At 40.9% G+C, this 287,355-nt stretch overlaps 6 protein-coding genes, 1 long non-coding RNA gene and 20 other non-coding genes across 37 annotated transcripts; 20 read left to right on the top strand and 7 right to left on the bottom strand.

The window, feature by feature from the left end:
- The first annotated feature begins 5,683 nt into the window (after positions 1 to 5,683).
- CRH (corticotropin releasing hormone) lies at positions 5,684 to 7,507 on the top strand. Its single transcript, XM_039569610.1, is given in 4 exon segments — positions 5,684 to 5,747; positions 6,002 to 6,310; positions 6,489 to 6,827; positions 6,830 to 7,507. Coding segments are annotated over 4 exon segments (909 nt in total). The 3' UTR covers positions 7,027 to 7,507.
- Positions 7,508 to 8,643: 1,136 nt separating this feature from the next.
- TRIM55 (tripartite motif containing 55) lies at positions 8,644 to 44,919 on the bottom strand. 3 transcript variants are annotated; one of them, XM_019289019.3, is made up of 11 exons: positions 44,475 to 44,919; positions 43,903 to 44,075; positions 35,514 to 35,679; positions 33,713 to 33,808; positions 29,645 to 29,878; positions 28,532 to 28,554; positions 28,311 to 28,435; positions 27,274 to 27,497; positions 25,111 to 25,398; positions 22,721 to 22,811; positions 9,664 to 9,756 (listed from the first exon to the last, which is right to left on the bottom strand). In XM_019289019.3, exons 1-11 carry the CDS (start codon positions 44,661 to 44,663, stop codon positions 9,746 to 9,748), a joined length of 1,620 nt encoding a protein of 539 aa, XP_019144564.2. In that variant the 5' UTR covers positions 44,664 to 44,919; the 3' UTR covers positions 9,664 to 9,745. The 3 variants fall into 3 exon arrangements, with proteins under 3 accessions (XP_010403439.2, XP_010403440.2, XP_019144564.2); XM_010405137.4 differs by lacking the exon at positions 22,721 to 22,811 and having other exon boundaries at positions 8,644 to 9,756; positions 44,475 to 44,914; XM_010405138.4 differs by lacking the exons at positions 22,721 to 22,811; positions 25,111 to 25,398 and having other exon boundaries at positions 8,644 to 9,756; positions 44,475 to 44,917.
- A 15,817-nt stretch (positions 44,920 to 60,736) lies between these two features.
- On the bottom strand, positions 60,737 to 60,827 carry TRNAY-GUA. Its single transcript is given in 2 exon segments — positions 60,737 to 60,772; positions 60,791 to 60,827. It is a non-coding gene; the product is annotated as a tRNA-Tyr (tRNA).
- Positions 60,828 to 60,981: 154 nt separating this feature from the next.
- On the top strand, positions 60,982 to 61,054 carry TRNAR-ACG. Its single transcript has one exon. It is a non-coding gene; the product is annotated as a tRNA-Arg (tRNA).
- Positions 61,055 to 62,647: 1,593 nt separating this feature from the next.
- TRNAR-ACG lies at positions 62,648 to 62,720 on the bottom strand. The gene has a single exon. It is a non-coding gene; the product is annotated as a tRNA-Arg (tRNA).
- A 227-nt stretch (positions 62,721 to 62,947) lies between these two features.
- Positions 62,948 to 63,039, top strand: TRNAY-GUA. Its single transcript is given in 2 exon segments — positions 62,948 to 62,984; positions 63,004 to 63,039. It is a non-coding gene; the product is annotated as a tRNA-Tyr (tRNA).
- A 3,628-nt stretch (positions 63,040 to 66,667) lies between these two features.
- Positions 66,668 to 106,453, bottom strand: DNAJC5B (DnaJ heat shock protein family (Hsp40) member C5 beta). Its single transcript, XM_010405139.4, has 4 exons — positions 106,347 to 106,453; positions 77,386 to 77,599; positions 73,011 to 73,185; positions 66,668 to 67,442 (listed from the first exon to the last, which is right to left on the bottom strand). Exons 1-4 carry the CDS (start codon positions 106,451 to 106,453, stop codon positions 67,348 to 67,350), a joined length of 591 nt encoding a protein of 196 aa, XP_010403441.2. The 3' UTR covers positions 66,668 to 67,347.
- On the top strand, positions 80,896 to 80,984 carry TRNAY-GUA. The gene is given in 2 exon segments: positions 80,896 to 80,932; positions 80,949 to 80,984. It is a non-coding gene; the product is annotated as a tRNA-Tyr (tRNA).
- On the top strand, positions 81,308 to 81,380 carry TRNAA-AGC. The gene has a single exon. It is a non-coding gene; the product is annotated as a tRNA-Ala (tRNA).
- TRNAY-GUA lies at positions 82,073 to 82,161 on the top strand. Its single transcript is given in 2 exon segments — positions 82,073 to 82,109; positions 82,126 to 82,161. It is a non-coding gene; the product is annotated as a tRNA-Tyr (tRNA).
- On the top strand, positions 82,493 to 82,565 carry TRNAA-AGC. Its single transcript has one exon. It is a non-coding gene; the product is annotated as a tRNA-Ala (tRNA).
- On the top strand, positions 86,056 to 86,128 carry TRNAA-AGC. The gene has a single exon. It is a non-coding gene; the product is annotated as a tRNA-Ala (tRNA).
- On the top strand, positions 88,132 to 88,220 carry TRNAY-GUA. Its single transcript is given in 2 exon segments — positions 88,132 to 88,168; positions 88,185 to 88,220. It is a non-coding gene; the product is annotated as a tRNA-Tyr (tRNA).
- TRNAA-AGC lies at positions 88,550 to 88,622 on the top strand. Its single transcript has one exon. It is a non-coding gene; the product is annotated as a tRNA-Ala (tRNA).
- Positions 89,321 to 89,409, top strand: TRNAY-GUA. Its single transcript is given in 2 exon segments — positions 89,321 to 89,357; positions 89,374 to 89,409. It is a non-coding gene; the product is annotated as a tRNA-Tyr (tRNA).
- On the top strand, positions 89,741 to 89,813 carry TRNAA-AGC. Its single transcript has one exon. It is a non-coding gene; the product is annotated as a tRNA-Ala (tRNA).
- Positions 96,181 to 96,269, top strand: TRNAY-GUA. Its single transcript is given in 2 exon segments — positions 96,181 to 96,217; positions 96,234 to 96,269. It is a non-coding gene; the product is annotated as a tRNA-Tyr (tRNA).
- Positions 96,600 to 96,672, top strand: TRNAA-AGC. The gene has a single exon. It is a non-coding gene; the product is annotated as a tRNA-Ala (tRNA).
- Positions 98,442 to 98,530, top strand: TRNAY-GUA. The gene is given in 2 exon segments: positions 98,442 to 98,478; positions 98,495 to 98,530. It is a non-coding gene; the product is annotated as a tRNA-Tyr (tRNA).
- TRNAA-AGC lies at positions 98,861 to 98,933 on the top strand. The gene has a single exon. It is a non-coding gene; the product is annotated as a tRNA-Ala (tRNA).
- Positions 100,013 to 100,085, top strand: TRNAA-AGC. The gene has a single exon. It is a non-coding gene; the product is annotated as a tRNA-Ala (tRNA).
- On the top strand, positions 100,787 to 100,875 carry TRNAY-GUA. Its single transcript is given in 2 exon segments — positions 100,787 to 100,823; positions 100,840 to 100,875. It is a non-coding gene; the product is annotated as a tRNA-Tyr (tRNA).
- Positions 106,454 to 128,410: 21,957 nt separating the features above from the next.
- On the top strand, positions 128,411 to 204,300 carry PDE7A (phosphodiesterase 7A). 5 transcript variants are annotated; one of them, XM_039550088.1, is made up of 14 exons: positions 128,411 to 128,616; positions 168,438 to 168,498; positions 175,150 to 175,182; positions 175,674 to 175,757; positions 187,902 to 188,053; positions 189,781 to 189,844; positions 192,100 to 192,195; positions 195,219 to 195,319; positions 197,532 to 197,663; positions 197,988 to 198,079; positions 198,699 to 198,843; positions 199,663 to 199,759; positions 200,758 to 200,838; positions 202,161 to 204,298. In XM_039550088.1, the coding sequence occupies exons 1-14, from the start codon at positions 128,479 to 128,481 to the stop codon at positions 202,370 to 202,372; spliced, it is 1,488 nt and encodes a 495-aa protein (XP_039406022.1). In that variant the 5' UTR covers positions 128,411 to 128,478; the 3' UTR covers positions 202,373 to 204,298. The 5 variants fall into 5 exon arrangements, with proteins under 5 accessions (XP_039406022.1, XP_039406021.1, XP_039406019.1 ...); XM_039550085.1 differs by lacking the exon at positions 175,150 to 175,182 and having other exon boundaries at positions 128,412 to 128,616; XM_019289277.3 differs by lacking the exons at positions 128,411 to 128,616; positions 175,150 to 175,182 and adding an exon at positions 161,570 to 161,658.
- LOC120409794 lies at positions 154,752 to 179,266 on the bottom strand. Of its 2 annotated transcripts, none has more exons than XR_005601594.1 (3): positions 177,361 to 179,266; positions 174,441 to 174,547; positions 154,752 to 155,882 (listed from the first exon to the last, which is right to left on the bottom strand). It is a non-coding gene; the product is annotated as an uncharacterized LOC120409794 (long non-coding RNA). The 2 variants fall into 2 exon arrangements; XR_005601595.1 differs by lacking the exon at positions 154,752 to 155,882 and adding an exon at positions 162,903 to 164,809.
- Positions 204,301 to 205,902: 1,602 nt separating the features above from the next.
- On the bottom strand, positions 205,903 to 231,395 carry MTFR1 (mitochondrial fission regulator 1). 3 transcript variants are annotated; one of them, XM_039550089.1, is made up of 8 exons: positions 231,330 to 231,395; positions 224,922 to 225,064; positions 221,511 to 221,609; positions 216,118 to 216,236; positions 211,428 to 211,666; positions 209,434 to 209,692; positions 209,161 to 209,329; positions 205,903 to 207,575 (listed from the first exon to the last, which is right to left on the bottom strand). In XM_039550089.1, the coding sequence occupies exons 2-8, from the start codon at positions 224,985 to 224,987 to the stop codon at positions 207,516 to 207,518; spliced, it is 1,011 nt and encodes a 336-aa protein (XP_039406023.1). In that variant the 5' UTR covers positions 224,988 to 225,064; positions 231,330 to 231,395; the 3' UTR covers positions 205,903 to 207,515. The 3 variants fall into 3 exon arrangements, with proteins under 3 accessions (XP_039406023.1, XP_039406024.1, XP_010403442.1); XM_039550090.1 differs by having other exon boundaries at positions 231,359 to 231,380; XM_010405140.4 differs by lacking the exon at positions 231,330 to 231,395 and adding an exon at positions 231,191 to 231,323.
- Positions 218,925 to 218,997, bottom strand: TRNAV-AAC. The gene has a single exon. It is a non-coding gene; the product is annotated as a tRNA-Val (tRNA).
- A 1,447-nt stretch (positions 231,396 to 232,842) lies between the features above and the next one.
- Positions 232,843 to 267,205, top strand: ARMC1 (armadillo repeat containing 1). 2 transcript variants are annotated; one of them, XM_039549137.1, is made up of 7 exons: positions 232,843 to 233,018; positions 235,510 to 235,710; positions 239,854 to 239,945; positions 260,540 to 260,729; positions 264,073 to 264,189; positions 264,273 to 264,347; positions 264,894 to 267,205. In XM_039549137.1, the coding sequence occupies exons 2-7, from the start codon at positions 235,519 to 235,521 to the stop codon at positions 265,083 to 265,085; spliced, it is 858 nt and encodes a 285-aa protein (XP_039405071.1). In that variant the 5' UTR covers positions 232,843 to 233,018; positions 235,510 to 235,518; the 3' UTR covers positions 265,086 to 267,205. The 2 variants fall into 2 exon arrangements, with proteins under 2 accessions (XP_039405071.1, XP_039405072.1); XM_039549138.1 differs by having other exon boundaries at positions 235,507 to 235,710; positions 264,894 to 265,512.
- The last annotated feature ends 20,150 nt before the right edge of the window (positions 267,206 to 287,355 follow it).

The raw sequence follows: 287,355 nt of genomic DNA, 5'->3' as shown, positions 1-287,355 counted from the left end.
ACACATGGTGGATGTTTTGCAGCTGAATGAGGGTTTCATTTCCTGCAAATTAAAACTTGAGCATTTATTTCATTACCTTCTTCTCCAACAGGAAAACAGTGGGTTGGCCATTGAAAAGAACATTGATCCAGCAGTTTGCTCAAATGTCTTCTGCCTGGATGCTGGAAAATGCCACACCAGCCCAGCTGTGCTCAAATGTTTCTCTTGAATTTTCTGGTAGTGCTCAGATCTGTTACCCTGGCTGCCTGGTTCCCCCATGCTTGTGACACAGCTACAACTTCAGAGCAAACAGCACTAAATCTTGCTGCTGACACTAATGGCTGATGACAGGCATGGTGCTGCACATGATAGGATCAAGGCAGGGTCCCTGGTGTCAGTGGTGTGTCTGAAGGCTGAATCCATCGCTGGCCCAGTGGTCTTTCCCATAGGGACATCCTAGCTGGGCAGACAGGCTCTCATCTGCTCCTGGCCTTTGTGGACAGTTCCTCACAGACTTCCTGGAACAAAGCTGCCAACAGCCATCCATAATACGGTTACAGCACTCTTGGCTCCCCTCTGTGCCCCTCTCCCAGCACCAAGTTAAGGGTCAGTTCTGGGCTCTAACCTCTCAGGACAGAGATGTTCCTGGTGAGAGGCACTGTGGAATTGCCCCCCTGCCCTTCCCTGAAGGTCCACCCTGATTTCCTCTACTTCCCCTTGGCCAGTGGTGTGCCCAGTGCCTGCCTTCCCCTGGCTCAGCATCCCCTGTTTTGCTCACTGCAGCCATACCCTGCTGTCCATCGTGTCTGCGTGTGTCCATATCTCTGCCGCTCTGAACTAGGGTGAACATGGCTATCTCAGCAGCTTGTTCCAGACGCATGCCAGATGCAAACCCAAATCCTTGTTCTTGCCTCAGTCTGTGCCAAGGACAGACAGGCAAATTGGATACTCAGCTAACCAGCAAAATTTCTTTCATGGCCAAATGTACCCAGACACCAAGACAACCAGGAACACCAATCGCTCGGGACTCCTGGGGCATGCCTGCTTGATGGATTTCCTTGTTGCTACCAATAACTGCGAGATTAGTTCCTGCAGCTTTATCATTAACAGCATAGAGGGCTCATGCACGTGCCTGTGCAGCCTTCTCCAGCCCTTGTTTGAAAGCAAGAATAGCAGCTGACAAGTCTTGTGAGGTATATATAAAGGTCAGCTGTTGTGTCCCTGAATGAGGGCTGTCAGGAGGAGAGAGGCGCAGCACTTTGCTGCCTGCACACTTCTCCCAGCTTCTGCAACTCCCTTCCCTGCTCAGAAGAGAGCAATGCTGTGAGGCCTCCAGAAGTGCTTTTTGGTGTTGTCCAAGAGGGTATAGGAGCAGCTCCTCCCTGTGTTACACTTGCTGGTGGGAATATCCCCATGAACAGGCAGGGATTTGGGCAAAGGGAAGGCTCTGGCTGGGGCAGTAGGTCCATGCTTGGGATTTCTGAGCAGAGCACACTGGCCCCTGCTCAACTGGGGATCAGGCTTTGGGATGAAAACTGTCCCTGCAAATCCACCTGTGTGTGAGCTGCTGGGAATGGCTGTGTTCTTCCCAGACATGGTGGAACAAAGAGGATATTCCTCAGGAATTTTTCCTTCTGCTGGGACCCCCAAACCCATAAAATTATGTCTTGTGGGCAGATGTCTGGGATCAAGAGTATGAATATGAAGTGGTGAATGAAAATAGTCCTCTGGTCAAGCTAATGAACTTGGTCTCACATGGTGCAAGATTCACTCCTGCTTCTTACACAATTCCTGGAGGGATACCTGATAAATTTCTTCACCCTCTCATGCTGTTTTCCGCACTAGAAAGTTTGGGAAATTAAGGTGCTTTCCTTTCTCTCTCACAGGACTGTAGGAAAATCTGTTACAAGTTATAGGTGGAGCTCTGCTATAAGATTGAAGTGTACCACAGAAAGTCTCTGTGACAGGAGCATGCGACTTCCTTCCTGGAGGGAGGTGATTGAAAAATGAAAGAGAAATTAAAAGTGAATGAGAGAATTTTGAAGACTTCTGCGGTCAGAAGCAAGCACAGATAGCTGAAATCCTTATCAGTTTTGTTTTTCGTCCTGACCTACAACATATATTTTTGTATTTAATTGATTAATTTTGATTGATTTTTATAACTCACTTTAATTGAGGTTCTCTATGTGTATTCTAGCAAATTCAGTCTGCTGAGGAATAATAGGAAAAGGTAGTTTGTTCTTAAAGTGATTTATCACCTTCAGGCATAGTAAGATACCCTGATTTTTCTTTACTTTTTCTCTCAGTGGTCCTAGAACCCATAATATTTATGACTATCAGATACAAAGTTCTTTGTATCAGGACTACAAAAAGGTGAAATGGAAGTGTGACATACACATGTGTCAGTGCATGACTGCTGGCATCTCAGAGTGGGCGAGATGAGCTGAGTTCACCTGAAATAGTCACTAACTGCAAGATCCCGTGTTAGAGAGCTGATCACAGGGATCAAGAATGATGGGGATAACGTGAAGGGTGTGGAGTACTGTGAGATGTGGAAATGTTTGCTGAACTCAGCAATGCAAAAAATCCTTACTGCCTTCTGACAAAGGCTGGAGGGGTAACGAAATATTGCACTGTGGTAGAAAGCTGATCTACATCTAGTGTGTGTCCTTCTATGTGTGTAGTTGGACATCTTCAAAAATACCTGGGGTAAGAGCCATGCCCTCAGTTTAACATCACCCTCTCTGTATCACTATATTTAGAACTGTGTGATCTCTCTGCTATGGTCAATCAGTGGGGACGGGATTCTTCTCGCCTCACATTGCTGTCTAAGGATTCAGTGACCAGGCAAAGGTGGTTGTCTGCACTCCCTTTATAGACAAGGGAACAAGGTGAACTTCTCCAGAAACCTGAAGGTGCTCTTTTGCTGTGGGGTGCATCAGGCTCTGGGCACGCTTTTTCTTTCCCTTAGCTACCTCAGAGTAGCTGTAATTGCTTTTCAGTAGGTGCCTGAGTTTGAGATCACCAAGGCTAAAGGGCAGAAACACTCAACCCAAGTCAGAGGAGAGGAAATGGGCTTCAATAGTGCTTTTTGTTTCTAGACAATGTTATTTTGTGATTCACTAAAAATTCTGTTTGCTCCTGATGTTTGCAAAGTGAGTCAAATATGAACACTTTTCTTATGAAGGGTATGCTAATCTCAAACTATATCACAAAACAAAAATCTCTAATCCAGATGTACCTGATATCCTCCTAGTCTTTCACCCCTCTGGTGAGAAGCCAAGACTTCTTCTGTTGCAATCTCCTTCAGGAGTGACAGCTGAGATTTCACTCAAAAACTAGTGATTCTGGAGAAAGGACTTTTATATTCCTAGGCAGTCAGTTCTGCATTTGAACTGCTGAGGGAAGTACTTTTTGGTTTATCTACCTGTGATATTTTATATTCCTCATTATCAAGAGATCCAACTGTCTCACAGTCTTCCCTGCACTGCTGCAAGCCCTCTCACACATCACTCAGGAGCTATGAGGAAAGTGGGGTAATAAGACCATGTTGGCTTAGAAACAAGCTTGTGTGAGACACTGCAGACCCTGCTCAGAGCCAAGGTGAGGAATAAAAAGGAGGAGAGGAAACTGGCAGGTTGTACAGCTCTTGTGAAAGCTTGAGGACCCTAGCCTGCTTCTATGTTGCATTTGCTATACCCGGATTTCCTCAAGGGACAAAACTATCTGCCTAAAGAGACCTAATTTAAATTTAATTTAAATTATTAAAAACATAACATAACCTGGGCCAGTTCTCACTGGCATCAATCTTTTGAAGAAAGGCAGCTCTGTCTTATCCAGATCTCAGCCCTAGCACCAAAAAATATATATATTATTTGGATCAAAATTCTTCCTTCTTTACATTTATGGTCACATTATTTTAAGAGGTTTCTGTGTCTTTAAAGAGTATGTTAAACCTAAAAATGGAGACACTGTGATAAAATCCACCCCAGAGTGCATCTGAAGGGTTTGAGTTTAATAAGTGCCTCTTACATTTTCCATCAAATGATTGAATTTAGCTCCTGTTTCTTTGAACCTCTTGTTCTCACTGAAAGCTGTGCTGACATGCTTTAAAAGCATACAAATAGCTGCTGCTGTGACTAGCTACACAACATATTCTGTTCTGTAATACACATTTCAGTTCATGAATGCCTGAGCAAAAAGTGGTATTGAAGAGCTAAATCTCTGGTATTATTATTTATTTTTCCATGTGTTCCTTCATGCTACACAAGATCTGATTTTTTGGCACGTTGCCAAAAGCATCTGAGGCTGGAGCTAGGTATAAGTAAAATTGAAGTGTAGAGCATCTCTAAGGAGATACTCAGAACTGGACTGTGGCCAACCTCATACATTAAGTGGGTTTAACTTTGTTATTTTATTAAGGAAATGGATTTCAGATTTATCACTTACTTCACCTCAATAGCATATGACCACCTGTTCTGTCCCAACTCCTCATTATGATGGGAGACACTCAGGTGCATGACCCCAGCAGTTTCTTGTCTAGGCAAGATAAAACCAGCAGGTTTTCTGTAAAGTTCTCCATTTTAAGGGGAGGGATATAACTGATGCTGCAACTGAGGCAGTGGAGAAGGAGGACTGAGAGGCAAAGATGATGGGATGCAAAAATGGAAGAACACACATTACACGTGGAATGGGTATTGGGCAGAAGTTATTTCTATAGCCAGCACTACCTCTTGAAGAGATCAAAGGGCAAGAAACCCAGGTGAAGACATTGGTGTAGTATGGTCTGGAGCCGGAAGACATAATGGTCATGGGAGAACACTTGGGAAAAAGCTCCACGTGGGATTGGGACAGGCTGGAGGGGAGTGCCTTAGCTGGGGAGGGCACAGGGAAAGCACACGGCCACGGCGTTGAAGAGGTGGGAACGATCAGCTAGTGGAGTCGAGAAGGAGAAAAAAGAGCAGTTGTTGCCTCCTCGGAAACAATGGGAAAGCAATGGAGAGGAGCACGGGCCGGACCGGGGGAGCGGGTGCCGGCAGCGCGGAGCCAGGGCCGGGGCGAGCAGCGCGGGCAGGGGAGAAGGAGCGGGCGGAGCGCTGCCCGGGCGACGCTCCCTGCCCCGGCAGATGCTCCCGGGCGGCCCCGGCGGCTTCCCCGCCACCCCCGGGGGCTTTGCGCCCCCTCTCCCGCTGGCGGGGTCCCTGACAGCGCCGGTGCCAGCGCTGCCGTGGGTCCCTCCCGGCAGTGGCACCTGCTCCGCCTCTTCCCCGCGGGCTCGGCTCGGTCGCGGAGCAAAGACGGGGACCCACGCAAAACACGCGTCCCGCGGAGCCTCCTGCGCCGACCCGCCACTGTCGCCCCGTGCGGGGCGGGCTCGGAGGCGGCGGAGGCCGGGGGGCCGGGAAAGAGCGGGGATAGAGGAGATCGCTCGGGATAGCAGTCCCGACCCCGCTCGGGTCGGGTCCCTTCCCGCGGGCCGGCCCGTGAGTGGAAAGTTTCCCCGGAGTGACCTCTCATAGTACGCGCCCGCTAGGAAATCTCATTCAAGTATTTTTGTCAATGGGGTGGGGGGGGCATCCTGCTCCCCGGCCCCCGGCCCGGCTGACGTCACTGCAGAGGCGATAAATATCTGTTGATATAATTGGACGTGAGATTTGGGGTTGCGATAGCGAAACTCGGCCCATCGCCGCTCCGACGGGCCCCCATGATTTATTCAGCAGTAGATCGGGGCACGCAATCGGGCTGTCAGGAGAGCGTCAGCTTATTAGGCAAGTTCTGCGTGATTCCAGGAGAGGGTCTAAGCTATAAAAATCCCGCGCCCCGGCTCTGATTACTACCAAATCTGATCCCAAGTTCGCCAGGAGCCGGCTCCGAGGGAGAGCGAGAGGAAGGGACGCCGGGCACCGCCGAGTCCCCGCCGCCGCCCGCCCTGCCCCACCGCCGCCACCGCCGCCCCAGGTAGGTGCGGGGCCGCGCCCGGGTGCGCAGCGGGATGCGCTGCCCTGCGCTGAGCGGGGCTGAGCGCGGTGTCCCCGCGGGATACGGGGAACTGTCCTGGCCGGACAAGGAGTGGGGAAGTGGGGAACGGGCGCTCGAACCCCCGCAGCTCGTGGGGAGAGCCGCCCCGCCAAAGGCCCCCACGTTCCCCCTCGCCCCGGGTGGGTGAAGAGGCGCGGGTCGAGAACACGCGTGGACTCTCCGCAGGGGCTCAGCCCAGCCTGGTCCCCGGGAGCCGCTGCCGGCGCAGCCCGGAGCCGCCCCACGGGGGCTGTTCCGCGGGCTTGTTCTGCGGGGAGCGGCCGGCCTCGACGGCGCGGGTGGACGGGCCGGGGTGAGCGTGGCCGGGGGTGGTGTGCGGAACGCGGAGCGGCGCGGAGGGGCGCGGAGCGGCGCGTTTCAGCACCGGGACAGCGGCGGCGGGGACGCCCCCTCCCCGGCTGCTCGCTGCCTTCCCCGCCGCCGCGGCTCGGCTTTGTAACCCAAACCCCGTCTCCCGTCTTGCCCCGCAGGTTTGGGCCCCGATCATGAAGATCCGCTGCTGGTCTCCACGGGAATCCTGCTGGTCGCCCTCCTGCCCTGCCAGGAGTGCAGAGCTCTCAGCAAGAGCCCGGCACCCGCCCCCGGGGCTCTGCACCAGCCAGATTTCTTCCAGCAACAACAGCAGCAGCAGCAGCAAACTCTGCCCGTCCTGCTCCGCATGGGAGAAGAGTATTTCCTGCGCCTGGGCAACCTTCACAAGAGACCCGTTGGCTCTTTCTCCGCCTCCTCCAGCAGCACCAGCCACCTACACCCCGAAGCCTCCGCCAGCAACTTTTTCCGGGCGGCGGTTCAACAGCTGCAGCAGCTGCCGAGCGCTCGCCGGGAAGCCGAGAGGAGGGCGAAGCCGAGGGTGAGGCCGTGGAGAGGGAGAAGCGATCCGAGGAGCCCCCTATTTCTCTGGATCTGACTTTCCACCTCCTGCGAGAAGTCTTGGAGATGGCCCGAGCCGAGCAGTTAGCGCAGCAAGCTCACAGCAACAGGAAACTGATGGAGATAATCGGGAAGTGAAACGGCCCCTCCCCGCCTTGCCAAAGAGATTCCGCAGTTAGCACAAGAATAATTACACCGTCCGATGTACCATAGTGCTGCTCTGATGTCATCTCTTTATTTTTATATAGCTTTAAACCTAGAAGGGTGTACTCCGAACAGCCTCTGTCCCTTGACTAGCATGCACAACCGTGTACCAAGTGCAGAAACACGAGTGTCGTTCGTAACCTCCCCTACCTTTATTTATTTCTCCATTTCCCAGTTATTCTAGTGCCATCGCTACGTAGGGATGTGTGAGCATTGGAAGAAATGGTGCCAAGAAGACAGAAAACTTTTCTGCTGGGGGCAGGGAGGTGGGAGGGGGAATCTCTGTAAGCTACTTTCAATCCACTTTTTTTCCTGTAAACATTTTCACAATAAAACATCTTTTCAGCGCTCGGTCGATTTGGTTGTGTAAGAGAATGTTTAATATTTATATTTTTAATAAAAGCTGCAAAGTAAAGATGACTTGATAGACTTTCTTGCCTAGACGCCTGAGGGCTGCTCCTCCTCCCTCAGCGCTTACCAGGGCGGGGAGGGCACCCGCGGCCGTGGACACGCAGAGCCGCGGGGAGCCCTGTATCTCCCCAGGGATGTTCCCCCCCCCTGCCCCGGGGAGCCCGGTCTCGCGGGCTCTCCCACAGGCGCGCCTCGACGCCGCCGGCCCTGCACGGGGGCTGCCCCACGCCGCCGCCCTCGGCGCAGGCTGCTCCCGGGAACGGGCTGTCGAGGTCAAATCGGTGCCCCCCAGCGCTGCCGAATCCCACCTCAGCAGCCCCCCGAAGGGGCTTCCTGGCTCCTGCCGCTGTGGCCGGGATCGGGCAGCCTCCTCCCGCCGGGGAGCGGCAATGGGGAAGCGGTGAGGCGCTCCGGCATCTCTTTTGCGTTTTCGTTCTGGCTCTGCGTATCCTCCCCGCACCCCAAAAGGGCAGGTTTCTCCCTGCATCGGCTTCCCCCGTCCCGACGGCGGTGCCCAAGCGGGGTCCCCCCCAGGGGCTCTAGGGAGGCGGCAGTGGGTGTGGAAAAACTTCCCGGGAGGAGCTGGGGGAAATCTCCAGGACGACTGAGAGAAAATAGTAAATCCCTCACCCCGAACCAAAATCCCAGGGAAAAGCTGCTCCAGCAGCCGGAGGCGATGCGGTGGCGGTGCTGGGAGGCGCTCGTTCTGGGCTGTGGGAGTTCCAAAGCTTTGCGCGGAGCTTGCCTGTGCAGCCCTAGAAAACTCTCGCAGGAGAGTTTTCCAGGGAACGTTCTCCAGGGAAAACAGATACCAGTGAGGGTTGATGTCACTCGGGCCGGTAGCGACGGGTGTCCAGGATAGGGGCTGACCCCACACAGCCTGCTAACCAGTCTGCACTGCCAGCTCACCAGTCCTGCTGGGGCACAGCGCAGCCTTATGGCCCCACGCAGGCTCCTGCCAAAACAGTGCGTTGAGGGCCTGGCTCGGGGATTTGGGAAAGATCCACACGTAACCCTAGTGCAGAGCTTGACACCTGGTCCCCTATGGCACCAAGCACTCCCGGCAGCCTGCCAGTCTCTCTTAAACACTACTGAGTGTTGACACCCTGCTCCCAGTGACAAAAATCACAGAGTGTCGCCTTCAGTACAACTTGTAAATCTTCTTTTAAGACACAAATTTGATTTCATTTGATGGCTCAACATCTGCAATGCACACGGAACAGGACAGACAGCATCTGCCTTTTCTATAGCACAGCACAGGGGCTTCAGATTAAACCTTGAGTGAGTACCTGTGACCACCTAATCACACTCTGGTTTCATGTAAGAACATGTCCCCTTTTGTACACACACTGATGGCTGAGAAGACACAGACACAGGTTACGGCTGGACAGACTGGGCAGCACTTCAGCAACTGCCCGAGAGCCCTACTCAGAGCTGTGTGGGGGTCTTGGCCAGTGCTTTTGATGTGTGCATCTTCCTCATTCCTGCCACTGGGAATCTTCCTTACAAATAACATGTTTCTGTAAGTGTCATCTGTTGTGGTTTAGTAGGAAGAGCAAGTGCAAAGGAAGAAATGGCAGCTTCCTTCTTCCCTCCCGTGTTCAGCCTCCGCAGCCTGGGAGGCACCAGTACTGTTAGACACAACCCTGACTCGGGGCTGCCAAGGACATGATAGTGTCACTGAAGTCACCAGCACCGACAAGCAGGGATGCAGGAGGATACTGAGGAGAAGCACTCTTTTGGCAAAGGATGCTACTAGAGAATATCATACCAGCATTTTAGCTAAGAACATTGGTGAAGTGTTTACACCTACATGGGGATGTGCCATCAAGTGAGTTACAAAACACTAGCAGTGCTCAGCCTAAAGCTGTAGTGATGCTTCTTTCCCCTTGGAAGCAAGAAATTATTGGAAAACACTCTGACTACAATACATATAGTAATCTGTCCCCATGCTCCCCTCCCTCTCAGGTCTGTCATCTCAAGGGTACGATGTGGAGGTTAGCTGAGTTCCTAGGAATGAAACCTGCTTGGATGTCCCTTTCCAGGCCAGTTTCTTTGCTGACTGCAGCCAGGCTGCCTGTGCTCACGGTCTTTCCGAGGAGAAGCACACCAGAAGCCAGCCAGAGTGAGTCATCATTCATTCAGTGAGTTCAACCAGGAGAAGGAGAAGACATGACGAGCCGGCTCGTCACCCCTCTCACTGCTCACGGGAGCTTCCTCCACTCGTCCTTGAGGGTATGGTTCAGAACCAGTCTGCAAAGGAAGGAAAGGTTGATAAATGGAAGAAGAAAATATGCATTGCATTAAGATCCGTAAGATTTCACAACATGCAGGGAAACAGAATGAAGTGGGAAAGAAGGCAAAAGGCAGGGAGCATGGAAATTTGGGAAGCTAAGACGGACTTTTAACGCCAAAGAAGCCAGAGGGATTTTTGCCATGATCAGTGGCTGAGTAGGATTATGCTGGGTGAGCGTGTTGCATCTGTGGAAAGGGTTTAGTCCTGAATTGACCTCTGGAATATTATTGCACCGAAGGTGATAAATGCCGGTTCAGAAGGGATCCTGAGCCAGCTTGGCTTGTGTAGCTGGGCCTCCAGATTGATGTGAACCAGAGCCAAATGCTATTGCCAGTGCATTGCCACTCAAAATGATACTTGTTCTGCTGTTATGAAATCTGCCTTGGAAGTGTTTTCTTTTTTTTTTTTCTTTAAAGTCTTCTAATATTTATTTCACTTCAATTTAACTCAGATGAGGAACAGGAAATAAATAATACAGAGATATAAACTTCCGTTTATATCCCTCTTTTGTTTGCATAGGTATCCTACACTTAGAGTAGAAAAAGGAATCTGGACATGATATACTGTAGCTGCTAATAAAAGGAATTTCTAAAATTAGTTGAATATTTAACAGACCAGTGTAATAGGCAGAAATATTTTACTAGTTCCAGATCCCTTTGGCAAAGAATGAAGACTGCTTTGTGATAGTATCAGAAATCCTATTAAAGATAAAGTATATAAAAATGGGTGATTTGCTAGCTAAGGAAAGCCTCGTGTCTTCATCATTAAAACCACAATTTAACTTGCAATATACAGGATATTTTTGCCCTCTATGCTCCTAGATGCACACGCATTATTGTACATTCTTAAAATTAAACCAGTCTTGATGCCAGTCTTCTTTGTGCAGGGTTTTAGCTTACTTTGGAAACTTCAGCATGATCTCAGGTGAACTATTTGATGTCAACATACTACTCAATAGAGGGAAAATGACAAAGTAGTATACTCTGAATTTTAACATCTCGATCATTTGTAGAATTGTCCTAAAGCAGAAAGTTACCAAAGCAGTGTTGCTAATAGACACATCCAGCAACAAACATCGAAGCAGGGTTGCCTGTGAGGAACTGAAGCATGGGATGGATGATTTTCCTAAGCATTTTTGTAAGTACTTACTGTTAAATTGTACTACAGGAATAAGTAAGAACTAGTGGTGTGCTAAGCATAAATTGGCTGTTGGGCTTCATTCCAGTTACTACCTATTTAAGTGTCACCAACAAACAAGACAGCATGAAGGTATGAAGAGAAATAGATCCCAATTTCTTTATTTATATCTAATTAGAGTTCACAGTACCATTTTAATCAAGATCCTTGGTTGCTCTAAATTGAAACAGCCCTATTTATTTCAGTGAAATATTACCTGAGAAATTGCTTTACTATTTGAAATGTGGACCAATCTTTGACTTAGATTCTTTGCTACTCACTGCAACATACAGGACCCAGAAAAAAATTTTATGGAGAGGGATCTTGCAGACAAAAATAGCTTTTGCTTGCTAACTTTATAATGTACTTTATTGAGTGCACAAGCATGGTGAAAATCATGGGAGAAACAGCTGCCTACTTGAATGCAAAAGTCCATTTCCAGCAATGCTGGTGAGAAGGGCTGTCTCCTAGGCTTATGCAAAAGTATGGTAAAGAATTGGGCCCAGGGGGCCAGATCTTCAGCTGAAAGGCAGGTAGCTAATTGAGTCCTGATTATAGAAGATCTGCCTCTCAGCCCTGGAAAGTGCTGATTGCAAATCTTTCAACCTGATTACAAAAGTCAGGTATCAGCAGTAAATACACAGCCAGACTTTCTGAGTTATAAGGCATTTGGCACTCTCTTGATCTTGGTAGATGCAGGAGCGTAGGTGGTTTATTAGCCTTTTGTGATGCTGAAAATTTTGCCTTTATTTTTGGAAGGGCAGTCAGAGTGCCTGGACTAGCTTAGAGTAATTTTGAAACTGGTTGTGCAATTTTGTGCACCAAGCCCTCAGCAGTGTGTGTAAGCAGGCATGGGAAAACCCTCCTCACTTCTCACCCTGTAAAGGACTAGGACTGGCAAGAGGTTTAAAACACAATTCCTGCTTTTTTTTTTTCTTTTTTTTCTTTAACCCACACTGGTACCTTGTAATTTCTCTTCCGATGCAAGGCAGGCTTCCTTCAGCACTTCCACCTGCTCTTCCAACCAGCCACTATCCAGAAATTTACATTAAATCAAGATTAACTTTGAAGCAAAGAACTACCTACGAGTTTAAAGTTATGCTGGGTGCTTCATAGGATTTGGAGCCAATATATAAGTAGAAAGAAAGCACAATGTAATGAGTTAGACTGGCAAGCTGACTACATTACCCTGTTAACCAGTGCTGCTGGTACTGCACTTCAAGCACAACAATCTTTGTCTGCATCACTGCCAAAACTGTATTTCATAATGTGTTAACTCCTTCATATTTTGTTGTGATGACATCTTTCTGTGTCAGCAAAACAATGCTGGAACTCCAACGCATTCCCACTGGGTTTGGCTGGATGAAGCATTTGCTCCTTGCACCTTGCTGGACTCAGCAGGCTGCCAGTCTGCAATACCTTGATGTGCCTTTCCACGACCAATCATTTTCCATCACACCCAGCCAGGAGTGAAGCAAGCACAAAACTGACAGTAGGGCCATTACTTGGCTCTTAGGCTTGTGTTTTCACACCTGTGACACTTCAGTGTTTGTCTCTGAATCATACAGTGACTGAGGTATGCTCTCTTCATGTAAGACAAGAAACCATCAAAAGGCGCCAGCAACAACTTTGTCCAGGTTATTAAATCCATTCTTCCCTTCCAACAGCAGCCCACACAACTCAGAGTTATACAGTGTGCTGGAATTGTCTGAGACAAAGATTTCAGCTGTAGATTTTACAGAAAAAGACCTGTTTGGAACCAGGCTGTGATTGTGAAAGACAGAATGCAGAAGCAGGTCTACTCAGTGTCACTGGGATTCAGGCATCTGACCGCTCTGTAGGTCCTCATAATCTCATGCTGGATTATCTTGATTTCCCTGTTACTGCAACCCTACTCTGCTGCCAGAGGAAAGCTCTGTGCTGAGCATGGCACAACCCTTGCCACATGCCTGTAAGACAGTCCAGATTCAACACTTTATTGTGTTTGTCCATTGCTATTAGGTAACTGTTGTCAAGCTTCTACCTGAGCTTTATCTTTGCCTTGGAGATCTCACGGATAGGGCTCGGTTTTCACATTACCTAAAATAACAAGTCCCAACCCTTTGGGTCCCTAAAAGTAATAAGGAATAACTAAAGTGTTTACCTCAGATTACATTAATTACATTAGGCCAATGCTGAGAGAGTGCTGAATACTTACACTTTGATTTATGTTTTCCCCTGTGGTGTTGAGTGACATCAGATGGTGCTTTCAATAAGCACCAGGAATTTTCACCAGGCCAGCTCATGAAGTGGGGAGGGAAGCACACTGTGCATGACTGATGGCTGGTTTTGTTTTTCCCATAAGCAAAGTCCAGGCTGGAGTTTACATGCCAATTATTTGGAGGTGCTGAGTAACCACAACTCCCACTGAGCAGCCATTCAGCACTCCTCAGCATCTGGCACACTAGAATTTGCATGAATAAGTAGTATAAGGATCTCAGAGTTGAGCCTGATGAGTCGTTTCAAAGTTGCAGATATTCAGCATCTTTCATTTGCTTCCTTAAGCAGGGCTCTGCTTAAATCTGTATAAAGTTCTTGTAAAAAGGTGTGGACACAAGGAAAGAGGTCAATGGGATGGTTTATCATAACATTTTCATTTATTAGGTCCCAGAAGTTATTCTACTTATGCTGGGGAAAAATAGGCAGTCTAGGCCCTTTAGGTATTTGAAATACAATGAAGTCTACACATTGTTTTCTGCTTTACCAGCACGAATCTCCATAGCTTTTAGGTACCAAGGCTGGGATCTATACTGATAAACTTTAGTCATCCAGAAACCAGATATCCACTCAAGCAAACTCTATTCATCCCCTCTAATGGGAGTGATTAGAGAAAGGCACAACCAGAGGGTGATTTGTGCCATCCTCAAAGAAGTGGATTGCCCTCTGGAGGTACCTGTTTCTTTCTACTGACTCTAGAGACACTCCGGGTGACTGGGTTAGACTAGATCTGGCTTTTAAGCAATTACACGAGAAAGATTCCAGCCAACTATTTCAGGATATCAGAAAACTCCTGGATAGGAATTCAGAACTTTGCACTATTACTTTTACAAGATCACAAACTCTTAAATTTAGGAAGTGGGGAGGAAAGGTGAAGGGCTGAATGGCTTCATAATCTACTTTAACGCAGATGGATGAAGCGGTTACAATTTATATGAATGTTTTCTGGAGCAATAATGCTAACCAAAGCAGGTTCTGCCCCTTGGGTCCCCATTTACCTCTTCCTGCTTTGGTTCCATGGTTCACTGCCCATTTGCATTGCTACAGCTCTTTGAAGGGCTGTGCTAAGAATGGGAATGTCACTGGAATGACACTAATTTTTTTGTTGGTTTTTTTGAGGTGAAGGAAGATATTTTTAAACCTGGATCATTTGAATGATTTGATTTCAGCACAGCTCAACAAACAGCTGCCTCAGCACAAATGCCCTGTAAGTGGTGGCATCTGGGCAGCAATAAGAAGCAGGGCCATTTGGCCAGAAACTCCTGAATCACCTTTGCTTCCAGAGGAAAAAATTGATCCCCACCCTTAGAGGCACACGAACTACCCAGTGCCTTCACTGCCTCCTCTTGATCCGGCAGGAGAGCAAGGGTGTGAATTTGTTAGGAAGTGTGGGTCTTGGAGAGAGAAGCTGTGAAAATACAGGTTCCTTGCTTCTAGGGTTTCTGTAGCCTCAGAAAATGAGCAAGAAATTAAATTTAATTCCCATTTTTAGCTGGCTTGTTTAGAAACAACCCCCAGTGTTGACAAGAACAGGCATGATTAAAAAATGCTAGCTGGTTGCAAAGCAATCACAGAATCTGTAGGCTATGTTTGTCTGCCTCAAATGTCAAGTGTTACACTTCTGGCACTCAACACTTCCAGGCAGCGGAAACAAAGGGAGCACAACAGGTTATTTTTAAATGGTTTAAACTTTAGTTCAAGCATTTTGTTTTCATATTTTTATGCAGTCTAGCTCCTTCAGCATAACACCTGGCAGCTGTCACGTATATCACAACAATATTGTGTCAAAGCTAAGAGGCTGCTTATTTTGCATGGATCTTTTTTATCAGTGGGAATCAACAGAGCATTCTCCAAAATAATTGCTACAATTACCTGCCACAGAAATACATAAGGTAGCAGACAAAATTATATGCACAGACAAGCTCCATCAGTCACAGAACGAGATATATCACTCTCTTAATAGTGGTCAGTAATGAACTTTAAAAGTCCATAGGGAAGAAATGCCTTTCTTCAATAGATCATCATTATACTACAATTAACATTATGCAGATAATGCCTAATGCAGAGTCTCTTACATAACGATCTCAAAGACATCAAATATATTTCAGAGGAAAACAGCACAACTGGCTTATTTTGGTATAGGTTCCACACACCTCCGATGGGACATGGAGGTCCAGACACTTGAACCTGTGGTGGAAACTGCATTAGAGTATGGTGTGGGAAAGCAGCTTTCTTCTCAATATTACTTGGGACAAATGAAATACAGTTCCCTTATGTAAGTCACCTATTTTTTTCATGACTCGAAGAAAAGGCAGAAATAACATACTTGTGTAATATTTGACTGATTGCTGCACATCATTGGTCCAACTTTTTGTTGAGAGTAATTAACTACACATTTGCATAAAACCTAGTCCTGCCACTGTCCTGGAAAATGAAGGAAACCCAAGAGGAGAGTCTTAAAAACACGTGAATGTTAGGGCTGCATGATCAGACAGTCTGTCCTGCATCTATCCACATCATTCTTCATTCCTCTTGGAGTGAAGGTTTTTTGGGTCCTCCTGATCAATCAGCCTTCTACCCTTCTGCTCGCTCCCAGCCCTGCTGGAGAACTGTCTAGCAAAGGAAGGATCATATTGAGAGGCTGCAGGAGTAAGTGCTGGTCACGTGGTACCCGCTGGTCACCAGTGCCACTCATGGCTACCAGTTCTTCCCTCTTCCTCCTACTGCTGCTTTGTCAGACAAATAGATATGACTTCAGATTAACAAGTTAAATGTGAAGTAAAGACCTTCCAAGAACTTCTCCATGGCAGTAACCAATCTAATCCATGTTCTAGAAAATTTGGTATTAGCTTTCAGGGAGAAGTGGCAAAAATAGTAATGGTTTAATGTCCTGTCTGTCTCTGTCAGGCAGTCTTTCCTTTGACTAATATGGACTTTTGTATATCAAAGCTTTTTCTTCCTCTGCAAATGGCACTTTTGTAAATCTAATGAATGACACAGAGTGATAGTTCAGACTGTGATTCACACTGGAGCTCCATTCATGGGATCAGATAACAGAGCCAGCATAGCTTTGAGGTGTGTAGACATGCACATCCCATGCTTGGAGGCTCATCCTGTGCCGCTCACATTGTGAGTGAATGACTGACTTGGGCTCTTGTAAGTGTGCAGGGGGTGAGAGTGGTGTACGTGAGCTGTGGGCACAGCACAGCTCCTCTGAGAGACAAATCCAGTGGAGGTGCAGGACAAAAAGCTGGATTGTCAGCTAAAGCAACCTGGTGCCATTCCTTAAAGCCACCACATAACAGAAAAAGAAAGTCTCGGCCACAGTTACAACATTTTTTCTCTCATCAGCTGTTGCTGCTACCACTTTTCCTTTGTGTGCTCATTTTTCCATGTCTCCAGTTGCCTGAATCTTCTCCTTACTGCAACCACAGCAACTGAAGCTATTATCCAAGCTACAACTCTGCTCCAAAACTCCAAGATTGCTCAGTGAGTAGCCCCGTGACTTCCCAGATGGATGTCTGTCACGTCAAATCTCACACTGTAATCTCTGCTTGCCTGTTAGCAATGCCTGCCTGCTTGCACAGCACTCAGCCAAGTGATGGGCAAGATATTAATTCAATCTTTCTTCTGTCCATCTCACACTGTTCCCAGGTGAAGTTCAAGGAAGCTGTGATAAATTCTGCTTTTAGAGCTTTGGATTCAATTACAGTTATTGACCAGGTATTGACAGGGTATTGAGTACAGATTGCGGTCACTGTCACCAGAAGCAAGCTTGGAACTGACCTGCATTTTGGCAGGCACCAGCTCAATTTTTTAAAAAATAAAATTATTTATTTTATCAAATTAAATTTTGAAATTCTGCATAAATATAAAAATGAATTTATTTTAAAAACAAATCTTTGCCAGACGTTGAAGAGGCTCATCAGCACTGATGGGGGAAATGACAGCTGTATTTTCTGGGTAAGGCATTTTGTAATAGAATAAGTCATACAGCAAGTGTTTCATCATGAACAAAAACCACTTCTGTGTACAGAAGTGCTGAGCCAGGAGTGCTCTGAGTGACTGATCTGTATTTCAATCACCACCTTCAGTGGCTGAGATAGACTCAGGCAGATTTTATAGGGTGCTCTCTAAATTGAAAAGGGCGATGAGAAATTCAGATCACTTATCCTTCAGGATTATGAGATCCCCATTCTCTGCTCAGTCAAAGGCATGATGTCTGTGTTGGACATCTGTAGCATGGTTTGAACATCGCAGCACCTCTTGGCTGGCAGCCAGGGATAACAGGCTTTTTAGTCACCGGTCTCTTACTTAATGACCTGAAGATTATTGCAAAGATGCCAGGAATACATATCACCTGGAAAGAGATATAAGACTGAATCATCATCATTTGATATGTCTGTCTCCCTTTTTTCCATTTAATTTTGGCTGCACATGCAGCCCCCCTGGTCTTTATCTCCGTTTTAAATGTGTGGTAGGTGGGCACCGCAGGGTGCTGCAGTCCAGCCCCTCATCTGCTCACAAGCCTGGAAGGCCTGCAAGTGGAATGATACACTATCCAAACATAGGGGCTCAGGCCCAGTTAACTAATTACCACCACTGGGATTTTCAGTCAGATAGGCTGGCATTTAAATATTGATCCATCTCTAATGGTTACAGGACTACCAGTGCTGCTTTCCAGAGGGGAGTGAATGGCTACCCTGAAAGCCTGGGCTGTCTCAAAGCAGTAAGATAACTAACCAAATATTCCACAAACAGATGGTTTGTGTAGTTATGACATACATCTATTGTAATGTGATGTAAACCAGCAACAGTTCATCCGTGATTAAGAAATATTTTTTGTTTACATTCTATTTTCCTTTCCAAACACCTTAACAATGAGCAGAATGAGTGATGCTTGAAGGAGGAGGTTGAATGGAGGTAAAAGTCAGTATTTAAATGAGCTAGTAACAGAAAGACAACGTCTAGGTGAGCCTGGCTTTGTATTAATTTCAACAGGAAAAATAATTTTGTCCAAACTGTCATTGTGGAGATCCTTTTACTAGTAATAGACTGAAAAAAAAGAAATATCCATAAATCAGATAGTATCTATGACTCACCAGACAAACAGCAGAGCAGACTATTTGAGGTAAAACTTCAGGTGAAGTATTTGCCACTCATATTAATTATGAGAAACTATTGTCTGAAAGCTGGTCTTAATGCATTGCCCTCACGACTCATCACTGCTGCCTCTGAATCACCCAGATAATTCTCAGAATTAAGGGAGACAGAGGTGTTAAAAAAGGAACAATCAAGACTTTCCTGATTTCCTCTGCATGTATTGCCAAACCAAGGGGAAAAAATGCACCTGAAGCACAAAGTCAAGATACAAAATGGAAATTTACAGGCAAAATTTGCCACCAACTGAACATCAGCCAGTGGCCACTGACGTAGCTGCTATCACTGAGTCCCAACTCTCTGACTACAGAGAAGCAAAGGCAGAATTTCTTGACTGTTAACTGAGTTTCTTACATCTAGTGTTTGCCCTATAGTTCAGGTACAGGCTGAATGCCTTTTTTTCCCCCAGGTGAAATTTAAGGGATGTTTAGGAAGAAGATTGAAACAGAGCTTGATTTGGGCTTCTGCACCAGCTGATTCAATGGTCTCCTACAAAAAGCTCAGCTTCATGAAGAATAGATGACCCATTTTCATTCAGTCAAACCTTGCAGATCTTTTAATGGTACAGAAATAAACCTATCAATTTTCCATCTAAGGAAAGGTAAAATACAGGTATATCAAGACCTAGATTGCAAATATCAAGCTGATTTTTGCTGTCTACATTTCTGGATCCTTCATTAGCACTAAACACGCTTGTTGCAGGGAGCAGTGAGCCTTTGGAGCAGCAGCTGGTGTCTTGGAAGAGAGCTACCTGGGCCATGCCTGTGGCTGATGCTAACTTCCTGTTCTGCCCTGCGGGAAACTGAGGGAAGGCTGAGTCGGATGCGCCAGAGGGAATGAAGACCCTTTCTTAGCACCATTCCTTCAAGATCCAGTCTTGAAAGACTGCCTTCTCTTGAGCAAGAAATCCCTCTTGGAACAGCTGGCTTAAAGTGGGTACTTGTCTTCCTTACCTGAGCAGATTGGCAACACTGAGTTTCCAATTTGGTGAAGAGAAAATTATTCATTTGTGTTCTGGTGCAATGCCTGTGCAAACATTCCAGAGCAGTACTGTGCTAAAATGTGGGACCATGCCTTTTATACCCTGATGGAAAAGTGGAGGTATGTGGGCAAAGAGGACAGTGTAATCTCTTGGCCTTCCTTTGGTTTTCAAGGATCTTATTTTGTCCATGTTGTCTGCATATGGACATGAAAACCAATCAGCTAAAACTTAGCTAAATACTGACCTCTCTGATACGATTTAAAGCTGTCTTGTGGAAAAAAATTTGAAGGATCACCAGCTGAAATTAAAGTATTCAGCAGCAGGGCAAAGTGAACTACAGTACATGAATACAGAGAGGACTATCCTTATGGTAATTCTGGCAGATGGCATAAGGTTGCAAGCAAATAATAGAAAATTTTAAAACTAACGATACAAGATTAGCATAGGCCATTCCATTAGTATTTCTCCTCCCAAACAGTTCAGTCCTGATTATATTTTATATCCTAATGGAATTAAAGCACTGTACTTACTGGCTGCAAAGGGAAATTAGATCAGGCTACTGTTTGTGGATGATTAACTCGCACTTCCTTTTGGACTAAATGTATGCACTGGAGTCCTCTGGAGCCACAGACTGACTCTTTTCTTGTGGGGAATTTGAGCAATGGAATACAGGGTCCAGTACTTCATCTTAGGTGAAATAAACTGGGTAACTGCAGACACAGACAAACCAAGACTTTGATGAACTCTCACAAATTTATATGGTTTCACTGTATGAGAGATGTTGCCAACAAAACATGATTAGGGAAAGTTGTGGGACTCCAAGACCTGTTTCTCCCATGCACTTGAAAGGCCTGCTTGCTAATGTCTGTGTCACCCTCCACTAATACATCCCTCCCCATGGTGACAAGGCAGTTCATTGACACTATTCCTGCTCCCCGTGTTGTAATCATTTGCTGCTGGTTGTCATCTCCAGAGGCTCAGATGCCCCCAGCTTTAGACACCGAACAGAGGCAGTTGGGTTGGGAACAATGTCACCTCACACTCAGCAGGCAGGTGGAAGAGGTGCCAAGTGAGAAGCAGCAGCAGCTGCTGAACTCTCTCTTGCTGGAGATGCCTCTCGTTCTCCGTCAGAGGCAGAAGCTGCCCGTGGTGACCACACTTCTGACTTAGGCACTCCCCGAAGAAGGATGAGGCTCTCTAATGCAGAGTTATCTATTTTGTTCATGCTGAATCATCTTCTTCTGTCCCTTCTTACAGTAAGCAATCTGTATACCTGTGGGCTGCAACTCCTGTTGCCTTATCCCTGCTGCTACACCTTCCTGCACTCTGCAGGAAATTTATAGATGCACCAATACAATTTCTTAGAGTGAAACAACCGTTAAATAAAGGAAATATTTAGAATTAATAGGGGAACTTATCTCTTTTTGCTGCTGAAAAACAAGGAAATCCCTATTGGGGAATTCTATTAAAACAGCCTGAAAATAAATTATATGCTGCTCTTATTATGACAGTCATGCAGATTTATACTATTATTGTAAATAATTATATGGTTATTCAGAGTAATTTTGTTATTTGACTTTCAGGGGCTTATCACACAAAGGAACAAGGGCAGTGACCTGAGATCTCCCATGAAAGATAAAGACACATAAACTGTCTAACCAGCCAGTTCACTATGCATGGAGAATAAAACCATTTTTATGCAAATAGAATCTGAGACCAAAATGTCTTTTTCCTTCACCTCCTTTCTACTTCATTATTAAATAAATCATAAAGATGTCACTGGAGACCACATAGAGTAGAAATAAGAGCTTTCTGCATTTGTCTATTTTTAATTTCAAAAGGTATTCTGAATTAAAAACAAAAAGAGAAGGGGAAAAAAGCACAGTGCTCTTCAGATGCCTGATTTCCCAGGAGTACAAACAACCTCTATGTCTTATTGTAATAATACAACAAATTTTCAAAAACAAACACAAATAAATGAAAATTAAACCATGATCCATAAACTTAATTGAGATTCACAGTGTCCAGTGCTCTTCAAATTCAAATTACTGCCAGATAGTGAATCTTTTTGCCTAATTTATTCAACTAAAGTGTAGATGATAACTTCTTCCCTCTCCCTTTTTATTCTTTTAATGGAGAGATATTCTTCAGTCATAGTGCTGGAAGTTCTGCACATAAAAGCTGAATAATAATTTGCCATTTTTCATAGATGCTCCATATCATGTACAGTGCTGAGAGTACAGTGCAGGAAGTGAGCAGGGAAAACCAAGCATTTTTGTGTTGAGGAATACATCAAAATTGAATTTGTCTGTCATTTGAGCAAATACCCAAAGGTAACTACAGTTGTTTTGTGTCACAAGTTTTTAGTCTTCAGTAAATAACATTAAACATCCCAGTCGTAATACAGAATTCTCTGTAGGTCAGTCATATCACACTGAAAATTGAACACACATGTATGTCTTACCTAAGAGGAGCATGAATTCAGAGCTGGAAGAACTAAGTCATGGGTCTTGCCTACCAAGAAAGGGGTTACTCCAGAAGAGATGTTGTGGAATAGTTAAGGTTTAGATTACAGAGTTTGTATTTGGGACAACTTCACTTGGTAGTGAAGTTCTTAGTCCTTGATCTTGTGGATATTTCAGCTCTTAATGTGACCTAAGGAAAAAAGCCTTTGTCTAAACCAGTTGGGATTCCTGCAAATGCTGAATTTTAATGGCCATTATTGGTACTCCATGCTCACTGGGAATGTGGGAGGGATAGTTTTGAATGCCTGTGGGGACCTGAAGGGAATGTGGGGTGTGCTGTGTGAGTTGGGGTGTGAGGGGACCCCTTTCCACTATCTCTGTGGGGACCTCTGGGGAGTGGGGCTTGAGCCATCCACCCAAGGGGGCACAGGTGATTTGCTTGCCATAACAATCCTGGCAGCAGGATTATTCAATGGATTTGTTTTCCTGACCTTTACCCATCTGATGGCAATAATTACTCTCCAGCTCTTCCTCCCCTGCTTGTTGGACTGAACAAGCTTGGTGTTCTTCACATCTGTCAACCAACAGGTTCTCCATCCTGCTGGTCATCTGAACAGCAACTGAAATAAGAGCCCATATGTCTGCAAGAGTAAATGTCTCTTTTCATTTTGAACCAGGGAGATGCAATATTTAACCATGCAGGAGTAAGCTGAAGGGTGGCATTTGTGAGGAGGAGGAAATGTTTTAGGCAGCTCATATTGTGAACTAGCATGATGTTTTTGGATGGGAAGAAAGGAAAAAAAATCCTTTAAAGCTATGTATGAACATCACCAGATGCACAATTTGAACTGTTAGTTAATGGTAAAATGAAGTATTTCCTACCCATGAAAGTACAAATCATGTATTGAATCAGATTCCAAAGACGGTGTAGTATGATAAGAAATGCCAAAAGTGTTAGGCAGAATGCTAACTCCTGTGAGAAAATAAGAAGAGTGCTTCACCAGTGTTGTCATCACATGAACTAGTCATTATCACTATGTTCTGTGAAAAAGCTCTGTTTCCACAGCACTTTTCCATGATATACTTTAATTAGAGGAAGGGAGTAAATACAGTCGTGTGAAGAACATCAGCTGGGGTTTAAAAAAAAGTAAGGGAATACAGCATTTCAGAGTGGGTTGTGTAAAACCACATGCAGGAAAAAGACAAAGTTGAAGTTCACAGAGTTGAAAATAATCACTGCCACACAACAGCAGCCTATGTCTTTGTGACATAGACACATCTCAGCTCAGATCCTTAAACCTGACTACAGCATCATCTCACGGCATCGCCCTCACTTGGTCACTCTGCTTTTCCTATTCTTCTGCAATTTACTGCTTCTTGAGCTTTCCTATCCTTTGCCCAGTCTCCAGCCCAGCAGCAATCCCATCCTCAGCTGTTTCCCCTGCTGCATTCTCCCACATCACCAGAACCATGAGCTATTCTTCTTGACAGCCTCCTCCTCCTCCCAAAATGTCAGTGTCACCTGTGATCTGGGAAAATACCAAGATGCAGCACCCCCAAACTCACATGCCAACAGGAACTGACATCTTTCCTATGTGCCTGTTTTTGCTCCTAGTACTCAATGAAGAAAGCTGGGTACCCAACTGCTGTTGTTTTTCAGACAGCTGCCCGCATCAAATGCAAGTTTTGTTCCTTTTCTTGTTGTTGGGGCTGAGGGATGCAGACCACACTTAGGCAAGCTCCCAGGAAGTAAACCTAGTACAGAATTTACCTACCTATGGTGAAGTTAGGCTGCCTGGTCATCAGTGTAACTGATAAGAAGAAACAGCACCAATAAATTTCACTGTGAATTTACTTTTTGCCAGCTCATTTTGAATATACTTAAGAAGACAATGTCATAGTAGATTTGATAATTTTAAAGTACTTTGGTTTTTAATTCCACTCAAATATTCTCCAATTAAAACCCTGACTTGAAAAATAGCCACTGAAATTTGGTGGTCAAATGTTGCTTTTGTTAAGAAAGCCAGAGAAGTCAGCCACCAAACTCAAGTGTCACTGACTGAGACCTGTAGTAGAAGATAAGTGCCCCTTTTATCACATCTCTGTGAACTCCTTCTCCTAACTTTGTGCCTGATTGTTTACCTATTGTCATACAGTCAGTAATTGTTGACTATATAGCTGCTTATGTATGCTATGTAGTCATCTCTAGACTTAAAGGAAAAAGCATGAAATACTTACTACCTCCTTGTGCTTTCTCTCACACACACACAGACACACACACAGATAATCTCCTCTCATTGCACACATACAGGTAATTGCTTTGTTAAAACATGCAGCTGGAACCTGTGAATTATGATGGTTTTATTTATGGAGTGCTGCTCATGGGCTGATCACCAGATACTGGAGCAGGAGTTGGTATAGTGTCCAAATCCTTGCACAGCTCTCTCAATTCTGTTTGCTGTATCTTTGGCCCATGTGGAGTTTGTATACACGTGCTGAAGGAGGATTATTCAAATTCAGGTTATACCAACTCTAATATTGTAACTTTAAGGAAAACATCCTCCTGTACTCAACACATCAGTATCTGTTATCCCATCATGCTGCTGAGTGTCTAACACTGAACTGAAATGTATTATCTTCATGCTCTCTTTTAATCAAGTCTCAAGAATCGTTGGAGCAAACCCTCTGCCACAGATCTGAACCCAGGAAATCACACTGCTTACTGAGAGGCAATCAAACACACAAGAGGGCTCTGGGTGTTTGCATAGCTTCATGTTCACGTGGGGAAGCACTCCAGGTGCAGCCATAGAACTGCAGAAGGCAAAGCCAAGCCACAGCTGCTCAACCAGCCATGGTAGGACAGCACAAACACAGACTTTCAGCAGGTGATGAGAGTAATCTCATGCACAGGATTTCTCTTCCACTAACACATGCAAATATCTGATGTGCAGAGACATCACCATCCTTTCTACAACACCTCCTGTGCGTGAGTAATTTGAGTAACAGCTGGCACAAGCAAGGTACACTGGCAGGTAAGCACAAGCAACCACCAGCATGCTGCTCTGAAGCTATAGAGTCAGCCTGTCACATACTGAAACCATCCATAAATCCAGTGGCTTTGCTGAAATGAAAATTTGTGCTGTTTTCACATCTTTGAAATTATTCTTATTCTTTTGCATGCAGAGGAAAATGAAGTCACATTTTCCTTAACAATTGCTGTTCCCGCCTTGCTGCACGTCACAGCCCTCTGGGGTGACTTCGGAAGCACTGACCTTGGACGTTGCTGCAGTGGCACTGCTTTCCTTACCACTCCCTGGTGCACTCTCCTCGATTGTTGCTGCTTTCGGGGCTTCTGCCTTCTTTGCACTTGTTTCCAGAGAAACAGGAGTCCCTACTTTTCCCAGCCCACTCACTGGGGTTGAGCTCGGACTGCTTGGTTGCCGTGACTGGGACTTATACCAGCTAGGGTAAAACAAGGGATCGATGGTTTCTGCTGTGGCCGGCACTTGAGTGTCAGACTTGGGAGTCTGTTGAGAACCACTTGGTGTCACAACAACATCCTTAATCAGGACAGATAAAGAGAAGAACAAGCAGAGTGCACCACATTACCTTCCTGCTGTAGTCACATTGTGCTGCATGTTGTGTTTGTTACATATCACTGCAAGGCATAGATTTGTCCTACTATATGATCTGAAATAATTGCAATCAAAATGTGAAGCAAAAGCAACTATCCTTTGAATAACACAGACAAGAGAAAGAAAATAAATGAACCAAAAAATAGAACAGGAGGGTAGAACTAGCTGGGAAGGGAGTGCTAACTGAGAAAGGAGTGAGCAAGGGGTTCCTTAATTCAGATAAACCCTCAATTCAATTCAATTCTAAAAACTTAAGAAAATATGCATAAGAGCCTCGTGAACCCGTATCAGCCATGAATGACAGGTGTAGGTACCTTCAAATGGCTGGTTGGATTTTAGGTTAAGAACAACGCGTTTGCCAATGAGTCTGTTGATATGAGCAGTCAGAATAAGTAGAGAAGCATTTGCCCACCAGCCTTGCCATCAATGCTGTAAGCCAAGCACTGTTGCTCTGCCAAGAAGAGGAGCAGCCAGATGAACTGCACCTCTCTACCTGCATCAAGCTCTCGGGGTTCCTACACACACAACCTGCTATCACCACAGCATTTCTGCTTTGCCTTTTTACACCAGAAAGCAAAAACTGAAATACAGGTATCCCCCACACCACAGCACCCACATGCCATGTCTGACTCCATGCCTGACTGTCTCCTAATGGCATTTTACAACTGCTAAAGCAGCATGCTGTACCTTCTCACTTTAGCCTTAGAAATTAGACAATTCATGTTGGTGGGCAGAATTGGTTATGTCTGGTTCTTGTTTGCATAAAACCGTACATCAGTTAGGGAACACAAGTTTAGTTAAGTCAATGCAAATCTTCAAACTTTGATTAAATCAATAAAGCCTGACTTAAGAACATCTTCACATGACTGGTGAAAACTCACACATGTTTTTAGATCTATAAATTTATATTTATAGATTCGTAAGGAATGAATCAATAGTATTTCTTTTCACTTGTTTTATGTGGGGAGCTTGCTACAATCAAAGATCCTTTGTGGGCTTTCTTGTTTTCACATAGGCCTCCTCAAATATATTCACAGCAGCCTTAACCCCCTCAGCAACTTCATTGAGTAGATTGTGTAAGAGGAGAATTTGCTAAGTTAATGGTATGCAAGGCAAACTAAAGTAGCACATGAAATATATTTTTTAATGTACATCTTTTAGAATATGCAGCAATTATGGTCTCATTTTAATCACATTCCCTGAGAAAAGTGTTGGCCTAAAATATTCACACCCTGAGCCTATTTGCTGTTAGGTTGTAAGAGGCAGTTTCCTTTGCTGTTTGGTGTATGATATTCCTGCATCTACCTAGACATATCCAAGGATGATCAAAGCAGAAGGCAGCAAGCGCCATTCACAGAAAACAGATTAGAAGTATAATCTAAAAACTGGTGGTGGAAAGCTTCCTAAATCCAGAGGGAATACCAAATTCTCTTAGTATAAATATTTTAAGATCATCTCATTTATAACAGTTAGTCTGAGTTAAATCACAGCAAGCAGAACATTCATTTTAATGCACTTAACTCCCAAATGGAGTCTTTTTTATTTATAACTTACGTATCCCATAAATATCTTAATTTATCTAGCAGCTAATTTTTTCCTTATCAAGTGATACATGCACAGGTCAAAGTAAAGTTGCATATATGTGTACAAGGGCAATAAATAATTTTGCCCTCCAGTACATCGACTCCCTTAGCCCTTCTCCTGACTTATGGTGCCCACAGGACACAGGGGAGCATTTTCTGGCTCTGCCAGGTGCACTCAGCATAGCTGGCAGGGCAGCAGGGCAGCAGAGGCATTTACCTGACCAGCTGGGGCAGCCAGCACTGGTGCTGGAGTGGGTTCAGCCAGAGGCTCTACCCCTGCACTCTGTGCTTCAGGCTCCTGCTGAGGTGGCTGTGGTGCACTCTCCGTGCCTTCCTCTTCCACCTCTTCCTCTTCTTCCTCCTCTCCTGATGACTCTGTGTGGACTTCACCCAAGCCTTCGCCATCCTCTGTCTCCTCCTCTTCTTCTTCTCCCTCCTCCTCTGATAGGAAACGTGTAAAAGGACAGGTTGAGCACCATGTGAAGATGGCTTCAGTCTTTACATAACTAAAAAGCCATTTGCAATCGCATATCAAACTCACTGACAATCTGCTGTCTGGCAGAGAGGGTGTTGGTGAGGAGCCTGCTCCCACCAGCCTGGACTGGGCACTACCATGGAGCAGGAGCTTTGGGGCAGGGAAGACACTGAACACACATGTTGGTTAAAATCTTAAGCTGGCCCTTTCGATGGGAAGGAGGACAGAAAGTCCTGTCAATGCAGTTACCCTCATGAGGGATGTGCAGCACAGCCCTGCACATTTTGGGGAGAGGCTACCTGGGATCTGGCACAATCTGTCATGATTCAGCTCTAGGTATATGTTTGTTTTAATGCCATTGAAGCTGTCATCATAATTCTTTACCAGATCAGTGCTTTGCAGTGCATGACTGGAGGCTTGAGGTACCAACACGCCTAAACCAGACTGTGAGACTTGGTCACACCATTGCTTTTGTGCCATCTGACACATCCTGTGGTCTGGAGTCGTGGTCCAGGTTGTTTCCAGAGGGAGGCCTCTAGCACTGGATTTTCTTTTGTATAATCACATTAGTTATACTAAGAAATGTTGGATGTTGTTCAGGGCCATCTTAGCGCTTCAGAGAAATAAGCCTGGATTTGATTATAGTTGATACATAATGCTCTGATTACATTTTGGGATAGAGAGAAATATCTGATTCAAGGTTTCCTACTCAGTATCATCATGTGAATCACACACAGCTGATATATAAGAAAGAAATTTTGGTGAAATAAATTACATACCTCTGTCAAAATCAATTTCTCGTATTATTTTTTCTTCTCTACTGAGGTTCACTGTGAATTGGTTCATATTTTCATACCCATCCTCTATTTTTTCCATTTGAAATCCTTTAGAAGCTTCAGTAATTCTAAAGTAGAGATTGGTTATTAGCATTGGATTTGAAGATAAATTTATAAATTGTAAGTGATTATAAAAAACAAGAGTCTCATGTTTAAATACTTACTTTTGTAGCAATGTTTTGGCATTCTGTGGAAACAAAAAATAAATAACTGACTTCTTAAATGATTCTATTTTTTCAGCCATTTTATGCATTGAGAAATAATTCTTACACAGGCAGCATCTAAAAGCACTAATAAGGATTTCATAAGTGACAGCCATGACATCTATGAATGAGATGAAATTTGGATGGTAATTAGTATACAGCTGAGTAAACCTTTCAGTTCTTCAAAGATGTTTTAATTAAAACGTGAATATGATGGGAAATATACACAGTTGGTTAAAAAAAACCCGCAAATGGAAATATTTTTCCTCGTTTTTTTGGTTGTGTTTACGGTGAAAAGCATTTGGTCCGTTACCCCCTTTAGTCACAGTAATTACATCTTTGACTTTCCATAAGGGCATCCTTTTGGACAGACAAAATTCTCTTTGTCTCGGAAGAATATTGTACTCTTCAAAGGCAATTCTTTGATGAAAGTAAGTGGGGGTTGTTTTATTTTGTTTTTATTTATTTGTGGGGTTGTTTTGTTTTGTTTGGTAGAAAATGCCCTTCCAGCCTTTAGTATAGAGGAATTGTAAACTTGCAGGACAGAAATTCTACACCAGTGAATTCATTGGACAGGATGCTAATGGTTCCCTACTCATCTCTCTTAAATTTATAGTGAGAAAACAGAAGAAAAAAAATTAAGTAAAGGCATACAAATGTAAGTTAGCACACAAATTATTGAAAAGTTAATAATTTTGTCAATTTGCAAGTGAAACCTATAATTCTCAGAAGTTCATGTATACATGAACATATTGTCCCACCATGATATTGGTGGGAAAATAAAGATTAGGTGGAATATGTTTACATTCCTGTTTCTTCTGTGGGGACCAGAAATTCATATACAGCATAGTATATTTTGGTGCAAATAGCAAATACTCATGTTCTTGATTTGGATACTATTCACAAGAAGAGTAGTTACTTGTCTGAGTTGATTCAAGTGTTTAAAAAACGAGTTTGTATAAATGGTCACTTGAAGATAACCAAGCTCTGAATGGGCCTACAATTGAGAAATGCTTAAATAATATATCAATAAACCCATCATTCTTTTTCTATCTCTATTTACAGACTTTATACCTGCAAAAACACAGCCATTTCTGGTTCTTCCATGAACTGGATTCCTGATTCAACCAGTTTTGACACAGCTTCCAAGTGATCCGCATACTTCTTCATCAGGGAGCGGACATGTTCCAGTTTCTCCTCTTGGGTTCTAGTGATTATTTGCGTCATCTCATTTTTTCTTTCTTCCAGTACAGAATAGAGATAGTCAAATTTTTCACACAACTGTTCTTTCTGTCGTCTGCAGCATTCCTGTGAATCATTTGGTTTATGTTAAACATGTTATGTTCTTAAAAGGGTTTCTATTTTTACAGTTACTTGCAAGAATTTTCATCAAAGAAATTCCTCTTTCTGAACAGTGCAAAGGATTCTGAATGACCCCAGAGACTTTTATAATTTTCAAAGTCCAAGCTGTTGGAACAAAAGTTTAAAAACTCTTCTCAAACTCTGAGTTTCAAGCCACTGAAAGCCCCCAAACAGGTCATTGTATAACTTGTGAGTCTGCTAAAAAAAGTAAAAAGGTATTTATGATGTCTGTAGAGATACATCAAAGTCTGCAGAAAAAGTAAAAGCTCCCACCGTATTAGCAGCTGGGTTCATTTGCTTGAACAGAATGGTTTTAAAAGGAGTGAGCATCTCAAACAGCTCTGGAGAATTTTCTTTTTCTACCAGAGTACCTGGAACAATCCGGGCTGGGCTTGATTTTCACATACTCCCTCTTACACTCTATTTGGACAAGAGGTGTCCATTATATTCCACTTACTGTGCACTGAATGAGGTAGAGGTTCTGCAAAGAAAATGGTGTGTGACAGAAGCACAAAGACAAGAAGGAGGAATTAGATTCCAACCACATGTTCAGGCACTGATTTTCACGTCGTTTTTTGAGACACTGCTATTGTCCCTCCAACCAGACAACAGCATCTTTTACTGACTTAGGAGGATGGGTTTGATGACTGCTGCATTGAGCGCTCTCTAAAAAGAACAAACTGCACTTGTAAAGGAGGATTTATGGGGAGGAAATGGAAGACAGATTATATATAATGTCTGAGGTCTACCAAATAGAAGTACTTGAGTCATCTGGGTGCCCCAGGGCATAACCTTTTTGTGGTTAGACCTGGTTGTGGATGGTGGTGATTATTTAAATCTCTTTCCTAGGAACTGAGGCTGAATCGATTCCTCATCTTTGTTCCTTGAGGCACAATGCTGAGATTCTGGCAGCACAGGATTATTAACAGTCCCACAGTACTTTTGGAAGTGATAAGACTTATTATTCACAGCACTTGGCCAGAGAGAATCCCACTTTTTTCTTGACTTCCAGCCAGAGCTCATTCCTATGAGTGGTGATAGTCTGCTCTGTATAATTTAAAGGAGAAAGCCTTTCAAAGGTGTACATTTGGCTAAAAATCACTGTCTACATGGGGGTGGAGAGGGGATTGAATGCACATCTCGATGCATTGACCCAAGTATCCACTTCTGCTACCCAATAAGGAGGGCTAGGCTGAACAGGCATTCCTAATTTAAATGTCCTTGCAGGGGGTGCAGGCATATCCTGCCCTTCTTGGAGTCCTTGTCAGTTCCCAGGAATTCCTGTTTAGGGCAATTACAGGGAAGTTAAGGAAGTTTTCAAACCAAGTGAGTCATGGTTTCTGGGTGTCCTTATATTTTCAGACCTCAAATAATCTTCTTCCACTCCTCTCCTAGTTTTGTCCCCATGAAATGTCACTCAGAACACTTGTAAAACAACCTTAATTTCAAGACAGGTGCGTGCTATCTTTGTCATTTGACACAGGACAAGTGTTAGGGGAAGAAGAGCAAGCAAATGATAGCAGGGTGCCCTGAGAGGTCCTTCCCCATCTTTAAGCACTCATAGATAGTATTTCCTGCCAGCAGATATTACAGAGTTGTGAATCTCAAGAGTGAGAGTGCAAAACAGGTTTCTAACTGCAAATGCTGGAATATTTCTGAAATATTCTCGTTCTGCATAAAAAGTTCCCACATGAAGTCTCTGTCTGATGGAATTACTCTAATCAGATTCTGTGTAATGAAAAAGGTTAACAAATACATGACTTTGCATTCTAAAAAGATCTCAGCCTTTTTGTTTTTTAAAGCACAGCTACATCAAAAAGAAAGGAGTCCTTGCTACTGAGCATGAGTCTCATTGCTTGTTCCAAAGGATCTGTATTGACTGGCCTATGCTTTTAGCATTTGAAAAACCCCTGTAATTTTTCCTTTGTTATTAGACTCATTTACAGAGCTGAACAGAACTTAATTATTATAGTTTTCTGGTATTTAGCATTTTATATTATTTCTCAATTTTCAGTATAATATGTGAATTAGGTCTACCTTTCAATCAGTTAAAAGCCTTTTTTTCCTTTTCTGGTTTTTAGGGTTGGATAGGAGCAGTGGCTAAACATAGAACTGTAGGCTATGACTTATTCCAGCTAAAAGGAAAATGATCACATATTTTCTGCTAAAGCAGATATTTATTTTTCTCTGCAAAGTGTTAAGCAGAAAGAAGAGATAATCCTGGATTGTGTTATTTCCATGTGAACATTTCTGAGCTCCAGCTGTAGCTTCTCATCTTCAAGGACAAACTGATGTCAATTCACACAAAGCTATTGCATAGTAGGAAATGTGATTTGCTTGAATTGTAACATGGAAGAAGTACCAAGGTAAACTCTAAGATCTATTTTCTGCAATCTTTGACTTTAAAGGTGAAAAGCCTGATAAAACATCTGAAAGTAAAATGGCTGCACTTTCTTTGGGCTTTGACTTTAAAGGTTAGATTTTAAACTGAGTGAATGACTCTGAGAAAGGTAGTTTCAGAAAATGTTGTATTTATAAAGGTATTTTTAGCACAGTGTTTTCTCCATACTTCAGACTTGGTGTTTGAAGATGTGTTTCGGGTTCAGCTAGTTCAACTTAAATGAGTGTAAGCTTTTGCTTTTGTATAATTCAAATTTCTGCAGTTAACCTACTTGAAAGGCTTGTTTCTGTCTGCAAAGTCCTGATAGCAGACAATTTCATCCTTGCGGCATGAAGGCTTCCCAACTATGAAGTTCTGACTGCCATTAATGTGCTCTCTCTTTTACTTGGCCAATGGTTTTGTGTTCTTTGAAACAAACTTAGACATTTTCTGTTTCTTCTTGCTCGGAATTGTGTACATAGATTGTGCAATTGTTTCTTCTTACTAATTAGAGTCTATACATCTTGGGTTAACTTCTTTTTGCCTACCATTTCTCTTTTCTGCTCCAACTCTGAAGGGTCAATATAATTCTAATTGGGCTGAGAGGGATGCGACTCCTTCCCTAGATGCTTCATCAAACTCTGATCACAAAATCAATTCATATGAGCTCCTTTCAGCCTATTGCTCTGTGATGCTCAGATTGGTCAAAGTTGATGTTTCTGTTTGCTTTGCTGATGCGAAGCTCTCAGAGGAAATGAAAGCCACTTCTACTATTGAATAACACAAAACTAATTCCAACTCTTTCAGAGCAAGGCCTTTACCAGAAAGTCCAGTAGAATCCGAAACTCTTCTCTCCCATGAGCAACAAAACTCCTTATAGGACAACATATTAAAACACTGCTTCTGTGGAGAAGGCAAACCAACCAAATACAGAGCAAATGCTGACATACCTCTGAACCATGCTGTGCCTACCTTGTGGCTAAGACTAAGACTCTCTTCACCAGACCTCTCAGACTTTAGACTGATACTGGTCTTTCACAGCTCTAGAATCTGATCTTAGATGTTAAATGAGCTGGGAGTTGATGGCATTTTGGTGGATCTGCTTTTAACTTCAGTAAGATCCTATTCCACCAAGAATATTGAGCAAGACTTGCTGATATGGATTATCCTTACTCTTTTATCCTCCACCATACAGCAAATGTCAGAGGTGCTGAGCAGGTTGTATCTTTTGGTTGAGGCAGTACATCTTGATAATGTACAAAACCACGAGGAATGGTTTAGTGAAACGATGTGGGAATGCATTTGGGTAAAGTGAGGTCTGTTAAAGAATGATCATTACCAGAAGTTTAAAAGATGCAACGTCACACTGAAATAATTGCATTTAAAGAGGTGGTACCTACCTCAACCATCTTGCAGGTCTCCTCCAGCTGTGTGACAATCCCTTGCACTCTGTCATTGCTCCCCACCAGGACTGCAATGCCATCACTCAGCTCAGACTAGGCAGTAAGAAGAGAGCAAGCAGAAGGGTGTTAGGTGCTGTCATACTTCAGGGTGACACATTTAACAGTGGGGAGCAGGAGACAAATAAGCCATACCCAGGATAATACTTCATCTTTCCACCAGAACTGAGAAAATTAGGAGCTTTATGTGCCCACAAGATTATACTTTGACATTTGTTTCCTCCTGCAACACACTATGAAAACACTGACAGTTTGGAACCCTTAATGGAGAAGAAACTGTGGTTTGGAAAGAAGGAAGCACTTTGTTCTAGGAGGTTCTTCTAGATGCTTTTGTTTGAAGTGCTGTTTCAACAGGCCCCAAATATTTCCTTTGGGTTTGTTGAGAGAAAAGACTTTGTCTCTTGAGGGGTTGTTTTTTCAGTGTCTGGGTCTAGTCACACGCTGTGGTATTTCCCTGAGGACTGTAGCTCTTGGCCTTGGAATGGAGAAGAGGTGGCCCATGGACCCGGACAGACCAAGGAGTTACAGAGTCCCTGGCATGTGGGCAGTGGGATTGTGGTTGTGGTGAGAGGGGCCAGGAGAAAAGGAGGAGATGAAGATGGAGGCTGAGCCACTGGCATGAGGGGAATGGGTGGAGGGAGAAATTACCCGACTGTGGGGATGGAGGTGATTGTGAGGTATCCCTAAGAGAGAGAAAGAAGCCAGTCCTAGGGAACTTGGGGAGGGTGCTGGGGAGTGCGAGGGGCCCTTGGCACACCGCTGTAGTAACAGAGACAACTGTGTTCATGCCTCCACAGCTCTGTACAGGATCCTTTGAGGCTTTCACAGCTCTGTAAAGGCTCCTTTGAAGCATGCATCCTGCAGCCTCCAGGTTACGCCTCCTGTCTTGAGTATGACAGCCCCTTTCCACGAGCACTCTAGGAAGGAAAACACAGTTTGCAAATCTCCATGCAAAATGAGTGATTGGGGGCATGGATTCAGTCCAAAAAACTTCTCCTCCTTCTCCCAACTTTTTTTGATTGAAAAGGATGTTTGTAACTACTTTCCTAAAGTGACTCCTCATTTGTAATTTACACACACATGCGTCTGTGTGACAAAGTTGGAGGCTGGGATTGGAAACTTGGCCTGTCTGATTGCTTGCCCCACTGGGGCCCTCCAGAAAAATGAGCTGTTTATCTCAGGAGGATAACCCAGTGAGTCAGGTTTTAAATTAATACTGTATTAAAAATAAACAAGTCTTTTACTGGTGACAGCAAGGGCAGAAGATGTTAGGTACATCCTGTGCTGCCAACTATTGAATATTCCTTCATTCACTTGCAGGAGGAGGTTTTTCACTTAACTTTTCTTAAAAATGGGATGCTTAAATGTAAAAGTGCCTGATAGATAACTATTTGATTTGAAATGGTCTATTCTCTTTCCAGTTCCTAGTGTTAGAAATCCCACTTGTTTGTCTGATCTAGAAGCACTGAAAAAAAGGGATTAGGAACTCAAAAGAGAGATCCTCAACTCCACATCAAAACTGGGACACTGTAATATCTTTCTGTGTGATCTCTCATAAATTTATTTTCCTGTGTTTCTAAACATTTCCTACAGATTTATAAGAGCCTTTCAGTCACACACACAGGAGTGGCAAAGGCACCCCCAGACCCTTTTGGAAACTTGCAGGAGCTCATGGGAACACTTCCCTGTTGATGGTCCTGTCAGTTTCTTCGAGGACTTTGAGAAACAAGAAGATACTTACCTTCTGTTGCTGGTAAACATTTGTGAGAGGAGCAACCTGACAGTCTTTGTGGGCACCAAAGATTTTGCACAAGGAGCAGGTGGGCATTTCACAGTTCAAACAATAAATATTAATTCTCTCATCTTCGTGCTCCTCACACATTGGCTGGTCACACTTCCTTTCAGGTCTGCAAAAGAAAACAAGTTTAAAACAAACATGGTGCTCATGAGTTTCTGATAACAACACTTAGGGTATTAGCACGAAATATGGTACATTTGTATAGCAGCATCCAAGGCTGACTGAATACACAGCATAGACTTAAACCTGCCACATGGGAAGACTTAAAGAGACAGTGGTACAGCTGAATGTCCTGACACAGTATGAAGGGATGACAATATAGCAACATGACTTCATATGGGGATTCCCATATGAATGAGGAATGTGAGTGGGAGTGTGACGGAACCCTTGCTCATATTTAGAAATTTAAATAACCTTACTAAGCCTGGACTCAGACTACTCACGTATTTTAGTTAGCATGTTATCTAACATCTGTCTGAAATATGAAACATACGTAATTTCTTTCTGGTTCATCATGCAAATTGTTGTGCACTTGGCTTAATGCAGCAAAACTCTTATGGAGGGGACTGATTTCAAGCAAGAGTTGTAGATACTGTTGAATCTTTGAGCCTGTAACTCTAAATCTCTGCTGATGAGCTTTGTGAGGCCCTGGTCAGGACTGCCAATATTGAACAGCACTGGGTCCTTACATTAGGCCAGCAACTAAAACAAGGTGTTACACAAATTAATTTCAGTCAAGTGGCACATGTCTAACCTTACAATGTCAAACCTTCTAGCAGTAGTTTACTCAGCTGTACCCAGAAGAAAGGGCATGGGCTACACAAGTGTTCCTTTCCTGTGCTAAGCCAGGAACTGTCGCCACATTATAGCTCAGCCTGATCTCCTCTTCACCAAAATGATTTAGCTGTACACACATACGTCTACACAACCTGCTATCTTAGGAACTAATTTAGTTGTAGCTTCCTTCAAATGAGCCACTTAACTGGCATTCCCAGTGCAAGTGACAGCTCTGGTCTAGTGTGTGTGGGCAGGGTGGCACTTTCCTGAGCCCAGACTTCAGGCTTAACATCTGTGGCAAACGCATGAGTGTGTAAGGATGTGGTACAGAAGACAGGGACCAGTAGACCAATGGAAAGAGTGTGTCTGGGGTTCAAGCCTTCAAAAGCCACCACTGCTACTGTGGCAATGTTAAATATTTTCAGCATAAACCATTATCCCCTTCTGCTACTGTTTGGAAAGAGAACTATGACTTACCTGTACCAAGTGGAAAAATGGCATCATATAAACATATTTTTTCATCATTAGAAACTATAGAATTTAATGGAATTACATGGGAACCTTTTCTTAAGCCATTCTATGGAACTCTGTAGCAAGGAGGCAAACAGTCATTCTATTAAAGCTTAAAATGTATGGAAACAATCATTATTTATATTATATTACAGTGGAGTTTTTCCATACAGTTTGGTAGAGTGGATATGGCATTTATTTTTTAATGACAAAGTACAGATTTTCTCTTCTGAAGGGTATGGAATATGATCAGTCAGATGCATTTAAAAAAGAAATCTAGCAAGAAACAAAATGTCTCACACATTTGTGGGTTTTTTTTAATTCCAGAGTGCCCTGGGATTTAAAGGGTTCATAAGGAAAATCTGTAATCTGCCATATAACATGATATACCAGAATAAAACAAGACAAACACTTCTGAAGAAAGCCTGTGTTATTTGATTTCCAACATTCATTAACATCAGGCACTTTGTCAAATCCAGCACTGTTTCAGTGGTAGTCAAAAGAGGTGTGTCTCCACCATAAAAAATGGTTTACATTGTTTGCAGATTACTGCAAACAGCCCCTAATATATTCATGTTGTAGTGCACCAGTGGGAGGGCCCATGCGTGAGGGCAATACAATGAATTTCAAAGCCATTAATTAAGCCTGAGATAGCAGCTCTTCCTGCAGATATTTACAAGACCAGAGCCAGAAACTACTAGAATTTTCTTGGACACTGGAATGGTGCCACTTGCATGAAAGACACATTACATAGAGCAAAAAGGTGACGGTGTCAAGCAAGTTCAGCCAGAAGCAGCCAACCTTCAAAGGTGCCGCGAAGAGCTGGAAGAAACCTGGCAGAACTCCCTGAACTAGTGGGGCCCTGAAGACAGTGTCAGAAGACTAGAAATAAACAGATTTACAGGCTCCTCCCCAGGCTGTGCAAAAGGAGAGATTTTTAGCACACCATTCCCTGACTGCAGAAGGGATTCTCTAGATCTGTGTTGGGGTAGCAAAGGCCAAAACACAACCTCTAAGTTTAAAATGGAGACTGCTTCTGAAACAGGAGATTAAAGAGTAGCTGATAGGAAAATAACTGCATGGCTTTAGTAACAGAAAAGATTCACCATAGCTGTGCTGGTGACCACAGAGATGTCAGGTTGCTGAAATGTCGTGATAACTTTGTGGTTTCATTCTTGGACTCTTCTCTTTGAGATGCTAAGCCTGTGTTTGACTGCTAGAGGCTTATTCTTCCCCATTGAAATTGTGTTTGAACCACACCTGAAGTACAGACTGGGTCCCATTCTGGACTGCCCAGTACATGAGAGACATCAACATACTGGAGAGAGTACAGCAAAGGGTCCTGAAGATGATTAAGGACAGCAGCTCTCCTGTGAGGAAAGGCTGAGAGAGCTGGAACTTTCAGCCTGGATCAGGGGAAGTTTAAGGGGAATCTTAACAATGACCTGATCTTATCAATACCTTCAGTTATCTAAATGCCTGAATGGAGGGTGTCATGAGGATGGAGTCAGGCCCTTTTCAATGCCAGGACCAGAGGCAATGGGCAAAAACTGAAACATGGGAGGTACACTCTGAACATCAGGAAACACTTTTTTACTGTGAGAGTGACTAAGCACTAGCATAGGTTGCTCAGGATGGTTGTGGAGTTTCCATCCTTGAAGACACTCATAAGCCATCTGGACATGGTCATGGGCAACTGGCTCCAGGTGGTCCTGCTTGAGCAACAGGTGGTTGGACCAGGTGACCTTGAGAGGTTCTTTCCAATCTTAACCATTCTGTGACTGTGATTTGGTGAGGAAATGCAAAGTTTCTGGGCACATAAAGAAGCATACTTTAAATAAGAACATAGTAATACCTTAGGAAAACTGCTGTTAGAAAGCATGTTTTCTGTAGGATTTTTTCAAATCCAAAAAGGTCTCTACTGAAATCCTGAATTCAATTTTGATAGTGTTTTTACTGAGGATCCTAAGACAGCTGTAACCCTTCCTGTGCTATCACATCACCTGTTGTCTGCACCTGGCCAGGGGATGGAGAGGATCTGCATGTCTCTATGAGGCACAGTCAGGTCATTAGTGAAGATATGAAACTGCATTTGCTGCAGTATCAGTCTTGGGCATACAGAGCTAATGACTGGCCTCCACTTGACTTCACGCTGCTCACCATGACTCTTTGAGTCTGGTAGTACAGCCAGTTTTTTGGTCCAGTTCACTTTCCACTGTACACTCTAGATGTTATTTCAACAATTTATGAATAAGGATGTCAGAGGAGACAGTGTCTAAGTCTAGATAAACAGTATCTACTGCTCTCCTCTCACGCACTGAGTTAGTCATCTCACTATAAAAGGCTATCAGGTTGGTGTCATGCTGATTTCCTCTTCATAAATCCATGCTGACTATTTCTAATCACCTTCTTGTTGTTTATATATTTGGAAATGGTTTCCAGGAGGGTTTGCATGAAATACTTTCTAGGGATCAGTGTGCATGACCAGCCTGTAGCTCCCTGGATTCTCCTCCTTGCATTCCTTGAAGATTGGAGGAACATTTGCTTTCTTCCAGTCCAGTCCACAGGAAACTGTTCCAATTACCACAGCCTTTCAGAGTACTGAGAGTGACCTTGCAATAATATGTCAGCTCCCTCACCACTTATGGATGCCTCCCATCAGGATGTCCAATTTTTTTTCTAATATTCTCTGACCTGATCCCCTTCCACCAAAGGTGAGTCTTCCTTGCTCTAGACTTTCCCACTGGTCTCAGGGTACTATGATTACTTAAAACTGAACTTTCTAGTTAAGTCTGAGGTGGAGGTGGTGTTGAGCACATTGGCCTTTTCTATGTCCTGTGTTACATGAGGCCCTGCTCCATTTAGCAGTGAACTCGCACTTTCCCTAATCTTCCTTCTGCTGCTGATGCAGCTGCAGAAGCTCTCATTAGCCTTCATGTCCCTCATCAGATTCAGTTCCAGGTGGACTTTGGCTTTTCTAACTCCATCTGCACGTGTTTGGAGAGTGTCTCAAAATCTTCCTGAATCACCTGCCCATCTTCCTTGTGCTTCTTTTATAATGTTTTCTTTTTATCGGGAGCTCTCTCTTAACCAATGCAGGTATTCTGTCACCATCGCTTGAGTTCTTATGTATGGGGATAGACCATTTTTGACCTTGGAGGAAGGTGGTCCTTGAAAATCAGCCACAATGAGGGACTCTCTCAAAAGCAGTGAGAAGGCCACCAACACCCAGGGTAGAAATGGGGCTTGAAAAATGAGAAGGCTATAGAAGTTCATATGGACATAAGGGTTCTTGTAGCTCTGTTACACTACTATCATGAATGCCCAGCCCAAGAACACTATTGGTGCAGGTGAGCTTGGGGCTTTGTCTCATGGGGAGTTGGAGGAGAACCAGGTGACCTCACTCGTCATCTCTTTACTGCAGAGCCTGTGGGGGTCCTCCTTGCTTGGTGACCTGTGGCCAGGGAGCACATTTCCCTGGCCCAGCCTATCTGAGATCCCCAGACACCCCTGCACCCTGGGTTAGAGAGACACATCCTGCACTGGGAATTTGGGCTAAGACCTCAGAGGTGTCAGGGATAGAGGCTTCTGGCAGTGCTGGCTATGGGGCCCTGCAGCACGTCAGCACCATCACAGAGCCCATGCAGGCTGCTCTCAGCACAGCCTGGTCCCTGCTGCACACTCTGCTCCATCCATGCTCAGGGCTGCGGGGACAGCCTGTTCCTCAGGCTCTCCCTGGTAAGTGCAAGGCAGAAAGAGTGCTTGACCCGCCCTGATCAGGATTCAGCTGGTAACAAAGCCCAAAGCACCTTTTGATCTGGAATAGCCAGCTGAGATCATTAGAACCTGCCAGATCTTACAAAAAGTCACAACCTCCTGTTGCCACCCTTTCCTGGTGACAGCAGGCATCCCGATGTTCCTCAGATAGTTTAGGTGATCAGTGGCCTACAGATTTTCAAAGACTGGTTTAATTTTTAGCCAACTCAATTTCCACTGTTTTCAGTCCTTTGCTGTCTTTTAAAGCTTTGTATGAGCCACCTCCTGCTTGAAGAATTCTTCCCTTGTGTTGCTAGCACATTCTAAATTGGGCAACAGGCTATGCTGCCATCAGCTGGAATTTGATGAGCAATGGGATAAAAGACCATATGATGTGATACTTAGTAATAGGAGGGGCTGCATATGAGGGCTCAGGCAGACTCTCCCAACCTCATAGTCCAGCTCCTGCCCCAGTTTTTATTAAAAAAAACCCAATTCCTTAATTCAAATAGAAAATCCAATTACAAAAAAACCACCCCAATACTTTTGAAATAAGCTATTTTTGCCTAAGCAGGAGCCAAAGCTTGCTCCCTTGTTCCCTTTACTCTCCCTTTATTCTCCCTTTACTCTAAGTTCATGTGAAATGCAGATGGGAGCTGGCATCATTCTGGCACATGCAGTTGCAGTGAACTATACCCACAGGAGAACTCGAGGGGAAGAGGTTCCTGTCTGGAAATCACAGGTGCTGCCAGTTTGAAGAGTTGTCTTGGGAAGAACAAGGAGGAAAAGATCACATCTCACCCTTCTTCCTATATATCTCTGCCAGACCCCTGTTGTCAGTATGGAAGAGGCTGGTACAAAAGGAAGAAGTGGGGAAGACTTGATTTCCCTTGACTTTTTGCTTTCAGTGGAACAGCACAGGGAAAAGCCATGAAAGATCTGCTCACACTCTCAGGGGACCCCGAGGAATGTTAGGCAGATGGAGATAAGCAGCTGAGGCCCACAAAGGGCCAAATAGTTTAGATAATGCTGCTATGCATTGCTGCTACTGCGTAACCCTGACAATGACTTTCCTTCTAAGGACATATGTGAAGGTTAAGTAAGCACCTTAACAGATTAAATAAACAAATCTTTTGGGCAAATATATAGGCAAATGTATGTTCATATTTTATTTTTTTCTATTCTCCTGTTTTATTCATTATGTGTTTTACTTTCATGGAATTAAAAGAAAAATCTACTGAATCTATTACATTTCTGTTTAATTGTATTTTGTTCCAAATTCCCATGAACTACATGGGGAAAAGGAGCTTTTTTTTTTTTGAGTTAAATACAACTGTGATCTAAAAAAAAACAAAACCAAGGAAGACATGAGGCCATATATGTCCAGCTTATTTGGCCAAAAGCAAAGTCCACCATTGCAGCTTTGTTGATTCATTTCCTCTGAGATTTTCCTGACTAAAATAATATTTGAGTATCAATGACACACACAGGGGTAGCTGACCTCTACTTGGCACTGAGCACAAAGGGCAGCAGAAAGGACAATTTTAAGCCAACTTTATGCCCTCCAGTGCTTTGGAGCTCCAACCTATGCCCAGCTGCAGCAGTCCTCAGAGAAATTCAAACAGCCAAAGTCACTGTCAGGCTCCAAAATGTTCTCTCTGCTGGTGACTGTCCTCCTCTGCTGGAGGAGGCATCCTCAGCCATCCCAGGGACTGGGTTCTGATGGTTGTGTCCACCTGCACCAGTGATGCTACCTCACTGACCCTGGGGAACCCAGCTCCTTGTTGCAGTGGAATCAGAAGACTGTCGGGGAGCGCGGCCAGAATTACACCTTCCAGGTGAACAAAACACCTTGCCATACAAAACCAACTCTAAGGATTCATGCTGGTGACAAAAAACAGCTTCCCTGGGTGAGAGCTCCTTGCTTGGTGGCCTGGGACCAGGTTAACTTCATTGTAGAATCACAGAATTATTAGAATGGTTTGGGTTGGAAAGGACCTGAGAGATCATCTAGTTCCAACGTCCCTACCTTGGGCAGGGACACGTTTCACTAGCCCAGCTTGTGTGAAGCCCCATCCATCCAGGATGCCAGGGATGGAGCATCCACAACCTCTCTGGGCAACCTGTGCAAGTGCCTCACCACCCTCAGAGTGAAGAATTTCTTTCTATATCTAATCTAAATATATTCTCTTTCAGTTTAAAGCCATTCACCCTTGTCCTATCACTACATGCCCTTGTCAAAAGTCCCTCTCTAGCTCTCTTGTAAGCCCTCTATAGGTACTAGAAGGTGCTCTAAGGTCTCTGAGAGCCTTCTCTTCTCCAGATTGAACAACCCCAACTCTTTCAGAGGAGAGATGCTCAAGCCCTCTGAGCATCTTTGCATCCCTTCTCTGGACTCACTCCAGCAGGTCCATGTCTTTCCTGTGCTAAGGACTCCAGAGCTGGATGCAGGACTCCAGGTGGGGTCTCATAAGAGCAGGTGGAGAAGATTATTTCCTTCACCTTCCCCCCTGCTGAGTTCTCCACAGTGGTACCATGTATCCAACCCATTCCAGGGAAATAGAGATGAGAAAACATTTTTCTGTTTCTGGATCAATTACACATCAAATGCAAGAAATTACCATTTAGGGGTAATCTTACTTTTTAGAATTAACCCATTCCTCTGCCCTGAGGTCTTGATTCTTGCACACAGCCACACAGCTCTGATACATATTGTTTCTGGCTGTTCCTTCTCTTTTATGGATTCCTAAATAAAACTTGATTTCATAAGTTCACATCCCAAGCTGACAGGAATGGAGATATTTTTAACGGAATTTTCATTTGGCATTATGATACATGGTACCTTTTGTGTGAAATTCAGTTTGCTTCTTGTTTGCACTGTCTGTACCTCAGGATTTTCTAACAAGATTTGAAATCCTTTCCCTTCTTTAGCATGCGAACACAGAGGTTAAAGACAAATAAGATTTATCAGAACCGTTTTTGCAATAAATGATGTTAACTAAGATACTTTTCCCTTAATCATGCGAGTAGCTGTGCTGACCTCCAGGGCCTTGCTCGCACATGTAAGTGTTGCTTATGTGAATAAGCATGGCCCAATCCCCTGGTGTAAGTGGAAACAGGGAAGCTCAGCATCTATTTGAATACAGTTTTCTGTCCTCAGTGAGAGCTGACTTCATTGTGCAGCAGACAGTCAGGCATGGCAGCATGATCCCTTTCTGCTTTTCTGAGAGACGAAATGACTAAATCAACCTCAACTATGCCCTCTGAAATACACACATTCCCTTGTTACCTTGTGGACTCCTGCTTGTAGATGTCGATGATGTTCTCCACCAGCAGGTTCCTCTGCAGCCCGTAGACGCCGTGTCGGTCCAGGACCACCTCATGTCTGCAGGAGGGACAGCGGAAGCGGCCTCCCGACGCCACAGTTGTACCTCCCCTGGTCGGCAGATAGGGGTTGGAGGCCTGTTTTGCCAAGCAGCACAAGGAGAGGCGGGTACGGCCGTGAAAAACCATGAAAGCCTCTTCCAAAAGCACCAAATGGTAGGAAACCATTTGTCACTACACCCAGTGAGAGGGTAATTCCAAAAAGTCACCCCTGGGAAAGCACCTGGCGACTGCTGGGCGAGGGGCCAGTCCCTCAGCTCACACTTCACCATGTCACCACAGCCAACAGGTGGCACTTTCACCTGCTGTGAGCTCAGCCCTGGCCCCCGGACACATCAACTTTGGCCTTAAATCACTCCCCCCACCCTATCTCACCAACTGTGAAAATTAGTCTACCAAAACATGGAAAAAACCTACTTTGCCATTCATTCCAACCAGTGCTGCTTGGAAAGCAGACCTCTGTGGGAAGAAACCTACCTGGAAGATGTCACTGGCGCACTTCCGACAGAGGTTGTGCTGGCAGGGCAGGATCACCACTGGCTTGGTGAACATCTCCAAGCAGATGGGGCAGATCAGCTGTTTCTCCAGGTTATCCATAGTTTGCTGCTCTTTGGAGAACGACTTGTAGCTCAGGGAGGTGCTCATCCCTAGCTTTTCCTGGAGCATATGCTCAGGGCCACGGCCTTGTGGAAAGGTTTCGGGGTTAATTTCCCTTGAAATAAGTCCAAGGCTGTGCTGCGATCAGAAGCTCTCTGGGTTGCTCGGGCTGGAGGACATTGTTTGAACGAGGGGCCGAGCACAGCCGGGGCTGTTTTTAGCAGCACTGCGTCACGAGCTGCCGTCCTGCTGTGCCCATATATGCGCGTGAGAGCAGGACAGGCTGGGACAGGTGACGGCTGCCGGGGAGGGGGGGAGGCCGCAGAGGCCCTGGTTCTCCTCACTCACGCATGGCAGCCTTCACCCCTTGAGCAGTTGGGGGAGTGATAAGCAAAGGCCTTCCACTCCCTTTCCTTATCTTTGCAGGTCAATGGAGAGCGAAGGGCTGCCCCAGCCTGCTCAGCCACATCCTGCAGCCTAATAAATGCTCTGCTGTGAGCGAGCAGTGGTAGCCATGAGAGCAGGATGTAATTTTGCCCATGTGTTTTGGCAGGCTCCAAGATCCTACCTTTCCAAGGTGTGAAGTACACGTGGTTACTGGAGAAGACAATAGGAGCGATGGCTGCTCTGGAGCTTGAATACTTCAGGGTGTAAACATCTCATCACCTTGAAATCCAGACAAAAAAAATTGCCTGCCTATAACTGTGCTTTAAGTTTCTTCTGGTAAGATTTTAGTCTGTAACATAAAAATAATGGCATGACTATTCATGCCATTAACTCCATGGGCAGGTTAAATAGGCATGAAAAACATTATTTGAATTTCCTGATGAGCAGGAAACTGAAGAAATACTGTGTGAAAGGCTTTAATTTGTGCTGCTATAGAATAGGTACTGATTGTATATGCTCTCTCTCCGATAGTTTAATTCAAATATATTTTAGTTTTGGGCACTGCTGTGTTTATATCTGTTTATTAGACACTGATATCCCTTTCAGCTTGGCACTTGTTCCAGAGTTATTTTTAAAATGACAATTTCCCAGATAATTTCTGACATGTGATGCCTGATCTTAAGGGAAAGCCATCTGTGCTTCTACTTGCCAATAATTTATCACACAACTGTACAAGCAATAAATATCTCATCCTCAAATTTAAGCCAAAGTCCCTGCATTACTGTATAAAATCACTTTGCCACCATACTGTACATGTAATCAGAATATTTTCCTCTCTTTTAATCAATAACTACAATACTTTCTCAGTTAAGTTTCTTGTAGAAATCTCTAATGTTTATACTGCCTTAGGACTGTATAGGGCTTGCATCTGAGAAATGCAGGAGAGCAGCTGAGTGAGTGCCCTATGAATCCAAGGCCAGACCCCAATTCTAAAGCAGGGCCCACAATCTGCATGCAACACCAGCCTGGAAACTGTGCACTTCAGGAAAATACAAAAGTGAAGGTTTTCAAGGATTTCTGCATGAAAATGAACACTATCCTCTGCATGCAATTGTAATTAATAACATTAAATTAACTGTATTATTGACTATTTTGTTTTCAGTGCCTCACATGCTTCTTGAGTGTTTGAGTGAAATCCTGTATTCATTTGCAGCCCTCTGAGCTGGAAATTCCCCTGTGTAATCTTACACATATTTGTCAGCAGTCCCATAAAAACAAATCGATTTTTTAAAGTCTTGTATTCATGGGAAATTAGCGATAGCTAAGTTAAACCCATTTGAAATCACACCTTTGCTTTGACTGCCTGGTGTGGAACAAGAGCCTGGAGTCCAGTGGGAGAAGCTGCTCTGGCAGCTGAGCTGCAGACAGCTGGGGCTTTTGGCAGGGCTGGCAGGAAGCCTTCCCTGGCAGCAGCAAGAAGATATTTCTCTTCTTTCCCTGGCTGGGTCAGAGGTGACTTTTGCATCTGGAGGAATCTGAATGCCTCATTCTTGCCCTCCTAACTTTGAGTCAGCTGAATGCCTCATTCTTGCCCTCCTAACTTTGAGTCAGCTGCCCCGTGCACAGAAAAACCTGCTTCAATAAGGGGATCTGAATTAGATGAGGAAAGCCGTCCTCATCTGGCAGGGCAGGAACTTCCACCTCATTGCACAGGCAGAAACAGAGAAACTCTGGAGGAAAAAGCTGAGGGCTAGAAATGCCAGCACACAAAAACACCTGCATATGCTGATGTAGGGAAGGAGGTGTTCATGGCATGAAAAAAAGATATGCTGGCTCTTTGAAGAATGAACCTCTCAGGGTGTAATGTGCCTCTGGGATGTGATTCTGGTGAGTTTATACCTACACGTGGTAACCCCCAGAAGCCTTTTGTTAACTGGCTGAGCAGGACATCTGATGCATCTGCAGAGGACATCTGGTGGCAACAAGGTGAGGGACAGTGTGCTGCGGGTTTTCCCCTTTCTGTGTGCTGAAGCATGCTAACATGGAACAGGTAATAAACAGCACAACCAAAAAGAGGAGTCAACAAAACAAAGATAAACCCACCTTTTGCTGCCAGGCCTGGGCTGAAATATTTTTCTGGCAGGAATACATAGTCCAGACATGTGAAAAATTAGTACAGGTTTTTCTGACAAGGTATTATGAACCACAGCAATAAATTATAGGTAAAGAAATGCAGAGACTTGACCACACTTGCAAAGGCAGGATGAGAAGTGCCAGGAAAGCCACACATTATACAACCACTCTGCAATAAGGAAGAAGAGAAGAGCCAAGTCCAAGACACTGAGGAGAAATGGGAAGATTCTGCAGATGGTCTTCAGCAGGGACTACTCAGGATGAGCTTCAAAGAACTTGCGCTGAGAAAGACCTGGCACTCTCCTGTCTCTCCCTGGCAGCCCCACTCGCCTCCTCTTCCTCTCCTTCCACTCCTGCAGGGGAAGACCACCAGCACACACAGCTGTCCTCTGAAGAGTCACCAAGTCAAGCCATCTCTCAAGGGACAAACAAAGAGCAAGAGGACTTGCTTTAACCCCCCTCCTAGACAGAAACTCTGGATGTCTCCCTGCCATCACCAAGAAGAAATCTTTTTTTTTTCAGTATTGCCTGCCTGGGAGTGCTACCTGGCTTTGTTGACACTACCAGAACACTGATTCCTAAAGATAGGCTTGCTTTTACAGACATTACTTCTAACTCCTCTATTGTGCAGCCAAGTAACAGCTTGCAGCCCGTGGACTGATGGCCTGGAACCTGGAAAGCTGGCTGCAAAGTGGTGGGTTTAGGAGAGAGATTTGGAGGAGGAAGGAGAGGTTAAGCGATGTCCAGGTTCAGGTTTCAATGCCATAATGACATCTCTGGGTTTTGCATTCACAGAATTCCCCTCTGCAGCCTCTTATCTTGTACCAGAGCTGTGAAGCTCTTGTGTATCACTCAGAAAATCAGTCCTGTAGCTCTCTTGCATGACTGGAAAACAAAGAGAAAAATCATATTTTGGCCAGAGGATGCTGTCAAAAATACGCTCCCACATGACTTGCTTCCCTAATGAGCCTGCAGAGACAAAGCGCACTCTGCAAGGAGCAGGCTCCTTGTCCAGGCATCCTGTCCTGGACATGGTGGGGGGTGAGAAGCATCCCAGTCCATGGGGTGACAGTGCCTTGGCCTGCTGCCACCTCACCTTCTGCCTGTCCTGGGGATGAGCAAGCACCCCGTCACCCAGCCCAGGGGTTGGCAGACCTCTACACTGGCAGCCGCCTAAAGCAGATGGGAGCTGCTCATCATTCCCTCGGCAGGGATCAACACCCACCCCCACCCCACTGCCTCCAGCAGCTCCCCACACTGCTGAGGCTGGTGGGACTCCCCTGCAGGCTTTCCATAATAGCCCAGCTGCTGGAAGAGGACTGGGCTGGTGGGTGCCTGAGCAATACAACATCCTAACAAAAATGAGGTTGCTATCTCCAATTCTGCTCACCCAAATGTGAGACTTAGGGCAAGATGATGATGCATCCTTCACCTCTTCCCATACTGCTAACTCTGCTTGTTGCTCTGGCTGAAAAGATTTGCATTTTTAGCCAAGCATCCCTCGGGGAGGCTAGGGGAGGATCTCCATCCATCTCACCTTTTATCTGTGCCCATTTCCCCTGCCATGAACAGTCCCTCGGGAGCAGGTGGCAAGCACCGGCATTCCCACCTACAGCCAGCATGTTGCAGAGACTCAGATTTCACTTACATTGGCAACAACGCACTGAGCCGACAAGCCAGCTATAAGATGAAGCCCTCCTACCTATACAAGTGAAAACTGCAAATGATATTTTGCATTTCATGCTTTTATTGTGATCGATATACACTCCATGATAAATACTGAGACTACCCTTGTGTGTGACTCAATTTATGCAGCCAAAGAGAAACTTTGCAACAGACACAAGTGCTTTCAAAAACAGTTGCCTTTTGAGACTGACATTTTTTCCACTCAACACATATCTATATATATATATTTGTCTTTGTGTACTTCATATGTGATGACAGGCCATATGCGGTCAGTATTTGGAAACCTTCTAAAAACAGTCTGAGGGTTGGTTTCAGATCTCCAGAAAACAAAGACCACCACAGGAGATAATGACATCTTCAGAAAGTTCCTTTTGCACATATGAAATCACAGCAGAAGAGGAAAGCTCAAAGCATTTCCAAGGGTGAGTCACTGGGAGCACATCAAATGTACGGGACATGAGATTTCAGGGACAAGCTACAAAGACCAGAGGGATGGTGTCTGCCCTTTTCTTTTGAATAGAAGATGGACACTGCCCTGAGCTGAACTGTGATCAAAAGCAGCCTTCTCCAGACTTATCCACACTCACAGACCTTCCACAGTTTGCAACAAACTGGGAGAAACATGAGATAAAAGGGCATATGATCTAGATAACAAATTCTGTTCCAAATTAATCAGTGGCACCAACATAAATTATAACAGACAAACCTCAGAGATTTGGATTAAAAGACCCTGAAACAGTGAGAGTCTGTTAACAAACTGCATCAAGGACTCATTCCTGCATGCTATGGTTTTGCCATCATGACACCAAGACATGGGATCACTGCCCCAGCTGTCTGCCTGGGAGAAGGAAGATCCTTTGGCTTCCTTCTGCCCTCCAGCAGTGCCAGCAAGCCAGCATGAACCTGCCACCCAGCTTTAGGGGACACAGGGAAACAAAGCCCTCTCAAAAGGAAGTCCTGGTTTCCTCAGGGTCCTCAAGATCAGGATGAGAAACGGTGGTCAGGTCAAACCCTTTAGGCAGGCAGGGTGACCCTGCAAGGTGATTAACATGAGGCATTTATCATCTTCCTTGCAATTACTGTATTTTCTAAAGTCTCAAAATCAGTGAGCCTGAAAAGACTGGCTGTAGGATAACAAACATGAGATGAACAGTTCAGCATCTCCCCAAGCTACATTCAACTTTACAAACCCAGAGATTCTCAAACCCTCCTTCCCTCCACACATCACTGCTAGAAAGAGATCCATATTTCACAGCCAAGGCATAAAAGTATGTCCAAAGTGTTGGGGAAGATGAAACAGGAAAGCCTTATAAATATGATTGCCTGACAAAAGATTTTGGGAATGTGAAAACTACAGGCGACATCGAAATGAAAGCCACTTTTGAAATACCAAGTCTTAGTTACCGAACAACTGGAAAACAATGGTATGGCCGACTGAAGGTAATCCCCTCTTGATTGAACAATACCCTCTGCTTGCAGGCAGGTCCAAGGGTCAGAGCAGACCCTACTAGCTCAGCAGAAGGGGTCCAAAGAGTAGTTTTTAGGAGTTAAGATGTAACACTCTATGGTAATATAAGAACTCTTATAGGCTGTATGTAAATGCTATAGGATTTGTATCTTGTACTAGATTGGTTAGTGACAATTAGAATATTCAGTACAGAAGATGATATATTGTATTGTAACCAGGACTTCAGACACTCTTACTCACACTCTTACACACTCTTATTCCTCTCTCTCTACTCCACTCTCTCTCTCTCTCTCTACTTACTTGCTTACACTCTTGCTCTCTTGGGCCTGCTCCGAGCTGCGGCTGGCAGCTCTAAGCAGTGCCCCTGTACCCACGCCCTTTGCAATAAACCGCATGTTCCAAGATCTGACTTCAGAGATCTCTCGTCTCCGTCCGTCCCAACCGTCCGAACCCACCCCAAGCTCCCGCACAAAGGACTGGAGGAAGTATTGCATGTGGGAAAGGAATAGGGTTGCACTACTGCCTACCTAAAAATAGGTCCTTTCAAGGTCTAGGGACAAGTTTCACCGATAACAGGAATGGGCTTGCTTTTCCACACCCCCAAACATACCCTGCAGTGAAAATGAGACAAGAAGGAAGAAAGGATGTCAGTTAAACAGAAGCAGTTAGAAGAAGGGGAGAGCACACCAGTTAGAAAAGTGGGAAAATCCTACCTCTTTTTGGAGAGTAAGCAACCAAGTACATTACTACTTTAACACAACCCTCTGCTATTCAAATGCACCCCTGACCCTTTCTCCTCTACTTTGCTATCACAGCATCCCATAAGAGCCTGTTTGTAAATCATGGCTAGATGTCTCCCTTACTAGCAGAAAGGTAGGAATGGTGGATCCTCCCCAGGCACCTGCATTTTGTGGAATAACAGGGATGTTTGATTCTGGGTTAGCAGTGCAGGAGTTGGTGCTGTGGTAGTGGGGATGAACAGAGGTGGCACAGCAGGGGCAGTGCTAGGGGGCCTCCTAAGCATACAAGAATTTAAGGAAAAGGGTATTGCAGAGGTTTAACAACAGGAATTTTGACTGGGTGACAGATCTGATTTCTGCTCTGGACTTAACAAGCCATAGCTCTCCAAACCCAGCTGCTGCAGCCCCAGCTCTGTCAGTAGGAAAGGAGAGTGATGTTCAGTAGAGAGGGACTTGTGTTTCACAGCACAGATCCAGCTCAGGCTTCCCAGCTGGCCTCAGCTCATCAGTTCACAGCCCTGTCCCAGTGTCAGGTTTCTCCCTAGCCTTGGTCTGCTTGACATAAGCCACTCTTGATACTATTTCAGTATGCTCTCCATTGCTCAGCTGGCAGAGCAGAGGACTGTGGATATCTTTTTTCCAGGGCAATGCTCAGGTCTGTAGCTCAAAGGAGAGACTGATTTTAAGTTTATACTCAACACAGACTTTATACCACATCAGAGACCTGCTGAGACTCCATCCCAGCTCCCCAGGATGGTCTAGGTTATGTTTTCATCCACCCCCATCTTGAGGGTCATTCCTTCAGGATGGAATAGAGATTCAGTGCTTGAAGATAAAGGGTCAAATATTTCTGTATTACAGCTAAACAAAAATTCTGTGTGGGGGAAGGTTTTCACACAGTAAGTTGCTACCAGAACCAGTGAAGTGTCTGTTTATCAAGTGACTGGTGTCAGAAGTAACAAATGTTCTTTGGGTTTTTTTTTAAATTCTTCTGTTTTCTTTTTATATGTTCCTTTGCCCTGCAAATGCTCTCAAGGCACACAGCAAAACCAGCATGACTCTTCATTCCTGAGTACCAATGCCTTTTTTTTTCCTTTTCAAAGTCAGATAATAAGAACAAGTTTCCCTTTTGGCCATTTTCCAGCCAAGTTCTTTCCCCCACTCCTTCACATGGGATTTTTGTGAGCATAGGGGAGCACAACATACGATAGAGAGATGCAGGCATTTGCGAGGAAAACAACTAGAAAAGCCTTCAAGCCAGGCACTTTTAGCTATCAGGAATGCCATCCACTGTGACATTGTGTTTTATTGTACCAAGCAGCAGTTTACTACATTAACATCCTTTTGAATTATCACTTCAGGAAGCATCTCAAGCATGTCGGTCCATGTCCACACACGTGGTGTTGCATCACCCTCTCCCCACACCAGGCCGTATCCTAGGAGTCAGCCCTTCTGATTCTGGTGGAGTTTAGGGAATGCAAGGGAAGAAAGGGTGTACAGCAAGTCCTTTCACCATAGAATAACTTGTTGGGGAAGATGAAACAGGAAAGCCTTATAAATATGATTGCCTGACAAAAGATTTTGGGAATATGAGAACTATAAGCAACATCGAAATGAAGGCCACCTTTGAGATACCAAGTCTTAGTTACTGAACAACTGGAAAACAATGGTATGGCCGACTGAAGGTAATCCCCTCTTGATTGAACAATACCCTCTGCTTGCAGGCAGGTCCAAGGGTCAGAGCAGACCCTACTAGCTCAGCAGAAGGGGTCCAAAGAGTAGTTTTTAGGAGTTAAGATGTAACACTCTATGGTAATATAAGAACTCTTATAGGCTGTATATAAATGCTATAGGATTTGTATCTTGTACTAGATTGGCTAGTGAAAATTAGAATATTCAGTACAGAAGATGATTTATTGTATTGTAACGAGAACTTCGGCCTTTTACTTACTACTCTCTTACTTACTTCCTCTTCGCTCACTCTTACTCCGCTCTTACCTACTTGCTCTTACTTTTACACTCTTGCTCTCTTGGGCCTGCTCCGAGCTGCGGCTGGCAGCTCTAAGCAGTGCCCCTGTACCCACGCCCTTTGCAATAAACTGCATGTTCCAAGATCTGACTTCAGAGATCTCTCGTCTCCGTCCACCCCGTCTGCCAACCCACCCAAGCTCCTACAATAACTCAGATTTGTGTGTCTCTTAAATGCCCTTGACGTTGCCATGGAGGGTGCAGCTTTGCAGTAAGATCTGTGTTTTGCCTGTGCTGACTGAGCATGCATATCTCTCACTATGCAGTTCTACCCTGTGCAGTCAGGATTGGGCAATATGAACCAATAGTTCATGGCAATAGACAGCACCATAATAGTCTGATACCACGATCTGGGTGGGAGACAAAGAGTTGGGGCTGGCTGTCTTCCTCTCCTTCCAAAATTCTCCCCCTGACGCAGCCAACAGAGCCTGTCATCAGCCTGGAGGGTGACCCCCCGTGACTCCACCCATCAGCACTGAGGGAGGCTGCTCCAGCACTGGATATAAGGGAAGGGGTGCTTCTGTGGACCCGAATGTGCTCCTTTGTCCCACAGCTGTGGTCAAGAAGCTGGGAAAACAGGGTACCACTGACCCCACATCCCCTGTCACTGCCACCCTTTGGACCAGGAGAAGACAAGTCGGGGAGAGAACAGGCATATGCAGGGCGCAAGGAGGGCAGGGATGTGGTGGCAAAGCAGAGCATAGATCAGGACCAGAGCTGCTGTGCATTTCTATTGTCACAGCATTTAGAGCTGCATTGCTAATGAAACCTGAAAGAAAGGAGAGGTGCTGTAAAGACAGAGCCTCTGATGGATCTGCTTATTGCAAATTTTGCATCCTCATGTCATTGTGTTGCGTTTTTTATAATGTTGAGGGGTCAGCTCCCCTCATCTCTATCCTGTTGCAGGTGTGCAGAGAGTCTTACTTCAGGGAATCCTTAGGTAAGAGGTGACAAGCTGGAGCAGTACACAGACTTGTTCTGCTGCTTCTGATAATTCCAAAGCATGTAATGCAAACATGAGAGGGGTGATAATAGATTTATGTAAGAGTAGACTACAAATCACACCTCTTCCAGTTATCCATGTAGTATGGCCTTGGAAATAGCCAAAGAAATAGTGCTATAAAGCACTATTCAGTGCTATAAAGCACTTCACAGTGAGCCAAAAGCTTTGCAGCAGCATTGTTTTGTGCAGAAATTTGTATTCAAGGCACCTTTTAGGCCTTGGTTCCCCATATCCCACAGTGATGCGTCTGCTACTTGCCATCATGCTGCTGGGACTGGGGCTGCTGCAGGATTCTTCTGGGAGTTTCTCTCAGGTCTGCATCTCTCATCTTTTGATATCTCAATTCCCAGGGTAGATAGCTGCAGTGCTTTCAGAGTAATCCTTAGTCACTGGTTCTAATTCCAGCTCAAAGGAGAGGGATTTTGGCACAGGGAGGAAGATTTCTACTCACCACTAAACTTCTTATTGGACCCCTGACAGACACTTTGAGGAACATCAGGAGTCATGCCCAGACTCCCATGTCCCATTTCACACCTGTGTCCACAGCTGCTTTTGCCAGCAGAGGATGCCTCTGCCATCCCTGACCTTCATCAGAGGTACTCACCAGGGACCTCATTCCTGTAGCCAAAATGGGGCAGGCATGGCTATTACTAACCTTTAGCACTCCAGAGAACATGGCAAGGAGCCTGACATGAGCTAGGTGGCCACAGGGTAACAGTTCACTGTCACCTTCAGCCAGCAACGTCAGTGGGCAATCAGTAACACTGAAATCCCACTTAATCCAGAAGAAATGAAGTAAGAATGGAAATAAAATAATTCATCCATGAAAAATCCATTAATATCCATCCAAAATAGATTATATTTATGGAATACTTTAAAAAAACTATACAGGCTCCTATCCTTGCTGATCTAAATTGGCAAGACCTCTCACCCATCATCAGGTATTCAAGCGATTGCCCTGAGGAGGAGCGATGCTTCCTTAGAAGCTTCCTCTGCATGTAATGTCTCAGATTGCATCCACTGGGCTACTCCTGATATGTCAGGTCTCATAGACAGTTCCTTGGACTCCTGGAATGTGTCCAGACAGGTTGCTCATTCCCAGAACTGAAGTCATGCATCGTTCTCTTTCAGGGAAGCGTGTCTCTTTAACAAGCCAGGTGTCATCCAGTCAGGAAGGAGGAAGGTGCCAACTCTCTCATCCTTTCTGTGGTGGCTTGTTAACATGCTCCCATGTGAAATGTTCTTTACACCTGACCTCTCAAGATACATGGAGATGAAAATTGAAAAATAGGGCATCTCAAGGAGCCAGTGTGGACAGCAGGAAGCTCCACCTTTCTTCATCTTGGTGTTCTCATTTTCAGCCTTTCCCTCACTTTACAGCTTTCTGAGGAAAGCATGTCCAGCATGTGGGAGGCAGGAGTGTCTCTTGTCTCCAACCCCAGCCTGGTGTTGTCCCCACTCCTCCCTCCACCCCAAATACTACAGGAGCCATGCAGGAGGGCAGAAAGGTGCTGAACCACTTCCTTCCAGTTTAGGGAGGAAACTGTGCTGGCTGCTGGCTAATGGGTATCTCAGCATGGTCCCTGTGTGAGGCCACTTTGTAAGACTGGCAGGAGAATGTTTGCGGAGGGAAGTGGAAGATGTAAAGGAAAAAAGACACCACAACAGGGTAAGGAAGGAGACTGCGTGCATGCACAGCAGTAAGTCTCAGGATGTCCTCTGCCTTGAACAAGTCCTTTAAAAGTGAGTTCTCAAGCCCAGCACAATACCTCCACCTCCTCTGCTACTTTGCAGCACCACAGCCCACAGCAACCTGCTTCTCATCCTTCCCACATCAATCTTCATCTCCTTTATCCTCGTCCATGAAAGAGTGGTCTGTCTCACCCTCTCCCTGAAAAGACAAATCCCATCAACGAGGGAGCAGCCTCTGCTTGAGCAGGCAGGGACTGCACTCCTTGCTTCTACTCCCAGAACTGGCTTGAAGCGACACATCCCCTCCAAACCAAGGCTGACTAGGCTCAGACACTTCGCTGTATGCCCACCAGAATGATAGCAGGCAGGGAAGAGATGTTTACATTATTACAAAGAAAAAAAAACAAAGAGAAAAAGAAAATGGTGGCATTGAGACATCAAGCCAGTGCCTTTCCCATGATAGCACTCAGGCTTAGCACTCGAGCCAAGGTATTGTTAGCTGGCCAGGTAATGCTAAAGGAATGAAATCATTCTTATTTTTGCCAAGAGGAAGGGCCATCCTGTCCCTTGAATAGGCAAGAAATAGGAAGAGCTTTATACCAAATTGGTGAAACTTCTAGGATTAGAAGAATCTGGGGTTTTAGCAGAAAATTTTTTAGAACATGAGAAATGCTTTGCTCCCCCACAAGGAAAAGCTTCTTGGTCAACACAGCCTGAGGCATAAGGTGTGGAAGAAGGTAGGCTGTCTGCTCCTTACTGTGTCAGGAGGGCCTGCAGCAAAATGCCTGGATATGAGGGAATAGCCGTGCTGATTTAATCTTCAAAGCCAGTAACTGAAGCCTGGTTTTCTCTCATTTCCCCACCTACCTCTTTTACAAGTTTATCTGTCTTGGTAACTGTGAGTATATGTTTTTATTTTCTTTTTGTCTTAACCTGTCTTGCATTAAGTATGATTTCAGTGTAATTGGATACTAATGACTTGTTCCTTGCCAAAGGATGTGGTAAAACTCCACGTAGAGCTTGGGGCACCTTACCAGCACTCTGGGTTGCCAGCTTGTTCTCTGTGATATCCACAACATTGTGTGCAAATATCCAAAGCAATGTCCCTTCCTTCAGCTGCAGCCCCTGTGCTCTCCCCCGGACAATAGCCAGGAAAGGAGAAGTGTCTTCTGGAGATGCATTACCCCTTCTCATTTCTAGGTCTTACATGTATTCACTCCCTTATTGGTCCACTAGCCTGAATGCCCAGCTCTGGCTCCAGCTTTCTCCACATCACAGTGGAGCAATATCAGATATGGAGCTTGGACACAGATAGTGGGATTTCCACTGTGCAACCTCTGTATTTTGGTGGTGCCGGGCATCAGTGGGGGTATCCCCTGGGTCCCTATAGGGGGACCCAGGACTGTGCTAATTTGTAGCCTCAGTGGTGCAATGGATAATGCAGCTGACTACAGATCAGAAGATTGTAGGTTTGACTCCTATCTGGCTTGCTGCTATCAGTTTTATGCTCCTTCTTGCCTTCCTAACCCTGACCTTCCCTGAGGTTCCCACCTACCCCCCTGTGCATAGATGGAGGAAAAATTGGGAAGCTTGGATAATAAAAAAAAATTTAAAAAGCAAGTGGTTCAAAAGCTGGAGATGTGAATTTGTGTTCCTTTATGTTGATACCCACACATCCTGCTCAGCATCCTTGGGAATTTTCAATTGGGTCAACTCCACCTCCAAACAGACTTATTTCTGAAAAGATTTTATTACATGGATCTTTCCCAATCCCACTGGGAACCTCCAACATTCAAGTCTATTCTGAGCATCTTCCAGTTTTCCACTGTCATGCTCCAGCTTGGCTGACCGTGGAGGATGCTCATTTATCCAACTCCTCCTGCTGAAACGGGGAAGGGGAATGTCCTGAGGAGATAAGAATCATGTCTAAGTGCTCAGGATGAGAGCTGAGAGAGCTGCTGATAGCTGAGTGATAGCTGGGTGACCCTGAAATCCCGCTTAGGTCACGTGAAGAGTAGGTACAAAAAGAAGCATGTGTTTACAATATTCAAAATAGATTCACCAACAAAGAGTACCTCAGTAAAGGAATAATAAAGTTTCAGGTACTAAAGAAATCAGGAAAATGTTCTCTTGTTTCCAGTGTTTTCCCATCTTTGCAATCAGCAGAACATCTTGTCTACGCATGTGCCACATATCTCAGACTGAATGCATCAGGAAGCACCTTGTTGTGCAGGAACATTTTCACCATCTTTCCTTTGAAATCCTTCAGGCAGACTGAAACTTTTTACCCTCATACTCCCATGAGATTTATTCTGTTTTCGCTCTCTCCAGCAAAAGGGACAGCTTTTGTTTGAAACACAAACGAACCTTTTCATACAAGACAGGACCTGAAAATTTCCTTTCTGTTGGAGCAGAAGTCCCCCCTGTACACATCAGGCTATTTAAAAACACCTCATCCCTCTGTTTGCCTGAGGTGCCCTACTCCAATAATAAACCTGGTGTATCAGAATGAAATGTTGTATGATTGGGGTGTTTATAATCTCTGGCATCTTTCATTATTAAGTGATACAAATGATTGAATAGACTGTACCCACACAGCTCATTATTGGCCCTTGCTGGATACGAATATAATCATGCACTTGCAGGTGACTGTCACTAATAACCTACACCTAAATGAAGTATTTCACAAGTTACACCATCAAGCAAACACTGAACAGTTTGCTACTGTAGTGAAAAACATTTAGTACCTTTAGATCCATGAGCATGTCCTAGAAGAGTGGGAAGCTGAGCCAGTCACATGAATGTAACAGGCTGTAGCTCAAGAGGCAGAATAGTTGCTTAGCATAAAGTAAGTCCTGTAGGACCTGAGTCCTACATTTTGTGAGGGTTTTTGGGTTTGTTTTTTTTTCTTTCCCGGCTTTCATTCTCCTTCAGGGGTATTACACTCTTACACAGAAATGCACTCGTCAAATCTTTCTGAGTGGGTGGGAGAGAAAAAAAGTCTTAGAGATGGATATAGAGGGAGAAAGGAGATTATCGCTTCTCCAGAAGAAAGTCTGTGTATGCTTTTATTTTTGAGCTATCCTTTAGGAGAAATGAAAAGAGTTGCCACTGAATCAGTGAAAAGGAACAAAGGAGTTTGGAAAAGTTTATATAGGAAGGGGTGAATTTTGGGAATAAAATAAATCTTTGGCCCTGGATAGAGTCTGTGCCCTGTCCCACACCAGGGAATGGCACAGGGATGTCCTTTTGGACTGTGGATTCAGATTTGACTGCTAGTGAATACAAACTTGTGTGGATAACAGACAGCTAAGGAAATGGATGTCTTTTCTCAATTTGTCCTCACCAAGATGCCTCTGTTCCCTAAAAGGCAGGTTTTCATGCCTGGGTTCCTCATGGGACAACTCCTGAGAGGGATACACTGCACCATGATGGAAGAGAAGGGAGAAAAGGTTGTTGCTGATACCTGTGTGTGTGTCCATACACATCAACAAAAGCATACTAATTAATAAAGAGGTATCTGTGGCCAGGGATGTAATGTACAAAGAGAAGCAGTGTGCAGGTCTGACTCCTGAACTTCATAAATCCGTTTCCCTGCTGATAATCTTGCTTGTACTATATTCCCACAGAGTGGGGTTCCTTGCTCTCATATCTGAAATCTACCTCAGAGAAACACTCCCACACAGAGAGAGGACTCACTCGGGGTTCTGTTGAAGGAGAAAACTTCACTTCCATTCTCCCCCTGCTATGCAGACAGATTTGGACACTTTCAGACACGTTTACTCTCTCCAAGCCAGGAGCTGTTGCCAAGCACGTTTTTCTGCACCCCACGTAGCACCTGTAATGGAAAAGACTTGAAGGAAAAAGGAAACAATAGAACACAGGAGAGAAAAAAGCAGAGTATGAGTGCTGACTCTCCTATTAACTACGTCCTAAGCAAGCCTACATTTGCCTGCATTAAACCCCTTCTGTATAAGGACCTCTATGACCCCTCTCCCTCTGCTCCACATTCTGCTAGAACATCCCATGTCTCCCTTTTTGGCACATCCAAAGGACCAAACATCATATCTGTTGCCTTAAGTCAAGAGACTGTGGGGACTTCTATCCACTCTTATCAGCCAGGCTGCTCACAGCCCTCATTTATAAGGATTATCTGGCATCACAGTTTATATGGATTGTTTGGTATCACATAAAGCAACATGCAAAACAAGGAGAGACTGTTCAGAGCTGAACACTAAGGATCACCATGGAAAAAAAGATCTAACAAAACTAGCTAAAAGTGAGCTAAAAATGCTTATTTTTTTTTTGCTTCACATAGGAGAATGCCAAATATAAATTATTAAATTGAGAGAGGACTCATTAAGGCATATAAGTATTTCAGAGGTGGGTGCCACAAGGATGGTGCCAGACTCTTTTCAGCGGTGGCCAGTGACAGGACAAGGAGCAATGGCCATAAACTAAAGCACCAGAAATTCCAGCTCAGCATGAGGAAGAACTTCCTTACACTGAGGGTGGCAGAGCATTGGAACAGGCTGCCCAGGGAGGTCATGGAATCTCCCTCTCTGGAGACATTCAAAACACCTGGATGCATTCCTGTGGAACCTGCTCTAGGTGACTCGACCTCAGCAGAGGGGTCTCCAGAGGTCCCGTCCAATCCTAGCAATTCCGTGATTATGATAATATATTAGTTATTAAATCTCATTAAATAATAATTAATTATAGTTTTATTAAAGGTAATAACCAATACTATTACGGAAAACAACAAAGCATTCCAAAAGCATTGCTGCAACACGGATTTCAGTATTTACTGCAGGGCAGCCACCTCTTTGAGTTATTTTCTTTTTTTTGTTTCCCCCGAGGAAAAAAAAAAAAAAGAAAAAGAAAAAAATAAAAGTGAATTGCTTGTGTACCACACGTGTTTGAAACGGCTCTAGGAGCGTAGTCTTGAGAGGGAGCGAAGCCGCACTCGGGTCCCTCACCCAGCGGCCAGAAAAATTTTAGCGTCTCCTTCGAGCCGGAATCGAACCAGCGACCTAAGGATTCCCGCGGGGCGCGGCCTCTACAGTCCTCCGCTCTACCAGCTGAGCTATCGAAGGGACCTGCCCGCTGCCCCCCAGCGGCCGCACAAGCCACCGCCCCGCCCCGCGCGCGGCTCTGCGCATGCTCCTGGCAGCGTCGGTCCTTGCGGCGGGGCGAGCGGCGGGAAAAGGGCTCGGTGATTGGGCGGCGACCGCGGCGGGCCTTCGTGTGGGGCCAGTGGCGCAATGGATAACGCGTCTGACTACGGATCAGAAGATTGTAGGTTCGACTCCTGCCTGGCTCGCTCATTTTTTTTAGCGCAGCCCCGCATCGCGGAGCAAAAGCAGCGCCCTTCCCAGCAGCATGCACACATCGCTTCCGAGTGTTAGCAGCACTCCTCAGCTACCGCAGTTATTTATTCATAACGCCATGAGCCACCTTTTTTTGGGAAAATTGAATCCACAGACTGCTGTGTCCAGTTCCGCGGGCCTCCACACAGGAAAGACATGGAACTTTTGCAGCGAGTCCAGAGGAGGGACACAAAGTGCTCAGAGGTAGGAGCACTCTCTTGTGAAGTCAGGCTGAGAGAACGTGGGTTGTTCGGCCTAGAGACGGCTCCAGGGAGACCTCAGAGCACTTTCCAGTACCTAAAGGAGTTCCAAGAGAACTGGAGACGGACTTTTTACAAGGGCACGAAGTAACAGGACAAAGGGTAATGGCTTTAAACTGAAAGAGGGTGGCCTCACGCTGGATATAAGGAAGAAATTTTTTACAGTGGGGTTCATGAAACCCCATGTTCATGAAGTGGTTGCCCAGAGAGGTGGTGAATGCCCCCTCCCTGAAAACATGCAGGGTCTGGGGCTCTGAGCAACCTGATTGAGTTGAAGATATCCAGTGTCCCTGCTCATTGCAGGAGGGTTGGAAGTAGACGACCTTTAAAGGCCCCTTCCAACACAAACCATTCTGTGATTTGATAATTGGCTACTCTGAAGCTGTGGCACGCTCTCAAATCTAATCATTGGGAATGCCTTCCTCGCCTCTCCTGCTTGCAAGCTCTTCTTTATACACTGCATAGCCTTTATGTACATGAAAAATGTTTGGGTTTTGTCGCAAAATCACATGCTTTTCATGCAACTGCACAACAAGGATGTTCTCACAGTTCTCAAGACTAAGGGATAATTAGAATGTAAACAACATTCCTAATCACAGCAGCGTTGCTTGCTGCCCTCAGAGACCTCCCGGTTGTTTTCTTTGATGTCGTCTGTGAGAGTAACCATAGTGTGTGTCAGGCCAATGTGGAGTACACTGCTCCTCTCCTAGGGCCAGGAGGTTTTGCCCCCGTGTAATGCAATGGTGTGTTAATCGGGTTAATTTGGGAAAAAAATCGAAAAATTTAAGCCTACAGTGGTGTTTTGCTTTGGGAAACACAACACTTCCAGGCAGACAAACGGGGTTAAATCACAGAATCACAGAATTTTAAGGGGTTGGAAGGGACCTTACAGATCATCTGGTCCTAACCCCCCCGTCATGGATAGGGACACCTCCCACTAGGAGGTGCTCGCCTTGATCAGGCCTTGCTCAAGGCCTGCTGCAGCCTGACCTTGAACACTGTCAGGACTGGGACCCCCACAACCTCCCTGGAAAACCTGTTGCAGTGTCTCACCAGCCTCACAGCAAAGAATTTCTTCCGAATCTCTAACCTAAATTTCCTGTCTCATTTTGTACCTGTTACTCCTTGTCTTGTCACTACAGTTCCCGACGAAGTCAGGATGATGAGACCAGATGGAAGAGAGAAGAGAAAAAACACGAGGAAAGAAGCCACGAGGTGAGATCAGATGGAAAACCATCCCCCCAAGGCGTGACCCGGGCCGAGAACGGAAAACATGAAAAACACGCACGAGCCAGGCAGGAGTCGAACCTACAATCTTCTGATCCGTAGTCAGACGCGTTATCCATTGCGCCACTGGCCCCGCACGGACACGGCCTCGCCCCGCTCTCCTCTATAGCCGAGAACGAGGGCGCCGCTCGCCCCGCACGGCCCGGGCCCCGTCCCGCCCCGCCGGCAGGGGGCGCTCCCGGCGTTCCCGCCCCGCCCCGCGACCGGCGCTAAGGCCCGCTCGAAGGGGGTGCGTGCTGCGCATGCGCGAGGCGAGCCGGGTACGGTCTTGCTGCGTGGCGGCGGCGTGAGTGGCAGGTCCCTTCGATAGCTCAGCTGGTAGAGCGGAGGACTGTAGCGGTCAACGCCTCGCGGGAATCCTTAGGTCGCTGGTTCGATTCCGGCTCGAAGGAGACGCTAAAATTTTTTCTCCCCCTCGTATGCAAACTGCTCTTAACAATTTCTCTTCAACCTTTTGCAGATACAGTTGCTTTTCTCGCAGAGTTCTCGCCGCTTCGCAAACCGAGACTGTGTGCTGTGTCTCGCTGGCTCTCAGGAGCGGCTGTTAGTGCGGCAGCAGGGAATGCTGTGCCTAATGCAGGACTGCCAACACCTTCTGAATTTCTAAAGGAAAACAATATGCGTGTTCATACTCCAGCGTGCCACAAACCCTCACAAAGCAAGTCAGTGCAGGAGGATACCTGCTGAGATCCCTTTGTCTCATTGCAGTTAATTAGGATTTTGAAATTCTGAGGGTCATTTTTCCAGGTCTCCTCTCCTCTCTCCCAAATGTCTAGACATTGCTTTTACAGGATAAGGCTTTATCTATACATACTGCCACAAAAGGAATACATTTTCCTATCCAACCAGCTGAAGTGGTCAAGTCCAGGCTGGACAGGGCGCATCCCTGCCCATGGCCGGGGCTTGGAACTCAATGGTATTTAAGGTCCCTTCCTACCCAACTCATTCTAAGATTAGCATGTACTGACTGTCTCCCTTAGTGGAAAATTGCATGTCTTCACCAGTGTCTTATCTACCATAGGTGTCGGCTACCATGCAGTTGTCCCATCTTACTGCCTTCCCAACCCTGGGATGGGTGAAACTGGCACAAAGGACTGAGTCCTCTTGAATAAAACTCTGTACCCATTCATCTCTCAAAGTGAAAGGAGAAGCCAGACCAGATGTCTCAGGATGTCTGCTGTTGTCCTCAGCAGCATCATGGTTCCACTCTCTGCACACACCTTTTGCTGGGGGAAATTGTTCCATATATATGTGATTCCAGTAAAACCACCGCGTTACATCACTTCATCACACTGATGATTTTTTTTACAAGCATTTAAAGGACTTGCAATGTGCGGCTATGGCTCTGGCTGCTTTGCATGGGCAGGCACACCTGCTGCAATCCAAGAGCCAGTTCCTCTTTGGGGAAACCCTGAGTTGCCATTTTACACTTGCCAGGGTGCAAAGCCATAACTTTGGACAGCTGTCTCAACAGCTTCTCTAGCTGTTACTGGAATGAAGTTGTTGATAGTGTGGCAAGGTAAAGGGAGTGCTACAGTTCATACATACAACCTTTATTAGTCAGAGTGGTTGACAGCCAAGGTAGATTGGAATACATGGTAGTTTACATATAAATAAATGTAGCAAAACAGAGAAAAAACCTGTGAATCTGTACATTTTGAGAAGATTTCTGGGTGTGCAATTGAATTGTACGCAAAACCAGATCATGTTAGCATAAGTTCATGCTAGGAACTTTTCTGAAAAGCAAACAAAGGAGTAAAATCACATTGAAGAGCTAAGTCCTGAAATCCTTGTTCATCCTTTCTCCCCATGTCCTCAGAATACCTGATCTTCACATCAGTGAGAGACACAAATGCTCTGGTACTCTAAAAACTAAGTTTCCCATTTGAAATTAAACCATGAGTTCAGACACTCAGATGTTTGAGTCCTGGACAACCCCCTCAGAGGCTTGGTCCCTGGTTTGTTCTGAGGTTTTTTGCTGAGATAATGTGTTGTGGCTCTTCTGTATCGAACCCTGTGTCTGTAAAAGCGATTTGCAAACATGAAGCAGCTTGTCCGTCTTTGCTTCACAGTGTGAGATCGAGTCATAAATCTTTCCCAAGAAAAAGCTCTCATTTAGAAAGTGTAAGTAAGAATCACATGACTTGTGGTACATCTCAAGCCCATGGAGATAATTTCCTTGATTTTGGTGAACTTTGGCTCTGGCCCTCTACACCCCTCAGAGGTGTTGCATGTGAAAAAATTCCCCAGTTGCTTTTGCTAATATGGGATTTAATTTTTCCTTCCTGGCTTTAGGCCTGCTCTGTAGCTGTTGTTGAAATCAAGGGTGCAATTCCTAGTGACTTCCGTGGGAACAGGAGGATGGATTTCACATGGGAAAGGATTCCATGTATAACATGTAGCTTTACACCAGACTTTTCTCCCAGTGCCTCTTTCAGCTCCCTGATGGAAATAGTCACTAGGTAACATTTGGACATTTTCACACTAAATTTCTCTACCAGACAGTGAAACTTAGGAAATCACTTCACCTGCAGATTTATTATGTAGTATGTGCTCTCCCTACTCCTTCATTTGGGGATAACATCCTATGCCAGAGGAAACACCTTGAAAAGGGGAATAGGGAAGAAAGCCAAAAGAGGAGTGTGTGTGCTGGTGTCCTCAGCACATACCCACTCTCTGTGCTCTGCCCATGTCACAGCACCCCAGTGCTGCCTGACCCATCCCCCCGGTGGGAAGATGTGAGGCTACCACTCAGCTACCACTGGAAAGACGTGCCTCTGGGGCCCTGTCTCCTCAGTGGCAGGATGGTGTCACCAATCCCCTCTCCTGGGACCACGAGGTTGGATGGGCACATCCTCACTGGGCAGGCAGAATGGCAGTCTGGAGTTATGTACATAGGAGTGGTTTCCAAAATCATTGCAACTGAGGACAAAGAGGAGCCCGTGGGTAGGAGAGAAGCAAGTGCCTGTGCCCAGCTCCGGCCATGCCAGAATCTTCCCTCTTTTCTGAAGCGGAAAGCCAGGGTGATTTCTGACTGCAAATGTGAGTCACTGTCCCCAGTGCCTGCACCCAGACAACAGATGTATAACCTGAACAGGAAGTAATGGTCTTTAAAATACCCTTGTGTTATGGGACTTTTAAAGAAACGTTGCAAATAGTATGTCTTGACTTTGGAGTTACAGCTGGTTCTATAAAACACATTCTTTTCCCATATATTTAGTTGCCACTGAATGACATTTGATGTCAAAGGTGAGAATAGAAGGAAGGTAATAATGTTTCACAACGGCGGGATCCAATTTTAAGTAAGGGAGTAACACTTTTGGCTAGTTATACATTCACCAGTCAGTATAGTTTAGCGGAACATTGTGACCCCCTTTAGACCACAGCATGCCAAAATAGCAAATACACAGAACTGACAATGATGTAAAATGATCAATAAGGAGAAATTCAGCTGCCTCAGGCTTAAACAACCATGTCAAATCAGTGAAGTGCTAAGTTTAAGATCTAAGAGGTATTCCTTTAGCTCTTACAACTTAGTGGCCTAAGCTCTTCATGCTTCCTTTAGCCATACCCATATGTATCTCCACTGATTTGTACAGTGGTACACCTGAACATACACCTCATTCCTACCTCTTTATTTAAAATCATGCCATGTGCTCTTAAAGCCCCTGTGCCTGGCACAGAGGGGAGGATTCAGTCTTACCCCAATGAGCTGGTGAGGAGGACGGTCACTCCTTTGCTGCTTGCCTTCCCTGCCAAGTCCTTGCTGCTCCCACAGCCCCAGTGCCTGTGCTGGTGTGATGGCTCCCAGCCCAGTGCCAGCAGGCCAGTAGGGCTAGAAGCCAAGGGCATGGTGGAATAAGCCAGCTGGCAGAAAGCTGTTGGCTGGGTACCAAAAGGAGGAGCTTTGCCACAGGCCTGTGGGAAGAGGAGAGAGGCTCTGGCACAGCCCAGAATCAGATTTCCACTCCCCATGGCCTTTGCCCACTGTCTCGTGGGCAGCAGCTTTGGTTTGCAGCTTTTGCAGGGGAAGACACAGAGACTATGTGTACTTCTGGATCAGGCTCCTGGATTTGGAGTGACCTGCACTGTAACAACCATCAGAAAAATCTCCTAGCACTTTGTCTTGGCTCAGGATTTATAATTTATAATTTATAATTTGTAATTGCCAGAGCTGGGTCCCAGCAAGCCACTAGCTGCCCTCCAAAGAGCACTTCTTCTCTGGGAAGGAGAGCTTCAGCTATCTTGCCACCAACTTTCTCCCTGAGACCTGCTAAAGAGTACTTCTGAGGCTCCCTCACAGGAATGTTTCACATCCAGCAAAATTGCTGCTGTTCTTGGGGTAGGGAGAGGCAGAACCAGTGTGTCCATAAAGGGACTCAAGACTGTGTCTGGGTGGTGAAACTACAGCTGAGGGCAGGGAGGAGACCAACTATACCAAAGGGAATATTATTAGAGAGAAAGACAATTTGAAGCCGTGAGAGACCAGCATGCTCTGTACAGGCCATAGGTATTTCCATACGCAGTGCAGGTATCAACCTATTGGAGTTGATAGAGGGAGATTCTGCCTTGGTAGGAAATTGCTCTCAGGTTACTCTTGATTAGCTTAAAGACAACTATGGACACAGGCTGCAGAACTCATCACATGCTTTTTCTCACGGTGAGACTCAGTGAGAAGCACCAACAGTCGCTCGCCTGCTCTAGGACTCCGTGAGATAGCTCCGATGGCTGTCCCCAATCAGTTGTGTCTTCTCAGTTACGTTAGTTGGCTGAAGCATTATAGGAGTTTCTCCATCTAAATTGGAGAGGATGACAAAAATTACTGTAAGAACCCTTTGCTTGCTACCAAAGTCAGATTTCTTGTTAGCACCACAACATTTCATTCGCTGTTCTGGTTGCAACTTAATCTGGTTTCACAGACAGCTGTGTGAGTACCAACAAGGTGGCACTGCCCACACGGAGTCTACAAATGCTCTTACTCCTTGTTTTCATATAATGGCAGATTTCTGGGTGGCTATTGCTGCTGCTGTTAAGCTGAACATTTGTTGTGCCTGGTGCTTTGCAGATCTTGCAGGCTAAAGGTTCCTGCCTGGTCTAATAGCAAGTGCTTGTTCCTACAAATGGCTGAATATAATGAACACTGTTGTGAGTCAGCAAGCACTAACCTTCAGGGTGTTTGTGAGAATGGGACAGAAATGAGTCTTGAAAAAAGCAGAGTTAACAGTAAAGAAAGAGGAGAGTTAAAAGGAAAAAATGCATGAGCAGTAATAGTAATACGCTTGAGAGGAGAGAAATCACATATATCCTGAAAGCCAGCTAGTTAAATAAAAATATTAAATTAAACTTGACGTCCTATGTAATGTATATGCAACAGGATTCTAGGAATTACTATTTTAATGAATTTGGAAGTACCAAAACTTCATATTATCACTATATAAATCCTTACTGCTGTGTACTTTCTCACTCCATGCGATTTTGTGTTTGCTTTTCCAATATAGCTATAAAAAATGCATTTGTTGTAGAGTGGAGGAAAGTAGAAGTGAAGTCTTTACAGAGTTCCTTGATGGCTACTGTGTTCCATCTGATAAAGAACAATGTTTGGTTGCCCTTCTCCTGGGCCTGTTTCCAACCCTCAAGTTTTTTGGACAGAGGGAAGTACTCAAGTCTCAGAAATTGACTTTTACAGATTCAGCCATCTTAGCGAAGTGTTTCATATGAAAACTCTGGACTGTGTCTGTCTTGATACTACCACAGCCTTCACAGTAATTGAATACAAATTTTTACTTTTTTTGCCAAGTGACCAAATGTTCAGGAAAAAAATCTCATCTGACATTTCCTCCTGTTTACGTGACAGTTGATGGGATGAATCATGGGCAAAAGATGTAATGTACAGGAGTAACTTAACCCAGAGCAGCAATCTAATTGCATGCCATACGGCTTCCACTCAATGGGGGTAGAACAACTTTTACTCTGTCAAGGTGAAAAGCAAGAATGATTAAATGCCAAGCAACTTCTCTGTATGGGCAATTCCATATTTAGACACAAGGTCAAAGACAGACGTGTTTCATAACTTCTAAAAGTATATGAGTAATTAATGCTTGGAGCTCAGCTCAGGCTCATATTAGTTTGGCAGTTCCAATCCATTTTTAAGTTGCTGTGTGTTTTCTAGATTTCTGAGCAGCATTCTCTCCCACCCACTGCTGCCTCCAAGTTGTTCATTTGCTGGAAGATTGTTGATGGAGGGCAGAGATTAGCAGTTCTTTTTGCTGTGATACCCAGGTGTGCAATAGGAGAACAGGACCCACTGCAAATCTGTCGCATTGCCTCCAGCTGATCTGCAGACAGCTCTTAGCTGGCACCCTCACCAAACATTTTGCTGCTTGCACCCTTCTAAGATTTATGATAGGGCTTTTTAGCAGAACAAGGACCCATGGCATAATAAACTGTACAAATATAGTCTGCTAATGGCAAGCTGCAGAATGGAGGTGAGGTAGAATTCACAGTTTAAACTGCTTTCTATAGATAGCTCCTGCTCACTGTTCGCCTACATTTGTATCATATGGAGTGTGGAGGAGACAATGAAGTGACAAAAACTTATTGCTTCTGAGTTGGGAAAGTATTTTGCTACTCAGGTTCTTTTATTCTTTTTTTTTCTCTCCCAGAATTCACTTTCTGTAAAATAAAAGTTGGTCTAGAAATGCCTTGCTTTGTTCTTATGATGATAACTGAACAGGAGGGAGCAGACCTGCCAAACTGCTTTGAGTGCATCATTACAGCCTGAGGTACAAAGGCAATCCAAATTCCAATGCCACCTCCTCCGGGAACACAAAAGTTAACAAAAATTTTGCCATCAGCTTCAGTGGAAGCAAAATCTGTCAACCTGCCCCATGTGTGTGGGAAAGTGATGAAGTGTTGCACGTGTCTGTGCTGCAGACAAGCGAGTGATACTTCCCTCTGCCAGTGTATTTTGACAGGTTACCCATAACATCATGGCACAATACCACAGATTACCTTATTTAGCACCTTTCTAATGTCACACTTGATCTGGAACACTAAAAAATGTCATGTTTAAAATGTAATAACTTATTATTCAATATGTTTAAATAATTAAACACAACGTTTAGTTCTTAGTCTTCTGCTCTGCGTTAGGTCAGAGCCTTCTGGTACAAATCAATAGTTGTGAGGAGAAATCCTTGTAAGCTAAGTATGTGCCAGGGCTTGCAAACCCCTAATTCCCTTTAGTTCTTATGGTCATGTTACCCCTGGAAGTACATGCTGTAAAACAATGCTGTCAAGGGAGACATGGAACTAGCTGAGCACTAGAACTAGTCAAATTTATTTGACTAAAACCTTCTAGAGGAATATAAATTCCCCTAGAAATTCTCTCTTTCTAGAGAAATAGCATTTTAACAGACTTGCAGCCTTTGGCATAATTGTGTTGGTTTCAGTGACAACTAACTTTGCTCTTACATTTTAGGGAATGGATCACTGAATCTTTGGCCTCACACCTCTTTCTTTTTCACTAATAATTATGTTTAATGGTACATTAGTTTGAGGAATGAAATTGACTGTGTAAAACCTTAATTTTATTAATGAGAAATGTGAGGAACCGAAAAATTACTATGGTTGTGTCAGTTTGATAGTTGAAGTCTAAATCTGAACTCTTTTGAGCAGCCAGCACCAGGCAACTCCCACTGAGCACAGCTGCTTAAGGACTCACTCTCAGAGGCTTTTAGCATCAGGAATTGTGATGCTTTATTGATGTTGCGTTCCTCAGAAAAGTGGCCTTAGCATGAAAATCTACATTTTGACCTCACCAAAAAGTTCTGGTTAGCAGTAATGTAGATGCTGGGGATAGCAGGAAGCAAAGAAATTAATTACTGTCTAGAATGCTCAGTCTGTGCACAGAGGGCATGGAAAGAATTTGGATCCTAATAGAATCTCCTCTTCCAAAATGAAATCTGCTGCACAAGTGATTACAGTTTGTTTCTGAATTACATGCAGGAGCATTTCTATTATTTACCTAAAGGAAGGCATGGGTATTAATTTCTATGGCCCAACATTAAAAAATGCACAATCTTTGCTATTCTAAAAGTCAGCTGTGTCTTTCTGGCCAGCATGCCTGAAGTTGGGGTGACAAGGGAAGAAGGAAGGGAGGAAGCTCACTTTGATCTGGTTGTCACTCTTTTTTTTATTTTTTTCCTAACTGCATTGTCTGTTTTCCTTTCAGCTGCAGAAAAGATGCTCATGTTACCCTTTGTTATAAAGCTTTTATTTTTATTTCTTATACAATGCTCTCTTTTAAAATAAAGTGAATTCTGCTTTACTGAGGCTTGCTGGTTTTGATTAGAAGGAAAATGTAACAAGACTGAAGAGGAGAGTAGGAAAGGTATAAAGATCTAGTTTTCTTCAGACCCTACCTATATCATTAATATTGTTTTCCAAATACTTAAAACATGAAATTCCACATTATGTTAATTTTTCAGATTGGTACTTTGCTAAACATTTTAAATTTTTTTTAAAAATTGGTCTCAGTGGGACTCGGTGGGAGTAAAGGTATGTCAAGGGGGCCTAAACTTAAAGAATACCAATACCTTCTGGTACCTGTGCCAGAAGAAGGGAGCAATTATTTTTCTGCGACTGGGGAATTTTGTGCTGGATTTTAAGGGAGAACTAAAATTTAAAATAAGCCAAATTAAAAATAAAAAAACCAAATCAGGCAGGTATTAAGCATTCTGATTCTTCCAAGTTCCATCCGTCTACTTCAGACTTGGCTTTGGTATCATAGACTCATGAAGAGTAAGACCCATTTTAGATTTGCACTTTACAGGTGCATAATGTGATAGAATTTTTTAGATTTGTCTCAAATAAGGCATTGTGGTTATAAAGTTTTCACTAATAGTTTTTATTGCCTTTGCAGATACTGATAAGTATGATCAATTTTTAAGCTGTGTTTACCTTGATATGCCTCTAGGCAAAATCAATTTAAAAACACCACCAACACGTTGGCATAACAGTTATAAAAATAGCATTTGTTTCAACTGCTACAAGTGTTTTGTTACATATTTATGGAAGGGTAAATTTGTGTGAAAAGTTGGTGGGGAAAAATTTCTTACTGCTAAAGGAACATGACATTTGCAATCTGGCAGTGCTATTTTAAGCATAATAAACATAAGAATATAACAATATAAGATCTTCCATAACAATGGAAGAGAAAAAGAGTGACTGACTTCTTGGGTCCTTCCTCATAAAAAACCATAATCTTAATCATAGTTTATATAAATTTGCAACTGAAAAGTGTCCTCAGTCTTTCCCTGGTACCTTGGGTTCTTATTGCTGGAGCAAGGGTCATTGCATCTCTCACCCTGTACATATTGATCCAGTTTGAGATGTTTCTACTTCCCCTGCATATGAACGCAAAACCTTCGAGCAGATTAGGACAGAGTTCTTTGTTCAAAGCATGTATCCCACACTAGTGCCAAATGAGGAAATCACCACCATCCTCCCTTGGCATAGCCAAAACCTGAATGTGCAGCTGGGGGAATGCAGCAAAGCCAAAGAAAGAGGGTGACCTGCTGCGAAGGTCATTGTTCTGCCACAGGCCCATGTTCCTGACTCCTAAGTTCCCTGTTCCTCTTGTCCCTAAGTTAGCACTTGGCCTACTTCACCATGAAGCGTACCAGGGAATGAAATGGGCCAGGAACTTCACACATTTTTGAGAGTATTAGTTTACACCTGGATTTTATCCAAGGCCTGGTTAAGGTAGCAGTATTGCTACTGCCAGTGCAGAAGAGAGTGAGCAGCTTGAGGGATGGATGGGAGAGGGACAGGACCATGGTAGCTCCCATGAGAGCTTACCCTCTTGGGTTACTGCACAACCTTACTGTTAGAAATTCTCGTCTTTTCTTGAAGCCTTTTCTTGAATGGATACAATATCCACCACAAGCAGGGATAAATTTTACAGAGGTCAAGTGTGAATGACAGCTTATTCGGGCAAATCAGACATGACAAGCACCGGTCCAGTAGAGCCTAATGTATGAGTACAGGATCTAGGAAATGAAGGAACATGGACATGGGGGCTACAGGGTGAACATTGCCCCTTAAAATAAGCCCTAAGACTTTTAGTGTTCAAGTGTCTCATAAGTGATTCAGGAGATATTTAGTTGTAAGCGCCATAAGTTTGGTTTTGCATTTATACATAACTTGGGAAGTTCACTGGGCCGTGGTCTTGGCTAGGGTGAATTGGCATATCTCCACTGAAGTCTGGAAGCAGCCTCAGCATTGTGAGCAGAACATCTGGACTACAGGCTTTAAAGATTGTTTTGAACAGCTTTGCCACACAGTAAGCCCCTACAATACACACCTCTTTCCATGTCGTTCTTAATTTGCTCTTCCAAATCTTCTGGAGACACACAAAACTCCTGCTGCTCCCCCTCGGGTGCCTTCGGTTTACACTTCCCACAGCAGCAGTTGAAGCAGCAGCAGAGGCAGCAGCAGAGGTAGCAGCCCGTCAGCAAACCACACACTGCAAACAGGCCCTGGGTTAAACACAGCGGGACGAAAATCCTGTCAGCAGTGACCTTCCTCAGACTTGTGGCTGTCTCTTACAGCTGAAGGAAGATTGTCAGAGGAACTCTGGTTCCTAAGTGCTTGCCACTCAGAGGAGTCCACCTGCTGTACCAGTGCCTGAACAAGGGCCAGATCTTCCAAAACCCTCCTCACCCACAAGCTCCTATTTGTCACTAAGGACCATATCCACAAAGAAGACACCAACCAACAGGCCCCCACATGCTCAACGTATTAAAGTCTGTTGTTTGGCTGATGGCCCTCAGAAAAACCCTCCAGGCAGTATGCAAACCCCCACCCACCTTAAAATGACTCATTTCCATCTTTAAATGACTCATTTGCCCAAGATCATTTTTGCAAACACTTATTTACTGGCAAACTCTTGTCAATAACAAAGCTGGGAGAAGAAGAAGCAGACCCAGCTGCATTCCACATAACTTTGGGTACTGAACTAAGGCATCCAGTTTAGGACTGTAGTCCCTGTGGACTCCCTACACAGTCAAAGAGAAGTTAAAAGCCCTTCCAGAGGGAGATTCAGCCATAAAAGTATTTGAATTGCGTAATGTGGGTGTCTCCCTCTCTCCCCATTAGCCTGTGCAGGACCACACAGGTGACATCTCCTAAATTATAGTCCTTGGACTACAGTTTCTTCATGTGGGGACTCAGGTAGCAAGAAGTTCCCACCTTTGCTTACTCTTGTCCTCATGGCATAAAGCATAGAGGCTTCAGGAGAGCCAACACAATTGCCTAGGGCCAAGACCAGAGATCTCAGTCAGAGTCAAGAGCCAGAAAATTTAAATTTACAGAGCTTTCTTCCCTCAGACTAAGTCAGTGCCTGGGTTCACAGCACAGCTTCACAGACGTTCAAGTGTGTGCTGCATCACAGCAATGGGACCTGTAGGAGGGGAGAAATTAGGCTGGCATTGCCAGTCTGTGCTCCATGGGGAAATGCAGCAACCTGCCTCCTGATCCAAAGTAGTTCCAGGACTACATGGAAATGTTTGTGACACAGAAGAAAGCTCCATGGACATGTCTTCATGGGCGTAGTGGTATAAGAGCAAAGGAAAGCCAGTGACATTCCTGGAAAGCAAATCAAAGCTGATATGTAGAAATAAATGGAAAAAGGGTAGATTTAGATTAGATATTATGAACAAATTCTTCATTGTGATGGTGGTGAGGCACTGAAACAGGTTGTCCTGAGAACTTGTGGGTGCCCCATCGCTGGAGGTGTTCAAGACCAGGTTGAACCAATCTCTGATCTAGTGGGAGGTCTCACTGCACATGGCAGGAGGGTTGGAACTGGATGATCTTTAAGGTCTCTTCCAAACCAAACCATTCTATGATTCTCTGAATGTGTAGGTAAAAGCAGCACAGCTTTGTGGCCACCAGGTACATACGGATTGGAGGTACAGCCAGGCTTTAGCATTATAGTTATACAGTCTGCCCTTTACTAACTATTTGTTATATTCATAAGACAACATGCTGCTGAGGAAGAAAGTAAGCACAAATGTCAGGATATTGTCAAACTTAGACAATGGAGCTATGCAAATAATATTATTATGTATGCATGTCTAAGCTAACGTTAGTGGGGGCAGACTGGAGCATCTCTGAAGGTAATAAGACTATTTATATACCTAATATTAATGTAAGATTGTATCCAGAGTGAGCAAGGTGGTTTTAAATGAAAAGAAGGACTCTGACTTTTTGTCTTAAAATGGTTTCTTTCTAACAGACACCCAAAACGGTGCCATAATCCCTAAAGTAAGTTATCTGACTGCTTATCATTTATGCCATAATGGAGAATAAATCACTGCAACATACAGAATGAAAAAAAAGACAGAATAAAAGTATATAGAGGGGAAAACACATTGAGTTTATTCATGATACCTTTAATGTTTCAACATTTCCTGTGCTTATATTATGATAGCTGGTAAATCAAAAATCCGTTTGTTGATATCATCAATAAACTGTCTTCATGGTAGAGGTTGAATTGGTTTTTTGCTAAAACAGTTAAACAAACAACCTCTATGCCTGCCAGTGGAGAAGCAGTTTGAGTTCCCATTACCCATGTCTCTATGTTCTCAGTTTAATATGCCTGCTGAAAAGTCTGGCACTCTGAAAAAGAACAGTAATTTTCATTTTGCATTTCTCCTTTCGTTTGAGTTTCCTTACTGCTAATGATAAAACTCCTGGCAACTGTCAGATTTCCTCAATATGAATGTGCTGGGAAGAGGAATGTTTGCAGTCAATGAGGAAGATAATAAGCGAAGGTTGTGGTCCCTACTCTCCTCCACCAGAATGGAGGAAATCAGGAGTCCAGAGGTCATCTGTAGCTGATTCCTCAGACTCAAATAGTATTATGATGACCAATACAAAAATTTCAAACTGACCCCACATTCATGCATGAATTAAAAAGAAATGAGAAATAGTGAGCTCAGCTTGCAAAAGAACCCCACTTGGTGGCCTCTTTATACTTTCGAGGTGGCAAGATTGTGGGTTGCGGGAGAGATAGAGAGACCACCTGTGATAATCCTCAAATTAGTCTCTATATACATGTTTTGGATTTTTTTACAAAATTCTTGAAAACCAGGAAGCAATGATTACTTTGTTCTCAGCATAGTTTGTCTCACCTCTGGGATACAGCTTGCTTGAAGCAATCCTCACATTTGTCCTTTAGTTGTTAGGGACATACTAGCTTCTTTCTGTACTCCCCACTGCTTTCTTTATAAGTCAAAGCCACAGTTGTTATTTCTGTACCTGATTTTGTGACCCTAGAGGATTTTATACTACATAAAATCTCCATTAAAGATCACCAAGTAAAAGAAAAATAAAAGCTAAAAAAAAAAAAGAAATAGTGAAGAAAATCTTTTTTGTCAAAACTGTTAAAAGAGTACCTAACTGTGGCAAAGAGGCAGAAGGAGAGGGTGGACAGCAAAGACAAGGGGGAATGATCCATCAGGAGATGACAGCAGCTTTGGTGGGGTGTCTGGCCTGCAGCAGGAGTCAGCTACAGCAGCTGCAAGCAGGCAGCTTCCAACCAGCCTCTGAGGGGCAGCAGCTTTGCAAGTTTAATTTAAACACCAGTACTTTATTCATTGGTTTAATGCACTGTTCTGCATTTGAGGAGCTTCTGCCTCATCCTGTTTCAGAAGACAAATTATGGTTTCTCAGACCCCCAAAGTACCCAAGTGACTTCCCAGCTTAAAAGGGGAATGTGGGGCAATGCAGCACGGGCCTGTTCCTTGCTGAACAGAGAAATCTGTGTTCCACAGTTCTCAGATAAAAACTGTCATGGAGTGCTTGCTTCAAACAGTACAGATCATCTTCCTATGTATTCCAGCACGGTCCAGCAGAGTGCTTTCCTGTGCTTCTGTGGCTGGAAACAGGTGGGGACTGCATGGATTTTGCACATTTGTGATTCTGTTTGTTGCATATCTGTAGCATTTCTGTATTTGCAGAAACACTGGAATTTGATATATGCAAACATCAGAGGACGCCAATGTGATAAGGGAACAAATGAACCCAACTCCTTCCTTCATGACTAGAACAGCCCATTTTGTGTTTTTCCTTGAGCAATATGCAGGGTTTTGATGTATGATTCTCCTCCTTTCCTACTCTCTTCCTCCATTCCACTCTTCTAAGCTTTTCTTCAAGCTCCTTTCTCTCACTCCATCACCAGCGCACATATATAATGCCATAATCACAGTGTTATGTATTATTATTGCTTACTTATGTTGTGGGCTATATATAGCAAAAAGGACAGCTAAATTTATACGGTAATAATTTATTAATCGGTTGTCACATAAAATGGGACTTCTTGTTTTTGAATAATGAGTCATTTTTATTTAGTCATTACAGAAAAGAAAGTCAAAATTAACCTGGAGCACTAGATTCAAATCTAATTAATGTCTGAAAGTGTTACAAAACATGTATTATGACTATATACCAGGTTAAAAAAAAAACTTTCTATATTAGTGCTAGTCTGAACTTACGTTACATTCTGCCACTGTCAGTTTTCCAGATAATATTGTTTTATTAAGTTTTTAGTTTAGAGTCAGATCTTACTATTTCTCAAGCCTGTGGAGAGATCATGTTTTTCAGGGGGTTCCTTGTGTATGTAATTGTCAGCATGCATTGTAACATTTGATTTCCAAAAGAAAGTAACAGCTTACCTTTGCCCACCAGCTTGAGAGCATGAAGTAGGTGTTAACATTTTCCTCACCGAACTGTTCTGCCACATAGAGCCCTAATGATCCATACTTGTCATATATGTTTCGCTTGGACAGATCAGTCAGGGTTGCATGAGCATTGTTGATCTCTTTAAATTTTTCTGCGGCCTCTGGATTGTCTGGATTCTTGTCAGGATGATATTTCAGAGCCAATTTTCTTAAACATGAGACACAAACAAAAAAAAACCAGAGGGAAGATAAGTCATCTGTATGTGTGCATGTATACAGACACTTAACATTACAAAAAATATTTTCATAGAGTTATAATAATTCTGAACTGTATGTTCAGCCTTCTTTTTTCCAGCTCTGATGTACTCAGTGGAAGAAAAGTGACTCAAAGGAACCAAAGATAAAAGTTTTGGTGAAAGAGGTGTGCCTATTACACTGAGAATGAACTTTGTGTATTGATACCTAGTCAGCTACTGTGTTAAAGTAGACAGTGATATATGATGAAAGCACAGATTGCAACATGATAATAAATCACAGGCATTTGTTGCATTATGATTGCCAGCTCATTTGCATCATTTAGCAGGTTTTAGCAAAGATAAAGATTTTTTAAAGGTTGTTTAGAAACATGATGATCACAGTGCTTATGCAGGCAACATTATATTCTTTATAGCAAAGGAAATTCTGTGTTCAATTGCCTATCAATAGTAGCTATATTAAAATGTTGTAAACAGTGTCTGTGTTTGCAGAAGCCCAGACAGTGATGATTGAGAACACAGTTAGGAGTTGCAGTAGAAGGGAAGCATCTTTTTGAAGCACAAGGTGGGAAAGCATAATGAGTTAATCATAGCTTTTCAGTCCCTGTCTTTGGGCCTCATTCCCTACTGCTGCACTTCTGAGACAATCCTCAAAGAAGTGAAAGGGGATTGTCATAGGATCATGGAATGGTTATTTTCATAGGATCATGGAATGGTTAGGGTTGGAAGGAACCTTAAATCTAGGTCTGGCCCCCTCACCACGGGAACAGACAACTTTCACTAGACCAGTTTGCTCAAAGCCCCATTTAGCTTGTCCTTGAAGACTTCCAGGAATGGGGCATCCACAACTTTCCTGAGCAAGCTGTTTCAGTGCCTCGTGACCCTCACAGTAAAGAATATCTTCCTAACATCTAATCTCAACATAGTCCTTTTTAGTTTAAAGTCATTGCCCCTTGTCCTATCACTACATGTGCTAATAAAAAGTCCCTTTCCAGTGCTCTTGCATGACTGCTTTAGGTACTAGAAGATGCTCTAAGGTCTCCCTGGAGCCTTCTCTTGCCAGGCCAAAGAACCCCAGCTCTCTCAGCCTGTTTTCATAGGAGAGGTGGTCCATGTCTCTGATCACCCTCGTATCCCTCCTCTGGTCTTGCTCCAGCAGGTCCATGTCCTTCTTATCTTGGGGTGCCCAGAGCCAATGCAGTAATCCCTGTGTGGTAGTGAGAGTGGAGTAGTGTCAATCAGTTTGGGCTGCTTATGCCGGTGGAAGCCTTTACTAGGACAGGGTTTGACACTGCCTTTCCCCCTGACTGTACTCAGGGCTATGGCATTTGAGGACAGGTACAGCTTGAAAAGTGCAGTGTGTGACTCTTGGTTCACAGCACAGGGAAGCACAGCATCAAGAAGAAAGGGTTTACGTCCAACTATGTTGAAGCACTGGTAGTGTGAGCTCACACACACTTGCAAAACAAGCATAGAGGTATACCTTTTCAAAAATCACCACTCCCTGTGAGGAACTTGCAACGTCTCCAGGACATTTATTTAATGACTAGTGCTGACCTCTAGTGGCATCAAAAGTGGTGTAGTAGTGTATGCAGCTGATTCAATCACAACCAAGCTATGTTCCATTCTGTAAATATTCTCTCCAAATATTTTGAGAGCTAGCCATAACTGCTATGACCAAAAATAGTATTTGTGGTGCGAAGGCAGTGTGCCTACACTTCTTCTAACAAATTTAACCTCAGAGTAGAGTCCTACTTGATTTCCTTATGAAGTCCCCAGTATAGGTTACTCCTCCAGCAAAAAGTAACTGCTTTGTTCCTGATGACAGTTCCTGCCTGGAAGATATTCTGCCAATATCAAGACTGATATGAGTCTGGGAACAGCTTCTGCCAACGATCTCTTCAATTCTGTTGAACTTAAGTCACAGAATCGTAGGTCATAAATAACTCCTTAAATATATGTCCAATGGCATGAATAAGTGTCATATTTAATATACTGTGCATATTGCACCTTAAACACAAAGTTTTGGTCATGTTTAACATGTGCCCTAAACACAATATAACATTAAATATGAGAACTGGAAAAACAAGATAAGTCTTGCATGACTAATGACATTATGTGCCATCCAAGTATTTAAGTAAATTCTGCTATCTATCCCTTTTCTTACCTGAAAACAAACCCCAACAATTAGGAAAAAAAAAAGAAAAGAAAAGAAAGGGAGAAGTACTACTGTCAAAAACCCACGTGTGTTTGCAGGCATCGGACAATCAATCTCCAGCCTTTCTTTCTTTTCCCAGAGACCCGAAGACTTCTTCTGTCTGACCCACATCCCAAACAATCTCATAAAAAATAAGAATTTGAACAGACTGTAATTTTGAAAAGACGGAACACATTAGTTACACTCTTACTTCACGTAGTATTGTTTTAGACTACTAACAGGATTACTTTCAACAATTAACAAAAGATAATCTATGTTCTTATTTTGATTTTGGGACAACTGTTCTCTCTAAAAAGAGTACATTACCAAAACAGCTCTCTGCACACTGAGATGACATACACTAATTGGAGATGATTCAGCAATCGGAAAGAGATCTAGTTATTAGCAGTGCAATTCATATGAGTGCGACAAAGGACTCTGTTAGGTCCAACCCAAGAAAAAATTAAAGTAAGGACAAAAACTATGTGATATAACACAAAGTACCAGCTATATGGAAGCTTCCTTGTAGGTCCTGGAAAAGAGACATTTCCAGTTATGTAATAACCAGGGTTCATTATGAGCAAAAGGAAGAAGACAAAAAAGTAGAGAGTGAAATGAACAAAGGAGCTTGTTGGCTACTTCCTATGCCAAAACCATGGGTTTATGTCCATTCAAATTTTTCTCATGGTGAATGGCCTTCTCCTTCGCCACTTTAGGATCACTTTACTGCAGCCGTCCACAGCAGCAAGCAAGTTTGGGAGAGAAAAGTGACATCAAACAGAGAAACAGCTATCCCACAAGATGGATAAGTGTGCCTTAGATGGATAAGGCATTCATGGAAACGAAGTCAGTGAAATAAGCTCAAGATATCTGTCAGTGGGAGGCTTAGGCTGAAAATTGAGATCAGGCCAGACTCTGATACAGGGTGGGTCTGATGAGGGTGCTTTTGGATTAAATTAGCAATATTTTGGAGGCAGGAAAATATGTTCTATAGTGTGAAATATGATAACACTATGAAGTGCCAGAGGATCTCAGCAACATGTCCTCACGCTTCCTTCGATAGCTCAGCTGGTAGAGCGGAGGACTGTAGGCTCCCTTGCATGGCCATCCTTAGGTCACTAGTTCAACTCCGGCTCGAAGGAGTGTTCTTTTGGCTCTGGCCCACACCCTGCACTGGCACTGCTGCCTTTTGGTCATGCCCAGGAGGCTTCCCTTCAAAGGGCTGTCCAGCCATGAGCTCTTGCCTGACATTGGGAAGTTGACCAGACAAGGTTTTTTTGGGTGAACCCTTGGGCAGGGCATGGTGGTTCTGAGCTCTGGAGTTGTCAGGGGTCACCTCCAACAGGAAGGTGAGCGAGTGTGAGAGTGAAGATCTTTGTGGGGCCTCAGGCTTTGTGTGCAGGGCATCCTGGGGCAGGGCTGGGTGCCTGGGAGGGGAGAGGACCTCAGGCAGAGGCTGCAGGGTGGGGAATTAGCTCAAGTGGTAGAGCGCTCGCTTAGCATGTGAGAGGCAGCGGGATCGATGCCCGCATTCTCCAACACTTTTCATTTCCCTTGCCTGGACACAGGGCCCTTTGTCAGGGATCCATCTATTCTCTGCAGGCTGTGGGAAGATTTATGGTGTGCCCTGCATTTGCAGAGGAGAATGACGTCCAGGGCTGTATCAAGAGTACCATGGGCAGTTTGACAGAAGAATTGATCTTCTCCCTCTTTGACAGTTCTCAAGTACCAAGCCAAGTACAGAAAAGGACATCAGTGGAATAGAGCAACTTCAGTGGAATCTCAAGGAATTCTCTTTAAGGATGGGCTGAGGAGAGTGGTGCTTTCAGTTTGCAGAAAGAGAGGTTCAGACGACTTACACATGACATTCCAGCACTCTGTTACAGAACAGAGGAATGGCTGTCATTTTGTTTTGTCTTATGCTTGAGAAGAGAGCAAAAGACACCACAGTGAAAGCGAATCAAGGGAAAATGCAGCAGGATATGGATAAACTCTGTGTGGACATGAAGAGAGTCCATCTGTAGAAAATTATGTCCTAGAAGCTTATGGAGCCTTTCTGTTGTTGTTTTGCATGATTGATGGGCTAAAGTGTTGAGTGAGGTGCTGTGATGTTGGAGCTGAGGCTGTTTGAAGCAGGATGTGGCAATAGAGGCATGATGGTGCCCTGTGGCTTGGGAAAAGTGCTGTCTGAGTGTGTGCTGGGCGAGGTCCTGGGCATGTCCCCACGCTTCCTTCGATAGCTCAGCTGGTAGAGCGGAGGACTGTAGGCTCCCTTGCATGGCCATCCTTAGGTCGCTGGTTCAACTCCGGCTCGAAGGAGTGCTCTTTTGGCTCTGGCCCACACCCTGTGGCATCACTGCCTTTTTTTGGTCCTGCCCAGGCGATTCCCCATAATGAGTTGCCCAATCATGAGCTCTTGCCTAAGTTGTGGGAGATAACCAGCCAAGGCATTTTTAGGTGAACCCTTGGGCATGGGAAGGTGATTCTGACCACTTGGCTTGTCTGCAGTCACCTCCAGCAGGAACATGAGTGGATGAGTTGGTGGTATGAGAGTGAGGCTGTTGGGCAGCCCAGGCTTTGGGTGCAGGGCATCCTGGGGAAGGGCTGAGAGCCTGGGAGGGGAGAGGACCTCAGGCAGAGGCTGCAGGGTGGGGAATTAGCTCAAGTGGTAGAGCGCTCGCTTAGCATGTGAGAGGCAGCGGGATCGATGCCCGCATTCTCCAACACTTTTCATTGCCCATTGCTTGGACACAGGGCCCTTTGTCAGGGGTCCCTCTGCCCATCAGTGTTATTAGGAGCTATTTGTAGCTGGCTGCACCGATAACTACAGCAACTGGGGCTGTACCAGGAGCAGCAAGGGCTGTAGACTGGGGTATTTGAATCTTCCTATTTACTTGGAATTAGACCAATATCCTTGCCCAGCTTTACGCCTCCTGAAGTGAAGTTCTCTATTATTGAGAAGAGCAAAATATCAAACTAATTTTTAAGTACAGTAAAAGAATGACTCTGGAACGCCCAAGCAGTGAGAGTCACCCTGCTAAGATCACAGAACGGATCCTCCTGGGAGATATGTCTAGACATGTGAAGACAGACAGGTGTTTAGAGACAGCCAACATGGCTTCCCCAAGCACAAATCATGACTGACCAATCTAGTGGTCTTCTACAATAGACTGATTGCATCAGTGGACAAGGAATGAGCTATGGATGTCATCTACCTAGACTTTGCTAAAGCCTTTGACATCATCCAAGACAACATCCTTGTCACTAAGTTGGAGACACAGGGTTTTCATGGATGGACTGTTCAATGAATAAGGAATGGATTGGATGGCCACATCCAAAGAACTGTAGTCACCAGCTCAATATTCAAGTGGAACACAGTATCAAGTGGTGTCCCTCAAGGGTCAGTATTGGGACTAATATTATTTAATATCTTCATCAATGATGCCATAGCGAGTGGGATTGAGTGCGCCCTCAGCAAGTTTACAGATGACACAGGGTACGGTGCAATTATATGCCTGAGGGAAGATATTCCATCCAGAGGGACCTCAAAAAAGCTCAAGGGGTGGGTCCATGTGAACTTCATTAAGCTAAACAAGCCCAAGTGCAAGGTCCTGCACCTTGGTCAGGGCAATCACTGGTATCAGTACATGCTGAGGGATGAATGGATTGAGAGCAAATGTGTGAAGAAGACTTCAAGGTGCTGGTGGGTGAAAAACTTGACATAAGCTGGTAGTGTACCTTTGTGGCCCAGAAAGTCAACCATATGCTGGACTACATCAGAAGTAGTGTGGCCAGCGGTGGAGGGAGGTTATTCTGTCCCTCTATCACACTCTTGTGAGACCACACCTGGAGTGCTGTGTCCAGCCATGGGTTCCCCAGCATAAGAAAGACATGGTTAGAACTGGTCCAGAATAGGGACACAGAACTGACTGGGGGATGAAACACCTTTCCTGTTAAGACAGACTGAGAGAGTAGGACTGTTCAGCCTGGAGAAGAGAAGGCTCCAGGGAGACCTAATAGCAGCCTTGCAATTCATAAAGAAGCCTTGTAAGAAGGACAAAAACACTTTAGCAGGCCTTATAGTGAGAGAACAAGCAGAAATGTTTTTTTTAAAAAAAGGTAGATTTAGATTATGTAAAAAGAAATTCTTTATGATGATGGTGGTGAGGCACTGGAATAAGTGGCCCAGAGAACTTGAAGATACCCCAACACTGCAAAAGTTCATGTCTGGTTGGATGGGCCTTTAAGCTATCTGATCAAGTGAAAGAGGCTCTTGCCCACAGCAGAAAAGATGGACAACATGATGTTTAAAGGTCCTTTTCAACCCAAAACATTCTATTGTAATATACGAAAGACAGATGGTCACAAACTGCAGTCTTTGGGTGAGATAAGCAGAAGCTTTCAAATGCCTGTCATGACGTTATTGATTCAACTGTTAGGCCTTTTAGTGTTGTGATGGGAAGAGGAACGAGACACAGTGGGCCACAACTGAAGCAGGACAGATTCCATTTTTTCCCTCCTCGGGTCAGACAGGCAGGAGAAGAAGGGTGTCCTGGAGAGCTGTGCAGTCTCCATGCTGGGAGGTTGATGTAATATAAATGGCTGAACCTTTGAGTCAGCTGCAGTGATCCTTGAGCTCAGGCTGCTGATGCCTTTTCCTGGTCTTAAAATCAAGAGTCATACATGGTTAGAAGGGGAAAAGGGATTTTACCTTGGTATTTATTTTAAGGATCCTTAGGTGCACACATCCAGGTCATATGCATCAAGATGCACCCTGCTGAGTATGCCCCAAAAGATTGAGTATAACATTATAGGTTTTACTAATTAGCATATCTATCAAAGATTCCCCAATGAGAGGCTCAAGTGAGCCCCCCTCCCCAAGGAACCTTCCCCTGGATGGTTCTATCTTAGTTAACAGAATGTGTTCTGGAGAGGACCTTGGGGTCTGGGGCACACTGATACCTAGCTACGAAGTTTCTAAAATGTTTAAGTCTCACAGCTTGACAAACAAGTCCAAGAATGTAGGCAAAAAGCACTAAAAATACAGAAGTTGTAAAAAGGTATAACAGGGGTATAAAAGAAAAGGCAAAAAATCTTCATGGCATCACTGCTGTAGGACATTTGAAAAGAGATGTCCTGAGGCCTCATCCAAGCTGATTGCTTTGACTGCTCTGTCACAGAGGAAGAACTTGTTTGGGTCCCTCCATAGCTCTGCTGGTGGAGTCAAGGGCTGTAGGCTCCCTTCTGTGGCTACTCATCACATCTGTCTCAGTGCTGCCTGCCCTAATACATCTGAAAGGCCCTGAACTGACCTCGATCTCCACCCATGGGCCAAGGAGCTCTATTTACATTAATCTCTCTTTCCATGCTACACCACGAGAGTCTTGGTCACTAGCTAAGTTAGACCCATAGGTTTGGATATGTCCAGCCACAAAGACTCTTGATGCTTGTGCTGATGTGCAGATGGATGTTCTGGCTTGACCTCAACCCTCTCTTGTCAGTCTGGACCTGCCTGGCAATCACTGGACATGATCATCATTCTGACCTCTGCAGTGACTTGCTTGCTTGCAGTGCCTGATGGTGCCTTCTGCTCTTATCTGGAATGAGCCACGATGGCTGGGTCTGCCCTGGTTTGGTGTTGTGGACTTGAGATTTTCTGGGCAATGTGGGTCTAAGGCAAGTGTTTCTTTTTTCCTCCTGGGCAGTGTCATGCAGGTATATGTGAGGTGGTATGAAAGCTCAATGGTTGTCTGAGTGTGTGCTGGGCGAGGTCCTGGGCATGTCCCCACGCTTCCTTCAATAGCTCAGCTGGTAGAGCGGAGGACTGTAGGCTCCCTTGCATGGCCGTCCTGAGGTCACTGGTTCAACTCTGGCTCGAAGGAGTGCTCTTTTGGCTCTGGCCCAAATCCTGCACTGGCACTGCTGCTTTTTGGTCCTGCCTGGGGGGACTCCCCATAATGAGCTGCCCAGCCATGAGTTCTTGTCTGACCTTGGGAAGATGATGAGCCAAGGCATTTTTGGGTGAACCCTTGGTGACAGATGGTGATTCTGCCCTGGAGTTGTCCGCAGCCACCTTCAACAGGAAAGTGAGTGGGTGGGTGGTATCGTGAAACTGAAGCTGATTAGGGGGGCCTCAGGCTTTGTGTGCAGGGCATCCTGGGGCAGGGCTGGGAGCCTGGGAGGGGAGAGGACCTCAGGCAGTGGCTGCAGGGTGGGGAATTAGCTCAAGTGGTAGAGCGCTCGCTTAGCATGTGAGAGGCAGCGGGATCGATGCCCGCATTCTCCAATGCTTTTCATTCCTCTCACCTGGACTTGCGCTGCAAAGAGGAGAACAGCATCTAGGACTATGTCCATGGTAACCTGCACTGTGAATTTGAAGGAGTGGATTCTCTCACTTTGTTCTGAGCATGATGGAAAGGATCCAGAATATCATGCCCATCCTTGAGCCTCCATGTATAAGACAGACATTGACCAAGTGCCAAGAACTCAGAATGAGGCCTCCAGGACACTTGGAAGCAGGTGCACTTGCCCTTTGACGAGAAGTCATTGAGTGTGGCCTTGTGCAGATCCTGAAGAAGAAAGGGCTGTGTGGGAGATAAGCAAGCACTTATCATTTATCAGAATGACTATCAGGAGGTTATTGATTCAATAGTTAGCCTTTTACTGTGGTGATTGATAGAGGAAAGAAAAGCAACAGGCCACAACTGAAGCAGCAGAGGTTCCATTTCTTTCTCTTCTATGAGGGAATGAAAACCTAAAAAGAGTTAATGTCTCAAACCCTTGGTAGCAGAGGAAAGGACTGTTCCATGCCAATGATATAGGGCGCAGTTAGAAAAGAGCATCTTTCAATGCAAGATAACACTTTCCTCGGACCAGCTTCCTTATCTAGGGTAACTATCTCCAAAACCAGGTATGAGGCAGCATTCCACTTGTCTGGTGCACAGGGGTGAAGGGGATTGAAACCACAAGGCCCCCTAACCCCCCTCTGAAAAGTTTGAGAATAACAAAATGTGCATGCATGAGGACTAGTTTATAAATAGCGCAACTGAGATGGATGGGGTGTGCAACCACCATCCTAAGGAACTGAACCAGAGGCAGCACTGGAACCTTGGCTGGTGATCTGGATCTTTTCCTCTATGTCTACCTTGTTCTCTTTTTTCTTCTCTTCCTCTTCTTAAAAGTTTAAATTGCTGCTCCCATGGGCCGTTCAGAAAAGTTTAAATCATTGCTGCCATAGGCCATTCAACTTATAATAAGGTTTAAAGTTTAAATTGCTGCTGCCATAAATGAAATTTTCTAATTGATCGTTTGGAATCATTTTGCCTTAATTTAGCCCAAAGGTATGCTGAATGTTAGCTGTTTCCAGTACTGCCCTCTGGGGACCTGAGGTTTTATGGCGATCCCTGAACAAATGGTCCAGGACCACTCTCTAGGGACCTGACACCTCCTCAGGTCAGCCAGGTAGGAGAAGAATGTTGCTCTGGAGTGCTGTGCAGTCTCCATGCTAGGAGGCTGGCATGATCTGAATGGCTGAAGTCTTGCACAAGATGATGAGATCCCTCATTTAGGGCTGCTTGGAGGAGAAGGTAGACAGAGAGATGCCCTGAGGACTTATTCAAGATGACTGCTTTGAGAACACAATCATGGAGGCAGAGCAGAAAGAGGACCCTGACAGTCTATCAGTATCTGCTGGTGTAGTGGAGGATTGCTGGTTCTCTCACATGGTGACCATTACATCTTGTCTGGGCATCAAGTGCCTGAATAGGCCTGAATGGCCCTCACTGGCCTCATGTGGGTTTTCCACCTCCAACCATCAACACAGAAGTTCTCTTTATGTTCAATTCTGGGCCGTCAGTCTCTTTCTGTGTTAAAAAGCAGGAGTCCTGGTGTCTAGCTCAGTAATGGCCACAGCCATAGCACTATCACAGCACAGTGACCTTGGATCCAAACCTGCTGTTCAGATGAATGTCCTTCATTGACCTAAGCCCTGGCTTATCAGTCTGGGCCTGCCTGTCAGTCACTGGACATTATCATCACTCTGACCTCTGCAGTGACTTCCTTGCTTGCAGTTGTCCTTGCCTTGCCATGGTGATAGTGCCTTCTGTTCTGGATGATTGCTTTGAATGAGCCACCATGGTTGTATCTGTCCTGGCCAGGGGTTGTAGGCTTGAGAAGCAATGTGAAATAAGGTGAGTCTTTCTTATTTCCTGCAGAGCAGAGCTATGTAAATACAAGGGAGTGGTTGGATGAGTGTGTGATGAATGTCTGAGGTGTCAGAATCATGGGGTTCCTTTGATAGCTCAGCTGGTAGAGCAGAGGACTGTAGGCTCCCTTGCATGGCCATCCTTAGGTTGCTGGTTCAACTCTGGCTCGAAGGAGTGCTCTTTTGGCTCTGGCCCACATCCTGCACTGGCACTGCTGCTTTTTGGTCCTGCCCAGGAGGCTCCCCATAATGATCTGCCAGTCATCAGCTCTTGCCTGAGATTGGGAAGACAAGTGGCCAAGGCATTTTTAGGTGAACCCTTGGGCATGGGAAGGTGATTCTGACCACTTGGCTTGTCTGCAGTCACCTCTAGCAGGAACATGAGTAGGTGGGTTGGTGGTATTACAGTGAGGTCATCGGGAGGCTCAGACTTTGCTGCAGGGCATCCTGGGGAAGGGCTGGGTGCCTGGGAGAGGAGAGGACCTCAGGCAGTGGCTGCAGGGTGGGGGATTAGCTCAAGTGGTAGAGCGCTCGCTTAGCATGTGAGAGGCAGCGGGATCGATGCCCGCATTCTCCAATGCTTTTCATTCCCTTTGCCTGGACACAGGGCCCTTTGTCAGGGTCTGTGGGTGCTCACAGTATACCCAGAATGCAAAGAGTAGGATGACACCCAGGTCTGCATGGCAATTTAACAGGGGTTTCTCCCTCTTTGCTTGATAGACATCAAATGTCATATAGAGTGCTGTGTCCGGTTTTGAGATCTTCTATGCAGAAATGCAGTCAAAGAAATAGAGTAACTTCTGTAAGGCAACCAAGAATCTCAAGGAATGGAAAGATTTCTTTGTGTGGGTGGGCTGAGGAAAGTGGATATATTCAGCCTATAGAAAGAGAGGTTGCCGGGGGCTTACACATGACCTTTTGACTTAGAGGAGGTTTCAGAGTAGAACGGCTACATATATGTCATGTGCTTAAGAAGAGAGCTGAAGACAGCACAGTGAAAGCGAATCAAGGGAAAATGCAGCAGGATATGGATAAACTCTGTGTGGACATGAAGAGAGTCCATCTGTAGAAAATTATGTCCTAGAAGCTTATGGAGCCTTTCTGTTGTTGTTTTGCATGATTGATGGGCTAAAGTGTTGAGTGAGGTGCTGTGATGTTGGAGCTGAGGCTGTTTGAAGCAGGATGTGGCAATAGAGGCATGATGGTGCCCTGTGGCTTGGGAAAAGTGCTGTCTGAGTGTGTGCTGGGCGAGGTCCTGGGCATGTCCCCACGCTTCCTTCGATAGCTCAGCTGGTAGAGCGGAGGACTGTAGGCTCCCTTGCATGGCCATCCTTAGGTCGCTGGTTCAACTCCGGCTCGAAGGAGTGCTCTTTTGGCTCTGGCCCACACCCTGTGGCATCACTGCCTTTTTTTAGTCCTGCCCAGGCGATTCCCCATAATGAGTTGCCCAGTCATGAGCTCTTGCCTAAGTTGTGGGAGATAACCAGCCAAGGCATTTTTAGGTGAACCCTTGGGCATGGGAAGGTGATTCTGACCACTTGGCTTGTCTGCAGTCACCTCCAGCAGGAACATGAGTGGATGAGTTGGTGGTATGAGAGTGAGGCTGTTGGGCAGCCCAGGCTTTGGGTGCAGGGCATCCTGGGGAAGGGCTGAGAGCCTGGGAGGGGAGAGGACCTCAGGCAGAGGCTGCAGGGTGGGGAATTAGCTCAAGTGGTAGAGCGCTCGCTTAGCATGTGAGAGGCAGCGGGATCGATGCCCGCATTCTCCAATGTTTTCATTGCCCATTGCTTGGACACGGGGCTCTTTGGTGGGGGTCCCCCGTCCTCTGAAGGGTATGCAAACCTGGGAAACACAGTAGAGGATAGCATGCAGGACTTCTCCAAGAGTAGCAAGGCCTCTTGACTGAGGGAAGGCATTCTCTGACTTTCCTCTTCAGCGAATAGATGCCATTTAGAATAGTGTACCTGTTATACATAGGTTTATATAGGTTTTGGCTACAATAGAGTTAATTTTCTTCCTAATATCTGTGTTTTGGATTTAAGGTGTGAATAATGTTGGTTACACACTGCTGTTATAATTGTTGGTAAGAAGAGTTTATGTAAAGCCAAGGACTTTTCAGTTTCTTGCACCATCCCATTAGGAAGGAGACTGAGAGCACAAGAAACTGGGAGGAGACACAGCTGGGACAGGTGATCCCAGCTGGCCAAAGGAATATTCCATACCACGTGACATAGGGCCCAGTATATACTAGGGAGAAAGATGGCTGGGGGCCACTGCTTATAAACTGGCTGTCTTGGCATTGTTCTGCAGGTGTTGAGCAGTTGTGTTGTGGGTCACTTATTTTGTATAATCTAATTCTGTTATTATTATTGATATTTCTCCCTTTTCTGTCCTTTTGAACTGATTTTTTCTCAATCCACAAATTTGCTTTTCTCTCCCAGTTCTCTCCAAAAACCCTCTTGGAGCTGGGTTGTGTGAGCAGTTGTGTAGTGTTTAAATGCCTGCTGGCATTTAAACAGCACAACAGCCCTTTTAGGTGCCCAGCATGGGGCTTGAAAGGTTGAGACAATGACAAATCTGACTAGAGTATGTTAAAACAAAATTCTTATAAGCATTCATTATATTAGTTTAATGGTTTCTGATCCTGATGTTGATTTACTTACTCTCAGAGTTGTTTGCTGTTCTCAGAGTTGTGTTATGTAACATCTTAACTTGATCTTTATGTTTCTTGTTGCGCTGTTTATCACCTCTGAGGGCTGGGCTAAGGTTATCATGTTATCTAAGGTTATCATGTTGTCGTACTTTGTAACACTGGCATATGATGACATGATATGATATGATATGATGGTCACAAGGTCTATTTGTAATCAAGTATTGGTATCTTCTCCATACTTCTAGAGCCATCTACTGGAAACTATTCCTAATTACATCCTTTATCTTTCCTAGAGCCAATCTATGGGGCATACACTTCCCACATCTTCCCCTTCTTCTCCGGGGTATTTACAATAGCTCTTGACAATCCTGAATATAGTCAGGATCTTCAAACCAGCATGTTCCTATTGCTGTGTCTCTTGATTGTATTTCAGGCCTTGTTTAGACTTAACTGTCTAAGGATACCAGTCAGGTATCTGCCCTGAGCCTGAGCAGTTATAGTGGAAGGATGTGTGGGATAGTACAGGCAAATGTGTAGGACAGTGGGCACCTCGAATATTTTGGAATTTCACCCTGGAACTAGTTCAGAATCCTGAAAAACTAGTAAAATATTTGGAAGAAGTATGCTGTCACCCTGGCAGTTCCAGAGAGAAACAAATCACGGCAACGTGCTGGGGCCTGGCCCATGCCTATCAAGTTCTGTTCAACACTATTCAGTACCCTCAAGGGGACAAGAAGGTTTTTGGATCTGATGACAAAATGTCAGGCACTTTGGCTACCCAAGTCCCAACAATAGATACTGCATCTGAACCAAAGAACACACCTGTATTGATACCATCTTCACAAGAAGAAATGCTGGAAGCAGAAGTCGGCTCCTTTAGTAAGGGATGAAGGAGGCTCTTCTAAGGGTCAGCAGCAGGAAGAAGTGGACAAGGCAGTCTACTCCAAAGCAGGGCCATTATGAGAACAAGAGGAGGAAGAGAGGCGGCTGTGGACTGGGGTGGAAGAAGAGGAAGAACTCATAAATGAGGCAGTAACCACCTGAACCCCATATCACACCAACCAAGCCCCCCGATTCCCACGCATAAGCTGATTTGTCAGCTGGAAAGCCCTGGAGTGATCAGCAGGACTCCCTCACCCTGTAACAGTTTCATATGGCCACTGTGAAAATCTGATTGAGACTGGAGACCAGCAGTAGATTATAGTGCCTTGAATGAAGCTGTGCTGCTGCTGAGTGCTGCCATGCCAGCCTTTCTGGAACTTCAATTTGAACTGGAGGGAGTTTGTATCAAAGGCAGACAAGTGGCTTGCCGCAATCAATATCACTAGCATGTTTTTCTCAATCCCTTTGGCAGCAGAGAATGCAGGCCACAATTTGCTCTCACTTGGAGGGATGTCCAGTACACCTGGAATCGACTGCCCTAGAGATGGAAACACAGCCCCAGCATTTTCCATGGACTTAACCAGACTGCACTAGAATGGGAACACCTGCAATACATTGATGACATCATCATATGGGGAAATACAGCAGACAAAGTTTTTGAGAATGGGAAGAAAATTGTCCAAATCTTCTGAAAGTCAGTTTTGTCATAAATCAAAGTAAGGTCAAGTCACCTACACAGGAGATCCTGTTTTTAGGAATAAAATGGCAAAATGGACGTTGTTGTATCCCAATGAATGTGATCAACAAAATAACAGCTAGGTCTACACCAATTAGCAAAAGGAAAACACAAGCTTTATTAGGCATTGTAGGTTTTTGGAGACTATTTATTCCAAATTACAGCCCATTCTATCAACTAACCTGGAAGAAGAATTGTTTCATTTGGGCCCCGAACAATGACAAATCTTTGAACAAACTGAAAAGCAAATAGTACATACAATAGCCCTCAGGCCACTCTGGTCAGGACAAGATGTCAAAAATGTGCTGCATCTGGGGAGAATGGTCCTACTTGAAGCCACTGGCAAAAAGCATCAGGGAAGACTCAAGGTTGACTCTTAGGGTTTTGGCGTCAGGGACACTGAAGATTCAAGGCCCGCTATATTCCAACTGAAAAAGAAATATTGACATCATATGAAGGAGTTTGAGCTGCTTCAGACATGATTAGTATTGAAGCACAGCTCCTCTTGGCACCCTGACTGCCAGTGCTCGGCAGGGTATTCAAAGGGAGAGCCTGTTCTACACATCATGAAACTGATGCTGTGTGGAATAAATGGGGCTCACTGGTCACACAATGCACTCGAATAGGAAAGCCCAGTGGCCCAGGAATTTTGGAAGTTATCATTGACTGGCTGGAAGGCAAAGATTTTGGAATATTGCCAGAAAAGGAGGTGATGTGAGCTGAAGAAGCCTCACTGTAAGTGAAATACCAGAAAATGAAAAACAATATGCCCTGGTGAGTCCTATGATATTTTGGGAAAACATCAAAGGTGTAAGGCTGCTGTGTGGAGTCCCACACATATCGCAGAAACTGCTGAATGACAATAGTCAGTTTTCAGAGGTGAAAGCTATCCATCTGGCTTTAGACAGTGCTCAGAGGGAAAATGCCCAGTACATTATCTCTATACAGGCTCATAGACAGTGGCAAATGCTCTGTGGGGGTGGCCATGGCAATGGAAGTAGGTCAACTGGCAGCACAGAGGTAAACCCTCCTGGACTGCTGGATTATGGCAAGATATTTCTGCTTGGGTAGAGAACTGTGTTGTAAAAGTACATCATGTAGTCACGTACCCAAGTGTTAAGTCACTGAGTAACATCAAAAATCCCAGCTGATGGGTCAGGATGCTAAGATTGAAGTGGATCAGGTGGATCTGGACTGTTAACATAAGAGTGAATTACTTATAACTTAATGGGCCCATGATATCTCAGGCCATTAAGGAAGAAATACAGCATATACATCACCTCCTTATTGAGGGGTGGACTTAATCATGAACACTATACATGATTATCCAAGAATGTGAAACATGGCCTGAAATAAAGCAGGACAGACAGTTAAAGCCTCTCTCTAATGGAGGACAATGGCTGAAATATAAACATGGGGAGGTCTGGCAGATTGATGATATCACATTCCCACAAATCAGCCAATGCAAGCGCCAGGTGCTTACAATCACAGAACTGTAGAATCATTTAGGTTGAGAAAGACCTTGAAGATCATCAGATCCAAGCATTAACCCAGCACTGCCAATTCCACCACCAAACCATGTCCCTAAGGGCACACCTACCTATCTTTTAAATATCTCCAGAGATGGTGACTCAACCACTTTCCTGAGCAGCCTGTTCCAGTGCTTGCCTACTCTTCCTTTAAAGAAATTTTTACTAATATCAATGATAGAACCTACAACCAGATGGCTGGAAACATATTCTGTGCCTCATGCCACTGGCTGGAATACTGTCCTGGGCCTTGAGAAACGAGGTAACAATGAACCCCAGAAAGAACTGAGTCAGACAATGGTACTTATTTCAAAGCAACCTCTTAGATATTTGTCTCAAACAGCGTTGCATTGAATGGGTATATCACACCCCCTGCCATGCACCAGCCTCCAGAAAATTGAACAAATGAACTGTTAAAGACTACACTGAGAGCAATGGGTGCTGGGACATTTCAACATTGGAATACACATTTAGCAGAAGTCAGGTGTTTAGTCAACACTAGAGGATCTTCTAATCAAACCGGCCCTGCCCAATCAAAACTTTGATGTACTTTTACAAAAGGGAGAAGTCCCTGTAGTGCACATAGAAATTATGCTGCAAAAGACAGGCTGGGTTATTCCTCCTTCAGGCAAAGGCAAACACATCCATGATACTGCTTTTGATCAAGAACCTGGGTGCACTTGGTGAGTAATGCAGAAGGATGGAGAAGTATGATGCCTTTGCCTCAAGGAGATTTGATTCTATGTGAGGCAATGATTTGAATTGTATTATATTAATTGCTATATAATAATGTGTAGCATCTCTACTATGGTTGCTATATGCCATATCAAAATTATTACAATAAAAATTTAGATTTATTAATCTATGAGAAATGAATTTTGATTAGACCAGGATAAGTGGAGCAATGATAGAACCAGAACTGTCTTCAAAATGCAACAGTCCAACATCATACATCATCTCTCCTGCCCTGAAGGACTACTATTAAAGAGGAGTCCAACGTCATGGACTAAGTAAACTCAACTGACATTTTAGAGGGATGGTCTGTAAGCTAAGGGAATGATGTCTGCATATGTATATAAAAAAGACCAGAAAAGATGTACTGGAAAGTGTGGGACCTGGGCATGACATAAACAGTATAGAATAAGGCATAAATATTGACCTGGTTTCAGTTGGGATTGAGTTAATTTTCTTACTACTAGCTGGTACCGTGCTGTGTTTTAGATCTAGGAGGAGAATAATATTGATAACACTCTAATGGTTTAGTTCTTGCTGAGCAGTACTCATCCTAAGTCAAGGACTTTTCATCTTCTCACACCACCCCACCAGCAAGGAGGCTGGGGGGCAAAAGGGGTTGGGAGGAGACACAGCCAGGACAGTTGACCCCAACTGGCCAAAGGAATATTCCATACCATATGGTGTCATGCTCAGTATATAAACTAGGAGGAAAGATGGCTGGGAGCTGCTGCTCAAGAACTCACTGGGCATCATTCATTGAGTGTAACGCAATTGTGTTGTGCATCACTTGATTTGTATATTTTAGATCTATTAATATTAGAGTTATTGTTGTTTTTGTCGTTGTTTTTGTTATTACTATTATTATAATTTCACTTTCCATTTCTTTTCTGCCCTATTAAACCACATTTTTCTCACCCTGTGAATTTTACTCCCACTGTGGGGAAGGGGTTGAGTGATCAGCTGTGTGATGTTTAACTTCCTGAAAAATAAAGCCATGTCAGTGCCCAGTTTTGTGCCTCTGTGTAGAAGACACACGTGGACCATGTGCAGTGACCTCAGAACAAGGCCATCAGGATGCTTAGGAGCAGGTGATCCTGCACACAGGAAAGGACATCAATGAAATGGAGCAATCTCAGTGGAGGGCCACCAAGAACCTCACAGAGTGGAAGGATTCCTCTACATGGATGAACAAGAACAGTGAAACTGTTCAGACTGTTGAAGGACAGAATCAAAGGGCTTGGATATGACCTTCATGCTTGTAGGACATTACAGAGTAGAGGAAATGCTGTCCTTTATGTGATGCTAGAGCAGAGAGCTGAAGACAGCAGAATGAAAGGGAATCAACAGAAAATGCAGCAGGATATAGGTAAGCTGTGTGGACATGAAGAGAATCCATCTGTAAAAGATGACACCCAAGGAGCTTATGGAACATATCTGTTTGTGTTTTGCATGACTGATGGGTTGAACAAGGTGCTGTGATGTTGGAGCTGAGGCTGTTTGAAGCAGGATGTGGCAATAGAGGCATGATGGTGCCCTGTGGCTTGGGAAAAGTGCTGTCTGAGTGTGTGCTGGGCGAGGTCCTGGGCATGTCCCCACACTTCCTTCGATAGCTCAGCTGGTAGAGCGGAGGACTGTAGGCTCCCTTGCATGGCCATCCTTAGGTCGCTGGTTCAACTCCGGCTCGAAGGAGTGCTCTTTTGGCTCTGGCCCACACCCTGTGGCATCACTGCCTTTTTTTGGTCCTGCCCAGGCGATTCCCCATAATGAGCTGCCCAGTCATGAGCTCTTGCCTAAGTTGTGGGAGGTAACCAGCCAAGGCATTTTTTGGTGAACCCTTGGTGACAGATGGTGGTTCCAAGCCCTGGAGTTGTCTGCAGTCACCTTCAGTAGGAATGTGAGTGGATGAGTTGGTGGTGTGAGAGTGAGGCCATTGGGCAGCCCAGGCTTTGGGTGCAGGGCATCCTGGGGCAGGGCTGGGAGCCTGGGAGGGGAGAGGACCTCAGGCAGAGGCTGCAGGGTGGGGAATTAGCTCAAGTGGTAGAGCGCTCGCTTAGCATGTGAGAGGCAGCGGGATCGATGCCCGCATTCTCCAATGCTTTTCATTCCCTTTGCCTGGACACAGGGCTCTTGGCCAGGAATCCATCTGACCTCTAGGGAGGCTGTGGCAAGGCCTATGGTGTGCCCTGGATTTACAAAGGAGGATGACATCAAGAGCACTATGGGCAGTTTAATGGATTAATCGGTTTTCTCCTTCTTTGCTTATGTCCTGGGTAACCCAAAATGTTATTGTATTCCATATCTATCAGTGCCCAAAATTGTTACTGTCTCTTGAAAACCTTGTGGCCAGAAATGGAACTGCAGGGCTGGGGCATTGCCAGGTCTCTTAAAAGCCAGGATCTCTCAGGCATAGTTCTCTATTACCTCTTAGCTTTTGCTTTTCTGTTTCATTCTCTCAGTGAGAGCCTTGAGGTAGCATAGGTGGAGGCTCCCCTTGGTTTTCTTTTGTTTTCTTTCCCAAGAGGGTTGCTTCAGGCAGGTTTCCAAGGAGCCACATTTCGTGGTCCTGGACTGCTTCAAAGCAAATTTCACAAATACCAGTCTACAGTCACAGCATCGCGCCAAGGAAAGTGGAACAGCCCCAGTCTACATGGTTGCCCCAACCTGCCAGCAGTGCCTAATGGAAGTGGGAAGGCATGGAGTCTGAGTCGTCCCTGCTGGCTGCCTCCTCATGAAAAGGTGAAGCCTCTCTACGAGTTCCAGCTGGTGTGAGTTCCAGCTGCTGGAGTGCATTTTTTGACAGAGCTGATACCACCAGAGAGATAGGAGGGGCGTTTGTCTGCTTTGGACTCTAGGTTTTCTTTTTGTTTTGTCCTTGTTCTTTGTTGCTTGTTGTTTGGGGGGAGTTTTTGTGATCGTGGAGGTTTGGTATCTGGGTTGTTTTGGGGTTTTTTCTCTCTTTTAGTTCTCTCTGTCCACATGTAGTTGAAAGAAGGGGGAGAGCTGCCACCATCTTTGTCTCTCCACATGTGATTGTTCATGGAGGGCACCATCTTGGGAGGAGGGTTTTCTCCGCCATTTTTTGTTTCTCTTTGTTCCCAGGGAGTCTATAAGATTTAACAAATTGGTAACTAGTGGTTATTACTGTTATTTTTCTTGCCTGTTGCTATTTTGCTTCTTTGGTAAACTGTTATTTTTTACTTGTATCTACTTGTGTTCATCTCTACTTATTGGTGGAAGGGGATTGGCTAAAAATAAATGGGAGGTAACTCATTTTAAAGTGTCTACCCCCTTGACTTAAACCAAGATGGCTTGACAGTTCTCAAATATCAAGCTCAGTACAGACAAGGACATCAATGAAATGGAACAACCTCAGGCCACATCAGGCCACCAAGAATCTCAAGGAATCAGTGGATTTCTCTATAAGGATAGGTTGAGGAGAGTGGGCACATTCAGATTGCAGAAAGAGAGGTTTGGAGGACTTGCAGATGACCTTGTGGCACTTAGATGTAGGTTAAAGAACAGAGGAATGGCTGTCATTTTGTCTTGTCTTGTGCTTGAGCAGAGAGCAAAAGACACAACAGTGAAAGGGAATCAAGGGAAAATGCAGCAGGATATGGATAAACTCTGTGTGGACATGAAGAGAGTCCATCTGTAAAAGATGACATCCAAGGAGCTTATGGAGCCTTCCTGTTTGTGTTTTGCATGATTGATGGGCTAAAGTGTTGAGTGAGGTGCTGTGATGTTGGAGCTGAGGCTGTTTGAAGCAGGATGTGGCAATAGAGGCATGATGGTGCCCTGTGGCTTGGGAAAAGTGCTGTCTGAGTGTGTGCTGGGCGAGGTCCTGGGCATGTCCCCACGCTTCCTTCGATAGCTCAGCTGGTAGAGCGGAGGACTGTAGGCTCCCTTGCATGGCCATCCTTAGGTCGCTGGTTCAACTCCGGCTCGAAGGAGTGCTCTTTTGGCTCTGGCCCACACCCTGTGGCATCACTGCCTTTTTTTGGTCCTGCCCAGGCGATTCCCCATAATGAGCTGCCCAGTCATGAGCTCTTGCCTAAGTTGTGGGAGGTAACCAGCCAAGGCATTTTTTGGTGAACCCTTGGTGACAGATGATGGTTCCAAGCCCTGGAGTTGTCTGCAGTCACCTTCAGCAGGAATGTGAGTGGATGAGTTGGTGGTGTGAGAGTGAGGCCATTGGGCAGCCCAGGCTTTGGGTGCAGGGCATCCTGGGGCAGGACTGGGAGCCTGGGAGGGGAGAGGACCTCAGGCAGAGGCTGCAGGGTGGGGAATTAGCTCAAGTGGTAGAGCGCTCGCTTAGCATGTGAGAGGCAGCGGGATCGATGCCCGCATTCTCCAATGCTTTTCATTGCCCATTGCTTGGACACAGGGCCCTTTGTCAGGGCTGTGTCCTTTCTTATGTTGTGGGTGTTCCAAGAGTAGCAAGGGCAGTTTAGCAGAGGACCTGCTATGTCTGAATTTCCTTCACAGATGTCAAATATCTCAAGTAGTGTGCTCAGTTTTGAGATGCCCTATACAGATGGAGCAACCTCAGTTGCTCCATCAGGAGCATCAGGAGTCTCAGGGATTGGACGGGTTCCTCTGTGTGCATGGGCTGAGAAAAATGGGAATGTTCATCCTGGATAAAGAGAGGTTCTGAGAGCTTATACATGACCTTCTGGCTTGCAGGTTATTACAGAGAAATGGCTATATTTTTGTCCGATTCTTGACCAGAAGGCAAAAGACTGTGAAAGCAAAGAGAATGCAAGCAGGATACAGATAAGCTCAGTGTGACAATCAGGAGACACCATCTTTAGAAGATATCATCCAGGGAGCTTGTGGAGTGTTTCTGTCTGCCGGATTTCCATGATTTGACAGGCAAAAGGGTTGAAGAAGGTGTCGTAATGTTGGAGCTGAGGCTGTTTGAAGCAGGATGTGGTAACAGAGGCATGATGGTGCACAGTGGCTCAGGAAGTAGTGTCTGGGTGTGTGCTGGCTGAGGTCCCCCTGGGCACATCCCCATGCTTCCTTTGATAGCTCAGCTGGTAGAGCGGAGGACTGTAGGCTCCCTTGCATGGCCGTTCTGAGGTCGCTGGTTCAACTCCGGCTCGAAGGAGTGACCTTTTGGCTCTGGCCCACACCCTGGGGCACCACTGCCTTTTTTTGGTCCTGCCCAGGAGGGGGCCCTTCAAAGGGCTGTCCAACCAAGAATTCTTGTCTAGCTTTGGGTAGATGACCAGCCAAGGCATTTTTTGGTGAACCCTTGGTGACAGATGGTGGTTCCAAGCCCTGGAGTTTTCTGCAGTCACCTCCAGCAGGAATGGAGTTGGTGGTGTGAGAGTGAGGCCATTGGGCAGCCCAGGCTTTGGGTGCAGGGCATCCTGGGGCAGGGCTGGGAGCCTGGGAGGGGAGAGGACCTCAGGCAGAGGCTGCAGGGTGGGGAATTAGCTCAAGTGGTAGAGCGCTCGCTTAGCATGTGAGAGGCAGCGGGATCGATGCCCGCATTCTCCAATGCTTTTCATTCCCTTTACCTGGACACACGGCCCTTTGGTGGGCATCCATCTGACCTCTGGGGAGATTTGTGGTGTGCCCTGCATTTGCAGAGGAGGATGACATCCAGGGTTATATCAAGAGTACTATAGGCAGTTTGACAGAAGAATTGATCTTCTCCCTCTGTGCTTGACAGTTCTAGAGTATCAAGCCAAGTACAGAAAAGACATCAATGAAATGGAAAAACCTCAGTGGAGGGCCACCAAGAATCTCAAGGAATCGATGGATTTCTCTTAAAGGATGGGCTGAGGAGATTGGGCACATTCAGTTTGCAGAAAGAGAGGTTTGGAGGAATTGTTGTGGTGCTTAGGCATAGGTTAAAGAAGAGAGGAATGGCTGTCATTTTGTCTTGTGCTTGAGCAGAGAGCAAAAGACACCACTGTGAAAGGGAATCAAGGGAAAATGCAGCAAGATATGGATAAACTCTGTGTGGACATGAAGAGAGTCCATCTGTAAAAGATGACATCCAAGGAGCTTATGGAGTCTTCCTGTTTGTGTTTTGCATGATTGATGGGCTAAAGTGTTGAGTGAGGTGCTGTGATGTTGGAGCTGAGGCTGTTTGAAGCAGGATGTGGCAATAGAGGCATGATGGTGCCCTGTGGCTTGGGAAAAGTGCTGTCTGAGTGTGTGCTGGGCGAGGTCCTGGGCATGTCCCCACACTTCCTTCGATAGCTCAGCTGGTAGAGCGGAGGACTGTAGGCTCCCTTGCATGGCCATCCTTAGGTCGCTGGTTCAACTCCGGCTCGAAGGAGTGCTCTTTTGGCTCTGGCCCACACCCTGTGGCATCATTGCCTTTTTTTGGTCCTGCCCAGGAGGTTCCCCATAATCAGCTGCCCGGTCATGAACTCTTGTCTGACTTCGGGAATCCCATTCCCCCAGCAGTTTTGAGTGAAAACTCCCTTGGGCAGGGGATGGTGATTCTGAGCATTGAAGTCATCAGGGATCACCTCCAGCAGGAATGTGAGTGGATGAGTTGGTGGTGTGAGAGTGAGGCCATTGGGAGGCCCAGACTTTGCTTCAGGGCGTCCTGGGTCAGGGCTGGGTGCCTGGGAGGGGAGAGGACTCAGGCAGAGGCTGTATGGTTGGCCTTTAGCTCACGTGGTAGAGCGCTCACTTAGCATGTGAGAGGCAGCAGGACCAATGCCTGCATTCTCCAATGCTTTTCATTCCCTTTCCTGGACCATAGGCGTTGTTGCTTGTGGCTGTGGGGAGCCTTGGGTGGACCCTGAGGCTGTATCAGGAGTAGCACAGGCTATTGGCATAGGCATGAGTAAGCCATTATCCCTCCTTGCTTGGTAGTAATTAAATGGCATTAAGAGCACTGTACACATTTTCTAATAAAATTCTTAATTACCAATGTACTCTGTCACAGAGGTGTTGACCTTTTGGAGCAAGTCCAGAGGAGGGACACCATGATAATTAGCAGGATGGAGTGCCTTTCCTAAGAGGAAAGGCCAGAATAATTTGGATTATTCACACTGGAAAGGAGAAATCTTTACTGTGACATAATTGGAGCCTTCCAGTACTTAGAGAGGGCCTACAGGAAAGCTGGAGCAGGGGTTTTTACATGGGTGTGTAGTGATAGGACAAGGGGCAATGGCTGTAAATTGAAAGAGGCAAAGTTTAGATTAGCTATTAGGAAGAAATTCTTCACTGTGAGGGTGGTGATGCAATGGAATAGGTTGCTCAGAGAAGCTGTGGATGACCTATCCCTGGAACTGTTCAAGGCCAGATTGGATGAGGCTTTGAGCAACCTGCTCTAGTCTGAGGAACCCAGGGCAGAGGGTTGGAACTAGGTATCTTTAAGGTCTCTTCCAACACAAACCACTGGATGACTCCATGATTTTCTTGTAAGTAGTCTATCAAACAGGGTGTTTTGAAACTTCCGAAGAAAACAAGAAATCCAGTATCTCTCTGCATATTAATTCACTGTCAGACAGGAAAGCAAAAGTCAAAGAACAGTGTAATTTATTATGCCAAAAAAAGGTTCTAAAATTATTTTTGTATTATATTGAAGATAAACAGATCTCCTTTGAAATTCTGCTGATTAGAAGCCCATTAGCTTTACTCCCTGATAAATTAGAGTGTGCCAAACTCCAAATAAAATCACAGTCATGTCTGTCATGTTTATTAAAAAGCAAATTTTGCCCTGGGCTGTGGTAGTATGATTAACAGTGACTTAATTAATAATGGCAGGAAGCTCAGAATCAGGTATGGCTGGTTTTATACCTTGTACTAAAGAATACCATTTCAGCAGCAGATTTTTGGATTAGCATAAATTAAATTATAATTAAAGCAATTCTATGAGACTGACTCATCATTTTATCTTGCAAATATTTACAGCTACTCCATTAAAAGTGAATCCCTCTGACATTTCCACTATAGTTATAAGCAGTCTTTTTTTTTTCTCTAATTACTAATAAAGATGGAGGAAGCACCACTGTCAGTTTTGCCATAGATCACTGTGTAAATCATCCATATTCATACTCAGCATTAAATAAAGTTAATTCCGTTCTACATTCTTCCATGACAACTTTCTCCTTTGGGGATTTCCAGAAAATTAAATGTAAAAGCAACCGGAAAACATTACATTTGATACAGAAGATTGTTGGGGTCCTCCCCCTGCCATGGAGCCCTGGGAGAGGGGCCCTGAGGGCACAGACACGGGGTTTCCCTGCCCCTGCTCAGCCTCGTTCCCCATTGGTTGGTTTGTGTTCCCTGCGCGGGCAGAAGGACCCTTGGGTCCCGTGATTGCCTCAGTTCCTCGGCAGAGCCCCGGCCATGTGGCTGGAGAAATAAACATCTCTGAAACATCCATCAAGAATTGGTCCATATATATTTCTTTTCCACGGGCCTTGTTGTTTGATACACGTGTTACAGAATCCCCAATGTAACAAATGGTGGATAATGCGAGCAGAGAGATCCCTGATCCCTAAGGACAACGACTGATTTGTGAGTAAACTCTGGATTTCTCTTCTTGTTTTTGTTTTGCTGTTCCATCTCTAAATTATGGAGGAACCATGGAAAGACTCTTGGCTCTCAGAGCCGCATATGGACATTTATCTTAAACTTGAAAAGATTCTTGAACAACGATTTGTAAATTTTAGCTTAATTCAAGCTCAAAAGGAACTGAAACACTTCCTGGCATGGTTGTTTAAGAACTTTTTCTATGTTTCTTGGGATTTAATTCTTACCAAGGGCTTTTGGAAGACCGTTTGGACACAGTTAATTTCTGAGTCAAAATATATGCCGATGGAAGAATATTATCTTGAATATTATTTGGTTACTGAGACTGTTGAGCAATGTCAGCTGTGTCTTGGTGGAGGGAAGCCTGCCTCAGAGTCCGTGTGACCCAGGCCACGTGGACCGAGTGCTCTCCGAGCAGCAGCGAAGCAGTTCCCGCACGTGGGTGGAGCAGCGCGAGCTGCAGTGTTGGCAGTGGAGCAAGGCGCTGCGGGAACGGCACAACCCGGCGGTGTCTGCCAGGCCCTGTGCAGCATGTGGTGGAGCGAGCCCCGTGAACACCCGACCGAGAGGGGCGGCGCGCAGGCGGCGGCTGGCGGTGGAGCAGAGCCGCACCTAGCTGAAACGCGTGCTGGAGCAGGGCACGGGGGGTCGTCGCTCGGGGGCCCGGCGAGACGTGGGCATGGCCCCAGGCAGCAGCAGCGCAGCTGAGAGCAGAGGTGACGGCGCGCAGGGAGCTGAGCGGCGTGGCCCAGCGCGGTCCCGAATGCGACCCCGGGAAGAGCGCGCAGGCACGAGCAGCCCCAATGGCCCCAGCAGCCCTGGCAATTCCAACACGGGAGCGAGTGAAAACGAAAGAGAAAGCAAAAACTCAGCGAGACAGAAAACAGCAGCCACTCGGAAAAAGGAAAAAATCATCATAACTAAGGTTTTAGGAATAGAAAAATGGTATAATGTTAAACAAAATTATGGTTTTATAATGAGATGTGACAACCAGGAAGACATATTCATTCATAGAAGTGCTATTAAAAAGAATAACCCTGAAAAATGCATCCCAAGCTTGGGAGATGAAGAGGTGGTGGAGTTCAAAATTATACAAGGTAGAAAAGGGTTAAAAGCAGCAGAAGTCACTGGGCCTGATGGTATTTCTGTAAAAGGCAGTATATATGCTAAAAATTGTAGTCATGTTAGACAATATCTCCATTGTAAGCCCCCCCTACAGTCTCCCTTTCCTAATCCCACCTTTCCCTTTTGTCCTATATCCTATTACCCCCAGTGTATTCCTAATCCGTTTTACACCCCATGGTTTCCCTCACAAAACCATGCCTTTACCAATTGTTTCCCCAAAAATCCCTTTCCAATGCCGAGTGGGGAATGAAGAGGGGGAGGGAAGAAATTAACTAGTGTTGTTTAGAGTTCCAACAAGTACAAATGGAAGAAACCCTCTCCTGCCTCAGTTTCCCCACAAAGCATGCCCAGAGAGTCCTGTCTCCCTTCTGTCAGCCTTAAGATGTTCCAGAGAATCTGTTTGGACATTTAAAGACTCAGGAGGGTGGCTTGTTTTGTTTTGAAACTGTCCTTGTTATCTCATGTTTATCCAGTTGTTTCCAATGTTCAGTTTTAAATCTCTTTTTGTTAAAAATAAACGGGTGAAATGTTGGGGTCCCTCCCCTGCCATGTGGTCCTGGGAGAGGGGCCCTGAGGGCACAGACACGGGGTTTCCCTGTCCCTGCTCAGCCTCGTTCCCATTGGTTGTTTTGTGTTCCCTGCGCGGGCAGAAGGACCCTCGGGTCCCGTGATTGCCTCAGTTCCTCGGCAGAGCCCCGGCCATGCGGCTGGGGAAATAAACATCTCTGAAACATCTATCAAGAATCAGTCCATATATATATTCTTTCCACGGGCCTCGTTGTTTGATATGCGTGTTGCAGTTTCCCCACTGCAACAGAAGATGATTTCTGCAGCCAGGCTATACTACAGGGACACAGAAGGTGCAAGTCATAAGTGAATTTGATACCATAGCATGCTTTTTTCCCAGTGGTATAATTATGCAAGACAACAGAACTATGGGATGTCAACAGTTCTCCTTCTATTGTATGCAGAGTTTGGACATTCACTACTTCTGCCTCCATTGAACATGCGCCTTTAGGAACAGAAAACAGGAGAAATGCAATTTGTTCAAAAACATGGAGGACAGAGTCCTGCCAAAATTCAAACTAAACAATGATGCAAGTAGATCCATTTCATAAACCCTTTTTGAGTTCAAATATATTCTTACATTTGATAGGAAAAGTGAGCTGTGTTAAAGTTTGCCTGGTAATGCAGTGCAACCAACAACACCCAGATTGATGCTGTAATAAAAGTTTTACAATACTTATTAAACCTGCAAGTACATGTCTGACATATTTCAGTGTCAAGAACATCTACTTCGCACATGACATTTAAATTTCTTTCTCTTTCAATAGCAACTGAACAAATTTAAGGGCAAAATTATCCATAAAATCTTCTGGTCTTACTTCTAGGTCTTGTTACATTTCAACGAAAAAATATTTACCACCATTTTGATAACTTGTACTTGACTCAAACTAGTCTTTACGTCCTCTCTTCTTTTTCAATAGAGAAACTACCATTTCCTGTGCCAGTATTTTTCAGTAGTTGGTTACCCTCACAGTTAAAACCTCTTTGTCAGCTCAAATCATTTTCAGATTCCAAGCACTGCTTTTGGTTATGCCTACCTTCATAAAGTGAACAACTATGTCACACCTAGCAATTTTCCCCTTCAAGGATATTATGCACTATAATCAAATAATCTATCCTTTTCTTTTCTTCTAAATCTATCTTTTCTTCTAAATAATCTTTTTCTTTTCTGGCAAGATAAACTGATTGAACTCCTTATGTCTCTTACTATAGTTTTCAAATTATCATTAAAGCATTGGCTTTGCTTTTCAACATACTTCAGGAAAGATGCTAACACAAGAACTGTGTGCAGTATTAAAATACCCCATGTTAGTTTATCCCAACAGTCTGACCTCTCATTCACTTAGATTAAAACATTTCAGATGAATCACAGACTGCTTGTGGGATGAAATTAGCAGATTCGTATTGCATCATCTCTGATTCTTTTCAGGCTCACAAATTAAAAAAAAGAAAGCATTGTCACAATGAATGTCTACAGCGCAGGTAACTCAAAAAGTTTTACCATCACAATCGCGCCCGACAAATAAGCATTTTTAGACCTGTTGCAAAGCACATTTTACATACCTGTAGGACTTCTTAATCTCATCATGTGTTGCTCCCTTCTCTAGTGCCAGGATTTTATATAATGCTTCACCTGACGTTGACAAAGCACGTTGCCTTTGTTCAGCCATGATAGCAGTGCATTACCAAAGCTGCTAATGTAGAACATAATTTAAAATACCAGACATTGTAAGTATTTATAGATAGTATTTCTTATCGTTCATTTTAATAAATTTGAATCAGGCAGCAAAAGGTTAAAATACATGAAAGTGAATCTAGAATAAAATCGCCTCTATGTTATCCTCTGTCCTGTAAGATATTTTACAATTAGGAAAAAATGAGAAAATGGAAAAGCAAAAACCAAAGAACAGAAGCTTTTCTGTTGGGTAGGACTGACCATATTAAAGGCTTGATGTTGCTGTCACTGAAATGAATAGGTAAATTTGCTATGGCATTATTACCCGAACATTATATTTCCACCTGGTTTTATTTGTGCTTGTTTACATTTGTCTTTTCTAAGTTGTAGGAAAATTATTCCACTATTTGTTGAGGTTACTGACTTCTTACAGTGGGGTAAGAGCTTTGTACCTCAGAGTATTACCCAATGCAACAAAGTGGAGAATTTTTGCTTTCTGAACACAAGGGTTCAGCCCAACCAATTTTAGGTGCCTAAGCTGCGACTAAATTTGACTCTGAATCAAACTAGACTCCTTATATTGTCAACAGACTCAGAGAACAACTGGCCAAACACTTTCTCCCTATTATCTCTACGGTGTACTCAGGATGACTGCAGCTCGAGTACTGTGTCCAGTTCTGGGCCATTCAATTCAGGAAGAACATTGAGGTGCTGAAACAAGTTCAGAAAAGAGCAACAGGTGGTGAAGGGTCTGGAGCACAAGTCTGATGAGGAGCAGCTGAGGGAGGTGGGGTGTTTACCCTGGAGAAAAGGAGGCTCAAGGGTGACCTTATCACTCTCTACAACTCCCTGAAAGGAGGTTGTAGCCAAGTGGGGGTTGGCCTTTCCTCCCAGGCAACTAGTGACAGGACAAGAGGACACAGTCTTAAGGTGCACAAAGGGAGGTCTAAGTCAGACATTAGGAAGAATTTCTTCACAAAAAGGGTAATTAGATATTGGAATGGGCTGCTGGGGAGGTGGTGGAGTCACTATCCCCAGAGGTGTTTAAAGGAAAGACTGGATGTGGCACTTTGTGCCATGGTTTAGTTGACATGGTGGTGTTCAGTCATAGATTGGACTTGATGATGTCAGAGATCTTTTCCATCCTGATTGATTCTGTGACTCCCAACTCATGACCCCGAGATGGTGGAGCGAATCTGGACCTCCATGGTGAGAGTACACACCAAGAATTGACCTCAGTATTATAAATTTATTGAAAAATTCTTCATGGGAAATACTGACATCTATCAGGGTCCTATCTTATTTGAGATACAAGACTTTGGACTGAATTAATGAGCTTCTGATAAATTTAACATGGTACCCTTACAATATAGTGCAAGAGTGACACAGTGCACAGACTGACAGATTTAGTCCACTTCAGATCTAACATTTGTTCCTCCCTTCATCACAGAAGAAAAGCAGACAAACTAGTGATTCTTCATTGAGTGGTTTGACTGCCTCCTTACAGTGTGCAGCTCATCCTTTTGGATTTGAAGAACTAAACATTTTTAAACCAGGCCTAGATAATGCTAGGCAATGACACAAAGAAACTCAAACAGCAGAAACTCCTTCTACCAGCTTTCTGGTACTTCAAGAGGGCCTATAAGAGAGCTGGAGAGGGACTTTTCACAAGTACATGTAGTAATAGGACAAGTGGCAATGGCATTAAACTGAAAGAGGCTAAATTTAGATTAGATATTAGGAAGAAATTCTTCACTGTGAGGGTGGTGAAGCACTGGAATAGGTTGCTCAGAGAAGCTGTGGCTGCCCTATCCCTGGAGGCTAGATGAGGCTCTGAGCAACCTGATCTAATGAAAGGTGTCCCTCTCTAGGGTAAGGGGTTGGAACTAGATGACCTTTAAGGTCCCTTCCAACTCAAACCATTCTAGGATTCCATATAAACTGTAACGTAAACCACAAGATAAAAATACCTATGATTCATAAGAGAAAGCTACAGCTCATTGATGGCAGACTTGCCACAACAGAACTTGCACCGCAGCTTGCTTTCTTTGAATGTTGCACCCCTCTCCAAATGTTGAAAAGTGATCATAGAAAAAGTCTAAAAGAGAACTGTAAGCCCAGCCATAAGAAAAATTTCTGTAAATCTGTTTAGTTAGGTAAGACTACCCTCTCTTTTATTATATCCTTGTCATTGCTGAGCTAGAAACACTATAATGACATTATTCATATATTATTTACTAAGCCACATTTTAGTTCAGAACCAACCATGTAACACTTTTAAGTTCTTTGGCATTATTCAGTATGAAAAAAAAAATCAAATACCATGTAAGTACACAGAGAAACATAATCCACATAGTAATTCTGGCACATAGCATTTACTTTGATGTTTTCTTTTTCTAATCAGCTAACTCACAATTTAGGGTCCTGTGATCTGCTGAAAAAAAATTCTTTTCTACTTTCAAGTGTTGTAAATAATCCCTCAATTAAAAGTACTGAACTTTTGGTTTTAAGTTAACAATTAGAAAATAAAATTGCATGTGAGTATCTAGATATCACTTTACCACCTGCAGTAGTCACCATGATTTTAGTTCATGATGGTATGCCTAGAGCATATTTAACATAATCCTGGGATCTATCCTGGCACTGGAATCATGCAAGGCACATGAAACCTGTCAATGCACAAGATAATGGTAGTAACCATGTGAAGTCACAGATATACAGCATTAGTTAAAAAATCTGTTGCATAATGCTGATCAGCTACAGGGCAGCATTGAAGCATAAACCAAAATTAAAGTTATAATGGATTTAATTCTGAAGAACTACAAATTTGTAATTTGTACTTTCTCATAAAATATTTTTATAACCTAGTCAGCTATGGAAATCTAGACTCACTAGCCTGTTCATTCTTCTAGTGATTAATCTACTTTAAGGTTTAGCTATTCAAAATTATTTCTTACTTATTTAAAGCAGTCCCATAAAATACTAAAAGTGCAATGAGACAATACTTTTCTAGAAAAAGTTAAACTCTGCTTATTATGGAAGATGTAACAGTCACAGTTTTAGTACTAGATATATTCCTGATAGCTGAAATTACATTAGAATCCTATTTTTGAGCTATGTATTTTTGTTCAAGTAGAACAAAGTCAAGAAAATGTTGTTTTCTTTCTTGAATGACAATAAAATTATTAAAAGACAATCCAAATTCTGGTAACAATTCCACATCTCCTAAGACAATGGGACCCCAGTTAACTTCAGCTCTTTCTGCACCCATTTTATACTACCCAGCATTAAGTATCTTATACAGGGGTTGTAATAATATGCCTTTTTTTCTTACAATGCCCATAGTTCATTTGTATTAGTGCTGAAAAATAAGGCAAAGTTATTCAAAGAACATACCTGCTTCAAAAAGTGATGGAACACAGTCTGGTGTGTATAAACTCACAACATTTTGAGTTCAATATCTGGATGTCTTTATGCCAATATCATCCCAAAGGAAAGAAGCAAGTGCCACCAGAAGCCCTGTTCCACAGAAAGCAGCTGCTGCTTTTCATCCTTCACAATCAGGGTTAAACAGGTCAGCGGAGTCTGATTACTTCTTTTGTTGCGCAGTATCCAATTGGTTATCTCTCAGGAAGATCTATGAAAGAGCAAATAAAACATTCATGAGTCTAAAAGCTGATATATCCAAGAGTTAAGGACACCAAAAAATTTGGGACAACTGTGTATTGAGTTAGTTGCTCTTCTCTGCTTTACTCTTGATGGGGTCTGGAGTTTGTCTTTTTTTCCCATGAAAATATATTAAATTGTTTTAAATATACAACAATCTTGCTCTAAATTTCACTTCTTTAAGACCAGCCATGGCTTAGGTTTACAACATAATCTCTTCCAAAACAGGATTAATTGAAGAAATCCCTTTAGGACTTGTCCTGAGTTCTTGTAAAGTTTTATAGCAAAACAGAAGATGTAGAATATTTTCTTTCATTCTGATGGAGTTTCTCCTCTTACACCATGAAAACCTAGAGAGCCATTCCTTTCCATTTGAAATAATGGAAAGGAATAATAATAGGAAATATATTATAAATAACAGGAAACTATAAATGCTAGAGACTTAAAAAACCCAATTTTTCTTGGTATATCATCCTTAGAACCAAATAGTTCATCCTTTGTACTCAAAAAGTTCCTAGACACCCAATTCCAAGCTATAGCCTTTGTACTATGTTGACTTTGGCTGGCTGCCAGAACCCTCCCGGCTCACACCATCCACTATCCCCCCTTCAACAGAATGGGAAGAGTGGATAAGCTGAAAAGCTCATAGATCAAGACAAAGATAGGGTGATCCCTTACCCATTACTGTCATGGGCAAAACAGACATAACTTGGGGAAAATGAATTTAATTTATAGCTAATTAAAATAGATTTGGATGGTAAGAAACAAAAACAAAAATTAAAACAACATCTTCCCCTTGCCACCCTTTTTCCAGGCTCAAATTCACTCCTTCATTCACATCTATCCCCCACCAACCATGAGCAGAGCCAGGAGGATGGGAATGGTGGGTTGTACAGTTATGATCATACAAAGTATGTTTATAAAGTATGACCATAAAGTATATTTATGACCATATATGTATGGTATTATGATCAGATATATCATAAAGCTATGTTATAGTCAAATCTATAATAAAGTATGTTCATGATCACATATATATAAAGTATATTTATGATTATATGAAGTATAATTATGACCATATAAAGACACTATTTATAAAAAAACAAAACAACAACATGAGAGCTGATAAAAAAATTGTTAAGTGGATGCTTTTTAATGTGAAGCATATGATTTTAACATTTCTCTTGTTCTTAGGTATATTCCTAATTTTAAACATTCCCTCAAATTTCAGCTTTGTATGGGGACAAGGCAAGGCACATTTCAATCTAAAATGTGAGTGTTTTTCATAGTTATAAGAAGTCAAAATAGCACAGTCAAAGTATCTTTCCCAGGACAGTAGCAACAGACTAGGTATAGCTAATTCTATTACAGTGCATGGATACAATAAACCAGATTATTCAATCAGCATGCTTGATCTCTGTCTTTGAAATGACTTTATCCTTCTTTCACTACAAACCAAACCAACATGTACTCTTTTTAATGGTAAGAAGAAATTAAGGGGAAAAATAGAAACAGGCAGAAAATAAATCACTTCCAGGTTATCCAAATCCCTTGTATTTCTATTCATCCTATTACAAGATCCCTGCTCCGCATTCCTGGCACACACCGGGACTTGCAGTTTTGTGTGGATACAGCTCCCTCTGGCGCGCAGAGCTGGGACCGCTCTGCAACCTCCCTTGCTTTTCAAGCGCTCCTTATTTCTTTGAAGGAAACGAACAAAATCCCAGCAAATCTAGGGAGCTTTTTTCCTTTTGGGGCTCTGTATCTTTAACACATTCTAAAGAATCTTTAAAAGACTCGAACTTTGCTGATTTGTCATAACTCTTTTGTCAGATCAGCCATGCAATTTAGAAGAATAGCCAGATAACTTAGTATCTGTTCACTCTTCTCATTAATTTTTATTTTTTTGTATTGAAACACCTAACAGTGCACCACAACACCACTGTGACAGGCAATGCAAAACTAAAAGACAGTTCTAGTCCCAAAGGCTCTTCTATCTGAAAAGTCTTGCTTATACATTACATTTCATTTATATATTGCATGTATTTCAAAACAGGCAAATCAGAACATGCCTAGAAATTCAAGGCTGAATATCAGACTATAAAAAAATTGAAACATGGCCCAGACAGAACAGGAGGTCTGGGGTTGCTTCAGAAGCCTCCAGTTACACATAACCAGAGCTAAGGACTGAAGAACTCTGAGTCACTCCAGTCCTTCCTCCTACCACTCCCTCCTTTTCCGGGCTCACAGTGAGTTCAAGAACTTAAAGCCTGGAGCTGAGAGATCTACATGCATAAAGGTACTGGCGTCATTGCTTAACAGCAGTGTGAATTTTAACTTCCGAGGCAAGAAAAGACAATTTTTAAAAGCTGAATTACATTCTTTGTTGAATATGGTAGGGTTAATACTGACAACATCAAAGCCTGTAGGAGATACAAGCGATCAGATAAAGCACTCCTGACCTTTGTGGAGAACCTACAGCTTTTGACTCTATCTTCCAGTTGTGGCAGGGGAAGAAAATGTCAGATTTTACTTTGAGGAACTTGGCAATTGAAATAAATTGTCTTGCTGACATGATTCAGTAAAGCCAGCAGATTAAGGGAGATAATCCTTACTGTCTACTCAGCACTGGTGGTGTCACATCTGGAGTGCTGGGTCCAGATAAGGGCGTCCAAGTATAAAAGAGACATGGACATACTGAAGAGAGTCCAAAAAAGGCCCACAAGGATGATGAAGAGACTGGAGCATCTGTGCTATGAGAAAAAGCTGAGTGAGCTGGGAGGAATGAAGAAGGCTCGGGGGGTGGGAACTCAGCAATGTATACAAATACCTGAAGTGAGAGTGCAATGAGGACAGAGCCAGGCTCTTTTCAGTGGTGCCCAGAGCCAGGACCAGAGGCAGTGGGCCCAGGCTCCAAACTCGCAAAAATAAGAGGTTCCTTCTGAACATCAGTACACACTTCTTCACTGTGAGGGTGACTGAGCACTGGCACAAGTTGCCCAGAGAGGTTTGGAGTCTCCATGCTTGGAGTTACTCAAAAGCCATTTTGACATGGTTCTGGGCAACTGGATCTAGGTGTCCCTGCTTGCTTTCCCCAAAACCTCCCTCCTATGATTGCTATTATCGCTAATTTCTGTGCCTTGTTCTGCAAAAAGGTAGTAAGACAAATTTCAAAGGATGTTGAAATTTATATTGGTGACTAACCAGACATGACAAGAGAAAAAAGGCAGGTGAGGACACTGCAACAAGAGCTCTTGCTAGCTGATGACTTTTCACAGGTGAATGAATGGGAGTCTGGAAAAAGAAGACCCAACACAAGTAAAGCATGAGGATATAAATAAAGTATGGCAGGCTGATGAGATAATATGTGAATTGAAAAAGGGTGTATACAGTGGTTTAGTTTTCCACTCTCCGGGCAGGATTTTTCTTTTGTTTTATATTTTATTATTATGCTATGGTGATGTCAATGTTAATAACATCCAGCTAAGCAAGATAATCAAAGGGCAAAGGACTGAGCAAGTGAAAAAGAATGCTTCTGCCAAGATGTGCTGGGCCTCTGGCTAAGGCATGGGGATTGATTTTTGTTAAGAAGGGAAGACTACTTCTGAATTGCTATGATGTCCCAAAATGCTCTTCTTGTAATTTCTTTTTATCCAGTTCTGTTTCACATGCTCCTGGACGTCTAGTGCTCTGTCTGAACTTTACTGCATGCTGTTAGATATTTAAACAATCTCCTAAAAAAAAGAGCATTGGTTTAAGGTCCCTTCTTCAGAGAGAGACTTTTTAGATCTCAGTCAAGCCCAACAATTCTACAGCAAGAAATTACATTCCTCTCGCCACATTTCTCTGTTACAGAATAGTTATTGTCATTATGGCTTCAAAAGCAATAACAGAATTGATTTAAATAATATGATTGCATTGCATCCATTTTTAAATACATGTAACTATATTGGAAGGAAGGTATTCCATCTGGCAACCCATCTGCAACTCCATCTATACAAGAAGTAAGTATTCATAAGAGAACATTCATGTATTTGAATTCTCTGAACATATTGTGACCTTCTGTTACTATTCACATAGAATATCTCAATTTAAAAATATCTTGGGTTTTTAATATCTTTAACTGAAGTATTGGAAAAAGTAGCAAACTCAAGAAGCAGGAGCCTTAAATGAACAGTCACTTGCATATTTAAATTGCTCATGCCTTTACGTGGTCAGTTTGACACAAAGAAGCAATCCAGACCTATAACTTCCTAGTTCATTCCAGTAAATCCAATTCAAAGCCTTGGCAGACTACTTAAGTGACATGATTTAAATTTTTTTTTCCCTGCAATTTAAATTAGAGACCCCCAACATGATGTTTTAAGTAATACTAATACACTTAACTTTTCCAAGTTACTGAGGGAACACCAGGAATTTTATTTTCATCTGTGGTTTGAGAAATATCTGTCTATCCTCCCTCATTTGAAGTGGGTTATGGAGGTAGCCTTAACTAAGATGTAAACCACAATAATCTGTCTAACTTTAAATTTAATTACTTTCTGAAAAGAGAAGGCTAGGAAGTTTATTTAGCTTTAACATCTCAGAGCTGAATTTTCTAGGACTTCAAGTAAAAGTGAAGTAAGAGAGTTCCCTAATTCTTTATTTAGGTGGTGTCTTGGTAATTTACTTTGCAAGCAGCTGTAGTGCTTTAAGGCAGTATTCTACTACTTCTTACAGTAAATTTACAAATCCATAGTTCTGGTAGCAAGGTTATTCATTTTAGCATGGCCTAATCAGCTACAGCTAAGAATCAGGAAGATTACCTTGAACAGTATAAATAAGTGCTTTGACCTATTTCTAATGCTATTTCACCAGAAACAGATTAGGAAACAGCAGTACCACATCTTCTCAGTACCTGCTCTTTGGGAATTAATGTTTGCTTTTTGTCCTCCCCACCAGATACAACCTTTCTCCAGCACCAAACAGTTCACTCCACTTGTTCCTCCTTCACATAGTTTTCATAATTCACCCTCTGACAACTCCTGCAGTCTTTGTCTATGCAAGCTCTTTCTTGAAATCCCCACATAGTCCTCAGTTCTACTCTGCACCTACCGATCAGCTATTCTCTCCAAAATTCCTGCTATCTGACTGCTTACCTACATAGTTCCCAGGAGGGAGGGGATGCAGCAGGGGAGATAGCAGTCAGTAGCCATTTCTTTTTAAAGCTTAATTAATCCCCCATTGGATTTATTGCCCTGTTTTACAAATGCTCACTTAATTGATGGCTGAGAAAGGTAAATTCTTTCTAAAGTGCTGATGAGTAACTACCTTATCTAGAACCAGAAAGGAATGCCTGTTCAGTGGTTGAGTTACAAATCAAAGAATTGAAGCAAAATGCAATCCCAGTAGAGGAATTACAGATTAACAGATGAGAAGACAGAAGTCCAAGATATTTTTCTTTTCTGAATGTTACTTAGAAAAGCAAAAATTAAAAAAATGTATTTCATTAGCATAAAGATTTCACCAATAAAGTAAATAAGCAAAATGCTATTATGAATGCTATTATGCACATAGCCACTGGAAATATTTCACAATGATTCAGAAGACCAACATTTAAGTAAATTAGTAGCTTTGTTGTTAACCATTTATCACAGCTGTTCTTAAGGTTTTTTCCTCACCTTGTTATGACAAGACCTTTCAGCTGGAAAATAGTCAGAGCTGAAACTCAAAGTCTGAACCTTACAGTTGGCTCAAGTTAATCTTTGGGCTGCCAGCAAAGGAGCAGTCCAAACTTTCACTGATTTTCTTTCTTACTTTTATTTTTTTTTCTTAGTTTTCAGCAAAATCAGCTTTCTAGTCTGACTCACTCCACAACTGGCATCGTTACTAGAGCTGATGCAATGGAAGTGGTGACATCACACCTTTTCAGCAGCAGTAAAGCCTTACATTGTTTTCAGCTCACCACAGAGCTGCACCTTAAAAAGTATATAGGGACCAGAACACCATACAAGCATGAAGCACAAGTAAATTCTGTGGAAAATAGTATGAATAAGGAGAATTAAGACTCCTCTGGACTAGTCTGTGGCTAAAGGATAGGCCAATATTTAACTATATATTAAACACATTGGAGGCCTCTGCTGCCAGCTTGACACTGCCATGGGTACGTGACACAAAGTGCTGTTCCAGTTGAAATGCTCTCTGCCAATTCAATTTGTCCCAACAAAACTTTGGCAGGTTACCTTTGCCCCAGCAGGATTAGTGCTGCAACAGGTTTCAGTTGCCCACACGGCCCTAACCCTCTGTGGTTCCAGCATAGTGCGTTTCCTCTGCAACCAGGATAAAAGCACACAGGCAGCATAAAATCCTCACCCAAGCGCTCTGCTAATTTGACAGAAATGTAATCATGTGCCCAAACCTGATCCAGATCAAATTTGTACTGCTGGGTGATGTGGCATGGCCCAGAGCCAGCGGTAATGATTGTGGAACCACAGCACTCGGCTAAGGCTTCTCCTGCAGAAGAATTACCCATACGGGAGACTGCAAACACAGCGTGTGGCCTATCACTGTGGAAACAGCTTGTGCAGGCTCCCCCGAACATGCCCCGATCCGCACAAAAGAGACATAGCATAACCCCGTGCCAAACCACCTTTCTTTCTACCCTCAGAGGCAGGGTGCTGGGTTAGCCTCTGACTGAGAGCATTAAGCAGGGGAGGAGAAAAAAAAAAAAAAGGAAATTACATGTCTGAGGTTTTTCTTTCAGGCAAGTCTCTTATAAAAATAAAGGAGTGTACAAATGTCTTTGTTTCCCTGCCAACTTTTATAAGAACTAATTAAGACCAAGAAGAGCTTAATTTTCCTGTTTATTTCATAGAGAGAACAGCTAATGAATTTAACCTATTGATGAATTTGCAGCTGCCTGCTTTAATTTGCTTATGATTGGGAAACAAAAAGTTAGTGTAACAGCAACGAGCAGCCAAAGCCGTGGAGCGGTCACTGGTGCGTGACCAGTGATCCAGCTGTGTGATCAAATTTCAATTAGGCAGCTGTGACAACAGAGCGGGGGCTGTCCTTCTGAGCAAGAAAACAGTATTAAAATTATGGCCACTGCTTAGTGCTTGCTTATTTTCAAGTCAGCTGATTTGCCCATAATAAGGTCAATGTAACCATAAAGGTAGAGACTGCTGGCATTTATTCTCTGCTAAAGAACATCTTGAATTCTTCAACTTTTTGATTTATCTATCAATTGCAATAGAAAATTCAGGCCACAAAATGCAGTGGCAATTACTATCAATAAATGAGAAATTATGCTTTACCTGAAAACAATTTTCAGAGGGAAATATTAACAGGCTCCTATTTCTTAGTTCAGACAAATGGATTATAAGACATTTATTATATCAGGGAGTCCTAAGGACTTCATGGAAATTACACAGAATTCAATAAAGATTTTTATGATTACTATTAACTCTACAAAATAATTTTTAATGTCCTTTTGATTCTGAAGGTGAGCTCCCAGCCCTCTATAAATCAGTAACAGAACTCCCAATCGAGATTGGCAGAAAATGAGCATCCAATAATTTGCAACTCTTATTTATAAAATTTTCCATAAATTACTGTACATGACTGGGGAACCTTATGCATTTTACTCACATTAAATTTTACAGTGTGCGTTTTTTTTTTCCAAAAGTGGGGGGGAGGATGATTCATTTCAGGGGAAGTGAGATACTTTATTTTTTTGCTTTCCTTAAAAAACCAGCTCTTCAAACTTTTACATGTTACTTCAAAATATTATTTCAAAACAGTTTGCAAATATTAGACAGGGATTCCCAAACTCTGGTATCCTAGCAGCAGATTACCTAAGCTACTTAAGAAGGCATGGGAACTACTGCTGCCCTGCTGCACAATCAGTCCCCAGCCAAGGTTAACCCTGCATCAGCTTCTGCAGGAAGCTTTGTACAATTCTAACAACGGGAAATCAGACTATCAAATAACAACTAACTCTCCAGATTTCCACTGTTTATTTTATTCCAAAATCACAAATCTGAAGATGTGAAGCTTTTCTAGGAAAGCAGAGCAAAAGCCCTTCTTTAGAGCAAGTAGAAATTGGTTGGAATGTAGCAGTATTATAAAGACTTACAGGGTGTGCGTGGACTCTGTGCCATAGAAAGGGGAAATGGGGTGCTGCAGAATGCATGTCAAAACCGAGCAGAACAGGATCCCTATTACGTACTACTTGGTAACAGTCAGTATATGCTGCTACTGTTGATTCACATCGCAATCCCCTTTGCTGGTGCCAGGCAATAGCATATTTCACCGATTTTCCTTTTCCTATTTTATTTGAAAGTCGCATGAAATTTAAATTAATGTATTGTTACAAATTGCATACATGACAATGTTTGTTCCTACATTTGATAAGTAGCAATTATGAATGTTTGTAGGATGAACATTTGTTTTTTTCCAAGTAGTGTTTAGAAAGATCTATTTCATCAGTTGTTTCCACAAATGGACATTCATGCATACAGACGTGATAAAGTGACAAGAAAACAAAACTATAACTGAAAATTGAATTATAAAGCAATTTATGCTTTGAATTTATACGCTGTTTGGGAGCATAGCTTCACACTGTACATTTTTTTCTGCATCTTGCCATAAACCTGGCACTTGTAATGCAAATGGTATTGACTTGCAGTGTATTAGTATCAATTCTGACTTCTAACAAATGAAAGTAAATTCTCCCATTATCTGGGAATTGATTATTTTGGTTACAGATGCAATGACATGTCATTTGCCCACAGATGATCTATTTCAAGATCACAGCAAGATAAGCAATCTTTCGCCAAATTAAACTTTTTGGGCCTGTTCTCAATTCTTTGTGGTCTGCAGTAATGTCAGCATTTCTTTTGGGGTTTTACACTCTTTCTGTCTTTTTAGACAGGGCTTTCTACTTATTTTGTGTAGTCAGGAGCTGGGTGTGTAAGTAAAACCTCCTTCATAGAACTAAGCAGACGTCATGGTTTTTCCTGGTTTTAGGTATTCTATAAAACACTCAGCCTTGCAGGTTTTGAACCATTTGCAGACTAGTACATTTATTCAGATTTTATACATTGTAGTATGAAATTTCTTACTAAAGAATTATATTAACAAACATTCAGAGTCCAAGGTAAGATGAAACATTAAAAAAGCTGCTTATTTTCTTAGGCCTACACTTGTATAAAGTAGTCTACAAATTCCTAGTCATGTAATTTAATCTAGAAAACTGCTGACATGGTATTGATTTATGTAGATTTAACTGATGTTCTGACATGACTAGAGGGTGCTCTCCATAATCCCAGCTCAGCAAAGCATGTAAGAACACGCAGAAAATTAAGTATATGCTTTGTACCACTAACACTTTATGCCAATTAACCTATATTTTCACCACAATTTCTGCTATGTCTATCTTGTATCATAAATATATTACATAAATATTAGACATGTTATATATTCCATATATACATTACATATCACTCTTATCTGTTATATATTTATGTTACTCATATATTCCAATGAATATATTTCTGTGAGATTTTAAAACTAGATTTTCTAAAATGAACCACTTTTTGAATTATAGAGTATCTGAGTAATTCCTTACATAATGCTGATTTACACCATGTAGGTGAGTTTTTATGATACAAATCATGAGGTCTAATGACTCCAAAAGGGGCATCCCCATTGCGAGTTACATACCTGCACCTTGTACCAGCTGTGCTGTTTGGCTGGCAGAAGCAAATAGCCAGGAGGAGTGAGATGGAGGGGCATGGCCTCTCTGCACAGCAGGATCTAGTTTAGCACAACGTGTATTAGCAAAATGTGTATTTTAAAACCAGATTTCCAGTGCCCTCCACACCGTTATGGGGCTCAGCCTCTGTGTTTTAGTGTACTACTCCCTCCTTCCCCACCCCCTCCCCCATTCAGCTTTTAAAACACGAGACTTGTCTCTAATTAAATGCAAAGCTGCTTTTAAGAAATTGATCAAAATATGTTCTCCTAGTACGCAGGCTGTCTTTTAGCTGAACATAAAAGTTTATCAGAGCTAATCCTTTTAGTATGCACTTGTGTTAAAAGAACAATTTTCTTTCATTTGGTCAAGACAAAGTTGAGTTCAGGAATTTCTGTAAACTAGCCCTCACATCACTTTGTTGCATTTTTGTTGACATGTTGGCAATATTCCTTCCAGTATTAATTGCATTAAGCACATAGAAATTTAGTGAGCTGTAAATGTGACAGCATGCCAGTTACCTTTTCGCAATTGTTAAAAACAAAAGGTCTAGCAAAGAATAAACCTAAATAAAAGCAGAGCTAGTCTCTTGAAAGTAATGAAATCTTCTCGCTGCATTTGCTCAGGTAGTTAATGGGAAGACTGGCAGAATGACAGATGTTTTTCCAGACTTGCAGGAGAAGTCATGCTAATGCTAACCGTGACACATTCTTTCCTTCACAAAGAAATGTCAGGGTGCTACATGGTGGAAAAACAAGAGTAGCTGCAAATATTTAATCCTCACACTTCTATTCATCTGAATAGGATTAGGTAATCTACCTACTGCTGTAGGTTTGGATAGAAGAGCAGTTCCACCAATGAGCTGAAAAGGAAGCACAAAAAATGAAAATCCTGATTAATTTCTGAAGCAAGCTCTAATGAGGTAGTATGCTTAAGCATTTTTTGAAAAGGCAGAAAAATAACTGCTTGGAATATAATGAAGTAATTTTATTTGAATATTAATTAGTATGCAGTTTTACTACTAATGTGATCCTCTGAATGAGATTGTTAATTCTAATAGTAGTTAATATTTATTTCAACTTAACTCTTTTGTGAGGGAATAATTGCACAGAATAGCCCTTCAATAAAAATAAAATTGAATAGTAAAAAAGCCAAAATGCAAGAGGAATGTAGGTGTAAGAGGAAGACTGTAGGTTCCTGCATATAGTCATCCAAATTATCAGATGTGTAAATGCTGCAAGTTACTCCAATTCCCATTTCTGATTTGCTTCATACACTAAAGGGAGACTGTTGCTAAAGTGTCCTTTTGTTGCTAGAAATTTTTCATTAATTTCAGCATTTCTAAAAAAGCAACTTGTCTACATTTTCATACAAATAAGCTTCTGCAAAAAGGGAGTGTACTCATCTTTCATATATCGTTAATATAACCAGACATAAATTAAAATGTGCTTTGTCTGAAAAAATTCTAGTGTTATTGCCAGCACTGGTCTTATAAAAACCAGGACTAGTTAAAGCTCATGCTTGATTTATTTATTTTTTAAATAGGAATTGCATTGGCTGCTTCTCCTGTGGGCTTATTTCACAACAGGACCTTCTGCAGAATGAATTCAGTGGAAAGCCCCTTCTGCCCTAGAAGAAGGCAGGATCTCAAGAAAGGTCTAATTTTTGACCTTTAAACAGCAAAGTGTTCCTTTGATTTTTGATAACACAACGCAGTGAGATTAATAAAACACTGTTGTTTCAGCCTAGTTGGTAAGCAGCAACTTTAGCTCATTATTTCACTTCTGTCAGTATTTGACAGACTCAGTCATATCAATAGACCAATAAAGGATCAGACGTAACATCGGGAATCTTTTGAACATAAACATGACTGCCAAATCCAAATCTAACTCTAATCCCTAATTATGGGGAAATTTTTAAAAAATAGAAGTCAAAATTGCTTTAGAAAATCCTTGCAAAGACTGTGCTAAAAATTACAACTTCATGTAAAGGAATCTAGAAAGGATGTGCAATTTCAATGAGGTATTAGGGCAGAACATAAAACATTATAAAAAGCCACCAAATCAAATCAAAATAAACCACTGGATTTTCTAAAGATAGAATGAGTGATTGATGCTCTGCAGTTTATCATGGAGGCTACCGGGTACTCTACACTGAATGGCATGCTAAGAAATTATTCAGCTGGTGAATGTGCAATGAATTTGTTACATCTGTTCATAGGGGTCCAAACCCACCTCCATTACCTACATACAAAGCTGTGAATTTTCAGCTTCTAATAACACCATTAAACTTGTAAGCTGCACCTCAGAAACTGCACCTGGGGTTCTCATATCCTCCCACTCAGGTATTAAAAATATTCTGCACATCAGCTGTTATTATTCATGTAAAAATGACACAAAGAGAAGCTTTCTCCACAGGCTTATGCTGACACCAACGCCCTTAGTCATTTTAACTGTAGTGTGAGGATTTTTGTCCAGGTAACCATAATCACTGAAAAACCAGAACTTCAGTGGCTCAGACCAGTTAAGCTGTGTGCACTCTAGGTAGAACTTTTTCGAAGTGCATTTAGAAAGAATTATTCCCAATAATATCTTCAGTGGAGTTAGAAAAAGCTGGCTTTGAACCCATATTAAACTTACGACAGTCTGTAGTGGTGTTTAGAACTGACTTTTGTTAGCCTGTTTCCACAGTCAGTCCTGTTCCTGGAGGCTATAACTCGTCAGTAAGACTCCAGTCTTAAAGTAAGCATAGAGGATGATTCTTAGGACTGGAAGCAAATTAAAACTTGAAATGCTCTGGGATCACGCTTTAACTTTCTGCTCCATCTTGCTGATTTTGGCATAGATTGGTACATGTCTATTAGCCACCGTCAGTTTAGTGAAACCGAAGTTATTACAAAAATTGAAAGTATTCTAAACAGTTTTCAATATAATATTCAAAATACCAGAAGCTGAAGCAAAAGCAAACAAGCAGTCTGCCCAGACAAGTCAAACAGACTTTATCTGCCTCTCCAGCAGAGTGACAAAACCTGCAGCTAATGGGAACATGGCACACATGACTTAGCTTGTCTTCGCTGACACCGTCCTTCTCCATGGCCCACCCTGACACTGCCATAAACACCATCACATATCCCACTTCATCTGATTGACTTCACAGACACAAACTGAAGCACACTTAAACTAGGAGAAAGGTTACACCGTGCTCCTTCCTTTCAGTGAGGAGAAAGGCAACTTCAAAGAACAACTTGAAGGGCCTGCTGTCTTTCCCTTAATTATTGACTATGAAATTAGCCTTAGGCAACTGCTCTCCAGGTTAAGCCTCTAAAGTTAGGAAAGATGAACATGGGCCATAGAAAAGATAAAGCTACTGCAATATGGATCCAAAAAATCATTCCCAGAGGAGTTAGCATGAGTTGACAGGATACTAAATACCGGAGTTGACAGGATACACAAATACCATTCTTCAGACCTCTTCCAGGTCATAGACTAACTCATTCATGGAATTTTTACTGCCGAACTGTTTTGAGACCATGCTTATTAAAATTGCAGATGACAGAGAGCCAGGAAAGTCTGGGAGTATACTGAAGGACAGGACTAGTATTCAGTCTTGACCAACCAAAAAAATGGGTTGAGGAAATCACAATACATACACTCAGGTGAAGGAAAGTGCAAATTATCGCACTCAGGAAGGATGAACAAACTGAGGGGATGATGCAAAGTCCTGCAGAAAATATCCAGGGTGCAGGGGATGTCAAACCAAAGAGGAGACAAGAATGTCGTACTGCCACAACAATTCAAACAAGCCCAGCACAGACCCAGGGCAAGGCACAGGGAAGGGACACACCAAATAGGGAGAGAAGTACAGTTCAACTGAGCTGCCAGATGTCTGAAATTCCTATGGAAATATACAGTATTCACTCAGACAATAACTCTGGGTAGAAAAAAAAGGATTATGTGGTTCTGTGCCAAAGAAATGCCAAAAACAATGTCTAAAAATGCTGTTGCTGGGGATGTAACAAATGAAGAGACTTTTTACTTGTCTACAGAAATAACCCTGATTTTTATACCACATAACTTCTTCAGGTAAGAAGAAAAACTAAAGCCTCTTGTGCTTGTTTAGATCATGTACCTGTACAAATAAATATTTCCTCTGTTCTCAGGTGTTTTCAAAGTACAAGCACGTTATGCCTCTGAGGATCTTTATTTTCCATTTTGTACAGAGAACATGGGAAAAGCATCCTCTTCTGTTCAGACTGTTCAGTTCCGCCAGTGTTGGCTGGCTGTGCCCCAGAGAGGCACTCCGTGCCATGTAGTTAATCCAGCAGAAGGTCTTGCTGGAGTACCTGTGTGATTTCATCTTCTTTTCACAGTAACCAGGAAACTAAACTAACTCAGATTTTGTGATCTTCTATCTCTCCACTTTCACAAGTGCTATTCTTTGTGATAAATCCGGCCATCAGTAATGCTCCCTCCTTGCTGGACAGCACCCTGAAAATAATAATGATGTGTAAAAGACATAAAATGCAAATGTGAAAAGAAACGTTGAAACATTATTAACGCTCCCTAAATTTGAATATTCTAATTAATAGCTGTATCTGCCTTGATAAAGAATTCACAAGACACAGGGCTTACACGGCTGAACTATGGCACCTCATGAAATCGTATGATGCATTTAAGACACGCAGTACCATGGTACTCAAAGAAATCTGTGGTTGAAATTTAATTCAAACAAAATGCTGTGAATAAACACTTTGGTGTTGTTACACCTCTATGACAAAAATCAGTAAAAACCCTCCTTCCTTTTCTACAAGCTCTTAGTGTGTGGCAAGGGAAGACAGCACACAGAATTGGCAGGATATAAGTCACAGAATATGCAGTCTTTTTGCAACAAACATATTTAGGCTGAAAATGTGTGACTTACCCCATAATTTTAAGGCTTTGTCTGTCATCCTGGGGTAAGCCTGGGGGTTGGAACTAGATGATATTTAGGGTCCCTTCCAATCCAAACCATTCTATGATTCTCTAAGAGTCTTCCTTGTAAATTCACTCAAAATCAACATCATGCTAACATTAATAACTTCTGTATTTATTTAAAAAACAGCAATTTGTGTCCTGAAAACAGCACACATATGGAAGCAGTTACTGCCTGGAAAATCTATGCTAACTTCATAACAATGTATTTCAGTTTCCTGAAAGGTGTTTATGTAACATTAATTAGAGATCAAAGATAATCTGAGGGACAACACTGGTTATGTTATTTAGGGCTATACTGTCTCAGACTGAAAATTAAAGTGTCCTTAAAGAACTAATTTCAACTAATCAGACAGAAAATATGCAGAGCTGATAAGAACCTTAGAACACACATATAGTTTGACCACATAGGATTGAAATTTACACTGTTTATATTGTGAAAGTAAGAATATGCTTTTTTTTCCCCCTAAAAAACGTGGTATATTTTTGATGAACTGAATTTTAGATTGATTAGAATAAAAATCCATCCTACCTGAGAATGGAAAACAAATTCGTTATTAGTAGAAAAGAACCAAAAATAATTTTGAAAAATTATTGGGAGAGGGAAATCCTGACACCAGTGAAGCTGGTGGAGTTCTATCAGTAACTCAAATGCACTGCTGATTTAATGTAAGCAGGCCAAATGTGAGTAAACTGTCAAAGAATGCAGAAGAAAACCTGACATGTTTTAATTACTGGGAAAAAAAGGCTGAGTACGTTATTTTACTTTGAACTACCATGTGCTTATTATATCTCGAATTATTGCATGCATACATTATCAAATCATACTGAGAATGCTTGTGAAATTTTTATTTGAAAAAAAGGGGAAAAAACAGCTGAAAAAAGCTCTTTAGACACAGCAGTCAATCCAGTGTCCTCCTCACGTGTCCATATGTTCTTTTGGCTATCCATAAGACAAGGTGGGATTACAGTTCTGCAAAAGAACAAGGGGCATTTGTTAACTTCACAGCTCAGGGTGAAATGGCCATCAGTCCACATCTATAAAACTTTTTGCTTCTAGAACTAGTTCAAGCAGATGAAAATCCTCCATACAAACCACCTATTCTTTCCAAATGGGTTCCTCCAAAGCTGTGCCATTGCCTATAAATAACCACTATCATGTGAAATCTAAACCTTTCTGCCAGTAAGCAAGCACTTAGAAGAACAATGTATTATGCAAAATTAAATCATATGAATCATTTGCAAAATCTGATTTTTAAGTGGGTACAGGCACTTTATATATTATTCAAAGAACAGAAACGTTCCCTTACCTATCATGCTATATTTAGGAATTTTTTTATGATGGAGAAATAAAAGAGATGAAAGGACGGGCAAAAAAAAAAAAAAAAAAGCAGTTGAAGAGAGACAAAGGGAGGTTTAGTCCTTAAAAAAAAAAAAAAAAAGAAGAGAAAAGTTTATTTCTAAGTGTCCCAGCTAATGTGATGTACATAGCTATAGCCCACTAGATCATGTCATGAATTATTCCTTTTCTACCTTAAAGTCCAATTCCTGGAGTTGTGTGGTTTGCAGGAACCTAATTTTTTACCTTAACAAAAATTACATGGTTTTACCTCTTTGTCTTGCAAAAAATCCCACCTCTCCACACTCTAAAAATGAACCACAGTGGTTCAAATGCAAATACAAACTCCCCAGTGTATTGCATTTGATGGATAATGCATTTTGAAACAAAACTATCTTTCTGTGTTTGGTTTTCAAGCATCTGCCCAAGTTGGGTGTTCAAGGCCAGGCTGTACTGACCAGTGCCCAGCCTCCCACAGGAGCAGCCACAGAAGGCGGATCTGGCCCTGGTGACACCACAGCCCCCTCAGTGCTACTCCCCCTGTATAAAGGCACAGCCTGTGGGGACGGGTGGGCGGGGGAAGGGGGTATAGGGAACTGAGGAGTGACAGACACAGAACCACAGAATATCCTGAGTTGGAAGGGATCATCATAGTCCAACTCCTGTCCCTGTGCAGAACCATCCCCAAGAGTCACCACGTGGCTGAGAGTGTTGTCAAAACACTCCTTGAACTCTGTCAGGCTGGTGCTGTGACCACTTCCCTGGGGAGCCTGTTCCAGTACCCCACGGCCCTCTGGGTGAAGAACCTTTTCCCAGTATCTGACCTAAACCTCTCCTGACACAACCTCATGCTGTTCCCTCGGGGATGGCATCTTATGACACAGGGGTACTGAGTCAAACCCCCACTTCCCACCTTTCTGGCCTGGGGGTTCCAGGACCCCTTGGGTCTCACCCAAGCAGTGCTGCGCCTCGGGTACTGTGTCCAGTTTTGGGGCCCTCAATTCAGGAAGGACACTGAAGTGCTGGAGCAACTCCAGAGAAGAGTAATGGAGTGGCTTAAGAGTCTGGAGCACAAATCTGAAAAGCAGCTGAGGGAGCTGGGGGTGTTTAGTCCCCTGGGAGAAAAGGAGGCTCAGGGGTGACATTATGACTCTATACAGCTCCCTCAAAGGAGGTTGTAGCTGGATGGGGCTCCCAGTCAACCAGCGACAGGATGAGAGGACATAGTCTTAAGCTGCACCAGAGGAGGTTCAGGTTGGACATTAGAAAGAGTTTCTTCACAGAAAGGGTGACTAGATACTGGAATGGGCTGACCAGGGAGGTGGTGAAGTCACCGTCCTTGGAAGTGTTTAAGGAAAGACTGGACATGGCACTTCGTCCCATGGTCTAGTTGACGTGGTGGTGTCGTGTCACAGATTGGACTCGATGATCCATCAGGCCTTTTCCAGCCGAATCCGTCCCGTGATTTTGTGACTCTGAAGGGAGCGAAGAGAGGGAAGGAGGGCGGTGCCGCCCCCGGCCCCTGCGAAGGCGCGAGGGGGAGGGGACAGGGCGCATGCGCGCGGCGCGCGGCGCCCGCCGAGCCGCCCCTGCCTGGTGCGCGCGGACGGGGGAGAGTGTGGGCAGCGGTGACGTGATGACGCTGCTCTGCGCGTGTCGCCAGCCGCGCGACCCACGCACGGTCCGCCGGGCTCGTGCCTGCTCCTCCAGCCGGGCCGCCGCGCGCGGGCGGGGCGGAGGCGCCATCCCTCCTCCTCCTCCTTCTATCCGTTCTCCTCCTCCTCCTTCTCCTCCTCCCCCTCCTCCCCGGGTCCCCTCTCCGACGGCCCGGCCCCTTCCCCTCGACAGAGCGGCGCCTCCTCCTCCTCCCCCGCTCCCGGCTGTGCCGGACAATAGGGGCAAGCGCGGCGCGTGTCTCCCTCAGCGCGGCCCCCGGCCCTCCATGCGCGGCGCCGGGCAGCGGGGCTGACAGCGGCTCCCGCCGGCGGCAGCGCGCCTGAGGCAGGGAGCAGCGGCGGCCGCGGGCCGGGACTTGCCGCCCCGGGCGCTGACAGAGCCGTCCCGCTCCGCCGCCTCCCCCTCGCTCCCGCCGGCGGCTCCCGCCGGGCTTTGGCGGCGGCGAAGCACAAAGGCGCGGGGCCCGGCGCGGCCCGGCCCGGCCCCCCGGGGGGCGCGGGGGCGGCGAGGAGGCGCCGGGCCCCCGCGGGGCTTCGCCGCCCGTCCTTTCCCGCTGCGGCGAGCCCTGCGCGGGCAGGTGCGGCGGGCGAGGCCGCTGCCCCGCGGCGGGCCGGCGCACGGAGGCTTCGTCAATGGAAGTATGTTACCAGCTGCCCGTGCTGCCGCTGGACAGGCCGGTGCCGCAGCACGTCCTCAGCCGCAGAGGGGCCATCAGCTTCAGCTCCAGCTCCGCGCTCTTCGGCTGCCCCAACCCCCGGCAGCTCTCGCAGGTAGGCACTGCCGCCGGGCCCGCCGCCCTTGTCCGCCTGCCCCGAATACCGGCGGCGGTGGCGAGATAATACAGCATTTAATATTTTTATGACTAGTTATTGCTGGGGTTATCTATTTAGCATCGCTTGCGATGCGAGTGCTGAACTCCTTGGGGTTTATCTCCACAGCCAGTGGGTTGTTTCTCCTGCAGTTTTTAAGCTAAGGCTGTTTTTTAGCTGTTCTTTTTAGCTTGGGCTTTCTTTGAAGGGTGCAAATTTCTTATGGGGTTGCCAAAAGCTGCAGCGACTTTACTGAAATGGTGAACATGCATTGCAGTGTTTTATTTGGGATGCTCTGCTTTTTCTCACTCCAACTATTGAGACTTGGCAATCTGTCTAGAAGGAGACAAAGATCCTTGGCTTTTTCGTTTCCACGGTATTGTTCCCAGCCCATATTACATCAGTCACAATGTGAACTGTACTGTATTTTGTTTCATCTGATCGTGTTGGAAATACTGTGAAAAAGGTCATTATAACTATCAGGACAAAAGGCAGGTTTTTCTTGTGAGCACTGCCCTAAATTTCTGGATGTGCGTTAGTATGGTTTCCCAGCACCCAGTGATAAAATTATATTCTGGCGGAAGTCTCTGGAGAAAATCTGGAATTATGGTGAAAAGCATATGTTTTGGTGGGGAGTCAGCCCGTTTTGGCTTCGAGGGATTTCCTATGTCGAGATTGAAAGATCTGTTTAACTGCTGTGAAGTATGTTGTCCTTACGGAAGATTATGTCTTTGCATGTGTAATGGTATTTTTTTGTTCTGCACATTTTTGGTGTATCTTATTAAGTTTTTCTACTTTTTTTCTCATGACTTGCTGTGCTACACATACATCTGTGTAGAAAGTACAGAGCTACCAGTAGCTTTTGGCTTTGTCCCCTGTTTGGTAGTAGTGAAGCTCTGTGTGTGTGTGAGCATTAGGCACATGTATGTTTGTACAGGAAAAATCAATAAAATACTGTGTTAATGACCAGGAATTTGAATGCATATGGGAATAATTATTAGCAAGCAAATGAAGATGAACATATGTTGACAATGCTCCCTTCCCTGAGTATAAATGTAATAATTGATAAAATCTTTGGTTTTATGGCAAATTAATTTTCCATGTAGCAACCAAGTTAGGATCTTTTCCATTCTTACTGCTTGTTCTGAGCTGTACTTGGTGATGGTGACTTTTCCATACGTATAAGTCGTCTTGAAAGTCCAACCCGATATAGCACGCTTTGTTCTGTGCAGATAAGAGTCTCCCTTGTTTGAAGCATTCGTGGTTTTCTGAAAAGGAATAGGCAGAATTGTCAAGGTGGTATGTTGTATTCCTTTCTGTATGGTCTCCAGAACAGATGATGGATGAAATGTATACAAGCTTACCAAATTAAATATGCTGTTGACATTTAAAGTATTTTGGGATTTTTTCCTCAACTTTCAAGCTTCTCAATGGATTCCTTATTTTCTGACCAATATGCTGCAGGTATATTAGTGAGTTCCAGGAAGAGGTGCTTGAATAACTTGTAAGAAAAGGAAACTATGTGTGCTTGACCAAGTAGTATTCTGTCTGCATAAACCAAGTAACTAAGTTTACTAATTAATAAAAAGGAATTAGGCTATTTAAGTGAGGAAGCCTTTGCTGTTATTGGACATCTGATTAGAGTACAGCTTTACCTTTTTTTTTTCCTTTTCACTGAAGTCCCCTGCAAACAATAGGATGTGAATAGGTCTACCAGACCTGCAGTCACAAGTTGGTGTAAATGATGGACCAAGAAGCATCACCAGTGAGATCAGTGATCCTGTCTAACTCCTGAATTTAGCTTTACCTTACAAGTCTCTTGTAAGACTCGGGAGTATTCCAGTTTCGTTCCTGTTCAAAGAGTGCTGAACCCTTATCAGTTTGTCATTTTTGGTCTTCTGCTCCAGCTAGCTTTGAGCAATAGGAGTAAAACTGGAGATGTGTACCCAAGGAACTGGTATATACAGCCAGCATTTTACAGCTAATATGCATTTAGCAGATTTTCTTGAAAAATGTAAGGTCTTGAAAATTGTGTTCCTGGTTAGGGATTAAAAGTGACATGATTGAGTCATAAGATGTTTTAGGCTTATCCTTCCAGCAATAAGGTATTTTATATAGGAAACATACATGAGATAAACGCACACTACATTAGATATGCCATTGAATTGTGACAGTCCTAAGCAGGCAAATATTTATCTCTTAATATATTAAGTAAAATTTCTGTTTGGTTAAAGTTTCACTACATGGGTTCAAAATGGGCTGTGTGTTGCTTTTTTGAAGCTTAAATAGAGTGGTGCTAGAAATGACCTCCAGAATTCTGGTCTAGTCCTCTCAGGCCCAGGAAGGATAAATTGTACTTACAGTGTTATTGGCAGTCTAATCTGTTTGCTTAATCTGTTTTTTAAGATATAGTCTTACGAGATGAGGTGAGTTGACATAACTCATTATTGTTGAAGGTTAAAAGCCTTGACACTGGGCACGTGTTATTACTGCTTCCTCTATGCCATCTCTGATGTTTGTCAGGTGTTTGCTCATTTGGTACACTAAAACAGCAGAAAACTAACACAAGCAGGAAGCTTGGTAGCTTCCTGCCATCACTTTGAATAAAATAGGCTTAGTGAAGTTTGTCAGAACCAATTTAAAGGAAAAGATGATACCACTAGGCTTTTGAAATTCATGAAAGCCTTAAGTAATAGAAATTACACAATCTCACTGGTCAACTGTTCTTAATAGTGCTTAACAGTTCTTGTTATAAGAGAGTTCTATCTTAATACCGAAATTAAGTCTTCCTTGTGGTAATTTGCACCTTTTACTATACCAAATAAATGTAGAGAAAGGCATATTCCTTTGTCCTTGTAGTTTTCTTTTATGTATGAATTATTTCTCTATAATCTTAATTTTTGTTAATTTCAAAGTTTTTACAACAAAAATAATAAAGGTGACATCTGAAGGTTACTTGTAATATTTCTTGTTCAAGTCCAGTCAGGTGAAATGCTGCTATTGTATGGGTTTATACAAATGTTTGGTTAATAATTGTCTTTAAATATGAAATAATTTTAAATGCTAGTGTTAAAAGCTGTTTTTAAGGACATTTGAATGTGTAAGTGTTGAAATGACCAGGACATTTCACATAGATGAGATTTGAATTTAGGTTCACTGTGAGATCAGGTGGATGTTAACTAGTACTTTGGGCCATACATTCATGGTGTTCATTCCAAGTGTTACAAAATTATGTTTTCAAATTAAAGCTGAGTTTTCAGAGAACAATTTTTGGTTTACTGCCTCATCTAGTTTTTAACTTGTGTTGTTAATAGTAATAAAAAAATTTCTTGAACTGTACTTAGTGTGAAAATTCTTAGTCTGCATTTTTATGAATAAGGGTTTATAATGAAAACCACTTCACAAACGTTGCTGCAAGCTACTTTTAGATTGTCCTGCGTTGCACTCCCCCTCACCCCATGTAGAATTGACATAAACATATCACAAATGAGTAAGAAAACTTTGGCCTAACCTGCTATTTTTGACTCATTTCCATGCCTCTACTTTGTAACTGGTTCTGCAGTCTCTTCAGTTCTTCCAAAAATGGCATCAGTGGTATCTAGTAGCAGTGTCTGAATAGAAGTAAAGATCTGGCTTTAGCCTTTCTGTCTTTAAATGAGTGAAATTGATGATGATAAAGAAAATGTCTCCTAATGACGAAATTGCATGAAGAAGGAATGGAACAAATAATAGAAGACTCCATTTGAATCTCAGAAATGTAGGCACTGTCTCCACCTGAAGTACCAAGTACTACTGTGTACCAGGCACTACCATGTACTGCTACCTGGTGTTTGATAACCTGGTTCATGATGCTTCTTCATTGCATCTCCATTTCATGCACTTAAGCAATATAGTGTCATACTTGGTGACTCTCAGGGGATATACACTTGAACAATAAACTGTAGATCATGCACATGGAATCCTAGATTTGACTTGGGGGATGAAGTGGGGGGAAAAAGTCACTAAGAGCAACTGGAAATCTACTGCATTGGTTGATTCTTCAGTGAAAGGTGTATACTTCCTCTTTCCCAGCATTAGAAAAGTGCTTAGGCCACCTTTTGCTATGTATTTCTATTTGCTGTGTATTTCTTGTTGTCACTGTTTGTCACCTGATGTGATCCAAACATGTTTTGCTCTGCATGTAGCATGGTAAGTTAAAAGATGCAGTTGAGAGGTGTATTTATGTGGTCTGGACATAGACATTGGTCTTTAATCCCATGGTTGCACCTTTTTGCTGAGAGAAGTGTTGGCATGACCTATTTTTCTCTTGCAGCTGCTCATTTCTACTCCTGCTCTTTTCTACTCTTCTGCTCTTAGTTGTATCAACTTCTTTTTTTCTTTTTTTTTTTTGATCAGGTTATTTTTCAGCCTTGGCTGACTCACTGTACAGTTTCATAAATGATTGTGACTGTTAGTAAGGAGGAAGCAGCACACCGCAATGCTAGACCAGGAGTAACAAGCAGTGGAGAAGAAGAAGGAATGCCTTATGTTTGCCCTACTATTAAATGCGAAACCTTGCCCTAAGCCCCTTTCTTTTCTCATCCACCATTTTTCATAACTTTTCTTCTATACCTTTCTAATCCTCTTCATCAGTGCTTCTCAATTGCTGGCTCTTTCATTAGATTTCTCCTGCCATTTCCTGTATCTCTACTGCATGAATAATTAATGAGCTAAAATAATAAAATAATTTTCATGTTGTCATTCCTAGCCTCTGGAATTAATTCTGTGTTGCTGCTATGCTTGCCATTCCCTTCATCATGTATTTATTGTGTCTGGTTGCTGAGATTGCATCTATTCATATGAGAGGGAGAGACTGACGCTGACTCTACGCACAGCACAGACAAGCTCTGATTGAGGCTTTCATGCACTACAGTAATTTTATGTGGCAGTTCATTTTTAAAATGCCCGGAGTTTTATGACCAATTAACTTTTTCATATGTTGTAGTGTAAAGCAGCATTGGTACTTTGATTCAGCAAAAAGGTCATAGCAGCTTATTTCATGGCTTATAATTGTCTATGTAAGATTTGAACAGAATAATAGTTTAAAGTCCCCATTAATTAGATTGTCTTAAATCACCAAAAGTCAATTCTTCTTTGTCCTGATTGCATAATAGTATGTTTTGTGCTTTGTATGAACCTCAATTTTTAGATGCTATCTTTAAAGAGAAATTGATTTGAAAAGAGAGATTATAGCTATGTGCCCAAGTTGTGAAATACTGAATTTTAGCCATAAAACAATTTTACAAGAAGTCAGCATTAGTGTATGAATATTCAGTATTCTATATGAACTAATTATGTAGTAATAGCATGCAAATACAGGTTGTTGGAATTCAGATGTTTGTTTCAGCAGCTTTCCTGAAAAAAAACCCTGTTTGCTAGGTAAGTCTGTTTTTCTAGGTTGCTTGAGAAAAGCAACAGTGTCCAAACTGGGTTAATTCCGAGTCAACGTGGTACTAAGCTCAGTTTTGAGTTAATAACGTATCATAGAAATAATGTAAGTTTTCTGACACGTGTTCTACAGTTTTGGCATGTAGAAAACAATGCTGAGGACATCTGCATTATGAATCTTTATTTCTTCAGTTCTTTTATTTTTTGCAAAGCCTGTGGTGGAAAAAAATGCTAGTAATAGAATGGTGATCTGTTAGAATAGTTCTCTATCATGTTAGTGACCATTAACTTCTTGTTTTCTTGTGTTTCCCTCATCACTCGATATCTGCAACGTTCCACTGGTTTTCTGCTAAAATTGTAGATTTCTACATCTACTCAGTAATTTTCTTGAATTGAAGATCTCAGATTCATGACTGCATTTCCAAGTTGTGCCAGGTTATGGCTCAGATATGTGAAACACCTTTTGGATTGGACTAAATCTGTTGTATTTGCTTTTGTTACAAATTTGCTGAACCTGCATGGGAATAATGAGTAATTTTACAGCTCAAATTAGTTTAGTTGTTTGGTTTTGTTTTGTTTTGGTTTTTTGTTTTCTTTTTTTTTTTTTTTGGTTTTTTTTTTATTTTTATTTTTTTGGTTTGTTTGTTTGTTTGTCCCAGAAGTGTGAAACCAAAGTAACTTGGTTGTCCTTTGCTGTGTAAATTTTTGTTAACATGTATCAGTACCTTCCACATGTGAATTTTACAGATGTGTGTCTAAGATACAAATTCTTGTATCTTATGGTTGAAGGAATGTAGTGAATTCTATTAGAATATCTTTTCTTTGTAAATGAAGGCATAAAGATGGACATGCTAAAAATTTGAATCTTAATCTTGGTAATCATACTACATAAAGCATTTAGTGCAAATAATCCTTTGTGTGCATTCACAGCTGAATGAAATGTTCAGTTCTGCTTGAAAAAAGTTTTTTATATAAGCAAACACAAATATATGGTATGGGCATGCACATGCATGTAGGGTCTCACAAGAAGCATGTGTCTGGAACCAGGAATTGAACACAGACCTCTCAAGTTCTAGTTCAGAGTTACGCACACAGTCTGCACAGGAAACCTTGAAAGAGTTTGAGTTTTATCAGATTTGAAGTTTTCTTCAGTTTGTTCTGATTATGTCATTAACAAGTAACTGCAGTGTAAATAAGCACCCTGTGTAATCCAGCAAGGCAGCCTGCCAAAGACAAAATATCTTATTATAAAAATGCAGTTCTGGGAAACTAGATTTAGGGGTTAGTTGGAGAGTTGTTTATTTGTGTGTTTGCATCCTGGCTGTATTGTAAGGAATTTGTAGCCAAATATTTTGTTTTCTTTCTAGTTGAAAATAAATTTGTGGCTGTTATCTTGCCTTCCCCTGCCCTCCTCTCTGAGAATTTTTTACTTCTGTTACAGCAGCCTGTCTCCTGTTTTCCTCCCACTTCCCCCCTCTTTGTACACCTTTGATATGGCAATCTGATTTACTATCTTCCTGACCACACTCCCACAATAATTATAATTAGAGATTCCTGGAGTCTGCTTTTCATCACAAGGTAGAGGGTGAATTCTTTTCTCAGCTCGTAGCTGAAGTTGTGAAAGAGCCAAGATTTGCAGCAGGCCTTCCTCCTCTGCCTGCATGAGCATCAGAAAGAGTATGCAGCGATGAGAATAATAAAGAAAGGTCTATATTAGCAGAATATTTCACTATTTCTTCCTGTCCTTTCTGCCAGATGAGGTATGTGGAAAGAAAGACACTGTTTCCTTTACCAGTCATTGGGATTTTTTTCCTATTTCTCCCCCCATGACAAACATAGCTGGAGGCTGCTCTGACTTATAAAACTGGATATTTAATACGTGTGAAATACAGCCTGTTGCTCTCTTTAGGGCAAGGGGTCAATTCTATCCTGAAGGGAAAAAAAACCCAAAGGAAAATATACAGAAATGTATTCCAGGGCTGTGAGGGAAAAAGTTATAATAGGAACCTTGAGACTTCAGGAGATGGATCAGCCTTGGAACAGAAAGGATTTATAAACTTTGTGTGAAGTTTCTGTCTGATGTGATGGTTTTTAGTTGTCTTAAAAATGGAGGTACATATGGTGTTAGGTTGATGGCAAGCAAGTGATTTCCTGAGGGACTCAGTTATACATCTAGATCAGAAAAAGTTAGCACTCTTACAAAAATTACTTTGAATAGCGTAGTTTGGTAGTGGAGGAACTGTAGCTGTCATGGAAGGAGTGGCACTGGCCTGTGTTATTTTTTGCTTTGTGTTTGTAGCTAATACACCCCATATATTGATGCTGCAGTTGATGGTTTGCTGAGGAGGAGGTTTCATGTTTAGTCAGGCATGAACTTGCACTTCCATTTTCTTAAACTTTCCAGTAAAGTTCATGTGCCACAGTAATCTCCTGAAATGTGTGTGTGTGGCAGGGGTGTGAGTCTTATCAGTAGTGCCCTGTCTTCACTTTTGCAATGGTGAAGTCCTGTAACCAGGTTTCAAAAAGCCTGGAATATTTAAATTTCCTTGATTATTACCTTTGGAGTTTTAGACTTTAGATTTCAGCTGCAATAATTGAACTTTTTCTGGTACTGGGAAAAGAAAAAATCTATAGTTTTGTATAGCTGCAAACATGGTATGAAACTGCTAAATAAGTGTCTATATATGGAAGTAAAGGTCAGGGTTTTTTGATGCTCTTGTTTATTATGAGATCTAGACTGTCCATCTGTTATGGAGTTCTGCCATTGTTCTGTTTCTTCTGTTGTGAAGTCTGAGCTACATTTCTTTTAGCATGGCGATAATAGGAATTTCTGCACTTTCCACTGAGTTAAACAATATATTTAATAAGCTTTTCCTAACTTGTTTTCATTTGGACAAAATAAACTGATAATATTTTTATCCAGATGAAACATCTAGTATTTAACTCACAAATTGACAGGGGAAATGGTAAAGCTTCATTGCCTGAATCAAAACAAAAAAATAATCTTGAGTTTTTAACCTTGAGAAGCTCATAATGTCCCAAATATTAAAAAAAATTGTTGTCCCCTCAATTTTTTTCCCTCTCCTTTCAAAAAGGCTAGTGGCTGTCCTCTGCATCTAGTCGTTCTCCTTACATCTTTGTTGCTTCAGATAATTGCAGGAATTTTGCAACCTACCGTAAATGAAGACTAGAAGTCAAATCTAGCAAATTGCAGGTGCTAAATTCCTGAAGTTTTGTGTTGGGCTTGTACTTTGTGATCTGTATTGACTTTCAGGCTATTTTAAAGAGGAGAAAGGCTTCATCTCCTTAAGGGTGTTGAATGGTTGAAGCTATGGTTACCTTGTGTTTTTTGTTTTTCTTGTGATTATTATGATGTTACTTTTGCCGTGCCTTTCCATCGTAAGTTGAGGCCTGAAGGGATTTCTTTTTTTGTTTTAATAAAAGGCCCTTGCTTAAAATTCTCCACCTATCACCTTTTGATACAATAGACTGTAAGTGAAATAATCAGCTGTGCACTACGAGGCTAATCCATTTTCACAAGCTTGTTAGGAAAGATGATTTGAGAGGATTAGACAAGGAGTTATTATTCATGATTGACTGAATAAATAGGAAAGAAAATTAAGACTACTGAAGTTTAAGACTATTTTTTAATATTGTTGTATTTATATGAGAACATGGGAAAGAAGCTACATTCTGAAAAATCTGATTGTGTTGGAAGCAATTTGTGAGTCAGGATATCAAGTTTTTCTCTTATGCTGAGTGTAGGTGGCAAAGGGTCTGGTTAGGGTGGGAGAAGACAAAGGCTGATAAAGCTAAAAAATACATCTTAAGCTAGTTTCTTAGTGTAATAATACATGTTACAAAGGGTTTTTGTTTCTGACGCTCCTGAAATTAAGATTGTTAAAATTAAGTACAATGATTTTTGTGTTTAATGTGTCATGAAAAATAGGAGGGCAGTTTTTTTAATTGTGCCTTGACACGTTGTAATGCTGTGCTTGGTGCTTGGAGAGGCTTTGTGGTTGGTGATTATTGTTGACAGGAGCCATAGTTTTTATTACTAATATTATTTTTAAATGGAAATTGTTTTTCAGGTAAGAGTTTTACTTAGTGTCTGGAGTCATAGTTCCAAAGTGCTTGTGGTGTTAAATGTAAGCAGTATTGCTTGCACAGTAATTCCTTTTAGCTGCCTATCTTTACTCCTCCTCTAGTGCTGACAGTTGCACTCCTCGGACCCTGTGGAAAGCCAGTTTGCTGACCTGCAGCAGCAGAAAGCCCTTTAATTTTTGTAGCAGTAATTTTCTGCTCGTTTGTCTCTCCCTGGTTTTCTTGCGGGATCTGAGGAGTGCTGGTGCAAGAGAAGGAGCAGGGATATGCAGGCACAGGCCACACAGTGTGTGGCAAAACTGACTCAAGTTGTTTCCACTGCAGTTGGAGGAATGTCCAGAACAGCTGACAACTGTGTGGAATTGTTTCACTTTCTCGGCAATCAAGAGTGGGCTGATTAATTCCGTGGTGTTGTTCAAATTAAGTAGTGCACTGCATTCAGGTATTTAGTATTTCTGAGGAAGCATTGTGCCCCCTGTGTCTTTTATATATTATTATTCACACAGCTTCAAAATCTGTAATTTCATCTTTGTTAGGTGAGTCCATGGTTCTGTGTGTTTCAGATATTAGATAGACTTGACTTGATAAGGAACATTTTAAAAGGACTATTGATAACCTTTGAACAAATGCTTGATTAAGTACATTAAGTCAAAAGAATCTATATTATTTTTTTACCTGTAAAAAATCCAATTTCAAAATTTGGCTTATTGGACTTCAAAATAAGAAAATTTTTGTTTTTCTTGTCTGTATGAATAGTGATTTAAAAATAATGTACAAATGTAAGGTTATTTTAATGTGAAACTGTGTCTTTCCTCTCTGCATATTTTTAATGAAAAGTAGCTACGGTTGCTACAGTTTATAAATGAAGTGTGTGAGAACGTGAGGCTCAGTTCTATCATTTGTCTTTGGAGAATTGTTTAGCATACTTAAAAGGCCTGCTAGTGTGTGTTTGTATGTGGGAGTGAGTCTGTATATATATATAAATGAAAATAAATATATAAATATATATGAAAATGTGGTAACTGAATAAAGATATGGTGGGTGCTGCATAGATTCAGAAAAGTGAAAAAAACAGTATTCATTGTACCATTTGCTACCATCAAGTCACAAGACAAAATAATATCCTAAAGATAACAATTTTGGAAATATTTGTTGCTTTCACTTGATCTTTCTAAGTAAGAAATTTTTACTTATTAGATTGCTAGCCTTTATAATTTATGGTGAGGTTTTAGAAGCTTTTGGTTAGAATGACACATTAGTTTTACAGTTGGGAGTGCTTCAGGATGACGTCAGGTAACTGTTGGGATTCTTCTTCTTAGTCTTTTTGGTTTTCCTGTTTCCAGGTTATATGTTGTTAGATATCTCCTTTGTAGAGCTTGCCCTGAAGCATGTCTTAGAGCAAGGACAGTCATACTGTAATTGCTGTTCTTTATGTTACTGAGTTGCCAGATCAAACAAATCTGGATTGACTGTGTACATGTGTGCACAGTTGTTCAGCCATCCATTTCTGCTGAATTTAGTAGAGCACACAGTATGCTGATTATGTTGATTGGCAGAATTATTTTGAATCGTGTCCTGAAGTGCATCCAGTCCTGTGGAGGTATTTGTATGTGGGTTCATTAGGGGCCTGTGTGGAACCCAGCCCCTGGACTAGGAGTAGTGCCCTGAGCAAGTTGGGATGCCATATGCCATCTGCCCAGAGTAGCACCAGGAGAGCATTCCTGGGAGCTGTCAACATACAGGAGATATAATAGGCCATACTGCTGATACGTTTACTGGATCGTGATGGAAGAGAAGAAGCTGCGGCAGTAAACATACTGGCTTCCATTTCATGCATGCTGGCATTTGAGAAGAGAATGGATCAGTAGCAGATGATGGTTCTGCAGTTGAAGTAAAACTTGAGGATGGAAAAGGTGATGTGCATGGCTGTCCTCTCTTAGTAGCTCTTCATCTTTGCTGTAGAAGATACCACATAGATTTCAGGTCATGCCTGAAATCTCCTTTGTAGTACTTGTGAGAGCAAAGACTGAGGACTGACAAAAGGCAGTATGAGAGATGTGCCACCAGTGCCTCTTGGGATTTGTTCCCCTTGGGAGAAGGTGAAGATCAGATAATTGCGTGACGTGTGCGATAGCAGAATATTACCCCTGCATTTCATGAGATTGTTGTGAAAACAGTATGGTTTTGTTGAATGCACACATTGATCCACATTTGTTTCATGTGTTGTATTTTCTCACCTCTGCTGCTGCCTGCTTTGTAGCATTGCTTTCTTCACGTTCCTGCATGGTGGCTTATGCCCAGATAAAGCCTTTCAGAAACTGTCCGTGAAAGTTTTAGGTGTCTTTATGAGGCCTTGTGCTTTACTTCACTCTAAAGGTGCCAATGAAAATGTTTGGTAAATAAAGAAAATGGATCTATTGTGAAAGTATAGTCTATTTGTTAGAGTAATACATAATAAAGTTTTAAGCAGATCTCTGCTCTTTAGGGCTTCCACTGGTCAATGCTTTGGGAAACAGGAGGAAGTGGCTCTTGTCAGGAAGAGCGAGCTGTGAGCTTTTAACTCTTCCATGGACACCTAGGAGTGTGTATATGTGTTGTCTTGTAGTGTTGGTGTAGGCTTTCATCCCCGCTTCTCATGACCCGATATTCTTTGCAGGGGGGTATGGGCTATGCTGCTAATTCTCTGCAGGGAATGAAAAAGAGATTGTGCTGCAGAGCATGGCAGCGCCTACACGATATGGAGAGGCCTCCAGTGAGGCAATAGTTGCTGAGTTACAGTTTCCAACACTGAGCTTGCTTCTCAATTGCTTCTTCAGTGCCTCTGTATCAATTTTCTCATCTTTGTTGAAAACATACAGTAGCCTCTAGCACTTTCAGAGCAGTGTGACAGATTTTACTCTTCTGTTCCAGTGGTCTTTGAAGCCTCTCTTGGGGACTCACAAGGATGTGAACTGCTTCACATGCGTCTGGTCTATGGTATTGTCTCATAGGTGCTGTGCCTCCCATTTGGGCCCCCTGTGCTGCTGCCTTGTCTCGAATTCCGGCAGGTCCAGTACTGCTGCCTGCATGCAACTGGGATAAAGGGACCGCATTTGAGGTGTGCCTAGCACATAATTCACCAGCAGCTTTAACAGTCCTGCTTCTGGATGGCATGCTGGCTTTGGGTAGGTGCAGGTGTGAGAACTGTGCTCTAACTATGGAGTGACAGCGTCTTTCAGAGTGTGGTTATTAAAGTGTTTAGTAATTTGGGAGGAGAGGTAGTTTTTACTTAGGGTTGAAGTGACTTGTAAAAGCAAGTACACAGGGAAAGAGAATCCTGGTTTTGGAAGTGGGCCTCATTCTACTGAAGGTTCAGATGGAGACTCTGTTTACAGTTTTTAGTTTCTGTATTTTTTTTCTGAAACCATACTCTTCCTTTGACTGCTGTCTCAACATCAAAGTCAACCAGTAGAGAGTACAGGCCTGAAATAGCTTGTGAAGGGAGACTGTGAAAATGTGATTTTGTCCTTAGTCCACAGTTTAGCAATTGGAAGGGGTTTGGTAAAAGCACCAGGGCAATGATATCCAGAGGAGGCTTTTGATATGGGTTACTTAGACCCATAACAAACTGAAATTATTTGAAGTCAAGTTTCATGCTTAACCTGGCAAAGCTTGGTTATATGCAGAAAGGGAATTAATATCATATCATGTCATTGCAGTACTTTTTTGGTCTCTTATTTTTTTATACGAATCCCAGGCATCCTGCAGGTTTTCACTGTTTTATCAGTCCATGGTCCTACATTTTCTGTTTCAGGAAAACGAAACATATTAGCGAAAATTAATTGGTGCATTCGAGAATGTAATGTTTGGATTCAACAAAGATGGGAGCTTTGCAGTTTGCAAGGCAGATGAAATGGTTTTGTAGTTGAAATAGATAATTAGTGAAGTAATTATGTTCTTTAATTTTCTAGTGTGCAAGTCTAAACCTTATGTATCTAAATACTTTTTTTCCCAGTTTGCATTTCTGAACTAGATAGTTGCACTTACTTGGCTGAAATATGCATGGGTTGTCTGCATTTTAAATCTTTCTCAGTACTGTTATTAAAAATAATGCTGCAATAAAATTAGAAGTCAAAATACTGTTAAACCTCTTCTCTGGGGCTGAGACATTGTACAAGGACTTTAGGTGAGATAAGGGACTTAGTCTTCTCTGCCCTTACAGCAGTGACTTCCTGTGTCCTGTGTGATCTGGTTGAAAGGAACTGAAGTGTCTGTCTCCTTCAGCATCTCTGTTCCCACCTCAGCTGTGCAGACACATAAGTTCCCTTTCCAAGTCTTAATGGCTCTCCTATAGCCTCTTTTGTCTACCACAGAAAATAACAGTTCTGCTCCTATACTTTTGGGGGGAAGAGGGACTCATGCTTAGGGAAGAAGGGTCTGGTTAGTCTGTAATCTTTGATGCTGCTGTTTGAGATGGAAGAGGGTTGAGAATGAAGGCAAATACTTTGGGTCTTGATCGTGCAAATGGGGGCCCAGAACCAGTAACACAGAATTTCTGGCGCAGATACTGCAGTAGGCATTAGTGCTGGCCTCTTTGGTGTTGCTTTCACTTTGAACTGTGGTGTATAACTTTTTCACTGAATGAAATTAATGTGTTTATGCTTATTTGTGAAAAATTGCTTTGTTAGAAAAGGACATGTCTTTGATGATAACTTTTTTATGCTGTATCTCCAAGACTTATTTAAGCCTCCAACAGCAATCATGGGTTATTCTGATTACTGGGAATGTTTTTTGCTATGGAGAGCAGCATGATGTCTTCTGCTTTAGACTAGAATCCATCTCTGGTTTTAAAATAAAATGTTTTCTTAGTATTCCATAGACATTAAAATACTGTTGGCATGATAGCAACTGCATTTATCTTTCATGAATGTTCACCTTCCTGGGTATATTTCAAGTATCTAAGTATTAACTTATTATTTGACTTATTAGTAAGCATTTTGAGGAAAGGACTGCCAAGCTGCTTGTTTTAAGGGTTTTCAAGCAGGACAGATGCATAAGGTCTGTACCTGGTAATGCTGAGTCTTCATCCTGCTGTGTGAAAACTCCAATAATATGTCCTTTATACTCACAAAATGCAGCACATAAAGTCAGCATCTCCTGCTTTCTTGTCTAAGAATGCTGGTTTGTCTTTTTTTTAACTTTACAACTTCAACTAGAATTCATCAAGAAAACGTGGTATTTTCAAGTGTAAGCTGTACTTTTTGATATTAAAAACACAGAGGTAAAATATTTCAACAGCAGTGCGAAGGAGAAAAATACCTGAATGTGTAAAACTAGTAGGAAGGACAGGCAAAAGGCATAGCTGAGTGTGTAATTTAAAAGGAAAAAAAATTGGGGGGGGAGGAGGATGTTCATGGGTAGATGTTTCACATATTTGAGACAGGAGTTCCTGTATAGTGGTGTTTAAGAACTATACATTCTTTGCTCTTGTCCTTTGATTCATTGTAAGGGTACAAAAGGTGGCCCAAGTGCAGCCCTCTGGTTTCTGTTGGCAGTAGTAAAGGGACAGATGAGGTTATTTATTCATTCTCTCTGTCAGGCACACACTTCGAAAAGAAATAAACACATTTAAAAATGTTATACGTGGATGGACAAGTTCTGGAATAAAGAAGTTTTGGAATTTAGAATTTTCAGGTTTGCTACTTTAAATTGTCCTACAGTCATAGACCAAATTATGGCAAAAGGGTGCCTTCTTAAAGATGATTAAGGAGTTTTAAGTATTCCAGGAGCAACTCTTGAGGCCATGGGGCACAAATTAATTCTAATTAGCCCATGGAGGAATGTGTCATTGAGGTTTTTAAAACCTGTTCTATATGGTAGATATCCCAGCATGTTTTTCGAGATGTTTTGCCATGTTAAAATCCACACAACACCACCTGGAGGGTTCTTCTTTAAATTGCCAGTCTGCTTTGTGATGTGTATCTCCAAATCCAGCTGACAACTCAAAGCGTTTGAACATCTGCAGTGACCACATTACATAAATGTGCTGGCACCACTGTCGGTTCCTCCCACGCATTCAAATGAAGCTGGTATGGATGTACTGTATCTTTTTAATCAGCTTTGTCCGGCCATCTAGGTGATTTGTCTTTGGAAATGATGTCAGTTACTTAAGAACTTGCGGTACCTCTTGTATAGGCAAGGAAAGTGTGGTTGTAAGAAAATGAGCAGGAAGAATGAAAGCCGAATAAGCTGGTGATTAAGGTCTCTTCTGGAAGATGAGACCTACAGGATGTTTTCAGTATTGTGTCTCTTTCTGAAAACTGTTTTCAGGGTATGCAGATAAGTGGAAAAAAAAAAACCCAACAAAACAGCTTTTTCTGAAGTGAACTTCTAGGGGTTTTTTCCACGGTGTCTGTTACTTGTTGTTTGGAGAAGTGAAGTAACTGATTTTATGGTAGGACTATCTCTGTTGGTGTTGTCTGGAATATAAGTATGGCCGTGCAGTGAAGGTTTACGGAGCAGTGTTCCAGAAATTGTATCTGAACTGACAAATGTAACAACTCCAGTTACAACCTGAATATTTTTTTTACCAAGAGCTTCCAAGGTTGCATAAACTAGTTAAATGCTTTCCTTAGAAGTTAACCCTTATACCTGTTATATAATATGATGAGTTAATTTTATTTGCAGATGATAATGATTTAAATAATTGGATTTAAAAAATGCTTTGTGCATCATGGCAAATAATTATTTCTGTATCCTGTTGCTTTCATTCAAATGCAATAGGTGAAGCATCATAATTGCAGCTATTGGAATTTACTTTTTTTGTTCCTAGGCTTTTATTCATAGTAGTGGAGATCATAGTTTTTATCCTCTTTTTTAAGCTTTCATTTCAAGTTTGCATGTTTTCAGTAATTTAACACTTCACATAAAATTCTCCGTATTTCTGTAACAATTAACTTACTGTTTTTCTGTTGATGAAAAAAGTGGAATCCTAATGCCTTTAAATTACAAACACTGATAGATGTTACATGATAAAATTGATGGGTACTTACTACGTTTTCAAATGTTTTATGCTTTTTAAAATAGGTTTTTATCTTAGCCATTCCATTATGACCAAGTATATTATTCTGATAGTATTTTGGCATGGGTTGTTGCTATTCCTGAAAGCACTCCCTTGATAGAAGATTTCTAAGAGAATTTGAGGATCTGCACTTTTCAGGGGTGGCTGGGGGATGGAAAGAACCTCACTAGTTAATGCCTGACTACATTTTTTCTGTATTGTAATGAAAAACTTCTTGTGTGTATTAATGATGGTGGTTCCATCAGCACACAGAGTGTTCTTTTGCCAGGACAATGCAGAACCTAATGTAGAGTCATCACACAGCTTCAGAATCTGGCAGCCTTGACATCTCAGAGGCCTTCATTGTGTTGTCTGAGTTCAGTTGTGGGCTGTTGATAGTTGCAGAAATCTAGCCAGGAGTATGAGCAAAAAAAATTGATGTCCTACTTGGAGTAGGGTTTTGTAGATTTAACTAGCACCTATATCAAGATACTGAAGATAGTTTTATCAGTTTTGTTAAAGATTAAACTGTCTTTATAGGTACTGAATTATCCTTTTATATCAACACATCTAAGGACCATGTTAATTCACTGGTGGTAATTACAGAATTCATTTGCCTTTTTAGTTCTTGGCTATTTGCAAAACTCAGGATATGAATCTGTGTAATGCTTGACATTATGCATGTTTTTAGCTTTTTTTTTTTTTTTTTTTCCCCTCTTGATTTGGTGATCTTTTCATGCTTTCATGTTGAATATTTTTGGTAGCTTGCCTGTCAGTTCTGACTATAGGTACAAAAAAGTGACCTAGAAAGCAGGATTACCTCCCTTCCAGCTGTTTGTCCATGTGTCCTCCAACCGCCCCCCCCCCATAATTTTTTCAGGAATGTGTACTGACATCGAATATGCCAAGTTATTATTAGCAGGACTGTTTTCACTTTAGGGGACATCACAGGTATGGTGTTGATTTAGTCTGATGGAGTTTGGCACCACCTGCATTTTGTAAAGGAAAGGTCTCTTACCTACATTCAAATGATGCATGTGCATATCAAGGAAATGAGTCACCTGGTATTGTCTATTGGAGAGAGGGGTTTGGAATCAGAGCAGGCTCCTGCACACATGTAGCAGGCTTTGATATGTACAGATTTAGCACATACATGGAAGCAGTTCCCATATTCATAAGCTCAGAGTCTGTTCTAGACTTTGTGGTATCAAATCACCTCAGTGCCCAGAACTTGCTGATGTGCTTGGCGTGATACCAAGTTGCTCTCTGAAGGATTTCCATATATCTGGCAGTTCACATTGATAAATATAGAAAAATGGAATACTTACTTTATAAAAAGTTTGCCCAAACTGGTGTGCTCTTGCATATGCATGCCAAAATGGAAACTGTCAGGGGTGAAAAAAGAGTGCTTGTTGCTTGTTGAGGGAGGCAAAAGTATGCCTGACTTCACTTCTGGTTCCCTGTTTGTGTGAACTGTGAAGTGGAGCCCAGGTTTCTTCTGGATTAAGCAGGTGGTGGTAATGCTTAGCTGTGACCTGCAGGTGGTAAATTGTCATGAGCTAAACAAAAGTCCATGAATGTTGGCTTCCCCTTTCTTAGAGTACACATGCTGTTGACATTTATAGATTTAGGAATTCAGTCACTTCTCCCAGCTCCTGTGAAGAGGTGAGTTACTCTTCTGGCTTTGCAGAATGCTTGCTCATCATATTTCAGGAGTTCTTATGCCTCACTACAAGCCAGAGGTGAGCTTCCCCAGCCTTGACAATGATGCAAATTTGAATGTGGTTCCTTGAAAATTAAATTTCTGTCTCAAAGATTTGTTCAGACCTCCCTCACCTCCCATTTTTTTCGGTCTTAAGAGCAAACAAAAATAAGTAATGTCGGTGTTAAACTTTCTCTCCTGTTTTTAGTCTTATAGTGTAGCAAGGGGGCTTTCTATTCAGTTGTTCATTGGGTTTCTTATGTTTCACCCTTTATGTTTGAAATAATAAAAATACTGGCAGTTACGGAAATCATCACCCTTTCAGTTTTAAAGGGAGATTATCAAACTGTGGGACATGATTTATACAGAGTTGTTAGGAGAAAAAAATAGCAAAGCAATCCATCAGGGGAGTTTGTCAGAATATATTTTTATGGTAAAAAATGTCTAGGAAAAAATAAAACAAAATAAATAAGTATTCTGGGATATTTGTTTAGAGAATAAAATAAATAAAAATAAATTCCTCTTTCAAGGGGTTTATGATGTAATTTAATTTGTAGGGAGGAAGGGGTTGGGTGTTGCTGAGCTACTTGCTTAATTTCACCCTGTAGAATTCCATTTTGTATGGAGTGATTACCATGGAAATATTGTGAGAATTTCCAGTAATCTCATCTGTCAGTAGAAGGTAGCTTATTGTCCCTTCGTGCGGTTTTGTGGGGGATATTGTTGTGACCTTTATAACTTTGCATTCAAAGACATTTCTTAGATTCTAGTTGTCTTTTTTTCCCCTACAAAAAAGGGAAAAGTATTAACATGAAAAAGTAGTGCTTGATGCGAACTAAAATTTATCCTGTGCATTTCACAGCTGTAGGCTGTTTTTCAAACAGTATTTTTCTGTAATACAATAATAGACTTGCCTTTCTAACCCTTGAAGAAGTTAAAATTCTGATTTCAAAGCTGTGTTTTTGTGGTCAACATTACTTGCAAAAAATAAGTTTGTTTTTTTTTTTTACTCCAGTTCCTCATTTCAGGAGCCTTGCATTTGTATGAGCTTGTCCCACTTCTCCACAACATGTCTGGATTCAGGAAGAGGTGGAATAATATATATTGCCTTAGGACAAGCCATACTTCAGTGGAAGGCTGAAAGGTGTACAGCTGAAAGGCAGCGAGCCTCCTGTAGCACGTGCCCATGGTATGGGGGAGGCTGGAGCCACCAAAGGAGTTCAGCTTATTGGTCATACTTCTACTTCTCGGATGTTGAGTGTTACATTGAAACCTCTTTTGCAAAATTCGGGAATAAAAAGAAGATGCAACAATGTCCATGCATTGAGGTGCAAGTCAGTGCCGGCCCTGGCTGTTGTACCCTGTGCAGCATTGCAATCTCTCAGTTCAAGGGTGGGCTGGAAGTACTTACTTGAAGTAGTCTTGTACCACTAAAAACAAGCCTTTACCTGAGGATGAAGCATCAGTTTTTCAGATAAACTGTCCTATACCTGTGGATTTTTAAAACATCAAGCAATTATTTTTATTAAAAAAAGGAAATTTAAACAGTGTTTAGTCTCATTTCAATTATTATAAAGGAGGAGGCTCTCTAGCGCTCTGCAGTGTTCTTGTGGCTAACCTGTTCAAAGCTTTTACAGTGTTGAATCTTCAGAATCAAAGGCATTTTGGCATGAACTGTGCACTTGAAAACTTACTCGCATCATTAAGGACAGATTGCTTTATGGCTAATGCCCTGTCCACACCTAGCCCTGATTACTACACTGCTTACAACCTTAGCAGGCATTGTGTACCTAGAGGAAATGGCTTCAGACTACTGCTAAACCCACAGTTTTAAAGATTTTTACTGAACTTTTGGGTTTGTAGATAATAGAAACCGCCAGTGCTGGTAATAGAAAATAAAATAAAAATGTTTGCTGATAATAGAAACAGTGCTGAAAGTTCACTTGTTCATGGAAAAGTGTAAGTATCTCAGGTCTAGAAGGATAAAAAAGTATCAGTTTACAGAACTACCTTAATTTTTTTTGCATTGTGCTACTTTCTGTAAAAAGTTTGCTCACCGGTTAAGAATGATTGCTTTAAATTTGTGCATTCATTTCCAGCTTACATGCTGATTGTATTTGTATATCTCGATATAAAGATTTATTTCTCTACTGCTCAAGATACATTTTAAATGTGTTAATTTTTGAAACAGATTTTTGTTTTCTATAATTAGAAATTATGGGTTATGTATGTAGTTTATATCTTAAAACACCAGAAGTGATCTCTGACATGAATGTAGAGTTTCTAATTTCTTTCTTAAGTTATATGGGTAAAGTATGTTCTGACCGATAGTTTCATAGTTTGGTTGTTGGCTTGTTTTTTTCTGGGTTTTTCTGGTTTGTTTGTTTTTTGTGTTTTTGTTTGTTTGTTTTTTTTTTTTTTAAATTGAAGCAAAACAGGAAAGTTGTGAAATAAGTTTTCTTCCCTTATGGATGTTACTCTAGAGACAATCACAGCATTTAGGAAACACACAGTTCATTTGCCTCTGCAATCCATGTTAACATTCTTACATCAATGCATTGTGAGATTTTAATTTTCATAATGTTTTACAGGAAATCTCTACCTCCTTTATTGGTAAAAATGTACTTGCTTTTGTTGTGAAAAGCATTTTAACCAGACCTTGTGTTTTTTGTCTGAGAAGAATGAAGGATTGTGTGTATTTAAAAGGCAGTTAAATGCCACTCTGGAGAAAAAGATACCTCTCATGCTTCCATCTTGTAATTGCTTATTAGTATCGACATGTACATCAAGCTTTTCCTAGATCATGATTTTATGCTTCTCATTTGTTGAAAGCTTGATGTGAGATCTTGCAGCCTGATTTGCCTTTCCTGCCCTCTTCCTCTCCTTCACCTCCTCACAAAAGAGGGAGATACTTAGGCTGGGGAGCAGTGCTGTATGTGATTTTAAAAAATGGAAGAATACAATTCTAGCAGTCTTAAATTGTGTGTCCAGAAGAACTGATGTTTGGGCTCTGATCTTGATGCTGGGCTGGAGTTTGAGGATAAATACTTACCATAGAATTGTAGAATGGTTTGGGTTGGAAGGGTCCTTAAAGATCATCTAGTTCCATCCCCCCTTTCCACTAGACCAGGTTGCTCAAAGCCCCATCCGGCCTGGCCTTGAACAATTCCAGGAATGGGGCATCCACAACTTCTGTGGGCAACAGTTTGTGAAGTGCTCTGATAGTTTTGATGAATGCTTTAGAGGAGCCACTGAAAAAGTTAATTCTGCCTTTGGAGTTTGAGCCCTTTGCAGTATGTGAAGCCTTTTGCCATTTCAGACCTTCTACTTTTTACTTTACTTTTTAAGTAAAGGATTATGACTTAGTTATGGGTGCAACAACTTATGGGCATAAATTGACTTGGGAACTCTGTGAAAAACCAGAATGGAATCTTACTCTCAGTCTATTAAACAACAGCAGGTATGTGCTGTAGGAGAATTGCTTGTACTCTTTTTTTTTTTTTTTTTTAATATTTTTTGGGGGTGAGTTTAAAATTAAGGGTATCATAAGTGTAGATTATAATAAACTGACTGTTTTGGCTAATGATTTGTTGCCATGTATACCTTTCAATGCAGGATATTTTCCAAAATGTTTGTATTGCTTGTTTAGAAAGACGTGTCTGAAACTTCCTTGAAAGACATAAAAACTACTTAATATAAATACCTCAAAGCAGAATAAGAAGCTCAGTGTTGAAAATGAATTGATTATTGTTAGGATTTGAAAAGTTTTTGCTCTTTGCAGTGTGGAAAGTAAATGAAGGACCGAGAGTTGGGCTTTTCACTGGTGATTTCAAGGAGTTTCTGGTATGGTGTGTGATAGGACTTCACCCAGGCTAATGAGTTAGCCACAGTATGTGCTACCTTTCTTTTCCTTTTCTCCTACACTATTTGGTGAAATATGATGCAAAAGAGGGGACAGTAGAGTGAGAGTGCATTGTTTGCACATGGAAAATTTTGATGAGAGGCATGGGGACAACTTGTAATTTTGTGTAGGAAGCAATAAGGAAGACAGTGGGGCAATTTTGGTGGAGGTAGACTGATTTATAGCATGAGAGGCAAGGTTCTGTTGTGTGTATAACAGGGTGGCTCCCCGTGGAACCTGCAGAACCCCAGGGATCTTGAACTACAGACTGGGTTGCATTTCTTTCTACATTTTTTAGCTATGTATTTGGGAGTACTCTTTGCACTTGCAGTACTGTTCCCTTCAGGAGCAATGACATCCATATTCAGTAACTTATTCTAAAGCAAAAAGTGTTCTTAATGTTTTCTACTATTCTTTTGTCTGCATGATGATATGTATTTCCACGAGTCCTAAAATTCTGTCAAAATGAGAAAGGCTTTAATTATATTGAGGTCTTGTGTCTGTCTTCCATCATATTTGGAGAAGTAACTGACAACAGATCCTCCTTTCCCCTGGAAAACGGGGCAAGTGGTGCTGTACCCCTTTTGATCTGTGAACTCCCAGCTCTGACATAATGATGAAAAGCCTGGAATTTTGCTACAATCATGCAAGTTACTCCTCTCTTTCTCTTACCTCATTTTCCAAATGTGTTTCAGGGGTTGCTTATCTAGCCTAATTTTTTTGTTCTGCTCATTTCCAAAAGTTCCTCTGTAAAATTAGTTCACTACATTAATATGATAATTACGGTCCAATATACCAGATTTGCCCTTTACTGCCTAAGTCATATAACATTAATGAAACTAACAGTGTCTTGATATTTTTAGTTTGTCATGCAGACAGCACAAGTTTAGTCCTGGAGATAATCCTGTAGCAAGCTAAAATGGCTTCTTGCAGAATAATGGGATGCTTAGTGATGCCAAATTTGAAGACAAAACTGGGATCTGTTATTAAAACTGTGTGATTTCCACATACCTGAAATACTTAATGAGCTACTGCTCATGCTTCTTGGGTAAAATGTAAGGTTTTATCATTAGCTTGTGTGCAAACAGAGAATACAGCAAGTGGACTAAACCCCAGACTTCAAATAACAAATTCACCCAGAGTAGCTAACTGTTGCCTTCATTAGATACAGCTTCAAAGTATGTGCTAAGATTTTTCCACTACAGCTTTTTATCACTTCCACAAGTTCAGCATGCCCTATACAGATGCTTAATTTGTATGCTGGGCCCTGTGGTAAAGCTATTTCTGTCAGTGAGATTCCAAAATTGTAGGCACTGATGTCAATGCAGATGAGGTTAGCCTAATTTGGTCAAGAGAGGGCTATGCCATGCAAAATCTTCTTTACATGGGCACATAAAGGCCAGTGCCAAGACTGACAGGTGTCCAGTGGGTGGCAAGGAGCTTCAGAGATAAACATTCTTGTTGGTACTGCTACAATTCTTGCTTCTTTAAGAAACAATGTAATAATTGTATGGCTGTTTTCAGCATCCTTGCAGGATAACTAAGAAAAATGGAAATGAAACGTAATTTTACAAATGTAAATCTTTTAAGTCCTGTTGAAATAACTTCTTTTCTATGCTTAATTCAATTTCTGTTTAGTGTTAAAGGCTTGACAATGAAAGTAGCATCTTGTTACTTTCAAAAATGTCATATTAAATTCAGAAGTGTACTGCTGTGAAATCCCTGTAAGAAAAATTACTTGAAAGTGGCTTTTAATTGTAGGAGGTCTTGGAATTTTGTAAACGTGATAGTGTGCACTCAGGTTGAATAATGAGGAGTGTGTACAAGGATATAGTACTTTAGAGAAGGTTGTAGAAGGATATTAGTTGTAGTTGAAGAAGTCCCTACATTTTCTCCTCTAACTTTCCTCCTTTTTTGCTATGTCAATGTGTCAGCAGCAAAGTGTATCAAAAATGTATTCATCTATTAAAAGAACACTTTCTTTGTATGCCTGTTTCCATAACTCCTTCCATGCCTCCTCCTAGCAGGATTGCAATCATACGTTGTTTTTTGTCTGGGAATTTTTTTATATTAGTTTTGAGTTTATAATTCTTCTGTTCCTTCGTCAGCTACTTTTTTCTTAGTACTGACCCATTAGAAAAAAAAGGTAAACCAAACAAAAACAAATCCCCTTTTTTTATATCCAGGAAAATATTTCTTACACTGACAATTGACAATTTCTGTAACTGAAAGCTGAGCCTTTTCAGTGTATTTCAGTCTCAAACACAGTAGTCCTTTTCAGTTCAACACCTGCAGACATGAGGCACAACGCTACTGAAAAGCTCTCTCTGTTTCAGGGTCAGCTTTATCTGTAGCGGGTGAGAAGCTGAAATCAGTAGATTTGGGTTTTGATGAAGTGTTTGCATGCATGGATTGCTGGCACCCATGTGCTGACAGAATATTAATGCCAAGCAATAACTACATGTTTGCAACTGTGTAAATGTCTATAAAACATAAGGTTTGCATGAAAATAGCTTTTTTAAACTTCATTAGCAAGTTTTAAAAAAAATTTGCTATAAGAAATTTGCATCTGTGACAGGTCAGAGAATGAGAATTTAGAAGTATGTAAAAAAGGGTTGTATTGGTAGCTCAATAAAATGAAAGGTGGGAAGCTGGCGGTAATACATTATGGTCTGGAAAGTGAGGGAAGGTGTTGAAATGGCAGGCCTCTGGCATGGGGAAGGCTGGGGTTTTCAGCTTCCTGTCTCATTAGAGCTTCTCCAAGTTTAAGGAATTCAGCTGAAATTGGTCAGTTTATCTTCAATTGGAAGACTAAAAGCATTTTTGGATATGGTGGGTAAGCAAATTCTGAAATAAGTGTTTAGTGCTGATGCATCTCTAGGTTAATTTCCTCTAGGAAGAACATTGTAGCAGAAACTGTAATTGGAATGGTTTGTGTTTGTATATGGGGGGGGTGTTTTGTTGTTTGGTTTTTGTTTGTTCTGGGGTTTTTTTTGTTCATTTCATTTGTTTGGGTTTTCTTTAAGCTTGAAACACTAGGGGTTCTTTTGTTGAGGTGAAGAAAAGTTGAACATAGTTGGTCAATCTTTTCTGTATTTCATATACTATGATACCGTGTGTTGTTTCTTAATTGTACTTTGCCTTTCTGTGAATTGCTAGGGCATGGCCAATATGATCTTTCTTTGACACCCTTTTTTCTTCATAAACTCTGTGATGACTTTAAGTTAATTGTTATTTTCATTTGCTATCATATTATAAATGAGATACAATGTTGATTTGTGAATTTGACAGCAAATGGTATAACCAGTTTCAGTGTTTGTCCTCCGTAGTTCTTCAGTTATTTAATGAAAATAATCACAAGAGAATGAAAGCCAGACTTTATTTATTTCAGATGTTCTGTTGCTATCTCTGCTTAATTTGTGAATCTGAATCTTCCAGCTTTCCCCTTGAAATTGAATCTTTTTTGACAACCTAATATTTTTGTGTGATGGCTAGCAAGGAAGGAGAAACAAAGATGATTTTAGTACTGCCTTTTTAATATTTAACATACTTTTGGAGCTTTAACATATGCCAGTTTGCCTAGGGAACTGCCGAAATGTGTTAGGTTTTGTTTTGTTTCTTTTTTCCCTGTGGGAATTGTTAATTTTTTTTAAATGAGATTTGAATATTGAAAATCCTTGCTTAAAGTAAATGGAAGCTGTGTTGCCTGGGGAGTCTCAGTAAGTGTGAATATTTTAATTCTGTGTAAACTGTTCTTTAAAAGCTTCCTATAAAGTGAATTGAAGTGTGCATGAAGGGGTTGAAGGTAGCTTTTAGCAGTACTGGATTAGAGAAAACTTGCTAGACAAGAACCAGGCAGGAAAATAATACTTAGGGTTAGAGAGAGGTGAGCCCTCATAGCTATGGGAGTACCCATCACTTAGTCAAATAGAGGCTCTTAGTTGTTACCATAAATTTTATTTATTTCTTTTTCACGTGTGAATGAGAGAGAAGCCCAGGGAGCAAGTGAAAAGGAACATCTCACATTGTGCCTGCTCCTGTGCCTTTTAGCCTTTATTTGTTGCACTGCATTGCTCTGTTCTCTGAGTTCATGAGCGGGACAGACAGAACTGTAGAAATTCATACGTAGAGCTGCTGTGTGGGGAAGCCCTGAGTGCTTCCTGTGCTCCCCCTTTCCACACACATGCTTCTGGAAGCTCTGAAGCTGCACAGGTGAGCTAGTAGTGTTCACATAAGCATAAAAGTTACTGGAAAAGCTTCTCCCCGAGGAAAAAAGCTTCAACCTTGAATTTAGAGGACAGACTTGTTGTGTCCTTTGTGTCTTCTGTTGATAACTTGTGAAGATACAACTTCTGTGACTTTAAGTTCTGTAATTTTCTTTTCTGGTTGTTGCGATGTGTTGACAGTTTTGCGGTATCTTTCTGTGAGATTGTAAACTCGATGTTTTTTATTTAGATTGCCATTTAAATATAGCACAGTAAGATGATCTTTCACTGTTCAAAGGATGTGCTTTAGAAATAGAACATAAATTTTTTATTCCAAAGTCTGAAACTTTGGTAGCTTTTCTTGTCACACGTTACTGTTCAACTGTTTTCACTTCCATAGCCAGGTTACTTGCAATATGTGAAGTATGTGGGAATTGAAATTACTGTTTATCTGCTTCCAGTATACCATTCAGTCTTCGCTGAAGGTGTATTTAATAGTGAAATGTAGTAACTCAGAGCAGCTAAAACTCAACTTCTTGCATCTCACCTTCAGAGCAGTCTGCCTTTACTGAGTGGATTGCAGTCTTGAGGCCCTGATGGAACTTTGTCTTGTAACAATGGTACAGTTCTTTAACTCTTCAAAATCACAGATGAAGGTATTTGTATTGAGCTCCAAAATTGGACCAGTTTCTTGCTATGAATGAGCAGATGACAGTACCTGCCAACAGGTGTGGGCAGATACAGGCTGCTGTAGACCAGTCCTGGTTGAGCATCTGTACAACTCTAATATGGTTCTTTGTCAAAGGTGGTAAGATTCACTACATCCAATGGTTAAAAAATGAGTATTTCCTAAAAAACAAATGACAAATACATGTGTGTCAGCTTTGTCCGAACTTTTTCATACTTCTTAAATTTGTTTGTTTCTTTCAAGAGGCTTTGAAAAAAGTGGAGTATAACTTCTTTCCAAAATTGCTTCTCTGGAGAGAAGCAGAAATCTTAGTTATGTGAATTTATACAAAGGCCTAAAATGCCATAGTAAGTAAACATCCTTTGAAAATGGGTGTCTGAATAAATCAGAGAAAGAATACTGTATTGTAGAGCTTCAGTTAATCTTCCGGTGATTTTTTTTTACCTAAAGCAGTAAATTTCAGAGTTTCTAAATTTAAATGATCTAAATTGGATTGCTTGTCACTGAGCCAGTTTATACCATATAACACTTTCTCTTATGAAAACACAGAACTGAAGTTCATGATATGACAGAGGCACTGAGAGTGTTCTAATTTGTATTGCAAAGAATCATTTTAAAAAGAAGTAATCTGTTTTAAGGTGTTTAATCTATGCAAGGAAATTAAAAATGTGTTCTTATCCACCCCTCAAATATGATGTGGATGTTTTTGCTTTTTCAGTGTTACATGTCCATTTCTGTTAACCTGAAAATCATGATGTTGAGCAAATGAAAGGTTTAAAACAGCAATCAGAAAAATGCAGTGTTTAAAAGTGTGCTTTTTTGGACAAAGATTTATGTGATTTGTTTATAAAAGATAGACTACCTCTTACCCCTTTTAGAAATAAAGGACATATAGAATGACCCTGATAGTTTTCTATTGCTATGTTGCAGTAGCAATAGAAAACTCACAGAATGGGCGATGGTACGGAAAGGCAACTTGTTGACTTCTTTCATTCAATGGGTTTGTATCTTTTCTAAGGGGGATTTCTTTCTTTTTCTGTCTTACTGAGAGCTGAAATGGAAAATTTCTAAAACTGAAAAGTGGTCTTTAAGGTTATATTTTCAGCTTTCTGGATCGGTAGCTGTCCTTGACTTTCAAAGTTCATGTTTTGGAGTTCTCAGCCCTTGGTTTAAGATCAACCAGCCTTTTGAGTTTAGTTGCAGTGAGTTAGGTAGTTGCAATGATAATTTATACGTGGTTGTGACGGTGAATTTTCTAACTTTCTTAAATTTTCATGTTTGCTTATGGTTTGCTACCTGATATGTAGCTTTGTTGATGAGTCACTGTCCCTGGAGTTATCTAAAAGATGTGTAGGTGTGGCGTTTAGGGATATGGCCTAGTGGTGGACTTGGCAGCGTTGGGTTAACGGTTGGACTTGATGGTCTTAAAGGTCTTTTCCAACCTAAATCATTCTATGATTTCGTTAATAAGCAGCTAGAATAGTTGGAATCTTGTACCTAGTTGCAACTTAGGCTAACATGGCAAATCTTTTAAATAAGAAGCTGAATTGAAAGTAAAATGCTTAGATAACATTTTAAATTAAGATGTGAATAGAAGTAGCATTTGTAAAAGTTGTTCGCTGTGTATACATTGTGAAATTCTAGAAGTTCTGTTCTCAATATCTATAAAAATAATGGTGCATTTTCTTCTTTTTTTTCATTGGGTGCAGTGTTTAGTGGTTGGGTTGGGCTGCAGCAGTAGCTACCCACACTTGTTACAAGAATACTCATAGATTACCATTTAATTATTCTTTTTTAGTGAAGTCCGCTGGAGAGAGAGATCACACATGATTTATAATGAGACAAGGAGAAAAGCAAAGAAAAGATAGAAATTAGTTGTGTTTATTTTCCACTGTGTGCTGATGAATTTGTAAGTGATAGGCTTATTCCTCTACTGTCATTACATGCTGTTAATATAAATACAGTAAGGTTCCCTGGCTGGTTCATAGCAAGTAATAGGTCACTCAGGAGTGTATCCTAGAAATCAGTGTGCCACAAGCCTCTGTTCTGGAAGGGGGTGTTTGAAGGGCAAAGGAGACTCCATGGAGATTTCTTTTCTGGGCCAGGTGTACAAGTGCATGCACACGAAATCAGGTCATTCTGGCAAGTAGGAGTGATTAGCAACAGGCCTCAAACTTTTGCATAAAAGCTCAGGTGGTAATGGAGATCTGTGAAGCCCTGCTGTATTTAAAACGGAGCATCATCTGAGACCCAGTAATGTCTCTGAAATTTGGTGCTCTTGCTTCAATTCTGGATTTCTTGTAGGTGTTACTGAAATGTTTTTTTGGGGGGGGGAAGTGGAGCATTTAAAGACACTTCTGCACAAACAGTAGTTACTAAGCTTTGTAAGGCAACCCTGAGTCATTCTTCAGAGCTGATGAACTTCAGGAAAATAAATAAAAATAGAAAAGGATTGGAACAGATGGATATTTAGAAATACACAGGCAAATTTGGGATCCTGTACTTGATACTTCAGATAACAGAGTACGTAATAGGAAATAATGGGTTTCCACATGGAGCCTTGCAGATCTCTAGGAGTGTATATGGAAATAATTGGAGCCTTACAAATCACCATGGTATATTAATGGGGGAGCTTCTTTGAATGGGTAGGAGCTGGTCCCATGTGATGCCTGTTTCCCAATGAGAGCAAACTGGTAGCTCTAGCAAATTCCTTAGTGGAATCTTTGTAACGCCTGTTGCAAGATCCCAACTGCTTTCTGCTGTATTGATAATGCATACTTGTCTTACCAGGAATAGCACAGAAAGGTTTGTTCAGTAAATGCAAAAATTGTAGCAAAACATGTCTTTGACTGCAGAGATGCATCTACAGTGCTGAGTATCATCAAGTCTGCATTGAATTCATTGGGATATTTGTGTTTCTTTGGAAATGATAAGAGACAGCAATTGCACTTGTACATGTGAGCTGATGGTAAGGAGAGAGGAATAAGTAACAACTTGTATGTGAATGTTAACTGCCTTATCAAACATGGTGTCTCTGCAGACATCAAGGAAATAGATTTTAGAAAACTGAGAATCTGTTAGAAAGCAGTAAAGAAAAAGAGAAGAAAGAAAATGAAACAGCATTAGCAACTTCCCCAATTTTTAAAAATACAATGCAATGTATGATAGCTGTTCTTTTTGGTGTGCTTCTCAGTTTCAAGATGAAGCTGAAACTGATGGTGATGTCCACAGCTCAAGGGTCACTGCACCTCCAGAACTGAGGCAGTATAACAGGTAGTACGTTAACACAGAGGGAATTTAGTATTACCTCATTTTTATGTAGCCTTCTACCTGCGGGTTTACCATATGTACTAATGACCTTGAATAATTTCTTCCACATATTTGTAAAATGTAATTTATTTCACTTTCACCTTGGAATTGTTAGTGGGGTTATTCAAAGCAGTACTTTCCCCAAACGAAGCACTTTAGCTTCTGTGCTGATTTCTTAAACTTCTCATACAAACCAGTGTAATTTCTGATCTTACTCTGTCTCCAAATTCAGAATTGTATTGCCAAAACAATCTTTCCATTTCCAAGCCATAATTAAAACAAATAATGGTGTAGTGGTGCTTAACAGGTGGGCAAATATTTTTATTTCTGTGTTCTCGTATTAAAATTATGCATGAGACAGTTTTAAGAAAACTTTCAGTAAGGGGAGGCTTCTTAATTAAACCACTTAATGGTGGAAGACAAAAGAGGCAAGGGTAATCAGTTTGTATAGCTCTGTTTTCTAAGATAATGTTGTATTTCTGAAATTGGTGGAAGAAAGTCTTGCTCCGTGCACATGGGACAAGACCGTGCACACAATCCAAGAACATCTTCATGTGTTTTGAGACAGGAAAAGAGAAGACTTGTCCAGGATTGATAATAGTGATGACTGAGAGGAATGCTTGACATTTCAAAGAGTATAAGGGTATTTATGCTGGAGTTTCATTCAGAGGAGAGTTTAGTCTTGAAGCAAATCACCTCATTGTTCTTGTTTGCTGGGCGCATTTTGTTGTTTTCCAGACTGGTTTTGGTTCTTCCAAAAGAAACTTAAGTCATTTCACTCATTGTGTGCACCAAATGTGCCCTAATCCTCAATATGGTTGTAGAGTTTTGATCAGGTTTTGGTCATTTTTTAGCAGCTTTGAACCTCCTGTGGTAGGGTCTGGTTCAGGAAGTTGGAGTAAATATGGCCTGCAAAAAAAAATTAAAACTCCTGGGTTTCATATAGTATAGGTGTAAAGATCTGAGCAGCAGCTGTGTTTTAATCTGCTCCAGTTGTGCCAAATTGTAATGCAAATATAGCCTGATGCCATTTACTGTGGGTTTGTTTTTTTAAAGTAACATCAGACTGGTGGTGGTTAATTGTCAGGGTGTTTTAACCTTGTCAAATGTTTGGAGGTGGTAATGTTTTAAAATCTATCTCTGTGACAGTTTGTATTTTAGATGGAACTTGACAGACCTTTAGAAAAGTGCTGCATTCATTAAGTGAGGTACCAAAAGACCCATTCTGAATGTTCTTGCCTTTGGTTTTGATCTGACTGGTTTTCCAGGGCATAGGGACAGGGCAGAAGATAAATGCTCAGAATGTAATGGTTCTGTAGGGATTCACAGGTTGTGCTGAGACCATGATTATAGCTTAAAAGACAGTATAAATATTTGGAATCATGATATAAAATAACAAAGAGCCTATCCCACTTAACAAATCTTCTCCTTAATTCAGTAAACATCCACTGTGGTATGTGTCCACTTTTCCTTTGGACGGAAGGAAATTAGCTCCTCAGTGTTAAAACTACTCCTTCGGTGATCTGTGCTAACTTTTGTATTTTGTGCACACATTGGAACTTGGAATTCATTTTCTTGCAAAAAAAAAAAAAAAAAAAAAGGAAGAACAGACTCTTCATATAATTTTGCTTTCAGTTATTCAGCTTCATCCTTTTAAACTCCTCATTATCCCACACTGTTCCTTTTTCTCCCCCACTGTAGCTCCTTTTTTTCCAAAGTATTTGAGATTTACTTGTATTTCTGAAATGAAACATTATTGTCAGCTTAAAATTACAAAAATTAGAATGAATCTCAAAGCTGCACCAAGCATGTAGGATCACTTTGCTGTATTATCAGTGTTCTTGGAGGAAGTTAGTCTGCTTTCCAACCCTGGGAAGGGCTAGGGAGCCTGTAGCCAGGTTCAACCCCTGCAGCAATAAATGAAAGCCATATGCCAGTTCAGGCATGAGTCTGAATGGCTAAAAAGACAGCATGAAGGATGGCCTGGTATTTAGTGGACAAAAGAAGAAGTTAGACAATGACAGTTGGTTTGAACAATTGCACATATTTGGTGCATTAACTTTCATTAATGTTATTTATAGTACATTGCTATAAAAGCAATTTTGAAATATGTTTTGAAGTTCAGTTCATGGCAGTTCTCCAGGTGGCAGAGATAAAAGGAATGTGTGAATATCACAAGTGGTGGAATCTGCTGGAAACAGGCTCTTCATAGCATTTGAAGGCAAGGCAATATCCTGAATTAGCTTGGGTGTTTTGACTACAGGAGTTTGATCCTGTTGTCTGGCACACTTTGCTGTATTTAGATATGATGAAAGGATGTAATTGTGGTTTTACATTTCCTTTAGCGTTTCTGTGGGGTTTAGTAAGGTTTCACTAATTGCCATGTTCTCTGGTTGTAAACCGTTCTTGTTGAGTCCAGCGTTGGCAGAGAGGAGCGGGGCAGAGCACATTGCAGGGGCTGTCAGGTGACAGCTGCTGCCTGCCTTGTGCCTCACTGCTGTGCCCTGCTGCTTTCAGCACGGGCGGCCATCGGGGGGAGATTATGCTTCAGGTATTTGGGGTGATCCAATGGGAATTGCATTGATCTGGTGTTTAGCTCTGATCCTAATCAAATGGATTACTTCTAAGGTAGGCCATTTTTAAATTCAGTTTTGACTAACTGGGTTTAGAAGTAGTGTGAAAAGTCAATAAGAAGTCATTAAGAACTTCACGAGTGCTTATTTTTCCTTTTTAAATCTAATCTGTTTTGGAAACATGTCATTCGCCATTTAAGATTGTGTTTCCTAAGTGTTCATACATGATTTTGTAGCTCTTGACTTTTGCTTGCCTTGAAGTGGGAAGGAGTGTGTTTGTAGGGGTGCCAGTTAGGACAGAGGGGAAAAAAAGGATCTGAAATGGCTTCTGAATGGCCGGAGTTGTCTTGCCTCTGTTACTAACAGATTTTCAATTTTATAGCACTTTAAAGGCTTTGTGAAAATAAGGAAAAACAATTTAAAACATAGTGAGAATAATACGAATTAGTGTATTTTGCTTCCTGGACAGGATATCCTTTTTGTATTGTTGATTTCAGAGTTGCAGGAGTGGAAATACCAGTTTTGTTTGCTTATGTGAAATACCTACTTTACTTACTTTGTAGCCTTTCCATTTGAGATCCCTGTGTTTTGAAAAATGCATACTAATGTTAGGATTAAGTTTTTACTCTTTCATTCCAAGGAATGTAAGTATTCCCATAATGGATATTTGTGCTAGTAAATATGGGTGAGATTGGTGCCTGGAGATGAGACCAGGCTCTTCTCAGCATAGCTTGCTGTATAATCTGGAATTAATTCCAAAAGGAGTAAAAAAATTAAGTGTAGGGTTATGAAGGAGAGCCAGAATCATTGGAGAGAATGAGGGAAACTGAAAAAACGTAGAATTGCTGCATTTTTAGATAGGTTTTTTTTCTTGTTATTGTTATTGATACATACTTCTAAAATTATTGTGTAGTTAACAGAAGAATCTGAACAAGCATGAATTTGAGTTTGTTGTGAAAACAAGCTTTACCAGGCATCCATGCCTGTACTCTTCAGTCATTGCCAATAACATGTTTCTAAATTTATTAAAAGCAAAAATGGTCAGGCTTAGTTGCTAGCTAGCACTTGTGACAACTTCTGTCACATCAAGAAAAAGACCAGGGTACCCAATTGATGTTCACTTGTGACTGAAGGCAGATTCTAAACACCAGAGTTTTACAGCCTGTGTGCTATACCAGTACATCATCCACATTTTACTGGTATATTGTCAAACTGCTGGCTTTCTGGAACTTGACATAAAGAGCCTGTTCAAGAGTTATGTCTAATCCAGTTTGGTCAGAGATTGTTTTAAGGTGGGGAGAAATAGGAGTTCCAGGTAGCTGACATAATACAGTTAGGCATAAAAATCCCTGCTATTTATGACTTTGTTTTTACATGTGCTAATGGTTGTTTCTTTTTGAGAATTAGTATTTTTGTGTTCATCCATTTAGAGTCTTTCTGCTATGCTGATCTAGTTTCTAAAGGCAATACCCCTGTTCGTTACTGTCCTCACGTAAACCAATTGCTTATGTGTTTTTTTTTTTTACTGTACATTCTTCCTGATCAATTGTCAAGCTTTTGTTTTGTATATTTTTGTTAAATTTTGATTTTTTTTATGTTGATAAAGCTTTGGATAAGTCTTATGCCACATGATATACGTCTGAGGTATATAAGAAAAAATAGCTTACAGATGCTTGTTAGATATATGTATCATTAACATTGATAATTATCATTCAAATGATAGCTAAGTTTAAAAATGGTTGCCATCTGTCTTGGGAGATGATCATGTGAAATAGCTTTATATGGAAGAAAATAATAAAATTATCACATTCAGATATTTGAAAGAAAGGGTGGTTCCTATTGCTGATTTCATTTCAGGAAGGCAGTGTTAACTACACTTTCTTACTGTTGGTTTGACAAACTTTCAAAGTACTGCTTCGAACTCCAGTGAAAATTTTTAATAATAGTAGTAGAACCATTTTGCATACTCAGGCTTACCTGAGTTCATTGTCAGTTTAAGTGCTTGTAAAGAACATTTGTCTGTGCTTTAGTGAGGTAAAAGCTTTGTGGTGCCTTTTGGAAAACTATGGATCATATATTAGTATGGAACTTATAAATACTTGAAATAAGTCTAAGATACACGAGAGTCTTGCTTTTGAAATATAATATTAGTTGGAGAAATAAGGTCTTAATTAGTTTGTCATTCTCAAGACTTCTAGTTGATAAACCGTCTTATGATCTTAAATGCTTTCCAAGTGTGTATATTTGAGGCAGCATAACCAGTACATTTCAGTTGCCATGGTATAGCAACTTCTCCACACTCATCTTCAGAGCAGTTGAGACTAATGCTCTGATAGTTGAGCAGAGAGCTTGGACTGAAAAGTCAGGTATGTAAAAACACTTGCCTGGCTGTGTTGCTCTCTGTCTTTTCTTTCCCAGCTTCTGGATAAACAACTGAGTAGCAAAGTGAGGGTTCTGTAGTCCATCAAAAAGTGTGGATGGTTCTTTCTGATGGCTGGTACTGAATTTTGAAGGCCAGCAGCTCCAGCAGGTTTTGTTAGAGAATGAGACTAGCAGATGTTTTGCTTGGCAGTCCAAAAGCTGGCCCTTGCCAAAATGAAGTGTCCAGCAGTAATGCTGGTGCTCTGCTCTCAACAAGATTGGGAAGTCCATGTGATAAAACTGATACATCAATGGAAACATTTCTGTTTGACACAAACAGCAGCAGGTGCTCCGTTTCCAAGTGGTACATGCAAATGCTTGTACTCCCAAGCATCACTGAAGCGGTTTCCCTTTGAAGATGTATCTGTGTGCTATTTTGGCACATTGTTCCCATTGCGTGGCCTTTAATAACTTGCTATACTCTCTGAAAAGGTGTTCAAAGAGATCTGACTGAAATCTAGGTTCTGGTGGATAGTCCCTTCACATATTTTTGCAGAGGCCTTGTATCAGTGTTGTTCTTAGAGGATTAATGGATTTTCCAATTTAGTTTGAACTTCTTCCATTCACTTTCCAAAAATATGTCACAAAAGCAGGAAAAATGGAAGCTTTTTTTACTGTATTGCCCTTTGGAAGAATAAACGATACTCTAGTGTGAAACTGAAGTTTAAGGTGAGGCTTTGAAAGGTGAAGTCCAGTATAAACAATCCTTCCCAGTCATCCTTCTGACATCCATCTTCACCACTGAAGCAAAAGAGCCCACCCAGTTCAGATGGCTGTGCTCGTGCCTGGAAATGAGCAGAGCAGTTGAGAACCTCACCTAATCATTTGAGGAATTTGTTGAATCACTTGGAGTCCAGTAGACATTCCCACCAACCAAGCAGTCCATGTGCTTGAAAACAGAACCTGCCTAAACACAAACACATTAGGATTGTCTTGTCTTTGAGCACTAGTAATTCTGTCTGCTTGCTGGAATGGTGCTTATTTGTTTGATATTTGTACAGAAGGTCAGTACTGTTTTTAACATGTACAAATCCTCAGGGAGATCAAAGAGGTGGCAGAGATATAGAAATAAAATTTTATGCTAAATGACTTAAAAATATTGACAATAACGTGACAACAAGTAATATTTTGAGGTGCCAGAAGTCAGTCTTAATCCACAAAGATTTCTGATCCAAGGTGTCTGTAGGGTGATTCAGTGTATGCTATGGTCATCTCATCTGTGTAAGTAAAGTATATTTTAGGGTTAGTATAGTCTTGATGTCTTGGTGTAGGCTACAGAGAGTGGGCCTTTGATTAGCCATAAGGAGGGTGGCATTTTTGGTCATCGACAAGGGTAAAATCCTGCTGATTAAATTGAATTGTTGAGTGCTTTACAGTAACTTTAGTTCTTTGAGACACATTTGCCTTCCTCCTTATGAGTTTGCTGTCTGTCAGATCATGTCTCAGTAAAAGCTGAAGCATTAAATCTGGTTTTTCTATTTGCTGGGTGTAAGTGGTGAAATCTGGGCAGTATATCTTAAAGAACCACACACAGCATACATTAAATTACTTCTCTCTTTCTGCCTTTTCCCTTGCATTTTTCTAGAGTACTGTAGTGGGTAGAATAACAAATGCACTGGCTGTATTATTTGAAGTGGAGAAATAGGTGATACACCATAACCTGCAGTAGATGGTCTGTTAGGTGTTTGCAGAGTAAGCTGACACAATGCAGTCTTCATCTGGATGAGTGCAATATTATTTGTTTACCTATCACAAGTTGCTAAAAAACCTCTGTACCATTAGCTTTATCCTTTGTCTCTGACTGCCCACCACAGTGCTCAACTATCTGTACCTCACTTATTTACCTGGTCTAAAGATAAAAGGTCTGACCACTCATCACCCACCCAACATCTGCCTGTTGGTGGAACTTGCTAATACGTGTTTTCCTCTTACCTGTTTTATTTAACAAATTTCAATGAATGAAGTATCTTTAACACCTCAGTCCTTTTAGCAAAATTAGCTGAAATTGTCCTACTATTTGTGAAGTATTGCTAGTGAAATTTATACAATAAATTGTCTCTACTTTTCCTTAGAAAACCAAACCTTCAAAGGTAATTTTAATAGATTTGATTGTTTCAAATATTTCCTTACAGAGCACAACCACTTGTCTATATAAGCAACTACTTTGTTTTTAAAAATGTGCTTTCTGTTTGATACCATACATGGATGCAGTACTTTATATAGACTGCTTTATCTAACAATATTTTTAGGGAGCAAGTAATATTTTAGAATTGACATATCAAAAGGGTTTATTTTTCAGTAAATTTTTGTATATTGTTTTCTTTATGGAGTCTAATGCTCCAGTTGTACATGGGTCTTGTAGCTGCATGCATGCTTAGGTTTCTCCTGTATTAGATTACAGAACTGTACTGGACATGTCCAGGAATCTGTGATAGACAGGTGCAAATTGCAAGTTAGCACTAAATTACATCACTGATTGTGCCTAGTCAGTGATGTGAAATGTTCCAAGCTACTGAAAAATACGTTCAGCTGAGATTTTCTGAAACTCTCAAAGGCAGGTTCAATGAAAGAAATTGAAAAATGTTAGTGAGAAACCAGCATCATTTTCTGGCTGATGAGTTGTATTTCTGCCTTTCCCATTGGGACAGGCACACTGCTATGAAAAATGCTGTACAAATATATATTGAGGAATTATTTGTGTGGTTTATGATCTTCCAAGGAAATATAGAACAAAAGCTAAGACAACATAAAAGTTCTGTACAGGGAATTCTTCCTTGTAGTCTTTACAACAGCCGTTATTATTGGACCACATTTGGAGCAAGGTCTTTGGTCACTTCTGTAATTACATAGAAAGCTTACTTTTGGAAAAAACTTCTACAGCTTCAAGTGTAATGTTTTCTTTTTTGTTTTAGCATGAAAATATTTTAAAAAGTTACAAGTTTGGAGTCTTAGCACATCACTTGTACAAATCACAGTGATTGAGGTTATTCATCTCTAGTCTGTCTTTGAGTTCATTCAGCTTGTTCTGTAAATAGATGCATATCAGCAGTTCTGCCTTTTTGCCTTTCCACGTAATTTTTCTTTCCTTCATTTTCTTTCCTTCAGTATTCTTCTCAATAGCCAACATTATTTTTTCTATCCTACTTCCTCACATGGTTTGATTTCTTATCTTTTGAACTTGCACATTTTCAGGCTCTTGCATGTCCATGAGGTAGTGTTGTTCCTGCTGCACAAATGAAAAAATGAGTGATTGTGTTCACCACCAGCTTGGCTTTTATCTGAAGTTCTCAAAGGCATGTATTGACTCTTGGTGGCCTTGAGGACTTCACTGTCCTCAGTGTAAGAAAGAGGTGTGGTGTACAGGGAGGTCGTAGGAGTTTCTAATGTGCACCCTCCACAAAAAATCTTATTTCTGTAAAGAACAAATGTTCTGAACTGTCAAAATGGAGGTCTGATTGTGAAGGTGATCTTCTAATCCTTGGATTAACAAGTAACATTAATGAAGGCCTTAGGAATGGGCAGAAGATGGTCAAAGTACAGTAAAAGCAAGACGTGAGGCTGGGTGCTGGGTCGAGCCATGCTTTGCAGACTGTGTGATGCCAGTGATGTGTAGCAGTAAGAACATTCCTCCAGTTTTTTGCTGATAGAGGACCAATTCACCACCTTGTGGGAGACTTCTTGGATTGTAACTATCGCAGTAGCTGAATATGTATGAAACATATGTGTCCCATGTAGATAAGAAATACAGTTTATATGGGAGTATCTCAGTGTTGTGCGTGGATAACTTGATGACTCTTCTGAACTTTTATCATCAAATATGAAATACTACTTGCTGGCTTTCTCTGAAATGCCTTTATGTATAACATTTTACCTCAGTGATACCTTGCTTTGCCTACAGAAAATACTGGCTACAATGAATGTAGCATGTGGCATCCTAGGGCTGCAGTAATGGTGTAATTTCAGTTCTTTTACTTCTTTTACCTTTGGAAGATGGAAATACCCCAGAGATAAAAGTAAATACATAAACCAGGAACTGCAAGTATTTGTTTCAAGTATGGTGTTCTGGAAGGCCAGGAGAAGCACTTTCTTGTGTCTGTGTAATCTCGTTCTACATCTTTTTTATTGTGAGGAATGATTGAGGAACATTGTAATGAAATATATGGGGATGTTTTTTACCACACTCATCCCGCTTCTCATAATCTTTTCACTACCAATTCCTATCCTTCCTTTGTCGCTTCTTAAAACAAAATAAGTAGATATATATACTTGAAAGGTGCATTTTGCATGAAAGACACAAAATTTCTAAAATTAGTTTTGAGTTAAAATTGAAATGGTCAATTAATACTTTATTTTTATTTCAATTTAGAAATTATTTACTTCTAACTTGCTTAAAATACACTTGTTTTTTTTCAGAGGCGTGGAGCAATTTCCTATGACAGCTCTGATCAGACTGCGTTGTACATTCGTATGCTAGGTAAGCATACCAGTTTCTATATTGCAAGTTCCAACATTTATGATTGATTTAAGTAAGAACTTTTTAATATCTCTGTTGAATTAATAAACTTACCATTCTCTTTCTCCTGGATAATATTTTGGTTAGAATCTCTAGAAGAGTGTGGGTTGTTTTGTGTTGACTTGGGTTTTTTGGTTGTTTGCCTTTTTCCTTTTCTTTTTTTCCTGAGTTAAGCATTGTGTAGGATGTTTTACTCCTATATTAAAGAAAAAGCAAAGTTCTTATAATTAAACTAATGTGTTTGGTAGAAGTAAAGTTTTCTAAGTGACTCATAATTGATCTTTCTGTGATGGAATTTGCCGCCTCTGTATGGTATCTTTCTAGTTAAAACTGCAGCTTAGAGAACACTTGTTTGAGAGTTACCACACACTCTTAAAAACTTCAATACTGGGGCTATGAAATGCGCGAGGTGTTCTTGAAATAGTGATATGATTTCAAACAATATTTTTCTCATTAATCCTAGAAGGCAACTTGAGAAGGGAAAGGGCGCTTGACAGGGTGGAGTAGTTCAGTCAACTTACTGACGGGTGCTTCCAGAGTAGCAAGGAGATAAAGGGTAAAGCCGAATTCAAACAAAAGAATGGTATTGGGAGGGAAAAGCGTCCAGGGGAGGCCCTCTGTGATAGTGAGTGCACAGAAGGAGTTGAGGTCACTTGTTGGGAGGAGAAAGATGCAAAGCTCTTGCAGATCTGGCTGCCAGATTCAGTATTTCCCGCACCTCTTCTGGAGGCTGCTGGTGGTGCAGATGGCATGGGGACTGTGTATGTGCTCTAAGTCTGTTTCACTGCTAAATGATGCCACTTAATTTAAGCCATCTTGAGCTATGAATATGTGTTGAAATGGACTATGAATGCTTGCGTGATGTCTCACACAGCTCAATGAACACCAACAGCTACTCATTACAAATTCTTAACCATCTCCAACTAAATCAGCCAGAACATGTCTTTTTATGCCCCGAGTCTTTTCAGTTTAGTGGTATATTGTACATGTTAAAGTCCCCAGAAATTCATAGCTGCATTGTCTGTGAATTTAAAGTTGTAAGCTATATGCATGTGTGTATATGACTATGTAGTCCTAACCTACATATGTAGGAAGATATGGTCATGTATACATATAAATCCAATTTTGACTTAGCAGCTTCACTTTTTTTTTTTCCAATTATTTTGAATTTTTACATTTGTGAAGTTGTTAATACTGTAGCACTGACTGTCTACTGACAGAGCTTTGATCAGAGAATTTAATTACTTTGCGGATTTGTTAAGGGGCGAACAGAAGATGCTGGGTTCTAAATGTTTATTGAAAGAGCTGCTCAGGTTTTTTTTTGTTGTTGTTGTTGTAAATAGGTTTATTTTGTTTTCAAAAGTTAAAATGAAGGAGTTAGGCCCATCATTTCTGCAGAAGGATTTGTGATAATGCTCAAATAATTCTAGAGAGAAGCAAAACATGACCTCCTGTAGTTTTTAGTATATACATCTCAATGGAGAGAAAAATCTAATTTGTCTTGGAAATCTTCCACTATTCTTATAGGTAGAACTGGAAAATATTCAGAACATGATGTTAAGTAAATTAATTTTTCACTTGTACTCTCACTGGAATTAATTATTAAATAATGAGATTGGTGCTTGTTATGAATAGTATAACTCTTGCTGGCATAATTCATTCATGCTTTTCTGCTGTTCAGAAGCAGTAAATCTTTTAAAGGATTGACTTCTAACTTAGGTGGGGGAGGAGGGTATCAACAAGCAAACAAAAAATTGCTCACGGGAGGTTTGAATCATTATGTGATAAATGTGTATTATTTTCTCACTTAATAGAGATCACTTGGTTTTCCCAAATGTTATGTACACTATACTGTACAAGTTAGCAACTAGTTACATATTTATTATTTTTGTACTTGTAAATGGACTTTAAAAAAGACCAGCCTGAAAGCTGAACAGTTGGACTCATCGGTATGTAGAAACATTCATATCAGAGTAGATTCAAGGGTTAATATATTCCATTAGAATTTTTTGCAAGAAATGTGAAGCATTGCATTTCTTACAGTATTGTGAGAGTTTTGTTTTTGTTTTATTTATCTTAGTACACTTCAGCAGAATAAGCTATAAGGAATCCTCAGCTGTAACTTAATGGGAAGTTAGGCACAGTCACAAGAAGATTTGCCTTTTATTTGTTGGTTTTATTTCACACAGACTGTATCTACTAGCAAAATGTACCTTGATAAGGTGTTTATCTTAGCAAACCAAAAATACAAGGCTAAGAGTATCTACAATAACTCCCTCTGCCTTTGTGTAGTTGTGCTGGCCATGAAGTTGCTTCATTCAGTTTTTTCAGGCTGTTCCAATGGTAATCCAATGGAAATTCATTTACACCAAGTAAATAGGAATTCCTGTGGTATAGCAGTGTGTCCAGGTTCAATTTAAAAGATCCTATTTTATGGGTACACAAAAAAACCCCTAACTCCTAACTGCGTTCATCAGTGTGTCGATATAAACAAGCAGCATTGACGGTAGTGACTCATCTGTCATACCCCGTTCCCAAAATATACACTAAGCCACTCCCGAGTGGCTTATTTACTGTTTTAAAATATAGATACAGATGCAGCATTGTAGAATTTTTCTTTTAAGATCTTGGAAAGGCTAATACATCTGCATCACCTCAGCCACTTTTCTCAGCAACTACGAGGAATTCTCAAAATATCTTGTAAGTGCTTCTGTGTAATCTTGATACTTCCTTGATGTTCTCTTACTTCCTTTTCTGGTTTCTTTTTCTTGTTGCTTTATATTGACTAAGTTTTTCTTCTGTGCATGGGGTAGAAAGCGTGGGGCACTGACTGCTTGTATTGGTGAGCATGCACTTCTCAACTACAACTGAAGCATTTACCTTTCTTTAGAGGTCTTGATCACTTCAAATAGGAAACACTGGAGAAAAGCTACTGTGTAATGTAGGTGCATGCTCTTCTCTAGTAGGGGTTTTTATGTTGTATTGTTTGCTTTAATTCTGGCGCATTCAGCTGACCTGTCATCTGTTTCTCCAACAAATTTAATAGGAGTTATAATATATGAAGTTAGTAATTCTGTCTGAAAATCCTGCTCTTCACCACCTCATGGCTGACTTGAGTGCTTTACCTTGAGGTGGCTGTCATAATTCTGCTCCCAGCTGTCCTCCATGATCTCTGAGGTTTCTGCCCCTGCTCCGGATGGCCTCAGCTCCCCAAGCAGCTGCCGCATTGTTACTGTGCCATACTGCAGTGTTAGGGTAGCACCAAGTATGTGCTGTGTAACCCTAACGCCCAGGGATGTCAGCTGTGGTATTTCAGCTGCCTCGTAAGTATCAGAGCTGTCCTTGAGGTGTGAGTAGGAATCTGAGAGAGGGGCAGGAACAGGCAATCTGTTTCAAGGTAAGTTTTGTTACAGCCCTAATTTCTTTTCAGTTTTCAGTTGTAGCTGCAACACTTACATTCCTTACATTCCTTCTTCCATGATTTATTTAGTCTTCAGTTAAATTTCTGCCAGTATGATCTTTGTCTTAAAAGTGCAAGCAATCCTGATCATGCTGGACTATTCTGGAAAAAAGTGTAGCTAAATACTCAGCCATCAGATATTGTATCATTTTTGTGCCCAAAATAAGGTTTGGAAAGGAAGGCTTCACATTTTTTAAATCTTTCTCTTGTTTCTTTGGAATCACCAAAACTCTCAAAGAGGGAAAGATTGTTCCTGGAAGTCCAGTTTCATTAAGATGCTGGACTTAAATGTGTTCCCTTAAGGTAACATCGGAGTCTTTCCAGTGTGGCTAAAAGTGGCTCAAGAAGAGACGCTTCAGATAAAAGCTGTCAGTCAGCTTCCTGCCACTTCTGTGCCCTTCCCCAAGGAAATTTACCTATAAGCAGACTGTGGATGGTTTAAACAGATTTTGTAAGCATTTCTGTATGTTTGTAAAGGTCTAAATAAAAAACAAAAACTATTCATAAGTTCTTTTGGTTTAGGTGTTGAATTTTAATATTTCAGCTACCATAATAATGATTATGAGGCTGGACTTCTGTTGCTGTTTGAAGGAATTATGTAACAGTGTCCTTTTGTTTGATAAACGTAATCTCAAATCGGAGATATCTGGTGCTTTTTTGTAAAGTTCCCTATGAAGATAAACATGTCTCTTCCTTAAAATTCTGCATAACTTCAGAGTCACAGGGTTGCAAAACACTTGTGCAGGATTTCCCAAGCAAATTGTTGTGAACGTGTTATGTTGTGTGAAAGTACAGTGAAGTGGGTGCATTTGGGATCCATTAATCTTCTGCAGGTTACATTAACCAAACAGTGAATGCATAATGATGATCCAGTATTTCTGGATGTTTTGGAATTAACTATACATATGCACTAGAGATTAGTTTCACTGTGCTAATAGCACATTGTTTCATAATGTGCAGCCAGTTATTCCTTTTTCTGCTTCTACATATTTAGAAATTTCAGATGGATGTATGGTATCATCAAATTCCACCAATATTTTTTAAGCACATTTGTTGTCTGAAATCTTGAAAAATGCAGCAGCTTTGTACCATGATAATGGAGGCGGCTCTTCTGCCTTTGTTCTGGCACAAGAGAATTTTTCTAGTTTGTTTGCTGTAATAAATTCCAGTCCTGTAGAAGGGGTATATTTTTCCAGCATATACATTTTCTAGAATAATTCCAACTGAAAAAATCAATCCATTGTTGAGATACTGGTTTTTAAAAAAATAGCTTCTTCTACCATGATTTGGGAGAGGAAATTTTGTTCAATAACTATGTAATGAAAATATTTAGCTTCCCTTGCTGGGAATCTCTCATTTTATATGTATGAAAGTAAATACACTTATTTTAGCTTTATCTTATTACAGTTGCCTTTTCTTTAGTTTGCCATGTGCATTTTTAATATATGATTCCTTCTTTGGCTAAATATTCCTGTAAATAGATTCCTGTTCAAAATAATGTAGTTAGTTGCACTTCTTCATTTTACTTACAGACAGTTTTTATTGTTTTCCTCCCTAAAATTGTCAGCATCGCAGGCATTTCAAGGGCAACAGGGATAATATTATTCTGTCTATGCTGTTACACAAGGGTACTAATAAATGAAAAAGAACAAAGCAGAGAGAAATTTTCTGGACATTATTTATCAGATGAACCCACTTGCTTTGTTATTTGCAAAATTCCATGTTGGTCTTCAGGTATTTTTCTGTGAACTTTTCCTGTTCTTGACACTTGGAACAAATTGTTCACCAAAACCTAGTTATACACTGGCTGAAACTATTTGCTAATTTGTGCTGTGGTTTAGAAATTCTAAACGTAAAGACCTGCTTTGAAAACTAAAAATAAATCACAAAAGCTGTATCACCTTTTCTGTAAAAAATTAGCTCCACTAAAAAACCTCTTTCATTTTTCTTTTAATGTAGCTGGTGAACTTACTCACATAGGTGTAGCTATGCCTGATTACCCAGATAAATATGAGTGAAAGGTAATGAAAGTTGAATTTTCCTCCATGTAAACTGTTACTTTCACATACAGCTACTAATGCATTTGCCCCCTCTCTTCCAAAGTTTCCTCTCTTTTTCATTTTTATTAATTTATTTTGTAAATAAAATTCACCAGTTGCTTGTGCCTAACAGAAGAGTTCTACAATTTGCTGCCTCTGTATTGCCTGGAAGGAGACAAGTCTCTTGCACTCTGCTCAAATGAATGCTTGAAGCCCTTATAAGTAATATATTGTAAGTGGTCTGAAAAATAATACTTGTAGATAGTAATTGGGTTGCTTTCCCTTGCAGCTCATTTAAGGTTTTTAGTTTTAAAAAAATAAAAGGATTAATAACTAAAAGGCAATACGTATTTAGTATGTTTTTACTGATCTGTAAACTTTAGGGGAGCCCTGGGCCTACTTACCCTTTTGTGGTGCTTGCAGCGTGCCTCACAAGGTAACATTCATGTAAAGTGCGTCACGTCACTGTAGATGTGTCAGTGTTTATAGATATGAATCTCTAGAAAGATACCTGTTAAGTATTAAAAGCATATTACTGAAGTGTGAGTCAGTACCTGTAGCTATTTTCTGACAAGTTCCCTGCTTCAGCATTACAGATTAGCAGGTTAGAAAAGAAAAAAAGGAAAAAAATGCTCTCAAGATGTCTGTGACTTGATGAAAATTAAATAGCTATATTTTTATTTAGTTCTTATAAACTCAGTCATAGTTAAACTCATTTTGTTAATTACTTACTTTGGTTTCATGTTAAAAGTGTTGTGTTTGAAGTGAGGAGAGTATGACACTTGAAGGATTTTCATCATTAGAAACCACAACATTTGCACATCTTAAATTTATCTTTGTTAGGGTTTGAGGAGGGAAACACTATTGCATTTGATCCTCGAAGATTTTTCCAAATTCGTAATTGCAAAAGGATTTTAAGTGAAAGCTTTTAATCCAGGTGAACTGCTTATATTAATACCTACAAATATCTAATGAAAGAATACTGATCAGCTTTCAGTTGGTAAAATGCATAAGTAGAAGTCAACTAGCATGCTTAAAAGATTCAGGTTGAAGCTAATTACAGTGCAAAATAGTTTGATAAAATTTTAATACTGAGTTTTGGTATTTTAATAGGCTCTTGTGTAATATTCAAACAGCTGAGCACAAGTAAGTAAATGCTAGTGGGAAAATATTATATAATATAAAACCATATTGTAACTAGCTTATTTGCTAAAAGCTGCCATTTCTAGAAGTTGAATCTTTTTTGTATTCTACAAAATGTTATCGTTGTATGTGTGTTACTAAGGAACAAATCAACTTTAATTGTTCTTGTTTTCTGTCACATTAAGGTGCATTTTTACCATACTGGTGTAGCAAGCTCTTCCCAATTTCATCTGAATGCTTATCACATGCTTCTGGCAACGTATGCTTAGGCAGGAGAGATTTTGACAAGAAAGCATGTGATTGCATGTTTAACAAGTCTTCAAACTTTGTTTTGAATTTCACCTTTAAAACAAAAAGCATTGAAGTAGGCCTATTGTTTGAATTACTCTCCTCCATTAAGTACATGAATCTTTACCCCCTCCAGGCTATGTTCATTTGCATTTTATCTCTGCCACTCTTCCACACTTTTATTTCACTCTTGACCCTGTTTCTAGGAGATGTGCGAGTAAGAAGTCGGGCAGGATTTGAAACAGAGAGAAGAGGTTCTCATCCATACATTGATTTCCGTATTTTTCACTGTAAGTATTTAAAAGCAGATAAATGACAAATAAACAAAGGCTTCCATCAATTTTAACTACTGAGCCTCTAAAATAAAGTTAGGAGCTCTTATAGCAAGACCATTTTTTTTATACTTAGGAAAATCTTTCGTTCTAGCTCATAGGATAAAATAGAAGAGGAAAATCTTCACTGCTAAATATTTTTTTAAAAAACTATAATTTTAAACTGATCGAACTTAGACCTGAATCAGTATGGAAATGAAGACTTATCTTCTAAACAGCTACTGATGTGTGTGCTGTGTGCTTACTTGGCACACACAATCGGTTGAGGAGAATACTTTTCTATTTTTATAAAGCAGTAGAAAGGCCCTGTCCCAGATGATGCTTGAACAGTATTACAGTAATATCAATATTTGTGACCTTATCATAATGAATTACATCTACTCAAATGTATAGCTAGGACTTAAATTTTTGGACATAGACAAATAAATAAAGATTAAAATGTTAGTAGAAAACAGCAGCCTAAATTTTTTTGATAACGTGTTTGAGGAATCATTTCTTTTTGGAAGTGTTACAAGAATAATATTTTCGTAGAGAAAAAAGTAGAATTTTCCATCTATATTGTTACAACTAAATTTGACAGTAGTTGTGGTAATATAAAGTTTCAATAACCACCAAAACAATATGCAGCAAAAGTGCAGGGGATTTGAGTCTTAATTAAATTATGCCAATGATGAATGTATTAAGTGTCATAAAGGATCTATACCAACATTGTATCAGCACAATTCCAAGTATTCTGAATGCAATGGAGAGATTTAGTAAAGCTGATTTCATGGTAGTAAGTGTGGTTGTTGTAATTACCTTATTAATGAAAATGAGTGGCAGAAGCTGGTCTTATGCTCTGATCTTAACTGAAGTTACTCTTTTTAAAAGGAGATCATACCTAAAACTCTTAAACTCTTAGTTTCGTTCAAAAGTTTCATAAAAATAGGTGAGAAAACAAAGTTTGAAGAGTGTGCTATGTAGATTTTTTTCAATAAAGAGGATAAGAGTTTCATCTCAAGTCCCGACTGAGTATAATAAATTCTCTGTAGAAATAGCATGCAATTTATGAAGTGCGTAACTGTGTCTTTTTGTGTATATATATGTGGCATTTCATGCTGATGTGGGAAAATACTAACAGAAGTATTAAAACAACTACCTGTTAAAAGGCAGTCAATGTATGATATTATTGCTGTTGTCAAATTAACTATTTTCTATGGTCCTCATCACACTGTTTCTTTCCATCCTGATGATTGTGCATCAGGCAGATCATGACTAATCAGGAAAAGGACTTTCACACCCTTTCTCCTTGCCCCTACTTGTTCAGACACAGCCACCAGCTTTTAGCAACATGACCTGTGGTGTCTGATGACAGCAAAAATGTTGCTAGGAGGCCCAGAAAATTCTTGTCTTTTAACTTCCCTCTGTCAGCTGCTTTGCACCTCATATGAGACGGCAAGTAGAGAGAAGTAGCAGGAATCAGACTTGACCTAATTTTTAGGATATTCTCCCTGGCCTCTCCTGGTTACTTCAGAAGGAGTTGATTTTGCCACATAGAGCTACACGACCGAAAAATACTCACCTGTATGAGTAATAGCACGTGAGAGGAGTCGGTCAGCTCTTCTTTCCTTGGGGCAAATACTGAACTGGAAAGGGTGTCTTCTGCAGCTGAAGCAGACGAAACCATCTAAATGTTGCCTTTTTTTTCCCCCCCATCACAGCTGTATCCTGAACATCAGTAATGCATGGACATGCTTCCTCCTTTGTGTTTGTATCGTTGCACTGTAACTTTTTTCTATTATCCACTAGCTTTATTCTGTGGTTCTAAACATTTTGCAGTGATCATTGCTTGTGTGTTTTGCAGATGACTTACACAGTGGCTGTCAGTCCTGAAGCATTATTTGCTGTTTTGTGTTTTGCTTAGCTAACTTTGGTTGTTCAGCATTTTCTCCTTCTGTCAATGATGTTTTGAGAAGAAGTTGAATGTCTTTCAGGAGGTTTAGCTAATAATATGCTGACCAGTCTCTTTTCTAATATTTTATTGATAGGCTCTTGACCCAGTATTTTACTGGTAGGTTGGAAGAGTACTGAATTTGAAATGCATTACTTTTCTTCATAACACTATTTTAACTTGCAACTTCAGCTAGTGTTGCTGAAGAAAAGTTTGTCAGCACTTACTTCTAAAGATCACTTCTGTACCTTCTTAGGCATTATAGGCTCAGCATCTGTATCTTCATTCCAGAATTCTGTAATTGAGACATGAATATTCAAGTTTCTAACCTGTCTAGAAGTATTCTCAACAGTAACTGTTAGGAAATTTGATTTTAGGAAGATGATCGGAAAAATATTGTTGTTAGAGACAGTGGAATGGGAGTCATATCTGAGGATTATTAAATGTAGGATTTGACTGATGATCAAAGTAACTTTGCTGGGTGGTAGTTTTCCTTCTGCGTTATATTCCAGAAGTCACTTTTTTATAGGTAATTGCAGGAACTACCAAGAGGAATAGCTTAATAAACAAATTTTTGTTTCAACAAGACTGCTTCCTGGTGAGTGGGGAAAGTCAGGATTATATTCTTCTTGGTGGTTGGCAGTTGGTTCATGCTGAGTCATCAATTTGTAGTTTTGCTGTTTACTGTGTGACTGTTGGTTACTCCTGTGTGGGACCATGGGCATAAACTCAAGATAGCGTCTCAGATCCACCATTTCTGGAAAGGAGAGAGTAGCCACACAACTTTCTTCCTCTGAATTCACTGTTGCACAGTAAAATGCATAGACGGTAATGTTTTACTGAATGAACTGTAGAACACTGGGTCTGCTTTTCACTCCATGGGAAACAAGAGTGGAGTTTTGCAGTTTGCTGTAAGAATGCAGCATGTACTGTTTCGTTTTCAGGGAAGTTATGGAAAAAAGTGATTGCAGTGGTTATAATCACTGTCTTCTGGTTTACAAATAGGCTACAGTTTACACAAATACTTTAAAATTTTCTTTACATTACTTGAGACACCACAGACAGTAATTCAGTCTTCAATGTCAGAATATGTTGATACAAGCTAATGTGAAACAAAATCTTTGGTAGAAGAATTAGTGAATGACAGGATAAAAATATTCCCTTTTTCATAAATAGCAAGCCAGCAATAAAATTTTAGGTTTTGTTTTCTTGCTATTGAGAGGTTGTCAGTAACGTCTATTTTTTAATATATGTATGTATATACACACACACAAATACACTTAAGAAATTTTGATTGTTTGAGGTGTTTCTAGCATGCAGAAACAAAAGCATGTATAATGTGCCCTAATCACTCACTGTTTCACCTGAAAAAAAACCAAAGCAGTGAGTGTGCACAATGATATGTATAGTATGTTATAGTGAGGAAGTGAAGCCAAAATGAATAAAGATCAAATGAATAATTAAGATAACAGAAAAAATATTGAGAAGTGTCTTATGCAGATACAGCTGAAATTAATACTTTTAAGCTTCCCTTTTAGGAAAGGGTTGTTGGATATAGTCTAGAAGAACCAGACAGAAAAATGAATACTTTGGTTTTGCAGAGAAGAAACATGTTTTTCTTCTTGCTGTTCCTGTTGTGCCTGGCCCAGAATAAGTAAGATCTTGTCAAAAGGTTTTCACAATTCTCTCATGCCAGTCTCATCTGAGCATGCTTCTATGGGGAGATGATGATATTGCCATCATATGGGGCTCTGTTTCATGTTTTATAGATAATCAAATCTGTCACATCTGTGAGTTAAAATATCTTAGAAGATGGGATTTTGAGTTAATCAGTATGTGTTTGGTAACATTCAAGAATGCTCAATTTTGAAGAAAATAGTTGCTTGCATACAGTATAATGCTTCACATAGGAGAAAAAACAATGTGATGGAAACTTAAGACTTCCCTGAGACTTAAATGGTTCTTCTCCTTAGCTGTATGTGGAGCCTTTGTAGGGGGGAATGGAAAGAAAGGGATATTTTTATAGGTGATGGCTAAATCTAATTCTCTTTCTTGAGAGTGCAAATACGTGATGAAATTCCACTTTATTATACAACCTTCAGACTGTTTAATTGGAAATTACACTTTGTGGAACATATTATAAACTATTCTGAGATCTGGCAAAAATGTCAGCATATACTGTTTGCAATGATGTTTTTAACTTTCCAGTTCCTAGCTCACAAACCATTGGCAAAGGTTTATTCACTTGAACAGTGAGTTTAGACTTCCTTTGGCTGAGAGGCCAGAATTCAAAGAAGAGACGAGTGCAAATCCAAACTGATTGCCTGAAACAATTTGAAAAATCCTTGTGTTGCAGCAGCTAATAATGCTTTTGATGATACCTTCTAGAGATTGAGATAAAATAAGCATAGTCCAGATGAATTTCAATGCCTTTTTTGTTTCAAGAAAATAGAGGAATTATCTATTTGGTTATGTTTAATGGTAATTGTTTGTCTTGTTCAGCAATCTACTGTGAAGAAGGATGAGTTTCACAATCAATAAAGTAATGCAAGAAGATTTCTGTGTGATCATAGCTTGAAGTATTTGTTTTCTTTTGAAAACACCATCACTGAGGAGTAAAAAGCTTGTACCTAAGAGATTTCTTCAAAAGCTGCCTTTCTGTGAATGATGCAATTCTGAAATTGTCTTCTAATTATTCACAATCCAGATTACTCAAATAAATTGTGTTCCACAATGTGAGAGAAATTTTGACTTTGATTTAGTTTGGAGAATGCAGTCACAGAAGGGGAAATCATAGAAAATGTTCTAAATTTACAGCTGTATTGGCCAAATGGAAAGAGTGAGCTTGAAGTGAGCTTGGTTAAGGAAGATTTGAGGATAAAAAGTGCCAATTGAGAATACAGAGCAGGTTTGTTTTTTTCTTTTGTTATTCTAGATGTTTGTTTTACCTATAGTTTCTTCTTCCCAAGCTACTGTAAAACAGTGTGTGTGCTCTGGAGTCCTGCACACGTACAGCACACGTACAGCACACTCTGTGTTTCATTGCTGGCGTAAGTTTGACCATGGAAGAAGACAGAGATACTTTCTATTTTCTTTTATTTTCTTTTGAACTTCTTCGATGTGTTCCTTCTCCAAGTACATTATTTGGAAAGGCTTTTTTTTTTTTTTTTAATGCTGGACAGTTGGGTAGAAAATATGTGAGAGTTCTTTTGTTTTCATCTCTGCTGCCAGTTTGACTGTGTTGATGGTCACATATACTGGTAAAGGAAATGCTTTTTCTGTTAACCAATATGGGTTACTTTTCAATTCTTTTATTTCTGGTGATGAAAAACAGACAAAAAAGATGAGTTGAGGGTTCTGTCATTCCTTTACTGTAGGAGCGAAGATTTCTAGGACACAGAAGAAAGGTGGGTTTTTCTGGGAAGACAGCAAGAAAATGATTTGGCGACGGTCTGGAATATATTATCCTTTTGGGAAAAGAGTTGAACCATTGTGTCGTGTTCTGTAGGAGCATCAGTACCTTGATTAACATGGCATAACCCATTTTGTAAAGGCTATGTTTGTATATATTTTGTATATTTGTGTTCTGATGATATTCCTCTAAATATTTAGCTTCAGTGAGGTATCTTAGTTCACAGTATGCTGTTGTGAACTGCAGATTTGCCTTGCCCAGTGAGTGGATTCAGGTTAAAAAAACCCCAAAAACACAACTGGGCTTATGAATCAGCAAATTGATACAGAAAGACTGCCTTGTATGTAGTTTCCTAGTCCTGAGATTATTGCAAAATGTTACTCATTCCAGCACAGGAATGACATTGTTTAATTCACTTAATTTTGTGTCTTTCCTGAGGTGTTTACAGAAATACTAAGATGAGCCAAAATTCAAAAGATAAATCAGTAATATCCAACTTTTCATGATTTTTTTTTTACACTTCTGCTGCTGTGCAGTGACTTACAGTGCCATTGGAGAATTGGCACTTCATACCGAAGTAGTCTAATCCCTTCACTTTGAGTAATTTCTCTCAAATCAGCTCTGCTTTGAGCAGAGAATTGGACTAAAGGACTTTCAGAAGTCTCTTCTGTCCCTTCCCACCTAAATTATTCCGTGGTTCTCTGGCTCTGTGCTTTGCTGAGGCAGTGAGATCCTTTCATTCTGTAAGATCGTTCCAGAAAGAAGTTATCTTTGGTGGTGGTGATGCCTAGCACTTCCCCTCCATCAGGAAGCATCTGTTGAAAACCCCTAGAGTTTTTAATAAAGTTGTGGTACTACTAGAGTTTCATGAAACCTAATTTTTTTTTTCTGATTCCTCAGTCAGAAGACACTTGCAATGCTATGTTTATTTCATTAATCGTTAACCCACAGCATATTTTCCAGCACTCATTATTATTTGGAAAAGGTTTATGAATGTGTATAGAAATGGTTATATATTGTAAATTAAAATCAAAACAGTATGGCTTAATATTTTTTTTAAGCAGGAGTGTAGTGCCTTACAACAATGCTAAACAGGGCTTCTAAGTGGTTCTAAGGAAGACAGGAAGTATAATGAGATAATTTAGACCCCAATAGTCTAAATCAGTCTTTTTATGTACCTTTAAAATCCTTACTAAGACTGTATATTCCAAATGAAATCATAGTTTTATATAATACTTGAGTACTGAATGTCGTAAAAATATTTTAAAATTCAAATCATGAGTAGTAAACATACAGGAGAGTTCAATAGCAGGACTTAATTAAAACAAAAATGTTCAAGGATCTAATATAGTACATTTCTTAATGGTTTGATGGGAATATATGTGAAATTAGAATGCTTATGGGTCCCTCTAGTGGTATGAAATGCTAGATAATACTTTCAGATTATTCATAAATTGAAAATTATTTGTGTCCTGGAAAGATGCATCTTTAGAAAGGTGCTTCCCTAGAAAGATGGTTATAATTGGCATGTGAAATGTAATATTTCTTTCCAACAAATATTTACAGGTAGTGGAAAATTTCAGATGATATGTTAGGTTTAATGGTAGTATGTGCTATATAAAAATGGTAAATGTGCAGTTGGGTTAATATGGAAAACTTGTGAGAGATCACTTCCATTAAAAGAAGATAATTCCTTCATATTTTTGGGGAAAAAGCCTCCTCTGGTGGGCCTGTGCACCTCAAAGTTCAGGTTTTACATTCGAACATAAGAAGGATCCATTGTCTCAAATACCTTTTTTTAAAAAAATTTAGAGTGGCAGTGATACCCAAGATCCTCAGTTACGCTCTTTCCATTGGTATGTAGCAAAACTCAGGGCTTTTTGTCATGGATAATTTTCTATTTGCCTTTTGGGCAGTAGCAAGGAAGAAATGGAGGTAGAGTTCTTAATGCTGCAAGCCTTGTTTTGACCAGATTTCCATCAGAGGGTGTAAGTCTATCTTTGCATTATAGGAAAATTGAAGTATATTGCTAGGATTTAAGGTTTCCATTAATAACTAAACCATCATATTTGTCATTCTTTCTTTTGTGGACTGTCCTTACTACAAAAGATACAAAAATTTTGAGAGTAAATTCATCAGTATTTTGTGATCTTTTAAGTGATTATCACTTGCCTTTACTTACTTTGTATTTTTATATTGGCATGAGAAAAACAAATTTTTAATACCCCTGTGAAATGTGCTAAAACTTTTTTTTAGGTTTTGGTGAAGTTAAAAGATTGGGAGTGGGAAGAGAGATTAAAATTAGCGTCTCGGAATACAGATGAAATCTGTTACATGAAGGCGACTTGTGTTATTTTATTGCTATATATGCATCACATTAGCAAAATAACTGATATTAGTAACCAGAATTACTTCTTTTTCTTTGTTTTAGAGAAAGGAATTTTTTATTACACCAGCATCTCAGTTAATATGCTTAGAAACTAGAATATAACCATTTTAGTCAAACAAACAGAGTCCCGAAACCTTGGATTGATACTTTGGATGATAACTCTAGTTTACAAAGGAATGGGAAGAAGAATGTCACAGGACAGCTGTGTTGAGTAGGCTTAAAGGCCTGCTGGTTTGCCTTCTGGTTCCTCACATCGAAAGCACTTCCCAGTGCTGTAGTGTCCTTCTTAACATGCCCATCCTCCCAACTTTGCTTTCATTCATTCAGTTTGCAAGGCTGTAAATGTCATATTTATTTTGTCATTCTAATTTGTCCTTAAACTGTTGTTGAGAGCAAATGGTCAGTATTGGATATTAGAAGGGCATTTAGCACACTGAAGGCTCCAAATGAATGGAAAAATGTTTGGGCTGGAGGAGAGATGTTTTTGCAACATGCTTATTCATGAGCAAATGCAGTGCACTCTTTCATTCTTCACTCTCTTCTTTCCGTGATCTATACATTACTGAACCTTGGTTTGGTAGGGTTTCTGAAATTAGTATCTCGATTCATGACTCATGATAGAAGAGGGAAGGCTGTCATTCTCATATTAATCATGCATCTAAAGGGAATGAATGTGCCAAGAGGGAAATGCCAAGTTTCTGTTGCACAACTGTATCATTCATTTTACCAATCTTTTCCATGAATTGGCCTTAGCTGGTCTGCCAGAACCACAAAGCTCTTGTTTTTTTTATCCTTAATAATAATTTAACTGTGAGGAAAAGGAAAAGGCAGGCACAGTAGCTATCAGTGTTCCTGCAGCTGAAGAATGTATCTTCCCCTCATCCCCTTCCTTGAAAGCCAGCTATTTTCTGTTTCAGCCTCCCGTTTAAATTAATAACCTGTCAAACCTCTGCATCTGACTTGCCTATTCTGAATTGTCCTGGGGTAAATGTTTAACTGTTGAAGAGAGAAAGTCACTTTTTGGGTTGGTGTAGTCCCCTGAATCAGGTGCTCTGGAGCTGCAGAGGGATGGCAAGGCTCAAGATCTCTTTTCACATTTGGAGGTTACTCTGATCATTTCATATCTAAAGGATAAAGACATTTATTTAGTCAAGGTGTTATTACCTAGCTTGGGCTATCCATGTGCAATAACTAATAGCTCAAACAGAAGCGCGAAGCCTGGCCCGTGGGGAGGAGCAGCCTCAGGCACCAGCACAGGCAGGGCACAACCATCTGGAAAGTGGCTTGGCAGAAAAGGAACTGGGCCTCCTGGTGGGCACCAAGTTAAACATGAGCCAGCCTTATCCCCTTTCTGCAGAGAAAGCAAATGGTATCCTGGGCTGCATTAGGAGCACTGTTGCCAACAGGTTGAGAGGGGTGATCCTGCTCCTATGTGCAGCACTGGAGAGGCCTCACCTGGACTCCCAGTCTGGGCTCCCCAGTAAAAGAGAACATGGACATACCAGAGAGAGTCCAGTAAAGGGTGAGGAAGATCAGAGGCAACGGGCACAAACTGAAACATGGGTGGTTCCTTCTGAACATCAAGAAATACATTTGCTCTGTGAGGGTGGGTGACCAAGTGTTGGCACAGGGTGCTCAGAGAGGCTGTGGAGTCTCCATCCTTGGATATACGCAAAAGCCTCTGGGACATGGTTCTGGGCAATGTGGTCTAGGTGGCTCTGCTTGAGCAGAAGAGTTTGACCAGATGAACCCCCTCTGGTTTCTTAATTCACCTGTTTTGTGATTCTGTAATAAGCAGCACTGCTGCTAGGAATAATGTAGGTTTTGCTTTTTTCTTTTAATGAGGGGTAGAAAAAGTAGGATTAATATGTAATAATAGTGGTTTATGAGCTGTGCAAATTGGTGATAATTTAGAGAGTTTAAGCAGATTTGTAAGATAAGTGTCAATAGCTATTGTGAAGAGTAATGATGGTTCAGCTTCACAGAAAACCAAGTAACTAATTTGCCTTTGTACCTCTATTATCAGAAAAAATCCTGAAGCAAGAACATGTGCAAGCCCTCCTAAATGACTTATGAATACAAGTATAGGTGCAACACAGGCCTATACTGCCAAATTATTGCATTTCTGTGTTCTGTTGTGTACTTTGCTGTCAGAAGGTGCTGTTTTACTTGTAGTACCTACATCATACTGTTCTGTCCAAGATTAATGGGGGGGGTACCTGTGACGGTGAAACTTAATTTGTAGCATGACAACAAAAACAGGTTTTTGTTAACTATAGATCTGTAGAAGAATACTTGAGAACAAGAAAATTATCTATGCTTCCAGAAAAGTGCTAATTTTTCCTACTTTAAATATTTTGTTTTATTGAGATTTAGTGAAGTTCCTGGCTTTGTATGTGACTTTGTCGATACTTTAGATCATTTTATGACCTAAATATACCATTTTAATTTATTTTCAACCTAATAATTTCTGTTTTGAAATTTGGATCTTAAGGGATTGGATCAAGGTTGAGGGGGAGAAACTTCTTACCTGTAGCATACACTGCATTAGCAGCAGCAGCTGTATTGCTCCCTGCTTCTCTGTTCTGCAGGTTGGCAGTGCTCAAGACTGTAACCTCATGGTAACAAATGTGCTTAGAAATATTGGTAGAGTAATGCAGCATGACAGAATCTATTTATTTGCCTGCTGTACACATGAACGTTGCTTCACAAGCAACCTTTATCATATGTAGTACTTTTGTTTGCTTAACTGGGATATATTGCAGGTATCAGTGTCTTCAGAGGAAGAGCCCTTGGCCTTGAGAATGATAGCTTGAAGAAGGATACTTCATGTGAAGATGTCTGTGTTAGCCCAGAACTTCAGTGTCTTGATGAAGTGTTTGAGGCATGTCTGAAAGAACATTCAGTTGTGTCAGTTCAATCTCTGTTAGCACAGACAGTTGATAGGGAATGGTGCTGTGTTTGATTAGATACTGTATGATCATGCCGCTGTCAGCTCTATTTAGAGGTGTTTTATTAATATGGTTTGGGAATTAATATATTAATTTATACATTAATGTATTAATGAGCTAGCATAGAAAAGAAAGTAAATTGGAACTTCTGCAGGGAGAAGAATATAAATGGATAAAGATTTATCTTATGTAGAATTAAGCTGCTGTCACTAGAAATCACTGAGGCTTTTAGTAGAGATTGTCAATAAGGCTACACCTTCCCCTGCACAACGTTTTAGACTGACTTTAAAGAACAAAAGTTGTAACTCCTGACTTCACCAGCTTTTAATATGCCTTGTTCTTGGAAGGACACGAGATCTATACTACAGAGTTGGGATCATGTTGGTTTTGATGATCTGCATTTTTGAAAGAGGATGTTGTCATTGACTTAATACAATTGCACTTAATACATCTTTTTTTTTTAGTTTTATTTTTTAACATGAGTCATTTCAGGCAGGATGAGTGAATATCAAGATCATTGGCTTTCTGTTGGTTATATAAAACTGTTAATTGGGGGCACTGTTGAGAAGAAAGTAAAGGCCAAATTTGGCCTAATGTATTTCAAAATGAGACTATCTGGCTTGCTGCAAAGGAACTGTAGCTGTGTGTAGTTCGATGTTGGGGTTTCTAAAACACTTCAGGCATATCAAGTGGAATTGGACATAAACTAGTATCAGTCCTTTGTATAAATCAGTTAAGCTAATAAAAGTAAAGCAAAATATTTGGATTAATCTTTGTAAGGAGGCTGAAATAATTTTCTGTTGTGTTTTCACCATACTGGGAAACAGAATTAGATATGCTGTGAACGTAAATGTCATACTTGTTTGGCAGAAGAGTATAGTTATTTGCAAAAGCACCCAAATTACGTGTGTGTGTTTCAAACTTTGGCATAGTAAAGAGATTTTCTGAGCTCTAAACTATAAAAGTAATATGTACTTGCTCAAAGCCTACTTGTATCTCCTGTATTAACACTCAGTTTCTGATACTCTCTTGCTGGTGTACATATCATCTTAGGTGATTTGTTAGGGACATGGATTGGATGTGTATACATGAGAGCAGTTTTCCAAAAATAATTTGTTTGCAGCACTGTGTGTGTTTTTAAACAATATCCATAATATTTTTGTCCTTTCAATAAGAGTTCCTTAAAAAGATAAGTTGCAGCTATCACTTAAGTATTTGTTTTTCTTCACAGGATGCTTACACAGAACATATTTTTTCTAAGCCATGGCTCTGTATTTATTATTAATAAAAATATCTGTATTTGTGCTGAAATGTTTGATACTCAAAAAAATTGGATTATCTTTATACCAAACTTCCCTGAGCACTTGTCTTTTTGATAAAGGTTTTTTAGAGAGAGTGTTTATTTTCTTGTTTTTTGTAGCAAATTCTGAAATCGAGGTCTCTGTGTCTGCAAGAAATGTGAGAAGGTTGCTTAGTTTCCAGCGATACCTGAGATCTTCCCGTTTTTTCCGTGGTATCACTGTTCCAAATTCTTCAAACATTTTAGATGATGATTATAATGGACAAGCAAAGGTTGGTTGCTTGATTTTTATTTTTGTAAAGTATGTTTTTTAAAATGCTTGCTAGTATATATATAACTATATCACATTCTAAAAGTGCAACCAAATACAAATTTTAAGCATGTTTTTTTATGTATGTGTGTATGTATTTGTGTGTTTATATGTGTGTGTATATATATATGTATGTATCTATTGTTATGAAATCCAGACAAAACTACACGATTTGTAGCTAACTCTTCTACTGCCCACAGTTTTACTTGGATGATTTTTTTGTGTGTGTGTGTTTGTTTGTTTGGGTTTTTTGATTTTGTTTGTTTGTTCGTTGGTTTTGGTTTTTTTTGGGATTGGGTTTGTTTGTTTGGGTTTTTTTGTTGGTTTTTTTTTGGTTGGTTGGTTTTGGTGTTTTTTTTTTTTAATAACTGGTGAATTAAGGATGCCTTGAATAATTGAAGAAAAAAATGAAGAAAGGAAAATGTATCTGAATTTAAGAAATGTAATGGAGCAATTTGGACAACTATTCCCTTTCATTTTTAGGCTAACCTCACTAGTGAACAACTGGAAGAATGACTGCCTAAACTCAATAAAGTGCAGTAAATGGATTTCTCAGGACACGCTTATGCCAAACTGACTTTTTCTTTGGTAGGCAATTCTTCTAGACAAGAAAAGTGATAGCTGTAATACACTTGTGCAGCACTAAAGTAGGGAAAGCAGGTACTGGGAAGAGAGGTGATGCTAAGGGAGCAGCTACCTGCTGTATTTACAACAGAGGATGGATAGTGCTGGAGGGGACTGAGCAGGCAAAGATTATTCAGGTTATTCAAGATCCCAAAGGCTGTGTCACTGCATCTAGTGCTTTTTTGTCATCTGACACAGAAAAAGAACATACTTATAATACAGTGGATGTATCCATGCTGAATATGATCAGGCTGTGGTGTAGAAGAAATCTGATAACCTGGAGGATGGATCTTTAAAATGTACATCTAATTTAATTGTGAAAGGTGTTGTTAATGCTCTTGTTTCTTCTGATAGCAGAGTTTTAGCAGCTGGTAGAGAAAAGCTAGAATATATAACTGGATCACAAAACAGCTCTACCAATCTAATGAGAATAAGAGAAGGCAGGAATCTGTTACAAAATGTACTGGTAGGAGAAGCAAAGATTGGGACTGCTCAGCTCTGGTGAGGCCTCATGTACCATTTGCTGTTCTTGCGCATCCCTGTTGCAGGAAGAGCAGTTGATGTGGAGCAGCTGTGATGAAGATGGGCTAGTGAAAAGTCAAAAGCCAGGTTCTTAAATTAAAATGCTCATACAATGGCTCAAATATCTAGTGAATCATCTAGATAGTGTTCTATAAGCAGGGGAAAGAGAGAAAGCAAGGCAAAAGACTACACAGACATTAATTCGCTCATCTGAATGTACTGTCATTCTGCCATACTATTTCTGATTTGAACCTAATTGTTTTAAATTGTCTTTTGAGAAATTGCCTAAAGGTTGAAAGGAGAATCTGCAACCAGTTCTGTCAAGGCACTTCTTGTTTGGTTTTTTCCCTCCAGTCTTTTTATTTGTAAATGTGTGACTTTTTTCAGTTACCAGACAAATTTAATTATTCTTTTACTACTATTTTTTTGTATGTAGAAATTCTAAAGGCTTGATCTGTCTCTGAAATCTTAAATACTCCTCCGAGCTACAGGAAGATAGGTATATACTGATTAAAAAATGACAGCTTTTGTGTTTCTTTTCAGTGTATGCTGGAGAAGGTTGGAAACTGGAATTTTGATATTTTTCTTTTTGATAGACTGACAAATGGTGAGTTTACTTTTAGTATCTCATTTGTGTTTTATCTTCTAGCATAACTTAACTATTGCACTTAAGTTGCAGTATGTGATTGCTTGTTCACTAAAAAGCACAGATTTAATCAGGTAGTACTTTTTGATTTAATAGTCTTTAATCTGAGTCCTAGTTTGCCTGGTCACTTCATTAAAATAATGGTACTGTCAGTACTGATAATAATAATTGATTTGTAGAAGAGGTCCTTCATGTACTTTATAGGTTGCTGTTCTCTCTTAGTAATTTATAGTAGTAATTTGATACAAATTAACAAATAATTTTACGATCTGGACTTTTTTTTTTTTTTCAATTATGGGGTGCTGGTAATTTTTAAGTTTGTGTCCAAAAGGTCATTTATATTGAAAAAGTATTTTTCTGATAAATTTAATGTTAGAGAGAATAGTTTCATTTCTTTACAGTGCCATAAGAGGCATGTTGGTGTGAATGCATTATAATTATGACATAGAATACCTGGAGAATTGGGAGTTGAGCAGAGGGAAGCTGCTGTACACATAGCTTGCACAACATAGAAAAATGAAGAGAACATTATGGTGACTTTTGTGTGCCCATTACAAACAGCAGTAGGAACTACAGAAGTAGTTAAAAAAAACCCCTAGGTATTGTTAATTTGTAGGCAGAAAAGAGATCTGTAAACGTGCTGGGAAGGAGGAGGGAGGACTGCTGCCGTGGGTAGGGTGAAGTTTTGCATTATAATCTCAGCAATGGCAGCTGGGTTTTGAACAGAATGGAAGAAGGAGATGAGCAAGTCCAACATCATGGTGACATTTGTGCCAGTGTGGGAAGAGAATGGAGGGCAGATCTCGCAGGTTTTGCAGCAGTCATGTGGAGTAGGTAGCAGAGTTGCAATTAAAGTTGCCAGAAGAAGAAATTAAGTTCAAGGAGGAGAATGTGGCACCAGAAGATCCTTTTCTCTTCTGTTTTATTGAAGGGGTGTTTGGCTTAACCAAATGTAAAAGTAGTAACCTCACAGTTTATATTTAACACAGAAAATGGGTAGAAGAAAAATGAAAATAGCAAGGACTTGTAAAAATAGAATGCTTATATAGCTAATGATAAACTTTACATAACTGAATGAGAAAAAGCTGTGTGTACAAGTGAACATGTATGTATAGCTTCTTTTGGATTAGTTTATCAAATGGGAGAAATCTGAAGTTGTCCTTCTTGTAAGAGCCCTCCCTACCTTTTGTTTGTGCTTTTTTCAAATACATTTAAGGTACCACCAGAAGAACATCTCTTGAGGAAGGCTTACGATACCACCATCCATTTTGCATCCTAATTAAATCATTTTAGGAGGACATTTTGATCAGGCAGCCTTGTTCTTTACAGCTTGTAAAGGCAGAATGCTGTATATAAAACCCTGCTGGATGAACTGTCCTGGATGAGTCTCTATGAAAGAATTTCCCTAGTAAATGTTCCAAGAATTGCATATTTCATTGTGAGGAATGTGTACATGAGAATACATTAATTCTAGCCTAGTAATAAGCTTGATTTAGAAGGAATTTTTGTCTTTTTGTACCTCAGTTTCTGTCTGTGCTAGGTTCTGTAATGCTAAATGAAGATTGTCAGCCATGACATTGTTTGCAGACCAAATAACGGACAAGCTATTTCAAATAAACATTGCGGATTATATCTCTGTCTCTTACAGTTTTACTTATTTTACTGGTACAAAAGATTGTAATAAAGCTATGAGTAGGCAAAATATATTCTAAGCTTGTAATATTATACAGTTTTTGTAGAGTTCTGGGTGAAATAAGAAGTCCAGCAAAATATATGATGAAAATGAGAGATAGCATATTTGCAATGTGCGCTAATCAATAGTGTTGTCTAGCTTTTCTCTTTGCCTGATTATATTTATATTTTGTATATGTGTTTGGGATATGTTGCATAAATATAATTATAAAATTGATTATCATTATAATGGGTTTGCATGTTGAAATGGGTTGGTTTTTTAATGTTCAGTAACATTTACTTCCTATCAGTTGCCATTGGACAGTTGCTGAATGCATTACAGTTAAGCAAAACCAATGGTGATTACTAGAGACAGCTAATGGAAACTTGTCATGCAGTGAGATTTAAATATTTATCATGAATTGGTGTAGAAAAATTTGCTTGTATAATTTTTGTAACCACTTTGTTTGAAATAATACAATTCTTATGGGAGAATCACTGATTTCATGGCTTCCAATGAATTAGTATTTTCATCTTATTTTTAGGAAACAGTCTAGTCAGCTTAACCTTTCATCTGTTTAATCTACATGGACTAATTGAACACTTCCAGTTAGATACGATGAAACTTCGTAGATTTTTGGGTAAATACGGCTTTTTATTTTGATGAATATTGCTGTTTATCTGCATTTTTATACCTTAACTGAAGTCCTGGTTGTAGTTTAGCAATAAGGTTTGAAGGGTACTGATGCAGTTTACATTGTGCAGTGATTTGAATTATATTAATTGAGATGATCTCTCACAGTTTTTACGAGTACAGAATTTTCTGTGTTAAATCCAAACAAGTATTATCAAGTTTAATAGTTTCATAGCTGATGCTTTATTCTATTTATTAAACCTATTTAATATCTATTAAACAATCAGGAATATGTGTGACATTTGTATTGGGAAAGGTTAGACAGCTCCTTTCTTTGTTCTGATTTTCAGTTCCGTATTGATCTTTACTTTTTCCAGTGATACAGTTTCCTAACTGTATGGAATGTTTCGACTTGGCCATACTTTCTGGTGCCAATTTGATGTTACCTCTGGCTTGCTCACATTCTCCTACAAGAAAGCACTGTATTGTGGACATAGTTTCTCCCTAGACAGAGTACAAGACAATTTTAGTTGAATGTTTGGATCTGTGTCACTGGAATGCATCTTTGGAAAGAACTGTAAATACAATGTAGAATATTCAAACCAAGTGGTACATTCACTCGACAGAGCTGTCTGCATCCCAATACCATGGACGGGTGCTGTTATGAGACCTCCTTCCTTTGGCTCTTCTGTGACAGTATCTTTAATTTTGTGAAGTGGAACTGAGCAGGAGAAACAAGTTTCTGGTCCCTTTAACAGGCTTTCACAGTTTCAGAGAAAACAATTCTGTGGTTACAAAGCTTGTCACTTAACAGGGGAGAAATCACATTTGGAAGGTTTTTCTCCCCTTCCAAATAGGAGAATGTTTTTGTTTTCATAATTTAGTTCTTTCAGCTTAAAAAAATCAGTTTTGTCTTGCATTTCATGTTGTTTTGAAGTGGACTCAATTTTCTCCAATTTCAGAAATGTTAATCAGCTGACCTTAATGACTAATATGTTGGAATGTGAGGGAAATGATCATAGAAATCTGGTTGAGGCTGCTCAAGTTCTAACTGAATGTGGTTTGTCTTTCTCATGTGGTTAGTTGAGATTATGCAAATGATAATACTTGAAAGACTAGTTAGAAATGACAGGGTTAGTTGACTGGTTATCAGAAGATGAGAGTTTTAACTACATATGACTACTCCAAGTTATAATCCACTAAAATGAGATTGGACTTTGAAAAAGGCAAAATCTATTCTAAATTTGAAATTGACAACCTTTCCCTTTTTGTTAATGCCTTCTACTTAATATCAGTAAAAAGCTCTGTCTTAGTCCATCATAAAAATCAAGGAACCTTTCTTCAAAATACAGCTTCTTAGCATGAACACAATTCATTCTTTTCTTTTGCTACCACTTACACTCTAATCCTTAGTAATCTGAAGATCAAATTCCAGAAGACTAGGACAGCTCAAATGGTCCAGTGCCACACAAACTTCACATTATATGAGAATCTACTGGAATATTTTTAAGGAGAGAAATCTGATTTTAGTCCTCTATAGGCTCTCAATATTTTTTCTGTGTATGCGTGTAAATATACACACACACACACACACAGAGTCTTTCAGTGATTTCCACCAGCTGCTTGGAGATCTGCCTCTTCTTGCTATGTCTTTACAGATTCTTACTCTAGACCTGAACAGGGGGAGAGAAGATGCAAAGTACTACCTTCCTGAAAACAGGGTTGTTGTGCTATTCTAGTTCTGGCAAACTGTGATCAAAATGTTGACCTAGGTCTGCTTTAATAAAATAACTAAGTTAGGAAAATTGTAGAGTTCAGGTAGCTGGATCAACCTATGAAGCCACAAAAACATTAAGAAGCAAGCCAGTTATATATGCATTCATGCACTTGATGTGAGGAATAGGTGGGAGAGAGTATTACTGCAGGTTAATAAAGCCCAAAGACATTTATATTGATTTTCATTATTTTTCATATGAGCTGTCAGCTGCGCATTGAGTACTATTGAGACTACATGGTGGGGACAGTGTTTTGACTTTTCATGAACCACAGCTCTTCACAAATAATCACATCAGTATTGCTGTAGCACTACAATCACAATTACATGCATCCTTCGGGCTTGTAAACTGAGTAGAAAAGAGGCTTGTGGGCATGTTTGTTTGGTGGGACTGACAGACTGTTGTAGCCAGACAAGAAAATGTTCTTTTGAGGTTTGCTTGGAAGAACTAATGTGTTGTGTCAGGCAAAACTTCAGAATATAGTTTGATTGCTGTGCTTTAAGTCTTCTTCCCCTCCATCCTTTTTAACATTATAGTTTTTTCATTCCCTATACTTGAGCTAATGTTGATGCCCTTTAAAGAATTCTACCTATAATGTTCAAAGACAGCCAGGAAGATGGAGGAAAGAGGAGGAAAGCAAAGAAGAATAGGGAATATTGAATCTAGGTGTAGTTAGTCAGACCATCAGCTAAATGAGATTCTTTTCTAAATTGCATATGGGCTTAAGTTTGCCTGAGTACAAGTAGGAGAAGATGCCTAAAAATATACAGAGGTGGGTTTTCCACGACCACTTTCCTGAATGGGACAGAAAAGCACTTCATGTAACAGTGCTTAATTCCTCTAAAATCCTCTCTGCTTTCAGCTCATGATATGAAGTAATCCTAATGGTTTGGTAAATAGCATAATTTTCATTTTGTATTCAGTGTTGCCTCACCATTCAGACAGATTGTCAAAGACAGCCTTCCCTGGGAAATTCTCAGTGTCAGAATATCTCAGATTAGATATTGATTTCAAGTTGTTTAATTTTTGCTCTGAGGTGACTTTACATGTAGTTGATTTCCTTTAGCAAACACTGTTTCTTCGCATAAAAATCTTATAGCTGCGTCGTGGTTCAGCTGACGATTTATGGACTGTGACACTTTTATGTGTATGTAACGTGATATTGCATATTTCTGTGCTTAATAGGGTCATATAAAATGGTCCTTGAAAAAATTGCAATTTTATTTAAATTTGGATATTTGTTATTTTCCTGCAGTTATGGTTCAAGAAGATTATCACAGTCAAAATCCTTATCATAATGCAGTTCATGCTGCTGACGTGACTCAGGCCATGCACTGTTACTTAAAAGAGCCCAAGGTAAGGGAGCATCCTCACTTTTACATCACTCATACACACAGAAATATGTGTGTTTATGTGTAAATGCATATGAATGGATTGTGTGCACATATCACAGAACCATTTAGGTGGGAAAAGACCTCTGAGATCGAGTCCAGCCTGTGACCAAACACCACCTTATCTACCAGACCATGGCACTGAGTGCCACATCCAGTCTTTCCTTAAACACCTCCAGGGACGGTGACCCCCCCCACCACCCTGGGCAGCCCATTCCAATGTCTGATCACCCTTTCTGTGGAGAAATTCTTCCTAATGTCCAACCTAAACCTCCCCTGACACAGCTTTAGACTGTGTCCTCTATGCCATCGCTGGTTGCCTGGGTGAAGCAGCCAAACCCCACCTGGCTACAACCTCTTTTCAGGCAGTTGAAAATAAGAGAGCAATAAGGTTATATATCTATGCATATACATACATGCATACATATATGTGTATATGCACATACAGGTTTTATTAAAAGTAAAGAAACCTAAGAACCCAACACGAAACACTTTTGAGCTCTGTCTTGCTCTCCCCTGTTGCTGAGGCTGTGGTTTCACACTTAGCAGTATGCTTTTCTTTTCTTCCCCCCTTCTGAGCTGACATTGTCTTTTGTGTGACTTCCTGTTGAACCAGAGCAGGGAATTACAGTTGTAGCTGTTTAACATAGTGCTGAGCCCCAAGACATTTATGTAGAACTGCAGCCTGAGTCAGAGCAGGAAACAATAAACCTGTGTACTTGACATCTGGGGTGGTGTTTTTTCCTCCAGAAACTACCATTACCCTTACTTTGCTCAATTTTGCTGTTACTGAATAGTTTGCTTCTACGAGAGGCAGTTCCCAGCAATACATCAGGAGTTCTCTTTGAGCATTCTTTTTAAGAAAGGGTAGAGTGACAGACCTTAAGGACCTAAACTAACTGAGCTGCTTCCTTACTGCTCAGGCTGCTGTCAGGCTGCTGTAAGTGATGTCTTGGACAATTTAAGGGTGAAGTCCTGTCCTTCTGTATTAAATTGAAAGCTGTAGTGCTCTGTAGCTAATGAGAAATTATCTACCTTGATGCAAATTATCACCAATCTCATATTCCCTTGAATAGCATAGCTCCTTATTCTCTGCTTCTGAGGTAAAAACAAGTAAGTTTTGGCTCAATAAAGCCTTTTTCAGAGTCTCTTTGCCCACTCCTCCCACTCAGTTTCTCAGTGCTGCTCTCAGACCAATTGGTGCTGTGAGCCAGATCAGAGCTGATACATGATGAGCTTTTTTATGGCATTCAGTTTGGAAGCCCTGAGCCTTTTTTATTTAATACTCGTGATGGGAGTTTTGTAATGCCTCAGATACAAGTATAGACTTTGCATTTTTAGTAACATACACAGCTATAGTTAACGGTACTGAACTACAGCTCTGTTGCACCAAAGTACATTATAAACATGTGAGGTGTGATAGATGGCAAATACAACAGGGAACATTAACTTCTGTCCTTGAAGGGTGTTTGCTGCATTTCACCTTTATATGGACAGAACTGTCTTCTCTGTTTTAGTGCAAACTAGACTTTGTTACTGAGTTTAAATTTTCAAACCTCTCAATCACAAGTACGAATAGCTATGAACAGTGAAAATAAGTCCATGTACATGCGTGCTGAGTTAATTGACATGCACATTGAAAATATTTGTGGCAGATTTTCCTCCTTTGGTTCTGTTCCTGGTAGACCTTGAAATACAATTTTGCATAAGAGTAGAAGTACATTCTGAATAGTTCTAAGTCTTCCAGAGCATTAGTTCCTTCCTCTTAGGAGGAGAAGTTTTCATGCTTTTTGAAATACAGTATGAATTTAAAGCAGAATAGACACATACGAATGGACTTGGTAAATGAGAGGAAAAGCTAATTTAAGAATTTTTCTGCTTTTATGGGGTCTGGTTAGGAATAGTGCTTCATTACCAGACACAAAGGATTTTGTGTGCTGGCATTTTTTAAGAGTGTACCTTCCTATTCATAAATAATGCTTAAACCATTGTTGAAATTTTGTAGCTTTTTTGGGGGGGAAATACTGTGAAAAGTCAGTGGAGTGTTCGTTTTACATCTTAGAAATTTTTTCCAAATTTCTATTGGCTGTTAATTACTAAAAACCAAAAATGCAACACTCATGCATTTTTTCTAAGGCCATATTGCATTACTAACATTTGTTGGTTTTGCCTTGCAGCTTTCCAAATCTTTGACTCCATGGGATGTTCTGCTCAGTTTAATAGCAGCTGCCACACATGATTTGGATCACCCAGGTGTTAACCAACCTTTCCTAATTAAAACAAATCATTATTTAGCGACTTTATATAAGGTAAGGATAAAATCAGCTGTTTTGTTAAAACCGGGTTTTTGAGAGGAGTATAGGAAAGGAGTATAAATTGTGATGTGTTTAGCTAGCGGTAGGATTGAATCCAGACTTTGTTTCCACGTCACTGGGATAAAAAAATGTGCAAATTAACAAAGTATTCAGGATTTGTAAGATTTAACCTCCTTGGGAAAAACAAAAAAGAAGAGAAGAAAATAAAACACCAACCCTAAAACACAGCCAAATTGACTGGTGCTGCTCTTGGTATATAACTCTTCAGTGTAAGAAAAAGGCATTGATTGATATTTGTTACTCCCTTTTAATTCACAGAATACCTCAGTATTAGAGAACCATCACTGGAGATCAGCAGTGGGCTTGCTGAGAGAATCTGGTTTATTTGCACATATGTCATTAGAAAACAGGTATGTTTATACCAAATAGTATAGATTAGTTTGAGATGCAGGCAATCTGTCACTTAGCTAAGACAGCCCTGCAAAACAAGATAAGTTATTGCATGGCAGTTTTGAGTACAAAATGCAGAGATCTATTTTAAGAATTCCTGGATACTGTGCTGGTAGAGTAGAGCAGTTCATGGTGCAACTTGATATTTGGAAAATAACATTTATTGCGAGCACATTGAAGAAGTGTATTCATGTAGTCAAGCACCTGTTCAGATTAAACTTGGCAGTCTTTTCTTGTTCTGCCACCACAACTGTAGTTTAAAATAGATCATCTTCACCTACTCTTAACAAGAAATGCTCATGAGACAATCAGTTCGTGCAATTTAAGAAAAAAAAGGGAGGGGGAGGAAAAAAGCTAAAAACCATTTTAGTCTTGCTGAAAGCTGCCAATGAAATATCCTGATATTTCTGTGAATGTTGCAAGAACTTTTCAGCAAAAGAAAACAAACTGTTCAGTGAAAATGCTTCTTATAAAGCTTGCATTTGTATAATAATAAATATGATAAAAAGAATGTATATCTAGGGATGACTGTTGTTCTTAATTGCTATCCTTTTGAATGTTTGGTGTCACTAATTTCAGGCAGCTGATGGAGAGCCAGATAGGCGATCTCATTCTTGCTACAGACATCAGTCAACAAAACGAGTACCTGTCCATGTTTCGATCCCATTTGGATAGAGGAGACCTATGTTTAGAGAACGCGAACCATCGTCACTTCATTTTACAGGTGATCTTGCTGGTCATGTTTTTGAAAACAGCACTTTAGTGTAAAAAACTTACTTAAAAATGCTAAATACTACTTCTGCCATACTCCTTTCTTCTCCTTTCAAAATGGAGCAGAACTGTCTTTAAGTCTTTCATTACAAAAAGGTTGTTCCCTCCAATTCCCACACCCAGCACTTCTCCCAAGTGATGGTGTGTTGGTAAGTCTGATAACTTAGAGCTGCTGAAGTGAGGTGTCTCCAAGACAAGGCTTAGCATTTCTAACGACTCCACTGCAGCCTCAGAACTGTGAAATGCTTTGTCAGAACATATTTTGGGGGAGGAAAGCACTGCTGTTGTGAATCATTTTGCAGTTGTGCTAGTGTGCTTTAGCAAACTTAAAAGCCTTGAGAATCTTTTTAGGTTTATAGGCATTTTCTTACTAGGTTCATATTGTGGGCTATAAGCGAAAGTGGACAAACAGATGGAACTTCTGTCTTGTGCAAACCATTGCTAAAAATACAAGCTTGAGAGCTAGAAATGGAAAACACTGCTTGCTTTGATGTTTCTGAATTTATTTTTGGCTCCTGTACCAGTGAGTATACTAAATATAGTGGTCCTGAAATACTTTGAGTTGACTGAATTTCCATATTACTCAGGGATGATCATGAGATCTCACAGTCCCCTGAGTGTTTTTTAAATATTACAGAACATAACTTTGGAGCACAAATGGTAGGTAGGTTTGTTATTCACAAAACCTAAAATAATCTGCTATCAGGAATTAAGTAATTACAGGCACTTCTGTTGCAGGAAGGTGATCTAACACTGTGTGTTAACTTGTTAGATGGCTTTGAAGTGTGCAGATATTTGTAACCCCTGTCGGACATGGGAGCTGAGCAAGCAGTGGAGTGAAAAAGTAACGGAGGAGTTCTTCCATCAAGGCAAGTAAGAGTAGAAGTATCTGTTAGTATATAATGTATTTCGTGTGGAGAGAGTGCCCATGAGCCCTCATCCATTTATATTTAGGACTAACAGATGTACAGTGCAGTATGGGATTTTTTTACTTCCATGGGTTGTGTTTCCTGCAAAAGGTCAGAGTTACTAAAACGCAGCAGAGAATCTCCTTAGAATCTGAACCTAGAATGGCTGGTGCAATACATCCTTCAGCTGAAAGGGGCTTCAGATTAATACATATGGCCACTTTAAAACTGCCTTAGTGGTTTCAGCAAATTATGGAGTATGTTCATCATGTGTCTTCAAGATTTAAACTTCAGCTGTGAGGCCTGTTGGTAAGCAAGTAAGAGCCAGGGAGATTTTTAGTTACTGTGTGGTTTAGACCACTTATGTAAGCAGTTAATAAAGCTGCTAAGTGACAAATAGAGTGAATTTTCTCTGGTATTATTAAATTGTTTTAATAATAAAATTAAGGCTAGTTTGGCTGACTTGAGACCTGCTAATTTGCAAGTGAATATGGTAAATGGGGAACAGACTGCTTTATTTGGTGCTAATCATGTGAGACTTAATCTTAGATAAAGGTGATGGGGAAGCAGAAACACAAATTGCCTTTAGCAAGAAATTTCTGAAGGCTAAGCTATCCACTTCCATATTGCTGAGGGGGGGATTCATTTGTCATTTCTATGACAGTGTAGGAGGTTTTGCAAGAAAGAGGATGTTAATCCTTCAGGAAACCTGTGGTTCTATGGGGTTTCTGTAATTACTGTTTGATGAAAAATACCAAGTATTTAAATACAGTAGTTGTAAGTACTGTTAGTCTGACAGATCTACTTGTTTTTTTGGGAGATAGGAAGAGAAGCAAGTACATTCTGCCAGCTGCAAGGTACTATCCTTGTTAACCAACTTGCACAGCTCACTTCTGTTAGTGTTTGACTTTGTTGGAACTTGATGATTTAATGGTTGCATTATACTTTTGTTTCTTTAGGTGATATCGAAAAAAAATATCACTTGGGTGTGAGTCCACTTTGTGACCGACAGACAGAAACTATTGCCAACATCCAGATTGGTAACTGCAATTCAGTTTGTTTTAGTAGCTTTCTTTCAGGATGCAGTTTGAAAAAAAGCACCTTTTGGACACATTTCCTAGAGGCTGAACATGCTCTGTGTCTGTGTGGCAGCACTTTATTATAAAGAGCAATTTTATTTTTATTTGCTATGTAATATTTCTTGAATTGTTTATGAGTGCTGCTGCACTGACAGTCCTGGAGCCCCTCTGTTTCCTCCCAAAGCAGGTACAGCCTGGGAGACAGCTGTCTTGATTTCTCCCACACTGCTGCCCAGAACTTTCCTCATCTGTATGGTATTCTGGGAAGAGGAGGGTCCCTTCCCCTTGCCATGTGGTCTAGGGCGCCTTTTGCAGCGAGCTTGCCACAACTGGGCATGCTGGCTTTAGCTTTCTGGAATGTCAGCATTCCCTTTAAGTGCAGCCTTTAAGGAGGGGGGTGGGCAGAGATGTGACAGAGAATGGTGGATAGCCATTATATTAATAGTTTTTGCTAACCTGACTTGGATTTAAATAGTAAAATGTCTTTATATAGTTATTTTTAATAAAAGTTGCTTATGTAGGTTAAGTGGGACTCAGTTAAAAGTAAGGAAAAGAATACATTTAACTACAAACACAGTATGAGTTAATGCTTTAGACTGACACAAAAGCTGATGTGTTCCATCAGCTGCACTGTTTTAATTTAGAATGCTAGGAAATCATCTATTTCTTTAATTAAAAGACTCAATTTTGGCCATCTTACCATTGAATTTTTGTTTGGAAATAGACATTACAAATAAATGAACGTGCACACACACCAGCAAGTACATCGACATATTGTTCTGTGGCCTTGTTTAAAAAATGTCTAAAATTTGTCTTTTAAAGTGTTTTTAGTCAACTTAATATTGGGAAAATAATACATTCTTTTTTTCTCCCTATGTAGTGTAGTTCAGACACTCTATGGGGTAATCAATTATAAAATCTTTCAGAAATTTAGGTTTTCTAAACTGTGTGACTTAATTGCTGATGTTTAGATTTCTCTCCCCCTCCATATTGTTCATATTCGTCTTCATTTGGTCATTGCTGTGAAAGAAAGGTTAATTTGTAATGCAGTGTATTGCTGTTCTTCTGACTGATTAGTAAAATCTTCTACATTGAGAGACTTTTTGTATAAAGATACCCTAAATATTGAAATGAATATTTAACTGCACATTGGAGAATAGTAGTTTGACACGTTTTATTTTTTGCTACTAAATTCTATTTAAAATGTTTGGTTTGAAAAATATTTTCGTTTTTCTTTGTATTGTTTTTTTATTTCATCTGCCTCTGTTTGCTTGTTTTTGAAGGTTTTATGACTTACTTAGTGGAACCACTGTTTGGGGAATGGGCCCGCTTTTCCAACACCAGGCTGTCACAGACAATGCTTGGCCACCTGGGACTGAACAAGGCAAGCTGGAAGGGAGTGCAGAGGGAACAGTCTGGCAGCGGTGACGATGTCGACCCCACTTTTGAGGAAATGGACTCAGACATTTTACCTCAGGAACCTCGATTGTCCTGACCTCAATCTCCATGACAAAACTGCCTCTTCCCTCGATATCTGCACGGTCGGATTAAAGGAGACACATGCCAGCCCAAGGTTTTGGTGAAACGGTAAAATGATGCCAGCATTATTTATTTCCAAGTTTTCCTTTGACACAGACCATTTGACCCAGAATTTTTTTAAGCCGCCAGATCTGAACATAGAGCAATATGCACCCGCCTCAGTTGGTTGTCGTTCGGAACCTCGAATATGCAAAGCACAGCAGTGACTGAGCCTTGGAGCAACGGGACGAAAGCTTCATTGTGCCCCATGGCTTTGGTTTTCTCATGATATTTGGAATACAGTCTTCAAATCAAAGACTTGACATGGATTGTTCCACTCCCTTGGAATTTAGCAAGACTTGCATAAATGTGTTCAAAGCATACCTTCCACTCAGTCCCTGTTTTAATACGGAAATGTGAAGTGCCCATCCTTTGCTGCCTCTGGCAAGACTTGATGTTTACAAATGTACTCTGAAACTATCGGTTCTAGACTTAACCTTTGCGCATGGCTGTGAAGGAACCACTAACTTGGGTTTTTTGCTTTTTTAAAGAAAAAGATCAAATCTGAGACTGCAGCTCTTGTTTCTTTGGATGCCAGAAAAGCCTCCCATTTGCCATAATTTTGTTTGTGCACTGGGAACTGAGCATTCATTATAGAGCACAGCCAAGCTTTACTCCAGTGCTATATGGGAATGCAATTTTTTAACGGCGAAAAAACACTTCTGAATCTGGGAAGGGAAGGGGTGGGGGGGAAGCGTCCGAACTGCATTGCGATTCTGCAGTGGGAACATTGCATGTTGTTCTCACTATTGTACACTTGAACTGCACATGCAAGAAAAAAGGTGGAATGTCTAAACACCATAATCAGCTCAGGGTATTTGCCAATCTGAAATAAAGTGGGATGGGAAGCGTGTCCTTCAGAACAAGGGTACAAATGCCCCTTTCGCTGCAGCGTGTGTGTATGTGTGGGTGTGTGAGTATGTTTGGGACGGGGGAGGGCGGGAGGGCTCGGGGAAGGGTTTGAACGGCAACATTTTTTTTTTTTGGTTTTTTTTGGTTTGTTTTTTTTTTTTAATTTATTCTTTTAGAATGTGACAATTTCATGAACAGCCACACTGGGGAGGAAACTGTAACAAATTGCTACAGATGCCTTAAACTATGCACAAAGCTAAGTGACCAAATTTGTTTTTGATTTGAAAAAAAAAATAATAAAAAAAAAGTGCATTGTTTACGTATTCCTCCCTCTACTGAAACATTACCCACTGATGGGTTTTTGGTGGGAAAAGGAGAAAATGTTTTTTAGGACAAAATTAAAGGACTAATTTTAAACTTAAAACATTCCATTTTTGTAATTTGTTTTACATTGTTTTAAGTACAGTAAGCACAACTGTAATCTAGTTTGAGAAACTGGTGCTTTCTTTTAGTTCATTTGTATTTCCCTGTTATTATTGTAAAAGACTGTTTATTAATTCTGTTTACAGTTTGTTGCAACAGCCATTTTTGGAAGAGAGCTTCAGTGTAAAGCCATTTGTAAAGGCTTTGCCATATTCATTTTAATATGTGCCTGTTGCTGTTAACTTTTAATTAATAAAACAAAATCTTTTCACATAATGCTCCTGTACATTTAAGTTATGACTGAGTCCAGTGTTGTGGAAAGGTAGCTAAGGTTGCAGTCAGCTTCCACTGTAAAACTAAGCCAACTTTTGGATTTGAAAATACTAGTCCTCATATGCCAAAATTTATTGCCTCTTGGAGCTTGGCCTTTTACTGTTTGAAAAGCAAATCCTGACTTACCTGATTGTTTCCCTTCTAAAACTGTTTATTATTCTTTCATGTTCCCTGAAGTAGTATCATTAATCTCAAAGTGGCCATGTTTAAAGAAATAAATTTCTAATGAAACCATTATTTCGAGCCTGTGTGAACTTCCTTCCTTCCTCCACTGTCAGTGCAAGTTCTTGCTGTTGTCTGACTCCAGCAGAGAAGGATCAGGTGGGACAATGAGATCTGGTTGTAATTTGCAGGAACAGAGGAGCCATTTTTAACAGGGTGCCTTTGAAAGGGTGTTCAAAGCTGGGAGAACACAGAGGTAACGACTGTGTGAGTAACTTACTACAGAGACACTGCAGAGAAACTTCCTACAGAGAAACATTTAACTGGGTTAATGGGGGGAAAGTATTGATTCCTCTTGGACCTTTTTGAATGAAACATATTCCAAGCCTGCAGCTATTTTCAAAATGACCACTAAAATCAGTATCTGATGATGTCTTCTGTGACACATTTGTAAAAAATGAACTTGGTTTAAAGAGTATCAACTGCATTTGTTTTGCTACTTGTTATAGGCATGTGTTAATACGTAATTTTAATGAAAATTAAGATTGATGATTTTACAAACAGGTATATAGAGTATTTCAACAGAGTATAAAAAGCTTGTGATTTTTAACACTGTGCAAACTTGCTGTCTTTTGCTCTGACAGGACCAGAGGAGCTTGTCAAAGTGTAAAACAGGAGTAGTTTTGTTCTAAGCACCCTTCCTGGAAAGGGGTGTCTATCTTTTCCTACCAGACTGGATTTAGAAAGACTGGTTCTAATCCCACCTCCTCATGTATGTGGAAGTGTCTGTCATTAGACTTGCATTAAAGAAAGAAAAAAATCATGCATTTTCTTGACCATGCTGGCTGGAAGTGCCTTCTACAAATCTACACTGAACTTTAACATTCCTGCAGCTTCCACATTTCACGTGAGAGCCGAGAGCCCACAGGTGCCAGGCACAGGACCCAGAGCCCCACAGAAACGTGCTGGGGAAGGGGGGCAGGCCCCCCCAACCGTTCCAGCTGACAGCTCTGGTCCCTGCACTGTTCTGTACACAGACAGACACAAACAGGCCTCAGGTTATGTCCAAGGGCTCTGCCCAGCCTCCATGGATGGCCTTAGTTTGAGCACTTGAGGTGTTTTTCTGTGGGCAGTGGCATTGTTTGTAATTTCAAGTAAAAAGATACACGTTAAGATACGGTATAAAACAAGTTATTTGGTGGCAACCTTGTGATTTTGTTTTCTTGCACAGGTGACAATTTCTTTTGCAGTAATTTTAGATTCCTGCTAAAGCTCACCATCCCATTTCTGGTGCTGGATGCCCCAGTTCAGATGGGCAGTGTCCTTTAAGAGGTCAAGTGACATCCTGAATTTTACAAGTTAATGATTTAATTGGACTGACAGAGGAACTGAGTGTATCAGGGGATGGAGAGGCTGTTGAACAAGTACCTTCCTGCTATTTCTGTGGTGAGGCATAAACTTCTCACTGGTTCCTGAGAGCCCTTTTTTGTGTGTTTAACCAGCATGCAACTGAGTTAACAGCATGGGGACCCTACTGTTACTCCTGCTGCACAGCAAGGTAAGCAAACCAGCCCTGGAAGAGATGCAAGGAGGTTGTCACTACACTGACTTACAGTCACTGTAACAGAATGTAAACTTAGGTTATTGTGGCTGCTGTCATTTGTAGAGTACCACAAATCAAATATGCCATGTTTATTTTATCTGCTTTTAATTTTATATAGTGGCAATAGAGCATAAAATACAAAACTTAAAACCAAAGTTAACTTTCACAAAGGTGTTTTAAAGGCACTTAAAAGGACTTAAGGACTGCATGAGCCATCAGTAGGACTGACGGCAGAGCCTTTGGAAGGAAGTTACACTGTGTATGTATTTAGCACCATTTCAAGTTCCACACCAGAAAACAAAGCTCCTCCCTGTACACCCTACATTCCAGTTATAAGCAGCAAAGCTTCTCCATCTTCAGTAGCCTCGTCAGCGCCATTCAGCTGTCTGTATTAAATAAGTGCTGCTTTTGCCTTTTCCTAGAAAACAGAAGCTCCCAGAGGCACTTGTACTTGTCCCAGTAGCCAGGATCAGCTTAGAGCACTAAAAATACTCAGGCTCAGCTTTGTCAATGCTCATCCATGGTCAGAGAAAACCATGGCTTTGTTTCAGTGTGCAGCTAAACTGCAGCTCTTGGTTCCTGAACAGCGTTTTTGCCCTTAACTTGTACCTTCATCTTGAGCCTTTCTACACCTGTGCCTGGAGACATGAGCTCAGGTGGCTGGTACAGGTCTGGCAAGAAATAGCAGCTGCATGATGGCCCCAGAAGGGATTCCCCTGGAAAATGGGTTACAGGCAACAGCTTATCCCATCTCTTCCCTGCAACTGGGGCCACGAAGGGTTGTGCAAGCCCCACCTGCCAGAAACACACCAGGGAGCCAAGACAGCTGGGGAGAAGGTGTCCATGAGCATCTCCTAGAGCAGCAGAGATGAGCCGCTTTTGGCAACTTGCACCCCACAGTACTTTGTACCTTTGTTTTCTTATCTACACCACTTCATGCTAATTAATACATACTCTTATTATTTTACTCTGCTGCTATCTCCTGACTGTTTCAAATTCCCTTGACTACCTATTCACAGAGGCTCCAACAGCATGATTTTACTCTTTATAATGGCCACAGGATGATGCAAGCAGGTTTTACTCTCTTACCCTTGCAAGCTCAGGTGAAACAAACGAAAAACCCTGCACAAAAATGTACTACTATGTAAAATTTAAGTGACCTCTGCAGCAGGTTCAAGTTTTCATTTTGTCAGTAAGAAGCAGAGCACCTTCTGGTTTTCTATGAGCTGAAAATCTGCTACAGTTAAGTTTAAAAGAAGGACTTCAACATGAAGATTTCAGTATCAAATTACACATTGCAGTGCAAATTATAGGCAGAGCTCACATAAAACTGATATTAACTTAAGAGTGTATCACCATCATTAATAATATGTACACAAATTTTTAAGGTGGTCAGTTATGCAAAAACAATGTTGTAGATATAACTTAGTGTTAATAAACTAAACCCATCATATAAATCTGAGTGGAAAGCCAGGCCTGAATACAAAATTAATACCTGAGTATAATGGTCCAATTTATTCCCCTTGATAAATCACATACATACAAACATGTTTAGTGCCTCATTTCTACATTTCACATTGGGTCTTTCTGTGCTGTAAGAAAGAGACCTCTCAGTACTAGTACTATTTGCAACATAAAATATTTTATACAAAGCAGCTTAACAGTCTTTTGCATAATAATTTTAACACTAAGATTTTTCAATTAAAGTCTTCATTTTTCCTGTGGACTTCAGCATGTGTGGTCCAAACTGGAAAGAAAACCAGAAACGTGTTCAGATTGCTTTCAACAGAACCCTTGTTGAGCTTCTATCTATCCAAGTAGTAAAAGCAGAACTTGGGCAGAAATAATTTCCTTTATCATCCTGCTTCTCTGCATGCGGACATCGCAAAGTAAAGGGAAACTTGTGTTAGGAACAGCTTAAATGGCTCAGAGGAGGGAGCTAGCGACCTGCTGGAGCAGGACTGGAGGCAGTTCACTCTACCACAGTAAATAAGGAGATAGATGCAGTTATCTTTACACATTGACAACCAACTGCTCTAGCAGCAGTTTAACAGTACTTCTGTTCTTTCTCTACCCTGCGCTGCTGTGCAAGTCCTTTTCAAAACTGGCATACAAAGATCCCATCCAAGTCTGATCTAACAAAGTTAGATACTGGTAAGAAGTGACGGACAGATTTTATTAGCTCATTATGGACCAACATTCTATCATTTAACAAAAACCTTCCATTTTCGTAGCTCTTGAATACTTGATGATCCTTAACCTCAAATGAGGGACTGTAAATTTCAAAACTGGAAAGTCATGAAAAAACCCTGTGGGAATAAATATTGCCAATTCCTATTCTTTTCCTTAATGCACCAGAGATGCTGAGGAAATGTGATTAATTCTTGGGAAACATCTAGCCTTTTAGTTAAATAGAACAGCCTGAACATTACAGAAATATACCACTAGAGGCCAAGAGGCAAGTAAGTCAACACTAATTAGCTGAAGTACTCAAAAGTTCTGAGATCTGTGGCGTGGAGATGTTATTTTCCTTAGAACTTAATTCAGAACATAGCCAGCTTTTGGAGTTTTATGTGCAATGAAAAAAACCCTCTTTACTCTTCCTCTCTAGTTCCACAGCACGAGGCTTCAAGGACTGCTGACAAATAAAACTGATCTGTACCAGGCTGGTTTTTCAGTATGTGCATATTGCTCATACTTGTATCTTGAATGTTCACTGGTGAAAAACCAATTTCAAATCAATCTGAAATAAACTAGAAGCTATTAATAACTTGTGCCATGTAAAAATTTCATTTTAACATTCTCACACTATAAAGAAACTGCTTTTATATACTCAGCATTTCCAATTATCAGAAGAAACTCCCTATACCAAGGAACCAAGGTCCAGCAGGCATTCTGAACAACTGTTTTCCAAATTCCTAGGAACGTCTGGTATGTTTCAGGATCTTGCTTCAAAGTTTCACCTGCACCAGCTGAATGGTTAAGGTTGGTAGTAACAGGCAAACTCAACTCAGACTGGATTTGATGTGAGTCCTTAGCAATGGTGTTTTCTGATTATCAGATGCTTGTGGCAACAGAAAACATTTTTGGTTTAAAAAAATAACAAAACCTTAACAGGACTTTTTAAAGTTAGGGCCAAGACAGTACACAATCCTAAGACTTGCCACTAAAAATGTGACTGCTGAAAGTCCTGGCACATCAGCAGTACTGCACAGGGTTTTGTGGATAGGGATGCTAACTTGTAGGGATCTATGCATGTTAGCAGAAAGATGTAGCTTGGTTTGCACAACTGTAATTTAGTCCAAGGATGTGTTCAGAATCACAATACTCACCAGCACCACCTCAGTCTGTGTCTTTGTTTCAGCCTTTGGAATCACTTTTTCTGTTTCACCTTGGCTATCATTTCGGTATCGGTAAGCAAATTTCTTTCTGAGAGCTTCTGCTATTAATGTAGCAGGATCTGCAGGCTGAGACACTTTAGATTTTGTACCTTCTGAGGATCTAGAAAAGAAAATGGCATCAGCATCTGTCTCACCCTCAAATAGTTTCAAGTCATAAAAACAAATTATTGCCAATCTCGGTACATTGATGTTTACGTTTATTACCTTTTCACCGCACGCAGTTTCACGCTGTTCATGTCTTTGAGGATTTCTAGCATGTTTGGTACTTCAGGCTTCTTTGGCCCATTTTCCACCACATTCTGGCCAGCGTTCATTTTTTTGTTTTTCCTCTCTTTAATGAGATCAATCGCAGACTTATTCTGTTGCAGACCTGAGGAAGGGGGTGGTGGCAGAGGAGGAGGAGGTGGTGGCGGCGGTGGAGGTGCAACAGGGACAGCAGCTGAAGCAACTGGACTAGACCCAACTACAAATGAAACATGCATTACACGTCAGTTTATTTGTAACTCCCCTTCACACGTCACAAATGCTCAGGTAAGACAATCACTGTAGGAACTTCAATTGCCTCCCCTCTGCCACCTTTAGATTGTCATGTAACTTCTTCATTCCTAAACCACCTAAGCAGACTCAGCTAAAAAGCCGCATGAAAATTCTTCTTGAAAAGTGAGAAGTGTCCTTTGAAATTCCAGGTGCATTCATGTCTTTACTGCAATGGGATGGACACCACGATATCTTTTAGTTATGTTCTGCCCCTAATGTTACCAGTATTTCCCTTTCTTCTCAGAGGCAGCTACTGAGCTGGAAGTCACAATCTGCCACATGAGCAGTGTTTCTTCCTATCATCACAAACAAGAAATTACCATACAATATTTTAAAATGTATATTTCAGATCTCAAACAGTGCTTAAATTGAAACTTATTCCAGCTGTCCAAGGTTGAGGATTTTTAGGCCAGCTACTCAATCTGTCTCTACTCATAGAGATTCTTACAATAATCTTTAGGCAAAAACTGGTGTTACAAATATAGTATCAGTAATAACCTGACAAATCAATGAAGAAACCTCTGTTTAATTGCACCTTAAAAAAAAAAGAGAAAAATCAGATCAAACTAGAGTTTTGAGGCTTGGAGTATAAAGTGTGCAAAGACGTTTATAGAAATAAAACAGAGGAGTCTACTCCGTGTACCTGTAGGCAAACACACAGCATCATTACCACGTTCTACCAGAAGAGGGAGGTAAAGATGATAAAATAAAAATCTAATTTCCCTAATAAATAGAGGTAAAGGGAAAAAATTAAAAATAAGTTAGTAGTTATTTCACATGCCCCCACACCCCCATAATTAAAATTCAAGAGTGAAACCAGGTGATCCTTAAAACTGTTTCATAGTTTTGAATATGAGCAGTTCAGGAAAAATAAAGTAACCGCTATCAGTTCACAGCTAAACGAGCATCCGAAAACTCAGAATATGATTTTATACACAAACATAGGCAAAGCTGTACTTGTTAAGTGACCTTAGGAAAGAGTGACAACCAAATGCCTGTCATCTGCAGTTGACAAGGGCCATCTCCTGCTAATCTCCGAAGACTTGAAACTGAAAGGAGTCAGAGGTGAGGGAAAGAGGAGAAAGAAATTCAGGAAAAGAATTCTTCTGTTTACTACCAGAAACAGTGCACCACTTTTGGTTCCATATGGACAACGTGTCTGGTCCCAGAGATGACTGCAGTAAACAATTAATTGCCTTTTCTGTTACTTGAGATGTATATTACAGATTCCAAAAGCATAATTAGCATCTTGTATGAATACTTAATGATATCAGAGAGCCTATTTCCTTACTGAATGGAAAGACTTCAGTGCTAGTAATTAAGTTACGTTCTTTTAGTTTGGTTTAAGCCATCATGTTTATCATGAGCTTTGCTCTGAAAGCTGTTTAATACTTCTTTACTCATTCACAGATTCAGAACTCTGGCAGATTTACAGACAAACATGAAGCCTTTAAGAACACTAAAAAATACAGAAAATCTGGGAAGTCACTTGTTTTCAAGACCTATTCTGTAACCCTTGGTTAGTGTGCCAAACTAACCAAAACAATATGGAAAAGTGCTTGGTGTTGCAGTATCTCACAAAAAAGAATTAGCACAATATTAATTATAAAAGGGGCACATTCATGAAGTAATTTTTGCTAAGAGTACAGAAAATTTAATACCTGTTGTCAAGTTCTGCTGTTCTTGCAAGGTTACAATTTTGGCTATTTGTGCTCTTAAAGAGGCCAGTTCATTTTCTAGAGCACTGATCTTCTGCAGCGCTTCTTCATTTGCCATCACTGCGCTCCTGGGCACTGGCTCCTCTTCCGGGCTTTGTAAGCGCATTTGTCTGCGTGGGGACGTCCTGGAATGATGTGCTTCACCTGGAAGAGGCTGGGTTGTTTTTGACCAAACTTCTGACCTGTAACAAAAATATCACAACATATTTTAAACGCTTTGATACAGACAGAAGCTAAACCAATGTTACCTACAAATCAGGGGTGCAAGTCGAAGACCTGACTTCAAAATGGTCTTTATACAAATCACTTCCATCAAGACCTTAAATAGTTTAAGGTAAATAAGAGGTTCACATCCTGTCTGTTTGCATCATGAGCTGTGTTTCTTCTCTTCCCCCAGAGAGCGTTTTGTAGAATCCTTGGTTTCAGAAAAAAACAGGAATACATTCCTCCTTATCCCAGTCTATTTCTCTGCCTCAAGCCTATAGTATATTTTATTTGAATGAAAATTTAATTTTTCTTCCCTTAAATGCTACCATTTTTCCCCGTGGGCAGCAAATAGCTATTTGCAGTTGATTCCTTTGAAGAAGGAAGAGTTTCTTAGTTCCACGGGATATTTTTTTGTACTGATTGGATTTCTGAAGGGACAATCCCCAATTTTAGCAGCATTGGGAAATACAGAGTACATGAAACAGTTTAGTGATGCAGAGACTGCTTGTCAGTTGATGGGAAAGGGTCTCATACCTAGTTTTCTAACACAGTCATTAGAACTATAGAGAAGAAAGTTTCATGCAGTTTGAAAGAGTTGTGACCTTCCCTCCGCTTCTCACAAGAAAATGTAACTCTGTTGCCTTCCCTTATTATATCCACCAAAGCTCAAGCCATGTTAAACACTGAGGCATTATTGAGCATCTGCTCAAACAAGTCAAATAAGCCCTTACAAAGACACCAGGATTTAAAAACTGTTTATCTCCAGAATCTGAGGAACCTGATTGAGTTAAAGATGTCCCTGCTCATTGCAGGGGGCTTGGACTAGATGGCTTTTTTTCTTCCAATGCAAGCTGTTCTATGATTCTGTTAAGTAGAACTGGTAAGGACTGATGACAAGAGATTATCATAAACTTTAAAACACAAAACATGACCACATACTTAACTCCTCAATCCTCCTTAACATCAATTCCAAAAATTCTCAGGCATGCCAGGATTCCATTGTTTATTTAAACACGAGAGTGAGAACAGGAGCTAGTAGAATGGCTTTTGGAAATGGGTAGAACGGCTCCAGACTAACACAGCCCAAGTGCCCCATCACTCTGGATGCATGGATTAAGCTACTGTGGGTGCTCACCATGTTAGATCTGCAGTTGCGCTAGACCTAAAGCAAGATTTAAAGCTAGAACAAGCCCTGTGCTCTGACCACCTTAAACCAGGATTACATACTGTCATAGGTTAGCAAGCATAGTCCCGGAAGGGACGTCCTTGCTAAGGGGTGCTTACAGTTTCCTCTGGGAACTGATAGAACCTATCAGCTGGCCAGTTTGAATATGGACAATTCTCTAAGCCACTTAAAGTTGTGATCACCTCTGTGATCCACATTTAAGAATAGGCAAACTCCCCCTCCAAGCTCTCTCTCATTTCCGGTGCTGGGACAGGTGGCTGCGGGCCCCGAGTGGGGGCCGGCGGGCCCGGCCAGGCCCTGCTCGGGCCAGGCCGGGCCGGGCCACGGCCATCCTGAAGCCATGGACCTGTTCCAGCCATGGAACCCCCCCCACTGCCTTGCCGTGGGCAGCCGGAGCGGCTCGGCTCTCCCCCCTCTCCACTGCGATAAGAAAAATTCAACATTCCAGCTGCAAAGCTGCAAGGCCGAGGTGAGATTAACCCTTTTTATTGCTGTGAAGAGCTGAAAACCTGAGGGAAGAGAGAGAGGAGATGCTTAAAGCTGAAATTCTCTTGTGAAGCTATGATATATCAGAGTATCCTGTTGCAATTTCATGAAGATATGGGGGGTGGAGTGTTCAACTCGTGAGCAGAAGCACCTGCGCTGAGATAGGCAGATGCTGACACAGCTGTAATTTCATGAGAAGTTTGGACAGGGAGAGATGAACCAGATGAGCACTTTTGCTCCAAATGGGAAAGGAGGAAACCTCAGTTCCTAGAGATGCTCCCAGAGATAGTCCTAACGATGAAGATGATGAAGACCCTTTGCTCCCAGGGAAGGAGAAGGGCCTCTGTTTTTGTTTCTGAACGGCTCAACCTTAAAATTGTACCCCAAAAAACTTCAAGAGTGGACCCTCGAAAGCAGTTGCGGGAAAAGCTGCAAGTCGGGGGAAGGGACTCACATGCGAGCAGAGAGACTCCTCTTCCTGAATGGACTGAACAATATTTGGAAGTGGGCGGCTGTCTCGTTGTGATAATGTTTTCATAGCATGAGCAAGAAGAGACTTCTCTTTCTAAATGGACTGAACAAGGTTATTATGGAAGTGGTAAACAGACTGAACATCTTAAGGGTTGTCTTTTTACATTGTCAGTGGGAGAAGGGAGGAAGGTGGGGGGAGGAGGAGAGTTCTGAAGGTGGTATAATTTTTTTTTTCTTCTTTTAGGTCTGTTAATAAACTTCTTTATATTCTTTCAAGTTTGGTGCCTGCTTTGCATTTCTCCTAATTCTTATCTCACAGAAGATAAACAGTAATGAGTATTTTGGACCAAACCACTACACTAAATTGGTGTTTCCGCTCGGTTACAAACCAAACCCGCGACACATACACATTTAAGTCTTCCATGACACTGCCAAAAACCATCAGCACAACTTGCAGAAATTTGATCAAGGAGAACTGAATACTATCAAGGATGGTAACATTTGGGTGTTGCTACCTAGATAGGAATAGAGAGCAACTAAAGCTGAGAATAGGATACCTTCTATAGCAGCCACCTTCCTGCTCTCCCTAAGTAAGGTGGAAAGAGCCAGTGGTCACTTCACTCCTTAAAATGCCTTCCAGAAACTCTTTAAAGGAGCAGAATAGCTAAATAACAAAGGGTATTTTCTGCTCAGAGCAGTCATACCATTTTAAGGAGACGTCTTGATTGTAATCTAACACTGTGGAAAAATATTGTGCCTGAGTTGTCACTACTGCTCTGATTAGGGGTAGAGGAAAAATGATTTGTCATTTAGTTGCTTCTTCTATAAAACTGTATTAACAGAAAAAAACTATGTCTGCAAGACAGTTTACTGAATTATACAGTGGATAAATATTTAACAGTAACACCTATGTGATCCTGCCGAAACAGAGAATTTCAAATGCCTGGAAAACACCTAATGCATACCAGCTCCACTACTAATACTGTGCACAGACGTAATAAACAGTGCACACTGAAATACTCATATTTGCTAAGTAATTCACTTACTGTGCTCCATCCTAAGCTGTTTGCCTTAAGGTCACAATGTATCTGCAGGATTATTTTAGTCCCATCCCACATCCATCTGTCCCCGCTCCCCCCTTCCCATGCAGACATTTCAGCAAATATGCAGTCCTACATCTTTCATAATAGGTTCTTTGAAGCACCAAAGAGCCATTCTCCCTGTTGTCTCCATAAATGTAATTGCTTTACAGTTCAATCCTTAAACAAAATACTTCTGTGCAAACAAAGTGGTATCGGACAGTTAATTTCCTATGTATCAAATAGACTTCAGGAACAGTGTTTCCCAAACAAGTGCTGATTTCTGTGACTCCCCTCTGAGTTGGTGAAATTAATGTGGTGGTGCCAGAATGTGTTATGCAAAGCTTCACTGTAGCAAATCGTGTTGGAGGGCATCTCAGTCATTACTAACCTATTTTATGCTTTCAAATTAAGAACAGTATCCTCCTGTAATCTCTGAAGCCAACAATCTGTGCCCTTCTCTGACACATTAGTTTGTTTGGAAGAAAAACCTCCTCTGCACTACAGAACTGTACTTTTGTTTCTGGACAGTCTGAGCAGCAATCTGAATACGATGGAATAGAGAACTTCATCCCTTCAGCCGACCTGTTTCATGTAGTGACAGTGCTGTGTAGAACCCTTGGTCCAACACAACAGTACCTATTGCCTTCACTCTGGACACAGGTGCTCACATGCTTCCCTGACAGTTTTTGTTATGAAGATTAAAGATGGAACACAAATCACAATTTTTTCGTTGTACTTAGCAGACTGTGGAGCCTTAACCAGAAAGGTGAAAAACAACGTGCCAATTACTGGATTGCCAGAATGACCACTGCTGCTAATGAGGAAGCTGTACAGTTCACTGCCCCATGGTAATGACAATCGCAGGAGAACTGGAGAATCATGGTTAGCAACTGTGCCATAGCACACCAGACATTTCTGTTGCTTGAAGCTATTGTGTGCAGTTCTTTGCAATACATAAATAAATAAAATCCAGAGTCTTCCTTGTATAATGCCAACCTCCTGTATGTTTTCCAACCAGTCTTGGTTTCATAATCCTATTAGTCAAACCTCTACTACTTATTTTCCAGACCCTACCTTTGTCTCTTCTCCCAGCATTCAAATGCTCTCTGTTAATAGTAATGCACAGCAGATTCTCACTGAAGAGAAGTGAGGTTTCTTCCTCTCAGTTCGGAAATTCAGAGAGAAGATTTCAGAAACATACCTGAGCCTTGTAGAGACTTCACCTTCTTCTTCAGCAATCCATCCCACATCTGCAAAGGAGGCCACTGCATCTTCTCTGAGTTGAACAGGACTGTTTCCTTCCGTGACATGAGAAATAAGCTATATTTTAAAGGCAAGATTGAAGGTTTTAGAGTCAATATTCCCAGGTCAAGTCACATTCATGTTACCCAATACTTCTGCTGAGGCTACATGTAACTATTAACACATACATGCACAAAAACATATCTGTAGACTTGAAACACTTCTGTCCTGTGCTCAGTCCAGAACCATTTCACTGACTTCAAACTATTCAATCCATGCTGCTGAACACTTTGCAGAAGTTCATGGCTGACTACATACACTATCACATGATGCTAATGAACACTAAAAATCCAATGCAAATTGTTACGTTAAGGACAAACAAACATCAATATCCTCACACAGTTTTCTGTATTAACTCAAATAGTATGTTTTCAAATTATATTCATGACCAGTAGTTAAAAAAGACATTAAGGCTGCCAATACTTTTTGAGTCTTTTGCTCTGATTCAGTATTATTTTTACAGAGAAATTCTGCCAAAGTTTCCTTTTCTCTACAACTTCTGAATTTCTGTACAAGACGTATGTACATCACACAGGGGGAAAAGAAAAGCAAACAAGCAAAGCAACCCCAAAACTAGGCAAAAAGCCAATTCTACCAGCTCAATAATCACAAAGACTTTGAGTGAGAGGTAGGATACAATCACAACATCATACACTATATGCTAACAATCTTATTTACAACATGCCAAACAAATGGACCATCTTCCAGCATGGTTCTGGCCATTAGCTTTACAGCTGTTTGAAGCCAAAGGTGACCAAGGCTCCAGAGACTGGAACCTTTCTTCCATTTCTAGTTAAGTGACCTGAATGATGATCTGAAAAATTGTTTGGACCATCAATACTTGCTCCATAGTCACAACTCAACAAAATGGTTTCAAATCTATTTCGAAATAGATTGGAATGCTGCTTCCCCAGGTCAGACAAGGGCATGTGTTCAGTCACTGGACTCCTGAGCAGCCTGGGCTCAGTGTCTCAGCAGATAAAAGCTACTGAAACAATTTTCAGTAATTTGCTCTGCTCAGTCTTTCACTTTGAGTTAAATATCTTCAATGCATATATGCCCCCTCTTCTGCTTGTATTCCATAGAATCACAGAACCGTTAAGGTGAGAAAAGCCCTCTAAGATCACTGAGTCCGGCTGTCAACCCAACACTACAAACAAACCCACAGCCAAATCTGCACGAGTCCTTGCAGCTGTTTAAGTGCTGCCTGCGGCCAGCAGTGGCCAAGAAGCTGGGAATACTGACAAAGATGGTGGCAGTAGGTGCCAGTCTGCCAGGAAAGCCAGCATCCAGCCCATTAGCAGGTAGATCAGTTTTCAAGGCAACCCCACACTGTAAGAGCAAACTACTATGAAATGTTAGCATTAATCTGAATTTGGAGCAGACCTATCACAGCAGGACTGCAGTCTGGACAAGGTGAAACCATTTCAGAAGAACATCCACACATATTTCAGTAGTAGTAGCCTCTGATACACAAGTCTCAGGAAAAGAGAAGTTTTGGGCTTGGGGCTGGTTTTTTCCCTGGGTACTGTTGCAAACAGCCTTAGAAATTGAGATTAGTTGTCTTCACCTCACACTCTCACTTGTATGAGAGTCTTTATCACAGCTCCCAGGAGTGTGTATTGGCACCATCAGATCATTTGGAAACAACAGGGTTTTTTCCAGGTAGCATCAGCACAGATGGTAATATGTTTATCACATTAACAGTTGTGCCTAATACCATTACAGTCTGCCTCTCTTTAAAGCAGTCTAGAGAATACTATATTGCATGTTAGGATTTTTGCTGTTTGAGGTTTCTGTGGCATTTTTCTTTTTAAAAGTAAATACAAATTTTCAGGACCACAGCGTTTGTATTAATGTTAATGGCAATTTGAAAAAATCCATACTACATCAGCCACTTCTTGCAGGTGATACAGATTTTTCTGGCAGTAATATCACCATTAAAAGATTGAAGCCAGTGTTAAATAAAGGCACTACACACACTTGAATCAAAAATAATTTTCTAAATCAACAGTAAGGAATATATTTACCACTGCCAGGATTCCTGCATCATGAGATAAATAACTTCTAATCCAAGATTTAGTAGTAAGCCTTCTGTTATATTGTGATACAAGTTTCTTCTTAATTTTAATTCTTATTTATATATAAACAGAATCTGCTTGTTACCCCATATACAGATGTTTCTTTTCTCTATCCCTAAAAAGAACAAAGCCTTCCTCAGCAGTGGAATTTGAATTTCAAGTTAATGCAAGATTTTTACTTTAAGGTGAAAAGCCAACAACTATCTCTCAAAACCTTCACCGGCCTGTAAACACCTCTGTGACTACCCTATTCCTCCAGTCAATCCCAGCTGAAGAAAACCTGAACAACTGCCCTGCCAGCACCTAAAATGGAGAACGGAGTCCTGAAAACAGAGGCCCAAGTTCTACTGGATGGCAGGAACTGAATGAATCAGTAGCTGTAGCCTGCTTTTCTTTCTCTGGAAACTGTGTAGTTGCTTCCCCCACTTCCTCCTTCACAGGTTTTTTGCCTATCTTAGCACGCATGTATGCTGCACACGCAGACACACAGACATGCCTGAGGGCTGCAGACCCATCACGGATTTCTGAAGACTACACACACTGCAGTGTTTTGGCACCTCGAGTTGGAAGGGACACATAAAGAATCATCGAGTCCAACTCCCAAAGAAAGAGTCAGCCTCGCCAGTGTTTCCGCCCGGTTTCGAACCGGGGACCTTTCGCGTGTTAGGCGAACGTGATAACCACTACACTACGGAAACGCTGCTCAGCAATGAGGCAGGGCAGGTTCCCTGCTCTTTTGTTTGCTCCAGGAAGTGGGAAGTAGAACAGATATTTTTATACACTTGAGGACAGAATAAAAACCTCTTGTTTCAAATTACTAATAGAGTTATGTATTAAACATTTGGAAATACTTCAAGTAAGACAAACTTGCTATGATTTTTCAAATTAGCCCAGTAAATTTAGATGTTTGTTACATGCACACCAATTTATTAGGAGACTTTTACTGAGTTATCAGGTATCTAGCAGACGAACAGGAGAAGCATGGGACAAAAACAGAGAAGCTGTAGCTGAAGGATGCTATCTTGAGAGACACTACTGGAGGTTTGGTTGAATCTATCTAGGCTATACTGGTAAGTTTAATTTTATTTTCTCCTAAAGACTACAGTAAGTCTAAAAAATATGACATACAAAAGATCTGTAAGAACTATTTGCATTGGTTCATGCCATATAGAGTACATAACGTACATAAGCTCTGCCACGTCTTACTGAATATGTAAGCAGCATTTCAGCATTTAACAGTTAATTTAAATGTTGACTATAGCAAGATCCACAGAGACAGACACAACAATCAGTAGACCTCAAACATCAAAATGTTTGGCTACTATTCTTTTTTTCAGACTCGCTGAACAAAAGCATGCTAGAAGGTAAGTATGAACATTACAGAGATATTCTTTCAATGTGTCTCGTCCATTTATCACAAGGAAAATGAAGACTGTGGAAAGTCTGCTGCTCTGGGGTTAGAAACACTGATTACAAACATGCACCCTCAGATGATGCAAGTAAGATTTGATCCGTTTTTTTTTAATAGAGTGACTTACAGCAAGGTTCAGTTCATGGTCCTTTCATAATAGAGCTAAAGCTGGCAAGAAAGAAAGAGGAAGAGACAGCTATAGGAAAGCGTCAGCTGCAACAGCACAAAAACGATCGAGATCAGCATTGAACTTCACTATAGACTCTTAATGCTGAGGTAAAGACACAAAAACCAGATGTTAGCATCACACCTAACATGTTCAGCAGTTTATATATTAAAATAGTTTAGAGTCTGCACAAACCAAATAAATTTTAATGTGTTTGAAGGCTCAAATTTTGAAATTCCTATTTCTAATTAAATCAACTCCCACAGCTGTACTTCTATTTTTAGAATCCTTTCCTTTCATCTAATAGAAGGTGAATGTTTATACTTAGTGTACACACAAAGCTGAATGAATGTCTCTTTAACAGGAATAAAAGGCAAATGTTATATTTTTATTAACAGAATTCACACCAAAACCTTATTTATGTATTTATTTATTTATTTGCTTAAACACTAAAAAAAAGCAGGAACAGATTTTCCAGATATATCTTACCATTCCTTGCAAGAACATAAACTAGAAATGTCTTCCTTTATGTACCATATTAAGAGAAGTCAGTATTAGGCTAACTATCTGCAAGTGAGCATCATCTTTCCCTGTATGGCCTGTACAGTATAGAAAATCAGACACACAGGAGGACTTCACTACCTTTTAAATCTGAAGCACAGGGAGCCTTATTGCTAGTAAAAAACCTAATTATATACTCAAAAGTTTAAATCCAGCATGTCATTTGTTGTCCTCACCTGCACAAAACCCCACATCCCTTTATTTTTTTTTCAGCAAGCCACTAGAAATGTTGCCCCCGGGTTTCTCAATGTAATTTTTTGAGAGGCAAAATGTTAGCATGGCTTTTACTATCATACCAACAAGGCTTCTATGGTAACTTGAATGATCTGGTTTTGCTACTGTAATTTCAAGTCTAAATATTGTTCATAAATTTCATTTGTGACAAAGAAATAAATTTAAACATTGAAACATCTAGCAGTGTGGAAATTACTTTATCTTAGTGTGGCAGCTGATTCCCTCATTCATCTTTACACTCTCCGCCCTTGCTCAGCCCACGAAACATTCCTTTCTCAGCTTGAATTTCAAACACTAAATTTCTCCAATTCTATACCCACCCCCTACCTCTAACACCAGAGTTGAAGAGATTATGTGTAATAGCTTCCGCTTTCCCATCTGTTCTTGAAAGACTCATTACAGAAAGCACGGATTTTCTCCTCCTTAAGCTTTTACACTTGCTCTTTACCCTACCCTTTCACCTACACAGTGTCAGCCTTGTATTTTAAACAAAAGCTAACAGTGTACTTATGTTATCTTGTTACTAATTTTTTGATTTCTGATAAAGTTGTTTATTTTCCCAAGTATTTTTAACACTGTTCATCTTTAAATGCCTCTTAAGCCTAGCTTATAAGTACTGTTTATAGAAGTAAGTTTCAATCATTTTTCTCTTTTACGAATATATTTTTTTTCAACTTTATTATTTGGAAAAAATCTGAACTGGAAACAGAAAGAACTTCAGTAGGCTAATTCTCCTATGTCTAGTTTATCATATTCTACTTTTACAAACCCTCTAGTCATGAGCAAATCCCTTCATCAGTATAGTGAAACACAGATTCTAAACTGTTGAGAACACCTACCTGAAAGTGAACTCTCGGACACTGTATAAGAGAGAGGTTAGTACCAATTTTTCTTACAATACTTCGAGATGAACCATAAGGCTTGCTTGACCAAAGCACCTGGACGGGAAGAATAAAGAAGCCAGCTGTTAGGAAACTGATTTTTGTATCATACTGTAATAGTTCTCCCTTATCTTTCACACTATGCTTGTGCTAAATGTATTTAGTCAATCCTTTCATGCTATAGTATGATATAATGTTTATACACTGAATTCTGTCTCAGTGAACTCCTTACATTCTACACACGAACTGGCGCACATACATTATACACCATCATTACAATATAGCTAGGGCTGCTTAAGGTCAAGACAGCCTTTGCATTAAATCTAAATTCAAAGCAATAGATCAAGTAATGCAGAAGACTTCAGGAGCTGAAAAGTATCTTCAAAAACACAATATTCCAATTTTCAAGATAATAAAGAACCTACATTCAGTCAACCACCTCTTTTTACAGGGTTTCAAGAAAAGCCACTCAATCTTTAAAAACCCATAAAGTTATATAATTCTTCATTTCTCAAAATATCTTTTTTCTTTTTTAATTAAGAGCTAAGAACTCTTCTAAAACAGGAATAGTGTCTACCATTCTTAATAGAAATAAGTATCGGCTACAATAAATATAAAAATGTAATTGTGAAATTAAAGAGCAAAGGAAAAGTTAAAAGGACAAAATAAGAGGAAATTTTTGTAAGAAAGGAACTTTGTCCCCTGCCCCAAAAAATAGATTCACCTAGAGAAAACTCCCCACAGCAGCTCAACACACCAGGTTTCATTAGAACTGTTTCTACTGCAATTTAGATCTCCTCTATGTTGTTTCAACAGGGATTCGATTACGCTGGTTTTTTGTTGTATTTAGTATTTACCACAGCATTACGAAATTAAATAAAATGGGAGTTTAATCCTAGGAGAAAACCACAAAATGAGCCAGAGCAGAAGGAAAAGCCCCAGAAAGAAGTAGGAAAGATTTCAGCACAGGCAAAGGCAACAAAACCAATGCAAACAAGAAAAAGAATAATGAGAAGACTCTAACACAGGGTACATTGTTAGTAAACAATTAGAACATTGTATGGTAATTTCAAAAACTTGGCCAGTGTTTAATTATGGCTGTAAATATGAATTTACTAGTCAGACCTTAGTTTTTAAAAGATCATAGCTTCAAGAAAACTTGACATCCTGTTAGAAGTTTGCCCAACAAAGAAAACAGAAAAAATCCAGGCTATTCTGGATTGGCAATGGCAATATAGCCTGTATGATGACTGTAGTGGTGCTGTGGGAGTTTCATAACACACAGCTGAATATTTTGATATAGTAAGCAAAGATCACTACTCTTAGATGTTGAAGATTCTATTAAAAAGAAAAGTTTATGTTCCATGGTATTGACCTCCAGATTATTTCACAAACTTCACACAAACATTTTGCCTATTTCTAGTTTCTATCCTTCTTTCCTCTGGTTTTACTGGAATGTAAAAATTTTGACAAAATAAATGTGCACTGCACATATGCTATGCTACATCCTCACATCAGAGCCGCAACTTTGCTATGAATCCACCCAGGTCTATTTTTTTTTTCCATTCTATAAAAAATACATTCTCTTGCTTAATACACTGCTAAATTGAACACAAATTTTTCAATGCAGAGTAGTCTATTGATGCTGCATTTTGGTTGCCTCAACAAAAACCTCACATTTGTGCCTATCACCTTACTGTTTGTTTACATGTCTAAGCAAACAGCAAGTAGATCAGTGGCCTTCAAGAAAAAGTCACAGACAAACAGCACTACAGTAAGACAGTCTCATTATTCACAATTGATTCTGATGTTTAAAGCAAACTGCTGGCAAGAGACTCAAAGTGATGGGGCATTGAAACAAATAATACCAGTCAAAGGAAGGCTTAATTAGTTGCAGAAGTATTTCCACAGCAGCAAGAGAGTCTAGACTACACGCTCTATTACCAACATAAGTGCAATGCATTTCAAACAAGCAGCAAAACTTGTTTAGATATTGCACAGACCACAGACAAGTTGTTGACTAGCACTCAAAAATACTTGGTTTCCAAATGCCCTTGGGGCTCTTCAACAACAGTGGCTTGGTGCACCAAAACTCTGACTGACTCAGTTTTGGTAATACAAGATGTGCCAGGACATTATTTCAGAAAACTGCATGCAAACTGTGCCACAAGGGATGCAAATAAAGTCAGCTCCCCGCTCAGCTGAGCTGAGGTCTCAGCACTGCTCTAACCAAGTTCATACAACTTCTTGTTGACTTGAAGCACTGGCTGAGCTAGTCTGCAAAATGTTACTTAGTCATACACTTCTATTGCATCAGTGTTTTGGTGTTGTCCAGAACAGCTGACACCTGGAAATGTAACTGCATTATCACAAGCTTGATACAAGTAGAGAATGGGGAGAAACAGATTAAAAAATTGTTCCTCCTCCTATTGAGGCTGAAATTGCTGAATTACCACAGTGTTATAATGCAACATATTCTTGTACTTTGAATTTTCAAAGTTACATGAAATCTCAGCTCAAAATTCAAATAAAATCCTAAAATACAGATTCTTGTTGTCAATTTTAATTTACACTGTAGAAACAATTTGCTCTCCATAGATTCCCAAGACTGATAAAAGGTTCTACCACAATAATACTAATTAAATAGTGCACATAGCTGGTAAGGATTTCCCCATTCTTAAAACATTAAAATATTTCATTTTAGTATTTCATTTAATATTTCAAATTACAGGGATTATTGCACTGAGGTTAACATTTGTACTCAAAATAGCTTCCTAAAGGTCCCAGTGACAAGCAGTTGATATGTAGCAGCTCTCTGTCTCTCTCTGCTAAGCATGCAAAGAAAACTCTCTATATAGTCTCCTCCAAGAGGAGAGCTATGCAGGCCTATTCCTCTGTTTACCCAGTAAGAACACAGCTGTATTGCTCTCATGCACTGTAACACCTCCAGAAGAGGTAACTATAGCACAGAAGAGATCAATATAGCACAGTTATAATAATCTCAATTTCATGGGATTTTTTATGTCTCCAAGGTAAGAACAAGAAATAAGATTATTTTTTTAACACTGTTAAAAATGAGATGGAATTCTCCTTCAGCTTCAAAAGACACACGGAAGTGCAGCATGAAAAGCAGTGTTTACAAAATAAACAGTTTATTAGAGCCAAGAGGAACTGCATAGTACTTTTAACACATTTATTACTCAATATTTCAGTATCCAAGTCATAAACTTGATGACTTTTCAGCAATGCAGAATCATCCCAGTATTGAGTATCCTTCAAGTGCTCTGCTAGATAAGCACAAACTAAAATACATGAAGTGCTTTCTATACCTTGTTTTCTGAAAACATAAAGGAAGTTTGAAACACTTACTGATTCCATGTTCAATCCAATTTGTTCAAAAGCCATCCTAATTAAGCGCTTCAGCCAGCAAATCATCTGGACTGGAAAAGGCCTTTCCAGAATTGGATTTAAGCCTTCCAAACCTACAAGGCTGCCAAGGTTCCATAGTAGATCTGAAATGAGACACATAAGAATTTTAAATACATGTTGTGGAACATGTACAGAAGTAAACTGCTACATTCCTAACAAAACAAGCTTTAGATACAAGACATATTAGATGACAACTATACCTCATGCTGCAAAGCAAAGGCATTCAGAGGGAATGTACTTAATACAGGTAACAAAGACTCTTTAGTAGTGTCATTTTTATAGAATCACAGGATGGTTTGAGTTGGAAGGGACCTGAAAAATCATCCAGTTCCAACTTTATTTCCATGGGCAGGGACACCTTCCATAGACCAGGCTGCAGAGGGCCCCATCCAGCCTGGCCATGAAAACTCCCAGGAATGGGGCATCTGCAATTTTTTTGGGCAACCTGTTTCAGTACATCAGCACCCTCATGGTGGTACGTACCTAATCCAAACCTACCCTCTCTCAGTTTAAAGCCATTGCCCTTTGTCCTGTCACCACATGCCCTTGTAAAAAGTCCCTCTCCAGCTCTCTTGTAGACTCCTTCAGGTACTGGAAAGAAATCCAAGCCGTTGTAAAGTTAACAATTAAAAAGTTGGGGAAAAGACTGCTCACTTGAGCTTGGACAGACGATGGCATTCAACAACTCTAAGTGAGCATCAAGCCCTATGGAATGCCTGCAGATGGGGATTAGCACTAAGATTGAAGTGCCATACTCATATCTAAAACTCCTTTCTAACAGACTGCTGAAAGCTGATCACCTCTCTTGATTCACATTCTCTGACAGCTTTGTTGTTCCTTCCTTTTTCCTACAACCAAGGAGAGAAAGGAAACATGGAAAAATGACTAATGGAGGAAAATGACAGGAAAAACTGTAGGTGTAGGACATAAAAATATTCAAGCAGTTTACAAAATTAGACAGATTTCAAATTTAGTCTGTTTATATACGCTTCCATTCACTTAAATCATGATGGTTTTGTTGCTCCTCTAGTGAAAACAGTGTAGTTTTTCTTTAACTGTGTTCTACACCAGTCGTAACGTGGACACCGCTGAGAAGTGTATGCCAGCAAAACCAGGAAAGGAAGTCACAGATTTAGGTTTACGTTTGTTTTGTGTATTAGGCTGGAAACAACACTCTGTTGATCCACCCTGAGGAATGTATTAGTAGTATGAACAAGAGTGTTGCCGAAGCCAGTCTATATACAGACAGGGACAACTAAAGCAATGTAGCAGCAAGGAACTGGCACTCAGGAAGTTTCAAAGTCAGGAGATGGAAAAGCTATGCTGTTTGGAAGTGCCTACAAGCCCTACAGTTAAACCATCATTGTTTCCATTACAAACTTTTTTCAACAGTTTACAGTTCCTTAGTAATAACATACTTCTTGCAGAGACTTGGCAGAAACAGTACAATTCTACAGTTATCTTTTTTTAGACACGCTTTAAAAAAAAAGTTGATATTAGTTTCTCATCATCACAGGATTTTCTTTTGTTTGTGACTAAACTCGGAAGAAACTATTAATCTACACTACGAGATCACAATGGAAACTGCAACTGTTTGAAGAAAAACAATAGGGAAGAATAATGGGGTAGCTATCAAACAGCCATGAATACAGGCAACAGTCATTCATAATAAAGAAATAAGTCATGGACTTCTTTATGGAATGATGGAGAAGGCTATTAGGGAAGCATTACCATCTATTTGATCTATTATTCCTTTAGGCATCTGTTATTCTTCCCTTACACAACCTATTATACAGACTGTATGGATCTTGGATCTCATTGCACCTGCTGTGTTCTTAAAACAGGAAGAACACAAACCTTCTACATGCCCCACATTGGATTTGGCATCATATCTGTCACCGCAGACCTGCAGTGACATAAAAGAGAGAGGAATGCTCCTTTAGAAGGGGAAACCTGTTCCAAAGGTGTGATTACATGTGATACACTCCACCTCATTCCAAAGTCCAGACTTGTTCAACAAGCAGTGTGGAAATCAAAGGAAGAAAAATGAAAGCTGTATCAAGACAAATTCAAACAAAAGAGAAAAAAGCTAGAGTACTGCTGAGCAACTGCAAGGACAGGGCTGGCTGAGAAAGGCAAGTGATAGGACTAAAAGGAATGACTGTATCCTGATACATTGGTCTTTCAGCCAGCTCCTAAGTTTGAAAGTAGTCAGTCATGTTTTCCTTCAGGCAGAGAAGAAAATGTATGATTTTGTTTCTGATCAACTGAGAGGCCTGAGTCTTCAAAAACAGAGACAATTTGGACAGAAGTGAAAAGTGAATGTTAGAACTTCCTCTGAGAAAATCAGAGTAGGTCCAGAAAACTTCCATGAATTCAAGAAACTTAAAGGCAAACAGGTAAAAGAACAATACAAAAACTCAGAAGATAACCAATTAAAGGCACAAAACCAGATGTAGAAAAAAAGTAGCATAATACAAGGATGACAGAATAGTATAGATATGAAGTAGTAAAGCTAAAAAAGGCAAGGTACAAAACAGGTTCCATCTTACAGGCATAAAAAAGTCCTGCACATATTAGCAGTAAGAGACAGGATAGACAACCATGATGTAACAGGAGAGGAAAGAAAGCAATGAGTGATATGGATAATCTGTATGTATTCAGTGTTTTCACCTGACAATGGTAGATAAGACAGACAGGTGTTAGAATGAATTACAGTCAATGCTGAAAAGTTATAAGCATCCAGGACAACAATATCTAGTGAATTTCACCTTGCAAAGTTCAGAACTTTTCAAGGCAATTTCTGAAATACTGGTAATTCATTTCAGAGACTTTTTAAATGGGATTCAAAAGACCCAAGAATAAAAGAAGGAGCATGATGATACAAAGCATTAGGAATAGTCCAAAACATTTATCCTGCCCTAAAACATTAAGGTAATCTTTTATAATTCCAGGTTCCAAGACTTTGATGGCTGAACATAAAAGAGAATTCATTCAACAAAACAACTACTTCAGTAAAATTAATATTTATAGTTCACTTTGTAAGTAATTGTTTCCTCTGCAGCATAAATACTTAAAGTACCTGAGACTGGGGTCATCAACGCCTTGCTCTTGTCAATGACCTGTCTGCTTTTGCAGCAGAAACGGCTGAAATCAATCTGTAAGAGTGCAGAGTACCACTCTGTTCCGGGATTAGTTTCCTTAGTTTGTGGCACTACGGAAAACCACCATGTTTGAACAACCTCCAGCTAACCTGTTATCTAAAACGCAAATGCTTCTAAGCATATCAGATTGATATTTTTATATGATCATAAACTTTACAGAATTATCTCCAGGCAAACTTCACACTTACTTCTTTCAGACTACATTGCACTATACCTTTCTTCACAGAACTCAGCTATTTCACAACTGGTTTATGTGCCAAGAACAGACAGGGTTCATTCCAAAAGAAACTGCTGGACAGCAAGAATGAAAGCATTAGCAAATTTTTCTCTCATGCTCCATATACATGCCAGTTTCAGAAGCAGGAGTTAAATGTTTATTGCTTTTAGTAAACAGAATAATACCTCTTCTAAAATATTGATCTTTGTGATATTTATCCTCTGTCTTCTTGGTGCTACCTACAGTAAATATAGTTTAATTCCCCAAACATTTCCACAGCTCTATTTATACAATGAAGAGCCCTCAGTTATAGTAATATTGCCATAAAAAATGGTCCTTCTGCCTCAGCAAAACTATTACAAGGATAAGCAGCAGTCATAGACAAGATTACCAAGATGTCCGAAGAGCAGTAACATAACAAATTACATTTCACTGCATAAAGCATGAAGGGATTGGAATTTCACAGGTTCATTTCAATGAAACCCAAAAATTAGCAATGCTGAAGAACTTTCTTACTGATATGGAAATATAGAGGAATTCCTTGGTTTAGAAATGAGGAGATCTACGTTTCCAAGCCCCCTTGAGCTTGTTTGCCCCTACTTTTCCCAACCACTTTTGCAGGCTCCATCCAATACTCTCCTATCAAATATCAAGTCTACAAAGCTGAGAGATAACATTACTTATAAATGACAAAAAGTTCATTAAATAAATATAAAAGCTCTGGAGTCTGTACACATAAGGCATAATATGCAGTAAATATGAACAGGAGCTCTTTGCCAGGCTTTCTAGTGAGTCCTACACATGAAAGATTAAAAGAAAGAGAAATCAAATGCAACTGCTTTCAAATTGAAATTCCTCTGTGTGTTTTTTCCAGTGTTGTATTTATCCAAGTCCTTTTCAAAGCATGAATTCTTGATTTTAAAGGAAATTTGATATTCATAGTTTTCTTACTGAAGTAGGTTTCTCTCATTCACTTAAGACCCATACAAACATAAAAGAGAACGACTTAATGGGATTGATGGAGCAGATTAACCTTAACAAAGAATAAATAAAGGCACGAAATCTGAAAAATGAAAGGTTCAGTCTCTAAATTAAAAAAGCGTGGCATTAAGAAGTATAACATTTTCTAAGAAGCACTGAGTTCAAAGGAATACCAACCACATTAAAGAATCAAAAACAAAAAGACCAGGCTCCTCCTCATTTTAGCAAGAAGTAGGGCAAGCATATCTCCTCAGTCTTTTAGACTGACACATGACCCAAGTTCATCTAATAAAATTACATCCACAAGGAAACATTATTAAAAAAGTAATAAAGGAAGATAAAGCCAAAAAAACCTATTATCACAACAGCCAAATGGGCAGGAAGAATATTCTGATGGAGGACCAGACTCTGTTCCAAACTGACACAGACCAGCTGTAAGTAAAGTAAGTATGCATTTGGCAGAGTCACATAGCCAGCAACAGAGGTCTGTTTTTTGGTGTGGAAGCACCCCAGTACTTACAGAAAGACCTGTTCGGAAAGATGTGAAGAGAGAGATAAAAGTCAGTGAATACTACAGGGACAATCTAAGCTAGTACTGGTATAAAATTTAAAGCAGGAATTGAAAATCATACATACTTGCAACAGAAGTTGCTAAAGCTTTCTTAAAAATATAGCTCCATCATATTTATCGGAACATGCAAAACCCTATTAATCCGATTTCATTCATGTTATCCTATCTTGCCAACTAAGGGCAGAGAAAATAAAAACCCCATGTTTCAGCACTAGTTTAATCAAAAGCCTTTGCTCAGCAATGATTATACCTGCACAGTGCACTATGATACCAACTGAGAGGTAAGTGAAACCCTTCAACACCTATAAACCACAAGGTATTATATGATACAGACACAACCAAACACCTACACTTCGCTGCCAGACAGACAGACCTCTCCACCAGCTGCTGTGAATGCCCGTCTTTCTGCTACAGCTTTGAGAGACAACAGCAGCTAAGTCTCATTAACAAAAGGGTGTGTTTGTCTGAAAAAGCATTTAAAACGTCCAATATTCCTCCCAGATATCTCTCCGTAAAAATCTCGAGTTCCTACACACAGCAATCGTATTTTAGCTCGCGACCCCTACGAAGCACATTATTTGGATTCAGCAACAACTAACCAGAACTTCTAGAGCTGATGTGCAGATAACTCAGCTGCCTCATTTTTATCACCTAGGTAAAAGTCAGCGGGGATCAGAAGACATAATTCCTATTCATTTAATCTTTGTAAATCTTGCCTTCACAAGAGCTGCAGAGCGCTCTCAGGACAGCACGTTAATATTAATGAAGTACTACTGACGCTGCCAGGCAGAGATCAATGCACTACGATTGATTTCAGCATTCAAACTCTACTCACCCTCAATATCTGGAATTTCAACAGCTCGTTAAACAAAATGAAAACACGCACCTAGTAAGTTATTTATTTATGATCACTACAGAAGAACCTGAGCACGGCAGCAGGATCACTAAAGGTGCACAAACGTAAGCTTACAGAGAAATAAAAGCACCATGCTCCTTAAAGCCCATTTTTCCTCTTATACGCCAACTCTGTACTTTAAAGCCTCCTTTAAAAACTTCCCTCAAACTCCTCCATATTACCTCCAGATGATCTTTTATTTACACTATTTCCCATGACCTGTCACCCTCCCATCGCAGCAGTTCGCCTCCAGAACAACAGCTTCGGCTCAGCACCCCGAGGCGCTTCCACAGTCCTGCCCGGCACCTGCCCTGCCCGGACAGGCCCGGGAAAGGAGACGGCCCTGCCAGGGGAGAGCGGGGCCGCCCGAGCGGCCTGTACCTGCTTTCAGCCAAGCTTCTCCTCGCGCATCGCCCCCCGCCCGGGATCGGTCGCACCAAGAGAAGCTGCCCAGACGGAAAGGGCTGCCCAGGGGAAGGGGAGCACCGCGGGCTGCCGCCCTCGCCTCGCCTCGCCTCACCCACAGCCGCGGCCGCCGCGCCGCCTCACCCCCTGCTCGCGCGGCCGCTCGCGACCCTGCTCCGACAGCCAATCCGCGGCCGGCTCGGCGCCGCCCGGGCCAATCGCAGGCGCGGCGGCGGGCGCGGGAGGCGGGACATGGCGCGCGCTGCGGGGGTGAGGCGCTACCCGGCAGGCGCCGAGCCGGCAGCGGGCGGGGGAGCCGCCCCCCCCCCCCCCCCCTCGCGTGGTCACGTGACCTGTGCCCTCCAATAGGGGCGGGACCCCGGGGCGCTGCCGGGGGTAGGGAGTTCCGGTCCCGGTGCCGCGGACACGTGGGGGTCGGTCTCATGGGCCAGGCAGCTAGCGAGCAGGGACACAGCCTCAAGCTGTGCCAGGGGAGGTTCAGGTTGAACATCAGGAGGCATTTGTTCACAAAAAGGGTGATGAAACGTTGGAATGGGCTGCCCAGGGAGGTGGTGGAGTCACCATCCTTGGAGGTGTTTAAGAAAGACTGGATGTGGCACTTCCTGCCGTGGTCTAGTTGACAAGGTGGTGTTCGGTCACAGGCTGGACTCCATGATCTCAGCGGTCGTTTCCAGCCCCACTGATTCCGTGATTCTGAGGCGGTGGGGAACGGCAGCGGCCCTCCTTTGTCACTGCCGATCCAGCGCTGCCGTGTCCGCCTGGAGCAGCGCCCGAGCGGTGGCTGGGGGGCTGTTCCTAGGATCTGCAGTCCCAGCGGTGGCTGCTGGCGGTGCCCGGCGGCTGCTGGCGGCCTGCGGCTCCCTGGGGTGCGACTGTCGGCTGCGGCACCGCCGGTGGCTCCTTGGGTGGTGTCGGCTGTATCCCATTAAAACGTTGTGGAAAGGACGGCCAGGACTGCTGCGGGAACCGGGTGGGAAGTCGGGATCGCTGTGGGGCAGAGGGGGCTGCGGGAAAGAGGGGAACTCGGGGAGAGTTTCTTCGTGCTGAATTGATTTCAGGTTTACTTAGCGGGTGTTTTTAGCTTTAGAAACTTCACTGAAAACTTTACTCAAGCATTTCAAAATAGGGTGCGAGGGTGACGTGGAGGAAGTGGGAAACCTTTGTGACTTGGAGGGTATGGGGACCCAAACCGTTCTAAAGGATCAAGATGTTGAACCTGGTGCCGTTAGAGGTTTTTTTCAGCCTTAAAAATGCCTTGGCCCTATATTAAACCAAATTTAATTGTCGGTGTCTCATGGAGTGGGGAATACCCACTTCGGGTTCCAAACGAGGGGATAGGCACTCTCTGTCCATGCAGCATCAGGTGTGGTTCACACTATAGTGTTTTACAGTACACGCCACACTTTATTTCAGCAGTAAATTCAATTTCTGGCGGTGACCGTCTTTGGAGAAAAAAAAAAAAAAATCCAAACCAAATGGAGCTGCGCGGGGCGGTGTGTTTCTGGACTACAGCCCTCGGACTACACCTCCCAGCCTGTACCGCGCCCCCCCAGGAACAAAGCACTCCGCGGTTGGCGGAGAGTCTCGCTCGGCAGGCGCCAATCGCGCTGCGCGGTGTTGCGCGGTGCCGGGTCAGAGCGGGCTCCGGTGGGTGGTGCGGCCGCGCTCGTCCTGGTGCTCCCCCCGCGGCTCCCCCCGCCGCTCTCCGCAGGCCGCGCTGCCCCGCGGGACATGGGGGCACGGGGCTGAGCTGCTAGCCCGCCCGGGGACGGCTTCTGCGACGGTACGGCTCTGCCGGGGAGGGGAACAGGCCGCGCCGGGAAGGGCCGTGAAGAGGCGGCGTGTGCGGCCCGAGATCTCCTCTGCTTTCCACATACATTCCGGAGCTCGCGTTGCCCGGTGGCTGCGGGGCTGAGTCTCCGCCGACCACGGGGCCTGGAAGCTGAGTCCCGGGGCCTGGTCCCAGCCGGGCTGAGGCCTCGGCCGCCTGGGGAGGGCTGGTAGCGGGGCTGTGGAGGTTCCTCTCCAGGGCCGCCCCGACGAGGGCACAGAGCGGAGGGGGAGAGCGGCAGAGAGCTAGAGCTGCGGTGCCTGGGTCAGGCTGTGATCTCAAAGCTACGAAGAGGAGACAGGAGCAGGCACCTGTCTCGCTGCTCTGCCGGACTCCTGTATGCTAGATAACTTACTATAAATTTTTAGACCACCTTATGTTTTTAATTAAAAAACTCCGGGAGGAGGGCAGGGGCGCGAGTTTTGATGGAAGTCGTTGTTGCAGGTCATGGAGAGGGGTGAGGATTTCAGGGGTCCCTGGAGCTGAGGTTTAGGAGAGATGGAGAAGAGTCTGGGGATAACACAGAATCACGTCATGGTTTGAGTTGGAAGGGGCCTTAAAGAACATCTGGTTCCAGCCCCTCTCCTCTGGTCAGGGCCACCTTCCACTGGACCAGGTTGCTCAGAGCTCCATCCAACCTGGCCTTGAACACTTCTAGGAATGGGGCATCCATAGCTTCTCTGGGCAACCTGTTCCAGTGCATCACCACCCTTACAGCAATTTCTTCCAATATCTAATCCAAACCTACCCCCTTTCAGGTTAAAGGTATTACCCCATGTCCTGTCACTATATGCCTTTGAAAAATGTCCCTCTCCATCTTTTTTGCAGCTCCTTTCAGATGCGCGTGGCCTAATGGAATAGGAGAGGGTAGAACAACTTGATTTTGTGGGGGGTGGTTTCAGAGGATTAGAAGGAAAAGGCAAAATGTGATCAGGATGGAGAGAGTGTAGGAATGATACGGTGCTTGGGACACAGACCTGGAAGTCAGAGACTGATTAGCATCAGTTCCACACCTGACTTGATTTTTAAGTTTTGAATAAGTTCCTTTGTGTACTATGGAAAATAGTTAATAACACTCAACAGAGTTGCTTTGGGTTTGTTTGTTTGGTGGCTTTGTTTGCTGAGGTTTGTGGGTTTTTTGTGGTTTTTTTTTGTTTGTTTAGAGTTTTTGCCTTTGGCAACACAAACTTATATTGGTTGAGCTGCTGTATCTCCCAGTTGATATCTTTTTGATTTCTGATAGTCAACAAAAATAGTCTGGCCAATAATCTTTGGCCTTGTACTTTTCATTCTAGCACTCTCTTTCCTGAAGTAGGAAGCGTTGACTTAGAGGTTAACAGCATTTTCTCTGTGAAAATGTCAGAAATTATCATAATCCAAATGCATGTTTCTGGTTCATTGTTTTTGACAATTTATGTTCCTCAGAGGCCGACCTTCAGTGAGGAAAAATTATGTAATGTTGGCAAATGATGTTAAAAGAATGTGATCACTTAAAAAATTTATTTGGGGGAAAATGAGTGATTTAACAAATTAACAATATGTATTCACTCCCACTTTTGTGCCTTAAATCACTTGGCTGAGTTGGTACTGGCAACAACCAGGACTACAGTTAGCATTTAGTAGTTTCAGAGGCACAAAGAAGCTATTTTTTTTGCACCAAGATTTTAGCATTTCCTCTGAGCAAACCTATGCTTTTGTTGCCTGTTAAGTAGTTATTATTAAACAACTCTGAAATCTGATATTCTCAAGCTGACACGTGTCTCCTTTGAAATTGATCTGGTGGCTTGGACTTCGACTGGAGCAAGGCGTGACCTGCTTGCCCTCTTTTTATCGAGGGATACTCGTGAAAAGGAGGAAAAACAACTCAAACCCAACCTCTGAAGCCCTTTCTGCCTTTGAATGTATGGCTTTACACTAGTTGGTTGATATATAGATGAAGAAAAAAGCTTAATGTTTGCTGTTCTTGATGCACTGTTAATATTTTGTTGACTTTTGTGATTCATTTTTCTGTAAAATTTTTTGATTGCCAAAGCTACTCTGAAAATACTTTGATTTTACACGTTTACACAGAGGGATGTTTATAGACTTCTAGGGTGCCTTGTGGGAAAACTGGATTTGTTAAAAAATTTGTCACTAGTGTAACGAAAAAAAACCAACACACAATACTCCCATGAAGATTGACTGGTCTGAAATGACATATAGAAAACAAATAAAAATCCTAATAACCAAATATACCTGTTGTCTGCATAGGAAGTTTAGATTTCCAGTTTATAAATTTCAAGACCCACATCCTTACCAATTCCATCCACCTTCCATGAATTCTAGTCCTTGGGTTTTTTATATCATTTTGTTTAGAACAAATCAGTGCCTTTGTGCTTTTTCTTGTCTATGTTTTAATTGATGATAAATGTTATGGTAGTAGTAATAAATTTTTTTTCAGCAGGTATTTTGTATGAATGGTGCAGAAAAGATGAATTCTGCTATGAGTGAGGAGCCTGATGCACTATCTGTGGTTAACCAACTCCGAGATCTAGCAGCTGATCCGTTGAACAGACGGGCCATTGTTCAGGATCAAGGATGCCTGCCAGGTCTTATTCTGTTTTTGGACCATCCCAACCCTCCAGTTGTTCATTCAGCTTTACTAGTAAGTATTCTGGAGATAAATTTCTGTGTTGGTAGGGCATTTTTAAACTTTGTTAAATAAGTTGTTTAAAGAAGCAGTTTACAAACAAAGCTGTTTAAACAAGTAAAAATGTGAAAAATGATGCCTGGTTTTATGTTATGTTGATAGTCATTACATGTGTTTTTTTAAAAAACATGTATTTCAAAAATGACGCATTGTTCCAGGGGATTTTTTAAAGATATTAATTTACTTTGCATTTTTTCCCTAATATAGCTATTTCACTTTTTGTGTGGAGGGAGGTAAGGACCCTTAAATCTCTTTCTTAAGATGAGGTCATAGAGCTCGGTAAATATGGATAGTGATTTGATACTCATAAAAACAAAATCCAGTCATAGGATAACTTAGGTTAGAAACAACCTCCCGAGGTGATGTAGTCCAATCCCATGCCCAAAATTAGGTGCACTCATATCACAGTTCATGGTTGATTGTGTCCACTTGATCTTAAGTACCTTGAAGGATGGAGATTCCATAACCTCTCTGGCATGCTGTTCCAGTGTTTGTGGTATTAAAAACAAACAAAACCCTCTCAAAACCAAAAGAACCAACCAACCCAAAATCCATCAATATCTAACAGAACTTGTTTCAGCTTTTGCCCATTTCTTCTCATTCTAAATCATAAATGCTGAAGTCCTGATTTCTTATCCTCAATTGTAGTATTAACTTAAAAAATATATTTCTTGCTTAGAAATGGGAGAAATGAAAGTCAGAATTTAGTAATTTCAGGAGTTGAATTAGACTTCTAAGATTTTAAGTTACTGAAATTTATGTGGTGCTCTTTTTTTTTCAATTATGTCATTATTGAATTGTAAAGAATGTGAAAGAACAAAGAGCTCTGGCTTTTACATGAAAGTTATACATTATTCTTTATATCACTGGGACCTCTCTGTACCATAGTTCTTTTTTTTTCATTTGTGTTGCTTTCATAGTGGATGTTGGTGGACTTCTTGAAATGACTTTAGTGACTCTGATTTCTTCTGGGTTAGGGGAAGGAGGTCCCATAAGCCAGGAAACCTGTGTCTTGCTAATTTTCTTTTAGGTTAGCCTTGCCATAGCATTTGGCAGACTATAATTTTCTTCAGTGGGAGAACTTAAGAGTTGAGTTTATTGTTCTTGGGAGTGTGTTGCATTGGTTTTCTTTCCAGTGTAGTTTCCTTAGGCTGTGATCTTAACAGAAGGTCCAGAAGGTCTTGTCTGGATGTCCCACTGTCTTTTTCCTTCCTTTATTATGTTGGACTTTGTATTCTCACTGCCTGCATGAGATTCAGAAATCAGTCTCTCATCATGTTACAAAAATTAGTTCTACATAAAAGGACTGTCTTTGTCAAGAGTGATGAGGACTAATTCAGTTTGCAGTGTGGTTCCACAGCCCCTGATAGTACTCAAGTTGTGTTGAAAGGAAATCTCCTTGGGTGAGGATGGGAGGCAGATGGGTTGTTCCGTGTAGTGATAACCTAACAGTTAAGAATGGATTAAGAATCAGCATTTAGAGGAGACCAGGATGTGGCTGCAATGAGAAATTGATCAGTTTACTGTAAAAACATGTTCTGGTCTGCTACTCAGACTCCTTGTGTTCATGAGTTCTTGAACTGCTTAGGTTCTGAAGGTTTAAATATCTTTGCTAACAACTTTTTAGACTTCCTGTTTTGTATTTTTCCATTCTGAAAAGTCTTTTTGTTTTTGTAGTCATCCTGTTGGTCAAAAAGTGCTTCCATTTGAATGGGGATCATTAAACGTAATGATCTTCCATTAAATGTGTACCTAATAAAGGAGTGTGCTGCACTGACTTTAAATTTCTTCTCGTACTACTCAGTGGTTCCTGTATTTGAAATTGTAATGATCTATATGAATCGTAATAGTTCCATATTTAAATTTTTTGATGTGTCGTAGAACTTCTCAGGGAGGGTGTTTTTCTCCCCATGTGCAGTTTCAGCTCAGTCATTTTTTTGTATCTGATGAAGAAGTGATATATATTTTATATATATTTCTAGTTTTCTCTAGTCTTGATTTCAGGAATTCTTTGTGATACTCTTCAAATGCTAAAAGTTTTGAATGATTTAAATTAAAAAAATTAGAAGTAATGCAGGCAATACTACTTTTTTTTTTCCCCTCTTGAATTTGGACTAAAATTTTATAGAATAGAACCCTGACGTTAAGGAACTACTTCAATATTTCACATAAAACCCATCAAAGATATCTTTTTATTAAGATTGGCAACAGTGTGTTTTATATTAAAGTATGAAGGTAGTCCTCTTGATTGTGATGATCTTACTTGTGAGCCTTAAAGCTAACATAGATAAGTGTTTAGCTGAACAGAAGCTGAGCCAAAGTTCATAAAAATAACCTTTCCTATGCTTTCTGTATACTGGATTTAATAGGTGTAAATTATCTCACTTTACTGAAGGTTCAGACCTTTGTATCTCCCATGAGAGGCAGGAGGAATGGGAACTTCCTGGTGTTGAAAAGTTGGGTCAGTTAAGTTGATCTCATGACTTTAGTCTTATTTTGGTGAAAGTTTCATTTGTGTGGTAAGAGTATGTAACAGATGGAGACTGCCTGAGTTGTGATTCAAAAAATTAGCTGTTAAGAGAATAGGTTTTTCTTTATCCAGCTGAGTTGCACCCTTACTAAATTGCCAGAAAAGAGAGTAATAAAAATGAGAAACTTGTTACACCGGCAAGGATACATTTCGTAGCGTGCAGGTTAGTTGAGGGCTATCATTCAGGTATTTCCTCATCGTTGAAAAGTCAGATAATAAATGGATTTAGAACATTTATAAGCTGCAACTGTTGATACTGGCCCACATCAGGAAATAACAAAAATCACATCTAAAGTTCTTATCATGCCAGACAGCAGCCAGAGTTTCTTGAAAGGCAATAAAACAGTCTTGTTAATTTTACCTAAAATGTGCTGAAGATGACTTGGAAAAAACAAACCCCGAAGATTAGTCCTCTATTTCTGAAGGGATTAAGGAGCATGTTATTTTTAAAGCAGTTACGGAGCAGCGTAACTACTACATGACTATACTAAACCTTGTGTCACAAACCCCATTTTATAAATCATTGCATTTGTGTGTTGCAGGATTTTTCAAGTGCAGTTCTTGTACTTACATCAGTAAAACACCTTTGGAGTCTCCTTCTATGCAAACTTTCTCAGCACAAACAAAATGTCTCATGAAAAGGAGGACTGACATTTTGATTGGAAGAATGTTATGTTAGGAGGATCGTATGAATATACAGTTACTGACTGGGATCAACCGTATAAAATTGTGTAAGGAATCTACCTTGAAAGTCAAGTAAACAAAACTTTGGGCAACAAATAAGTATAAATTCCCAATTTAGGTCACAGTAAGCTAAGAAGCTTGCTGCTGCTTGTATTCTTATTTCTGCGTGGAATGGTGAAATTGCAATTAGTCTTCAAAAGCTAATATATGTGCTAGACCTCTTTCTGTGGACAGTAGGAACTTGGTGGTGGTGAGGTTTCTAGTACTGGAGAAGTCCACAGAATTGATGGAAATCATTCTGGAAGCAACATGTATAAAAATTACTTTAGATCTCAGGTCACATAAATGTTTATTGGAAGGGACTTCTGGAAGTCATTCACTTCAGTCTCCTGTTTGAATTGGGACTGTCACCAGCACTCAATCAGGTCAGTTGTAGCTTTGTCTCATTCATTCTGCAGTTCCACTAGGTCATCTGTTCCAGTGTTGTACTACCTTCAGAGGAAAAAAGCTTTTTGTAATACCTGATTTGAACACAAGCTACAGTTTGTGGCTGCTCCCCTTTGTCTGCTGCTGTAGAGGAAAGTTGGGCTTTACCATCTTTGTAAAGGCTTCTTGCATAGCTGTAGACAGCTGTTAGATTGTCCCTTAGGCTCTCAGCTGGTAAAAGCAAACCCAGTCTCTCAACCTTTTCTCATAGCTTAGATATTCTGTGCTTTCTGTGTATTTGTAAGAATAAAATAATTTTTTGATGTTCATAGTAGGTGATAATTCTTTCTCTTCCTACTAGAACTGCCTCTGTGACTGTTTTGCAGATGTGCACTGGCAGAAATGAATGATAACGTACTGGATGTATTGCTGATCTGCTGTGGTTCTCTTTCTTTTAGGCTCTCCGATATTTGGCCGAGTGCCGTGTCAACAGAGAAAAGATGAAAAGTGAATTGGGTATGATGCTCAGCTTACAGAATGTAATACAAAAGTAAGTTTACAATGGGCTGTTGGATCCAAACAGTGTAAACATATCATTGTGATACAAAGTAAAATTTTGACTGAATTTGTATGCTGAGTTTCTAATATTTCCTTGTTGCAATCATGTGGCTGCAAGCAATTAATGATTTTTATTTTATACTATTTCAAAGTAGTCAGACCGTAGCCTACAAGAAATATTAAAGCCTATAAGAAATATTAAGGCCTGCAAGAAATATTAATTTGTAGGTCATTTGCCAAACAACAACTTTACTTTGCCTTGTTACAAGATAACTAATTTTGTTCCTTTCCTTTAGGTTCTCTTACAATCGTTCTCATCATTGTGTAAGGTTGCCTTGCAGTAGTGCATTTAAAGAAATTGCTCGGCATCTGCTACATTTATTTTTTGAATCCCACCTTTGGGTGGGGAATTTGTTTCAATGTAGTTTTAGAAGTATCTGTAGTTCTGTGTTGAGAAAACATCTTGCAGATGGAGTAGAAATTAATGAGGTTTGTAGTGGTCTCTGATATCTTTGTACAATGTGTCAAATGGGCTACGTCTCTTAAAATTTGTGGTTGTTGGATTTTGTCAGGATTTCTAACTGTTGAGTCTTGAATACTGGAAGATGTCTGTGTACATGCACACTGGAGATGATGCACATGTGCACTTAATCAATAGAAATTGATGGGATGAACTAAGGTGAATCACTATTAAAAAAAAAAAACCAAACAGCCTCCTTCAAAGATTAGTCTGTCATAGCAAAAATTAACTTGCCATCAAACTGTCTGAAGGTGATTATTTTACACACAGTTTGTTAGTGCTCTGTTGGAGCTCTGGACTTTGCAGATGTGAGGAGCTGTTCCATGGGGGGGGAGAAAAGTCATGTTGTTGCATTGAGATGTCTCAGATGAATGTTTAAAACAAATATTTAGAAAAGGGTAAAACACAAGTGAAATTGTGTATTAAATATTCAAGTAGAAAGGTTTTGAATTTTTTAGTATGTTAGTTGAACCTCTGTCACTTGTGCTGTAGATTTACAAGTTTCTTTTAGAAAAAACCCAAGGCCAAACTTTGCTAGTTCCTTCATCCCACAGCCCTGCCAGTTCCTGGCAGTGTGTCTTATCATCATGGAATATTTAGGGGTTGGAATGGAGCTTAAGGATCATCTAGTCCCTACCCACTAGACCAGGTGGCTCAAGGCCTTATCCAGCCTGACTTTGAACACTCCCAGGATTGGGGCACCCATGACCTCCCTGGGCAACCTGTTCCTGTGCCTAACCACCCTCACATAAAGAATTTCTCCCTAATATCTAACCTCTTTCAATTTGAACCCACTGCTCCTTGTCCTATCTCTACAGCTCCTGATGAAGAGTCCCTCTCTGGCTTCCCTGTGGGCCCCTTCAGATACCGAAGGGTTTGCATTGAGGCCTCCATGCAACCTTCTCTTCTCCAGGCTGAACAGCCCCAACTCCCTCAGCCTGTCTGTGTAAGGGAGGTGCTCCAGTCCTTTTACCCGACTTTGTGGCCCTCCTCTGGACTTGCACCAACATTTCTGTGTTCTTCTTGTGTTGGGGGCACTGGAACTGTGCTCAGCAGTTCAGGTGGGGTCTCACAAGAGCAGAGTAGAGGGGGAGAGTCACCTCCTTTGACCTGCTGGCTTTGCTCCTTTTGATGCAGCCCATGATCAGGATTATTATTGGATATTACAGGATTGTTGTATTTCCCTCTGTCTGACACTACTTGCCTGTACATGTGAACCTGAAGGAGGGGAAATTATGGTCTGTGCTCAAGTTCTGTGTGATCTAGGAAATACTACTACTGTTTACCTTTAAGTACTTCATTAACTGTGCTGAAGCTAAAGATGATTATGTATTGGCATGGAATTCAGCACTATGCCTGAATATCATCTTGTGGTTCACCAGTTACGCAAAACACAAGGATTTAAAACATGTCTTAAAAAGAAAAAGGAATGAAATTACTAAAATTCAGAAGAGGTGTCAATTTTTTAAAAATAATGAAATAATTACAACCTTTAAAATGATAGGTGTTCTAATGTGATGTAGGGGGAGAAAAATGGAATTACGTTTTAAAATGTTCACCTTTTCTAAGGACAGGCATAATTAAGTGAAATATACAGAAGTCTTTGCTTGCTGCTTTTATAATAACAGTAAGACCTGAAACACTTAGGTAATTACAGAAGCATGTATTTCAAAAGAACTCACTTTTAGTATAGATAACATGTCTATTTAGAGTGCAGAGAGATCCTGAAGAAGTTATTGAGAGGGGACTGGTAGTTCGTTATCAGTCTCTGTAGCTTGCAAATGTTACTTGGGAAACATTAAAGAATTTTATGAAAATCTCTTCAACAAGGTTTTTTTGTAGGTTTCAATTTCAAGGGCCAAAAGAGTGAAGTTCAGATATGTGCAGAAAATGAGAGATAAGTCAATGAAAACTGGAAATCTTGTAGGTGTTTCTTTTTTTTCTTTTTCTAGAAAGCTCTTTGGCAACAATAAGAACATACGTTTGATTTGTATGCTTGTAACATTTGGAAAGTGTGATATCATGAAAATTTAAATACATAGCATCTTCAACCACAAGACTTTGTCATGTGCTTGTCAGGATTTTAGGTTTTAATGTTGACAGGAAATGCTGAAGTTAAGTTTTGTACTGCCTGCATAAATATGGAGAAAGATGGTAGAAAAGTGCTGAGAAGATAAGTGTAGACTTTTTTTTAATCACAAAACCCAATGGTTTTGGACTGTGGGTTTTTTTGTTAGAAAGTCTGTAGGGCAGAAAACAAGGTCTCCTAGTGTCTTTGATTTGCTTTACAAAATGCAGATTCTAGCTTTTAATTGATTTCAGTTTACCAGAAGATATTGTAGTCTGTTGAACTGAAACGAAATGTTTATAGATGCTTTGGTCTAAATGACTTCATGCTCTCTGTTCCTGTGTACTTTCCAGAATCTGTGTATTTAGCTCATTGCTCTACCTAAAATACTTTTTTATTATTTTCAGAATTTAATTTGGGATTAATTTTGTTTATGGTAATGTGTTACAAAAATGCGAACAAATCATACAAAAAAGATAGGAACTTCTGTCAGAATTCTGCTTTTCCAGTTACTGTTTCTTTCTTTCAAGCGAGACAGAACCCAGCACCTTCTGGACCAGAAGTTGTAGTCACTGGCTTTTTGCTCCTGACAGATGAGGCACATCCTGTCATCTGAGTAGTTCTTTTTCACCAAGAATTTTTCAACTCTCATTGTCCACTTCATTTTCTTACTTAACTAAGTAACATTGAGTGGCTTTCCCTGTTCAGTACTGATTTGTAACAAGTGGTATTCTGCCACTGATAAAGCTGCGGTATGTCTTCTGGAGCAATGAATGGAGCGCAGGCAAATCACAAACTGGATATTTGTCATATTTCAAATGTAAGTTTATGTTCAGCAGTGCTGAACTGATACTGTGCTAGGAAGTTGAGGTTTTTTAGAATTCCATTTCTCTTTTGCTTTCAGTTATGCAAATCCTGAAATTTGAGGGCTTTTCTCATCATGTGTATTTTTATAAGCCTTGGAGGTCTCTCTGTTAGACACCTCAAGTTCACATATGGAATTTCTTCTCATAACATATGTGCAGCTAACAAGTGTAACACATCTTTAAATGGTTAATGCCATCAACTGGAAAGTAGTTGGAATTGGTTTTCTACTGAGGACTTCTTGTAGTAGTACACGGGAGCCTCAGGCACAAGCCCCAACCCTTTTGTTGCAAGTAATACACAACCAATGGAAAAAGAATATACCACTTACTAAAACTCAGTATCATGATGGTAAAGTACTGTTTCCTTCATGAAGACTACTGAGGATGAGAGTTGGAATTGAGTGCCACCTGTTTATCCAATCATAGAATCATAGAATGGTCTGGGTTGGTAGGGACCTTACAGAGCATCTACTTCCAGCCCCACTACTCTGGGCAGGGACACCTTCCACTAGACCGGGTTGCTCAGAGCACTTCAAGGGATGGGGCATCCGCAGCTTCTATAGGCAACCTGCTCCAGTGCCTCACCACCCTCACAGTAAAGAATTTCTCCTGTGCTAGGGACCTCAATGATAAGCAGTAAATTGCACTGTATCCTGAAGAATGGGTAGGAAATATTTGAGACATCTGAGTTTGACAGTTCTTTGAGGTACTTTCATGTCTCCTTCCATGGCTTATTGGTACTCTAGTATTATCTGATTAACTTTTTGGTATTTTGCTTATTATAAGTGTCAAAGCTCAGTTACGAAAATCATGTTGCTGCTCAAAACTGATGTCTGGCTGACTCCTTAGTTGATACTACACTTAAGGAATAAAGGATAGATTTCAGGTTCACTGTGACTGATTTTCAAGGTGTATGAACACTAGATTTTTGCTAACAGAAGAGTAACAAATTTTAAATGTAGATCCTGGAAGTTAGAGGTTCTTGGGAGAAGTATGGAATGTCAGTTCTGAGGAGTACGGTATAAAAATTGGAAGGCAGTGAGATGTTTTTATATTTAGGATTTTTTTTTTTCTGACTGAACTTGATTTGGAACACATGACTTTCTAAGCTTCTTCATGTGAAAGGCTTTATATACCTTCACATTTTCTAGGACATGAAAAGCTGTTTCAACTTTCATGAAATACTTCAAAACATTTTTCAAGTATAAAAATTTCTGGTTCCCTGTTCTTTACTTGCTGCTTTCTTCTTTAGCAAGGAAGATTTTTTTTTTCTTATGTTCATCTACATCTACTTATTTTTAAGCAAAACTTGATGCATTTTTCCATGTTATAAGCTAGGAGTAAGCAACTATGCTGGAGAGATATCAGACCTTTAAAATCTCTACCTGCAGGTTTCTAAACTTCTCTGGTTTTTTTAATGGCTGATACTACAAAGATGTTACACTCCCTTGTCATGTGTATGTGGAGAAGTGTTTGCATAAATAGGTAAAAAAGAGAGGAGAGATTGAAGCTCTTTGGATACTGGTGTTTCGTTGTATTCCAGGAGTCATCAGCAGAAAAAACTGGTTTAGTTGCTGGCTTTATGAATTGTATAGAGAACTTAATGGGTCCATATGGACTTTCTAAAATGTTATTAGCAGCTTCTAGAATTAAAATTAATTAGGATTTATTGCCTACAAGGAAATACACTAATTTGTGTTCAGAGTGAAAGTGTCTTTTGATGGACAATAAAGGTCAAAGTTCATAATTTTTCATAATCTTTATGAGCAGCATAATGGTACTGTTTCAATGTAACTAGTATGTATTTAAAAAAACACTGATGAAGAGTCAATATACTAAATAGCTCTTATTATGGAACGGCAAATTACTGAGAGTAAAATTCCAATTACTTAGCTAAAAGAGCTTTTCAAGATAGCCTTCCTTTGCCAGGTTGTCAGATTTAACAAGCTGAACTAAATCCAGTGCATTAATCAGCTCTTCCAATTTATTACTTGCCTAAGAAGATTAGGGCAATTAATATGTGTTTAATTAGAGTCCATTGCAGATCTGGTAAAATACATGCAGTCTATAATTGCTGACTTCTTACTCAATTCTAATTTTTGGTAGTCTTAATTACCTGCACTTTTTGAATATTTAATTATTTGTCGAAACCAGCAAAGTTTAAATTTATGATGTCTGACAAAAAAAAAAAAAAAGGCAAAAGCCAAGTATTTCAGATAGTATTTGTTGAAATTAAATAAGGATATAGCATCACAATAGTTTTATCTTTTTTTTTGTTGTGTGGCATACTATTTTTTCTTCTTTGTGAGAGGATGAATGGTTGGGGAAAGACAGGGCAAAGGCCATATATTAATTAGCAAGAAGGCAAGCTATGTATTTCAAGGGATATCTGATGATTAAAGGCATGTTGCCATATAACTAGCTTCAAGATAATACTTTGTGAGAAATTACATCTAAAACACTCTGTAAACATCTTACATTTAATGCATTTATATTATTAATTGCAATACTTAAATTCTGATCTGCAAAGGAGAAGGAAACAGCTTTTTATAGACTATAGAGATTTTATTTTTCTCTACCTGAATCACTTAGTAATGCTGCTTTTGTAATCCTGGCATGGTTTTTTAACACGTCAGAATTGAGAAACAGTTGAGATTGGGTAATGGGAAGCATGATTCTGTTGCATGATTGTTTTTGAACTCTACAGTACTTATGATTCTGCACTGAGAAGTGTTTTTGGAGAAAAATATGATTATCCTAGGTCTTAGATTTTCATGTGAGCAGTAGGTTTCAAAAACTTTGGTTTTAGGTATTATTTCCAAATTGTAGTGTATCACCTGGAGGAAGAGTAGTACAAACATATGTCTGTTCCATGTTAACTTTCCCGGCCTTTGCTTTCCTGTTATTTTTCCTGAGAAAATGATACCCTTGGTTGCTGGTGTATATGTGGGCTGTGGGGATCCAGTGTATTTATTGCTGAAGCAGTGTGCTTGTTAATAATAGAAGGTCACAGCAGGGAGACGCCTGCAGGCTGTTCTATTCAGCATTGTTAAGCAAAGTAGCTTAATATGTCCCTCTCTCCTAGATACCCCGAGTTTCTTCAAAGAATGTTTTTATTGTATATTTTCTAAATGTTACAGGTATTGGAAATAGATTGTTTCTTGAAGTTATTTTTGAGAAAGCCTCCTCTGCCCCCTTTCCCCCAAACAAAACAATGAACTATTACGAAATGTAGGAGACACCTGTACGTCCTCTTTAAATACACCACATTATTTATTCTAAATAACTGAAAGCTCCTTTTGTCTGTCAAAGGCTTTCTGGTACTTGAAGGAGGTTATCTGGGGGAGAGGGTTTAATGTAGTGAGCTACCTCAGTTAGTTAGGCATGTTCTCAGTACAAGTTCCTTCTCTTTTTCTTTATGGATCATGGCAAACCAACAGAAGTTCAGACTTTGGTTCAGCAGTCTTTGGTTCCTCTAGTGTATTTCAATGTTAGTAACCATATATAGGAAGTTATGATCTCAACACAGAGGTGCAGGCACAGGGACAAATGATAACAAATAAAACACAAAAAGCATTAGTTAAAATCCTAGTGTTATAATATTGCTGTTAACCTAGACTTTAGTCATGATGTAATAGGCATTCTGGGAGAATCTTATGGCTGCTGTGAGGTAAGGAAATAAGGTTTGAAGTCTTGGAAAGATGGATGTCATTTGTAATACTAGTCAAAGATTGGATCATTGGCAATTCAAATGTAACTAGTAATTTACATGTTGAAGTACTACTGTGAGTTTATATTTTGGGTAATAGAAATTAGCAGTCATGTAAATACTGTTCTAAAGGTTTGTTATGAGAGGTACAATTTAGGTTAAGCTCACTGTTTGTGTGTGTAAAATTGATCGCAAAAAAATACAAAAGCATGATCCAATGGAAGGGTCTGCTCTGTGCCCTACAACAGGGACTTTTTGATGCTAGTGGGGTTTTTTTTGGGTTTTTGTTTATCTCAGGACCTCTCTAGTCCAAGAGACATTACACAGTCATTATTTCTACTTGCATGTAACTTGCTTAGTGAGTTCTATATGATCAGTACTGTTTCTATACTCAACAGTTTAGGTGTTTGTTAATCTCTGGTTTTGGATTTTCTGTGTTTGTGCTATTGTGCTAGTATTTTTTCATTCTGTCGTGTGTGTAATTCCTCCTACAATATTTTTGACTGCAGTCAGAAATACAGTTTAGTTTTGCTCTTTGTTCTCCAAGCTACTGCTTTTACCTCACAATGTTCCACTTGGTGTCTGGCATTTCTGTCAGGACTGTTGGTTGTGCCGCTTTACATTGCCTGATGTCTGTCTCAGTTTAATCCAGGTACTGTGCTTCTATTGACTTTTCAGAGTCCCAGTTCAGTACATAGTGGTTCAATAGACCAGCTTTTACTGTGCTACGTCAGAGCATTCACACACTCCATGAAACAGTAGAACTTTTGTTATTGGTTTCTGTGCAGCACTTGCAGTTAATGCAAAACTTTCTCTGACACGACAGTGCTTGCATTTCAACAGTTTCTTTTGCCTCTTTTCTTTGATATAAATGTTTCATTTTGTTGGCATTTTGAGAATTTCATGTTAACTAATTGACAAATAGTGAAGTAACAAAGTAAGTCGTTATTAATGCACTGTTTTTATGTAGTGTAAGATTTAAGGAGTACCTGCAAGTTCTTCAAAATCATAGCCTTTGGCTGGTTTACAATTACTGGCTTAAGAATATGATAATACTAATTTCAAGCAATGAAAGTAGTTACCTATCCGCTGAGGTGCGTAAGTTCTACAGTGGTGATTTATGTACAGTTACCAAATCATAGGTTCCTAAACCTGGAAAAGAATTTTTAGTACCTGTTACTGAGTAAACAGGCATTATTCTGATGTTTTTCTGACAGAGGGAGGGCCACAGTCATAATTGCTTCGAGTGCTTTCTGTTGAAATGGGGAAAAAATCAGTTGGGAAGTTAAAAATGAGCTAGTTGCTTTTCACTGTAGGCAAGAAATACTGTGATGGGTATTGCAGAATTAAAAAAGCAGAGAACTTTGAAATATTGAGAGAAGGTTATAAAGTATAAAGTAACTTTAATAAAACCACATCTGTTTAAAAGCCTTTTGTACTCAATGTCTTAGCCAGTTTCTTCTTTATTTAGAAATTGGCTGAAACAGGGAGTTAAATATTTTAGAATGTCATTTAAGCTTAAGATGTTTTTACTTCCTATTTTTTTGCAGACTTTATATTAAAACAAATAGGGAACTCTGAGAAATGTTGATTATAAAAAATATGAAGTGGTTTACAGAGTGAGAGACAATGTTATGATACATTAAAAAATAATAGAATCTGAGTTGGTATTTAAATAACTGCAGACTGTAGGATAGGAAACAAATACTATAATGCTGAACTTAGTGCCTCAAGATCTGCGTGACATGGTGTGCCAAAAGGCAACTTCTTTTCTTTTTGTGGTGCAGCTCTGTACCTATGTGGAAAGGTAGAGATTTAAGTGGATTGGCAGAAGAGTCAGCATTAGTAATGGCAACACAGGATGCCTTTAATGCTCGATAAACCTTGTCATCGCTGGTGTTGAAAGCATTTCAGGAATACAGTGACCTTCTCTGGTTAGTATTGAGTTTACAAGAAAAAGTGCTGAGGTAGGTTCTTCAATATGCTGGCTTTTACTGGTGCGTACTAAAATTAAGAGCTAAGAAGGCTTAAGATGCTTTGAAATCAAAGTAACAAACTGTGTGATGAAGTATTGCATACTAGTGCAGGTGTGGATTGACAGTATTGTAGGCTGGAGTCATTTACTTATGAAAAGGAAGTTGATACATACTTAACACTGTGAGATTTCTCATCTTCCCCTGCCAGTGTCAAATACCTACACTTGGTTTACAGTGACCTCGTCCACAGGTGGTATTTGTCCCTGGTTTTTGACCTTCACAGTAAGCATCCCCAAAAAATTGCAGATTGTTTTTCTAATAAACCATAAGTGGATTACCCTTTCATTACTCTTTTTTTTTTTTAGTGCTGCTTGATCAATAAATGTGGTACGGTGCTGGTGTGTGATTAGAACTTACATAGTTTCACGTGGGTATTACAGGCAGTAAATGCTACAAAGGGAAATGCCTGTAAAGATACTAATGATGAAACAGCTTTCATTAGTAGTTTCTAGATTCAGCTGTTATTTCAGAAGACAGTGAATTTTATTCTGGAACAATTAATGTAAAAGCATGTTATTCTCAATTACATGTATTTCTATCCAGGAATATGTTTTGATACTTTGTTGTTTTGCAGTACCTGCTACAATACCTTTCGGCAGGAGTTCTATGGTATTTTATAGCAGAAAGTCCTATCTAATAACTTGAAATAAATTAAAATTGTTAGCACGTGCTGTATTTATACAGTACATCATCAAATTCCCACAACATTTTTTTAAAACCTTGTTGTATGCTTCAGCCTGTTTTACATGGGGACTGCAGTCCCTTTGTGTAGAAGTGAAGCTGCTAATACTAGTTTGCTTAAAAAAAAATAGATCTTTGCTAATAAGTAAGTAGTTTAAGAGTAGGAAAACAAGATGTTTCAATAGTTACCTCCTTTGAGTCTCTGCTGAATTGATATTAACTATATTAGCAAATTAATCAAATACAAAGCTTAGACATAGATATGCCTGCATGGATTAAATCTGCATTTTTTTTCTCTGGGACAGATTGCTGCTGTAGTTTTATTCTTATTATTCATGCAGGCTTTGTTTAGGGAAGCCTGTATCTGTAAGCTTTCCAACCCTTGTTTTTTTTTTTCTTTTTTTTTAACTTTCTCCAGTAAATTTCAGGGAATTTCCTTTTAAAAACTAAAATAAATGATGGGATTTTTAAGATATAAATGGATTTTCCAGGTAATTATAGACTATAATAATCTATTATTATATTATATATTTAGTGCTGTTAGCATGCTGGTAACACAAGAAAGTGGTATTAGGCTTCCTTCAAGATGTTTCTAAAATGATTCTGTGCTGAGCCTGATTTCAGCACTACCAATACTTCTACCTGGTCACTATAGCATCATTGCATCACTATAGCATCATTGCATCACTATAGCATCAAGAATTGGCTTTTTAATGCCAACATTTTATATCTTTCATTGTAAAGGACCAGAGACAGTTGTTTCCCTTAAGATTTTTTTTTTTTTTAACCCTGATGGAATTTGTTGAAAGCATATAATAAACATGATTTCTGCCATCCATGAAATTATTACTGTTCATAAGCAGGCAAGATGTTGGAATTAGCAACTGTGAAATTCAACATGGAGTTTGTCTGTTAGGTGGACTCTTGTCTAGCAAATGCTACTATGGAGCCTTTTGAGTTTAGTTGAGTTAACAGGCCCTGCTTTGCTTTTTTTTTTTTTTAATGTAGAGTATGTCCATATGGTAGATACCAAGCTGTGGGAGATCAAAAGTTGATTTTCCGTTTAGTGTATAAATAGCATGAGTTAAACAAAATTGGATGAATAGCTGGGTTAAGCATATGGCATATGTTCAACTCTGTTATCCCATTCTTGAAAGTTCATTCTCTTCTTGTGATCAGAGGACAATAGAATGAGTCAGGAAAGTGTTCTAAGTACAGGTAATTAATCAATTTGCTAAATGTTTAAATTTTATCACAGTCGCTATTTTACAGCAGTTAATGGGATTGTACTGTGATTTTACTCTTATTTACAACTCATTTAATATTTAAGCTTTTTTGTTTGTTTTCAACAGTCTTCAGAACATCCCAGCATTTACGTGGGGTATCTGTACAATTTCAGGGTCAGTAGGTATATGATGTAAATTGAGCTGGAAGTCACATTGGGAAATCCAATCCTCACTCCTAATTTCAGGGGGGTATGTCTTGTTAAGTACAAAATAAACGTTAAGACATCAGGTTTCCTCGTTCATTGCAAGCTATTTAGTTTAGTGTCTCCTGGTCAAATTTCACAGCTAGTTGCATGAGTAGAGTCTGGAAGGCTTGCCAAGTGGCAGGCCTCTTGCAGTTCTGGAGAGCATTCTAGGAAAATCTGTGAGACCTTGCCTTGTTTCCATGGTGCAGCAGCCTTGGAGCACATGGTTGATACCACTGGAATGTAGTCACATAACACAACTGTACTCAGGCTGTGCACAGGTTCATTGAGCAGTCCACCTGCTTGGTTTTGGGGTTTGGAGATCCATAGTGCTGCTGCTTCTTTTGTCACTTAAGGCTTGCCCAGTCCTACAGGCTCTCTTGTTTTTCCTGTTCTACACCTACAAATTGTTTTTCTTGTTAATGTTACTATGCTTAATGTATTGTTATTGACCAACATAAGGATCCTGCAGTCTGTATTCTTCAGGATTTTAACTTTTTTCTTTCCAGAAGGCAGGTGGTAATCATTTTGTCAGCTGCTCTATAATATTGTCTGGTCTTTGCTGTGTTTTGGGTCTGGAGGGAACTGAGGTGTTGCATGGTAATAGCACCATACTGGGACTCTGAGAAGGTGTGCACTGAAGTAATGCTGTTCTTCAAGTTGTTTTCAAATAACATGCCTGTTGCCTGGAACGAGTCAGGAGAGCAGTCACATGCTTGTGAGTGAGCCCACTGTATCACAGGATGCACTAAAAGCTTACAAGAAAGAGCAGCATTCTTGGAGATAAGAAAGAATCTTGCCCTGGCACTGGAGCAGAACAGGCAGAAAAGCAGCTAGATCAGATAACTGTCTTGAAACAGATTGCTTTTTCTCTAATACCGTGCTCTTTCTTTAGGCTTGTCATTCATGCTCAAAGTTTTCATCAAAACCATGTCAATCACTGTGTCTCACTTCCAAAATCAAGGATTAGTGATTTTGCACCCTCCCTATTGCAGAACTCTTTGCAGCTTACTGCTCCCTTTAGTTGCTGGAGACAATTTCTGTCTTTAAGTATAGGAAGAATGGATTCCAAAAGAAATTGTTTACCTGGAAACAAATACATCAGTGGTCTTAATGCATAGTGATCCGAGTATATGTTGATTAGCCATTTGGTACCCATAACTAAATGATAAATCTCTACCGTGTATATACTTTAAACATTCTGATATGCATGCACTTGGCCAACAATGGTAGAATAGAATGATAGAATTCCATGGATTGAAATGAATTCTTACTTGTGCTTTTCGTGTCATATGGGCTACTATGTTCATTGCAGTGAATGAAGTTTACTACAGAAATAAAATGTTGGTTGAAAATATCACTACTTAGGATCCTAGGGAAAAATATTATCTCTGCCTTATAGGGACAGTACTTGCATGTATGAAGAGGATTGGGATCAAATGAAAAAACCTATCATCACATAGAAGCAGATACTCTCTAACATTTTGGAAAGGTGCTTGTGTCACTCTGTAAATAGAGTATCTCAAACTAGTATTTTGAAGGAAAAATTATGCATTCAGTCCTTAATTATGTTCACTGATATAGGATTCTTCTGTAAGTTAGGTCAGAGAATTGTTTTTACGTTTAATTTATGAGTAGGTTATTTAGGATGGCATTCAGCCGAGGTCTTGCCAAATACTGGAGCCTTAACTTGGATAATGAAGACATTTTTCTTCTTCAAACTCTTCGTATTTGTTAGACTTGAATTGTGTAGTGGATTCTTTTTAAAGATCTGTGCTTTAAGGTACTACTTTCCATTTCTATGTAAAATCCTTGAGATGTCAATACAGGAAATTTTACCTGAGCTAACTTTAAAACGTCAAGATCTGTTTCCTTAGTTTTGTGTTAAGAGTTTATCTTTCCTTCACCACTGTTAGCTACTTTTTTATTTTGCTTTTACAGACCTGCTCTTTTCTTTGTGTTGGTGTCCCAAGTATTAGTGAGCAAGGGCACAGTGATGAACCATACAGTGCACATTCACCTTTTCTGTTTGGCTGTACCACAGCCTGTGTCCATGATTTGTAAGGCTATATGTCATGCCCTTATGCTTACTTATGGGGCCAGGCCAACTGAAAATATATATGGTGCAGACACTCCCTGTGTGAAAGTGGTGTTATGTAAGCGATGTACTGCAAATATACCATTCTCATGTATCGTTTTCCTTGCTTAGATCATGACAGAGTTCTGGGGCGTGAGTTCTATCATAGAGTCTAGGTTGCCCTCTTTTCACAGAGGTTTCTCAGTTTAGAGAAATGAGCTGTATCTCTTCTCCATGTATCCTGAGAATTGTAAAATATCCTGAGTTGGAAAGGATCCAGAAGGACCATTGGGTCCAGCTCTGGCCCTGCACAGGACAGCCCCACAGGTCAGCCTTGAGTTGTAAGTGATGCCCGATTCTAAACCTAGGAGTTGGGAATGGTCTCTCTGTCTGTCTGGTTCTCTTGCTCGTGGGTAACCCTGGAGAAAAAAGGTCTGTCGGTACAAGGCTGAGATTGGTCCGTAGATTACAAAGTGAGTACTCTTGAGCTACATTGGATTCAGATAAGAGAGTAACAATGTAAACTGCTGCGTGAGTTTATATACACTGATTTTTTGATCTATGTTGTGAAGTTACTTGAGATGAAAATATTTCTTTAGTTTGCCTGTGTGATCTCATCTTTGGCTTTATACTATATTTACCAAATACAGTTATTGCTCTAAGTAGAATTATAAAGAAATTATATGTTTTGAGTGAGAAAACTGGGAGCAGTGTTCTCCTAAAATCAATGTCATGTTTGAACCAATGAACTATTGGATTTTTAAGTTTTGTATTAAAAATTACTAAATTGTTATTATAAGGTGTAATAATCTCAATAGTTTTTCTGTGATGACTGTGTGTAATAAGATCTTGCAATAAGTTAAAGTGGAACAGGTTGCCTAGGGAAGCTGTGGATGTACCATCCCTGAAGGTGTTTAAGGGCAGGCTGGATGCAGCTCTGAGCAAGCTGGTCTAGTTAAAGATGTCGCTGCCCATGGCAGAGGATTGGAACTAGATGGTCTTCAGGGTCCTCTTCCAACCTTAGCCATTCAAGGGTGATTCTATGAATGTGAAAACATCTGAAATACCAACTGACGAGTTCTAATGACTTTGAGAACAATGCCTTCCTTTTTGCATCTAGTCTTGCCTTTAGTTCATGATGCCTTAAGATAAAACAATTTAGGACTGAGCAGTGAACTGTCAATCTAAATATGAAAGCAGGAAATTTCTGAAATCAGTATTTCTAATTATCAGATGCATTAGAGTTATGTAATCTGTCATGCAGAACTCTTCGGAAAACAATGTGTAAAGAAAATAGTTGGCAGGAAAATTAAATAAATTTTTGTTTTACTTACGTAAAAGCCTATCTTCTAAAATATTCTTAACCTGAAAAAGTAAAGATCCACAAGTAGGTAAAAATGGATGTGCTCCATGCATATTGCTGTTTGAATTTACTTAATGACTTCTCAATATGTGTTCACAGACTCACAGGGTGATTGAGGTTGGAAAGGACCTCTGCAGGTCATCTGATCCAGCTCCTGTCTACTCAGGCATAGACACCTAAACCACATTGCCCAGAACCATGTCCAGGCAGCATTTGAGTGTCTCCAAGGATGGAGACTCTACAAACTGTGTGGACAGCTTCTGCCAGTGCTCGGTCACCTTCACAGTGGAAAAGTGTTTTCTGATTTTTCAGTTTGTGGCCATTGCCTCTGGTCCTGGCACTGGGCTCCACTGAAAACAGCCTGGTTTTGTCCTCTTTGCCCCCTCTTCAGGTATTTTTATACATTGATAAGCTCCCCCTGAGCCTTCTCTAGACTCAACAGTCCCAGGTCTGTCTCTCTCTTCTCTCATTAGCCCTGTAATCATATTCCTGACCCTTTGCTGGACTCTGCAGGATGCAGAGTCTTATGTATGGAGGAGCTCAGACCTGGACACAGCACTCCAGGCGAGGCCTCACCAGCGCTGGTGAAAGGGGCAGGACCACCTCCCTCTACCTGCTGGCAGCACTCCTGCTAATGCAGCCCAGAATAACCAGTGGCCTTCTTTGCTGCAAGGGCACATTGATGGCTGATGCTGATCTTCGTGACCAGCAGGTTCTTTGCAAAGCTGCTTTCCAGCTGGTTGTTCTGGGATTGCACCTGATCTGCTTGGTGCCTGGGGCTGTTCCTCTCCGGGTGTGAGACTTTGCACTTGCCCTTGTTAAACTTAATGAGATGCCTGTCAGCCCATTTCTCCAGCCTGTTGAGGTCTCTCTGGCACAGCTGTCTGATGTATCTGTCACTCCTTCCTGTTTTGTGTCATCTGCAGACTTGTTAAGTAAGGGTCCATTGTGCCCCAGATCTTTAATGAGGATACTGAACAGAATGGGATCTGGTGTTGACCCCTGATGTACACTGCTAGATACTGACCTCCAGCTAGATTTCATGGCCTCAATCACCACCTTCTGGGCCTGGCCATCTAGCCAGTTTTCAGTCCACATCACAGTCTGGTCAGCCAGTCCATCCTTTATCAGCTTCTCTGTGGGGATTGTATACTGTCAACAGACAGTACCCATTTGCTCTCCCATCCCAGTGAAGACAGTCATTTCATTGTAGAAGGCTCCTGGGGTGCTCAGGCGCAACTTTCTCTTTTTGAATCCATGCTTGCCCTTCCTGTGCACCTTCAGATTTGTTCCATCACCTTCCCAGGGGTTCAGAGTTTATCAGAGCTTTGACATTTAATGAATGAACAATTAACTTTGTCATCTTACTGTGGGTAGTGGACAAACTGAGCAAGTACATCCAAAAGCAGAATTACTACAGAAGTGAAAGTTTTGGAATTAAATGACATAAATCTCCTTTTGATAGAGTCTGGGATGTAATTGAGGCTTGGGTAAAGAAAATCCCCTCTTTTATTTGGAAAACTCTTGTGTCAAGGTGTTAAACTGAGTAGAAACATGGGAATGAAATGCTGTTGTAGTGTTTGTTACATGTTTGGCTAATGTGTCTTTAGAGCACAATGGGTGCCACTAAGGAAAGGCATGTAATAGTTCCTGTGTTAGTGCACAGGGTCTGCTCTACTTCGAGCAGGGTTACAGTTGCATGTTTCCTCTGATGTAGGAGTTTGTATGTAATGTACATGTATGTACACATCTTTATTTTAAAAAAGATGCAGAAAATACTATATCTTAAAAAAGGGTGAGATTATCTTCTACATGCTCACCCTTCCATGTATATATTTATAAACTTATTTATGTCTTACCCTTCTCTAAGAGGGGAAAACCCACTATTCTAGTCTTTCTCAGTCTTTGTGCTTCTTCTAAAGAAAGTAACCAAGTCTTTGTTACCTTTGCATCAGATGAAGCTATGCTAGGAAGGTTGTCATGCCCTTCTATTATCATTTATGTTGCTGTGTGTGTACTTAAGTCACATGCTAGTTGTACAGCCGTGATGCAGTACACTGCTTACACATTCTTTCCAAGCATCCGTACTCTGCCCACATCACACACACCTTTGGAGTCATAGCCATTAGTTCTCACGTCCTTTAAGGTTAGCTAAAACTTAAAATGTCTTGCTATGCTAATAAAACCTCTGCAGCACTTGGACCATGTTTAAAAAGTTATTTTTAATTGTGTAGAAAATGAGAACTGTTTCTTGTATCCTCTTCTGACAGATACAGCACATGTCACTTGGATTCTGTGTTCATATTGCTCATACAGCCAGCCTTGGGTGAATATGATGGAAGGACAGGCAGCAATCTAGGATGACAGGAATTCAGGAAGACAGTGAAAACTAAAGGGTTGGGTTTCTGACAGGCATCTTCTGAATCTTGCTGAAGTAATGTAAGATGTTACTGCCTCTGAAAGAGATGGTAACCAACTCCTGCCAACTGTTGCTCTGCTCTAAGTAGATGCTACCATTTCCGTAGCAGGATAGCAGAACACTAGTCATAGAATCACAGAACAGCCCAGGTTGGAAGGGACCTCAAAAGATCATCTGGTTCAACCTTTCCTGGGAAGGGGGGCCTAGATGAGACTATCTTGTGCCCTGTCCAACTGTATCTTGAAAACCTTCAGCAATGGGGGCTGTACCATGTGCCTTGGTGAGATTTTTCCAGTGATTGATTGTTCTCAAACAAGCTCTAGCTACACAGTGACTTTATAGAATGTACCTGCACCTTCAGTGGTGACTATAGTGCTCTACTGGAGTGGGAGAGAGAGCAAGAGTTCCCTTGTGCTGGCTCTGGTGGTGGCAGGAGACTGGGTCAGACAGCTGTGGGCAGTGTTGTCTGAAACTGCTGACACACAGGTGCTGGGAGGGCTGGTGTCAGTGCCCTCAGAACTCTTCTCCTAAAGTTTTTTCATTTTAGGCAACGAAACCACAGCCTGTGAGTTAAAGTAGTTTTTTAAAAAAAACTTATACTGTTCTGTGGTTTAATTTTATGTGCAGTTTCATTGTATTTGTTTTTAATAGCAATATAGGATATAAAGAAACAGACTCAGCATTGAACATTACCTTGGTTTTGCAATAAAGAGGGTGTATTATACTTGTTTCCAGATAGGTACTTTTTTTCCTTAAAGATCATAAAATCATAGAATAGTTTGGGTTGGGAGGGACCTTCAAATGTCCTCTAGTCCAAACCCCCTGCAATGAGCAGGGATATCTGTGACTGAATTGTCCAATTTGACATTGAGTGGTTCCAGGGATAGGGCATCTACTGTTTCTATGGGTGATCTGTGCCAGTGTTTCACCCCCCTTATCATAAAAAATTTCCTTTCATCTAGTCTGATATTAAGTTACAAAGGTTTCTATTATTTTTACAACTGTTGCAGAAATTGCTTTGATGAAAGAATAACAGGTTGCCAAGAACTTGTATTCACTCATTTTACCAGTACACTTAAAATTGTAGAAGGTTTTGTCGGGAATTTTGAACATCTTTGTTTAACTGAGTTGCTGAAAGTATAGTATTTTGTTTCTGCAGAATAAAACTGATTTATGCCTTTACTTGGGATTGTTTTGCAATCCGATATTTCTATGTGGCAGCCATTGTCCTTGCCCCTGTAGTGTAGTGTCTGAGTTTCTGGCTGCTTTTTATTACACAGTCAGTTGCTTATTACAGATTCTCTTTATATAAAGATTAAAGTCTTGCATTTGGGGTTTTTTTTAAAGGTAATAGGGGTAACTGAGTGGTATATAGTAGTAATCCTCTGTTTGGAAAAATACAGGAAATTATCTGAGTATCTTGTTTGAGTGTGTGTGTGCATATGTGTGTATGCACATAAAATTTACCAGTATAGACTTGTTTTAGGAAGATCTTGGAATAACTGTGTCAAATAAGACCCAATTTACTTTTGTGTTTTAAAGTCAACAGGTTGTTTCAGTAGTACAGTTAATAGCAGGTCATTAGTTTTGCAAGAACTGTGCCAACTGTAATGTTGGGAGAATATAACATATTTTAGAATCACTGTTGATTTTTTGCTTTTAGGCACTTGAATATTTTATATTTGCTGACATAGTGATAGCTTTAAATTCTCTTTCTTTTGTGTAGGTGTGTGTATATATATGCATATATATATATATATACACATCTATTATGGCAAACATTAAGGATGCTTTATTTCTCATTTGTCTTTCTGACTTTTTTTTAATCTGTGATGCAATAGTACAGTTGTTTTCAAGCAAAACCCGTTAACCAACAGCATAGTGGGTGCTGTAGGTGGAATAGTGACATTTTCAATAGTTTGCTTAGTGAGTTGTATTTAAACTTACCAAAAAATAAAACTTCTCTATTGTAAATCACTTTATATGGACAGGATTGTTGTTGTTGAAAGAAACTGGCAAAACTAATAGTCTCTTGATAAGATGTCACTTTAGCAAAAGCTGATTTATTACTACCTCAAGACATCCACTTGCATGGCTTTATCATCAGTTCTATTACTTTATCTAATAAATTATGGAAGGATGATGTTGAAATCTTTGTGATTTCCCAGCACTTGTTTCTGTGAATTAACATAAGTGATTTTTCAGTATAGGAAAGCAGAACATAAGCATGTATTTAAAACTGAACATATGTTGGAATGCTTTTCCCTTTTTAGGTCTTGATTATTTGCTTATTACCACTTTTTTCTTTTTTTTTTCTTTTTCTCTTTTTTTTTTTTTTCCTTTGAATGTTGTTAACCTACTGAATTATCACACGAACTGACATCTTCCTTTCCAAATGGGTGCTGTTCAAAACAAGGTGCGGAGAAGAAAAAAAAAAAGGCTAGCTGAGACCACCACAAGCTGAGGACTCCTAACATGCTTGCTTTAGTGTTCTCTCTTGTCCATATGGTAGGATGGAAAATGTGTTTAATGTCTGGTAATTAAGGAAGTCAAATGGAAAAAAAATAAATCTAAAGGTACTTGTTACTTACTTAGTGTTGCTAAACAAAGCATCAAAGCTGTCATTCATCATTTTAAGATTAATTGCAAGTTGATGCAGTAATAATTTTGTTTCTACACAAAGCTTTAAATCACTGGCAAAATTAGAACAGGGCTGAATTTGGACAACAGATTTATGTTAGTACCTTATTAAAATTAGTTTTAATTAATCATAAGAATTTAATGTATGTTGAGTCTATTATCTACTTTTTTTTCTATCTAAAAAAATGCTATCATATAATTCATGCCATAAATTCTAGTTTAATCAGGAATAACCTTTGGATTCTTTAAGAAAATTTGCGTTTCTGCTGTGCTGCTGATGCTCAGTAACTTTGGAGAAGAAAACATTTGGAAAGATGCCAGTTCTACAGAGAAATTATTTTTATTGTGTAGCAAGGAAAGTGGGAAACAAAACATGTCACAAGGCAATTGGAGAAGTTTCATTATAAAAAAAAAAAAGCTCAACACAAAGTAACCCTGGAGCACTGACCCTCTACTACCGTGTTTGGTTTGTACTTGTCAAACTGGTATAAACTGTTCATGTTGTTTGAGAACAGACTTGTCTGTAATGATCATGGAATCAACAAATCGACATAAAAATTGGAGTCGGGAAAAGAAAATAGTTTTACCCAATTTCTTCTCTCCCCACTTAACATTTTTGCCATGTTTTTACTGTACCACATGGAGTATTCCAGTTGCAAGGATGTAATCAATAGCTCTTTGGAGTAGTAATGTGAAAACAAATACTTGGAAGTCTTAGTCCCTTTTGTTCTTTAAGGACCACTACACCAGGAGAGACTAAACTTCTGGCTTCTGAAGTCTATGATGTCCTTCAGTCTTCCAACATGTCAGACATGGACAGTGTGAATGAGATGAATTATCGTCGGCGGAAAGCACAGTTTTTCCTCGGCAGCACAAATAAGCGTGCCAAGACGGTGGTTTTGCATATAGATGGCCTTGATGATTCGGTAAGGAAACCTTCAGAGTTTGTATAAATAAAGCATGCTGTACTGAGGTGTATTTTGACCACAGAAACCCAGTCAAGCTACTTGTGTGGCATCATCAATTGTCAGCCATTTCTGTGAGTTGTATTTTGAATCATGAAATATGTATAAAATCTTGCATAAATTGAGCTTACTTAGAATACCTAAAGATGATGTTTTAAGGCAGTTTTCTTGATGGTTTTTTAATTACTCTAAAAACACTATTCTGTTTCTACCTCTCCTAATTTTCTTTCCTTTTTCAAGAAAGAATAGAATGAACAATGTGCCTTCAGCATTTTTCACTTAAGGATATCTTGTGATCGTATAAGTGTGTTTATCTAAAAAAAGTTTCCTTTTAGTTATGAGAGATTTAAGACACTAGGGATTTTTTTTATTATTCTTAATTTAGAAATGCTGTATGTTCTTTGAGTTGGTTTTCCTGCATCTTTTCATTGTCTGTGAGATCTTTTCTACTGTAGTGACCAGAATGGCATTTGAATTAATGAGGTCTCACTGAGTCTTTATGTAATGTCAGAATACTTCTACAGATTTATCTACCATACTCCTGTAGATAACACCCCAGGGCCATGTTTGCCTTTTTACGGCTGCCAAACAGCATGTAGGCTGTTTAAGCATGTTATCCACAAGTGCCCTCCAGACTCTGTATCTTTCAGTTTTGTACCCATTTTAAATGATCAAACCTGATCCTTTGCTTTGTTGCTTTACATTCTGCCAAGTAAGCATGTCCACAGGCCCAGTTTACCAACAGCATACCCACTGTTGTGTTTTCATAAGACCATAGTTAATTCCTTTAGAAATAACATGCTGCTCTAGCTCACTTTATACAAATATTTTTTACAGTTTTGTCCTTCCAGCACTTGCTCTATCTAGAAAGGCAGTGCTTTGTCAACACCATTGGCTTTTCTACTCTGTGAAATTTTTAAAATTCAGTCCAATAGGTTGTTGTTTTTAAGCTTGTAGTTGGTGTGTTTGTTCACAGGTATCTCCAAGCAAGAAATTTCATCCACTTCTACTTCGTGAGTTTAGATATTTCGCCTGTAGTCCAATTCTATCTTAAAAGTGTGCCTTTGTTTTCTTCAACAAGTGGAACTTAGCAATATTTGTGGAGTTTTCTCTCTGCAATGCTGAGGTAAAGGTATTGTGAAAAAGCATAGAGTATTTAGATATTCATCTCTAGAGAGCAAAACTGCAGGTAGATAACAGCAGCATGTTTTCCTAGCTCATTGTTAAAGGAGAATCTGGCTGTGCAGAGACTGAGATAGCTGATGTACGTAGCTCTGTATTTCATCAGATGATTAAAGAAATGTTAGTGATACTGGAGGTGCTCACCAGAAGTTAAACATGCCTGTAATGCTGTTTTAAATGTTGTGATAAATTGGGACTGGGAGGGTGATAAAGCTTGTGAGCAACAAAAGCCATTTAGTTTCATTTAATAGTTTATTCCTGACTTAAGTAGCAGAGAATATTAGATTGCATATATGAGTTTGAAAAGGTGTGGAGTGTAAGCACAGATCTTTAGACATGGTGTTCTCAGTGATTTACGTTTGTAAATGGAAGCTGTTAGGAATGGCTGCAGATCCTACAAATGCTTGTGGATTTCAAAACCTCAAATAGTAGATACTGATTGTTTTAGGAAGAGAGGGGAAAGGTTGGTTGTTGTTTAATGTGGTGTTGGGTGTTTTAATTTTAAGATCTAATTACCAAATTTGGTGATAAAGGTAAAAAACAAGGCAATAATGCAGGAGTTTGTGGCATGCCTCTCAGTCAGTTTTCTAGTCTGTACATTTTAGTAGTATTTTTGAGGGGCATGGTAATCAGGGTTTGGTGTGCAAGGAAATAACCTAAATCTTGCCTATGCCCATGCTTCAGGAGTACCATGCAGAAAGACGTTTAGTTGTGTGTTGCTGGGGTTTGTGGCTACCTGCCAGTCAAATGTCTTTTGCAAAGTATGTCTGTGCAGCAAAGCTGGTGGCTGCTGAGCTGCCAGCTTTTTAAGGAGTTTATGTGGACCTTAATAAGCTTCGTCTTCTAAGAAATGATTTACCAGTTATCTGATCACTGAAAGCCTCATTTCGAATTAAACTGAGGTGTCTGTGATTCACCTGGGATCTTAAGAGTAAAAAGCTGAATTCTGTCACAGACTTACTATACACCCATGTATAAATTTATTTCTTTAGGCTAAGAAGCTATGAATGTGTTGCTTCATGTGTCCAGAATTGGTTTCAACTTTCACTTGTGTAAGGCAGCCTATCATCTTTGCATCAATTATATATACTTTGTATAGTAAAGGTAGCCTATCTGACAAAGCTATTTTTTGTAAAATGCAAAAATGTTAACAATTTCAATACATAAACTTACACAAATGAATTGTTTCAATATATATGCTAAACTGCTAAAAAAACCCCCCTAACTGCTTCAGTTGGTTATTCCGCAGATTAAACAAATTTATTTTGCTTGTTGTGCATACAGTGAATACTCACCAGTGATTATTTGGTAACTAATGTAAATATGCTTTGAAATAACTAATTACTTAAAACTTTACAGGAAAAAAAGTTAAGTATATCATTGTTTTAAACCTCTGTGAAGGCTGTCAGTTTATTTCTGATACAGTCCATCTCTTTTTATCCCCTTCTGAGCTAGCAGAAGTATACTTTAATTCTTTTTGTTACAATCATCTTGTGCAAATATTAAAAGGAAAAAATAGAACATTCTAAGGTAATGTAGCAGATGCAACTGCTACGGGTCAATGTAATGTTACAGCACAGTAGGTGATGTCACTTGCTTTATACATAACGTTCTGTGGGTTATCAACCAAATATTTTCCTTTTAAAATAAGAATTAAGTGTATGCTGTGCCATGATGTCTGTGAGCTGCCACAGATGAAGCAGCTGAAAGATACAACAGCTGCTTTGATGCATTCAGTCAGTATGGAGCCAAGGTGTCTGATAAATAGCAACTTAAACACTACCTACTCATCAATGAGCACTTCAGTCAATCAGAACTTAACCAGAGGGAACTGTTTAGCTGATCGCACGGAGAAAAACATTCTTTGCTTTTCAGCACTTTTCTCTAATTATTTACAGTTGATTCCATCCTTCTTTGACTTCTTAAGTGTAAGCAATTTTTTTTTTTTTGTGGCAAGAGAGTCTAATATTTGTGCTCTAAAATGTAAGTCTTAGTTTTTCTGTTACTCAACCACACTTTTGTAACCATGTGCTTGGAGACATCCAGGAACACCTTAATAATTAATTGTGAGCATTTTCACATGATATGTTTTTTAGTTGTGGGACTTCTGTTTGTTTTTCAGTCTCGAAGGAATCTTTGTGAAGAAGCGTTGTTGAAAATTAAAGGTGTTATTAGTTTTACCTTTCAAATGGCTGTTCAAAGGTGCGTGGTCCGAATTCGCTCAGATTTAAAAGCAGAGGTAAGTGCTTGGTAACCCTCCAGATCCTCACGTTATTGCATTCTGTTGCACTGAGCTCTTGCTTTTTTTTTGTGTACTTGCAGGCACTGGCAACGGCAATAGCATCAACCAAAGTTATGAAGGCACAGCAAGTTGTGAAAAGTGAAAGTGGTGAGGAGGTAAGATCTGTATGTTCCTAAATACCAATTGTTACAGCTCAGCTGTATCTTTAGTATCAGCACCTCTCTGCCCATAACATCTGATGGTAGGCAAAATTTTTTAAGCATGAGTGCTACACATCCAGTACAGGGGGAATCAAGGGTATCCTATGTCAGGATATGAATCCACAGAACAGTTATGCAGAAATCATTGTTCAGAAGAAGGACAAAAGTGCTGTAATTGATTAGCTCCGTAGTGATATGAAAAGGGTCATAATGAACGTGGTGGGTTTTCTTGGTTGGAGTTGCTGATGTGCTTTTGTTTCACAGCTACACTAAAAGGTAGTCTGTATTTATTTGATACTTTCTCTTCCCTGTTAAGCCAAAGCTTTTCTTGTGTATCTTCTAAGCATAATAGGGTCCATTTATGTTCTTGCTCTATAGGGCAATGGGGAGGAGTCTCACAATGTGCATGCCTGTCACCCTGAACATGTATCTATTATAACGTTGATTCATTCTTTTAAGTTACAAGATTTGACATAATTTTAATCTGTTGTGTTTTACCAGATGCTAGTTCCATTCCAAGATACTCCAGTGGAAGTAGAGCAGAACACAGATCTACCTGAGTATTTGCCAGAAGATGAGAGCCCTACTAAGGAACAGGACAAAGCAGTGTCTCGTGTTGGGTCACACCCAGAAGGTGCAGCAAGCTGGCTCAGCACAGCAGCAAACTTTCTATCAAGATCTTTCTACTGGTGACTTGTATTTGGTGTTAAAAGACTGTGTGAATGAACCAACAAGGGGGCCAGTTTTCCATTGGTGTGGTGAACTGCCAGGTGCAATTTGCAATAAATCATCACGAAAATTTTAGATTAAGCAAATGTATGCTGCATTTTACATTTTATTGGACATTTGGCCTGATAGGGCAGGGGTCAAAGGACAGAGGCCTCCAATCAAATTGTTCTTTCGTTAGTTTTTCATGTAGATTTTACTGCTTCACTTTTTAAAAATGGGTCCACTGTTATATACCAAATGTGTATGCTATACATATAGAGCTTTAAGTTAAGTTTGACTTCACGTGAAACACATGCTAGGGAGAATCCATTCAACTCAAGTCTCAGGGCCTCTGTGAAAGAAAATTCTTAATAGCTCCAGTTGTACATTAAATGGAATGCCCTTTTCATTTCTACATCCCTTTGGACTAACATTATTTTGTTCAAATTCTAGATTTTGACTCCAGAGAAAAATACAGTCTGCCTCTTTTTTTGCCTTTGTTTTTACCAGCTGTGTTCACAGCATGAACACGAGGATCCCCTTTTGCTGTTAAACTAGAATCACTACAGACTTGAAATGTGTAACCTTTTTATGTATATTGATTTTTTTTCCCAGCCTGCCCTTAACTATTGGAGTGCTTAAGATAAGAAAAAAGGGACTGAATAAACACAAATATGTATACATACATTGTACAGTAAATAAACTAGAACATATTTGTAATGATGGGTGTGACTGACATATATATATATATATATATATATATATATCAGTGTGTGTATATATATATATATACACACACACACACACAAATGTATAACTAATAAATACCACTGACTGCTGTTCAGGCTAGCTGGGAAGACTAGCAGAAGAAGCTGTGGTCTAATGTAGTGATGACCCATTGCAGCTCTGCCCGCAGAAAATAGAGGAATGTAGACTATATTTGATTAAGAAATGGTGTTTACTGTTAGGAAGTATTTAATGGTAACTAAAACTTTAGACTTGAAGTATAAAGCAGGACAGAATGCCTCTTTTGCCACAGTGCCACACTTACAAATTTTGACTTTAACTCTTTGTTTTCCCCTAACAATTCTTATATGCAATTACTGTTTCCTCCTAATGTCTTTCATGAGACTCCCATGAAAGTACATCAGCTTGGCTTAAAAACATATGCAGACAATTGGCTTTGCCCTGTAACTTACAGACAGTATAAGTTTAAAGATGTCTTAGTAATTCCTGTGAGCAGAAGTGATAATAAGAGCAAAACTTCTGTAGATAGAGAATAACATATATCTGAGCTCACTGTGTGTGAGAGGATTCAATACACAGTGCTTGAAAACTGCAGTGCCCCTGTTTTGTTGCACCAGAGAAATACAGCTGAGAACTTTGAAACATGTTATAAACGTCGTTATACAGTGCTTTTTTGTGGTAATGTATTTGCTATAATATGAATCATATTTACCACTTGGAGACTCAGAAAAGAAAATTAATGCATCAAAGTTATTCTCCTGTGCCTATGCACAAGGAATAAATAAAAAACCCCACAGGCTGTCATAATACTACAGAAATGCTGAGGATACGATAATGTAAAATAATAATGCAGGTCAGAGTTCACCCACCCAGGTTAATTGTCATTCTAGGGAAAAAAAAAGGAAACAGAATCCTGTTGGCAGACTAGATATCTCATGTTTTTTAATATATCTAGTTTATTTTTGATTCAGGTTTACACGCACAGATTGAAAATACAGGCTTTTCAGGGCATGTATTGCTTTAAGTATGTAATACTACGCATATTGCTGTCTAGAATGTTACAGTACCAAATGTGTTTGAAAAGTCCTCTGTTCTATAGCCATGAATGCAGAGTTTTGTTTTTCTGCATTAACATCTGTTTGCATTTGCATTACTGCACATCTATTTGCTAAAAGACTACACCTTTTGGATATTAATGGTTCAATACCAGTAGGTATTACAGTTTGTTTGTGCATTCAGTCTGTAGGTGTGCTTTTATGACAGTATTGCAGCTCTTGTAGAACAGTTTAAGGCATCTGTAAAAGTTTTTGAAATACACTGTAAAATAATAAAGGATAATATAACTAAACAAAACATGACTGGCGCCTTTTCAACTGTCTAAAGAAAACCTGGTACCTTCTTAAAAGTTCTGACATTCTTTTAAGCTATTTGTGGTTTTAGAAGTGTATTTATTCATCTTTAATTTAACAGAGAGGAATGCAGATGTCCAATCATAGTGAGTCCTTTGCTGTATATCTCAGCAGGGCTTTTGTATTTGTGTAGAACATGCTTACATTTCAAACAAAGTTTTTGTAAAAAGTGGGTAAGCAGAAGATATTTGAGGATATTATCTCAAATTCATTCTTAGGGGGCTTTTTTGGACATTAGCTTTTTTTTTTTTAATAACTGATGCTATATAGGTCATATTTCATTAGGGAAATTAAGAAGAATCAACACTTCTGGAGAAATTTGAGAAAAACTAGGGGTGGGGGGTAACTCATAGCACACTCATTAATTTTATGCTTGTGCTTTTTCAGAGGTCAGATGAAGAGTAAGAAAACCTATTTGCTCCGACCTAAGGACATGACCAAAAAAAAAAATTACTACAAAATTAGAGCCTTCTAAAAAGGAGCTGAACTGGGAGACCCAGCACTGGTATTGCATTGCAAAGTCGCAAAACTCAGTTGCCTAGGAAGTCACGGCTTACATCATGGTGGAAGCTCCTGAATTGTCCTAGGGTTATGGCTGTGTACAGCATAATGGAGTAATCACTACCATGTTTCCTCATAATAACAGTAAATGCTGATGGGATAGGTAGAGGCAAAATTGAGGCTCATAGCCGTGCCTCTGTGAGCAGCTGTCAAAGCACTGCAAGCATTCTGCAGTACAGTGAAACACATTATACTCTGGCTTTCCCACTCCACATCACCTATGGCTTATCCTGTACAAAAATAGCTGATGTGGCTGAGTTTTGCCACAGGCTGTGTAAACTGGTGAGGGGAGTACTGTGTGGGGCTAATTTGGAAGAAAACACTGAGTACCTAGGCAGATGCAAACTGGCAGGTGTGAAGTACTCCTGTAACTGCCTGCAACGTAAAATAAAATGTGGGTGCGCCTTTTTGCCTGTGACAACGTTCTAGCTGTCAACTACCAGAGTTTAAAAACACACCTAATAAAAATTAGCAGCAGCATTCCTTGCTGTATTCCTTTAGCAGAAGGCTATAGTCTTTCCTGTTTCTTTGTCTGTACCTAATTATTCTGAGTTCCTAAAATGTTAACAACCTGTCTGTTAAAATTAAGGGTCGAAAATGGATAGAGATGAGAATAACCTCTCAACCCATCTCTGATGCTGATTGTAATACTTCGGGAAAAGTTGAAAGCACATGATGTGGCAAAAGGGAGTGAGTGGAGGGGTTACTGGAGACTTCTTCAGTGAGATACAGCATCTGATTAGGCCCAGGGGTGACTGCCTGTTGAGATTCCTGCTCAAAAGCCTAGTATAAAGCTGTTAGAAAAAGAAATTGTCCTATTTGTAGTTTACACAGTGCAGGCAATGGTCTTTGTTTAGCCTGCGTTGCGGATTTTGAATAGGGTTGAAAAAAGCTGATTTAAATTTGCAGCACTTTGCATATATATATGCACACGGAGAGCAAGGTCTATCTCTGTAAGCTGATGCATGTGCCACATCAGAATTACATTGTTTTAAAGTTTCTTCATGTTACTGTTCATTTATGTGCATGTTGCACTACGCTTGTTAGTGACTACAAGAGTTAGAGCTTCCTTCGTGGAATAAATTAAGATCCCTTAAAGCAGTTAAAGTCTCAAGATACAAACACATCTCAGAGGAGATGCACACTGTTAACAGATTTTTGTGCCAGTTGTCATGGTAGAAGTTGTTTATTATGTTAGGATCTGAAGGCTGCTATCTGGATCAAGTTCCCAGCAGCTCTCTCTCTCGTGGCTACCAAGCTACAGAACTTGGTGGCTGAATAATTCTGCAGTGTTTAATACTTGCCCAGTGGCTACAGTTCAGGTTGATTAGTCAGCGCTGCTTGTGCTAGTCTGACCACCGTTTCCAAGGAGCTGAGTAAAATCACAAGCAGAACCAAACTTCTTATGTCAAAAGCACTTCTGTGCCAGCAGTGCATGGCAATATGTCTGACTGGCATAACAAAGGTCTTTTAACTAGCAGATACAAAAATCTGAATACCACAAACCTGCCATATGACAGGATTGTGCTTTCATTTCCCTATCAGAGCACCGAGTTTTTAAATACTGAAAGTAAGGGGGTACTGTTTGAGGTAATATTTTGCTGTTTCAGACCTCTTCTCTTTGAGGTCCTTCAGGGACATGGCATGCTAACCCACCAGTGCAGGGAACTGCTGTATCAGCTTCTTCATGGGAACTGCCCCTCCGGATGTTTGCTGGTGAAAGGGGAGGGCGAAATCCCACATCAGCCCATGGCGAGCTAGCAGGGAGCAGCTGGCACACTGTTCACACCTAAGATCCCACAGACACGTGAACATACTTTAACACAAGGTCTAAAAAAGGGTTTTTCTACTGGCCTCATTTTACAGACTGCATAACTGGGTCTGTTTACCTAAATTGCTCAGGAATCCTGGGAAGTGCAAAATTTTGTGAGCTGTCTCTGATTCTTAGTTCATGCTTCACTTCATAAATAAACTGAAACACCTTCCATTTTAAGAGGGACCTTTGCACTGTCAACTTCTCTGGGCTGGAGTAGGAAAGTCAAACCTGTCACAAGCAACTTTCCTTATTGAGCTATACATTGGCTGCATCACGATGTTGAAAGGCATGGTCAAAAGCCAATTTGCACCTCAAAATAGTCCTTACTGATTTGTTGAAGTTCTAGGTATCAAAAACCTTTTGGTAAGAAATACCCTTTTGAATTGTTTAGAAAAAAAAATTGGCTCTCTTTGCATATGCTACATTTCAAAAGCTTTGCACAACATGATCTATTTCAGCAGTGCTGCCTGCATAAGGTGCCCAAGGCATCTGCTGCTGTCACCGGAGTTAAACACCACCCTGACCATGGTATTTGTGTTCTTTCCAGCAGTTAATGTTATTAGTGGGTTTCGGTCTTTAACATTGCTCTAAGGAGGTGTGGTCTCCCTTCTAGACTCCCTGTATACACAATATTATATATCTTATAAATAGTATGTTTCTTTTTAATTACTTGTCAAGAGCATGTTTTGGTTAAACTCCCTTCCTGCCCCTGTGTGTAGCACAGGTGGAAAGTGATGGCACACCAACTTTTGTGTCCCTTTTGTGGTGTGATTCTTTTGGCCATGCTTCCCTCACTGGGCAAGTATCTGTGGTGCATTGTTTTGTATTTAACTTTAAAGGGTAGGTAGATGATCCAGCACAGGCAATCCTGGTTTTTGGGAAGGCTGGGAGGGAGTGGAAGGAAGCTGGAAGGCAATTCACAGAGGAGGAGGCTTTCCATCTGCAAAAAGGCTGCTCCTCTTGGCCAGAGGAACAGCTGTAATTTAGCATTACATGAGACTGCCTAAAGCTGAGGATTTAATTTGTGTTTCTGCAAGATTAATGTTTTTTTCTGAATAAAAACTTAAACTGCCGCATAGATTTTTGATTGTAAATCCCTATATTATTCCTATGGAAGTCCCACCCTTAATATTGACAATGCCATTCAGGTTCACAATCTGGGTATAAAACTAGAAGCTTATACATTGTCCTTGGGTTTCATGGCTTTACCTCTGTGCTAGTTTGAAAACAAACCAGTGAGAGGCACTAAGTCAGAATAACAATTTAATGGAAATTAAAGAAAAGGGGGAAGAAAAAGGTAAAAGAAAACACTGTCAAACTGACAGAGTCAAGGTACAACCTGACACCCTGTTAGGCAGGGTGGTGGTAGCAGTCTGGTAGAAATGGTGGCTGCAGTCTTCTGAAGCAGTGATCCTGTAGTAAAACAGTCTGCTCTTCCTCAGGAAGTCCAATGGTGGCTGTGTAGCTCCTGTCCTCTGGAAATCCAGTGGGAAGCCGGTGTCTCTGGTGTTCAGCCTCAGATTATATCCACGATGGGATGCTTGGTTCCTCCCTCTGGGTGGAGCATCTCACAATGGGGTAATGAGTCATGAGGCAAAGTGTTGATTAGGCTCATTAACAGAAGATAGTCCGGAGGGAGTTATCTCTGAGTCAGGCGGCAGGACAATGATGGGCAATTAACAGAAAGATAGTCTGGGGGGAGGAGGCAAGGAAACACTGCCCCACCTGATTTCAACGGCTGATGGGGATGGTAATAGAATACACTGCAACCCAGGACATTATCCACCCCTTATTCTATTACCATCTACATTATCCCAAATCAATACCTTCTTAAACTCTAAAACACACACACATATATATATATATATACACAGTGAAACCTACACACCGTTCTCACCTAAGATTAGGTCTCCTTGTGGTACACAACGGGTTTCCCCATCTTTCTGCATTACCCACCAAGTGCAACCAGGTCCTTGAGCAAAGACAATCCACGGATGGGTTTGCCTTTGCCTGAGGTGGGATTAATCCAAACAGTCTTTCCTAAAATACCTCTCAGGTGTACCACAGGGACTCTATCTCCATCCACTGTGTGCAAGGGTTCAGACTCGGCAGGACCAGCTCGATTGATGGACCCTCGGGTATTGACTATCCAGGTGGCCTTTGCTAAGTTCGCTTCCCAATTTTTGAAGGTCCCCCACCAAGTGCCTTTAGGGTAGTTTTAAGTAGTCCATTGCAGCGTTCAACTTTCCCAGCAGCTGGTGCATGATAAGGAATATGATATATCCATTCAATACCGTGTTCTCTGGCCCAGGTGTTGATGAGGCTGTTCTTAAAATGAGTCCCGTTGTCTGACTCGATCCTATCAGGGGTGCCATGTCTCCACAGGACTTGCTTTTCCAGGCCCAGGATGGTGTTCCGGGCTGTAGCATGAGGCACAGGGTAGGTCTCCAGCCATCCAGTGGTTGCTTCAACCATGGTCAACACGTAGTGCTTGCCTTGGCGGGTTTGGGGAAGGGTGATGTAGTCAACTTGCCAGGCTTCACCATACCTGTACTTTGACCATCGTCCACCATACCACAGAGGCTTCACCCGCTTGGCCTGTTTGATTGCAGCACAGGTCTCACAACTGTGGATGACCTGTGAGATGCTGTCCATGGAAAGGTCCACCCTCGGTCACGGGCCCATCGGTATGTTGCATCTCTCCCCTGATGACCAGAGGCATCATGGGCCCAACGAGCTAGGAATAATTCTCCCTTGTGCTGCCAGTCCAGATCCACCTGTGATACTTTCACCTTGGCAGCTCGGTCCACCTGCTCGTTGTTGCGATGCTCTTCACTAGCCCGACTCTTGGGTACGTGTGCATCCACGTGTCGAACCTTCACGGTCAGCTTCTCTACTCGGGCAGCGATGTCCTGCCAAATCTCAGCGGCCCAGATGGGTTTCCCTCTGCGCTGCCAGTTGGCCTTTCTCCAGCGATCCAGCCATCCCCACAGAGCATTAGCTACCATCCATGAGTCGGTGTAGAGATAGAGCCTCGGCCACTTCTCTCGTTCAGCAATATCCAAAGCCAGCTGGACGGCTTTAAGCTCTGCAACCTGACTCGATCCACCTTGTCCCTCGGTAGCTTGTGCAACTCGTCGTGTGGGGCTCCATACTGCAGCTTTCCACTTTCGATTAGCGCCTACAATTCGGCAGGAACCATCAGTGAAGAGGGCATAACGTCTTTCAGTCTCCGGTAGCTCATTATATGGTGGGGCTTCCTCAGCACGAGTCACTTGCTCTTCCTCTTCTTCAGAGGATAATCCAAAAGTCTCACCTTCAGGCCAGTTTGTTATAATTTCTAGAATCCCAGGGCGATTCGGGTTTCCAATACGGGCACGCTGTGTGATGAGGGCGATCCACTTGCTCCATGTGGTGTCGGTGGCATGATGCGTGGAAGGAACCTTTCCCTTGAACATCCAACCCAGCACCGGTAGTCGGGGTGCCAGAAGCAACTGTGCTTCAGTGCCAATTACCTCTGAGGCAGCTTGGACTCCTTCATAGGCTGCCAAGATTTCCTTCTCTGTGGGAGTGTAGTTGGCTTCAGACCCTCTGTAGCTTCGGCTCCAGAATCCCAGTGGTCGGCCACGAGTCTCACCAGGCACCTTCTGCCAGAGGCTCCAGGACAGACCATTGTTCCCGGCTGCAGAGTAGAGCACATTCTTCACCTCTGGTCCTGTCCTGACTGGGCCAAGGGCTACCGCATGAGCGATTTCCTGCTTGATCTGGGCAAAGGCTTGCTGCTGTTCGGGGCCCCAGTGGAAATCATTCTTCTTGCGGGTAACCAGGTAGAGAGGGCTCACGATCTGGCTGTACTCGGGAATGTGCATCCTCCAGAAACCTATGGCGCCTAGGAAAGCTTGTGTTTCCTTCTTGCTGGTCGGTGGAGACATCGCAGTGATCTTATTGATGACCTCGGTGGGAATCTGACGTCGTCCATCTTGCCACTTTACTCCCAGAAACTGGATCTCTTGGGCAGGTCCCTTGACTTTGCTCCTTTTGATGGCAAAGCCAGCTTCCAGGAGAATCTGGATGATTTTCTCTCCTTTCTCAAACACTTCCTTTGCTGTGTTTCCCCACACGATGATGTCATCGATGTATTGCAGATGTTCTGGAGCCTCACCCTTTTCCAATGCAGTCTGGATCAGTCCGTGGCAAATGGTGGGACTGTGCTTCCACCCCTGGGGCAGTCGGTTCCAGGTATATTGCACACCCTTCCAGGTAAAAGCAAACTGGGGCCTGCATTCTGCTGCCAAAGGAATGGAGAAGAAGGCATTGGCAATGTCAATAGTGGCGTACCACTTCGCTGCTTTGGACTCCAGCTCGTACTGAAGTTCCAAACATGTCTGGTACAGCGGCGCTCAATGGTGGCGTGACCTCATTCAGGCCACGGTAGTCCACCGTCAGCCTCCATTCTCCACTGGACTTACGCACTGGCCATATAGGGCTGTTGAAAGGTGAATGGGCCTTGCTGACCACCCCTTGGCTCTCCAGTTTGCGAATCATCTCATGGATGGGAACCACAGAGTCTCTGTCGGTGCGGTATTGCCGGCGGTGCACTGTTGCTGTGGCGATTGGCACCTGTTGTTCTGCAACTCTTAGCAGTCCCACGGCAGAGGGGTCATCTGAGAGGCCAGGCAATGTACTCAGTTGTCTGATATCTTCTGTCTCCACAGCAGCTATCCCAAAAGCCCAACGATGTCCTTTTGGGTCCTTGAAATATCCATTTCTGAGATAGTCATGCCGAGAATGCACGGGCCTCCGGGCCAGTCACGATGGGGTGTTTCTGCACTCGTTCCCAGTTAAACTCACTTTCAGCTTCCAGTACAGTCAGCTGCTGGGATCCTCGCTGTCACCCCAGAAATAGGAAATGGGTTCTGCTCCCACATACCTTGATGGCATCAGAGTAATTGAGCACCGGTGTCAACCAAAGCCGTGTATCTTTGTGGGTCAGATGTGCCAGGCCATCGGACCCACACAGTCCAAAAGACCGATTCTCCTTTCCTCTACCTGGGCTAGAGGCAGGGCCCCTCTATTCCTGGTCATGTTGCACGTTGCTCCCTTCCGGTGAATACGTTCCTGAGGTCCCTTCAAGAGGATCGGTCATATTATCATTCCGGTACCGTCTGGAGTTCTGTGTGCGGGAGACCGGAGCGGCGTTGAATCTAGATGCGCTTCTTGTGGTAGTTGTCCTCTTTTTAGTTCACGTACCGAGGCTGCTAAAGGAGGAGGTGGGTTTTCCATCCCACTTACTCATGTCTTCTCCATGTTCCTGAAGGAAAAACCAGAGGTTACCTCGTGGGGTGTATCTCTCTCCCTGGTTGGGGTCGCCGGCTCCTAATGGCAGAGACTCTTGTTGGTTCTGGCAGGATGTGGTAAATCTCTTCCTTAGTTCCTTTTCTCAATTTCTGATGGCTTCTTCAATCAAGCTCCGGACTTGCTCAGCCAAAAGACTTGTTTCCACGGATGAGACATGGGTGCGAAACGGGGCTGTGACGGTGTCCTCGTAAATCCTCAGTTTGTTCACCAAGACGCCCACCCTGTCCTCGCCTTCCCTCCATTGCAGCGTTGCCAGGTAACGGGAGTATATCTCTGGTCCAAGGCGTGCGAACCTCAACCACATCTGTGACGTGCACTGGACACCATCTGGGCTCTTAGGAAATCTCTCATCTTCTGAGAAAATGATCTCCAGCACAGCCAATTCCCTCAGGCACCGGATACCTTGTTCCATTGTGCTCCATTTTCCTTGGTGCACCTGGAGGTCTTCTTTACAAAGGTACCTGTCCCTTACACTTGCAAGCAGTCGCGCCAGAGGCTGAGGGGTTCTTGGGTTCTCCCGATCCCCTGGTCAATGACCACATCCCGGGACAGAGATCCCAGTTGCCTGGCCTCACTTCCGTCCAGAAATGGTGTCATTGGCTGCAGCGTCCCAGATGCGGAGCAGCCAGGTCAGGATAGACTCGTTCGTCTGGCGGGTGAATTCCTCCGGATGGTCTCGCAGCTCACCCAGGGATAGCGACCGAGTGATGATCTCTGGCTCTGCCTCTTCTGCTGGGTGCGAAGGTCCTGCTGCATCCTCGTCAGTCACTATGCGGACTGATTTGCTTTTTGATTTCTTCTTCTGCACGGGGGCAACTGCAAATCGGTTTAGGCTGTTCTGGTTCAGTGATGGTTTGCATGGGGACGCTGACAGTGCTGTTACGCTGTTGTCTTGTGTCTGGGTTCTTTCTCCTCTGTGTCAGTCTGTGTGGACATGGACGCTGTTGTTTGCATTTGGTTTTTCTCTCCTCTGTGTCAGTCTGCGTAGACATGGACGCTGTTGTCTTGCATCTGGGTTCTTTCTCCTCGGTGACAGTCTGCGTAGACATGGACGCTGTTGCTTTGCATTTGGTTCCTTTCTCCTTTGTGTCAGTCTGCGTAGCCATGGTGTTTGTTGCTCTGCTCTTTTTCCCTCCCTCATCCTGAGGATGCTGTGCCATAGCTCTGTTTCTAAGCATGGTGTACATGGTGCAGGCTGTACAGAGAAGACAAAGCAGAACTGACAGCAAGTTTATGCCGTCTTTGACATCCAGAGGGAATTCAATATTTTCAAAAACTGCTGTGCCTGGCCTGAAAGGCTGGAAGAAACCACTCTCTACTCCTCCCACCAGGGGCTGGGTGCGATTGTTGAGGAGATCCCAGACATAGGAGCCCAGACTAGGACAGCCAAACAAAACTGAGTATATACTCCGAATGGTATTCATCGCCTCACAGGTTATTATGCTGTAGGCATAATAAACCATTAAAGCAATTCTCATACCATTCCCTGGTTTTAACAGGAGTAATACTACAGGCAGGTAGTTCCCCATGTGAGGAAAAATATAGAGAGCAAAATACAGTACCCACATAGACAAGCTGAGCACCATGGTGAATAGGTTTCCGTTAACACAAAATTGTAATTCTGACTTTCTCTCAGAGCTGCCCCACGTTGGGCGCCAAATTATGTGCTAGTTTGAAAACAAACCAGTGAGAGGCACTAAGTCAGAATAACAATTTAATGGAAATTAAAGAAAAGGGGAAAAAAAAAGGTAAAAGAAAACACTGTCAAACTGACAGAGTCAAGGTACAACCTGACACCCTGTTAGGCAGGGTGGTGGTAGCAGTCTGGTAGAAATGGTGGCTGCAGTCTTCTGAAGCAGTGATCCTGTAGTAAAACAGTCTGCTCTTCCTCAGGAAGTCCAATGGTGGCTGTGTAGCTCCTGTCCTCTGGAAATCCAGTGGGAAGCCGGTGTCTCTGGTGTTCAGCCTCAGATTATATCCACGATGGGATGCTTGGTTCCTCCCTCTGGGTGGAGCATCTCACAATGGGGTAATGAGTCATGAGGCAAAGTGTTGATTAGGCTCATTAACAGAAGATAGTCCGGAGGGAGTTATCTCTGAGTCAGGCGGCAGGACAATGATGGGCAATTAACAGAAAGATAGTCTGGGGGGAGGAGGCAAGGAAACACTGCCCCACCTGATTTCAACAGCTGATGGGGATGGTAATAGAATACACTGCAACCCAGGACACCTCCCAAATAACTTATCTCCCCCAAACCCAGTAGCCAAACTGGTGGAAGTTTCCTGGTTCCTAATGCACTCTTCTTCTTACTAGTGCCATGCAAAAAAAAAAAAGGCACCCGAGGCAGTCTGTTAAGGACCTGCACTGATGAAATGGAGGTTAACCTTTATTAGACATCAGAAGATCCACGTGGAGTGAACCATTATTAATATTGTCAAGAAGTGAAAAGCTTCATTCATAGATCTTGCCTGCTTAGACATCAAAGTCAACCAACCTCAAAAGAAATCTGTGGGGAACCAGGCATCCTTAGTTCTCATATTGATCATACTACTTGTTCTGAAAGTTTCATCCAAGCTCTGGCAGTGCTTGACCTTGCAGAGGGAACGTGATGCACAAGGAATGCAAAAGCCTGTGCTTGCTTTCTTGTTCTTAACAAGAAAGAATAATTGATATCAAATAATATATTTGGTAAATCATCTTGTTTGCTGCAATAACTTCCCTAAAAAATTACATTGGAGAAAACGATACTAAGTTTTTAATATAAGTTGCAAAATCTTGGATTAATCATTTCTGTGTCTTGCAAAACATTCGGTGTCTTCTGTTCATTATATCAGAATAAAAGCTTTTTAGCTGGGCACAAGGTATAAATTTGTTCATTATAGAAAACAAATACAATATGAGCATGAATCCAACCAAAATAAATTTTTTAATTCAAATGAATCTTCCAGGCATTTCTAGGCAATATGTGCCCAGACATTATCACAGCCTAAAAAAAGACAGTGCCTAGATGATACCACCTTTCTCTTCAAGGTAAAATCTGTCTCAGAAGGTGTCTGTTACATAAAGAATTTATTTTGTTTGTGGCATTCCTATGGCTGTCAATGGGAAACTCTTGCAAAGGAAGGAAGAACAATCATGTAATGGAATTATCCATTGTGGTTCTTTAACTATATCAAATATTTTTAAAACTTTATTCTTATACTTTCCTAAAGGTTGAGATAGGGTTTTCCATCAACTGTTTTTAGGGAGAGGAAGTATTTTCAAAGAACAAACACTAGCTGGACAAAGGACAAAAAGCAGTTCAGGGAAATACCGTGTGAAATGTGCACTTCTATTTTTTAAAATTCTACCCAAATGCAAAGCTGGGAACTACTGGTAGCATGGGAAAAATAAATATAAAATATATTGAAAATATTTTTTGTATTCAGAAGTTTTTTATACATGCTAAATTTTATAAATGATCCAGAGGGAATCTTTACGTTGTTTTAAAACACTGACTTTGACCAAGGGGATATTCCATACCATACACAGCCATGCTCAGCATATAAAGCTGGGGAAGAAGAAGGAAGGAGGGACCCTTGGAATAGTGGGTGTTTCTGTCCCTGAGTCACTGTCAGGCGTGGTGGAGCCCCGCTGTCCTGGGGATGGCTGAACGCCTGCCTGCCCATGGGAAGGGGGGAATGAATTCCTTGGTTTGCTTGCTTGTGTGTATGGCTCTTGTTTTCCCTATTAAACTGCCTTTATCTCAATGCCTGAGTGTTCTCCCTTTTACCCTTCCAGTTGTCTTGTCCCCCCTCCAGGGCTGGGTAAGCAAATGGCTGTGTGGGCCTTGATTGCCAGCTGGGGTTAAACCTCAACACCCTTTTTTTTCAGTCTAATCTGGAATGCTTGAAGAAAAGATCAGGAGCTGTATGATAAAAGACAAACCAGTCGTGGGACCTTCTTCAGCAAATGCATGTAATTTTCTAAAAATTACAAAATGGGACGTGAAGAACCAAGGTGAGCCCTCCCAGCTCCCTCAGGCAGGGTGAAAAGGGCCACTGCAGCTTTCTCCAATCCCATGGGGCACCCGCACCCACGGGAGCCACTGGAGACCCCGGCCCCAAGAAGCTGGAGCCACAGTAGAGCGTGGTGGGACACCCAAGTCCTGAGGAGACAGCTGCTCCAGCCAGGAGTCTTTTGACCAGCAGATTTGTGTTTAGATGCTGGTCAGGCAGTGACTCATTCTTTTCAGAGGACACTGACCTTTCTCACACAGAGCACTGGGCAAGTGCCTCCTGCTCCAGAACAGGAGCAGCACATTGTGCATTTGACTTTAAGTCACAAAAGATAGAGGTGGAAAATTTATAGAAGCACAGGGCTGTGACCTTATCCATTTGTGTTTTTGAGGCACCTAACTTGGTATTTACAAGATAGTAATTATATTATTTAATGTCAATGGCAAATGTTTACAAGAATGTAGTTGTTTGATTAATATAAAGTGAGAGATTAAATAGCCCGTTTACTGTAACCAAGATGCCTAATTGAATAGCAAGAGAATATTCACTGGATATTATGGTTTAACAAATATGTGAGCATTATATATTAATACTTTAAAGTACACTATTTATGTTGTACCTCATTAGTTAAACCATCCCTCTGTTAATAGCACATTAAAAGTACTTACACTGTCAACAGTCCTGAGTCCTAATTTATATTACCTCAGTGGTGGTTTATTTTATCCTGTTTACAGATCCCCAGACATTTACTCAAAAACCCAACAAAATATAACATTCAGTTCTCAGCTGTCTAACTTTGTGGAAATAAATGCAAAATCATTCATTTTATGGTCTTTTGAAGTTACAGTTCAAGATACAAAAGCTCACCTTGAATTTATCTGAAAATTTCCGATCAGAATAGACATGGAATTCCAGAATCTAATTGAAGTCTAATAAAAACACTTCTTTGGGATACACATTTTTCTAAAACAGGTTCTGCTTTACTAGTCGAGGTGCTGTAGTTAATGATATTTCTTCATTAAAAGCCCTTTTTAAAGATTATTTTTTCTTTGTTCCATATTATTACTGGAATGAAAAGGGGGAAATTCTTGTTGCTTTAATTTTCATATGGCATGCCTTGGCATGAATCAGGCAATTACTACATTAATATATTCAATAGGTCATGCTAATATCTTTGGAATAAATGAGAACCACAGATAGGATATGTCCCTACTTGCCTACATCATCACACTTTTAAGCAATAATTGACATCTCAAAAAAAAATCTTCTCTTTCTTAGTACCATGGATAATAGATGTTAATAAACCTTCAGAGTTTTTGGTTAAAGATGTCATGAAAAGAGAAGGTAGTAGTTACAAATGTGAAATATGAGGCATTTGAGTATTTCAATATTATCTTTTTCCTTCCCATTAACAAGAGGTGTTTTTATGAGTTAGGATTTCCTTTTCTGCCCTGTGACAGATTTCCAAGATGATGATTCTTGCACAGATTATTTTCGTATGAGGACATAATTTTGCAGAATATATTTTTCAGTGGAAGTAGAAAAACAGAGAAGCTGTTTCTTAGGCAGAGGTGGTTTCATACAGGTCTGTTTGTATGAGGCTTCTTGACCTTCTCTGACTGATGCTTTTTTGAAGAGCTACGACACTAGGCCTTTACATCTTCTCACGTCCACCATATTTTACTCCTGATGTTCACTTTGCAATCAGAAAATTCACTCCTGAAATTCAGTTACTGACCATGCTAAGTATTTATATCTGGCAAAGTGCTCAGACCATGTGCTGAAAATGGTACTATAGTTCTTTTGCTTTGGTAAATGTTCAGTATTAAAATCCCTAAACATGTTACTGAAAACATCGTCACTCTAAGGCATTTCTATCTTGTTTGCCTTTGAACAAATCCTACTCTCTTGATCATTTCAGGTTTAGTAAGGTCTAATACCACCAGGAAAAATTTCACTTCGGACTTCTTTTTCACATTCCCTTTCATTCTTAGTACTACACTGAAGCAGTTTCCTCTAGTCTTGTCACTTGTGGTCTTAATTTCTTAGTATCAAGATTTCCTTCTGTTTTATCTTGTCTGCTTCAACAGCCAAGCTATGTAAATATTGCTGACATTCCTGCTCATTTCAGTGCTGTTAAATTATCGGTTTAGTATTGCCTACAAGTCCACCTGCCACTAATGCTGTGCTTACCAAACACTGTATTTCACACAACAAGTGTTGTTACCTCAACACCAGGTAATTGGCCTGATATTCCTCTTTTATCTCCATTCTTTGTGGGAACCAATCATCCGGTTAATTGCAATGTCAGTCTTGCCATGAATTTTCACTCTTCTTTCCCTGGAGGATGTACCTGTTGGACAGAGCAGTGCTGAGTTCTGTCTTATCTTCCACCAGGAAAAAAAAAAAAAACACAAAAATAAACCCACAAAAAACAAACCCTGATAATTTAATCTATTCATGAGCAAATATACCCTGTCTGCTGAGTGACTAAGTTAATGATACAGTAGTTTTTGCACTGTTAAAAGTTTCCCAGTGTTTTAGGTCTCAATAACTTATGACATGAACTACTCATCAACCCCTCCTAAGAAAGTAATGAGAAAAGAGTGGGGCTGATCGAGCCTGAGATTTTTCTTCACAATCATGAAGACCATGCAATAAACCAGAAATCCGTGGGTGGGTGGGAGATTCCCACACTAATTTCATAAGCTGATCTTCATGACAGATGACAGCATCTGGATCCCATACTTATCAGCTATCAGAAGAAACTATGGGGTGGCCATGCGTCTCCTCCATTTCGCAAAGGCAAGGTTTTTTCTTTCTCTGCCCTCTCCTATAATCTTGAGTTTATACTTGAAATTTGGCCTTAATATCTGTGTTTACCCAATGCCATGCTAAAAATAAAGCTTAATTGGGATAATTCATTTACTCAGTGCCCGCTCATTTTTCTTGTCTAAGAAATAAACCAGGCACTTACCAAGTCCAAGACTACCCAGCTGCTCAAAATTACTTCTTATCAGAGGAGGGCCTCCACATTAAGCAGTACAGCCATATGTTCAATGAGCATTAGTCCTTATTTGCCTGGTCAAGTCCAACAGGGTAAGCTCCAGAGGAGTCTGCTGCCCTAGGCAAACTGCCCAGCCCAACCAGTCTGTTGCTGAATGCCCAGTCAACCTTGCCAGCTTGTGGAAACAGTAGCTGAGCAATTGTGTTGCCCCTGGAAACTGGCTGCCCCAAGCAGCCCTCTGCTCTCTCCCAGAGGAGAGTGCTTGCTCCCAGATCAAATGTAATTTGGAAATATTGTGAAAGTCTCTGGGTGAAAAAAAAGCGTGTCTTCTCAGGCTCATTAACTATTTTGCAAATGGGAAATACAACAAAAAAAGACCAGTAAGCAATCGCTGTATGACTTGTTTGTCCCACTAAGTGTTTCCAGATAAAATTATATACTACCAGTTTCTCAAAATGTCAGTGCAAATGCGCACCAACTAATTGTATGACAGGCTGAGGAAAGGACTAGTCCTACAAAACACTTCATGCTGGGAAACCAAAGGACCACAAAGAACAGTAATTTTTATCTAACCACAGAAATTTATGTGGGCTAATGAGCCTTGTATCAAAAAACCAAAACAAATCAACAGCCACAACAACTGTGAGAATTAACTTTTATGTGACGTTATAGAGAGACTTTCTGCACAGTCCACAGCATTTTAATTAGTTTTTTGTTTCCTTTTGTTATATTAACTGGTTTCATCATCCTGATGTTGCCATTTAAATTACATTTCTTATTCATTTAAAGTACTTTCAGTGCTACAATTGCAGTAGTTAGTGCTACTTACCAGACTTCTGTGTCCAACGTAATTAGATGCTGTTGTCCTACAAATTATTTTTAGATATGTTTCAAGCTCTCCAATTATGCTCAGTGCACTGCATTGCAAAAAAACCTATTGCTTTAGTGTCTAGGGTATTGTCCATGGATCAAATCCACACCATGGATAAAAAGGTGTTTAACTGCAGATTCAAGAAAGTGACTGCACAGTAAACTCTTCTAAGCTGAAACAGAGAAAACAAACTTTTTAAAAAAAGTTTGCTGTTATGGTTTAGCAAGATAAAGAATTCGAGCAAACGTGTGGTAACTATCTAACTGACAGGCTAAACAATTCTGGCCATTTTCTAATGTGTATCTTGTTCCAGATATTTTCAAGAGAAACATCAAATGAGACCACTGCTCCATAAAGCTTATAAAGGTGGTGTCACCTCTCTCTGCCTGTCCTTTATTTGTATTGGAAAGGAGCAATATCATTTTAATATCAAACTGCTGAAAACTTGGTTGTGGATTTCCCATCACTGGAAGAGTTCAAGGTCAGGTTGCGCAGACACTCAGCAACCTGTTCTAGTTAAAGATGTCCCTGCCCATTTGGACAGGGGGTTGAACTAGATGATCACAGAAAGGTAGAATGGCTTGGGTTGGAAGAGACCTTAAAGATCATTTGGTTCCAACGCCCCTGCCATGGGCAGGGACACCTTCCACTAAAACAGGTTGCTCATGGCCCTATCCAATGTGGCCTTGAAAACTTCTAGGGATGGGACAGCAACAGCTTCTCTGGGTGACCTGTTCCAGTGCCTCACCACCATGACAGTAAAGGATTTCTTGCTAATATCTAATCTAAACCTGCCTTTTTTCCATTTGCAGCCATTCCCCTTTGTCCTGTCACTACAAGCTCTCTCTGTAAATAATCTCTCTCTCTCTGTCTTTCTTGTGGGCTCCCTTCAGGTACTGGAAGGATTCAACCCCAAACCCATTCTATGTTTGTATCAAATTCAAGTCTCACCATTGTTTCTCCATTTATTAAAATTTTGCCCATGAATCAGTCAGTATCTCTAGTCTCATCTTCCCATATATCTCCCAAACTTCTTTGACTATTCTACTAGTGAACGGTTACATTTTTATCCCATCTCTTATGCTGGTTGTCATGACTAGACAATAAAAAAATTTCAGATACTTCAGATGTCCTCAGTTAGCGACAAAGTAGTTGATACCAGCTATTTTAACTCCTTTTACTCTCTCTGGGTGAGATTCATCTCATTTATGTGTCTAAAGAGAAGCTGTCTGGAATTAATTATCTTTTTTATAGCCAGCCAAAAGAAAGAGGCGCTTTCAGGGTAACCTTTATCTGACCTACTTTAAAGGTCATTTTATGGAAGAAGTGTCCCATGCCTTAGAAGTATCTATTTCTTGCTCAGATAAATCCTACCTTCTGCATCTAATCAAGTTCTTACTGCCATCAGTGACCTTGTTTTCCTAATGTTTCTAACATTTATCTCTAAAGTAACAAGACTAAAAGTCCTGGAAAAGATTGTTCAAATTTGTTCAAAGTAAACCTATGCAAAAGATCTTCAAAACTAGACCTGGGTCTATCAGGTTGAGCTTTCCATTCTGTGAAGTTTTGAACATTTTATCTCTACTAAATAGAACAAAAAGTTGAAATGTTGACATTTTACCTGACTCTATTATATTAAAAGAACAATAAAGCTCAGCTACAAAAAAGTTGGTCTTAATATATCTGAAAAATTATTTTTCATTTTCTCTCTACTAAAAAAAACCCCTTCAAATCTTCAGGAAAGTACTATATAGAATTTGGAAATGTATTGAAATTTTTATTTTAAAAGTTGAAAGGGCATCTTTCAACCATGTCAGTGTGACATCAGAAGGCTTCAAAGCCCACTCCTCTCTCCTACTGAGTTTTGCTTTTGAGAGATAATTATTTTCTGACCTCAGAGTCTCACCTGAAAATTCCTGAGGTATTGCAGTTAAAGCAAATTTAAATTACAAAAAAAATCTTAACATAGATCAAGGTAGGAAAGGCCCACATTTCATATTAGTACTAACATACCTGTATTTATTTTATACTCACTTTCGCTTACTGTAATAAAACTGAGCAACTCAGGTTGGTTAGCAGTTATCACAGATGTTTCCAGATTGAGGTGCTATGAGCTTGGCTCAAAGCCAAAACTCACTTCAAAGGCATGCTGGAGTAAAGCCATCTGTCTTTCTAAGGCCAACACCTGTTCCAGGCAGCTTTCTAAACTTCACAGGATTGCCTAAATAAACGTGTCCCTCAGAGGCACCTAATGGCACAGGAGCACTGTGCAGGACGAACAGTGCCTGGTGGTGTCCTGGTGGCTGGACACCCACAGACATCACACATCTTGGAAGTGTCATGGTGTGTTTGGGAAAAACCTATGTAGTAGATAACATGATCATGTTGCTGCAGTATTCAGCAGTGTTGGGACCTAATCTGATTTTATTCTTCACTGTCTAAAATGAGTTTAGAAATATAAAATTAATTACTTTCCATTTCAGTTTGGCAAGAGTTAAATTTTTAATAATTTCAACAGGACTAACCTTACCATCTGTATCTTCCTCAACTTTTATTCTGGAGAAATAGCTGGCCCTGTGCACAGACCCTGATAAATCTAATTCATACTGGACTACAAATTATTGAACTGAGGGAATAGAGGGCCAAACTCTTCTGTTATTCTAGAATGTACAGCTCTGAAACTACTATGCAAAGTCTTCTCTAACAGAAAATTGGGTCATCTGCTACCCACCATATCAGTGGTTTTTTCACTGTGTTTTAACACCAGAGTATGTCTTCAGTGGTTCAAAAACACCCATATGGCCAATTTTGGTAAATGCTTTTTTCAATCTGTGTTATAACTTTTCATTGTTGAATTAATTTCCTGATCCCACCAACCACAGAGTGGCCTTGAGTTTCTGGAAATGTCTTTCTTGCAGTGCCACTATTTCAAACTAAAAATTCCTTCCTGAATCAAAGCATCTTTAGCCTGAAAGTTTCTCATGTTTTTTCTTGGCTCAAATAACAGGTTTGGAAATATTAGTCAATTCCATTTGACCACTTGAGATAGAAAAGAAAAAAAAACAGAAAAAAAACCAAACCAAACCAAAAAAACCCACACCTCTTTCATGTTTTAAGAACTTTCTTTCAGATGCTATACTTATACTTGGGTAATTGAAAGCTAGCATCTGCACATGCACAACTCTTTTTAACTGCGGACTTAATCTTGTTACATTTGATTACAGCTCTTTATTAAAAGGAAGAATAAAAGTATAAGTGCCAAAATTCTAAAGGCTTTGGTGTACATATGCAACAACAGTCTGAAAAATAATGTTTGTTAATTGGACCCAGGTGTTCTGTGTTCTTTATGCTGCAGTAGAAGCAACTATTGCCTTCTTGTATTGATACTGTCATTCAAGAGTAAACAACTCTATCGTTTCTGCAGTCAGACAATGTTCACCTGAGAACTCCTTGCTGACATTTAGATCAAGGCAAAGCCATAATTGCTGGTAAAAGCTGAGAGCTGCCTGCAGGATACTCTGTCATGATAAGTTGGTGGAGTTCCTCCCCAGCCCAGGGATTTGGCAGCTCAGCACAGGGCTGAAAGCTGTGGGTGCGCTCAGGGTAACTGCTGTATGCACCTCTAACTGCTCCATTTGCAATAGTCTTCTGGTCAGGGTCACTACAATGGGGCAAGACAAAGCCTTGTTTTGTCACTTACCTGCAGTTTCCTCAGATGTTTCTGTATTTCAAAGGGCAGAGAAACAACAGAAGAAATTCACACTCTTTTAAGATAATCCGTAACACTGGTGGGATGAGTCACACTAAGGAGATATCTCCTGCGAACAGGACTGAGACAACCAGCTTCTATTAAACACCCAGTGTCTAGACAGAGAGAGATAGGCATGATGAATGTCATGTCACGTGTTGAACACTTGAATCAAAATTAGAGTAAAGCTATGGAGAAACCTGTATAAATTTTGATTTAATGGTGGTGTGGCAGTGCTGCAACAAGAGTATTTGCTCTTCCCTAAACCTACAGGTTTTTAAGTGACTGTCAAACACTACCCATTTCATACTAACTGCGACTTCATACATCCTTACAGTTGTTTAAACAGGTCTCTGTGTGTTAAAACACAGAAAAGATAGGCTAAAAAGAAAGAACCAGCACGATCTCTGGTATAAGAGCAGAGAAAAAAGAGGACAAAGTGCCCAGCACAACTTGGAGGTACTTTGTCCCTAACACAGGTGACACCACAGGTGGGAAATTTAGCTCTTCTATACTGCAAAAGAAATAGTTCACGCATCCAGGCATACTGGCTAGAAAGTTATAGCTCATCAATCTTCATCCATTTAGAGATGATTTAGATATTTTCTTATTTCATTTTCCTACTTTTTTTTTAAATTGAAGAGGCTGCAGAAGAGGCAGGGATTGTGACAAAGAGAAATCTGTATTCTAAGTTTACAGTCAAGCCATATTCATGCATACTCCATATGTATGTACACAC

Source organism: Corvus cornix, chromosome 2 (assembly GCF_000738735.6).
Source record: "Corvus cornix cornix isolate S_Up_H32 chromosome 2, ASM73873v5, whole genome shotgun sequence".
Classification (NCBI taxonomy): Eukaryota; Metazoa; Chordata; class Aves; order Passeriformes; family Corvidae; genus Corvus; species Corvus cornix.
Note: the sequence above shows the minus strand (reverse complement) of the source record. Positions and strands in the feature narration are given on the sequence as shown.

What these genes read in the sequence shown, in the direction of transcription:
- DNAJC5B (XM_010405139.4), bottom strand. Translation starts at nt 106,453, where the DNA reads ATGGCTGAACAAAGGCAACGTGCTTTGTCAACGTCAGGTGAAGCATTA. An exon ending in TCTCAAGCTGGTGGGCAAAG is followed by an intron (nt 73,186 to 77,385) that starts GTAAGCTGTTAC and finishes TGTTTAACCCAG; the next exon opens with GGCCTGTTTGCAGTGTGTGG. An exon ending in TAAGAACGACATGGAAAGAG is followed by an intron (nt 67,443 to 73,010) that starts GTGTGTATTGTA and finishes TCTCCAATTTAG; the next exon opens with ATGGAGAAACTCCTATAATG.
- PDE7A (XM_039550088.1), top strand. Translation starts at nt 128,479, where the DNA reads ATGGAAGTATGTTACCAGCTGCCCGTGCTGCCGCTGGACAGGCCGGTG. An exon ending in TGATTTCCGTATTTTTCACT is followed by an intron (nt 175,758 to 187,901) that starts GTAAGTATTTAA and finishes TGTTTTTTGTAG; the next exon opens with CAAATTCTGAAATCGAGGTC. An exon ending in TTTTGATAGACTGACAAATG is followed by an intron (nt 189,845 to 192,099) that starts GTGAGTTTACTT and finishes TCTTATTTTTAG; the next exon opens with GAAACAGTCTAGTCAGCTTA.
- MTFR1 (XM_039550089.1), bottom strand. Translation starts at nt 224,987, where the DNA reads ATGATTTGCTGGCTGAAGCGCTTAATTAGGATGGCTTTTGAACAAATT. An exon ending in ACAGCAGAACTTGACAACAG is followed by an intron (nt 209,693 to 211,427) that starts GTATTAAATTTT and finishes TTTCATTTGTAG; the next exon opens with TTGGGTCTAGTCCAGTTGCT. An exon ending in AAACTGCGTGCGGTGAAAAG is followed by an intron (nt 209,330 to 209,433) that starts GTAATAAACGTA and finishes TTTCTTTTCTAG; the next exon opens with ATCCTCAGAAGGTACAAAAT.
- TRIM55 (XM_010405137.4), bottom strand. Translation starts at nt 44,663, where the DNA reads ATGCTCCAGGAAAAGCTAGGGATGAGCACCTCCCTGAGCTACAAGTCG. An exon ending in GCGCCAGTGACATCTTCCAG is followed by an intron (nt 44,076 to 44,474) that starts GTAGGTTTCTTC and finishes TTGGCAAAACAG; the next exon opens with GCCTCCAACCCCTATCTGCC. An exon ending in AAATGGCTGTGTTTTTGCAG is followed by an intron (nt 28,555 to 29,644) that starts GTATAAAGTCTG and finishes TTGTTTCCACAG; the next exon opens with AATGCCAAAACATTGCTACA.
- ARMC1 (XM_039549137.1), top strand. Translation starts at nt 235,519, where the DNA reads ATGAATGGTGCAGAAAAGATGAATTCTGCTATGAGTGAGGAGCCTGAT. An exon ending in TTGTTCATTCAGCTTTACTA is followed by an intron (nt 235,711 to 239,853) that starts GTAAGTATTCTG and finishes TCTTTCTTTTAG; the next exon opens with GCTCTCCGATATTTGGCCGA. An exon ending in GCTCAGATTTAAAAGCAGAG is followed by an intron (nt 264,190 to 264,272) that starts GTAAGTGCTTGG and finishes GTGTACTTGCAG; the next exon opens with GCACTGGCAACGGCAATAGC.